This window comes from Hyaena hyaena, unplaced genomic scaffold (assembly GCF_003009895.1).
Source record: "Hyaena hyaena isolate Hyena2069 unplaced genomic scaffold, ASM300989v1 scaffold_828, whole genome shotgun sequence".
Taxonomy (NCBI): Eukaryota; Metazoa; Chordata; class Mammalia; order Carnivora; family Hyaenidae; genus Hyaena; species Hyaena hyaena.
The window spans coordinates 575,077-863,434 of NW_024081462.1; the positions used below are offsets into that span (position 1 = coordinate 575,077).

A 288,358-nucleotide genomic window follows, 5' to 3' on the forward strand; every position below is an offset into this window, starting at 1 on the left:
ACCCATCTTCCTGCCTTTGTGGCAGGATAGGAGTCCCAACTGACAGGATAAAAGTCAGTTAATAAGCCCGGATGGGTTTTCACATGGACCAACATCTCCCCTTCCAGATTTTTGTTAATTTTTCACTTCTCTGACTCTGAGTACCTGCTTGCCCTCCTTCCTAATCCTTCCTTCTCCTTTTTGTTCATTTTTCTTTTCTGTTTTTAAAGCAAGGCAGACTGCCACATGCAGCATTTCATTTGTATGTGTCTGGAGTCTTGGAAGCTTGACTACCCTATGTTGTCCTACATACGGACCTTAAGAGCTTGTTTGGAGGTTCTAGAAGCTACCTACATACCCTTGACCAAAAAATCATCCTTCTGTGTTGAGCACACAGCTTTGGGAGGACACACATGGAGTGGTGAGTGAGGAACGGGACACCCACCTAGCCAGCCAGATCAGCCGAATCAACTCTGATATCAATAGGGTAACCTATTACAGCCAGGTCGCCCTCACAGACCCCCTTATTCTCCCTTTTAAAATGCACAGTCACTTGTCCACAAAGTTGTGTGCACTTTACCCTAAATTTTCCCATTACAACAGTATGTTACTGATTAAAATCTGTCCTTACTAGTTTAACTAGTGTCTGGCTTTACAGTTTTGTTTTTTTAAGTTTATTTATTTGAGAGAGAGAGTGAGAGAGTGAGAGAGTGAGAGAGAGAGAGAGAGAGAGAGAGAGAGAGGTAGGTAGGTGAGTGGAGGAGGGGGAGAGAAGGAATCCCAAGCAGGCTGCTTGCCATCAACCCAGAGCCTGAGATGGGGCTCGATCCCACAAACTGTGAGACCATGACCTGAGCCAAGATCAAGAGTTGGACACTTAACTGACTGAGCCACTCAGGCACCCTGTGTCTGGCTTTATCTTTGACACAAGCTCTGCAGACCACTGTCTGGGCAGCGTGACCTCTTTGTCTCAGGGTGACTTTTGTAGTTTCTGTGAGATTTGGGATTTTGAGTCCCATTATTGTTGAAAACCTGCAACAAGTGTAAAATAATCCATCACGGGCAATAGTTGTAGCCTCTCGGATGGCATTACAACAGCAGAAACAGCCAGAGCAGACATCCGCAGGCAGCAGCAACATGGACAGGCAGCAGCAAGTGGGAACATCCGGGGTGGCCTCTTAGTGTGGACAGCTGGCTTCCTTCTATAACTGGTATTAAGTCAGGAACAGGTGGCTTGGCTATGAGAAGCAGGCTTTCTAGGTTGGGTGGAACACAAATGCATCCGGGTGTGCTCCTGGCCCAGAAAAGAGATCTGCAGGAAGTATGAATCTTTTCTGGACTGAATCAAAGGGTTAGGAGGAGGGTGATGTTGCTCATGATCTGCAAGAAACCTAGGAGTCAACATAGTGACGGTGATGCCTTTAGGACAGAAGATCATTTTCATCTCTGGCACATTTCTATATTTTTAAAAATGTTTTTATTTCTGAGAGAGAGAGACAGCGTGAGCAGAGGAGGGCCAGAGAAAGAGGGAGACACAGAATCTGAGCTAGCTGTCAGCAGAGAGCCTGACGCGGGGCTCGAACCCATGAATCGTGAGATCATGACCTGAGCTGAAGTCGGACGCTTAACCAACTAAGCCACCCAGGCGCCCCCACATTTCTAGTTTTTAAACTATGCTGTTTCCATTTACAGTTTATCTTCCCATCAGAAAAGTCTTCTGGCCTTGCATTTTCTCTGTTTCCACTCCTGAAATATTACCTTAATATCAATAGGAGACTTAAATTTGGAATACTTTATGTATACGAGAGACAACTCGTGGGTCACTGTGCTTATAACAGTGCCCCCAAATCAGTGTTCTAAAAAATGTGTTAGCTAAAAAATACTGTTTTTAAATGATCTGCCATGCTGTTTTGTAACTAAAATTTATCAATGTAAAATAAGCATTTTGATAGAAAAATTGCAAAACATAGAGGCCAACTGACCACGTCATCAGTCTTATGTGTATATTATGAGTATTTCAATAGTGTTGTATTTCTGTACAAAGCACAGTACTTATTTCATTACCTATTCATATTTCCTTACCACTCCATTTGGTCCCTATAAAAGAGAATGCCTCCTTGACTAGCAATTTGTATAAGCAGTGGTAGCAATTTATTTTTTAAAAGTACTTGATAATATTGAGTTTAGCATGTTGTTGGAAAGGTTATTAGATTTTTTTCAGAAATTATTTCAGAAATGCTACATATTCAGTACTCCAGCTTCCCCAGAACTCGGCAGTAATGGCACAGACTGTGCTGTGGGGATTAGCAAAGGATTGTGAAGAAGGTCAGGGTGTTCAAAAAATGTAGGGAACTCACCAAAAAAAAAAAAAACCTGGGACAGAAGTATGAAGGTGAGGAAACAAGAGTTCAGCAGCTGGGAACCACCAGCCTGAACATAGAGTAGGGACCATGGTGGGAATGGGTGATGATGGGTGATCACAGGCCTACATCCACCCAGAAATGAAAGCACATTTACTGTTCAGGGCGCCTGGGTGGCTTAGTCAGTTAAGCGTCCAACTTCGGCTCAGGTCATGATCTCATGGTGAGTTCAAGCCCCATGTCGGGCTCTGTGCAGACAGCTCAGAGCCTGGAACCTGCTTCACATTCTGTGTCTCCCTCTCTCTACCCCTCCCCCACTCGCACTCTCAAAAACTTTTTTTTAAAAAGGACAGTTATGTTTATATACAGTCAGAACTGAACTATGCTGAAAATACTTTTCATCGACCAGTGTGTATATGTGACAAAGTGAGAATGAGAACACCAGAATGGGTTTTCCAAGTTACATTTATTCATTTATTTATGAACAAGAGCTGGGTCTTTACTTTCTAGGAGATAAAATGTTGTTTTATAAAACTGTGCTAATAGACCTTAGTTCTGGTTTTCCCGGAAACAGACCCTGTGGCACGACTGAGTACAAGTGGTTTACCTGGTTGGTATAGGGGAACTCCTCGAAGGGAATGGAGAAATGACACAAGAAAAGAAAGGCACCAAAAGAATGGAGTGTTACCATACCAGCTACTTTGGTAACAGCTTAATCCTGTGAAGAAAAGGTATGTACCTTTTCCTAGAGTTTCCTCAGATGTGTCTGTGAATATGTGTGGCCTGACAGCATGGGCCACGGAAAGTGGTCTTAAGAGTAATTTTATTTTTACTGTTCTTACCTTGGAAAAATGATGTTAGTCACTGAAGTCAGTTCCTCACTTACCGTTTCCAACCCTCCCCCAATTACATCCAAACACAGTCTGGGACACTGACATTCCAGCCCAAGAGCCCGTCAGTTGGCAATATCAGTGATGGCACAGGGCAGGTGCAGCTCAGAATGAAGAGCCAAATTCCAGTCCACTACCCCTAGGAGGAAGGACGACTCCAGAATGAGCAACAGAACATACCAAGGGATGCCCTTTATGACCTTCAAATCCAACAGGGCCTCCAAATTCTTGCCTATCTAATCCACCTCTTTTCTCACATCTTCTTGTCAGGCAGCTCCACTTGGGGAGGAAAAGGAATCGTTAGATTCATAAGTCTGAATATGATTTGCTTAGCTCTCGAGCTCCCCACATCGCTCTACAAACTTCCTGCTGCTCCAGTTTCTGCAAGCATCTCCTGAGGCTTGTCCAAAGTTGACAGTAACTTCCAGAGAAACATGTAATCATCCCTGGCTTTGTAGTCAACAGGATCACTCTAATTGTGACAGAGGATATCAAGAAGGACCTCCATCTATATATAAATATATTTCTTGTTGGAAAGAAAACATTTTGGGAGGGGTGGATGAAGGAGGAAAAATTATGACATTAAATAGTAATATGGTAACAACTCCCAAAATGATTAGACACTCTAAACTGGTAATACTGTTCTAGACAAATGAATTCTCATGTGTTTAGCTTGCTTGGTATAATACTTAGAACAAGCAGCTTATTTAAAAACAAAACAAAACAAAAAAAAACAACAGTGGCCCTCAAAGCCACTACTTGAAAAACAGTGAAGATTCCCACCTTCTGGGGCAGTGTCCTGTCTACCAGGAGGATCTCAGCCTAGAGACAAAAAACATTTCACATCTATCGAACAATTACTATGTGTCAGAAACTTACGTTTAGTCTCAGTCCAACCTTGATAACTACCAAGACAACCCAATGAAATGGGCAGTGTCCTCCCACATGGAGATGAAGAAATCCAGACCCAGAGCACACTAGTAACTAATCACCCCTCCTGTGGCTCAATGGTGCAGACCTGGTATTCAGACGTAATGCTAACACCAGGTGCTAGCTCTTCACCGTTCTACCGCTTCCAACATTAGGTCCCATCTCCTAACCCTCCTCTCCTTTTAGTCTTCTGCAAGGTATTACCAGAGAGCCAATAATTCAAGTGGTTGTCATTCCTACTTATGTTTTTAACATATATTTTTAATCAACAGTTTTCCCCCTCTTTTGAATGTTACCAATCTTGGCACTAATCACTAAAAGTACTTTTAACTTCTAAAATGTACTCAAGCCTAGCAACACAAAAACCTCAAGTAATACCAAGGAAATAGTTACTAACAGAATGTTTAATTTGTAATGATTTAAAATTGCACTTTCTGTTCACATGCTGATCCTTTTCTCTCTTCTTGCAAGACTTTTCACCCCAAACTAATGAGATACCAAAGGATGTGACAAAATGACCACCTCAAGTAATGAGTGGCCGTAGGGGGCTGCTGAGTGAAAAGAGGAACAGGGTGGGGGCATGAAATTTCTTCAAAGGACATTTTAAAAAACTCCTTTTTGTAATCTGATCTGATAGTTATTTCATCATGCCTTTTAATGATCTATTCACAATCAGATGTAGGCCCATAGTTCATTTCCATCAGTTACAAAAATGCGAAATAATGGAGAATTTATTGGCGCCTGTTGTATTTTAATATGCAATAATTTATTTCAAAATGTTTTAGTATCAACTTTGTGATGTATATGTACATGTATGTGCATGTAACTTTAATCTTATCCCAGGACTAGGTCAGATAACATTTGAAGGACTCCAGTCTGGTGGCTGGGTGTTTTAAATACTGTCATCTAAATCTATACCACTGTTAATTAGCATAAGGCAGGTCAGTACTTTTTCACTGGTGAATGGAACTCGAAAGGTAAGTGGTTGCCTAGAAAAAGTTTTAGAAGCAAAATACATGAAACAAGGTATAAGAATATGGAAGACTCTGCAACTCAAGACTTTGATTAGTACTTCCGATCTAGTTCTGTGCCGTCTTTCCCCAGCCTCACACATTTAAGATTGCATTGCCTGATTCAGTCAGGTTAAGTAAACCTGACCTAAGAGTATCACTGCTTCTGCTTTACTGTGCGTCTTTTGCTCAAGGTGTTTGTTGGATTATGAGTAGAGACGGAACTTATCTAAGCTTTCTAAAGGCCCTGCTTGCTAATAAATATCTATTCATGTGAGAGAGCTCTGTTTTAGATTTGCTTTTATTGTAATATACCACCAGGTAATTAGGTTATGCGAGAGGAGACCTATTTTACCACTTTCAGTAAAAATGGCCACTCTCTACTAAGTGAACCTGGGGCTTGGTGACTACATTGCTCCAGACAGTCTACAATGGTGTGAAAAAGAAATGAAAAGCTCATCTACTCTCATTCCATGCTGAGGGTCACATCTGATTCCTGAGTACTGCCCATGATGTACTACCTCCTGAAGATCTCTTTAAGATCAGCAGGTGAATACTGACCTTTAAGTGCTGGACAGAAGGCAATCAAGCCATCGTAAAGGTCAAGGTCATCCTCTGGTAATATGTTTTAAAATATAATTAATTTGGGGGCACCTGAGTGACTCAGTTGGTTAAGCATCCAACTTCAGTTCAGGTCATGATCTTCTAGTTCATGAATCTGAACCCTGAGTCGAGCTCAGTGCTGACAGCTCAGAGCCTGTAGCCTGCTTCAGATTCTGTGTCTCCCTCTCTCTCTGCCTCTCTCCTGCTCGCACTCTCTCTCTCAAAAATAAACAAACATTAAAAGGTATATAATTAGTTTTGTATCCCTTTTAGTTAAAACTGGATTACTTAGAAGGCTGCTGTCTTTTTAAAATTTTTAACATTTATTTTTGAGAGAGAGAGACAGAGCATGAGCATAAGCAGGGGAGAGACAGAGAGAGGGAAACACAAAATCCAAAGCAGGCTCCAGGCTCTGAGCTAGCTGTGAGCATAGAGCCCAATGCAGGGGGTTCAAACTCACAAACCGTGAGATCGTGAGCTGAGCCAAAGTGGAACACTTAACTGACTGAGCCATCCAGGCACCCCATTTAGAAGGCTGTTTGTTAATGATTCCTCAAATTTGAAAATATAAATAGGGGCACCTAGGTGGCTCAGTCGGTTAAGTGTCCCACTCTTGACTTCAGGTCAGGTCATGATCTCATGGTTCGTGGGATCAAGCCCGCACCTGGCTCTGTGCTGTGTGGGGCCTGCTTGGAATTCTCTCTCTCCCTCTCTCTCTCTCTCTCTGCCCCTCCCTCACTTGCTCTCTCATAAATAAATAAACAAACCACAAACAAAACCAGGAAAACCCAGCCCAAACAGAACTATTGTCCTAAATTTTAAATAAACCTGTTCTATACTCCTGTTCAGAGGAAACTGGAGAGTGTCACTGAGACTGAATGAAGCACAATTTGAAAACCCAAGAATCAATCCAAGTGAAGTTGTAACATATGAGAAACCTAAAAGTAAAAACTATGTCAAACACATTTTATTTGGTGTTTCATGCTAGGCTGACTTAAACAAATAAAACAACTCTGTTGAACAGATTTTTTTTTTTTTTAATATGACTATGTGTACAAGGACAACTGAGAACAGGGAAAACCCCCAAATTAATGTTTTCACAAATTACAGCTGTTACTATAGCTTGGATTTTAAGGATATCGTTCAATAAATGAATAGTTTCTCATTCCATATAGATTAACCAATTCCTCTTTTAAGAAAGCCAGCATCTTATAGTGCCAGGAGTTTACCTTTTGAAACACGCCATAAAGAAAAAAAATGTGTTCCCTCAGAGTCCCCTCTCCAATATTTTGTTATTAGTTTCTAAAAATGGCAAAATAAAATTGAATTTATATTAGAAAATGAGAGTACAGCTTTTTACGGCTAAGCTCAGCAGCAAAATTGAGGAAGAGTGACAAGTCACAGCTGACGGGTCCCACAGAGAATGAGGACATTTGTGCAGGTGTCCTGCACAGTGCTCTGTGTATGCCAAACACAGTCAACGTTCCATCATGTTTTCATTGCTCTTAAACGAGCAATACCAAATTCTTTTTTTTATTTAAAGAAATATTTAATCTTTATCCCCCCCAACATAATTTGTGATTAGGTAAGGCAAAGGTAAGTCCCATCATCACTGGGAACAGCAGCAATATACAGACATCAGAAATAGCCCTGAATCGTTGCTAACATTCTCTCCATGGTAACATAAGGAATGTATCTAATAAATCAAAGTTTGCAATGGTGTCATGTTGTTCTAATTTATTTGATTAGTTTATCTTGAAAAACTTTATAAATACATTATTTAAGAGGGCAGTATATTTTCTTGTTCTGAAAAAATAATGTGTTTTTTTCACATTTTAAAACCATTTAGTATGTTTTTGCAAAAGGAGATGCAAGAATGTGACAGCTGGGTCTGCAGAAAGTCCATGTACAAACTGCATTTACAAGAACCTGGTAATCTGCCTATAGTTGCTTCTACAAATAGAACTCTTTGCAGTAATATTTAAACAGGCTTAATTTAAACACCTCTCCTATTCTACTTGTAGAGCAAAGAGGTACTTATTTTTCAAGTATTATATCGTAAAAGGTAAAATTTTTTGTGCCAATTTTACATTAGCTTTTAAAGACCAAAATATTTACGTGAAAAATCATGCCTAGTCAGCCCATTTTTTTTTTAATAGCCAAATGTTCTTGTCTTTTAGAGAATGCAGAAGAATATTGATTTGCTAAGAAGGAGCACGTTGGAAAAAGCCTTTTTAAAGTACTGAAGGATAAAGAAAATTTCTTTTTCTCTATTGGCGAAAATTATTAGAAAAGCTATCCAGTCTGTTGTCTTTAGCTGGCTTTAATAAAGTCTTTTCAAAAGGATGGTCAAGAAATCTTTAGAAAACTGGAGGATGGGGATGCTCCTTTATAGCATGGAAGGAATTCTGTTAATTGTAGAAATTCTTACTAAATTTCTGCTTTGGTTCTTCAGAAGAAATGCTCATATAACTTCTATATCAGGAGACAGAAAAAAAACAAATTAGTATTTATCTAGAATCTTATTTAAAGAATACTATGATTAAATCTTACATTTCTAAAACTACTGTGCTTTTCTATATATTTTCTTATATAAGAATAAGTGATTTTTTTTCCAGAATCTTGTATTTTAACAAATTCTACCACTAGCAGGAAAACACATGTCCCCTTCCTTTACTTGAACTTAAACTATATCATCTACTTTTCTAAATGACATACATCAACTGTACTTTTCTTTGTGAAGTTAGGGACTACTATTCATTGGTCTTGTATCCTTTGTACTTGATACTTCAGGCTCCAGACATACATCAGAGGTCCAATAAGTGTTTGCTGAAAAACAGTCATGACCCCAAAAGAACCCTCTTACCATTTAAGGTCACAGACACTGGACTATGTTCTTATAGAAGTTATAGAAGAGTAAGAACAGTGAAAATGAAATGAGAGATAGATCAAAAGGTGAGGTAAAGCCTGGCACATGAAGCAGCAGGTCATCTGGAGGCCCCTTCCCCCTCTGTCAATCTGTGACACGACAGAGTGGAAAGCTGTACCAGCAGAACATCCACTAACATGCCCGTAATCAGATTATTTCCACTGGCTGACAAATGTCAGATCTGGGATGGACCTAATAGTTTCCTTGAACAATCTAGAAAAGTGGATCATTAAAGTGAAATTATACCCCCATGGTTAGTGTTCTAGAGAAGGAAAAAAGGCTAGCTTCATTTGGATAGATGCCTCAACATGGAGTTGTCCAGCTAGTTAAATTGGAAAATATTTGTTGTAAGTTCATAGATGGAATCTAAAAGACACAAAATTTGACCACAAATAATTGTGTACTGACTCCATTTAAACATGCTGAATCTGGCCAGATCAGTTCATAAAAGTATGAAGGGATGGTGGTCAATGCATGAAAGTGATCTGCTGGGAAGAGAAACTGGACAGAACTCAAACAGGTTTGAAAAGAGACAGAGCTGGGAATATGCCCCCTAATTTTAAGACTGATGAGACTGTGTTGTTGAGCTGCTGTGACCCGAGTTGGTAACTTCTGATGTTGCTCCTTACTTCTTTGCATCACATAAAGCTATTGTTCTTTTTGCACAAAGAATTCAAGTGTGAGTCCCAGAGATAGTATGAGAAAGAGCCATTGGTAGTTTCAACAACAGCTTACCGTCACTCAACAAAGGATAGAAAGACCACTGGGCTCATACACTCCTAGTTCTGAATAAGTGACCAATTCCCTAAAATCTAACTATCTTATTACATTTAAAAAGGACAATAGTTTATCATCTAAGCTGCTAAACCTGAATAAGAGAAAAATGCGAGCGCATGATGGCAGTCTTCATATAGCTGAAGATCTGGGGAAGATGGGAAAAAACACTAGTTGGGGGGGTCTAGGCCCAATGGTTCCTATGTTATGACAAGACATTAAGTGCTTGTCTTTGCAAAGCATGTTCTGGCAGTGAGGTCTGCCCTGTGAGAAGTTGATGGACACCCAGTGGGTGCTGCAGACTAGATCTGTGCTACTAGCTGGGAGAACAGGAGAGGCCCAAGAAACTCCCCAATCCAATTCAGAATTCAATTTCTATGACCTATATACAATCTTTTCCATGTGATCTCACTGCCATATGTCATAGTCACACTGCAGAAGGCGCATTCCCTCATTCAGCATCACACATTTGTGATGGTTTCTCAAGGCGAGCTTACCTGCTGTCTGTTGTGTTTGAACACCATCTACCTGAGGCAGGGGCCCAAGTGTCCCTTCATCATCAAAGGCCAAAATTGGATTCAAAGGAATTTCTGGGCTCTCGTTGGCGACATCTAATCTGGATGATTTAGATCCAATGGGTAAATTTATAATTTCCTCAAAATTTTCATTCTGAACAGATACTCCATTTTCACTTGGTTGTTTTTCCAAATTGGGAGTACTACGGAATTTGAAAAATCAAAATGGAAAGGAATTAGCATTAAAATTGGAAAACACATTAAAACACAAAAACTACTGTATAATAAATTTTAGAATTTTAGAATCAAATGTTAGATGGGTTGACCATATCATTCACAAAAATGGTGAATTTTGACATATTTGACATTCTTATTTGTAAACATGTTTTTTTGTTATAAAAATTTATCAAATGGAATAATTTATCGCTTAGAATAGATCATTATTTCAACACACATTTAACAATTTCTACTACAGGCATTTTCACACACCTTTGCTTGATAAACAGTAGCCCTTGTTTGGTTCTTTACTTCAAAGATGAGGGGATTCAGGGGGATAATCTGTAGAGTCACAGAACTACTGAGACATGGTCCAAACTGAGTACATGACCTCCTGATCTCTGGTCCTGTGTTTTGTTCATTATGGCATTTTATATACTACATGGCTATTCAAATTCTAGCTTTTTCTGGGTAGCCCTGGCTTCCTCAAACATGTACATAATTTTATAGGTAAATTGTATAAGACCAACCTTACCTTTGCCCCTTAAAAACAGCTGCTGACTAGAACCTGATTCTCATTAATTCATGCTTAATATCTTGGATCTATTTTTGAGGTACATTTAACTGGCCATCAAATCCTTAATTTTCTACCTTCAATTTCTCTGTTTTTTTCCTCTCTTTAGAACTTCTAAAACCAAACTGAAACTCACTTATATGTTCATTATTATGCCTTACAATGCAGCAAAAACAATGCCTGTGCAAATGAATGCTATATTAATTATTCACTTTTTCTGAGGGCAGCAGTAAACAGTATTTGCAATCTTCATAATTTGTTCAGTGTGCAACTCAAAATGACCCTATTTGAGGTGCCTGGGTGGCTCAGTTTTGGTTAAATGTTTGATGCTTGATATCGGCTCATGTTGTGATCTCTCAATTGTGGGATCGAGCCCCACGTCGAGTTCTGTGCTGAGGGTGGGGCCTGCTTGGAATTCTTTCTCTCTCCTCCCCCTCTGCCCCCCTCCTGCACACTCTCTCTCTCAAAATAAATAAACTTTAGAGGCACCTGGGTGGCTCAGTTGGCTGAGTGTTTGACTTTGGCTCAGATCATGATCTCATGGTTCATGGGTTCAAGCCCCGCATCGGGCTCTGTGCTGACAGCTTGCTCAGAGCCTGGAGCCTGCTCTGGATTCATGTCTCCTTCTCTGCTCCTCCTCCATTTGTTCTCTCTCTTCCTCTCTCTCTCTCTCTCTCTCTCACAAAAATAAGTAAATGCAAAAAAAATAAAAAGACCCTATTTGACAAAATTCTAGAGTTAAAATTGTCAAATGGAAGATGAAAAAGACTAAGAATATGAAGCAAAAATTGTGAAGGTTTTAACATCTAACACATACTGATCGTCAGCTGAATATTTACCTATAGAAAGAGGTCTATGAAAAGAGGCCAAAGATCAGAATAACGGATCTGTAGTATAATGCTAACTGCTTGAACTTTAACAAGTCAATTCATCTCTTTCTGTCTCCTCCCTGAATGGTAACATATATCCAATTTTTCCATTGCATTTTTTTTTTTTTTTTTTAGGAATCTGCTTTTTTTCCCCCTTGAGGAAATAGTTTGGCAAGAAGTGATGATTTTGTGGAACACATTCTCAAGCATTTCTGATTTAGATATTTTGGTATATTTTTGTTAATCATTAAAACTTCTCTGGGGGGGTTGGGAGGGAAAGCTTGTCCTAAGTGTCTCACAAGGTATTGCAGGGTATACTGAAGTTATTATTTGCAAGTCTGTGAAAAATAACATAACATTATACAGACTCAGAGTATGATGGTGCTTTTTTGCTATTTCACCAAGGAGGTCTGCATCACAGTAGTCTGCAGGAGCGTGGGTATGCACGTGCACTAATGCGTGCGCACACACGCACACAAATGCCTGACATCGCTGTTCTAAGTGCTGGGCCAGCCACCACACCCAGCTTCCAGGTTCTTTCCCAACACCTACAGGCTTTCTGTAACCAGGGAAACAGTTTTGGTTCTCATCCCAAAGAGATTTTCAGTAGACGTTTTGGCAAAAGATACAGAAGAGGAGTGTGTCTCTAAGCTTCGTTCCTTGGTTATCGCTGCCGTCACCTTCCAGGCTTGCGTGTGCTAACAGGTGCAATGGCAACACCAACCCAGACTTGAGTCAACAGTTGACTTCATTTTCCCCTCCCACTCCTAGCTGACCTCCACACCCATTCTTCCTTGTTAGCAATTAAAGGGATGATTGAGCTGTATGCTTTGGATGACCAATTACTATATGTTCAAAAGACACACTGACCAGCAGAAACTATAAAGCTGCAAATGAAGTCACTGGGGTTAGAGAGTAGGCATCTATCTGTATGTCCTCTCAGGGTAAGATCACCAGGTTTTGAATTCCTTTTTTTGGGTCATATTCTGGCAGCCAAAGCTGGGTGCAAGAGTCTTGAAGGCTATGTACTTTGCTTGGTCAGTCTAAGATCCACCTGAGGGCAGACACCTAGCTGGCTCAGTTAGTGCAGCACATATGACTCTTGATTTTGGGAGCTGTGAGTTCAAGCTCCACGTTGTGTGTAAAGACTATTTAATAAAAAATCTGCCTGAGGAATGGGGCTAGGTCTGTGGTGGGAATCTGACCGTCCATATAGCTTATTGTAGCCAGGACCTTATTCTTTCTTATTAACTTTTACTATCTTGTTATAGCAAATAACTTTAAAAGTGATACATTTCTTTCTGTTTGAATGACAGGTGCATGGGAATGTTATTTTCCCCTTGGGGGAAACTAAAAATAATTATAAACTTCTAAGATTTGGAGGAAAACCTCTAGGCCAAAAGTCAAAATCACTACAAATCCTTTAAGAGAGAAGGATCATTTTATTGAAAAGACAGGACCCAGGGCTAAGAACAGGCATGAAATATCTTCTGGGTATTAGCAGGGTAAGACAGTAGTAGCTCATGAGAATTTTTTTTAGCTACTAGAAGAGATTCTCTGCTGGGGGTCGAAGAGTATATCATAATAACCTGAGAGACTTAATGTCTGTCCTCCCTCCTCCATACCCCATACACACTTGTACTCACACATTCATCTGAATCCTCTGTTTCATGTTCCAAAGCTAAGTTTCTTACCCACAAATAAATACTCTCCTCCATCTTATGGGCTCCACCTCTATAAATACTCATTCTCAAGAACGATAAATGGTTTCTGGAATAAGAATCATCCTGCCCCGGCTCATTTATTTCTTTGTATCTTTAAAAGCTGGCCAGAATTTTGGTAACTTCAACCCTCTTCAACCTACCTATTGTCCTGTTGGGCAAGGAGAATTGCTTTCAGGCTTTAAAAGCACTGCACACCAAAGGCTGCGAGCAGGAGAAACCACAGAGGCCAGAAATGTCACTCAGGCCCCTTGAGGCTGAAGTAAGGTTCAGGCTGCACCTGGTGCAGGGTTTCTCTGCACCAAGAATGCTTGCTAGTCCTAGTACTAGATGCTAGAAAATACTAGGAGGACACTATTATTCCAGGGTGCTGCCAGACAGTGTGCTGACATATCTCCACGGGGAAGGAGAGATGAATGTAACTCAGTTTACCACACTCATTTATTTTGCCTGAAAACAAGGTAAACCAATGTATTAGGTAGCCGAGGCAGTAGGAAAAGTGAAACTTCTCCGATTCTGAACTAAAAATATTCATTCTTAGGAGTGGAGTTTTCTAGTGAGAATAAACTCTGCCGCAGTGCTGACAGCATTTGTCGTGATAGATTTCCACAGAGGGTCACCCATGTCAGGTTCTTCAGAAGGGACTTTGGGAAACTCCAATTAGTGATTTCCAGTTAATCTCCAGTTAAATCACTCCCTAGTGAGCAGGGTGGAGGGATCTAGGACTTCACTTTGGGTGCACTGTAAGGTATCTGATAAACATATTGATGGATTACAAGAATTATGGAATGCTTCACTGACCATAATGCACTCAGGTGAAAAACAATGACTTGGGAAGTGATTTCAAGGTTGACTTGAAACTGAGGGTAAAAGGGAACATCCATGGATGTGATTTGTTTGTAACTTTAAATGACAGGATTTCAGAAGTAAAAGTATTTAAAAGTATTTAAGAAAAGAATTTGCCCCCATTGAAGCAAAGGGGGTATGAGCGGGGAAATCGTCTTATAGGGAAGAGTATGAAAGGTCAGTATGAGCAGGTCCTTCTCCCGGTGGGAGAGTCTGAGTGGCAGGTAGCCTCAGGGGTCAGTGCTAACACTAGTTTTATAATAACTGGAAGGCAAGTAAGAGGAAAAATTTAAGTATCCAGATAATATTTATTCTGGGAAATGCAAGTTGTAAGAATAATCCCTTGAGGATAACAGGAAAAAATCATTAACTGTAAGCAACATAAAAGGCAGTGGGTTTAGAGACCAGTAAACTGCACCATCCTCAGAAGATGAAGAGCAGTCAGTCACAATGGAGGTAAGAGATCTATTCCTCATGGTTTTGTGGTTAAAGAAAAGGCCAATAAAATGAGAGGCATGAGAAGGTATGCTATCAGATACAATAAAAGCATTTTTCTATAACATTACATACTGTGGCTACACCAGCGTCTGTGTCTTCTGGACACCGTACTTGAGAGAGAGAAAGGTAAAATACAATCTGCCATTGGTATAGTACAACGGTTGTCAGAGCGCCATCACAGATGATATTTCAATGAACCCTCCAGTACTCTGGGAGAAAAAACTTCTTCATGTCTAGATGAGAAAACTAAGTCTTACTTAAGTAGGTTAATCCCAAAGTCTGAGAACAGAAATGAAACTAGGGAATCCAGCCTGGGACTTTTGGTTCTAAAACTCTGCTTCCTCAACCTCACACTCATGCTGAAGAATCTCTACAGAAATAGGCCTAAAATGACAAAGAGCTGAGAAGGCTTTTTAAAGATAGGGTAAACTTGTCAGGTATTGTTTTCTTTTGTTTTTCTATCCTTCATTCCTGCTCTGAAACTAGATCTGGGCCCTTTAAAAATTTTTTTCTTTTGATGTTAATTTACTGATTTTGAGAGAGAGAGAAAGTACAAGCAGGAAAGGGGCAGAGAGACAGGGAGAGAGAATCCCAAGCAGGCTCCACACTGTCAGCACAGAGCCTGACACAGGGCTTGATCCCACAACTGTGAGATCATAACCTGAGCCGAATTCAAGAGTCAGGTGCTCAACCGACTGAGCCACCCAGGTGGATCAGGGCCCTTTTGGTAATCTTCCTTTGCCAGCTGGCACAGTCTTCAAGATTCACCATTTAAGGCTGCTGGAGAGACACTGCACAAGGAAAACTGTGCTTCCTGGTTTGGTCGTGCTTGCTCGACAGGCTGCTGCAGCATGTCCCTGTGGCGCTCCCAGTGGCTGCCCTCTGCCGCATGGGGCTTCCTCTGCAGCCGGCCCCACCGTGGCAGCAAGAAGGGCCTCTCCCAGCACCTCTCTAGGGCCGACTTGTGGTAGACAAGTCTCTGCCTCTGCTGAGACACCTCTTGGTGAACAGCCTTCCCAAGCATTCTACAGGGTAGGTATCTGCCAAGTTCTACCATCAAGAAACACAGCAACTTCGGGCTGGAAACCAACTTGACTATGAACTATTAAAAAAAAAAAAAAAAAAAGAAGAAACACAGCAACTTCTTCATCATCTAGTGAGTCACAGCCATACCTTCTCCAGCAAGGTCTGAATGGAAGCCCTAGGGCAGGCAACTCTTCCTTGGGTACGGCCCAGGGATGTGGCTGCTCTTTACATCTACTATTTCTGTATTTTTTTAATTAAAAAAAATTTTTTAATGTTTATTCATTTTTGAGAGAGACTCAGTGTGAGCAGGGGAGGGGAGAGAGAGAGAGAGACACAGAATCTGAAGCAGGCTCCAGGCTCTGAGCTGTGAGCACAGAGCCCAATATGGGGCTCGAACTCACAAACCATGAGATCATGATGTGAGCGGAAGTCAGCCAACCTAACCGACGGAGCCACCCAGAAGCCCCTGAGCTATCAAAGTTTTAAACCTAAGTTTATCTTTGTGAAAATAGTAACTCTTGTATAACTCTCAGAATCTGCTAGGATTTTTTTTTCCTTAAAGTGGATGTACACTTGGGCCAATAAATTTAATCGCCTAAGGTCATTCTAGTATTACATGCTAATGTTTTCATTTGATACTAATCAGGACCTGCCTATATTGTTAGGCGACAGTACAAAAGTCTATGCTTATTATTTTTCCAATGGTTGACAGAGATCATACTACATGTATGACAAAGGACAATTTGTCACTTGGGTAAAGATGGATGACATCAGTAAGGTCATATTGCTGTACTTTTTAATTATAAACTGTTTGTTGCTTTTCTGTGTGTAGAGGCTAAAAGAAAATATCATCTATGTCCGCCTACATAGTAATCTTATATTTCAGGTATTTTTATATATAATGATTAATTGCTTGACGATTTTACCACTGAAAAAAGTCACCTAATGTGTAAACTAATGTTATTGATCAGATAAAATTATCAGTGGCTTAATAAACATTTCCTTATCATAATAATGTAGTTCTCTCTGTGGTACTTTTTCTTTCCTAAGTCTCCTTTTTTAAAGTGATGAATTGAACATCATAAATTACAGTGGCTGGGGATGAATATTTTATTTGAAAATCAAGCTGTAACTAAAAGAATAAAGTATGATTTAATATATATCTTGGCTAATGACGACAATAAATTTATTCAACATAGGTGACAGCTTATTAATAAGATCTCTCTTAGGAAAATTCTTCTCTCTGATATTATAGTGGAAAAATTAAGATTTTACTGTTCCAGAAAGATACCAATGGATGTCTTACTACTTATGAACATCTTAGGATGTCTATCTTGGGATGACTTATCTTTTCATTGCTGCCAATATTATAAAATCTTGTGCAGTGTGTGTTTTTGGATTAAGAAAAAAATTAACTTGAGGACTTTCAATTCTCTGATGGCAGCGAAGACTCTGGCATTAAAGACAGGATAACTCATATAAAATAAGTAAGTTAAAAAAAAGTCCATGGCTGAAATTTTTGAACAGTATTACAAATATTTCTAAAAGTTCTCTATGACTAGATGTTTAGGCCCAGGCTAGGATTATCATGATTTTTTCATTTTTGAGAGTGCTCTTATGATGTTGTCGATACAAATGCCAAGGAGAGAAAGGCCATCTTTTTTCAACCCATACTTCTTTCTTGACTTTCGGTAGCAACTGCTTGTTTCTTCTATAAGAAGCCCTACTACCAATATAAGAATTAGTGGCATCTAAACTATTTCACTGGAGAACCAACTGTGACTTACTAGAATATTCTGTATGGTGAAAATACAGCAGTTATGTGCCATCAAAGGGTGTGAATATGGTCTAGATCATGTTAAATATATGCAAACAAATTCCTCTCTATAATTTTCTTTAATAGGCACACACAGACCTGACTATCTACATATAGTTTTTAGTAGTTTATTTTGAGAGAGAGAGAGAGAGAGATGTAGTAGGAAGGGGAGAGAGAGAATCCCAAGCAGGCTCCACACTCAGCACATGAGATCATGACCTGAGCCCATGGCCTGAGATCGTGACCTGAGCTGTCCACCCACAACCATGAGATCATGACCTGAGTCGAAATCAAGAGTCAGACACTTAACCCAATAAGCTACCCAGGCATCCCAAACCTTTCATATTTAAAGACTCAAGTAAAAAGATATTTTCCCTTAGAGAAAGTACAGAATTACTAGCTCTACCAAAAATCACTGAACCCAAGTAAAAATAAATCTTTATGTTAACACTTTGCAACTCTGTCAGGCCTAAGTGGTGCTGTTGGGATTAGTGCTCTGCTCTCGTGTGGATCAGTAAAGAAGGCCCAGTTGTCTAACTCACCTCTCCACAGTCACTTTTGATTGGTGTGAGGTAACCGCATGTGGGCTGGCCACTGGTTCTCCATTTCCTGGAGAGTTTGTCATACACGGAAGTGCAGATACCACTGAACATAACAGCAGAGAGGATGGAACGAAGGGTTACTACTACTCTATTATCAAACCCAAACCCCAGGAGCCAGAATGCCTGCATTTATATCCTGGCTCTGCTACTTACCACCTATGTGACCTTGGGCAGGCCACAAACTGTGTCTTGGTTTCCTCATGAATAAGAATACTTACCTCACAGACTATAGTGACAATTAAAGGTATTAACATATGCAAAGTACTTACAATGGTGTCCAGCACAATATGAGGGTAGAAATCAGTGTTGGTGTTAGTTTTGGTTGCTCAATTGACTTTGGACAAAAAGTATATAATGTTGAAACCAAAGCACTTGATGAAGATAGCAGTAAGCTCACTTGATCAGGCAGACAGTGTGAGTATCTTTAGATCCAAAGCAAGTGACCATCAACTACCTCTAGTGATAAAAAATATTTTTTTAAACTCAGTTTAATTCTAGGTGCACCTAGAAGACGGGGATTTCACAAGCGGAAAGCCAGTGAATTGTATGTAACTGTGATACCTCTTCATTCAGTGCTCCATGCCACAGTCCAGCTAAAGCCAACAATACTGATGACCGACTCTAAAATCTGGACCAGTGTTACTTATAGTCTTGTTAAGCCTTCATAAAGGTCAGAGTTCCGGGGAAATTTGTGGCAGTTTATGGTTTCAGCTTGACATGAGAGAGTAACTGAAATAATCCCAAGGAAGTGTTATTTCATAGCATAACGCGAACTCAGTATCACTTCTAGAGGTACAGGGAGTCTGATAACTGGACTTTATTGAAGATGCCAAAACTTGCAAAGCTAGTAGTAGGCAGCCTTGGAGATTTCTGATAGGTCTGAAAACTCACCTGCTTGCCTACCCTAGAATTCTCTTTGAAGCCCTGGCAACAGCATTCAGCCCTCAACCACACATGGGACTGGGCAAAGAGGAGTATTTGTTAGCCAGATAAACCTCTGGCCCTTGTTGGCAGTATTAACTCAAACCAGACTTATTGTGAGTGTTGATAAACATGGATAGGCTGATTGGCAAGTTTCACCTTCCCTCTTGCCTCTGAATTCTCAAGCTGAGGTACGAAGAATATTGAAAGAATTGTTAGGGGAATAGCAGGAAGGGGGAAGGTGGAAAAACAAAGAAAAAAACCCAGGAACCTGGCCACGCACAAACTACAGCTCAGCCCCTCAAATAACCCGACGTTGGTGCAATTTACATCCTAAAATGCTCATTCTGATGAATCATTGGGAGTTACGCCTTCGAAGGCTCTCCACGTATTACAAGATTCGTGGAGACAACCTGTTAATAATGCAGTGGCGTTAACAGGCAACCACAAGGGTTACCTTCCAGACAAATATAATTAGGGCATCTTTAAAAACCAGGAAAAGTCTACTATGAAGGAATCATGAGTCATTTGGTCTTTAGTCCAGTCTTAAAAGAAAAAAACACAGCAAAGGAAAGTGAGGGATCTCTGGTCCTTTCTTATCATATTGATACTGCAGAAGAGGAAAGAGGAAGACTACACGATGGGCAGCCTACCACCTATCTGCATGCACAATCATGAAGACCCCGTGGGGTCACAGAGGAAGAGTCACAAGCTTGGGCTCCAGCTGTGTGAGCTGGGCCGGTCACGCTGCTCCTTGGGGGAAGTGAACCGGCCTGTCCTGTTCACACTGACACGCAGCACCTGCAATGAGGCCTGGCACCTGGCAGGTTTCTGGAAATGCCTGCTGACTCCAAGATAAAGCACTTCTACCTCACAAGCTGCAGTGGAAGTTCAACAAGAAAATGGATGCAGGATGTACCTGACACAAAGAGGCCCCTTAATAAATACTAGTTGAACCTGGGAACTAACACACTAAGGCAACTTTTATTTAAGCAAATTTCGTGGATAATTAGCAAGAAATTAATTATCTCTGTCCAAAGCCTATAGGTCTCAACAACTTTCTAATGAAATTTTAATAAATTTTTAATTGTAATTCTATTCTTAAGTCAGAAGTTAAAAAGGTAGAAATTCTTTTTTGACAACTGCTGTAAATACAAGTTTTCAAAATGTGGAAGTTTAGCGTCCTTAAGAGCAAATAGAAATACATGCTACTTTAGCAGACAGTAAGTGATAAATGAAATTTAATTTTATAACAAAATTCTTCTAATTATGTGTGTGTATATATTTATGTGTGTATAAATATGTTGTATATACATAGAACTATACAAATATATATCTCTATATATGGATATTTATAATGTAAAATGACCTAAGATATTAAGCACACCATTAGAGTATAAACAAATGTGAAAAAACACCTGCCACAAATACAAGAGTTTTCCATAAGGGGAAAATCTGTGCATTAGATGACACACACCTACACTTCTGTGCGTCAGTGAGTAACTTTTTTGTGTGTACTCAATCAAGGAATATCTTGATCTCTAGGGAGTCCATCTAAAAACTCTTATCTACATTGGAATTTATTTGAATTCACTGAAGCAAATACCTGTTTCTCCAGTGAGAGCTCCCTTGGTTATATCTCCATTTCTCTGATCAACAGTTTTCTACAAAAAAAAAAAAAAGAAAAAAAGAAGAAATAAAAATATGACTTTTTAATATTAAAGTTACAAGTGAAAGGGGAAAAAAGCCTTTAAGAATAGTTTAAAAACAGCCATCTCAGTACCTTATCTGTAGCTTCTGTTCTTCTCGTTCTTTTCATAATCTCCTCAAGTCGCTACAAGGAAGGGAGAATTGAGCAAAGGGATCAGATCCAGAAAGAAGGCTAGCCTGGCACATTTCACTGACTAAGCAAATGGGTCATTAAAACACGTCTGTTACTTTGGGTAATTGTAATACCCAGTGCTTTGTCTTAACTGGCCTTATTCACAAAGCTGGAACTGACTGAAGCCAGGTGAGTCAGAAGGAACTGTTTTTGGTGAGGGCCCCATCACGAAGCCTGATTGCTCTGGAGGAGATGAGGGATCCTGAGAGCTACTTTCGATTATCTGGAAGGGGCAGAACACGCGTGCTTTCTGAGAGCAGTGAGCTAGTCTCTGGGTGTTCCCACGGCCTCAAGCCTGGGAAGAATGGGCACTATTAGCATCCCAGGGTTCTGCCTTAGATGCAATCACCTTCTTTCTTTCCAGGCGCTCCTGCTCTTCTCTCTGGAAGTGCTTCTCCCGCTCCTGCCGAACCCTCTCTGCTTCCTCACGAACTCGAGCCTCTTCTTCCTTCTGGAAACAAGTTGGCCTGAGCTTCTGGCCAACAGGGTTGCCCACTGCCCCCCATCCTTGGGTGGGGGGGAGGGGGGAAGGGGTGCTCCCGGGAGGTGGAGGCTGGGGGGAGTACCTGCACCCCCACACTGGACTCCGCCCCCCCCCCCCAACAGGGCCCCGCCGGGCGGGCCCCTACCTGCTTCTGCGCACGCTCCTCGCCCTCGCGCTCGCGCCGCTCCCGCTCCTCCTCCGCCTGCAGGCGCAGCTGCTCTTCCCGCTGCAGGGCCTGCTCAGCCTCCAGCCGGCGGGCCTCCTCCTCGCGCCGCGCCCGCTCCTCCGCCACCTTCTGCGCCAGCTCCTCTCGCTTTTGTCTGCAAAAAGACGTGAGTGGGGCTCCCTGGAGAGAGGCTCGGGGGTTTGTGGCTCCAGCAGGGCCAGTGGGCTCTGAGGGCTGGGGACACTCAGCGTGGTTCGGGGGCAAAATGTGAAGCCACGCTCCATGCTTCTTCCTTCTGGGCCTCATGTGACCTTGTGGGAAGCAGAAGGAAAATGCAACCACGAATATTTCGAGGAGCGCTTGTTCTGTGAAAGGGTGTGCATTTTAACTATCCTTAAAGGCCGAGACTTGTTTAATCCACTACGGTGACATTTTAGTAATAAATTCGACCCCCTTCCCGCAAGGAAATCTTTGTGAATAAAGGTTATAATGTTCCGTTTCAGGAGCAGGAGGAAGATGGACCATGTGAGCTCCCTGTTGTGATCAAGGGTAGGGCACGTCCCAAGTTTGCTGCCAGTACAGGGGCTGCTGTCCCCCGCCCCCGCAAGGTGCTGTTTCCCTCATTTGAAGAAAATTGCATTGACATTGGTTTTTTAAGCCCCAGGATGAGGCCAACTAAGCAAACTGTCCCTACAGCATACTTACAGGCCATCATGTGGACACCTGACTCTCACCTAGCAACTCTCCAGAGTTCTATCTAGAAGAAGACATGAACTCTTATTATGCAGCTTTAAAATGGTAATTAGATAATAAGGAAATATGGAGATCAGAAATATGTTCAGTAAAAAAAAATGTACAATTGTACCTCTACTGTGCTTATAATTATGTAAATAGATGCCTGTGTGTACATACTTATGTATATAAATATGCACACTGTTCAGAGCCTGGAATGGATTACCCCAAATCCACTCTTTCAGTTTTTGAAACTGCATTTCAAATTTTGGATCGATTTTTTTTTTCCTTTAAGACCTTCTCCTCCATCAGTGCTGTGACACTGTCATTATATTAAGAAAATGTTTTTAAAAAAAAATCACTTAGCGGTCAGAGACACGATTGTGAAGCAGCTAATCTGTTCGCCGTCATCACTGCTACCATCTCTTGTCTCTCGGAGGGAAGACTTAATCCCTAGGAGGTCACTGCTCACTGAGCACGGCCACTGCTTTACCTTTCCAGCTCTTCCCTCTCTCTCTTCTCCCTTTCTTCCTTCTCTCTCTGCTCTCGGGCCAGCCGCCTCTTCTCAGCTAGCAGCCTGGTGGCCTCTTCCGGGTCGGTGGTGCCCGCAGAGGTCTTAGGAGAAGCGCTAGCAGTCACAGCGGATGGCGAGGCTGAGGCTGGGGCTGGGACCGGCGCTGGAGCGGGGGCCGCGGCTGGCGCTGGCGCTGGCGCTGAAGCAGCTGTACAAACAGGTACAAGGAGAAAACCAATTGGAAACAAAACCCAAAGAACAAAACAAAAACCAGCATTCCCCACACCCCAGGCCTAGAATTCATCATTATAAAAGAAAAGGGAATGTTTATTACCGTGTGTTCTCACGGTTTCACTGTATTCTATTTGTAACCAAGCAACAGATAACAAAAAGATGCATGTGTAAGTGAGCCATCCAGCAGAGCTCACGCTCGGTCACCAAGTCTTACTTTCGTACGAGTTAATCAGTTAACAGCATATATCGAATGTGTACTCGGTATAGAGCCTCATGCTGGGTTTTGTGGGAAGTTATACGCGGAGCAAAAGGAAGATGAGATCTTCCATTTGCCTTTCATTACATTAAAAAAATTCCTTCTCTTTAGTGACTATTCATTACTAGAGGACTAAAGCCTTTCTATGAGCATCCTCGGCGTCCCTGCCACGAGCCCAGATTCAGGCTGGGAAGATGACACGGGGCGAAGAGGTCCCTTTTGTCTACCCAGAGGGGTCTCCAGGTCTGAGGTGGGAGGAGCCACAGGCCTCTTCAGGAGCGGGCACTAGGATTCGCATACATGTGGGCCTCCGCTGTCCCTACTGATGTCAGGATGGAGGCCAAGTCCTCTGGCCTTACTCAGACTCAGGAAACGGCAGAGAGAGCGGATCCAGGAGGGAGTCCCACGCAGATGCACCGCTGTGAGATGTGATCTCTAGCATTCTAGACCCTCCTTTCAAGATTCCCCTGTCTCCTGCTCCTACACGGTTTTCTTTGCCCTCAGGCACTTTTTGGCCTTTCTCTTCTACCCCTTTCCATGCAAACAAATATTGGACTTTCACTATCTAACAACCCTGTCACTTGTCTTGAATCATCTATTCTTTCTTTGCTTCTACCCCCATCTTCAAATTAAGTCTTAAGGGGAAAACTTTTGAATGAAGACAATTTTCAACAAAAAATACTGAATCTCTAGTTCCAGGTGATTTTAAAATTCTGAACCGTGTCTGGTTTAGCCTGGCAGAGATGAGATCCACTGGGTCTTCTGAAACAAATTCTGTCAAGCACAGAGGCAAGCCAGTGGTCCTTAAACTCCTGTAGGCACAGGATAACCGGCCATTCTGTATTTTATCTGGCAATCCCGCACAGGAACTGACAGCTGAGCTCAGTGTCTTTCAGAGCCCCTGGATCTACCACATACTTGGATTCAGCAGGTCTGAGGTAGGGCCAGGGCTCTGTACTTTGAAACATTACAGAAGTTGGTGGATCAAAAATATTTCCATAAGATCTTCCTTCTAAAAGGTAGAGGAGACTAATACACTTCACTTGAGTGTAAGTTGAACCTACTGACTTGCTTCTAAGGAAGAGAATATGACGGAAATTGTGACTTCTGTGTGGAGGACTTCTGAGACCAGGCATGAAAGGGGTGGCTTCCTCGTGATGCTGTCAGATCACGCTCTCTGGGGAAAGCCAGCAAGTCCAGCAGATGGACTGTGAGGATGTCAAGTGACCCACGTTCACATGTCACGAAATGGAGCTCAGCGATGTGTATGCACCACCTACCAACGACCCAGCTAAGCTGCTTCCAAACTCCTCACCCCAGAATCTGTGTGACATAAGAACTGTTATTATAAGCTGTGAGGTTTTAGGATAATTTGTTACACAGCAATAGATAACGAATATAAATGATCCTGATGCAGGGGGTCTGAACACCACATTCGGTGAATCAGTGGACTCAGCCAATAAAAGGAATCATAGCACATACCTGAATTAATTAATATACTATGACTCCAAAAATAGGATTTTTTTGACTGGATGATTCTTTGTATGTAAAAAAAAAAAAATCACACTTAGGAAAAGTTCCCCAAATTAACCTCAATAAAATTTCCAAGGCGCCAGTAAGAGCAAGCACTCGACACTCCATCACAAGCCAGCTGAATCTTACCGGGAGCCTCTGGTTCGACAGGTGTCCCCTCTTCAACTGTGGCTTCTTCCACCTTCACTAGAGGTGCTCTGCCCTTAAGTGATGGCTCACTGGCAACTTTCTGGGGTTCCTTCTCAGGGTCTTTTCTCTCAGGGTCCACTCTGACCTCTCTCTTGACAGGGCGGATGTTGCCAGGGGACAGGGGCCGGACCTGGGCAGGGGCAGCTTTGACTGATCCGGGAGGCAAGGAGGAGGCTGGTCTGGGGGTGCCAGGCAGATGAGGAAAGGACTTGGATGGAAGCCTGGGTGACACACAGTGGCAAGAGAATGGGAGACATCAGAGTGGGCTTGCCAGAACCTTCCTTTCCCCACGCTTCTACCCCATAATAGTCCTAGAACACCGATAAGGAAAAGAAATGAAGATATTTAGCTGTGTGTATTTGTCTTTTATGTGGCAAACACAGAAATATTCACTTCAGAGACTCACTCCTGTTTTCTTTTTCCTTTCCTCCAAGGAAAAATATTATTCCCTAAGTCAGTACCAAACAGTGTTGGAGAGAAGAGTTTCCTTTCAGAGACCAGAGGGAACAAATTCTTCAACATGGAACAACCCAGCCAGCCTCTTGAATTTTGCTTACCAAAGTCGGGAGGGAGCTGGTGATCTCGCTTTGGGATGAGATGGAGATAGAGCCCTCCGAATGCCACATGTGGGTTGGAACGGGAGGTTTTCTCTCTCCCTGTCTCTTTTATAGCCCTAAGTTCAGAGAAACACAATAAGTAGATTCTGCTATAGGAGTGGGACAATCCCATTCACAGCATTCAATAGCGGAGCTGCAACCCACTGAGTGACTTCTTGGAAATTTTCCAGCCTTTGTCATATATGTCCATTCCACTCCCACAAAAAGCCCTTGTTAGCTCAAAACTGGATCTTGTAACTAAATGAACACAATCTGACATAATTAAGCTCTGGATGTCTGATCTGGAGTTATATTTGTTAACACACACACACACACACACACACACTCTTAGAAAGCACCTATATACTTTGTGCCTAAAATCAGCTGGGGCAAAATCTCTGGTTTAAACCACACAGGTATCAAAATAAACAGCACTTCCATTCCTCTCTCCCCACTATTTGAATTCTTCAGCATTTTTTTCTTCTTTTTTTCCTACCTTGGAACATGAACATAAATGTACTTAGTCTTTTTTTTTTTTAATAATACCTGTCTGCTACATCAGACATTAATATATTTTTCCCTTTATACTGATACTACATAAATAAGTCCTTTTTTACCTAACGTCCTCTTACTTTTGTAGGAAAAGTTAGGTTCAAGGTGAATTTTAGCTATTTTTAATCTTCTTTAAGGATAAATTTGAAATGGGAGAGTGGGTCAAAACATCATCCCTTTTCTAACTGCATCCTAGAAATTCAGCCAGAGAGTGTCGAAATAAGCAAAGGGAAACCCAGTGTTCTGATAACCTAGAGTCAGCCAAGACAAAAAGACCAAAAAAAAAAAAAAATGCACAAAGCAAGAAAGACTCATTCTAAGTATCTAAAGCTTGCCAACAATGTTCTGGCCTGGGAATGGATACTCACTGGACGCACCTGTGTGAGCACCTGTCAGTCCTCTACTCTGTTAGGACCCTTGTGGGAAAGCAGACTATGAGAGTCCAAGGGAAGAGCCAGAACTTCATCTATCTTATCTAGCCGCAGGGCCAAGAAGCTGGTAGTGTCCCTTCTCTTCTTTCTGCCCGGTGCAAGCATCAGTTCCCCTCTTCCTCTTTTTCCCACTTTCGTTTCCCTTCAGTGTCCCTTCTAATTGTTCCTTTCCACTTTCTTTAGTAGCATTCTAGTTGACTGACAGGGCTGTAGGCGGGGAGTAAACATGATTATCAAATAAGACTCAATGTCTTCTCAGAATTTCTGAAAAAAAAAACAAATGAAGACTGGGGCAGGAAAAGGTTTTACAAGATGTGTGCCAGCTCTATAGCACTTGTGGCTGCACGGCCAGCCTTTGCCCCATTTCTGGTCCCAGAAGGTACGAGGTGAAGTGAGGCCTCAGAGGAGCTGTAGTCCTTGGGCACAGAAGTGGCAGCCAGCACATGGGACCCTCTGGAAGGGATACAGGGTGGCGATTATGCCTCGGGAATATCAGAGCCAGATTGGAAGGCCCAGGGCTCTTCCCAAGAGAAGTTGGGGTTATGCAAGAAGCAGCTTTTTCCTTTTTCTGGAAACATTTTAATTTGGCTGAAGACAGATTAAGGAGAGATCTGAATGGGAAAATAAGTCAGGAAGAGTAATTTGTGATGTGGAGGATACAGGGATGAATTTCATCACCTGTGTCTAGATAACAGAGGTGTTTTGGGAATGAACCTACAAAGACCTGTATAATCCGTCTTTTTGCATTAAAAAAAAGTCTTCTTTTGTTAAAAATGACATTGAATCAATTCTTTCCTAAAGCTGACCTCCCTTAAAGGGGTAGGGGAAACAGGGAAGGAGCAGTTTAGAAAAATGCCCAATACTTAAGATAACATCCTCTCAGGCAGGTAGATGCTTTTGCCTTCTTAGTTCTTTTAAATGTCTTTTCATTGGTCTTGCACCCAATCACCTATTTGGGGGCCACACATGTAAAGGAATTCCTTATCCTCATCCTGATCTGAGTTATGGCTGATGGTCTATACCGTAATCTTCCCTGTTAATAATTTCCACAAGGCTACACTGTGGTGGGATGCACACAGCAAGGTGTCAACGGTGTGGACAAGTTTGCCAGCAGGACAAAGACTTTCATTTTACAATTAAAGTTAGGTTCAGAATACAAATAACTTTCAAGAGGCAATATCGACAGATCCTCCAAGGCAGACTGAAGTCCAACAGAACTTTCTGTGATGACTGAAGTAACCGACATCTATGCTGTCCAATATACTGGCCATGTTTGGCTATTTGAGTTTAGGTCTAAATTAATTAAAATTAAATAAAATTGAAAAATTTATGAAAAGCAATTCTATTTATAATAGCATCAAAAAGAATTAAATATTTAGGAATAAACTTAACCAAGAAGACAGAGGACTTGTTTGCTGAAAACTGAAAGGCATTGCTAAAAGAAATTAAAGAAGACAAATGGGAAGACATTCTATGTTCACACACTAGAAGGCAGACTTCTTGTTAAAATGTCAACACTGCCCAAAAGGATCTGCAGAGTCAATGCGGTCCCTATCAAAATCCAATGTTGTTGTTTGCAGATACAGAAAATCCTCAATAAATTCATATGGAACTTCAAGGTACCCTGAATAGATAAACAATCTTGAAAAGGAAGAACAAAGTCAGAAGTCTTGTACTTCTGATTTCAAAACATAATCAAAACAGTGTGGTACTGGCATAATGATAAACATATGGACCAGTGGAATAGAGAGCCCAGAAAGAAATCCTTGTGTATATTATCAGAGGATCCTTGATAAGGATGCCAAGACTACTCAGTGGGGAAAAGACTGTTTCTTCAACAAACAGTGCTGAGAAAACTGGATATACACATGCCAAAGAATGTAGTTGGACCCTACCTTATACCATATACAAAAACTAACTCCAAATGGATTAAAGACCTAAACCTAAAACTTAAAACTATAAAATTCCTGCAAGAAAACTGAGGAAGCTTCATGACATGGTTTTTGGTAACGATTTCTTGGATATGATACCAAAAGCCCACAACAGCAAAAAGACATAAATGGGACGACATCAAATGCAAAAACTCCTATGCATCAAAGGATACAATCAACAAAGAAGGGAACCTACAGAATGAGAAATATTTCCAAATCATATATCTAATAAGAGATTAATATCCAGAACATGTAATATCTGGAGTATGTAAACATTCTATAAGTCAACAAAAAATTTAAAGATTAAACAAATTAAAGAATAAGAATAAAAGAGGAGCAAAGGACTTGAATAGATTATTTCACCAAAAAAGATATGTGAATGGTCAACAAGCATACAGAAAGATGCTCAGTATCATTGATCATTAGGGAAATGCAAATCAAAACCATAGTGAGATAGCACCTCACACCATTATGATGGCTACTATGAAAACAAAAACAAAGAAAATAACAAGTGTTGGTGAAGATGTGGAAAAATTGGAACCCCTCTGTACTATTGGTGGGAACGGAAGTTAAATGGGGCACTGCTATGGAAGACTGTATAGCAGTTCCTCAAAATATTAGAAACAGAATTACCACAAAATCCAGCAATCCCACTTCTGGGAAAATATCCAGAACAGCTTGGAGGCAGGATCTTGAAAGAGATCTGTTACCCACATATATAGCAGTGCTATTCATAGTAGTCAAGAGGCAGAAGCAACTCAAATGTCCATCAGCAGATGAATGGATTAACAGAATGTGGTGTATATGCGTGTGTTTGTCTGCATATGCATAAACACAATGCAGTATTATTAGCTTTAGGGAAAGAAATCCTGTCACATGCTCCAACACAGATGGACATTATGCAAAATGAAATAAGCCAGTCACAAAAAAGATAAATACTATATGATTGCATTTATATGAGGTATCTAAAGAGGTCAAATTCAAAGAAACAGAAAGTGAAATGGTGGGTTGCCAGGGATTGGGAGAGGAGAAAATGGGGAATTGTTACTCAGTGGGTATAGTTTCAGTTTTGTAAGTTTTTTATTTATTTATTTATCTATCTATTTATTTATTTATTTATAAATAGTTTATTATCAAGTTGGTTTCCATATAACACCCAGTGCTGAGAACAAACTGAGGGCTGATGGGGGTGGGAAGAGGGGAAGGGGGGTGATGGGCATGGAGGAGGGCACTTGTGAGGATGAGCACTCACTGGGTGTTATATGGAAATCAGTATTGCAAGATTTAATAACTTCTGAAAAATATATGTAACACTACTGAAATGTACACTTAGAAACAGTTAAGATGGTAAATTTTGTTATTTTTTATACCGTAATTAAACATTTTTAAAAAGGAAATTAAATTTAAAATTCTGTTTGTTATTCTCACGAGCCACTTTTCAAGTACTCCATGAGCAACTGCAGCTGTTTGCTCAAATGAATCCCAGAGAGCAGCTCTGAGACAAAAGTTACCTGTGAGTCACTTTCCGGAAATAGGTATTTGCCTAAACATTTGGTTGTAAAGAGATGAAAAGACAACCAGTAAGTCAATACAGAAAGAGGAAGGCATTAAAAAAAATTAAAAATGGGTGAGAAAGTAGAGTTTCTGGATCGGGTGATGACAAATCCCTCTCATTTAACCTGTCAGCCAGGGGTAACTCTCATCCTTCCCTCCCAGCGTGTTAGGTTGTGTTTTTTTTTTTTTTCCATAACGAGGTATTTTTCCTTTGGGAAGTACTCTTCCCTCTCCAGCAAGTATTCAACCTTTGGGGACCAAGCTGTTCACCCCAACTATTGCTTTTTATCCACAACTAGGCGCTCTGAAGCACCAATGTGCAAATGATGAAAAACTACCCAGATATCAAAGGTAGTCTCACCTTTGGCTTGTAGGGCTGGAGGTCTGACTCAATCGTGAATTAAACACTCATTCCTGATAGCCTGGGGCTTGAAGGTAAAGGGCCTGTAGGCAAAGCCATCAAGCTCTCACAACCCTCAAAGGATCCTCAAACAGTTAGGAAACCTCCTTTTAAATATCCAGCAGCTTTATACATCTGAACTGCTCTGGGAAGTTAAGATTTAAAAAACAAAACAAAACAAAACAAAACAAAAAACTGATCTCCGTTCAATCAACAGGTCATGGTATTGCCATGGAGAGACGCGTGAGTCTTCTGGTTGACTGGGGAGTCCTTCAAGACTACAGTACAGGGGCGCCTGGGCGGCTTAGTCGGTTAAGCGTCCGACTTGCGCTTAGGTCATGATCTCGCGGTTCGTGGGTTCGAGCCCCGCGTCGGGCTCTGTGCTGACTGCCAGCTCAGTGCCTGCAGCCTGTTTCAGTCTGTGACTCCCTCTCTCTCTGACCCTCCCCTGCTCACGCTGTCTCTCTCTCTGTCTCCTAGAAATAAATAAAACATTAAAAAAAAAAAAAAGAGTAAAGACTACAGTACAATCACTGAAGACCACACAACAACGTCTGCTCCTTTTGACGGATACTAAATAACCCAAGAGTCTGAGGAAGAAAGACGCACGGAGGCATACGAGTTCCCTCACTGCATGTATGGCATGAAATTAATTATAGGTGAAAACTAATGTTAGCTCAGCCATCTTGCCAGTAACTGCAAGTACGAATTATATTCTTCACTTGCAAAACAGGAGTCTATAACACAGCCCAGTGGCCTTTCAAGAATTAGTTACTTAGCAAATCACTAGTGTCTTCAAAATACTTGTCACTACGTTTTAAGATCTGAGCCCTGACGGGAACAGATGAGGTAGGCAGACAAGAATTCTTTATTTTGCTTTTTGGGGAGGCACACTGAGAGTTCAGCCAGCTTCTGGATACAAGGGCTTTTATAAAATGCAAAGGTGGAGGCCCAGACCCGCCTCCCCGTCAAAGGGTTTCTAACGTTCAGAAACGTCAAAGTGTGCTGGCATCGCACTGGTTTGCATGGAGACGCCCGTGCGCTACTTCGGCCACTCGCGCGCACTTAGCCAAGGAATAGTTTCCATCTTCAAATTCACGTTTTTGGGGGGAACGAAACTCCCGAGTGGAGAGGAAGCGCGGGACAGCACGGCCCAGGTGCAGGCACCTCCCACTCCGACACCCACACCGCACCTCAGGGTGGCGCCCGTCCGCTCGGACGTGCCCGGCGGCTCCCAACGGCTACTCACCGCTGTGCCATGAACAGTCCTCCTCCGCGCGGAGCCCTCCGGTGGGGTTACCAAGAATTTGGGTCGATCCGTCAGATTTCTAGAGTGTGCGGCTTTGTAGGGCATGATGTTGATGGGGCTGCAAGACGCTGAACGAGGACAAATGGGGGTGACTAGGGCGCAGGTGACTGTTTTACACACAAGAATGCCAGAGGGCAGGCGAAGGAAAGCCAGAAGCAGGTTCAGGAAAAGGAGCAAAGCAGAGATAGAGAAAAAAGTAGGGAGAAGATGTTATTACCTACAGGTGTCCAGAACCATCGTATTCAACTCTCCTCACAGTCCTATCAGTTTACAGTGAGTCCAAAAAGAAGCCATGTCCAAGTGACAACTCTAGACCATATAAGCTATTTGGTTCTTTAGGTACTGATTAAAGATAGAGATGTAATCTAACATGGAAAGCAATGGCCTGATCTTCCTATGAACTGATGGTTCTGGTAGAATGCTACGTTAGTGACAGATAATTTTTATATAAGGACTGTTTATAATTAGATTTTTCCTAATTAGCTTTAAGATGGAACAGAAGGTGCAGAGACAGGAAGCAAGCAAGCAGGCAAGCAAGGTACACTCCAGCTATTTCCGGAGTAAAGTTCAACAGCCAGTGGAAAAAAACAACTGAACTTTTATAATGTTAAGTGACCAAGTCTTACCAGGTGTTAAGACTTGTTTTTACAAAGATAACTAATAATTTCCAGAAACAAATTTTGTAAACGTGTTGTCTATTTAAAGGCAAATCGGATGCGTGGCTTCTGGGTTTTCCCAAAAGCCAGGGCATTTGATGGTTTATAACAAGCGGCAGGACATAAGCAGAGACAGGGTGTAATCATTCAAAATGATGAACAGAACATAAATACGTTAGAAATGCCAAAAATAAAGTTAAATCATGAACAGCTTTTACAGTTTCACTCGGGTTGGTAAAGGTTTTGAAAAATCACATCGTTTCTGACCATTCACATTCACAGGAACACTGTCATGAATCAAGTGGTTCTGAGCAACAACAGGTTTAATATTTAGCACTACACAGGTACCAAAAGTGTGGGTACTAAGGTTCCAAGGCTCATTTTCAGATCTCACTGAGAAACCCTGTTCTCTAGCAAAAACATAAGACAATTAAACATGACGCCTGAGGAGAACACTATGTGTTTGGATGATGTTATAAAATGAATTTACCCACTTACAGCCATTGTAGCAAACCTTTAAAAAGACCATTACTTCAGCTATGTATAATAGTATTTATTAATAAATTGAAAACCCGCAAGTTGGAAATTTTGGAATTGTAGAGGTAAAAAATACTTGTTATTTACCTATAGACAGAAAGTGGGCCAGATTGCTTATTTATTCACGTGCTCTGTCATTAAATGAGTTGTAGTATCTGCTGGTTCACACTGAATGGTCAAGGCAGGGAATCGACCAGAAACTGCATTCTCTTCTCTAATCCTCTGAAAACAGAAGTCTGTTTCTTCAGGATAAACTAAAACACTTTGCATTCTCCCTCAGTTCTCCTTAAAAGAATATGTGTATCTTACCTGGGACTGACATAAAGATTTGCTTCAGACCTTAATGGTGAAAGATGATGTCTTTATTGTAAGAAAGGAGAACCTTGTCTCATTTAGCTTGTTGTGATCACAGGGAAAACTATTGAGCGTAACCCTTTTTTCAAGTCCTACAACAAAGCATTTGCATTTCCCAGACAAGGAAGAGTTGAATGAAAAATGCTTCCGAGCCAATCAAATGCATTTAAAGAATAACATCCTAGCACACAGCACCTCTGTGAGATTACTGACCAGAAGAGGCACATATTGTCCAGGGGCACAGCCAGAGGCCATTTACCTTGCTCAAGGATCAAGAAGCCCTAGACAATAGCCCAGCTGAGGTCAAGGGTCTGACACGAAAAAGGAAGCACAGAATTATGATATCATTTTCCCCCATCTCCTCATGCCTCTGTTCGTTCTTTATACTAGCACTGAGGTAATATTGAGTAAAGGGAGAAATTTCCCTCAAATTTAATTGTTCAAGAAACATCGCCTGGCTAAGATAAATACTGCAAATCCTTTTTAAGGATATTATGTTTCATAGAATTCATGTTCTGAACAGCAACTACTGAAAACCCTGAAAGCTTTTAAATCAATTATCTTTAAAAAAAATGCATCTTGCCTTTCTAAAGAGTAAGAGCAATAATATATAGTTGTTATTTTGATTTTCCCAGAATGCCCTCTGTATCCCAAAATTAATAAACATGAAAATTCTTCTATGGAGTGTCCAGCAGAAAGTCTTCCACAGTATCTGTGCTTCCTTCTTTCTACTTTTGGTAGCCACGGTGCATTAATCTTGCTTATTCAAGATTTTCTAAAGGAGCCATATGAAAAGGTCCAGAGAAAAGATAATGCAGTACAAGTGGTTGGAGTGCTGCACAGAGAATTGAAAAATTACAAAAGAGAATCATAATAAATAACATTTATTGAGTGCCTACTATGTGTAGGTACCGCTCTAAACATTTTAGATGTATCAACTCATTAAATCTGAGCTCTAATAATCACAGGAATTTTTATTACATGGGCACGGAGAAGTTAACCCAAAGCGGTGGCCACAAATAAGAGGTAAGAAACTTCCAAATTTCAAGTGCTCCAATTGCTTGTTCTGGAAGTCTGCAATCACCAAACACTCTGGGGGAAAGGATGGCTATCTTGATTTGCCACGTAATCCTGGCTCTGATGTAGGCCATCCTCTTACCAATGGCAAGGGGATATATGATGAACTCAAGGGACAACAGTAAAATGGAAAGAAGAGAATAATCGAGGAGAGCAGATGGAAAAATCAAAGTGATGGATAAAGTGTTTCTGACAAGAGAAATGTAAGCGGTGTTTACATATATCATTTCAAATGGGAAAAAAATTTAAAGACAACAGTTTTGGTTCATTAAATATAAGTTGTATCAATTCAATCAACAGGTAACAATGATCTAAGGAATGTGTTAATAAGACCGGCAACTCAACTAAAGGTCTATGCATTGCTTCACACTAAAGTAAATTACAGAAATGTATCAATTTGTGGAAAAGGAGAATGGGAAAGTTGCAAAGTAAAGAACAGCCAGTTAGCAGGTAAAAAGCGCCCTGACTGTGTGTAACAATGAAGAAGGAAGGTGGGAAGGAAGGTGGGAAGATGAGCCCGCAGAGGTGGGTGGAAAATGAGGAAATGGCACTGGACAAGACTGGAGGGGAAGCGAGAGAATTGACACAAGTTAGTGGTGACAGAAACTGCAAAGACAGACACTTTTCAGCAATGAGGCAGTAAGTTAGCATGAAACCACATACAGTGTGGAGATTCCAAAGTATGAGAGGCCTGAACTATTTAGATCCTATGAAATGGCAATGAAATAGCAATTAAAGCAATTTTAAAGGTTCCTCAATTAGCTGGACGTACGGAAAAACTTTCATGACTTGTGTAGAAACATGACACTCACAGACAGAAAAACTATCTTGAAGTAAGAAAAATCTCGGATGCAATGTGACAGCTGACAAGAGAGCTCTCGCAGAAAACACAGAACACTGCGGTCCAGCTAATTGAATGCATAACTGTACACAGGGCCTCACGCCAGGGTGCTGAGGATGGAGGGGGTAAGCGCAGTTAAGACCCAATCACCAATTAGAATTCAAAGTGGCTCTGGTAGATGTCACTCATAGTCCGGACACTTGGTTTCCTCAAGCAGGTAGTACGAATGTCTACTTGATTTCTGACTGCCTCCTGGGGGTACTGTGAGAATTAGGGTTGCTATTAGCTCACTGGGCATCATGGATGAAAAAGAAATCATAAAACCACCAAGAATAATCTGTAAAGAGGGCTAATGATCATGAAGAGACTTGCTGAGGCAAAGTATTTTTAAAGGGAACTTTACGAAGAGGCTGTGTGATTTCCAGTGCCAAAGACAAGGGATGGTAGACGGGTTATGGGGATCTACTGACGGTGCCCAGAGATATTTGGGAAAACCAAATCGACTCACCACAAAAGAGATGTTGCCAAAAGCCAAATACGTATCTCTCTTTCCAGTGAGATATCGGCTCTACACTAACTTCTCATTAAACTAATTGGCTTATTCGGGCATGCTTTGCATTTCAAAAATGTAGAGGAGTTATAACTGATTATAATAACCAGTGTTTGGCACATTCTCCATATTTTCAAAGTATGTAACAAATGAGAACGCTATAATTAGCTTTCCCCACAACTCTTAGACATTTGAGAGGGTACTAATTCCTAGATTACATAGAAAGGCTGGTCCAGGGAGGGGAAGTAGCTCGCCCACAGCCACACCATGAAACTCTCGCTTAAATCGACTTGGTCTCTGGTTTTATTCCTAAGTCAATATGTTAGTATTAAATGATGTCTACTTCTGGTCATGTGCTCAGATGCAAGGGCAGAAAGAATGGTGGGAAAGGGATAAGTTTTTCTGGTGACATTACAAACACACAGAAGCATCTGAAGCCATCTGATCACAAGGAGGGACACCCTTGGTTTGCCTGGCATCTGGTGTCCAGATAAGATGCTAAGGTGGATGCTAAGGAAGAAACAATACCAGGGCCACAAAACCAACACCGGCAGACATTTCCAAAGCCACTGCACCCAAGGAGAGAGAAGCAAACACATTGGGTAAGACGGAGACGTGATTAGATGAATACTGGCCACTCAGATGTGCTTCTGAAGGAGGACTTGACCTCACCAAGAAAGTTGCACCCTGAACAGTTTTACCTGGATCTCCAGACAAGGCAGCCGCACTTTTGCTTCTGGCCAGGAACGCATGTGTGGGCGTCAGCAGTCTGTTAACAACGCTGCTCTCCCAGGGGCTGAGCTGCAGGCGGCGAGCTAAACGTCACCACATAAGCAAGATGTTAGAGGGATTTCTTCCAAGGGCAAAAGGGTGCACAAGAACATCATACTTATGGCTTCCACACTCCAGGCCTTTGAGAGACGAGGCTCTCCAGGGAGGACAGCTGGCAGAGAGTCGGGGAGATAGGAACTCTGCCCAAAGGAGGAGCTATTCCAAAATGTGGACTTTCTTCATGACGTTAGTTTTACGGATGCAGGGTTTGCTAGCCACCCTCCTTTAGGAACGAACGAGTAGCAAAATGGAAATAGCATGTGGACTACGGGTTTGGCATGTTGTGGGACCTGTCGGCCCTCATCAGGATGGGCAGTGGGCTGATGGCACACACACCTCAACCCACTCAGGGCTTCCTGAGTACCCTGTACAATCAACTCCAACAGAGGCTTTGGCAGCTAATCAAAGACTGTATTTCTCTATCACTAAAGACAGAAAGGGTCTCCATGACATTCTGCCAGATGTCCATGAACTGCTACTTCAGCACTGGGGGGAAATGAGATACAATAAAATGAAAGAGGACTCAGGCAAAGTACTGTGTGGGATTTCCTTTTGACTCTTCCATCCAGCAAGCCAGGTTCTTTCAGATCCCTGTTTGGCAACAACGTAAGCATTTTGGCAGAGGATAAGGGTAAAGCTGAAGGAAGATAAAATTAAACAGACAAGCCAAAATCCAATATAAACTTAATGCTGGAAATTACTAGTGGGTGTGTGAAGACTCCAGAAAATAAATTGAGAATAATGCAATGAAAGATAGTCCCAAATTGTACAGGGCTCGGTGGCAAGACTATTGTTAGGATATACACACTAATTAGAAATTAATTACTTTGCTTATATCATTAGTTATCAGGAAAGAAGCTTGCAAAATCCTGCAAATATCACTAAAGTGATCATTGTCTCTATTCTAGAACACACTCCAAGTCACTTATAAAAATCTTTAAAACTGGCTAAGCCTCACAAGGCCACTTCTGTTCTGTACCATAACCAGCACATGTATATCCTCAGCACATGTAAATCATCTTTTATATGTCGCATTTTAAAGAAACAGCATTTAAATTCTAGAAAATTAGTTTTAGTTAACAGAAGTTACCTGATGTTAAATGTTGTTATAAAAAATATCTGCTCCTACTTGAAAGGAACTACCAACCTCCAAAAAGAATCTTAATTTCCTGAATTTATGTTAAAAGAGGAGCTATTTTCATTAAGGCTATGGTGAATTCAAGAATTAAGTGAATTGTTTATTAGATTTTCTGTTATTAGGAGAGTCTTCATAGTTAAATCTTATCTGATGGGCCTAAATAAAAGGATCTATTATATAGATATGTGTTGTATGCATACAATTACACGCATAATCTAGTAATAGTTACAAAGTAGAACACAGAGCAGAATGCTGTTACATACTATATTATGGCAGCGTGTATGTGTGCATCAATCACAGAATTTAAAGCAAACTAAATGTGGAATACATTCACAGAATAATATCAATAGGGAAAAGTGATGAGGATAAATGAAAATCTTAACAGAACTATATTTTCAGGTAAGAAAGGGAAGAGAGGAATGCCCCCTCCCCAAACTCTCTAGGAGTTTGGCATAGAATTGCAGAGATGGTTTATCACTGAAAAGACAGCTCTTTTCTCCACCCCCCCCCCCCCCGGATTAAGAAGTTCATTAACTTTATTTCTGTGAGACTTTAAAGCATCAACCGAAGAATCCACCTCAAATGGAAGATTAAAAACCTTCTCTGACTTGTGTTTAAAGCAAATCTGAAGACATTTGTTTTATAGCTCTGAATGAAAGCTTTTGCCAGAAGAAACATGTTTCCACTTCTTCCGCTTTCATTACTGTGCTCTGAACGAGACAGAGATGGATGTCTTCCATAAGACAACTTTTTAATAAAGGTTAGGACAGGAGTTAGTTTATTGGCTACCCCCCCAACCCCCTATCTAGCAGGGCCTGATTTTAAGATGTTGGGAGAGGTATTAATTCTTATGAAACAACTCTACAGTATTGATCTTACTTAAGCACTTAACACTGAGATATTGACAATTCCTATAATAGACCACCTATAATGGACCAGGGGAGGCACATGAACATTAGAGGTATTTGCACTCCCACCTTCTTCCATAAGCAGGAAATCACTGTTGAGTTTCAGATGAGTGCCATGTAAAATGCAGCAAGTGTTGCCACATCCTGATATTTCATTAGAAGTAGGAAACCTAAATGTTATGTGAGATATTCCGGATGATGGCAATGAATTCAACTTAAAGAACAAAAAACCCTACTCAAGTCAAACAGAAGATGCCTGTGGGCAGAATTCAGCTTTAGGTCTACCGCTGCTTCCAGTGATCTAGATTCTAGGGAAAAAAATGTATGGACTAATTGTAATCAAACAACTTCACTTCTTGCTTTTTTGAAACTCCCTATTCTTCCCTGAAGAAAAAAAAACTGGTTAAGTAGGTAGCTTAAGAATATGAAGAAACACACTTTTAATGCAAAAATTTCCAGTGGTAAAATTCCCTCTATTGCAGCAATTAAAAAAAATCTTTGGTAAGTAGAGATTTCTTTTAACTCAGGTCATTTTATCAATCTGTATGATACTATAATCAAGTGTGATAATCAAAATATTTAAAAACAGGTAGGGCACAGGCCCAGGTCTAATGGATGCCAGGCATTCCCTCTAGAGGACCCGGGGAAGCACAGCTTGAGAAAGTGGTAGTTACACCAAATGGTAAGGAAGTATTTCAGTATTTTTAATAACCAGCAGAGCATTCCAGCTGAATCCTGATAGCACCAGAAGCTCAACTTAAATATCAGCTTTAAGCCCAGTGCTATAGGGCTGAGAAAGCTCAGACCATCTAGTAATGGTACATTCCCTTTACTAGATTTGTCCGCAAAAGCCTCTAATTTAATAATTTGACAACTGGATAAGAATGCTTCCTAATTTGATAATAAAGCATGACACCAACTTTTAAAAATAGCAGAAAAGAACATTAACAAAATTACTTAAATTTTAAATTAGAGAAGTTCAAATTCAGAAGAATTTCTATTCTCATTAAAAGGCCTTGGCTCCTCACTGTCCTACTGAGAGTTTGTCTAACTTAAAAAAAAAAAAAAAAACTGTTTCCTGGACCATATGGGAGCTCCTGGATGAACTGAATCCTCTTTCCTGGCCGACCCTGACCTTGCCTATTAGACTCAGGAACTGGTTCACAATTCTGACAAGGGGCCAGAGAGGCAGAACTCTCAAATTTAGTGCTCTCCCTCTGATTATGCTAAATTCAGCTTAGGATTCAATTTGATAGGCTCCCCATAATTCAAGGGGCAGTTTCCTGGCCCTAGCTATGAACTGGCTATTGAATCTTCCTTGATCTATACTTCACCTCAAAAAGCACACATACAGTCAGAGTTGATCTAAGGAAGGGCACCCATGAGGGCAAGAACAGAAGATGCAGCAGAGCAACAACATGGTTTAGGAGCTGGTGATCTCTTCTAGGCATTCTCTCCAACAATTAGTCTATAGGATACTTAATCGGATCTCTGTCTGTCACCTCAGGGACTCTGTTACCCCAACTGGAACAGATGAACCATACAACAAAACTTTTCTAGTCTTAAGATTCTATTAAGAATACCCAATCAAGGGGGCGCCTGGGTGGCTTAGTCAGTTAAGCGTCCGACTTTCGCTTAGGTCATGATCTCGCGGTTCGTGGGTTCGAGCCCCACGTTGGGCTCTGTGCTGACTGCCAGCTCAGAGCCTGGAGCCTGTTTCAGTCTGTGACTCTCTCTCTCTCTGACCCTCCCCTGCTCACGCTGTCTCTCTCTCTCTCCTAGAAATAAATAAAACATTTAAAAAAAAAAAAAAAAGAATACCCAATCAGGGGCACCTGGGTGACTCAGCTGGTTAAGCATCCGACTTTGGCTCAGGTCATGATCTCACGGTTCCTGAGTTCAAGCCCTGCATCGGGCTCTCTGCTGTCAGCATAGAGCTTAGTTCCGATCCTCTGTTCCTCTCTCTCTCTGCCCCTCTCCCAACTGTGCTTGCACTCACTCGTGCTCTCTCTCAAAAATAAATAAACATTAAAAATTTTTAAAAATCCAATCACATACTATCATGCAGAATCTATAAAACATCTTGTTGCTAGTTGAAAGATCCTTGTCATCCCACAGAAGTGTAGTAGGATACATTGTTTGGTTTATCGCTTATCTACCCCAATTTCAGCTGTGAAACTGTAGGAAGCACTAAGCATGGTTTGACTTCAAAGTACCATAAAATCCCAACTGCAGTTTGTCTTAGACATAGGTTCACAAAAGTATGATATTAAAGTGCTGAGTAAGAGACCAAATCCCAAGAAAAGATGAATAGACAATTTTAAGAATAGCATTCACATGCTATATTTTATACTAAGGGAATGGGTTTGAAAATAAAGCCTATTTATTTTCAGTTCATAATACTTTTAGGAGTTTTAGTTCTTAATACTTTTCTCTAACATATAAAAGGCCCCTAATTTGACTACATGTCTAATATCAATGATTAGATAATCACCATCATTTACCAATTATCATTTAGTTAATAGTTGAGCAAAATAAAAAAAGAGGAATGGTTTAGGTTAAAAGGCAAGCACAGGAAGTTATTCAAACAGTTACGGCTTTAAGAGATTAGTTATTAGTTATAAAATAACATCAACAGGTATAATATTGTACATTACAATGACACAACTTTTATACAATACAAATATATGAAAACACATACACACAGAACATGCACACATTGCATTCTTTTTAAAGACTGAACATTTCCCAGTTTCTTAATAAAACATTCAAAACAACCACAACTTGTTACTTTTAAAGAGTATATGTTTTTATGTTGCACAACAATTCTTTGGTTTTCTAATTTAAAATCTTAGGTCTGTAAAACCAGAGCTTATCTTAAAAACTTGATTTTTCCTTCTATGATATATAAATATGCAAAATAAAACTTTAATTTCATCAATAACTCAAAATTCATGTACTGTAAATCCATGGGATGAATAAGACTCAAAAGTTCAAATTAAAACATTAATTGGAGGAATATGATTATTAAAAATTTTAGGAAACTTCAATGACGATATTCTTGAAGTTAGGCCAAATCCCTTAAGAGCAAAATGAATGGACACCAAAAACCAATCACACACACACAAGAAATGCAGTAAGGTTTGGTTAAATGAGAAATCAAATAGTAAAATGAAATCTACCAACATGAGTCATTTAAGAAGATTTTTTTAAAAGTCAAAGCTTGGAATTCTCAAAGTACAGATGAAAAGTCAAAGACAATATGATTGAAGTAAGTGTTCATAACAAAGGTTATTTGCATGTTGGTGGATAAGTGGGTGATTTCTGGAGCTGTAAACTCATTTACTAAAAAGTTGAGAAGCACCGCTTTCATCACTGCTAAATGCAACCATTCGGCCAAGTTCTAAAATGACCAAGGTTCTTGTCGCAAGGGAAATGCTGCTCAGCCGTTTATTGCTTTTTTATTCTGAAGTTTTGTTCTTCCTATTTAAGAAACGTAGGGAAAGCAACTTCAGATGCTGATTTTAGCTGTAAACATCCAGAAAAAGAAAAAAAAAAAAAAAAAGAAGCATTAAGTAAATAACAGAACACTTTTTTTTGGTTTTCCTTTTTGACTGTACCTCTATCTGGAGAATTTAGTAAAGTTGCAGATGAAGAGGAGAGCCGCTTGCTAATGACGGGATCAACATGTTTCGAAAGATTCATGGTGGAAACTGACCTCCTGTCTGGATCTAAAACAAATGGAGATAATGCTAATTGACAGCCAGCATGCAGGATTGCAATTTCCTAGTTCACTGATGGAAGGAAAAACTAGGATTGGATGCTTTCAGCTCTATCACTAGATCTTACGTAACAGCACAGTTTTCTAAGTGGACGTCTCAAGGGTAACTTAAAGGCTAGAAATAAAATTCTTTTTCTCAGAGGATAAAATAAACACTTAGCACACCAGTTTGTCAGCCAGGAAAATTCAAGCATATTGTTATAGTACAACAGACAGAGGAGGAACAAAGGCAGGCTGGTGAGGGAACTAAACTAGCGGAGGCAGACTGTAAAACAGAGAGAGGACTGTGAAAGTGAATGCTCTCAGAATTTTCCCAAACCGGGACAAGGGGGTAGTAAGAGGGCTGGCAAAACAGAATGCAAACACTAGGAAAAAAAAGGAATACCAGGTTCTCTGCATTTGTTGATACCTCTGCTTGTAGAGTCACAAGGGCATTACAGTTCATTACAGAAAAACAGATTAAAAAGAAAGAAAGGGGCACCTGGTTGGTTCAGTCAGTTAAGTGTCTGACTTGATTTCGGCTCAGGTCATGATTTCACGGTTCAGGAGTCAGAGCCTGGCACTGGGCTCCATGCTGACACTGTGGAGCCTGTCTGGAATTCTCTCTCTCCCTTTCTCTCTGTGCCCCTCCCCTGCACGCTCTCTCTCTCTCTCTCTCACAAAATAAATACATAAACTTAAAAAAAAAAAAAAGAAATATTCTGGGTGTGGAAAGGATGGCTGCTATAGCACTGCTTTTTAAAAAGTCTACAAATTGGGACACCTGGATGGCTCAGTCAGTTAAGCGTCCAACTTCGGCTCAGGTCATGAACTCATGGTTCGGGGTTCGAGCCCCGCATCAGGCTGTGTGTGCCAGCTCAGAGCCTGGAACCTGTTTCAGATTCTGTGTCTCACTCTCTCTCTGACCCTCCCCTGCTCATGCTGTCTCTATCTCTCTCTCAGAAATAAATTTTTAAAAAATTTAATAAATAAATAAATAAATAAATAGTCTATGAATAACCACACCTCTGTGCCTGTAACACAGAGTCTGGTGCAGTTTACAAATGTAGAATCAGCCTATAAACTTGCCCAACAAAACTGACAGCAATATATAAAGAAAACTGGAATTCTTTCTCTTTAAGTTTATTCTGTTCATCCTGTAGGTCAGTAATTTTAGAGTAATTCTTAAAAGTCAAATCAGAAGAGAATAATAGCCATGTAAAATAGGCAAAAATCCCCTCTGTTGGTTTGTTTTCTGTACAGTGGAACCAAGTTATAACTATGCTCATTGGAATAAATCACGTTCCCTGAATAAAAGTGCACAGAACAGAAGCCTAAAAATCTCACTGTATTTATTTAGGGGAGCAAGTAGGTGTTCCGACCTATGATAGCCAAAGTTAAAAAGGTGTTGCTCTATTTTGTTTTGTTTTCTATTATTAGCTTCTTCTAAAACCAAAACCAAACAAAAATATTTTTTAGGTAGATGCCTTTAAAACCCGGTTCCCACTGGGTACCACTAACACTGGTAGTCAAAACTTTACAGTAAACTTCCCTCCACAGAATAACCATTTTGGCCACTGTTTATAGTGTACAGATAAACAATTCTTCCCCCAACATCAGACATTCCTATCTCTACTGGGACACATTTGTGTGGTTGAAGCAACTTCACTGTAACACAAACAAACCCAAACATCATTTCTGTGACGTAAATTTGCACTTAACTGATAGGCTCTTAGGGCAATCCTAAAGATTTAGGATAAAATACCAAAAGGAACATCTAAATGATGAAATGTAAGATCCAGGGGCTTAAAGAAGGATAATCAAAGTCATTTTTAAGTGATTGACAGCAATACATTTTCTGATATTGTTTTATCTGTTAAGCTTTAGTTGAAGGACATTGTGTCTACATGAAGGCCTACTCTGCATGGTTAAAATTATGGGGGTGTAATATGTATTTATTACCTTACTTAACAGGAATTTTTAAAATGTTTTTTTTGTTTGTTTTTTGTTTTTTGTTTTTTGTTTTTTTAATTTATTTCTAGGAGAGAGAGAGAGAGACAGCGTGAGCAGGGGAGGGTCAGAGAGAGAGGGAGTCACAGACTGAAACAGGCTCCAGGCCCTGAGCTGGCAGTCAGCACAGAGCCCGACGCGGGGCCCGAACCCACGAACCGTGAGATCATGACCTAAGTGAAAGTCGGACGCCCAACCGACTAAGCCACCCAGGCGCCCCTACTTAACAGGAATTTTTAATCATTTCTTTTTCTTCCTGAACAAAATATAAATTTATGAAAGGATTTATTAAGAATCAATTTTGGGGTGCCTGGGTGGCTTAGTCAGTTAATCGTCTGACTCAGTCTCGGCTCAGGTCAGAATCTCATGCTCTGTGAGACTGAGCCCCACATTGGGCTCTGTGCTAACAGCACAGAGCCTGCTTGGGATGCCCTCTCATCTCTCTCTCTTTCTCTCTCTCTGTTCCTTCCCACTTGTGCTGTCTCTGTCTCTCTTAAAACAAATAAATAAATAAAAACTTAAAAAAATTTTACATACCAGAGCTAACTGATGTGTGAGCAGTAAGGCAACATATTGATTTAATCTGGATTAAATTTAATTTCTAGGATCTGGTTTTGATCAGCAAACACTGACTGAGTGCCCATCCTGAGTGAGGCATTGTTGTATATGAGTAAGACCAGGTCAGCACTCCTAAATTACAGCAGATCATTCCAACCTTTGGGGATTTTGGCAAATTCAAGTCATTTTCAAACTTCTCTGCTCTAGCATAGCGGCAATTTTCTGTAATTCACAGCCCTTATAAAAATGGATTTTATCCAAGAGCTAACAAATACAATACCAGTATCTCTTACTCTGAGTGGCAGAAATGAAGGTCATACATTAAACTCTGAGTGTGGAAGCAAGAATTAAAGCCAAGTGACCGTATTTCCCCTTAAAAATATTTGAAAATATGTAACTGAGTGTATGTACTTCTGCGGTGCACAAGTAAAACACGAAGGCAAGTAAAAGAAAAATAAGTAAGGTTATAAAAATATATACTATGACAGCTTTTCTGTATGGAACATTTATATACAATTGCCCTCCGGATAAAATATCACATATAAATGATCCTTGCAAGTAGAGATTTGTCACATGCCCACCATGGGCCACTGGATCATTAAGGGCCAAGAAAAAAAAAAGTGCTTTCAAGTATGGTTTAACGTCATAGAAAAGCTGTGATAATTCACTTTCAGAATTTTTAAAACAAAGGGGTTCTAAAAGATCCACTAAAGGTTAGGAATGAAAGAAGAGAGCAAACAAAAATCCAGAGTTATTTAGGTGAAGAGGAACAGTGGAAACATCAGCAGTGACAGGGACGGAGAGGTGGGGAGTGCAAACTGGATGTACTCTGATCCCAGGTAATTGATTAATTAAAAAACACTTTTTAAAGTTTTTATCCAAAATGATCACTTAAAGAGAAAGTAAACATATCACATGTAGTTACATTATTTCAACACCTTCAAGTCACCGGAGTTCTATTATCACACTTCAGAAAACACTGTGCTATGCCCAGATCTAGGTCTATGCAATGGGACAGTAAGCATGCATTATGACTAAAGTGGTGACGGCTCAGCTAGCGATGAACTGGCCCCAGGTCCAAGGAGCTAGCTACGGGTCAGGAAATCAACACCCACAGGGATGTCTGTACCAGATTTTCTAGTACCACTGAGAGTTGTGGAGTGGTGGTCCAGGCCTGCTAAATCGAGAAAGGTGAATGAGGATTCAACAAAACCACCTGGGGACAGAATGTAAGACAATGATTTTTCAAAGTAAATTAAAAAAAAATGTTATTTAGACTCACACAGATGAAAAAGAACTGACACACTATATAAAACTCAAGGTGTCTTGAATTTACAGTACAAAAATAAAGCCTTTCACTATGTCCAAATTCCAGTACGATTTTATGTCTATTCAAGAACAAGGGAATAGCTGAGACATTCACTGGATCTGGTTTTAGAACCTGCACTTTCTCCGGCAGAGCATTAAAAATGCACACACTTTAAGGTCTGAATACATAAGCTCAGAGTATTGATTTTGATCAGTCAATACTGCTAGGATTCTTCTAGTGAGTAAGAGAAAACTGGTGAACTTGTTCCGTAATCCAGACAACTTAATGTAAAGGATTACTTAAAACAATGTAGAGTGGAAGCTGCACATTTACTTAGAAACATTGCATAGATTTCTATCTCTTCAAGGAACCATGTAACAAAAGAGAAAAGCAGCCTGTGTTACGGGACAGAGAACCTTATCTTCTTACCTCCATCACCCTCTTATCCTCAAACAATAGGCTCATCATTTCAGTATAGTTTAATTATTTCAGCAGGATTTTTGTTTTGGAAACAGAGACTCAGAAAAAAAGAAGCAACTGCCCTTTTACTGTCCAGGAAGAAAGCAGTGATTCCGAAGGCGATCACTGTTTGTTTACCTGCACTGTGGATGCTGGGACTCCCATGCAGAGAGCCTCCCCACGACCAGCGGTTATGCTTCTGTTTTGGCTTCTGGCTCCTCTCCATTGTACGCCGTACAACAGCTTCATGGCGTTCCTCAAATGGAACAGGGGAGTGGAAGATTAGATTCAACCTGGTTGGTTGAGGCTTCTTCAACTTGAGGCAGGATGCGGGAAGGTACTACTGAGATCGTTACCTTAGTTACTCCTAGTTCCTAACTTTGACACTTTATCTTAGGGTGGAAGTAGTATCAACCTGGGACAGTTACTGAAATCATCAAGTCCCAGGTGACAAAGCATCTCAATACTTTCATACAGACGAACTGAACGTAAAGACGTTATCGCTCTAAGACCAGATGCCTGCCTGGGCTTTTAAAGTTTCTAGGGAAGTAACTGTAACAATCACCCCATTTGGTATCTACCTTCCATACCCCAATCTCCCTGGAAGCTGTGACTATCTATAAAGCTGATTACTTAATTCTGCCATGTACCCCAGCACCGTCATGGAAGGTTTCGTAGTAAATGTGCTGCATTTCCGAGACAGACAAGCCTCCCATGTACTTCCCAGGGCGGCATCTTACTTTGTCTTCCTCCAGCCTCTGCCTCCGCTTTTCCTCCACGGCAGCTCTCCTCCGCTCCTCCTTCAGCCTCTGCTCCTCCAGCTTCTTCTTCCGCTCTTCGAGGTGCTTTTCATAGTGCTGCCGGGCTCGCTCTTCCCTTTCTAACCAGATGATTTCTCTCGCAGCTGGAGGAAGAAAAACAAGGGAAAGACAGGCAGGTTTAAAACCTAACTAGGCAGGCCTGTTTCAACAGCCCGCATGGAACAAATATGGGTTCTTTGGTTTTATCTTTACCAAGCCTGGCCTTTGCTTTCCTTACATTTTCAGGAAAAAGTACCACCGTTAATTTATAGCATAATTTAATATGCTGACAATGAGGTCAAAGAAGATGCACTGAATTCTCTTTGGGAATCTCCTACAGTTGTCTAGTTTGGTATATAATTACAATAGAATAATGCATACATCACATGCTCTGGTCTCAATTCCAATGACAGAAAAAACCAATGGCACCATCTGTCTCTCTCTTAAAAAATGTGATCGGGGCGCCTGGGTGGCTTAGTCGGTTAAGCGTCTGACTTTCACTTAGGTCATGATCTCGCGGTTCGTGGGTTGGAGCCCCGCGTCGGGCTCTGTGGTGACTGCCAGCTCAGAGCCTGGAGCCTGTTTCAGTCTGTGACTCCCTCTCTCTCTGACCCTCCCCTGCTCACGCTGTCTCTCTCTCTCCTAGATATAAATAAAAACATTAAAAAAATTAAAAAAAAAAAAGTGATCATCCTCCAGATCAAAAGCCTCTGACTACATTTGTTTTGACAAAGCACTGGTTCTCTGAAAGCATTAGAAGAATTTGGGAGAAAATCCCCTGAATTGATGGTTGATAAAAGATCTATTAAGTGTCTCACAGCTTTATCACACTGAGTCAGCTAAGTGATGTGAGAGACTAAGTGAGCAGATCTGGTGTCTGAGGAGCTCACGTTCTGGTTAGAATAGACTTACTATCACAGGCTGAATGGAAATAAGCAATTCAGAAAATATTGTTCAGTGATGGAATGCTTCTTTTCTCTGCTACATATCCATGTTCCTTCCTTCCTTATTTTAGGGGAATACATAGCCAACAAAACTTTTTTTTTTTTAGTATGACGCTTCCTTGACCTGTGATAAACATCTCTTTAATATGATCTATTAACACAGTAGGTAAAAGTGTCCAAACAAAATTTAGAGCATGGCAAAGAAGTTAAAATGTTATTTTTTAAAGAGAAAAAAAGTTCAGCACATTTCAGTTTCCTCTAAATGTTTAATGTTAGTGATTCTGTAGTTCTGTTGACATTATACCTTTGTAAAAGCGGTTCACTTTAGGAGACAAATCTACTGAAAGAAATCTGAATGCACTTCACTTATGTGAAAGAACAAGGAGGATCCAAGATGAGTCTGTCCAGTGACATCACTCAGGCCGGTGACAGACAGAACTGGGTTTTCCCAGCAGCCCTGCCACTAACGGGTGCTGAGATCTTAAGACACGTTCATTTGAATTTCAGTTTTCTCTTGCCTAAAAGATGTGGAAATGACCTATAAGATTCTTTCCAAGTTTAAAAGTCGATGGTTCTAAAGAAAAGTCTCAGGCCCAAGTTGAAAATATACTTTGAGTAAAAGCACATAGTATGTGTTCAATAAATATTTGCTAAATGAGTGAATAAATATAAACACCATGAGAATACACGTTGAAAGAAACAGATGGGGAACATAATTCTAACACTGTTTTAAAGGTGAACTTACTGTGATCACACACCCTCATGCACATATCTTTTGGATTTCCTGAATACCTTACTAGCAGATTTCAATGATACCACACATTATAGTTCATTTAAAAAGGTGGATTTCCAGTGACAGATTTTTGTCAAAGCTGTTTTTAAACAATACAAAATATTAAAAGGCGAAATGAAGTTCTTCCCCTAACCTTAGACCCTCTTACGTTCCACTTCTACCCTTTCTTGCAAATGTAGAAGAAAGTAAAAATCCAGGTATTAACTGTAGCACGGCACTCCCTGTGCTCTGCATCTTGCTTTTTTCACTGAAAATATATCTTAGAGATCTTTGCACATCAACACATGAAAGATGAATCTAACAACCTTTTAAATGGCCATATAGTATTTCACTATCTACATACTTTCTTTTATTTTTGTATATATATTTTAAAGTTTATTTATTTTGAGAGAGACAATGTGAGTGGGGGAGGGGTGGAAAGAGTGGGAGGGAGAGGATCCCAAGCAGGGTCCACACTGGCAGCACAGAGCCCGACCCAGGGCTCAAACTCATAAAACTGTAAGATCGTGACCTGAGCCAAAACCAAGAGTCGGATGCTTAACCGACTGAGCCACCCAGGTGCCCCAACATGCCTTATTTTATATAACCAAATACTTACTGATAGATTTTCTTAGTTGTTTCCAATATTTTACCAATTCAGACCTTGAGTGACACTATATATTCATAACCTCCGTAGAGGCGTGAGCATATCTATGTAGAAGTAGAATTGCTGAATCCAAGGGAATGTACACTTAAAATTTTGACAGATACTCTCACACTGTCCTCTGTGGAAGTCACACCAATTTATACTCCCACTGACAATGGCTGAGAGTCACAGAGAGAAAAAAGAAACAGCTTTATACCCTGAAACCTGGATATAAGACCCATCTATTTCTTAACTCCTAGCTTTCAAACTAGGCAGTCTTTGACTTTTATACTCCATGTTGAGGGAAACTTCAGATTCTTTGAGGACATGTATGAATGTTACAATGTCTTTTCCTGTAAGGATATCCCAGAAACCAAAAGACAAAATAAGAAAAAATGTTTATGAAATACTAAGAAAATATTTTTTTATAACTGGCAAGATAAATTGGTAAAGTAAGAATTTATCAATTCACAGGTTCATTCTCCTTAAATCACATTTTTCATCAGGCTACTTTCTCGCTAATGAATATTCGTGGTTATTTTCTCATTAAATCGAAACTCCACTTATTTCTAAAATCCTACCTAAACTTAGCCTTAATATCCTTATGTGGCCTTAATCTGCATTGCTTTCCAAAAGAGCCTCTTACTTCTAATGAATCCTGTTTCCTTACGGCACCTCCCATATAACCTACACTTCTTCCATCTCCTGCTCCCATTGTTGCCCTGTTGAGAAAACTGCCATCATTGTTAATTCCAACAGACCCATCCTTTACGATGGGGGTCTTATAATGTAGTTCAGAATCACCTCTGGAAGGGTGTGTGCGTGTGTGTGTGTGTGTGTGTGTGTGTGTGTGTGTGAGTGTTGGGCGGGGAGACTAGTTAAAATGCAAATTCCTGGTTCCAACCCTCATATTCAGATTTATTAATTCTAGGATGGGGCCCAGAAATCTGCCTCCCAGGTGACTGGTGGTCCCAAGTGGTCTACAGATGGCATCTGGAGGGACACTGCCCTCAAGGTCTTCTGCAGGAACTTCAACTCTTCTGGGGGGGCGGTCAATGCTGCTCTTATGACATCTACCACGAACTTCAGCATTTCTTCTATTCTGATTTCTAGGTAGCAAAGGTTTTCTTTGCTGTCCCCCAATCTCCCCATTCACCGTAGTGCTTTTCACAACTTGAACATATCCGAAGGTCTTAATAATTACTTCCTGATTCACTGGGAACTGCTTCCTGATTCATTCACCCATAACTGTGTGCTCTTGGGCAAGTTACATTACTTCCCAATGCCTCACTTCTGCCAGTGTTAACTGTGGCTAAATACAGGATCTTCCACTTGATACCTTTTTTTTTAAAATGTTTTATTTCTGAGAGAGAGAGAGAGAGAGAGGAAAGGAGGGAGGGAGAGAGCGAGCATGAGCAGGGGAGGAACAGGAACAGAGAGAGGGAGACACAGAATCTGAAGCAGGCTCCAGGCTCTGAGCTGTCCGCACAGAGCTTGAGGCGGGGCTCCAACTAACGAGCCTTGAGATCATGACCTGAGCTGAAGTCGGATGCTCAACTGACTGAGCCACCCAGGCGCCCCGCAGCCTGGTGCTTCTGAACAGGCTTACATCTGTGTGAGTGAGTACACGTGTCACTACCATATGACCAAAAAGAAACCTGTGACATTCAGAGAGTAGAGCAATGTTATCACTTCATCTCTGAAACCTACAGAACTGCAGTCTCGTTTCATGTTAAGACATGGAAGGATACGCACAGGTAACTCTAACACCGGGTACCAGCAGAGCCAGTAATAGCACAAAGAATCAGAAAATGACAAGTGCTAATATAATATGTGAGTTCAGGCTTTGATTCTGCTACTAATTCTGCATGACCCTGGGAAAATCAGCCAACCTATCTGACTTCTCAATTAGAGGGTATGTACAAAATGATCTCCAAGATCTTTTCCAATTAACTCCCAGGACTCAGTTTTTATCTTTGAGGAGGTGTATGTGATTATAATTAGGTCTCCAGCCCCTGAGGGGCCTTCCTCCTCTGCCTTCCTCCCAGCACACAGCAGAAGGCTAAATGGGACTGAGGGGCTGGGATGGCAGTTTATTCCTGTGGAAGACCAAGAGCCTTCCTTATATATGGGCTGACGGACTTTTTTTTTTTTTATAGTTTATTATCAAGTTGGTTTCCATATAACACCCAGTGCTCATCCCAACAAGTGCCCTCCTCCATGAGGACTTTTTTTTTAAATGTTTATTTATTTTTTGAGAGAGAGACAGACAGACAGACAGACAGGGGTCAGTGGGGGAAGGACTATGTGAGAGGAAGACACAGAATCCGAAGCAGGCTCCAGGCTCTGAGCTGTCAGCACAGAGCCCGATGTGGGTGAGATCATTACCTGGGCTAAAGTCGGATGCTCAACTGACTGAGCCACCCAGATGCCCCCTAAGGACTTCTGATAGAAGAATTCAATACTATTCACGACTTTCCACCTTCAGGGCCAGGCTTAAGGGAGTGTTCAGCGTCTGCTAAAGTAAGTGGGGTTGTGCTAAACCACACAGATCAATGGTTGTCCTTGAAATTTTTTAGTTACTACCTAACCCCAAATCCACTTGACTCCTTAAAAAATGTTGCCATCCTCCTCACCTGGCAGCTTTACTGAGCTCTATCTTGCTGGACCAGAAGACACAAACAACCCTCACTCTCTCCCCTAGCTGGGAAACATGAGGCTTCTCCGATCCCAGGCATCTAAGTCAGTATCTGGAATCACGTGGTCTGCCAGCCTCATCTTTCCCCCTTGGTGAGATGTCTGTAGCTCACTTTGTGCTGACACCAAGCGATTTACAGGCATTATCTTCATAGCCACTCAGTGAAGGCAGACACTGCTATTAACCTTATTATGAGAAGTCTGAGACACAAAGAAGTGACGTCACCTGCCTGATGTCTCACAAGTCAGAGGTGGAACTAGAATTCAAACTCTGGACTGTCTGACTCTACAAGCCAACAATGAGCCATTATGTTGAAGGACATGATTTGCAACACCTCCCAGGGACTCAACTCCTGCTCTAGGTTGGGGGCAAGCTGGTCATCCATTGTGAAGACTCTGATCTTCTCATGTTACTCTTAGCCTTTATCACCATCTCTTTACAAGACCCCTCACTTAGATTTTAAGACCTTTTAATCTTCAGCCTCAAAGGCGAAGTCAATTTGGGAGAAACAAATAATGGCTGCTTAGTCACAATGATTCATTCGTTTTATGTTAGGGCTTCAGCCTCTGAGTTACCAAATGCATCCTGCAACAAGCATTTATTCTTGCCAGTCCTGAGCTTGACTCATGATATAGCTGCTGTGGTATGTGCTCACGTCCATAGCCCTCCCACTAACGTGTATTCAGATCCCTTAGCTGTTCACAGCCTGCCTGACAGCCTTAAGGGCTTTTGTATACTCCATTCATTAAGTGACAACTTCAGGAGACCAGATGCCAAGAGTAGCCACAGATCTGTCAAAGTTGTACCCAGTAGCAATTTAGATTAGTAAGACTGCTTTCCCAAAATTCATATATATTTTGTGTGTGTGTGTGTGTGTGGATAGTCTTGTCAAAACCAACGACTGTGCTGATGAAATAAAGTGAAGTATGAGATCAGGGGCAGCTTTGTTTCTGACTCTAATTGGTACAGCATTATTGGTTGTTTGCTAATTAATCCTAATCCCCCATCAACATTTTTGAGATGAATATTCAAGCCAGACTGAAATAATCATTTGTCTCTTGACCACGCTCTTACAGACAGTGCTATCCCTGTGTTGACAACACACTGAGATTAGGGAGGTTAAAAAAAAAAAAAGGCAAAGTAAAAAAGGTATGACTGGAGGGCACCTGGGTGGCTCAGTCAGTTGAAAGTCCAACTTTGGCTAAGGTCATGATCTCATGATTCATGGATTCCAGGCCCATGTCAGGCTCAAAGCCTGGAGCCTGCTTCAGATTCTGTCTCTGTCTCTCTCTCTGACCCTTACCCTCTCATTCTCATTCTCATTCTCATTCTCTCTCTCTCTCTCCCTCCCTCCCTCTATCCCTCTCTCAAAAAGTAAATAAACATTAAAAAAAAGGCTATGACTGGAAGAAGTTGAGTGAAATTACAGAAAAAAACTCAAATATAAGTTAATTGATGATTGAAGGTCAAAAGCTTTTTTATGTTCTATTATTGCTTTTTAAATGTCTATTCATTTTGAGAGAGAGTGAGAGGAGACAGAGAGAGACAAAGACAGAGAAAGAGGCAGAGAGAGAACTCTAAGCAGGCTCGACGCTGTCAGCACAGAGCCCAACAGGGAGCGGGATCTCCCAAACCAGGAGATCATGACCTGAGCCAAAATCAAGAGTCGAACACTTACTGAGCTACTCAAGTGCTCCCCCAAATCTTTTCCATGCTGTCTTAATGATTTCTAACAATATTATAGTATGATAGATCTCTTGTACAGCTTTGAACTTAGCTATAAAACCACTATGAATAAACTGAATGATAGGTTTTATAAGCTCACATTTTTCTTCATGAGCTATATGAATCAATCATACAATTCTCTGATCATCTTTCATATCATGGAACCTCAGAAAGCCCCAGTTGGGAATGTGACACTATTCATGTCGATTTCAAACTTAATCTGTATCATCTGCAAAAAGGGGAACACTGTATCTCCCCAAATGCAGAAGACTATTTGCCTGCGAAACATTCCGTAAGTACTCTCTGGAATCTGTCAACATATTCTAAGACTATTAGTCTTATAGCAAACTTGAAAAACAAACAATTTTAAGGCACAATTATTATATAGATGACCTTTGTATCTTTGTTCCTCCGAGAAAATGGTTAAGAATAAGAATCTAAGACTTGTTTCATTGAACTATTATAAGGGAAGGTATTATCTGATTGGTTGGTAATGCCTTAATTAATTTGCATATACTTGCTGCATTCACCTCTACTTACACTAAGATGCATGGACTTACCACTCATTGAACATTCAACAACAATGGCTGGACATCAATAGTCCAACACTGCCAGGCACTGTTAATATGCACTGGGCTACAGAAATGACAAAATGGGGCACCTAGCGGCTCAGTTGTTAAGTGTCAGACTCTTAAGTTTTGGCTCAGGGCATGATCTCACGGTTCATGAGTTGGGATTCTCTCTCTGCCCCTCCCCTGCCTCAAAAATAAATAAATAAACTTAAAAAAGAAAAAAAGAAATGATAACATGGCACAAATTCCTTCTTTCATGGAGCTTATGTATCTCAGTGGGGGCAGACAGACAATAAATAAGGAAGGAAAATATACGCATGCTTCGATGTTGATAGTAATACAAAAGACATATCCAAGACACGTTTAATAGCTGCTATGGCAGAAAAAAAGTCCATCTATTCCATCTTTCTGGATTCTTTCAGTTCTTTCCTTGAGCTAACTTACCACAATATAAAAATAAAAATAAAATAATATCCTATAGAATAGTTTACGTTAGCAAGTATAGCAGGTCCACACCGTAAAAAGTACAACCACAGTATTCATTTGCCACTAAATGTGGTAATGCAAAGTAGAATGTTGTTTGGCCCATTATTACTATTATTTCATGAAAGACCACTGAGTAAGGAAAATCAAATATTTACTATCTGTTTTAAAATTAGTGCTGTGTCATGTATTGGGATACAAAGAATTAGAAAACTATTGCCACAGCCTTTAAAAGTTTAAAATATATGCAACCAGGAAGTAATATAAAAGCCAACTAGGAAAAGTTCAGTAGAGCATAAAACAGCATGAGAATGGGGCACCTAAGGGCGCCTGGGTGGCTCAGTCAGTTAAGCAACCGACATTAGTTCAGGTCATGATCTCGCAGTTTGTGAGTGTGAGCCCTGCGTAGGGCCCTGTGCTGACAGCTCGGAGCCTGAAGCCTGCTTCAGATTCTGTGTCTCCCTCTCTCTCTGCCCCTCCCCCACTTATAATCTGTCTCTCTTGCTCTAAAAATAAATAAACATAAAAAATAAAATAAAATAAAAAAGAATGGAGCACCTGGGTGGTTTTGTCAGTTAAGCATTTGTCTCTTGATTTTGGCTCAGGTCATGATCTCATGGTTTGTGAGTTCGAGCCCTGCATTGGGCTCTGTGCTCACAGCGCAGACCCTGCTTGAGGATTCTGTCTCTCCTTCTCTCTCTGCCCCTCCCCTGCTCATGCTCTCTCCTTCTCAAAAAAATAAATAAATAAATAAATAAACGTTAAAAAAACAATGGCATTAGAATACAAGCAAAAACATGGTGTAATGCAAAATAGAACACAGAATGAGAAAATGATCGAATTTCCAAAAGTGGAAAGGCCAACGAAGACCAGGAAGGCTTCAAAAAGAGGGGGCGGGGCTAACTGTGACACAGCTGGAGAAATAACATCTGAGATGATTTTGGTGATTAAGACACACACTTATGAAGGCCTGGACTCGGGTAATAGCACAGACAGCACATTTAAAAGCATGAATCTGAGATTTATTTTGAAGACAGCGTCGGCTAGTCTCATGACTAACTGGATGGAGGGATAGAGAGAATGTGGCAACTCCCACCTACATACGAGGCTCGGGATGGGATGACTGAAGCCCCAGCTTGAAGACAAGGCTGAGTCTGGCTAACCACTGATAACTACAAGTGGTCCAGGTAGAGACTAGTCAGTGCCCAGCACGGGGCCACCAAGGAAGAGAAAAATGTGTTATTATGCAGAAGATCCAACAGCTAAGACTGGTACTAAGAAAGATGTCAGTGCCTCTAATAACAGCACAAGTACCAAAAAAGCTGAAAGAAATAACTTCTTGGGACCAGAAAAATATTGGGGCAATTGATCAGGACACAAGCATTACCTAGAGGAGTCAGTCTGGGAATGAAAGGTGATGACCAAGTCAGTTGTACAGAAGGGGGGTGCAGGGAGCATCTACTGCCTTATGAGCAGCTGAACATGGAGAACTCTTATCAAGACAGCCGAGTTGAAACCAATGAGAACAAATGAGTTTCCTTTCCCCTTGGGAAAAAACAAAATTACAGCTTAGAAGAGAGATGGTGAAAAAGATGCAGAAGTCAAGAGAGGGGAGTTTGAAGGAATAGCCTGAACAGAATCAGAGGAACAGAGTGGTTGAGGAGATATTTCGTGTATAAAGCTTTTAAGAGAGAAAAACAAAGCTTTCAGAGTACATGTGCTCAACCAGATGGACAGAACAGTTTCAAACGTGAAGAATTATGCCTGGTTTTAGGTGATAAATTGAAGGATAACGTAGAAAGAACAAGCCACATGACATAATCCTAACATAAAAGCATTAAAGCATGACTCAGAGATTTAACCCACAGAAAGTTATTAATAGGTCCTCCCTGTTTGCAAAATAGTACAAACATGACATGCTGCCCAAAACAAAAAAACCTTTATTCTTCCTCTCTACCTTTTTAAAAACATGGATTAAAACAAAAGTCTTTATCGATTTCAATGTCCATTTCAACCCATATCCAAGAGTGAATAATCAATTTCAGTGGCCAATCATTTTAGCTTAACGATAACCTACAACCCTCAGACCAACTACAATGGCCAATCATTTTAAACTTTGCTTTGTTGGAATTTATGGAATGTATTCCATTTTTCTTTTTCTTTTTTAACTTGAAAAGCTTTAAAGTTTGAAAGCTTGGTAACAAGTGGTATTACCACAGTCCAGAGATCTGTTATTAAGTGACAGCCCCTCACCCCTTCTTTTTAAAATATTCCACTGCCATTATAGTTTTTGCAAAGCACAGTTTAAGGGTAGTTGCTCGAGTGTGCCCTTTGATTTTTCAGCACTTGAAGATTTTTAAAAAATCCTTATAGAGTGTAAGGCATGATTTAAGTTAGATGCTAGGTTTTAGAGGACTCTTTTACAAACGTATGTATGTGTGCTCATATGTATGTTTATGGTGTTATTTATAAAGACTGAAGAGAGCCTCTTAAGATTTAGTTGCTGCTATAATGGCTTAAATGGAAAAACTTAGGCAAAAGTCACTGTTTACAATCTAGAAAGAAAATTCAATTAATGCAAATAAAAAATAAAAATTAGGACTGATATATTTCATTATGATTTTCAACAACAACAAAAAGATCAGAATTAAGGAAGCCATGATATTTAACATGGGAGGGTAAGAAGAAATACTATGTATGTTATGTGCTAGCTCACCAAAAAGTCAAGTTGTAGTAACAGGATAATACAATCAACTTAAAATGACTTTGACCCATATAATATAACCGGAGGAGCATGATGGGTTGGTCTCTTAGCAAATACCTTTTCCCAACAATCCCTGTATCACAGTTCTACAGTCTTTGTCTCTTCTATCTTCCCGGATAGACCTCTACATCCTCTATTGGGAATCTCCAGTGGCACGTGACACCCACAGGCTGGTGAGGTGCTTCTATGGCTTCTCACCGCCCCATGTGCACACCCTGTGAACACCACCTCATATTATAATTACTGCGGGTTTACCCCTCATCCCACTACACTGCAGCTAGCCCTGGAATGTTGGGTCTTAATCTCTACCTGTCTTTTGAAAACAATATCTGGCAAATAAGGTTTTTGAATTTATAAATTAATGAGTCATTTTCTGCCCTGTGGATATGAGTGAAAATTGGGTCTACATCTTACAAAAAAAACCTAAGCCACTAAACATACAAAGCTAGACAACTTGCAGAGGTGCAAAGCTATACATTTTACAACTTTATAGCATAAGCAGTGAAATCATTTTTGTTTGACCAGCATGTTCATGCTTTCCACAAAAAAAAAAAACAAACCTCACAGTGCTTGGCTTTGAAACAAACTCAAACAGAAAGATAGGAGTTAATGTGTAAAAGCTAATTCACAAAGGGATTTAGATTGTAACAGAGTAGTCTCCTGACACTATGCAGCTACTTCTCACACAGACATAAATCCACACTGCAGCTCGAAGGAGAGATTTGATAGGGTGAGACCTGATCCAGCTGGAGGAGGCAGAGAGGGGAGAGGTTCAAGTGCTAACCCCTGGATGGATCCAAACAGAGTGTAATGCCCACTGTCTCAGAGCAGCGCGCCGTTTCTTCTTTTTTGCTTATCTGGAGTCTCTTTCTGCTTCGGTGACTCTGCCTTTCTTCTGTTCTGATCCACTCATCAAACCAACCTGAATCAGGGAGCGGTGGGTATCACTCCCAGGAGGAAGATACCCAGGCTTCAGAGTGCTTCTGGGAAAGCATGAGCCTGATGGCCACACACAGCCCTGCCTTCCACGAACCCACCAGCCTGCAGGAAGCCTATCAGACACAGGGCACTTCATGCCTGGGTGGAAAGGTGAGGCACAGAAAAGCAGCAGGGCTCGTTCTCTTACACCAAGCTGTTGAAATCTGTGTGGAAAAGACCCTGGCAGTAAAATAGCTGACCTTGCATGACCATTTTGGCAAGGGAGAGAAAGAGACTTGCATTGAAAGAATTAACTAACGTCAAGAGACTTGAAAATCAGCTTCCAGCGAATTTCACAGATTTGGGTGTGTGAATAAGAACGATAGAAGAGATGGGGTTGCGGGTGCTGGGTTCTCCAACCGAAACATGAACTCTTACAAAATGCAGTGGAACTCTAGAAAACTTACGGGCCATCCCCTGGAAACATGGCGGCAACCTCAGTCCTAGTTTTCAATTATAAGACATTCTAGAAACACGGAGATGCACTGACAGGCATTTGATCTTTGCAAGGGACATAAGGAGAGGACCCTGTTTTAGCAGTTTTGCATAAATGGACATCAAAGGAAAGGAGGAGTGAGCACTAGCATCCTTGCTCAATGTTCTGGAAAACAATAATGCTATATCTTGGCTTCCTGGTGAGGTAGTCCCCAGGACCCAGGTCTCCAGGTGATTACGTGGCAGTACCATAGCTGCTCACCATTCACAAAGACCTTAGGCGACAAGAGAAAAATCTGGGAGCTCAGCACCAGGTTTTGCACTTTTTCCTGACAGCGTGCTGGTGGCATCTGTCTACAAATTCAACAGCAGCGTTACTTTCACATGGCAAGCAAGAAGTGCCCTGGCAGTGCGTATGCTCGTGACTGCTCACATAAAAAAGAGCCATAAGGTAACTGTACTTTTTTTTTTTTTTTTTAAGCTGTAATATGTAAGCTTGGCCCTCACACCTCTCCATAATTACATTCTCTCCGATGCCACATTAAACTGTGATTACGAGAAAAGAAGTGAAAACAACCTGAATCCTGGGCTGGCCTTTACTGTTGCTTATAATTTAGCCCCTGTGTTTCTATCACATACTAAGTTGTGTTTCACATCCCTCTGTACAACTCATGAAGGCACGCTAGACACCATGTTGTTACAGTGATGTCCACTGGCTCAACGGTAAGCGTCCATTAGCCCAGAGGTGAAAAGCAACATCTGGACAGCAGTGTCCCCGCAGGACCGACGAGGGCTGGGGACGGGTACCTAGCTGCTTGTCCCGCTCCTCACGCCGCTCCCGGGCCAGTCGCTGTCGGTCGTCAACCCGCAACACGGGAGGAGGGTCTGCAAAGGAGAGAAACACATGAGCAGAAGAGCAGATTTTCTGACACCGCTAGTACTGATACATAGCTTTTGGTACAGTAAATTTGATGGATAAAATATTACTATGTCTTACAACAATTACCATATATATACATGACTATAGTTCCAGTGATACACTTTATTGTTACTTTTTTTCTGAGAATTTCCAAGCATATTTCTTCTGTTCCAAGACATTACATAAAAGAGTATATCCTAAGACTTCTCATCACAAGGAGGAACACCTCCCCCACCCCCATTTCTCTATAAGATGATGGATGTTAACTGACCTGACTGGGGTGATCATTTCACAATACAGGTAAGTCACATCATTATGCTGCATACCTTCAACATATGGGTATGTCAGTTCTTCCTCCACAAAAATGGGAAAAAATTCAAAAAAGGAAAAAAAAAAAAAAAGACACACAGCCTAAAAAAAATCCCTGTTATGTAAAAGCATGACATAACTGTAGCCTTTTGGCTGTTTCTATCAAACAATATACACGATGCTTTGTGTCCCTAAGCTAGTGAACTTCTATCATGTTTATGCTTTAAGGAGGCTGCTCCTCAACAGCAAACAGAATCTTAAGTGAATTTCTACTGAATACACTATTCAGTGAGTACTGATAGAGGTTCACCAGTTGGATGTAAAAAGCCCAGCTTTGAAGTCACACAGGCAAGAGTTCACTTCCTGTTCTGTCTGGCACTCAATATGTAAATCTGGCTGACACACCTACCTCTCTAAGTCCCAAGTTATGTAGGACATGGGCGTCACGGGTTTTTGTTTATTACCTATAAGGATAAAAATAGAACCTATCTCACATCACTGTAAGAATTCAATGAAATACTTGAAATGGCGTTAGTATGGTGCCTCACCCACAAGCCTCAGTAAATTAATTCACTCACTGAACATCAACTATGCACCAGGCATTGTTCTATGTGCTGAAAAGAAAGCAGTCAGGGAAATAAAACAACTACTCCCTGCCCTCGTTGGAACTGCATTCTACTCCGGGAAATTTGACAAACAGGATGAAAAAGAGATATACAATGAGGGGTGCCCGGGTGGCTCAGTTGAGTAAGTGTGTGACTTCGGCTCAGGTCACGATCTCATGGTCCATGGGTGCGAGCCCCGTGTTGGGCTCTGTGCTGACAGCTCAGAGCCTGGAACCTGCTTTGGATTCTGTGTCTCCCTCTCTCTCTGTTCCTCCCCTGCTCGCTCGTACTGTCTCTTTCTCTCAAAAATAAATAAAGATGAAAAAAAAAAGAGAAAGATATAGAATGAAAACAAGAGAAAGATATATTGAATGCTGCATTAAGATAAACGCTAAGGAGACAAAAAAAACAAGAAAGGGGACTGTGATAATGGCAGGAAAGGTACACTTAAGCTTTTTAGACAAGGGATCGTAACTTTTCGTGTGTAAAGACCTGATGAGACTGACAGCTAACTATGCAGGTGTTCTAGGAGGTGGAAAGCAGGCACAAAGGCCCTGAAATCACAAGCACCTAATGTGTTAAAGAAGTGAGGAGATCAAAGAGCCTGGAATGGAGCGAGATCAGAGAGCACTGGGGCCAGACACGCAAGGGCCAGGGCACGGGGCGCGTTGGTCCTGGGAGGGACTCTGGATTGTACTTGGACTGAGATGCTGCTGTGGGCTTCCCAGCAGAGAACTATACTAACAGGCTCACTCTGGCACTATATAAAAAAGCAAAATTAGAACAATAATACTGATGAGAATAATGACCTTAAAATCAGGTTTATTTCCCCCCTCTCTTAAATTGACATATTTTTAAAGATCTCATGTTAAATATAGAAACTTACCAGTGCAGTACTAGACAGCATGGTAGTGCTTCAGCAACACATTTGCAGGCTTTATATCCCAGAGGCCTCTTAAATGTCACAGAATTTGCACATTTAGGGGAAATAAAACTTGTACAAAAACCCCTTGGGAGCCTGCATAAAGCTGGCAGCAAGAGCTTGGAGCCTGTTTCAGATTCTGTGTCTCCCTTTCTCTGATCCTCCCCTGTTCATGCTATCTCTCTCTCTCTCAGAAATAAATTTAAAAAAACATAATTTTTTTTTTAAAAAGCTGACAATGAGAATCACGAGCAAGACTAAGTGGTAATACTTTATAACCTTCTTTTGTTTTAAGGTATGATTTTTAAAAACTGGTAAAAGGATCCCTCAGTAGCTCACACTTATGATAATTATGTATCAGATCTGCTTATTATTTATGAGATTTCAAATCTTTTTTATGTAAGAAAATATTGCTCCTGGCCCCAAAAGGCTTACTTCTGAAGTTTGAAAAAGGGCATGTGGATTCCTGCTCAGGCACTTTGTTAAAGGCCACACACCAGGGTGTTTTACTGTCATTTGTTTTTGGTGAAAAGAAATGACAGCATGCCAAGTGGCATTTTGAAAACAAGAGCTATCTAAGAACAAGTCAAAATGGAGTTAGATCGCTAACAATTAACTCACCACTTTAGTAATATTCCTTAAACAATGAGGTTTACTTGTTCATAAATTTAACTATAAAACTCAATCAGCTTTACTAAAAAATACATGTAAGTACATTACAGAAAGTCTATAAAAAAAGAATTTACTTTGAATTACACTTACAATTTTGTCACAATCTATCGATATGAAGGTTGTGATGCTTCTAGCTTACTTTCAAGTGTATGCAAACTCCATGCAAACTTTTTTAAAACGTTGGAAAGTATGAGAAATGCACACTTACCCTCACGTGCTCTCTTCTATCTAAACCAATTCTGAGAGCCCCTAACCAGTAATTGGTTATCAATAATCCAGCAAAACTTGCCTTTTAGATACATTTTTGGAAAACAGCAGTGCAAGAGGTGTTTTTTCTTTTCTTTTTTTTTTTTTTTTGCAAGAGGTGGTTTTATACTATCAATTCATATGAAGATTATGCTCATCACAAGTAACAAACTGTATCCTGCCTGATCACACAATTTAAAAGAAACAAGGTTGTACATAGAGCTGCACAAACATACCAATTAACCCCTATAAATAAGGCCAATGCTTACAAGTGCAATGATTCCCACTGACCTTTGAGATTAGGGCTGAAATGATAATCACTATCCATTTGGAATTAGATTTGAGGAAGTAAAGAAGTAGGGTGTAGTGACTGTGATATGCTAGATGATTTTGGTTGGTTTAGGAACCTGGCATTAGCAAATGTGAATTGTAGAGGGAAAAAGGCATTCAGTTTAAATTGTTTCCACCCTTATGATTACATCAAGAGAGAGTCACTTTGGTGCTAGGATGCCAATAATACTTAGGGCAGATGAAAGACGGCTATGAATGGGGGTCTGGAGGAACAGAGCCTTGTTGGTTTTGTTCACTGCTTACTCCCAATGCCCAGAACTTCACTTGGCAGAAAGGAGAATATTCAGTAAGTACCTGTTGAACAAATAAGCAAACAACCTTAGCTAATCTTCAGAGCCTTTACACTTCCACAAGCACACACCAGTGGGGGCAAACAAATAGCAATCTTGTATTTGGTAACAGACTTGAAAAAAATATAAATGTCAGCAGTTACTGTTTTAATAACCAAAAACTGATAAAAAATTATCTTTTTTTTAATGTTTTATTTATGAGAGAGAGAGAGAGAGCAGGGGCGGGGCAGAGAGAGAGAGAGAGGGAGACACAGGATCACAGGATCCGAAGCAGGCTCCAGGCTCTGAATTAGCTGTCAGCACAGAGCCCGACGCGGGGCTTGAACCCACGAACCATGAGATCATGACCTGAGCCGAAGTCGGACACTTAACCAACTGAGCCACCCAGGTGCCCCAAAAATTATCTTTAAAGATAGGTTTCCAAAGAAGGCTAAATTTAATCGAACAGTTCCAAGTAAGTAGTGAATTTTCTGTAATTCTTGTCTCCCTCTCATCTCCATCCTCAAATCACTTTTCCTTGGAACGAAATCAAGGTACAGAAAATCAATTAACAGTATGAACAATTCGCACTGTTTCCCGATCAATCTAACACGGTGCAAAGGAAAAGTTGTAAGAGCAACAGAGTGTTCGTGTGAGTCCACTTGCAGCAAGGAGCACTCTGCGTTCAACCTCCTGGCTGTGAGGACTCAAGAGTAGGGTGGCCGCCCACACTGGGGTACTTTTACGCATGGCAGGGAGTGCTGCGGATATCCTGTCTTCGATGACATGCAGGAGCCTGGACTACAAACTAGATAGAACTCAGTGACTCTTGCAGATCGAGAAAATCAACTCATGCTGACAAGGCTTTCTTAAGAGCTTTGACTTCTATCTGAACAACGACTGTTTACACAATAAATAACTTCAACAGGGCTTTGCATTTTACAAAGCTCTTTGACACAAATTATTGTTTCATTCTTCACACTAGCTCTATGAGTTAGCCGAGCATGTATTCATTCAATGACAAGTTCTTACGCCTATTTTCCAAATGAGAAAGCGGAAGGAAATGTCTGTGAAAAGGAAGGTGGCACAATGAGGTGTTGGAGCTAGTTCTTAAAGCCACATCTCTCACTCGGGTCCGTGCCCTTGGACATCGTGGCTCCAGGAAAGTCATTATAATGACAGCACACAGCAGCCAGGGAAGGCCTGGAAGATTCCAAGGCCTGCATTCCTCTGTGGGGGAAATGATCGGTAACCAATAACGAATTTTTTAGTGGTTCTTTTAAAGACTTGTGGTGGAGGGTGATAAAGGGATGGGAATTAAGAGGAATTTTTAATGAACTTGAGTTTCTGCTTTTCTAAGGTATGTATAGTTCATTAAGAGAATACAATGTTGCTTTCTGATTAGGTCACACTCTGAATTGTTTGGAGGCAGCTGATGGAGTCCTGAAGGGCCGTCTCCCACTCTGTGGACACGGATAGACCCATGACTTTACAGATGGTATCTTTTGGTCTGGGTCCAAGTATTCACAGCTGAGAATACTGGTGTTTTCTGAAGAACATGAGACATTGTGTGCTCACACCTGTGGACCACAAGGGCCTTCCATACATGTTTTAAAGATAAAATATTAACAATCTGAATGTTACTAATATTCAAGAGATGTTCTAGAGTCTTCCAATAAATTGTAAGTATCAGAAGGTAAAGAAGAGAAAGGCATTTAACTAAAATTTACTGGGTCAAAAGAGACTCTGAGAAATCGTTCAGTCAGGATGCCCATATCAGGTGAGAGCAATACTCAAGATATCCCAAAATTTAGCATGTACTTTTTTTCCTCAAGTTTTAGAGAATGAACTCCAGACAGACATTCCCATGACCTATATCCCATGAAATTAAATTATTTTGCTCAAGCCTAGCCATCCAACATGAAATCTCTTATATCACCCTTTGGAGATACTAAGGAAAATAACATGGTAGTTTTAAATATGAGACCTATTGATGTACCTCTGCTTATCTGTATATACAAGAAAGCAGGCACCTGATGCTCAAAGGCATAATCTGAATGGTCACCAGAGGAGAGGGAGGGACGAGGATGGGCAAAATAGGTCAAGGGAATGGGAGATATAGGCTTCCAGTTACAGAATGAAGGAGTCACAGGGATAAAAGGTACAGCACAGGAAATATAATCAATGATACTGTAATAGTCACTGTATTCTGACAGATGGTAGTGACACTTAAGAGTACAGCGTAACTAGTATAGTTATCCAATCAGTATGTTGTACACCTGAAACGAATGTAATGTTGTGTGTCAACTATACTAAAATAAAAAGAAGGAAGAGACAATATGAAATGAAATGTCTTCCTCATTTAACTTGACTTTAGCAATATAAATCAAATGGCTCTATAAAGAGATGGCAGATTGAGGTGGAAAGATTTGTTTTGGCCTCTGTATTCTTTTTTTTTTTTTTAATGTTTTATTTATTTCTGAGAGAGAGAGAGAGAGAGAGAGAGAGAGAGCGAGCGAGAGCGCGCGCTCGCGTAAGCAGGGGAGGGTCAGAGAGAGAGGGAAACACAGAATCCAAAACAGCCTCCAGACTCTGAGCTAGCTGTCAGCACAGAGCCTGACACGGGCTCAAACCCAAGAACTGTAAGATCATGACCTGAGCTGAAGTTGGATGCTTAACCGACTGAGCCACCCAGACGCCCCTGGCCTCTGTATTCTCTATGCACTCTACATCTCTCTCTTATCACACTGGAAATTCTGTGTTAGAATGACCTATTCATATACTGGTTTACTCCATCACACTGTCAACTAGAGGATACGGGTTATGGGTTTTTTAAAAATAATAAATCCCTAGTGCTTAGATAGTGCTAACACCAGATGAATAAACAAGCTCTCAGGACATAAAAGTATCAAGTCCACAGTGAAGAATGGTAGAAATTAGAAGTAACAGTTGGTGGGGAAAACAAGGGAACAACAGCACAGACCATTCAGCTATGTTTAATTCCCATGGTAAAACAAATGAGGTTTTCACGCTAAAGGACTTCTACTTCCACAAGGATCCTCATGTGACTATAAGGAACATAAGTCCACTATAGTAAGGCCTGTGAGGACAGGGACCCTGTTTTGCTCACCCAGTGCCTCTCATGGTCCCAGGCACAGAACAATTAGTCAATAAGTAGTAGATGGTGGTTGAGTGGTAGGTGGATAAATGAATGGATGAAAAGGTAAACTGACTAAATGGTGAACCTCAGCCTGCTAATTAAAATTCCATTGAACCATATCATTTCCTACGAATGGCTGCTCATGCAATACTTGCAATAGCACTTATTTGTCCTTCTAAGCAACAAGCCAGATTCATCTGCTCTGTTAAGATCTTTTCCCACATGGACCCCACCACCCTCAACAAAACTAGGTATAATGGAAAATGCTTTCACTGAGGCTAGAAAGAATTACTTCCATCTTGATTCTCACTGTTCTTGAGTGACTTCAGTCTTAGATGCTGTCTGAAGTAGGTTTCCGATGCCCTCATGAGCTGTGCACTTGGCCTCTGCCTTCCTCTGTTTATCCCCATACTGGACACAGGGCTCTCCCAAGGACCACACAATGACTGTTGGATGTCTGGAAGCAACTGCATTGTCTATTCAACTCTGTGTTTACAGGCTATTTGCTTCTTTGTATCACTGAATGGAACAGACCATGAATCACAGGTTCAATGAAATTACGGCGTAGGTGTACAATCATTGCAGGGAATAGGGAACAAAAAGAGAATTCTATACCAGCTTTGATATGTGTGAAGATCGCCTTAAATGGTTTTTGGAAATGTCACAACAAAGATATGCAATAATGTACCTGGGCACACAGATAGAAAAAACTGGGTCATATGCATCATTTCAAAAGAGAATAGGAAAATGATTACCTCTTATACATTATTTGATAGTAAACAATGCACCCACATACATCATTCTCACTGACTGTCAAAATGATTCTGAGAGATAAGCAGGGCATGTGTTTGAATCTCTATTTTAAACAGAGAAAATCAATGCTTTAAGAGGTTCTCTGACTTAACCTCATGCAAGCCAGTATGAGTGTGTGTGTTCTGATAGCAGAACTGGAACCAAGCTCCTAAATTCTAGCAAAGCCTGAAGGCTTTAGGGATAACCTTTTTTTCTATAGCAAATGCAATGTATAGTACCTGGTTTATTTCCGGAGTAGTTGCTATTTTGTCCTGAAATAGCAGAGGGCCGGTTGGACGTGGTTTTCTTATCATGCACTTTGTAGCTGTCAGGCGCTATACAAGTGAGACAAAAGAGAAAAGACATATTTAGTTTCTTAAAATTTATTCAGAAACATTCACCTATTCAACATTTACTGTTATCACACGAAACGATGCTCAGCATTCCTCCTCATCAGGGAAATACAAATCAAAACCACACTGAGATACAAACTCAGGCCGGTCAGAGTGGCTAAGATAAGCAAATCAGAGGACTCTAGATACTTGCAAGGATGTGGAGAAACGGGCACCCTCCTACATTGCTGGTGGGAATGTAAACTGGTGCAGCCCCTCTGGAAAACAGTGTGGAGCTTCCTCAAAAAATTGACACTTGAACTCCCCTATGACCCAGCAATAGCACTGCTAGGAATTTACCCAAGGGATACAGGAGTGCTGATGCATAGGGGCACATGCACCCCAATGTTCACAGCAGCACTCTCAATAGTCAAAACATGGAAAGAGCCTAAGTGTCCATCAATGGACGAATGGATCAAGAAGATGTGGTTTATCTATACGATGGAATACTACATGGCAGTGAGAAAGAATGAACTCTGGCCATGTGTAGCAACATGGATGGACCTTGAGGGTGTTATGCTGAGCGAAATAAGTCAGGCAGAGAAGGACAGCTACCATATGTTTGCACGTATAGGAGGACTAGGAGGAACTTAATGGAGGACCATGGGGAAGGAGAAGGGGGGAAATAGGGGGGGAGAGGGAGGGAGGCAAACCATGAGAGATTCTTGAATGTTGAGAACAAACTGAGGACTGATGGGGTTGGTGGAGANGGGGAGAGGGGAAGGGGGGTGATGGGCATGGGGGAGGGCACTTGTGGGGATGAGCACTGGGTGTTATATGGAAACCAACTTGACAATAAACTATTAAAAAAAATTTACTGTTAACCTTTGTGTTGGGTACTACACTAGATTCAGGAAATAAAAAGATGAAGCAGGTACAACTCTTGCCTGTTCAGTGGTAAGGATATGTACCAAAACCAACGGCTGTGGCTCCTATAGCAGTGGCATGTTCAAGGGTCCATGAAATCATTTACCCTGGCTGTCCAGTTTATACATAAAGCAACCATGTGGAAGCATGATTGGTATCCAAAGTCACTGATCTTAGTTCTTACAAGTTCATGCACTAGGAACCCCAAAATTCCAAGAATATATAACCAAAAAAGTGGGTCACCAAAAAGGAACCAGGAGATATAATTTACTAGGATTTTGAAGAAGGCTCTGACAAAAGTTCCATTACAACAATTATTTTTTTTAATTTACATTTTAAATTTACACCCAAGTTAGTCAGCATATAGTGCAACAATGATTTCAGGAGTAGACTCCTTAATGCCCCTCACCCATTTAGCCCATCCCTCCTCCACCACCCCCTCCAGTAACCCTCTGTTTGTTCTCCATATTAAGAGTCTCTTATGTTTTGTCCCCCTCCCTGTTTTTGTATTACTTTTGCTTCCCTTCCCTTATGTTCATCTGTTTTGTATCTTAAAGCCCTCATAGGAGTGAAGTCATATAATATTCCATAACAATGATTATTAAAGAGACTAAAGGAAATGTATTCTAGGAAAAGAATGAAGGGCAGAAATATCAGGTAATTGGTTATACAAGTGAGGGATCCTATACTTTAAATATATTACTCTTTTTTCTTTACCCATATTACTTTATTTAATGTATTTTCAGAGGATATTTAAAGGATGTCAGCTACTGATTCAGATAAAATCATGCCAAAAAACGAGCCCGTGAGTTTCCCTGCCTCCTGCTCTCTGCCTTAAAACCTGCAATGCCCAGTCTTCCCCACCAATTAAGGCAATTCCATCCTTCCAGATGATCATACCCCAAGCCCTAGACTCATCCTTGACTCCCCACGTTCAATCTGCTTAGTAAGGTCTTTCAGCTCAACCTTATAGAACATCTTGCCACCTCTACTGCTAGTTTTCTGGTCATCTCCTCCCTGTGTGGCTGCGATATCCTCTTACCCAGTCTCCCCAATCCTCTCACTGACCCACATTAGTCTGTTCTCATCTCAGCAGCCAGAGGGATCCCATTAAAACACAAGTCATGTTGCTCTTCTGCTCAGAACTCTCCAACAGCTCCCACTCTGCTCAGAGTAAAACCCAAGGTCTCCACCATGGCCCAGAAGGTACTATATGATTTGGCCTTTACCTTGTACCGCTTTCGCCTTAATTACTCAGTTCTAGTCATACTTAGTCCATCGCAGACCTTTGCACGGACTTGATATGTTCTTGTCTCAAATACCCACGTGGATTTCTGAGTCTCTGCTCAAATATGACATTACAGAGTTCCACTGATTTGTATATACCTTTTTAAAAAATGTATTTATTTACTTTTGTCGGGGAGGGACAGAGAGAAAGAGAGACAGAATCCCAAGCAGGCTCTGTGCTGTCAGCACAGCACCTGACCTGGGGCTCAGTCCCATGAATTGTGAGGTCATGACCTTAGCTGAAATCAAGAGTTGGATATTTAACGGACTGAGACACCTAGGCGCACCCCCAACCCCTTTAATTGTTTAAAGTATCACCCCCACCACTCATCACTTTGCACACCTAAGCCTGCTTTGTTTACAGCCCTTGCTTGCCCTCTGACATACTAGCTCCCTCTCCATGAGGCTGAGGAAATTGGACACTATCTAGAAAATAAGAATCATTTGCTCAAGAGTTTTTGAAACTGAAAGGGTGTTATAATAATTATGCTTCAAGAAGACTACATTTAAAAATTGTACCCAAGATGTATTAAAAACAACTTACTAAGAAAATAAATTCCCTAAAATTACCTTTGACATCTAAATGGGGAATGCACCAAAGTTTTACAGCTCTCTTTCAATTACATACAATATTAGCTCTGGAAAATCAAAGAGTAAACAGTAAAATTATCTTATACAGCTCTTTTAGAATTGCTCTGTTTTGATCTGTGTGCTTTAAATAACAGCTTCAAATAGAAACATTGATTGGTTGAAGTTTTATTTATTAAGCTTCCTTTGCTTTATTTGCAAGGAAAGGTCTGTAAAGATACAGTAGAAAAAGAGCAGATAGCAAATAAAAAAATTAAACCATAAAAGGCCTCTCTCCATGGTTTCTGATAGGACTTTGCCACTAGAAATTTTACCAGGCAAACTATCATTGGAAAAGAGCTACACTGTACATACTTAACACATAGGCTCTGACACTGATCTAGAAGGGAAATCAGAAAGTAGCTGGGGGTTCTTCAACACCCTAACATATCCTCTCATCCCACTTGCCAAAAATGAGTTGCCAGTTATCACCATGTGGCAGGTGAAACCCATGCCAATTAGCCTTGGCCTATGGTCTCACAACTTTAGAGATAGCCCAGCCCCTAATGATAAAAAAAATTGACTGCACTTGGTACCTTTCTTGCTTACTGTGTATAGAACAATCTTTCTCCTTATTCTGCAAGTTAATCTTATTAAAATTGCTCATAAATAAGTCAGTTATTAAGTAACATAACAGAAGGAAGCAGGATGCAGCACATACTTGGTGTCCTAGGATTATAATTTTCTTTTTGCTATAGGGCTACCTCCAGCACACAAGTAAAGCCTTAATTAGTAAGCTTTTTAAGGGTCTCCTATGTATTATTTTTAATTAACTGAAAAGGATGTAGAACCATTTGTTTAGAATATATTTCAAATGTACTCATTTCTTTCTTGCCTTAATATTTGACATAATTTAATCTTTCTCTGGTGATTGCCTTTCTGCTGTGTCCCCAGGTCCTCACAACAAACATCAGTCCAGAGTATTACACAACAGTCTGCCATGAAGGAGATTAAAAAGGCTAAAACACATGTTCAGTCCAAGTGATTATTCCAAAAATAACTAATAAAAGCTTCTTTGGGGGGGCATAATTTGCTTTAGTATCTTGAAATTCAAATGTAAAAAATACATTTCAGTCAAACTGGAAGCCTGGTTACTCGAAACCCAATCCATCTACATCTGACTTCCACTGGATCTGCTCTAGTTGAAGATCTATCAGCTTGCCCTCTTTATTACCATCTGAATCTCAGTAATCTATTTCCATTCCAGAAGACATCCTATGCATTTCTATCCTAAGAAGACTGAGTCCTATCTACAAGAGAAATTTAAAATTTCTAAAATTTCCATGTTCATGAAAACATTTAATTTAGTAAAACAAAAGTAATTTAAAAAATGGTCTGTTTAGCCCAAGATTACATACTGTTAATGTCTAACCTTTAGGTTGGACATTCATCTGAAGTTTTCAGGTTACCTTTCTGCTTTTCTATCAGCCTTTCCCTTGCACCACTTATTTCTCCAAAAGCTTCTCTGGCTGACACTCTATTGTGATAAGAGGGAAGATATAAAATCAAACAGATCTGGGCTCAGGTGACATTCAGAAAGTTTCTTGACTTCTCTGAGTAGGTAACAGGGCTGCTGGAAGATGAATGGAGAAGATGTATGTTTAGAGTCTGCCACACAGCTTAGCACACCAACAGGAGCTTTACAACCATTCCTTTTCTCTCTTTCCCCCTTCCACTGAGGTAGCGGCCTCCCCACACCCACAATACTTGCATGCGTGATGTGGCAGTGTGTTTGCAAGTACCGAGGAAATGATATGTGCTGTGGTGTCAGCTAACCTGGCTGTGTCCTCAATGGGCTGTGAATCCTTAGCACATCACTCAACCTGTCCATCTTATTTTTCCCATCTGTAAAGAAGGGACAACACTTACTTTCAGGCTGTGAAAATTAATGAGAATGCTGGGCCACCACGAGGCTCAATAAATGGTAGGAAGCATTTTTTGGCTCTCTCCTTATTCCCTACCCTAATGTGGGAAACCGGGTTTCTATGTCTCCAGGGCTTGGCTCACCCAGCACTAACAGGGAAAGTCAACTTGGTGACAGTGGTCCTAGGGTGCAAAGTCTGACCCACCTGCTGGCTTCAGAGGTTTTTTTTAGCTCAGCTACAGTTACACCTTTTGGGGGGCCCTCAGGTAGGCCAGGCTTATTGGTAGGATTTCTAGGGCACAACCTCGCTTTGGAAGAGGTAATCCTCAGTATTTGTGGGACTTAGAGAATATTTTTCTGAGGTGTTTTTTTTTTTGTTTTTTTGTTTTTTGAGAGAGAGTATGAGCATGGGAGGGACAGAGGGGATGGGGTGGGGTAGACAGAGAGACAGAGAGAGAGAATCTTAAGCAGGCTCTATGCTCAGCATGGAGCCCAACAAGGGGCTCAATCCCACGACCATGAGACAGTGACCTGAGCTGAAATAAAGACTCAGATGCTTAACTGACTGAGCCACCCAGGTGCCCCAAAGAAGTGACGGTTGTGAGTCAGAGCTTGAGCACCACCATCCAGGTGAGGAGGGATTAATAACTGAGGACCTGAGATGGAACTCCTTTTTAATTCTTTCTTTTTAAGACTTTATTTTTAAGTAATCTCTACACCCAACGTGGGGCTCGAAGTCACAAACCTGAGATCAAGAGTCATATGCTCCACTGACTGAGCCAGCAGCACCGGTTTTCTCATTTAATTAATGCCCTTCAAGTTACCATCACATTAGGTAAAATGAGCCTTAAATAAAAAAATAAAACAGAAACCAAACCCTCATTTCTAATAATGGGAAATATAATCTTGTGATTTTTTTTTAAAAGCAAAGTACAGGGAATTTCACTACTTGAAAACACAATGAAAATAATTTATTATTTAAATATGTTTAAAAAACATTAAAAAAACTGGAAATCCTAGGTGACTAGTAGACAGGATTGCAAATACCATTTTTTATTTTATCATTAAAAAACACCATTTTTAAATGACTCAGGTGACTTTCCAGTATTAATTTGAATCTCTTTCATTTTTTATAAAGAAAGCTGAGTCATACTCCATGATGCTCAGTAAGTGTTTGCGAGGCTTGTAAAATCTCTATTGATCTTCCTGCTAGCTTGAAAGCTTTATTCCATTAGGGCCACATCTCAGTGTTAAAAACAAGAGGAAGGATGCAGAGAAGTATCCTTGCGGTCTGGGGTTCTGTCTCTCTCTCTAAACCACTCGGAAACAAAATATAGAGACAACAGACATTTGGGGCTTTCATCTGGTAAAAATCCTGCAGCTCCAGTAAATGCCCCAGATGCGCCTCTAAAATCCATATCCTCTACAATTCACTGTGTTCCTTGCAATGTCTTCCTATAAAGGTCATGGGCTCTCACTGCTTTGTTTCTATTTTTGGCTTTATGGTCTGGTTGAAGAGCATTTCTCAACACATCAAAATAAGTGGTCCCAACAAATGCTCAATTTAGTAAAAATGCTTACTTTAGTAAGACATTTATGACTACAACCTTGGGAACCATCCTGAGTTTAAATCTCACTGAATGATACAAGATCTTGATGTCCACAAGGCTAATGTATTTCTGTCACTATTTTTTAAGAGTTTAGCCATCAGGCCCAGCTCTATATGGGTTCTTCTTTGCTATATTGTTCAGTTGGACTTGGCGGACACGCAGCTCAGGGTATGAGAACAGCTTTGGGACAGAGTAAGCTAGAAGACAGGACTAGAGGTTGAACCACAGGCAACTGCCACTTTTGTAGTAGAAAATGGTTGAATATTGCAACTTCATAGGTCTCAACCTAATAGATTTAGTTTGCCTGTGCAGGAAATACTTAAATTAACACAGCAGGCGTCAGAGAGTGCTCCTCTGTAAGGCCTGGTTTTGCTCCAATAAATCTTAGTCATGAGTCTGACTATAAGCAGTGTTCTGAATCTTCCTAGTAAATCACAGAGCCTGTGTATGGGGGGGTCTTGATAGGCCCTTGGCACACTAAACAAATTACTTATTTGAAAATCTGGCTGCAGAACACGTTTACAGCTGGCATTTGAAGAATGTTATTGGTTTAAAAAAAAAAAACAGAATGATTACAGAGTAATTTTCAGGCAATTTCACCCAGAATATTCTGCTGTATCATCCTTTTGCTTATTTACTTGATAGTTAAATTTTGTTCTAATAGAGCTCCCAGGAGTATTGCAACATAGATATTAAAGGTTTTATCCAATGTTATTAATGAAATTTGCATTATAATAAGGCTATCAACTTCCTCTAATGACTCTCCCGATTATTGTACATAATGGAGAGCTTCTCAGTTTAAATTCCTTATAACTGTATATGAAATGAATGATGAAGCTCATGGGAGCTGGCACCAGACAAACCTGGGTTCAATTTTCTGCTTTACTTCTGTTTTCTTACTACGGGCATTATTCAGACCACACTTGACTCGGGGACACTGTGCACTCCATACTGGGAAGAAATATTAATGTGTCCCCTTTTACCACTTTTCTTTTTCTGAACCCCTGATTCTACGTTACTTCTTCAAACTCTGTTTTGGAGCTTCTGATTCCCTCAGTATTTTCTCTTCTCTTCAGAAAAGTGGTCTCCTCTTTTGGCCTGAAGCATGTTGTCTACATTAGTTACTTTCAAGTCTGCATTTGTACGTATGCTCTCGCAAATACAGTCCCCGTCTCCCACCTCTAGGAAATATCTGCTCCTGTATCTGTGTGATCACTGGAAACTATGTCAAAAGCTGAACTGTCCTCACAAAATGAGCAAACCTCGATGTTAGTCTCTTTGTTACTGTATCAATGGAACCACTACATTCCCAGGCTCAGAAATGTTACTTTTTTTTTTTCAATAAACATTTAGAGGCACTCTCATGGGCCAGTCACTGTACTGGGCACGAAGAACACAAAGATCAGAGGACACAACATCTACTTGCAAGATGCTTATTAACTTTTGGAGGAGATAATATAAAAACACATGAAACTGTAGAAATGGATCAATTCAGTTTTTAAAAATCAATATACCACAGAGGATTAATAACCAAGTAAATGATGTAGGTAGTACTACAGGGGTTCAAAGGTGGGAGAAGACACTAAGGGTGTAGTAGTAACACAAACTTCATCGGATAAAGCTCTTCAAGAATGGAGATAATCTGTGTAAGTGAAGAGTGAAGCAGAGAATATTCCTGGTTGGAGGATGCCATAAGAAAAACTATCTAGGCAATAAAAAAAAAAAAAAAAAGAAGAAGAAGATCAGGGCACTGTCCAGTCAGAACAGCAGGTTTAAGAAGGCAGGCAGTTGAAAATTAAACAAACAGGCTGAGGTCAACATCTCCTTGAATTCCAAGAGTTTGTTTGGATCCTGAAGGCAATGAAAGTCACTGAAGTGTGTGCAGTGGGCCTTCTGGCTGTGAGCTACTGCAGTTTCAAGGGATTCTGGGTAAACAAGAAGTAAACCCTATAAGGAGTCTGCTGGAAGTGTATAAAAAGTGCCTACTATCTTAATGAAAATAGGAAAAGGAAACCGGACTAGAACATCGTAAAAATTCTGCATTTTGTATAATTTCATAATTATTCACATTTTCCTATTTACCCTTAACACGTACGAAGAGGTAAGTATTTGACCATTAAGGGATCCCAGTGACCCAAGTGATCACCGTGAAAAACCATGCCTGTCACTGACGTAACACAGCACAGGAAGAATAGTCAGAGTGGTCGTCCAAGGAGGAGCCCAGGGCAACTGGGAAGCACCACCCAGGGAACCTCCCTAAGCCCTCCGGGTCTCCTCTGCTTCAAATCCTGCAGGAAATGGGACCCCAGCTGCCAACTCCATGGAGCAAGGGCAGTGTGTAGGATGAGGAAATACAGAATGGAGGACATGTGTCTGGTTGGGAAACAGGTGGAGTGTTTTGAAGGTCATTTTGCAGGAAGGTCAAGGAAGCAAAATGTGGGCAGAGACAGACTGGTGCCTTTAATCTTTCACAGATCTCCACAGGATAGGGAAGCAGCCAGTGCATTATGCAAAGTTATAGGCATTACGCCAATTTATAGGCAGCATATAGAAGTACAGATGCTGCAAAGCAGTGCAGACTCTAATTTGCCCTTCTACACCAGAATAAACCCACTTTGTGGTATGGTATAAAATTTAGCCACATTTAATCCAACATAGCAGTATGAACAATGAACCACTTATTCAACAATCTATTGCTCATTTCTTGTTGCAAAAACAAATGCAATTAAGAACATATTTGATATAGTGCATACTGGAGTCTCATGCTTCATCCTTATTCATTCTGCTGACAGAGACAATTCAGTTAAGATTTGTTTTTTCCTCTGTGTTTCATGCTCTCCAGATAAAACAAAAAGCTACGACTTGGTGGCTACCACAGACTGCATGAGAGGCTTGTAAGACCACCTGGATAATTTTAGGTTTGGGGGGAGCTCATTCAGCAACAATGAACAGTGACTGAGTCATTTTCTGATTACTTCATTTCTGCATAATGAAGAAAAATAAAAAATTTATGACCATGATAGAAAAGGATAGTCAACCAAAAGACAAAGAAATTTGTCCAATACTGAGATAATACAAACCCAATACAAAGACACTGGTTTTATAAATACAATCCAGTATTGTCTACAGGCATGTGACCCATGGGAACTGAATCCACCAGAAACACTACTCGTCATCTTTAACTATAACATGAAAGCATGAAGAATGGAACAGACACGCATAGTTACTTATTAATACTTTATAGTCCATTAACGTCCAAAAGGAAGTTGTGACAGTTACATTGAAAACGTCAAAGTCCACGTCAAAGACATTGACATAACGTAACTTTTTACAAAAAAAGGTGCACTTTTTACTAGATTACATATGGTAGGAATAGCATAAATATTACTTAAATGAGAGCAAAAGATAATTCTGTCAAAACAAGTTACCAAAATATTTTTTAAGGGATAAGGAGTGGGCTACTTGTTTGCCTCTGAAGAGCTCTAATCACAAACCATTGTATTCTGAGCTTGAAGAGCCCTAATGGTCCCCAATTAAATGGAGCCAGAGGCATTTTGTCTTTGAACTTGGCCAGGTGCAGTGCTGTGATAATGCTCTAAATGAGAAACCTGAGGGCAGAGGCCACGACTTTCTCCCTTAGGATCTCCAACTTTAGTGTTTAGCTCACTATCTGGCACGTCTGTGACGCGGAACAAATGCTTGAAGGGGAGGAGAGAAGGCTGGAGGGTGGGTGGTGGACCCTGAGCAAATGGTGGCAAAGGCCCAGAAAGAGAAAGCATTCTTGATGAGTAAAAAGAAAAAGTATACGTTTGCCCATTTTTGATGATGGCTAAGATTATAGACAAAAGGTGACCAAAAGGATTGCCAGATTACAGTCATATTCACTCTTGTGTCTAGAAAAAAACAAACAAAAAACAGAAAATACTCAGTGTAATTCTAGGATGGTTTTGACGTCACCTCAGGCAAGCCTCAAAATCAAATGACTGTATTTGCGGCCATCTAATAGGAAGGTCTGCCCAGTCTCCCTTATAGTGAGTATTCTGGGAATTGGAGTGACAAACTCCAAACACAACAGAATACTGCCTTAGACTGCATGAGAAGAAATAGGAGAACATTACAGTCTCTGTTGGAAATATCAGAAAGGACACAGAGCAAGCATATCAGCTTTGAGAGATTTGTAAACCCCAACATTTTCCCAAAGCAATTTAGTAGATTTGTTTTGATAATCTGCTAAAAAGACAAACATCCATGTAAGCTGAAATGAAGAAACCCAGTTTAGAAAAGCACGTGACCCATATATTTTTGGTGTCAACTATTGGGAATCACTTCTTCAGCTGTTTTGTTTACCACTAAAAGCAGCTACTTGATTCACGGTCCAAACTCCTTCTGACCGGAACCGGAACAGACATGACATGCTTTAAATCCAACCCCAAACACTTGAATCTAAAAATAAATAAATAAAACAAACAAAAACCTTCCTTCAGCCAGATGGCAACATTATAAATAGAACAGAAAAGGCAATACCTTCCACTTGCATTAATATAAACCAGATTAAAAGGGCAAGCCTCTTCATCCCCACGGGTGATGTACCTTCCTGGCCATTTATCACCAGTCACAATGCTAGCTGCTACAAAAATTATCTCTCTCTCTGCCCCATAGTATGAGTAATGTTTCTGACTAAGCAAGGATCAGGGCAAAGTACAGAAAAGAGGAGGAAAGCCTAACCATATTAAAAGTTTCCTAGTTACACTGTAGAAAATTAGCTACAGTCTCTGTAATTTACCAAGTTTCAACAGCTGGATAGGGAGTTTATCAAATTAGACTCAATTCAATTAAATTCAATGTGTAATTAAAAGCAACTATTTAAATAACTTGGAGAAAAGCAATTACTACCAAACTTCATTACTCTGCTTAATTAAAGTAACCAACTGAAAGATGTTTTTACTTTTAGCAAGGTAATGATTTATTTTAAAAAGAAAACTACAATTTCTGATGCTAATATTTTACAAAATGATTACCACAGGACACAAAATAGAAAAGCTTTCTTACTTAAATACAAAATAAAATTATCAATGCAGAAGATATATATACAGTTCTTTGAACCACAAATAAATAACAGAGTCAGGGGCACCTGGGTGGCTCAGTCAGTTAAGCGTTGGACATCAGCTCAGGTCATGATCTTGCGGTTCATGGGTTCGAGCCCCGCATTGGGCTCTGCAGTGACAGTGTGGGGCCTGCTTGATATTCCCTCTCTCTCAAAATAAATAAACATTTTTAAAAAAGATATTTAAAAAAGATGGATTGCATTTAAACAGTTGAAGATATGGGCAAGGCTAATGTTCCAACAAGAGAGGAAAAACGAGTAAGGACGCAGATGTAGAAGTGACAACAATGGGAGACTGTTATTCTTTAGAGAAGTTTTAGGTTCACACCAAAGTGGGTGGAGTGTTCAGAGAGTTCCCATGTGCCCCCTGCCTCCACATACACACAACCTCCCCCATCATGAAAAATATCCCACAGTACAATGGTACATTTTTTCAATCAATAAACCTACACTGACATATCATTATCACCCAAAGTCCACAGTTCACAGGATTCACACTGGGTGTTGTTTTGGGATTTGACAAATGTAGAATGTCATACATTCACCATTAAAGTGCGGTAGAGTCCAATCCATTTTTCATAGCCCCTCTCAGGTCTCTTTCTCATGAAATCTTCGAGCTATTCCTACCTCTAACACTTTTCTTTCTCTGGCTTCTACTAAGCTCCCAAGTCTGCCTCCCATTGCCTGGCACTTAATTTCATTCCATCTTATGTTGTTTTTAGAATGTATGTTTCCAAAAGTTCCAAACACAGCTCATCTTACAGGATACAAAGCAAAAAGTGTACTGTATATTAAAAAAACAAAACACAACACACTTGGGGAAATGCTTGCTACATTTTTCTCTTGGAAAGTCATACTTTCTATTTGCATAGGGAAGACTCTGTGCCATTCCATGCTTATTACCTAATAAATGTCTATCCAACACTTTTTTTCTAACAGAACCCTGACTGACCACAACACACAGCTCTAGCCAAGAAGGTGAAGACTGTAATTATTAGGTGGGGTTTGTGAGAATGCTCCTTAACGGGGAAGTGGACTCAAGTAACGTGGCTCCTCACTCTCCCTTTTCTTCCTGTCTTGAAGCTGGGTGTCATGTTCAAGGTAGAGCATCTGCCTCGTAATCAGGAAGCTAAGGTGAGGAAACAGCTAAGGCAGTAACAGAGACCTGGCCCTGACGTCTCTGAACTGCTATACTTCCCATATTTCCTGCAGGTAAGAAAAAAGAAAACTCCTAATTTATTTAAAGCATTTTTGATTCAGTACTCACAATTAAAAGCTATCTCTAAATTGACAAGAGTTTCCACTAACTACAGAATGAAGTCCAAGCATGCACCAAAATTTGGCCCTAGTCCACCCTTCTAGTTTCCACTTCCTCTAGTCTGCAATATGCAACACCTCAATCCCAGGCAGATAGCACTGAGGGCTGGAGGCGAGATTCTGGGTGGGTTTTTGAGACAGGTGAGACTCAGAAAGGGCAGAGGATTTGATGTTAAGTGGGGGACAGGGACAATAAAAGGCTACCAAGGACATCGTGTGAATTCCTCAAGGAAAAACAATGTGTACTAAACTAGGTGGTGGTTAGATGATGAGAACATCTCCTATGTTGTGTCTTAGATGACGGCTGTCATTCAAGGCATTCAGAAGCAGACTGGACACACTGAGGGGCTCTGTACAGATTTCCTATTTACCCCTTCACTTGGGACACCATGGATCTTATGTATTCTAATTTCTTCCAGAAGTAAGAAAGCAAAACAGGTGCTGGCTCATCATATTAAAGCAGATCAGCATTTAGTTTTGAAAGTAGCAGGAGGAGCAAAGTTAAGGGAAAACAAAAACCAAAACCAAAAGTAAAAAACAACAACAACAACAACAAAAAAAGTAAAAGATGCCAGAGTAGGGTTTCAATAACATCATTTGTGATAGAAAGCAGCTCCAAACAACTTGGAAGCCAGCGGATTTCTGAGCAGAACATAAAGGGTTCCCAGAACACCCCAGGTCATCTAGAACAGCTCCTGCTGGCATCCTAAGGCCCTATCCTATGTGCAACCGCTTACTGACCACAATGGACTCGCGGATGGGTTACAGTAGGGCTGTATTAGCTTCTCTGGCATCCTTTCTGTAAATGTATCTGCAGAGTAGAAATTAATTGCACACCAGCTGATGAAAATAATAAAAATTTTAATTGATCTATCAAGCTTAATTTTATTTAAAAAATAATTTGTGAGCTTTTTGATACTGCTGAAAGACTACGAAGATAAAAATTGCCAGGCCCATGATCCCATCACCTGGATAACCCGTTTTTTTACACTTAAAAAAGAAATGCCTATCACATAGTTAGGAAATGCAAATGGTACATACAGCTGTAAAAGAAACAGCTCCCTTTTTTTCTTTCTGGAAAAAAGTTTGTGTGTTCATACAGATTTGCTTTCTAGTTATTCAAATCATCATGCTTAGTCTTCTGTCCCTTTCTTTTCTACCTTGATAATTTTACTTAGTCTGCTCTTCCAGTTCCTTCGCTAATTGCACTGCATTTCACCGTTTCCAGTACATGCCTCCAGTCACCAGTTATCTTTGTCTCCCTTGCTCTGTAACTCTGAAGTTCTCTGAATCTTCATCCATGTGTGAAAGCATGGCCCTGGCTGAGTGCCATTTATCTTCCTCTATTAACACCTGCACCTGGTCCCTTGCCCCCCGAGTCGGTGATTAATCTCCTGCAGTTTAAGCCTCTTTGCTTCTGCCAGTCTGCACATCACTGAGAAGGTAACCACCTCCAAGGAGGAGGACTATAAAAAAAAGAAATCTGCAAGGCGGCTTTACTTCTCTGGGAGAGGCAGGAATGGGGTCTGTGAAGAGCCACAATGTTAGGGCTGAATCAGAAACTTAAAAACTAGGTTTTATGGATATGCTGACTACTTGTGCCCCTCTCAGTTTTGCAAATCAAACCTGGATCCGTTCAAGCGGTGGCTTCTGCCAACTCTGATAGGAGATGTTGTGGGCTGGGCTGGGACTGAATTGCTTCTCTGGCACCTTCTCTGCATAGGAAATGGAGCCGTGCAGCAAAGGGGTAGAGAGGATGCTGCTTGGCTGCCCGGGGCCCACTTCAAAGACAGAATCACAGACTGCTGGGCCAGGGAGTGCAGAGAAGGGCAGAGTGCCAAAGCTGTTCCTCCCTCTGAGCCTCAGTGAATGGGGACAGGCTGGGACGAAGGCTGATGGTACCTGCATGGAGGACAGCGCGACTCCCACCCGGGGGGCTCACAGATGCTGTGTTAATAGGACTCAAACCGCCAGCGACTTTCTGGGAGGCGTGGTGTATGGTCTGAGAATATATTCGCATCTGTGAATAATTATGACTGTTATCCTGGTGTGCACAGAAATGTGATGAAGCCAGGACTTCGGTTTACTCAGAGTAACCAGGGCCTCCCTCCAGGACAAGGGACTGAGGTGACCAAGCATTTCTTTTTCTGCAGGAAAGAAAAGGCAAGATTTAAAGCATGGCGTTCTGCTCTCCTTGTTATGATCTTTTTACTGGACCTGGCATTTTATTTGTTGGATTTCTTTCATTTGCCAGACTCAAAATGTCCCCAAACGGAGGATCTCAAATTTTGGAACCTATCAAATATCTAAATGTAGTAACCGATGAAAACAAATCCAACTAAAGGAAAGGACGCCAGCCTCAAAGCCCAGGAGTGGTGTCACGGGGCCCTGCGGCTCTTAGAAGCACAAAGACGGCTGTGTGGCAGGCGGCACAACCTGGCGCACGGTCAGGCCGGACGGAAAGGCTCTCGACGGGCCAGAGCCCTGATGACTACTAGGTTTATGGGCTGCAACGAATATGCTTATTTTCCAACACACGTATCCATTTCAAATACGAGAGGTCAATCACAAATTCGCAGTCTGCCTAAGCTATAGGCCCTTCAGGGTCATCCAGAAAAGCCAAAACTATGCTGATAAATGGACTCCTTTGTTCTAAGTGCCTTGGGAATGCATTTTCTGTGGCCATTTCTTACTCGACAATCTCCATGTAAGAGTTGGCATTGAGGCTAGTTGGAGAAGCCAGGAGGGAGGCTGAGAGGTGAGGAAGGCCAAGAAGGTAAACCTGCCCAGGGAGCTCCTCCCAGAAGAAGGGAAAATGGTCAACAAACACCAAGTGGAGAAGGAGCTGCTGTCAGCCAGCCTGCTCTCCTGCCCTCCCAGGGAGCGCTCTGCTGGTCACTGGCCCGGCTGGTGTCCCCACCCTGTTCTCTATCCAAGAACCTGCTCCTAGACAACCAGTTCTGTTTTCAAAATTCCAGTAGAGTCACTGTCAGAAAGGAAAATATTTGAAGAACTGTCTGGGCTTTCTCATGAAATGTGAATGATCTCGCTGCAGTCTCTGGGCGCTCCCTCAAACCCGCCACACTTTCCGGTCGTACCAGGAACAGTCCATGAATACCATGGCGACGTGGTTTCTTTTTGTTTACAGATGAAGTGCAAGCCCAAGACTTCCTCAAACCTTGTTGTTATTTTTACCTCCTTTGTTTCGTAGCACTGCAAAGCCTTAGAAAACCCGTAAGAGGGTGCGTGCTTTCTGCAGAGTGAAGGAGAGAGGTGCTGTGACAATACTGGGTTTGGTCTCCATGGAGACTAAGGAAGGAGAAAATGATGACGATGGGGCTGGAAGCAGGGACTGACAGCAAGAAAGTCAGGTTTCGAAACAGAATAGGAGCAATTTGAGGGTAGATCATTTTACCATTAGTTTAGAATTTTAGAAAGTGTTGAATAATTCTTGGCATTCTATGATAGCATTACTGCATAATCGGTGAAACTGGCTTTTATGGCTTATCAGGCACATGTGTGGTATTTTAATAATGTGAGTGTATGTTCCAGCTTTCAACCCGCCTATGTGCAAATGAACTTCTGGAACACAACCCATATAACCTCAAGAATTGCTTTTTGCTTTTAAATACTACAATAGTCGACAAATATGTATAAGGTAGGGGTCATAGGTGACCATGTTTTAGAGCTAGATGAGAAAGGAAGTTCACTTCATAAAGAAGTATAATCAATCATTTGGATTTTCTGAATATCTTGTCTTAGTAAAAGTCATCCATAAGTGTCTCAATTTAGCACTTCTGAATAGGCTATTCAATTTTCTTTACGCAGATTTCTTTTTCCTAGCAGGCAGGCTGAACTTGACTTTGTAAACAAATATTCAGTAACAAAAATATGGTTAACTACTGATGCTTGACAGAAACTCCATTCTCTATACGCCTAAAGACGGCTTTCTTCACCATTGAAAACACAGAGGACAAGCATTTACTCACCTCACAGTGGGAATGGGAAAGATGAAAAAATAGCTGATGCTGTCTCATCAGTCAGAGTTGTGTTTCACACAAGGAAACGTGTGCCCTCTCTTTCTAAAACTCACTCAGCTAACTTTAAAACATCTTATTCATAAAATATGAAATTAAAGTAGTACGTGGACATTAAAACTTATGATCTAGGTCTCTGCACTGAACAACCAGTTAAATACAATTTTTGCTGTATTAATATCTATAATCTATAATAAGACATCAGCCTCAGCTATATGAGCTTTAGTAACATGAAGGCATAACATGTTACTAAAGAGAGACAGGAATAAATATGAATGACATCACTGTGTTAATCTGCATCATCAAGGCTGATTTTTAAGTCCTCTGCCTAAACTTGCACTGTGCTGGCTTAGACTAGGTGGGCTCGGCAGGTAAGCTTCCGAGAGCTCTGGCATAACTGGTATTTTATTTGTATAGCTGGTCAAGTAATCTCTCTATAGCAAAGAAAAAAATGTTTCTGCAATGACCTATACTGTGTCAGAAACATTACTGCCTATAGCAAAAATAAGGCAGAAGGTATATTCTATTATCTAGTTTTTAGGAAAAGAAATGGCCCCTTGCCCCGTCCCCTCCTCGCTCCCCTGTGTAGTCTGTGTGGAGGTGTTGCTGCTTCCCATCAGAATGAGACTTCTCACAATGACAGTCCAAGCAGCCCCCTCGTATTCCTTGGAAGCTGAACTGGATCAGGTCTGGAGCCCACCCCATGAGAGGCTTTTAATACATCCCAGTACTCGCCCAGTATGGACAGAGCGGGGGCTTCCCTACCTCCATCCCAGAGCTCTCCACTCCACACACCTGCCAGAAGCCAAACAGCTCTATTCCCAAGAGCTTAGCAGACATATCGCCATGTAGCATACTTCTTCTCTGTGAGCAGTTCCCTAAAACTCACTGCCACTGACGGCCATCAGCACACATACTGCCGATGCTGGGGTTATACAAATCCCAACACTGAACTGACTCACACCAACTGGAGATCACTTAGCTAAGTTTGTATGCAAGGATGACTATTTCAGGGGTGCCTGGTGGCTCAGTCGGTTAAAGGTCCAACTTCGGCTCAGGTCATGATCTCACGGTTCATGGGTTCGAGCCCCGCGTCAGGCTCTGTGCTGACAGCTAGCTCGGAGCCTGGAGCCTGCTTCCAACTATATGTCTCCCTCTCTCTCTGACCCTCCCCTGCTCACTCTGCCTCTCTCTCTCAGAAATAAATAAAATATTTTAAAAAATAAAAAAAAAAAAGAATGACTACGTCATCTACACTTCTAGAAATGTAGATGGAACGCAGTCATTTCATTGGGGTCTACAATAAGACACCTGCTAGCAACACATTTCAGTTTCCACTGATCTGGAAACTATTTTAAACCAGCTTGAAAAGTTTGACTCTGATTTCACTAGGGGAAAAAAAACCCATAATCTTATTAGACCTTTCATAAAACTCAACTTTACACAAAAAGTTTAGGTTGAATTGAAAGCTAGAAATACTATCCTATTATGATGCAATGTTCAAAATACTGACTATAAATCTTTATATCTTGGCCTCAGATTATTATAAATCTTTTTAGATTACTTAAAACCATGCTTCAAATCCTAATTAGAAATGTCCAATTTAGTATGCAGTACTTCCACTCATTCAACTCTTGCCCTGCAGGCTTTCAATCTGCTCACTGGTCTAGCATCAGATTAACTCTGTGAAGAAGAAAAGTGGCCCAAGGCTAACAAACAAAATCACTCTACACCACCAAATTCCACTGAAAACACTCATAATTGACCCTGTAAAACAGGAGAAACACAGTCTGCTCATTATAAAATCCAAGTTCTAAAAAGGAAGTGAGACAGAACCACCACAGAGGAAAAAATATATTAGTAACAGTAATAAAAACAACAACTGTGAGAGCCATTCATCAAGTCCCATCTATAGCATAAGCACTGAGCCAGAGGCTTTACATATATCAAGTCTAATTCCTAGAGTCACCTTGTAAGGTAGGCAATTAGTGTCCTCGTGTTACACTGAGAACACAGAGGCAGAGCATAATGAATGGTTGGAATGGGGTAGGAAGCTAGCTTGGTTTGCCTCCAGAATGCTGACTGTTAGGGAAGGTCAGACAAACTCACCTGCCAAACAACCTGGAGAAAAGCGGAGACCTAGTGCTGAGGCCTGAGAGGAGGCCAGGGGCTTTATTATTCGTTTTTCTTAATTATTATTTTTTCCTTTCTTTTCTTTTTTAACTTTTGCCTTTATTTATGCAGAATTTACTCCCAGGCCATAAATTTTTGTTTCTTCAGTTTCTTCTGGGATATCTTTTTCTTCTGTGCAACTTCCTCTTCTGGTTTAGGAACAGCCTGCTCTTTTTCAGCGAGGATCATCTCAGTGGGGCAGGGAGAGCTCTGGTATGGGTGAGTCCGACCATGAGCCCTGTAAGTTCTATGCTGCGTCTTGGGAGCTTTGTTCACCTGGATGTGTTCAATGGCCAGAGAATCAACATCTAAATTCTTAGGTTCAGCATTACTCTGCATTTTTAAGCATGTGCAGTAAAAATTCAGCACTCTTTTTGGGGCACTGACCCTACGGGTCCAGCCCCACTGTCTGGCCTGGGCACACCTACCAACTCCACCACTGTAGTGATGGAACAGCACACACTGCTTCTGCAAAGTGAGGTCTTTCAGATACTTGGTGGCTTTTCCGATATGCATACCTTTGATGGCCTGGGCAGCTTCACATGTGTTCTTAAAGTGAACACAAAGATTTGAATGTTTTGATTTGCACGATTTTGTTGGGTTTTCTGGGTCAAGTGAACAGCGAACGATTTTCAGAGATCACCCACCTCTGGCTGCTTTGGGGAAGAGGAAGCCATATATATATATATATTTTTTTTTCATGATGAGAGAAACAAGTGATTTTGTACTTTCGATGTGCTGTCCTGACCCTAAGGAGAATTTTCTCATTTGCTTTGGGGAAGTTCAACCATGCACATGTAAGTACACATAAAGTCACCATAGTTTTACAATTTCACAATATTTCATACTACTAATGAAATCCTGATAATGCCTGTTATTTTTAAAAAGAAATTGGGAGGTCTCTAAGACTACAGAAATAGAAGCCAAGACCTTCAGTGAAATGACAGAAAGTAATCCACATGGGATGAAATCATGTTTCTCTTTATTACCTCTCCCTTCCTTAGCTCAACTGGAAGGCATAAAATGGATAGACAAATAATACTCCTAGTGAGATCTGATAGTGAATACAAGATAAATTTTCAACCACGTTCTCTGCCAAAATTCAGGGTATAGAGTACAGCTGACGTATGCAGCTCAGTCTTTTTTTTTTTTTTTTAACATTTATTTATTTTTGAGAGACAGAGCATGAGCAGAGGAGGGGCAGAGAGAGGGAGACACAGAATCCGAAGCAGGCTCCAGGCTCTGAGCTGTCAGCACAGAGCCCGATGTGGGGCTCGAACTCACGAACCATGAGATCATGACCTGAGCTGAAGTCAGATGCTTAACCGACTGAGCCACCCAGGTGCCCCGTATGCAGCTCAGTCTTAATCACACTGATTTGTATTTTGTCAAAGGGAGACAAATCAATTTTATGTTCAACTGCACCATTGAGCAATGTAATACCTAAAACCGTGTGCATGATGCATAAAACCTTCAGGATGCGACCAAGGGCCTCAGGTCCATGCTGTTTCTATTTCCCAGAAATAAAAGTAAAACAAGTCTTGGGGTGCCTGAGTGGCTCAGTCAGTTAAGCATCTGACTCTTGATTTCAGCTCAGTTCATGATCTTTTGGTTCAGTTCATGAGATTGAGTCCCGGGTTGGGATACTGCTTGGATTCTCTCTCTTACTCTCTCCTCTGCCCCTCCCCTGCTCATGTGCTCTCTCTCTCTCTCTCTCTCAAAATAAATAAACTTAAAGTAACATGAGTCCATGGCCACCACTTTCTTTCCACTTTTCAAAATGAAACACAACTGCTTTCAGATCCTCTATATTTTGCTTCCCACTAAATTCATTGGGCTGTTATGAGAAACTGCTTTTTTCAAGTTCAAAATTAAGCTAGGATTATATTAATAATGAGTAGACATAAGTGACAATATTTTTTTTCAAAACAGTAACAGTACAGGCTCCAAAAAAGGAAATCTCGTTAAGACACTAATAAAATGGAAAGTTTGAGAGTCCTGAGCTGATGTACAGACATACCCAGGGAGTGGTGAGCTTAGCGGTCAGCTTCGTGCCTGTACTCGCCCCTGCTATGATGAGTAATCTTGGGCTGATGGCCAATCGAACATTGTTAGATCCAGTTTGGACTCAGTTTATTATAGTGAGCTGCTGGTCGGGCTGGGCAGGTTAGCTTGGGCTGCAAGTTGAAGGCCAAAGCCTGATCCCTGTGCTGCCAGGTCAGTGCATCCTCACAGACGAGGGCAAAAGATAATCAGGTGAGAGGTGTGAGCTGGGGGCTATGTAATTACTCAGCAAAATATTTAATGAGCAGGCACGGTTCTAGCCAGAACAACACAAATATAATGGTACCGAGATTAAAGTCTCCCAAGGGACACAGACACAGAGGCAGATAATTAAAATGCAGTGTGGGAAGTACCATGATAGAGGTATGCACAAAGTTCTATGGAGGCACAGAGAAGGACAGGGCAGGCTTCCTGGAGTAGGGGACGCCTGAGCTGACTCTACAGAGTACACCTGTGGATGGGGGGCATTTTGGGGCAAGGAGAAGGCATGGTAATCCAACGCAGGGGTAGTTTATCCATCACAGGGAGAAGGGCAGAGATAGACATCAACTTTCAATAGTGACAACTAGAAAACCTGTCAACTTCCTTCATAAATGAAAGACTGCACCTTCGTTTCTTCAAAAACGCTTTCTTGTTACAATATGGAATTTTTTTTTCTCACTTGCCATAAGGAGGACACTATACATTTCATACAGGACATTTGTTGCTTCATAATTTTTGAATGTAAAAAGAAAACTTTAGGCTTTACAGTAAAATAAGAATTGAGATTCTGGAATTATTACAATGATGAACAAAAGGCTTGTGTCCAAGGACAGGAAACTGTCAAAGATAAGAGAAGAGCCCAGGGTTAAGATAAAATTATCTCACCTTAAAAAGTTTTTATTTTTATTTTTGTTTTAATGATCATTTTTCTTTTGGATTTTTTAATGTTTATTTTATTATTTTAGAGAGAGAGTGAGCAAGCGTGTGAGTGGAGGAGAGGTAGAGAGCGAGAGGAGACATGGAATCTGAAACAGGCTCCATGATCTGAGCTGTCAGCACAGAGCCCAAAGCAGGGCTTGAACTTGGGAATGGCCAGATCATGACCTAAGCTGAAGTCAGATGCTCAACCAGCTGAGCCACTCAGGTGCCCCTCTTTTGGATTTTTAAGTACAATAAATACTTGATATATTTTAATAATTTATCTTCACCCCCCCAATGTATAGCATCAAAATCACTTATGAGCCACCTTATGATGCTATACTGACATTACAAAAAAGTATTTTGGTCCCAGGAGTTAATAATATAAAGCAGAAAATACTGCTGCGATTAAACAATTAGAGCTATAGTACAGTATTTTTCTCATAGAATTAATGGTGTTCTCATAACTGCTTCCTTGGTAGGTCTGATAATTTTGTCTTTTTGCTCATTTCACAATTAATTTCAAGGTCTCCATATTTGGGAAGCTATTTCCTGCCTCCTCCTGCCCCTTTTAAAGACCTTAAATACTGTTGCCCCTTACCTTGAAAAATGGTACATGTAGCTTCAGAAAGTTTCATGGCCCCCAGGGACTGACTGTCAAGAGCCACCCCCCATCTGCTGCCTTAGCAGATGTCTTTTAAGCAGTTATAAGTTCCAAACGATAGTGAATCTTCATTTCTTGCCATGTTTTTTTTCCTATTAAATATAAATCTTTAAAAATGTGATCCTTAAAACAGTTCTTACAGAACAAGCTTTCAAAGCACTTCTCCGTTCTCATTTGAGGGTTTATATGATCACCTATGGGCTTTTAACACAGAGATGTCCGGGTCCCACCCAGACCGGCTGAACTGCAATCCTGAGGCTCAAGACTTAGTTGTGTACTTTTAAATAGCTCCCTAAAGGAGTCTGATGTACATCCATGAGTTAGAATCCATGAGTTACAGAATTTAAACTAGGACTTGTCTCCCACAGGCTTAAGTGGTTTTTCACATTTTTCATTCTTTGGCAAAAAAGGCAAGTCTGGGTGTCCTGGGTTCACAGTTTAAGAGTTGGTGGGCTTCAGCCCTCCCCTTCAGCAGCTTGCAAATGGCGATCTGCATGTTCCTGTGGGTACGTGAAGGCTTTCCACCAACAGGATTTCAACCTCTGTGCTTTGGATTCCTTGGGCAGAGGTCATATTGGATCTTTTCTCAAGATAGTTATTTTTAAATGCATACATTAAAATACACAGCACTATAAAACAATACAGCCATATTTATTGAAAAGGTTATCAAGACATTAAAATGTAACGTGCTTCCTTATTAACCCATTAAATGAAAGCTAAAGCATGTCTAATAACCGCCATGGTTTCAAAGTTGAGATCAGTTTAAACTACCTTTTGAGACATCTGAAGCCATAATATGATATGAAAATACCAGACTTCTGCTGATGCTAACACTGCAGTAGGTTTGTTGCTCACATTCATAATTAAAGGAAATGTTCAGTTTCCGGAAGAGGTCACCGGAAATAAAGATGCAGTTATTTTCCCCATCTGAATTTACAAACTCCTGGTTAAGAACCCTTGTTTAAGGCAGTATATGTACATGGAGGGCTTTAAGGGAACCGATGTCCAGATTTTTTTCCCCTAAAACCTTCTTCACCTTGCTTTTCACATTTCCCTTGTCCTACTTACATAAGAAAGGTGTATCACTTATGCATCCTAAATGATACGTGGTTCACGGTGGGGGTAAAAACCTCTGAAGTGTCACCAAAGGAACAAGGAACAAGGAGAAAATGCACTGCTCCTGAAAAGGAGCCTCTTGAAAGCAAGGCAGGAAAAATTATGAGAGCAGGGTCTTGTTCTATGTAAAGGGAAGCAGATCAGGATAAAACATCCCCAAGTATGCCACTTTGGCATACTGATTATTTTGAGCTGAAGGCAAGTGAGAAACAGACACAGGAGGGACTTTCTGCCCACCTCCTTTCTGCCTAAAACGAAGGCTTAAATTTCACTTTGTGAAATTATGACAAGCATCCATTTGTAAAGGTGTTCTCCTTTTCTGGAACAGAATGACTTATCACCAGAGACTACTGGAGTCTGCCTAACAAATCTTACTAAATAACCCTTACGTACCATTAGTTTCTCCCACATAGTTACTTTCCTATAGCGTACTTCCCCCTAGATGCCCAAATTCACTTTCTTTGTCTAGTATCTATATCTATGGCCCTTCTCAAGATGGTATAGAAGCCTCTGAGTTTAAATGTCTCTTTGGGTTTTCACTTCAGTTGTGTGAAGCCCCTGTGCATGTAAAAATACTATCAATAAAGAATCATATGCTTTTCTTCTGTTAATCTGTCTTTTGACAGTTTAATTGCAGGGCTCAGATAATATACCTAAGAGGGTAGAGGAAAAGTTTTTCTTCCCCTTACACAATAAAAAGGTTTGTTTTGCCTCTCTATCTATATTGATGTGTCATTGTCATAGAGCACACATTAATACTTGTTTGCATTAACAAATGAGGTCAGACTTTTGGGTTACAAAATCACAAGTATGACATGTCTGACTGTTTATCCTGATACTTGTATAGATACTTTATACTTTTTATTGCCTTGTGGTGAAATCTTCCAGAAACAATAAAGTCTGAATCATTTTTGGAGACTCGTTTGTCCTTTGACTCTCTGGAAAGGCAAGTGTTACAAGTTAAATTATACAAACTCAACACAGGCTATTGATACTTATTCAGAATTTGTTCCGCAGAGTCCATGGCAATGGGAACCATCTCTTTATGCATCACTTAATCTTCAGTGGTACAGAACAGTGAGGTTTTCTTTAATATGTTCCTCAAAAATTTGATAACATTTTTGAATAAGTTGTAAACAAGCCCATCATAGAACAGAAAGGCAAGTATTCTCTTTTATGCAAACATGACCCCACCACATGACCTAACAATAGATTTAAACAATGGTGCTATTGTTTGATTATTGTCCAAAAGACAGGTTAAAGCTTCAGGCATGTGGCATTCCATGCATGCATTTTAAAGATTTCTAAAAAGTTTCCTAGGCTAAAATTACATTAATCATGCTACTTGGAGCTCCAATTTAGGGCTTCAATTAAAATGAATAAAAATTCGGCAAATAACCCCAGCTTAAAATTATTCTTGAAGTTTGGCTCTGCCCACTGGTGTTCTTCAGAAACAAGAAAGATGTGCTGGCCAACTTTTTGTGTCTACATCTTGGTTAGGTCTCTCAGTTTTCATGCGAACAGATCAACTGTATCCCAAGGTCGGCTTTGTGTGATTCTACTAATAACTGGCAACGTAGAATGTAGTTCAGAAACCTGGCAAGGAGTACAAGTCTTATACTCAGTGTTACTCAATAGTCAGTACCAGCCCAGTTTCAAGAAGCTATTTTTATAAGGAATATACAGAAGACTATTCTGATAGATATTTGAAAATCTAATCTTGTAGTAAGTCAAACTAACAGAGAGCTGTGTAATAAGCCATATTGTCATCTATCAAGCCTGTTCTTAGGTTAGTCCCCAATGTTAGCACATCAAAAGATTTGGCACTTTAGAAAATTAATTTGTATAGTATACAATGGATACTCAATCTGGTTTTGATGTTTTAATATTCACTTCTACAATGAACAACAGCCAAAGCTAAAACAAAACAAAAAACAACAACCAAAAAAACCCCACCGAAACAAACAAAAACAAACAACAAAGAAAACAAATCCTTAAGTGTATTTAAAGTAAAACACACTTGCTCACACATACCCTCCCCAAAACAAATTTTTTAAAAAGTTAAAACTAAAGATTTCTGGCTTTCCCCCCCGAGTTTCTCTTTCCTTTCTTTCAAGGCAGTAAGAGCAGGAAATAAAGGGATGTGGTTTAGTATTATTTCAACTAACATTTACACTTTATGATAAATCTTTAAACTGTAATAAGGCAAAATAAAGCCTCAAATATTGGCTGAAAAAGCATCATTATTTTGAAAAAATACTTAAGTATGTGGTACCTTAAGAAAATTGTAAAAAAAATATTGTTCTTTTAATATCACTGAAAACTTTTCATAAGCAAAAACCTTTACAGGGTGTTATACTAAAATAAAATGCAAGGAAGTCTAAGCAACTGGAAACAAGAAGCGGTGTTATGACTTCTGAAAAAGAAATGAGCAGATTCTGGGAATTATCAATGTTCTGGGGTATGTGCTAGAAAATCTTTATATATGAACTTAATTTGCAGTAAGTTCCATTTGGCGGCACTATTATTTAAACTTCCATATGATGAGGGGCGTCTGGGTGGCTCAGTCGGTTGGGCGCCCGACTTCAGCTCAGGTCATGATCTCACAGTTCGTGGGTTTCAGGCCCCCCATCTGGCTGTGTGCTGACAGCTAGCTCAGAGTCTGGAGCCTGCTTCAGATTCTGTGTATCCCTCTCTCTCTCTGACCCTCCCCTGCTCACACTGTCTCTCTCACTCTCAGAAATAAATAAAACATTAAAAAAAATTTAAACTTCCATATGGTGAGAGTCAAACCTTTTAAAAGGCTGTAATTGTTAAAGGACAATGAATTCTTGTAAAGCATTCCCATTCTTCAAAATGGTGTTCTAGCAATGCCTGACAGATATAAGGCACAGAATGAAAAAGTAGCAAAGCAATCCTTTCAATCAGTTGCTGAGAAAGGAAAACACAACTAATGTATTATCTTTCAAAAAGCTTCATGGACTTTTAGAATGACCAAAAGAATCCTTCCCCTTTACATCAGTCCATCCATCATTCTGCTCCTCGGTGAGCGCCTACAGCCCATGTGGTAGACACTGGGGCTACAGCGCTGGGAAGAAGCAGGCATGGTCCTGTCCATGTGGAATTTATAGACGACAGACCTAGGCATTAGCCAGATGATCACACTAGTGAAGGTACAGACTGGGATAGGGGCTCCAAAAGGGAAGAATACAGTTCTAAGGAGGAACATAACAAGAATCTGAATATATGCTGTCTAAAATTCCCTGTGGCTTCAGTTAAGTCTTTTGTCCTTCCCGCCAAGAGAATTCAGCACACAACTCTAGGTAGGAAAATACTATAATGAAAACAACTTAGAATCCAAAATTCATTTCCAGAGAGGTTTCTTCATTTAATTTGTTTTTAAATAATAAATTTACCCCTACCACATCATAAGTGCATATTTTTAATGGAATGTAATTCTTGCAATGGAATACTTTTACCTATCTTACTAAAATATTGAAAATTTAATACTTTCGTATAAAATCTATATCTTGAGTGCTGAATTCTTATATTTTTTGAGGGGCCTTTTGAGATATAAAACACGCTTTTCCCCTCAATGTGGTTAAATTTTCTCGGAAGAGGAGAGGTGAAATAGCATAAGTCAATGTACTGTTTTTGAAGGTTACTGCAAAACTAACAGGCAACTGCAAATGCAGTGATAAAGCCCTTTCTGTTTTTCTCACGGGGATAATTTCAAAACATTCTGATGACATCTATTGACTGTAAAACCTGTGTACAACAACATTCAGCATATTTCAACACAGCTTAATAATTAATGAACATCCTATGTCATTAATTTATAATAAATCAAAGCTGCTTCAGAGTTTTCAAATGCACTGCTTAAGATTCAACCCAGTGGTAAAAGGAAATCAAAGGCATCAGAATTGGCAAAGAGGAAGTCAAACTTTCACTCTTCGCAGATGACATGATACTCTACATAGAAAACCCGACAGACTCCACCAGAAGCCTACTAGAACTGATCCAAGAATTCAGCCAAGTTGCAGGGTACAAAATCAACGTACAGAAATCGGTTGCATTTTTATACACCAATGATGAAGCAACAGAAAGAGAAATCAAGAAACTGATCCCCTTCACAATTGCACAAAAAACCATAAAATACCTCGGAATAAACCTAACCAAGGATACAAGAGATCTGTATGATGAAAACTATAGAAAACTTATGAAGGAAATTGAAGAAGACACAAAGAAATGGAAAAACATTCCACGCTCATGGATAGGAAGAATAAATATAGTTAAGATGTCATTACTACCTAAAGCACTCTACACATTCAATGCAATTCCAATCAAAATTGCACCAGCATACTTCTCAAAACTAGAACAAACTATCCAAAAATTTGTATGGAACCACAAAAGACCCCGAATAGCGAAAGTAATACTGAAAAATAAAACCAAAACGGGAGGTATCACCATCCCAGACCTCAGCCTCTACTACAAAGCTGTCATCCTCAAGACAGTATGGTATTGGCACAAAAACAGACACATAGACCAATGGAACAGAATTGAGAACTCAGAAGTGGACCCAAAAGTATACAGCCAACTGATCTTTGACAAAGCAGGAAAGAATATCCAATGGAAAAAAGACAGCCTTTTTAACAGATGGTGTTGGGAGAACTGGACAGCAACATGCAGAAGAATGAAACTAGATCATTTTCTCACACCATGCACAAAAATCAACTCAAAATGGATAAAGGACCTGAACGTGAGACAGGAAACTATCAACACCCTAGAGGAGAAAGCAGGAAACAACCTCCTTGACCTCCACCGCAGCAACTTCTTACTTGACACATCCCCAAAAGCAAGGGAATCGAGAGCAAAAATAAACTGTTGGGACCTCATCAAGATTAAAAGCTTCTGCACAGCCAAGGAAACAACCCAGAAAATTAATAGGCAACCAACGGAATGGGAAAAGATAGTTGCAAATGACATATCAGATAAAGGGTTAATATCCAGAATCTATAAGGAACTCACCAAACTCCACGCCCGAAAAACAAACAACCCAGTGAAGAAATGGGCAGAAGACATGAACAGACACTTCACCAGAGAGGACATCCAGATGGCCAACAGACACATGAAACGATGCTCAGCATCCCTCCTCATCAGGGAAATACAAATCAAAACCACACTGAGATACCACCTCACGCCAGTCAGAGTGGCTAAAATGAGCCAATCAGAGAACTCTAGATGCTGGCGAGGATGTGGAGAAACGGGCACCCTCCTACACTGTTGGTGGGAATGTAAACTGGTACAGCCCCTCTGGAAAACAGTGTGGAGGTTCCTCAGGAAACTAACAATAGAACTCCCTTACGACCCAGCAATAGCACTGCTAGGAATTTACCCAAGGGATACAGAAATGCTGAGGCATAGGAGCACATGTACCCCAATGTTCACAGCAGCACTCTCCACAATAGCTAAAACATGGAAAGAGCCTAAGTGTCCATCAACGGACGAATGGATCAAGATGTGGTTTATCTATACCATGGAATACTACATGGCAATGAGAAACAATGAAATCTGGCCATGTGTAGCAACATGGATGGACCTTGAGGGTGTTATGCTGAGCGAAATAAGTCAGGCAGAGAAGGACAGATATCATATGTTTGCACGTATAGGAGGATTAGGAGGAACTTGACGGAGGAACAAGCGGGAGAAGAAGGGCGGAAATGGTGGGGGAAAGGGAGAGAGGCAAACCATGAGAGACTCTTGAATGCTGACAAAAACTGAGGACTGATGGATGTGGGGGGGAGGGGGGGATGGGCATGGAGGAGGGCACTTTGGGGATGAGCACTGAGTGTTATGTGGAAACTAATTTGACAATAAACTATTTGTAAAAAAAAAAAAAATAAAAAAAAATAAAGCACTTCACCCAGCAAAAAAAAAAAAAAAAAGATTCAACCCAGTGGTAACCAACTGCTGATGGGGACAGCCCTAAAATTCCTCAATTTGCATGTTTCATAATATGCCTTCTGAAAAATCTAGTAAATGTTCAAGGAATGAGTTGAAGGATTCTGGAAGTGAACCGGCCATCCAATTACTTGCTGTAATTGATGAGAGGCTCATCCTGTGATTAGAATAGATATTGGAATAAAAAGACTTCCTTCCATTAGCCACAAACAGGAGAAAAATTCAATGATTGTGATTAACTTAGCCATCAGGAGTCTCACCTTCTCTTTCTTATAAAATAAATTCTGGTGAATTACTTTGGTTTTCTTATTCTTTTTTAAAAATATTTTTTTAATGTTTATTTATTTTGAGAGAGCAAGAAGGGGAGGGGCAGAGAGAGGGAGGGACAGAGGATCTGAAGTGGGCTCTGCACACACAGCAGAGAACCTGATGCAAGGTTCAAACTCGAAAACCGGGAGATGATGACCTGAACCAAAGTCGGATGCTTAACCAACTGAGCCAACCAGGCGCCCCAGATTTTCTTATTCTTATGTTCATAAGGAGCACTGGGTGAAAATTTTTGACTGATTTGGTAAAATAAAATGAACTTTTTTAAAAAGTGAAGAAACTTCAGAGCACTCATCCCAAACCATTAATAATTGATACTATATCAACAAAGGCAGACCACTTAAATTTAAGTGTTCACTGAGAGAAATTAATTGGTCTTTTTTTCCTGGTGTTTTTGGTTGTTTATTTATATATGTATGCATGTACATACGTTTTGTGTTTGTTTTGAAACCATTAAAAATATCAACAAAATTGTTGCTTTTCAATGCTTTATCACCAATGTTTGTGTTGTCTCTTGGTCCCCTACCTGTCTACACAGGTGCATGGAGCTCCTAGGGTCTTCCCAAAGCGCCAGAAACTCCAACAATAGTTATCTGGTAGGGTCCACCCGGTTCTAACTCAAAACCACAAATGCTGAGCCCCCACCTCAACCATCAGAATCCATCCATCATTTGACCCACTAGTCCCCTTGGAAATCAAATGTTAATTTGGGTTTAGGGGTGAATCTCATGAAGATTTAACCCTACTCAAATTATCTATTTGCAGTTTAAAAATATCTTCAATTACCCCTCACCCACAGATCAACATGGAGATAGGCACCTGCTTCAAGTTATGCTATCCCTTAAAAGCACAGCACATAAATATCGCTACAAGCTTCACCTATGGTTAGAACTATGCCTTTCTGGGTCGGTGAAGAGACAATTCCAGATTTTACAGCTAGTGTGTACCCAGAAGGGAAATATCAGACATGTACTTCCAAAAGCAGCACTGAAAATATGAGGAGCAAAAAGCTGTAAGTAGCAAAGCAGCAGTATTAAAATGGAGTGACAGTACACTGGCATATTGGCATAATTCTAGGAAAGGAATCCAGCAACACTTATCTACTGCCATGAAAAAGTCTAAAATTATCAACTCCATGATCTCTAAAGGAAATAATCTAAACATGGACAGCCTTACACCTAAAGATCTCCATTACTGTACCACGAAGGGGATCGGCATATGCCACTCCAAAAGATAATCACTTTGGCATTAAGTATTATTTTCAGTTGAAGGCAGTTGAGAATCAACAGATGTAGGAGGAATTCTCTGCCTATGTTCCCCATCCTCATTTGCCAAAAATCAGGGGCATAAATTTCCCTTGTGACAGTATTGCCTCCCCCTCCTGTACCAGAAAAAGAAGAGTGACTCTTATCCCCAGAGACAGACAGCACAGAGATGAGTTTGCAAAAACAAACCTTACTACATTAACTCTTATCTTCTCTGTAGATCTTCCATTTCCTTGTCACTTCACAATTTATCAGCCCCTGAAGCGCAAACTCCCTTTCCTTTGTTAAAATGGTAAAAGTGACCCTGAGTCCAAACTTATTTCTTTGAATTTTAATTCTTTTCTGTGAACTCCTGTGCAGGTAAAAATAAAAATCATGTGTCTTTTCTCTTGTTAATCTGTCCTTTGTTAGTTCAATTCATGGGCCCTCAGGGACTCAACCTAAGAGAGTAAAAGAAACATTTACTCTCAACAACGATTTACAACCATAAAAACTCAAAAGCAGCCCTCCTCCATTGGCATGGAGGAGGGCACTTGTGGGGATGAACACTGGGTGTTATATGGAAACCAACTTGACAATAAACTATTAAAAAAAAATAACACAAAAAATTTTTTTAAAAAACCCTCAAAAGCAGCAATAGTCAAGAATATCCCTTTTGTGGGTTATTATCTTAACTAGTAAAAATAAAAGTACTAAAACTTAGGCAGTACCATGCATGCTCATAATGTAACCCTTAATGAAAATAATTAAATTATAAATACGCACATTCCATGAAAACTGGTACTTGAAAATACATGAAAACTGATGGGATTACGGGTGATTTTTCCTGTTTGCGCCAAACTTTCTGCAGTGCTTTGTTAGGCTTTGATAATGAAAAAAAAAATACACACACACACACACATATATGTATATATATAACTTAGGAAGCATGTTTATTAAAAAATTGAAAAATAAACATTTTTGTCACTAGAAATTAATTGATCTTTTTGATTCTTCACCAAAAACCCATTTATGTATCAGAGAATGCAAAAGAAAATGAGTCTATCCTATGGTTTTCCTTTTGCAAAGATTGCCTGATTTCCTCTAGGTAGGAAGGGTCCTCTGTCACATCCTTAACTCTCAAAACAGGCATATCTCAAAGATTTTGCAGGTTCACTTCCAGACTGCCACAAACAGCCAATATCACAACAAAGCAAGTTAAATGAATGTTCTGGTTTCCCAGTACATATAAAAGTTATGTTTATAATATACTGTAGTCTATTAAGTATGCAATGCATTATGTCTAAGAAAACAATGTACTTACCAAAATTAAAAAATACTTTATGCTAAAAAGATGCTAGACATCGTGTGAGTTTTCAGTGAATCATAATCTTTCTTCTGGTGGAGGGTCTTGCCTTGATGTTGATGGGTGTTGATTCATCAGGATGGTGGTTGTTGAAGGTTGGGGTAGCTGTGGCAAATTCTTAAGACAATGATAAAGTTTGCTACATTGATTGAATCTTCTTTTCACGAATAATTTCTTGGTAGCATGTGATGCTGTTGATAGGATTTCATCCACAGTAGGACTTTCTTTCAAAATTGGAGTCAATCCTCGCAAAACCTGCTACTGCTTGATGAACTAAGCTTACATAATAATTCTAAATCCTTAGTTGTCATTTCAACAGTCTTCATGGCATCTTCACCTGGGGTAGGTTTCATCTCAAGAAACCATTTTCTTTGCTCATCTGTAAGAAGCAACTCATCCATTCAAGTGTGATTGCGTGAGATCCCACCTTCAGGCTCCACTTCTAATTCTGGTTCTCCTACCGTTTCCATCACACCTGCACTTACTTCCTCCACGGAGTCCTGAGCCTCTCGAGGTCATCCATGAGGGCTGAAATCAACTTCTTCCAAACTCCTATTAATGTTGATATTTTGGCTTCCTCCCATGAATCATGAATGCTCTTAACAGCATCTTTAAAATGGTGAATCCTTTCCAGAAGGTTTCCCATTTACTTTCCCCACATCCATCAGAAGAATCATTATCTACGGCAGCTATAGTCTTATGAAATTTATTTAATAATAAGACTTGAGGGGCACCCGAGTGGCTCAGTTGGTTGAGCATCCGACTTCAGCTTAGGTCATGATCTCACGGTTTGTGGGTTCAAGCCCCATGTCAGGCTCTGTGCTGACAGCTCAGAGCCTGGAGCCTGCTTCCAATTCTGTGTCTCCCCCTCTCTCTCAGACCCTCCCCTGCTCATGCTCTGTCTCTCAAAAATAAATAAACATTAATAAATTTTAAAAAAGAATTTAAAAAAATAAGACATGAAAGTTGAAGTGACTCCTTGATCCATGGGCTGCATTTAGCAGCCATGAAAACAATGGGAATTTCATACATCTCCATTAGAGCGCTTGGGTGACCAGGTGCATCGTCAATGAGCAGTAATATTTTGAAAGGAATTTTTTTTCTTTCTGATCAGATTTCAACAGTGGGCTTAAAATATTCAGTAAACCATGTTGTAAACAGATGTGCTGTGATCCAAGCTTTCTTGTTCCATTTATGGAGCATAGGCAGAATAGATTTAGTGTAATTCTTAATGGCCCTAGGATAACTGGAATGATTAAGTGAGCATTGGCTTCAACGTAAAGTCACTGGCTACATTAGGCCCTAACTAAAGAGTCAGCCTGTCTTTTGAAGCTTTGAAGCCAGGCAGTGACTTCTCTCTAGCTAAGGAAGTCCTAAGATGGCATCTTCTTCCAATAGAAGACTGTTTAATCTACTTTGGAAAACTGTGGTTCAGTGTAGCCACCTTCATGAATGATCTTAGCTAGATCTTCTGGAGAACTTGCTGCTTCATCCTGCACTTTTATGTTATGGAAATGGTTTCTTTCCTTAAACTTCATGGGCCCACCTCTGCTAGCAGCAAATTTTTCTTCTCCAGCTTTCTCTTCTCTCTCAGAATTGATGATGATTAAGGATTTTCTTGGGATTAGCTTTTGGTTTGAGAGAATGTTGTGGCTGGTTTGATCTTCTATCCAGGCCACTAAAACTTTCTCTGTATCAGCTTAAAGTGGTTTTGCTTTCTTATTATTCATGTGTTCACTGGAGTAGCACTTTTAATTTCCTTCAAGAAATTTCCTTTGGGGCAAATGAGTGGCTCAGCTGGTTAAGCATCTGACTTCAGCTCAGGTCATGATCTCTCAGTTCATGAGTTCAGCTGTTGGCCCAGAGCCCACTATGGAACCTCAATCTCCCTCTCTCTCTACCCCTCACCTGCTTGCACTTTCTTTCTCAAGAATAATAAAAAATAATAAACGCGAAAAAAATTTAAAAAAATAAAAAAGAACTTTTCCTTTGCATTCACAACTTTGCTGTTTGGCACAAGAGGCCTAGCTTTTGGCTGGTCTCAGCTTTCAACATGCTTTCCTCGCTAAGGGTAATCACTTCTAGCTTTTGATTTAAAGTGAAAGACATGTGATTCTTCATTTCACCTGAACAATTAGAGACCATTGTAGAGTTATTAATTGGTCTAATTTCAATATGTTATGTCTTAAGGAATAGGGAGGGACCCGAGGAAAGGGAGAGAGACGAGGGAATGGCTGGTCATGGAGCAGTCAGAACACCCCCATTTATCATTTAAACTTGCCATCTTGTGTGGGTAGAGTTTGTGATTTCCCAACCCAATTACAATAGTAACAAAAGATCACTGATCACAGATCACCATAACAAATATAATAATGAAAAAGTTTAAATCATTGTAAGGATTACCACACTGTAACTGTAAGAGAGACATGAGATGAATAAATGCTGTTGGGAAAATGGCGCTGATAGACTTGCTGGATTGCCAGAAACCTTCGACTGAAAAAAACAAACAATATCTGCAAAGCGCAGTAGGATGAGTGAGATATCCTATACAAGCAAACTTACAATTTCCTGAGCTGTGACTTGGAGAACCCAGCCTCACCCATCATCATGGGACCATTTAACTCATCTGTTGCTATGAGGTAGCTGTGGAATTGCTGTTTCATTAGGGGTAGTGACAGGCGGCAAAACACGCAAGATCCAGTTCAGAAAACTAACTGCTTTAAACTGACAGCACAATTGATTTAATAGTTACTGAAGAACACAGCCCTTCTCTATACCAGATGAATCACATCATTTCCATTTTATGTATTCTCAGGTGTGTGTATTTCTTAGGTTTCTACAGCAGGATTTTAGTTAACTCAGCTGCTATTGATTACAGATTATATAATTTATATGGAAATTCTAAAACGCCATGCAAAACTGACACACCTGAGCTACTGTAATACAAGGGTCCCATCTTATTCCTAATACCCACTATATACATGTAAAAATACTTCGTATATAAATAGTTAAGAATGTACTTAAGAATATTTAATATACCAAATTCCATGTGTTTGAGAGCTAAGAAAATTCTCACCTATATACAGACATACTTCATGCATGTTGAACAGCTTTCGGTTAGTTCTTGATAATTTTTTTAATCCAACTAAAATTCTTGAGTGGCATACTTGTTATATTTTTCACCTTGACCATAAATGTTGGCTAGTACTGACAGCATTTAATTATAGAAACATTAAATTTAAATACTTATATTTTTAAATTATGTATTTTGATTATCAGAAAACACAAAATTCAAATGTTTGAAGAATTCTTAATAAAATGTTATATAAAAATGTTAATCTTTGACAGTACTTTAGAACTCCTGTGTTATAGAAAAACAGGACAGCGCTGCACTGCTAATAGTGGATTAAGTAAGTGGCAAGCTTAAATATTAACTTTACCATCTTGGCCTTTCATCACATGTCACATGTTACTTGCTGTTCAGGCAACATTATTTCATTCTGTCTGTGATAAGATACTAAGAATTCATTTATATCACCTAACAGATTATAATCCAGGAATGGATTATCACATTATCTTTTTAAATAAAATAGGTCTTGGTATAAAAGTATTTCCTAATGGAGAATGATTCCCATGTATTAAAAACTTAACCCTTATGTAGAAACTAATTTGACAATAAACTATTTGTAAAAAAAAAAAAAAAAAAAAAAAACTTAACCTAAGTTTTGAAATTGGTTTATAGTTCAAATGAAATTTATTTATACATCACCTTGAAGTCCTGATACGAAAAGTAAACTATACTGTCAAGACAGTAGTATACCAATGCTGGTAATTCAGTACTAAAACTTCAGTTCAGAGAACATTCACCAGACAATGCTGACTCAGTTGAAATGCTCTGAGAAAGGATTGGTGACTTTTAATAGATGTGCATCTCAGATTATACAAAGTCAATCTTCGAATTTAAACACCATTAAGTTGTATGACAATATGCATTACTACCTTCATGCCTTTCTTGTTGATGAAAGTTTTCCCCCGGCCCTTCATTCTATTTCATTTCTAGAACATATCCAGCAGATTTTTATGTTTAAACTTAGCAACTCTAGCTGGACAGCACGGGAGATCCACTAGCAACATGCATTTCTCAGAGAATTTTTAACTTCTGTCCTTGAAATGCTCCTGCCCAAGCTCTCCCCTTATGAACACCTGTGTGTTTTGTTATGGAATGATAAGTATAATCCCACTTAACATACTTTGAGATCTCAGGAAGTTTAGGGGAGTGAATGATGTATTTGGAAACTTAATTGTACTGATACTTGCTTCAACGGCCACTTAATCTAAATTTCCTCAGGTGCAGAAAAGTGAAAGTTATAGAAGACTAGAGGATCATTTTCTCTAGGAAAATTTCTATCAGATTAAAAAAAATTTAATGTTCATTTATTTTTGAGAGTGAGAGAGAGACAGAGCATGAGTTGGGAAGGGGCAGAGAGAGAGGGAGACACAGAATCCAAAGCAGGCTCCAGGCTCTGAGATGTCAGCACAAACTCCTAAACCGTGAGATTATGACCTGAGCCAAAGTTGGATGCTTAACTGACTGAGCCACCCAGGTGCCCCTTACACATAGTAATAGTGGCTAATATATTTTAGAAGTTTGGTACCATATGATTTAAAAAGCAAATCATATATTCAATGATATTTATAAAGAATTAATAACTACAAACACAACTGCCATTTATTGAACACCTATTATGTTCCAGGCTTTACGAGATGTTTTAAGCACTTGGTCTCATTCAGTTCCCTCATAGTAAGCCTGCATTGAGGTAATATTCTCCCTACCATTCAGAGAAGAGAGCCAAGGCTCATAAATGTTAGGGGGCACCTGGGTGGCTCAGTCAGTTGAGTGTCCGACTTTGGCTCAGGTCATGATCTCATGGCTTGGGAGTTCGAACCCTGCACCAGGCTTTGTGCTGACAGCTGGGAGCCTAGAGTCCACTTCAAATTCTGTGTTTCCCTCTCTCTCTCTGCCCCTCCCCTGCTCATACTCTGTTTCTCTGTGAGAAATAAACAAACATGAAAAAAATTTTTTTTAAGTTAAGAAATTTGTCTAACGTATATAAGCTAAATCATGGGTAAGATCTAGTATCTTAACCACTATTCCACAGTGTTTTCTAAATTTAAATATATACATATTTACATATACATACACACATATATATACACACATTATATACACACACACACACACACATACATACATGGCATTAAAAACTGTACCTTGGTCTTCTTACTGTTTTGGTGGGTTTTTCCTCCCCTAATTAATGATACTTGGATGAATAAAGAATATATATACAGTCATAAAGTGATTAAAATTTTCATTTTAGGAAATCGCACTGTTTTTTAGTATATCTTCAAGTACCACTGTATAATTTGCTTTATGGATTACAAATCACTTTCTTGGGTATTAACTTACTTGACTATCTTAACTTGATTAGGACAAGCATGACTATTGCCCTTTAGAGGGAATGGAGGCTTAGAGAGGTCAAATGGGACTTGCCTATGGTCACACAAACTGCCTAAGAGCGAGTGTGAAAATCTGGCATTTTGACTCTAAAGTACATTTTATCTTCTTGATAGAAGTACAGATTCACTGTAACTTTGAGAATGGCTAGTGCTTATTGAAAGCCTCTTTTAACATGTTTGTAGCTTAAAAAAAAATATGCCAACATAAAATTCCTGGTGAAGGAGGTGGAGTTTGCCAGGGTGTGTTGATCAGCACTGAGTGTGTGGAAGGGATGATCTCTCTGGAGCAGAGCACGGACCTCGCCCAGGGCTTGGAGGAAGAAGAGTTTATTTGGCCTGTGTCGTGGCCTTTTATCACAAAATTATTTCACTAGAGTCTGTACTTTAATTATTTTTCACAAAGGAAGTAAACTTTTTGGTTTTCTGTTCTCCTTGGCACACGGTTAATCATCTGTAACAGAAGATAGTAACATTTTCTGTTGACTTTTTCCTTTCTTCCAAAAGTTGGAACAAACTGCTAGTGCTTTTGTGAGGCTCTTTATTTTACATATGAACTTGTATCCTCGATTTTGTTATCTTGTGTGTTTTACAAAGAGGAGGGGTGGCCCTACTGAAGACTAGAGATTGATGCATTGACTTGATACATGGATTAGATTGGCAGGCGCTGTCGTAGGTGCTGGGGACACAGCAGTGAAGGAAACACACAAAACTCCCTGCTGTCATCAAGCCTACGTTGTAGCGTGGGAAAACAGACAGTACACATTATTACGTCAGACAGTGATAAGTGCGAGGGTGAGAACAGGTCAAATAATTATAGAGAGAGGGTTCTGTCGGGGGGGGGGTCACTCATACCTCCTACAGTCATTCCACAGAGCTTGAAGGTAACAACAGGTTCTGCTCCCACAGCAGTGTGGGCTTTCATGCGTGAGCGTAGAGGATGCCACAGAAGGTGTATAGACACATTTATCCAATTTCCTTACTGAGTAACCTGTATTTCACTTGATTGAAGCAATCTTATTTGACCACATTTAAATAATTTATTATGAAAATCAGTGCTTGTTATGCATGCAACTATGTCTAATCCTCATACTTGAGCACTATATGTAAATATGCTTTCCACATAGAAAGATAGGTCTCCAAAAAATAGAGTCATTAAGTACGAAATGAATTGGAAAGGGAGTTAATGGAACTGAAAATGAGTTAATACATACGTTAATAACGGATTTTTTTTTCCAGGGAACTAGGCATTAAGTAAGGCATTTTACTTCTTTCAAGTACATACAATCCTACAAATTAGAGATAATTCCCATTGTATAATAATGATACCGACACACTTACAGAATACAAATAACTTGTGTGAAGTCACAGAGCTATTAAGTGTCCAAGCTAAAAGGAAAAGTCAGATCTAGCTCCAAAGATGTATCTAATATGCCACTCTGACTCCTTATTTTATAATCCTAAAATACCAAAAGCGAATCATTTATTCACACCGCAGTCCATCTCCTAATGGTTACTGGATACTAACACTATTCATAACATTTCTTTCCTAGATGTGTTTTTATGGTAAAATTTGCAAATATAACCTATGAAAATGAAGATATATAACATTTTGTGAGGACAAGTAATTTAGCAAATAAAGCATCTTTATTGCTCTTAAAAATAAAATTCTGATAAAACATCTACATCACAAAACGTCTAGAGAAGAAAGTAAGGGGATAAACATAACCCCCATGTATAGTTATAAGATTCCAATGCCTGTACTTTTGTCTGTAAAAGCCCATGTGATTCACTGTTTACATGTCATGGAAATGAAAGCATTCCGGTGAAGAGAAATCCAAGAGGGAAATATAGGTAATGTTTGATAAAAACAAAACTAAACTAAAGAAACCAAAAGATAGGCAAGAGAATAAGACTTTTCTTTTTAAGTAGGAAAAAACAGAACTTCCCAAATATACCCCTCTAAATGGAAAAGCAATCGTTTCACCAAATTCTCCTGATCTGACCCAGCTACAAATACTAAGAGCATTAAGAAACCATCAAGGGCACCTGGCTGGCTCAGTTGGTAGTGTGCGATTCTTGATCTTGGGGTCTTGAATTCAAGCCCCATGTTAAGGGTAGAGAGTACTTAAAAGACGTGTCAAATGTTTAAAAAAGAGAGAGAGAGAGAAAAATCATCAATAAATTATGTACTAATGTTTGGCAGCACAAGTGACTGCACAGCCTGAAAGGGCCCAGATCTGCACTGTAAGGAGACCCTGGGAATTGTCAGGTTTCATTTTGGGTTTTCCCAAAAGAAAAATAAAATTAGGAACATGGAAAATGGACGATGATGATAGTTTGCCCATAATTTTTACAAACACTGCCCCATGGCTCCAGGACAACAAAGACAGAAGTATCAATCCATTGTCTATAGAACATAGGAAACAAAGATCATTCTGTTTAATTAAAATTCCCACTCCTTCTTCTAAGAACATTAAAATCTCCATGTTTTCCACCCCCAAAACAAAACATTTTCTACTGTGCATTTTTGCCTGTGTTAAGTGTTAAAAACTAGTGGTTTTAAGATTGCCTGGTTCCTGAATTTCCTTACTGGGTCCGAGAACTTACAGTGTGGCTCGGTGTCCTCCATCCTAAAAGCCTTCTTTCTGGAATAGGCTGCAACATAGCTGCATGGCCCCCTCTTCCTGCTTGGAGCTCCTCAGCCAGGCAAACAGCAGAGAATCAGCAAAGGGCCCTTTAACTATCCTGAGTATTGTCCCTCACACGGCTTGAGGTACACTCAGGGGTGGGGGAAGCCACAAGGGCAGTGAGATCCACAATTCTACAGCCACTGATTTTAAACAGTAACCTTGTTCACTGAACCAAGTAAAAAGTGAGAATGGCTTCTGTTCAAAAGAGCCAGTGAAGCTCAAATGGGTGTGGGCTGGGAGTCGGGGAGGCCCTTCCTGGTTAAGAAATGGCTGCTAAACATCAGTTCAGGCACAGGGATTCAAACTCAGCTGGGGCCCCAAACAGGATGTACATTAAGCACAGCATTAAAAACTCAATTGTTTTTCCAAAACCATCTAAGTGTTACTTTATTATTTTCCCAGACTTTGCTGCCTTTTGGTTTCCTGATGTATTAAAAATGACATTTAAAACCCTGAAGATTATGGCTGATTTTGTTCCTATACGAAATGCATATGAAAAGGCGATCACTCAGGGTCAGTCAGGCAGAGAGACCTCTGCTCTTCTCCCTTCCCTGAGAACAGACAGCTGATGACAAGCCGTGTGAAATGAAGTGTCGCTGCTCTTCAGAAGTTTCCAACAGACCAACTTGCTTTAGCAAGTTGTGGATATTCTGGAGGTCTTCACAGAGGAGGGGAACAATCAATGAATATAAATGCTGAAGTTTTAGAAATTATTTTTAGCTAAATTCTGGGGACCTATACTTACCTTTTTTTGTTGTTTGTTTTTTTTTTTTAAGCCAGTGACAAATTACACTGTAAACTTTGAACTCAACATTTCTGTCACAGTTTTACCTTAGGTTTATCTTTAGGATGGCTTTTGTCTAAGGGTATAGAGAGGGGAAACTGAGGAAAAAGGATCATGTCAAGTCCTTGCTGAGCCCTTATACAATTTAAACACATAGGACATGGGGGCCAGAATACTTTGATTAAAACCAATTAACTTAATGAGTTCAGGTGAGCAACTGGCCCAATTTGAAGAAGGAAATACAATTTCTAGAAGAAAATAGAAGCTTTTAAGCCTTTCTGAGTAGGACCCGACCCACTAAAGAAACTGGACAGAGAGGATTTCTAAGATGTTTGAGGGTCAAGCACCCACTGGACTTGGCAATCAACCTGCTGTAATGCCCGGAGAACTAGAAACTATTTAGTAGGAGTCAGTGCAATGTCAGCTGTAGTCCAGCACCCTCCTCCCAACATCTCCAAGGCTGCCTAAGTACTATCATTTTCCCCAACCAGATGCTTACATTTCCAAATGTAGCCCATATAGATGACATCTCTAATACAAAGTTTCTCAACCCTGGTACTACTGACATTTTAGACAGGATAGTCTTTGATGTTAGTGGCAGGGGAAGGGGAGGAAGATTTGCAGGACACTACAGGATACTTAGCAGCATTCTAGGACATGCTGTATATGCTAACAGCACCACTACCATAAACACCCATACCCAGAGCAAAGATCATCAAAAAGTTTCTTGAGGGGCGCCTGGGTGGCTCAGCCGGTCAAGTGTCCAACTTTGGCTCAGGTCATGATCTGGTGGTACATGACTTTGAGTACCACGGCAAGCTCTGTGCTGACAGCTGAGAGCCTGGAGCCTGCTTCAGATTCTATCTGCCCCTCCCCCACTCACACCTGTTTCTCTTTCTCTCGGAAAATAAACATTAAAAAAATAAATTAAAAAAATGTCTTCAGACATGGTCAAATATCTCTGGGAGGGAGAGGAGATGGGGGCAAAATTACTGTTAGCTTAAAAAAATAATCACGGCTCCAGTGGCTCCAAATCAATGGTGACCTTCCCTCTTGCTTCCCCTCTGAGCCCGGCTCCTGCAGTAGACATGCTGGGTAGCAGGCCATCTTCTGCTGTGTCCATTTATGTCTCCCATGTCTTCCAATTGATGCACTGGTTTTTTGTTTTTGTCTTTCCAGTAGACCTTAATGCTGCAAGAGTGATATGGGATGGACACTACAGGAAAGGTGGGTCCACATTCACTATGCCAGGACTGGGAGCCATGAACAATACCTGGCAAACTTCTCTGTGCCCATGTTTGGTAAAATGCCTGGGGTATGATTAATATTCAAATACTGCCTGAATGTCTGAAGAAGTGGAAGAATTCTCTAATTCTGCCTAATCAGAGCATCAAAATTCATGAGACAGTAATAAGCACTAACCAAAGGACTGTGTTGGCTTTAATTTCAGAAATTTTTGAGACTGTTATTAAATTACTTACTTATTCCCATATTCTACACCCATATATTCAGTAGAGCTCCATTAGTTTTAAGAGTGAGACCCTAAATCATTTGACAGCTGATTTAAACAGAAGACAGGAACTGGGAATGCATCAAACAAAAAGTAATTTCCATTCACAAATTTAAAAAACCTTTCATTCCCTCCCTCAGAATCTGTATTCATATTTCAGACTCAAATGTACCTAGCTTAGTGCTGTTTCCCAGTTGTTAGACGATTAGAAGTTTTTTTTTTATAAAATTTTTAACGTTTATTTCTTTTTCTTAATGTTTTATTTATTTCTGAGAGACAGCGTGAGCAGGGGAGGGTCAGAGAGAGAGGGAGACACAGAATCAGAAACAGGCTCCAGGCTCTGAGCTGGCAGTCAGCACAGAGCCCGACACAGGGCTCGAACCCAGGAACCATGAGATCATGACCTGAGCTGAAGTCGGATGCTCAACTGACTGAGCCATCCAGGCGCCCCAATTAGAAGAACTTCTGAGGGAACAGGAAGTTATCACAAGTCTCCTAACTGGTCTATGGATGGCCTTCTAAGTCTTGACCCCACAAAAACAGTCGCTGACACAGCTGTGGCACTAACACTTCTATAATGCAAATATGATCATGTAACTTCTCAGTTTCCTCAGGAGAAACTCCAGCCCCCTTGGCCCGAAAGACCAGCAGGTCTCCGGGACCTCATGGCTGCCTTTCTCACCACATTCCCGCGGCACAGTCTGCTGTGGGTCTACTTGGCAGTCTCTTCTCTGGCTTTACAGATGGCTGTGGTCGGTGGGGTCTCCCTGAACATGGTTCTCCTCGCACCATCAGTGCTGAACACGTTGCCGCCACTCCCTGGAAGAACCTTCTTCTCCCCTCACCTGGCTACTTTCCCTAAGCCTCTTCTATTTCTACTTTCCATCAAATTTCCTCAGAAATTCTCCACAGTGCCTATCCCTGCCATCAGGTCCATCCTTCCACACTGGCCAGCTGTGTGCATAGTGGACATTTATAGCTAGCAGACAGAAGGGGTAACAGAAGAAAAGCCTGCCTTGCGAAGCGCAGAATCCTTCCCCCCCCATGCCACCGTAAGTAAAAGTAACAGCGTAAACTCCTGATCTTCTGGGGCGCCTGGGTGACTCAGTTGGTGAAGTGTCCAATTTTGGCTCAGGTCACAATCTCGCGGCTCATGAATCTGACCCTCACATCAGGCTCTTTGCTGTCCGCTGGGAGCCTGGAGCCTGCTTCTGATTCTGTGTCTCCCTCTCTTTCTGGCCCTCTCCACTTGCGCGCTCTCTCAGAAACAAACATTAAAAAAAAAACAACAAAAAACAAAAAACCTCCTGACCTTCTATTATATATCAGACATTATTCTAAGGGCTTTTAAACATAGCAAGTAGCCAGATGAGGAGAGAAGATTCTTCCAAAGAGTGGCACAGCATGTACAACACACAGGAACTGGTCTAATCTCACAATTACCCCGGTATCACACCAATTTCATAGATGAGGACTCTGATGTCCATAGGGGAGTAACTTGTTCAACTAGACGCCTAATCCCTACACCATGATCTCCTGCAGCATCAGCACGCTAAGTGTTTCTCACTTTCGAGCACCCAGGAAGCAAAAGACCACAAGGCCAGGGTGGCCTGCTGATGGGAAAGGACTGGTACCACGAGGAGAGAAGACAGGCGGGAAGACAGGAGGTGACATTGTGTGGAGACAGTGTGCCACTCTTCCCTTAGGAACAAGAGTTTGTAACTAAATGGTGGAGCATTCATCCAGAGAAACAGCTGAATGCTAACAAGGGAGGAAAGAGAATAAAGGGTTTTATGGGACAAGTGGCTCAAGGAGGTGTCTGTGCCCCAGCATGCGGGGCAGTGGGTACCGTCAATGACATCTCATCTCAAACTGTAACTGCACAGTAACTATCTTAGAAAGAGTCACATTTCTAATCCCACACATCACTGTTATTTTCTCAAAATTAAGGCCTCGGCTTACCCGTTCATCTTTGGTTTCATTTTTAATGCACATCAAGACAGTATCAGTGCAGGATACTGGCTGACAGATGAAGGCAGAAATGACAGTTTATAATAATTCAGATTTTAGGGAATGGAAAATCACTTTTAAAATACAGTATGTCCCAAAAAATAATAAATACATAAATCCTGAAATGTTAATCGGAAATTAATATTTTTTTATTTCTATTACATAATAGTCCTAAGTATAAAATATGGTAAATATTTTGTAATGGCACAGTTGGTGAGTTACCAACAGAATAGTCTAGGAGGACTCTGAGGAATCCAGCATCTTCCCTTTTGTAAAGTCCCTCAATTCCTGTTCGCTGACCACCTGTGTCCCTCAGAGGCCTCGTAAAATTGCTCTGTAGCAGAGACGATGGTCCATTCACCAGCTCTTTGCTCCCATCTGAGTCCCCACCATTACTCTTAAAGCTGCAGAGCACCTAGCCTGGACAAGGTAAAATGTAGAGGAAGCTCGCATCCTCATCAAATGTGCTACTTCCTCACCCTGCTTCCTCTGTGTTCTTTTTATTCCTATTGTTCCTTCTTAATATTAGGCTACTAACAGGGAAAAAATCAACAATAGTTCTTATAAAACAACAGTTCTTATGTTAACAAGATGTTAAGTGGCATCAAGCACTGAATATCTGGCAGCTTTTCTGGTTTTTTCTTTTTGTTTTTTTTTTTTAAACAAAGCCTTATTCCACAGAAAACTGTGTAACTTAGCATGGTTTTGCACTCCTTAGAAAATGTCAGAGGGTGTGTGTGTGTGTGTGCATGTAATAACAAGTATATAAAAGAATATACAAATGTATAGATGAAGATTTAGTGGTTCTACCAATAGTTTGGAGAACATAGGCTAAGTCCTGAGACTACAAAAACACCTGGTACTTAGAGAGTATTCACATTATTTATAAGAATTTAAAATGTTTTCCTGCAGACTTGCAAATATTGACTTAAAAAATCACATACACTAGATTTGATTATCACAGTTATCAAAATGGTGCAGTTTAAAAACTCGAAGTGTTTGGTCGAATTTGGTGTTTAATATAAAATGCAGACACCGTGGCTGTTGCTATTTTAAAAGGCAAATACTAAGAAACAGATTTTGTTTATGGAAAAGTAAATTATGGGAGAGTAAAAGCAGAGATTCAATTTATAAAGGAACTTGAGTTTCGCTGAAATTTTTAAAAGCTAAAACCCATACAGATTTGGTATGCACAATTTAATTAAAAGACCCAGTTCATTTAGACTGTCTGCTGCACACTGATTTTGATCATGGTGGGTCTTACTTGAAGACTTCGGAACTGCTTCAGATTCCTGGGTAATCTGCTCCTAACCACAGTGTTGGCTGAGGAATACTGCAGCATGTCACTTTCTCCAGACCCCACCCCATCTTACTCTTAATTCTTGATTTTCTTCCATTTCCTCTGTGTTCAAAAAGTAGGGAGTGTAGCTTTGGGAGGTAATTTGTTTATTTTCAACCTTTATAATGCACCCAGCACTCTGTTTTGATTTCCTTATCAAAAGTTATCTTACTCCATTCTCTTTTTCCTTTAAATAGTTCCCAGGGACCACAATCTTTAAGATGCTGGAAAAAGGAAGATGCTACTTTTTTAGTTTCCATTTTGTAGTACCTTGGACAGTGACAAAAGTTCTACAAGCTGATGATTAGAGAAATTCACTCAGTTCTGGAAAAAATGTATTCCAGACAAGAATGTTTTCTGGAAAGATGTAAAACACGCTTCTCTTTTTTTTTTTTTTTTTTTTTTTTTTTACAAATAGTTTATTGTCAAATTAGTTTCCACATAACACTCAGTGCTCATCCCCACAAGTGTCCTCCTCCATGCCCATCCCTCCTCCCCCCCACATCCATCAGTCCTCAGTTTTTGTCAGCATTCTATTTCTTAAAATCCATATTTACATAACCCTGGAGTCCTCTATGCTGACCTCAAACTGCAGAAACAATTTTCCTCTCTGTTCTGCGCTTCACAGAAATGACCAAAACTCTATGTTTTACCAAACTAATTAAGAGATGGTTTTATTTTACATTGATATCTTTTCATTATACAGGTAATCAAAACCCTCTCAACTTTCTTCCTGTCCCACAACCAACCTGTCACAGGTTATGACCAGCTTTCTGGTGGCACCTGCTAGGAGGTACAGTAGTTTAGGGGTAATTACAGAGAAATCACTTACATTTTTTTATGCTTGAAACAACAGTTCTTACTAAACATTTCAGCAAAGTCAAGTTGCCCAGTATGGATCACTGGGGCTGAAGCCACTAGAAAGAGTCAATTGCTTCTTCCAAGGAAAAGAATTTCTGCCGAGCTACTACCTCTCCAAGTGTTTTTTTATGATTTCTCAAAGCTTTGTATGTCCACTTCCACATGAGGGATTTGTAACCAAATATTATAGGAGCTCTCCATCTTTTGTTGTAAATTTCTACAATTATAATGTATTTCAGAGGGGATTTCACTGACATGGAGAATTAATGGGAAAGCCTGACAGCTGGAGTCCTGAGAGCAGAAGATAAAGTTAAAGAACTTGACCTAGTTTCAAAAGGGACACTTAATTTCTTCAACCCAAAACCAATGTAACATTTTCAGGTATTTGCCTTCAGAATTTGGCCCTGAAATGTCTCAGTAATTTCAGGAAACTAAAATATATTGCCTATGTATGTAAGAAACTCTTGTACAAAACATCTTACACTTAAAGAACAAACAAACACCATTCGATGGGGTGCCTGGGTGGCTCAGGTGGTTGAGCGTCTAACTTTGGCTCAGGTCATGATCTCGCGGTTCATGAGTTCAAGCCCTACATCGGGCTCACTTCAAATCTTCATGAGTTAAAGCCCTTCAGAGCCAGCTTCCCATCCTCTACCCTCCTGTCTGCCCCTCCCCCACTTGTGCACACGTCTTGCTTGCTCTCTCTCTCTCTCTCAAAAATAAATAAAACATTAACAAAAAACACAATTTGAGGGGCACCTGGGTGGCTCAGTTGTTTGAGTGCCTGACTCTTGATTTTGGGTCAGGTCATGATCTCATGGTTCATGAGATTGAGCACCGTGTCAGGCTGTGTACTTACAGTACAGAGCCTATGGGATTCTCTCTCTCCCTCTCTCTCTCTCTCTCAGCCCCTCCCTGCCCCGTGTGCATTCTCTCTCTCAAAATAAGTAAACATTAAAAAGATATATTTAAAAAACCCCGCAATTTGAGGTTTCCTTTTTATATATCCAGCCTATGATTATTCAGTCTTTTCTCTCCCACCCACTGGCCCCAGACATTAAACTGTACTCAGGAGTAGCACCAGTAATGCCATAATGAAGTTGAAGAATTCCATAATGAAGCTGGGGGACAGAGAGCAGTAAAAATGTCAAATGTATCCAAATGTATATCCAAAATACAAATTTTTTTTCTTATAACCTAATTTATATGCATGACCAGACTCTAAGAGATTATGCCACTGTGGCAAGTGACTAGGCAATATGAGCATTCAAGTAGTGTACGGTTTTTTCCTATTAAACAGAGTCGGGCTTAGTAGCCTACTTGATATATCGGGCAAGCAGCCTTGACTCAACCAGCTTCACCACTTTGACTCTACCTTCAGCCTCCAGACTGGTCTCGCCATGGCCAGTCTTTCCCCTTCAATTCCTTGGATCTGTCCGATTAGTTGCCTGAAAAACCAGCTCTGGTTGCTCATCACTCCTCTGCTCAAACACCTATCATGTCTCCCAGTTACTTGCCAAATCAAGCACTGCAAGTGTTTCTACCAACTTTTCAAGATTTACTTACCAACACTCCCCCAAATGGCCCGTTTCTACAGAGTGACTGCGTGTGTTATTCCTTGAACATGCTCTCATGATTTCCTTCCCTCACCTTGGTTCTAGCCTTCCTTCCTTTTATTTCCACTCTTCTTTCCACGGGGTTTGTCTCTTCAATCATCTGTCAGATCTTCTAAACACTTCAAGAGCCAACACAAAGGTCTTCATCCTCCACAAAGTTTACCTTGATTTTCCCACACAGAAGTGCTCTTCCTTTCTCTCAGCCACAAACATGCTGATGCCATTCCCCTGACAGTGTTACCAAAGGAGGAGAGAGTTATCAGAGTCATCTGTCTATGCTTTGAAAGGCTCCGTGCACAGCTGAAGCTCAGGAAGTACACTACATCGCAACGACCTGACCTCCTGGCCTCCAGTATTTGGGTCATTTTTAACAGTACTGGTGCAGGGGTATAGATTTCAAAAGATAATAAGTAAGACAATAAATAGTAAGTGTAGAAAATAGAAAATATAAGCACAGAACATTGAAAAGAAACTGTAATCTCAAAATTCAGACATAACCACTGTAAATATTTTAGTATCTGTTCTTGTAGATTTTTTTGAAGTATGTATGCTTATGCATAGAATGCAAAAAAAATGGGATCTTCATATCATATTTTGGAACATGTTTTATTCTGGACATATCCAGATTTGTCCATATTTGTTGATAAGTCCTCATCAACAACTGTGTTTCTAAAACACCCTTACTAATGGTTGCACAATACTGAACTATAGGAAAACACCATAATTTATGTAGCATATTCCCAAACTTTACACTGTTTCCAATTTTCCAGTGTTATAAACAATGCTGCCATGGAGCTACACAAATATTATCAATGTATACAGGACAAATGCCTTGATGGAACTTCTGCATCTTTGGCTGGAAACAAAGAGAACCCCTTTCACTGCAATCTCAGAGACAGTAGCAATTTATTCACTAGACCATTCACTTACCAAGCGCCTGGTGTGTGCTGAGCCTTGTCAAGGCTCTTCCATCTAGTGGATGTAGACAGAAGGTACAGGAGAGAATACACTGATAAATAAGATCCACATTATGCAGACAATACTGGAAGTGGGATAGGAGATGTTAGGTGGTGGGGGGTCAGGAAAGGCCTTTCTGAGGAAGTAGCAGGGCAGGTCCAGTCATCCCAAAAACCAAAAAAAAGAGTCTTTTCAGACAGAGATGGAAGGATTAGTATAAAGGTGCAAAGGTCCTGAGGCCAGAGTGAGCAATGAGTATTAAGAGAATGAAAAGAAGTCAACTGGGCGATACCGTGGTAAGAAAGAAGACAAGCAGGTACTGCTGCTGGTAATAAGGATTTTATATTAAAATAAACAAAAAGCTATTGGACCAGAAAAAGTTTTAAGCAGAGGCGTGCCAGGATCTGATCCATAATTTTAAAAGGTCTCCCTGGCTGCTGTGTAGAACCTGGCTGGGGAGTCGTGGCACACACACAAAGGCCAGTGTAGAAGCAGTCACTGATGCTATGACGCGGGGAGAGCAATGTGACTTGAACCAGGAATGGTTCATCCTGTGAAGATGGACACAGGAGGCAGATGGGATATACTTTGAAGGTAGTGCCAACAGGGCTTATTGATAGATTATGCGTGGGGGAGACAGAAAGGCAGAACCAGATAGGACACCCAGGAACTGGAACACTTATTGAGACAGAGTTGATAGAGGACCAAGCAGGTTTGGGGAAAAGAATGAATACTTCCTGTTTGGAAGATGTAACAAAAGGTAAAATTTGTATCAACGTGGTAAGTAGAGATATGATCTTACTCTTTTCTGTATTTTACACATTTTAAATTATTCTATATATATTGCTTTCTATGTAGCATCTTAGTCTAAAATTTTAGTAATTACTTCTATGTCACAAAAACTCTTCATAGAATATTTCAAACATGCTCATTCTCATCTTGCACACTGAAGTTATTCCAATTCTTCACCATACTTTTTATACATAAATTGTAGATTAGATTTTAAGAGGAATTATTAGGTCAAAGATAAGAACAGCTTTTTTTTTTTTTTTTTTGAGAGAGAGAGAGAGAGCACGAGTGAGCATATGCAGGAGCAGGGGACAGGGGCAGAGGGAGACAGAAAGAGAATTTTAAGCAAGCTCCACAATCAGTGCTGAGCCCGACATAGGGCTCGATCCCACGATCCAGAAATCATGACCCCAAGCCGAAATCAAGAGTTGGATCTCAACCAACGGTGCCACTCAGATGCCCCAAAGGTAAGAACAGTTTTAAGGCTTTGATACTAAGTATCAATTTGAGCATCAAAATAAGTAATTAAAGAAAAGCATTAAAACCAATTAAAATAAAAATAAAAGAGGGGCACCTGGGTGGCTTAGTCGGTTAAACATACGACTTTCGCTTAGGTCATGATCTCATGGTTCGTGGGTTTGAGCCCCGCGTCGGGCTCTGTGCTGACTGCCAGCTCAGAGCCTGGAGCCTATTTCAGATTCTGTGTCTCCCTCTCTCTCTGGCCCTCCCCTGCTCATGCTATCTCTCTCTCTCTTCTAGAAATAAATAAAAATATTAAAATAAATAAATAAATAAAATGAAATAAAAATAAAAGAATTAAATACCCCTGAATTCACACTGATATAAACAATTAAGAGAGAAAGAAAATCTTCTTATAGGAGAAAGGCAACTAATAAATGTAGAGGGAACAATGAATTAGAAAGTCACTCTTTGGCAGGGTGCCTGGGTGGCTCAGTCAGTTAAGTGTCCTACTCTTGATTTCAATTCAGGTCATCCTGATCCAGGGATTGTGGGATTGAGCCCTGCTCCAGGCGCCACCTGGACATAAAGTCTGCTTAATAAGATTCTCTCTCTCTCCCTCTATTACTCATGCTCTCTCCCTTTCTCTAACAAGAAAAGAAAAAAGAAAGAAAATCACTATTTGGCAACTAACATTAAATGACGAGAATCACTGATACTGAAACTAATGAGTGAATATATAAGGAAGATCAGAATATTTACATAGTCCCATAGGATACTTAACTACCTAACAAAAATTAGTAACTTGATATTGGAGAAACCTGGAAGACACCACCTTAAGAGAGTGACAGAGGATAATATCACTAGGATTGGGACAGACCAACATATGCCTTCTGAAATGATACACTGAGGGCATTCCTGTCAGAAGTATATAACCTCAATTTAATCACGAGGAAACACATTAGGCAACTGTACCCCAATTGAGGGGCACTTTACAAAGTAACTCAATGCTTCAGAAACATCAACATTATGAACTACAAAGGCAGGCTCCAAGGAAATATTAAAGAATAAAAAGGCACAACAGCTAAATGCAGTGCATGATTTTGGACTCTCTTATGCTATAAAGGGCATCATTGGGCTGAATGGTGCAATCTAAATAAGGTCTGTAGATTAGACAACAGTATTGCATTAATTGTTATAATTCCTTAATTTTGATAAATGTAATATAGTAATTTAAAACACTGGGAAAGAAAAATGAATCTTCCAAAATGTTAACATTTGGGGAATCTGGGTGAAGGGGACATGGGAATTCTTTGTAATTTCTTGTAACTTTTCAGCTTTTCTGTAGGTTAGACACTATATGGAAAAAAACTAAACCAAGTCCATGGAATCTTGATCATTGATATTTAAAAAAATGACTTTTGACTTTTTAACTTTTCCATGATAATTAAGGATGTTGAACACCTTTTCATGTGGCTACTGGACATTTGTAGGTATTCTTTGGAAAAATGTCTATTAAGGTCTTCTATTTTTAATTAGTCTATTTGTTTTTGGTTTTTTGGTTGTGGAAGTTTTTTTTAATTTATTTTTGATATTAGCCCCTTATTGGATATACTGTTTGCAAATATCTTCTCCCATTCAATAGATTGCCTTTCATTCTGTTGATGGTTTCTATCACAGAAATACTGCATGACCCACATATTCCACTACTGATTTATGTATTCAAAGAAAATGAAATCACTAATTTGAAAAGATATATGCACCCTTATGTCTACTGCAGCATTATTTACAAGACTCAAGATACACAGCAACTTAAATGTCCACCTGACAAATGAATGGGTAAAGAAGACATGTGTGTGTGTTTGTGCGTGCGTGTGTGTGTGTGTGTGTATAAATTATATTTAATGTTTTGAGGAATCCTATAGTAAAGCAAGTAAAATGTGGGAGTAAGGGTCTTCCAAACTTACTTGACAAAGGACTTTTGTGTGTGTGTGGCAGTATTAACCTGAAACACACTTTACAAATGTCATTTCGGTATATGTAGAAGTTATATTATACAGAATTCTCCTTAAAAGACACTTACATGCTATTGTTTCAACAGGAACCTTCTCATAAAATGAAAACAATGTAGCAGGGCTTCGTAGGTCCAATGTACTGGGATAAGCAGGCTGATGGGAAATGTAGTGGAAATCAAATTTAGAGGTCACCTGATTGCCTTAATAGAGGGTAACTAAATTTGATGACTGAATGATCAATCCCACCACAGTTTTTTTTTAATTCGCTAAATATGAATCCATAATGCATTTTTACAGAGGGCAAAAATAGATATTAAACTCCATTAGCAGGCTCCACAAGTCTGTTGCAGATGAACATTTTTTCCTCTCCCTAGAATCTTATGAAACACCAAGTACATCTAATGGACCAATTAGAGTGATAAACCATCACAGCCGGCTCCCTGCAATGTCTAAACAACCGGTTCTAAGAACAAGGCCAGCTGATTGCCAATGGAAACTCTCTACGTCCCAGATATAGGAAAAACGGGGGCAGCCATCTCCTTGGTTCACTACTCAATGGGAAATGGCCATAAGTATGCAAAAGGCTAGATGTCTCGTTGGAGGGAAAAAAAAAAAATCTGTGAGGAGCGAAAAGGAGAAAAAAGAAAAAAAAATACACTCAAATCCTTCATAAGGTACTACTGTATGAGGAGACGAGCAAAATCCTGAACACCAGAAAAGAGGCTCCCTCCTAGTCAATCAGCCACAAGAACAGGACCGAGGCTACCACACACAACATGGAGCTGCCTTCCGGGAACAGAAGCATCCTTAGAGAGCTGGAAGTCTCCTGGACAGCCCTTTAGGTCTCTAAATAGTTGGAGTGTAGTTACTTAGCTTTTTTCACATTAAATTCTCTGTACGTAATTTCACTAATAGCAACCATATGGGAAGCATCTGTAGCTTTTCTCAATTCTAATTTTCATAGGCAGGAGAACCACTAGCAAAAATAGCCCCACAGTCTGTCAGGGCCGCTGAAGACTGACCCAGTTAAATGCAGCAGGCTGAATGCATCTGAGCTGCCTTAATCCTGCCCCAGCTTTGAGGCTGCTGTGAGCCTCAGGACTGACCAGGTCTCCACAGTTTGTGTTTACGCTCAATAGTCACACTCGGGTCTCTGAAACCACATTAGCGTGGCTCTTACTGAACCACCCACAGGCACTCCCAAATCAACTCTCTGAAACAGATTTCCGAAATCACTGTTCTCGAAACAACAAAAATTGAAACAACAAAAATCCGTAACAATATTAAATTGTAAATGCTAAAAGGAGAAGGTATCTCTAAAATGTGATTAAGGGTATCCTTTATTTATAAAAAGAAGATAAACACCCACATAGAAAAATGTCACAATGAACATGAACTCACAGAAGAATGCTACCAAGCAGATAGGAAACATTTTAACATCACCAGTAACCAAAGAAATCCAAATGAAAACAATAAACCATTATTTATTTGCCCATAAAGTTGACAGGAACAAACAAAAGGATACCATAACCATTCTAGAAGAATGTTTCTAACACTAAGTGGCAAGAAAATAGGCTGTAAAACCACATATGCAATGATACAATTGTTTGTGCATGCGCGCGCGCGCGTACACACACACACACACGCACAGTTTGTAAAGGCCAGAATAATCTGTATCAAAATGTTAATGTAGCTATGTGCAGATGCTGAGATTACAGATGAATTAAAAACAATTTTAATCCTCTGCTAAAGTGTCTCATAATATTTATTACTTTTCTTATCAGAAAAATGTACGTTACATTTAAAATATTTAGGCTGTAACTAGTTAGAGATGTCTGGAGACTATTCTGTTCATTATTTTCTAGGCTCCAGTTGTCAGTGACAGCAGGAAAGATGTTTCAGGCTAGACCACTGATAAGGGCCCTCACTCCATATACTAACGTGGACTGCTCAAAGTCCGGTGAGCAGGCAGATTTATTCTGGGAGAAGGCTTCCCTCCTCCCCCCCCCCCAAAAAAAAATCTCAAAAAAGACAAGTCTTATGGGAAAAGGGCAGCTTACACTTTATTTACTTTCACATTATGTTCATGTTGAGCTAATTATAACATATCTCACCAAAGACAAAGTTCTATAACCAATTTCTTTTTCAAAATCTTTTTAAAATTTTCAGTAGCTGCTATGTAACATTCTTGTACAAGATTTTCCATTCCTGAAGAAACCCATATGCTGAGTATTAACTTCTCGCATTTTTAGTCACTTTTTCAACTTTGAAGATGGTGAGGACACTATTTTGGCAGTCTTTTCTCTTTTTTTGTATCATCAAATGCAACAGAAGCAAATAACAATTCTACATTTATTTCAAGGATAGGATGTGCTCAAAAAAAGATTATCAATAACTTGAAATGCTACTTGCTTTTAAGACAGAAAACAGGGGCAACTGGGTGGCTCAGTCAGTTGAATGTCCAATTTGTGATTTCAGTTCAGGTCATACTCCCGAAGTCATGAGATGGAGCCCTGCACTAGGCTCTGCAATGAGCATGAAGCCTGCTTAAAATTCTCTCTCTCCCTCTCCCCTGCTTGTGCCCATGTGCTCTCTAAAATAAATGAATAAATAAATAAATAAAAATAACATCTTTTCCATCCAAGCCACAAAAACTTATCAGTTCTTGCTATGTGCCATGCTAGGCATGTCTTAATTAAGTTCTCATAAACTATGAGAAAGAATACATTATAGGAAACACATGTATTATACAGTTAGGAATTCTTAAATTTTAGGTATGACCATCCCCTGCAGAGGCCATGCTTACCTTCAAAACTCTCTCTTTTTGCAATTTATATTTTAATAGGAACAGAGGCTCTAGTAGATGCTAATTTCCCTCATCAACATCAAAAATGGTTCCAAATTAGGACCATTTTTCTACCTTCCAAGGGTAAACTATATTTTTTTCATGAAAATTCATCCCCCCATTCATGGTGGGGGATAATTAATCCCTGTTGTATTGAGAGATAAAAAACTGTGTAAATTCACATATATCCTGAAAAGCAACTTATCAATCTTCAACTAGAGAAAGGTATGTTTCTTCAAGTTGCTATTAATCAGAAAATACCTGATTAACATTTGCTCCTTCATCTCCAACACTAATGATTCCATCCCTTTCTTTTCCAGTCTATCTTAAGCCTATAACCTCACTTTACCTCCTCATGCTATCCATTTTATTTGGCAACCGTGTATACTGGAGAATTTCTGTATCATTACAGTACTCCATAACGTCAGATTTCTTACCCTGATGCATCTGCAGGCAGACCCCCATGGCATTCTGTGTTTCCACCATGGATGAATGTAAATGCTTCAGGATAACCAACTTAAACACTGCCAGCACTCTGGGATTACAAGGGCAGTCTAGGAGTGGTGAAGGTACCCCAGTGGAACGTTCTGAGTGCCTTATGGTTTTACGATTATAAGGAAAATTATGAGCAAAGGGTATGGTGGGCATGGGGAAGGAAGAATCATCTGTGGAGGCAAGAAAAATTTAAAACACTGAAAGAGAAGACTGTAAAGAATTTTTAAAGATTCTTTCTTAAAGAGCTATGTATACTATGATAAAGAAGCTGGTCTATGATTAAAGCACTTGGTAGTATTTGGCCATACGTGAAATCTCAGGAAATGCAAATTTCAGAAGAACAGCATTTAAAACTAAATAAAGGCTGCCCTCAAGGAAAATGATGTGTTCTTACCCAAAAGCTGGGAGAGGGATGGGGAGTGTAGTGTCCTCTGCCAGTAGGTTTTTAATCAGAAGATTTAAAATCTATTTTCTATATTATGGTTGTGAAAGCCTAGTCAGAGTTGCTAAGGCAACAGCACAGCCCTTTAGAAGCATGAGGACAGCAAGCACATGACACCAAATTCGTGGAAGCATCAACTCTTCTACAGGGACCCATTGGACACCTGTGAACTACAGACAGCCAACAAACATATACAATTCCACTTCCATAGAGAACTGTTCTCATAGGCTGGCACAGGAAAGGCTTTGTGAGCTTGTAAGGAGTAAACAAATCTTCCTACATCTACATGCAAAGTCACAAGACAATAAAGGAAACTAGCCATTAAACTGTCACCAATCATATGGTGTAATTATTAATCCTATAGTTACTAGGTTCTGCTTCCAAAACAGAAGTGTCACAACTAAGAACAGAAAATAACTATGAAGATTCAAGAACATCCCACCTAAACGCCATCAGGGTTTTCTTACACAGCTAGGTAAAATTCTACTGATATAAATCTAGGTATGTGGAAATGAAAGATCCAAGGAAAACTTACTCTGATTATGCGTATAACTTTTCTTTTACTGATACAAATATGTTAAATGGTATCATTAAGATACAGTATTCCCCCACATCCAACTACCAAAGGGTCTGATGAGGTCTCTTTCCACCCATCCTTAATTACTAAGTTGATTACAGTTCAATGTTATCACGCATGATATGGACTGTTTCAGATATTTGTATTTTACTTTTTTAATTAGCGAGGCAAAAACTGGATCCCTCAGATAAATGACTTCAGGCATCAGCAAACAGCATGCTCTTTCAGGATATGAATCTGAATATACTCTTTCAGGATAAGCGGGAAGCAGAGACCATTTATGTGCCTCACTGTCCCCACATACATGCATGTGCTGCTTGGAGGTGAGCTGACTTTGGTGCTAAGGCATATTCCTATCTCATTGCTCTTAAGGGCCTGGGGCCCCATTTTTTTCCCCACTGCAGCCCGTGCCTGCAAGACTCTCATTCTCTACTGCTCTGGAGTATTCACCTTACCCCCAAGCATCCCTCCTCCCTTTCCCCCATAACCACTCCTCTTTCTGATGCATATTTCATACTGCAAAGACTTCTGGCAGTAGTCCTAAGACTACTGTCATTAGGACCTTGTGATGTGTTTTATCTTAATTCTCTCCTAAGTTTTAGAATCCACCCCTATCCTCCTAGATTATCTTTGCCATTAATAGCGATGTTGTTTCAAGTGAGAGGTATTACCTGTATAAATTCTCATAGATTCCTGAACATGTTTTTAACAGGTGATAGTACTTACTGAAAAGGCTTAGAAATTATAGTATAAGAGTCTAAAATGTAAACAGATTTTATTCATTGTACTTAGTGTTGTGCAGAAGAAGAGATTATCATTTTAGGTGAAGAATGATCAAAGATGGCAATTTCATATAGCTTAACTTAATACCTGACCCAGTTTATGCCAATGATTTCAAGTGCCAAGATGAGCCGTTTGGGTAAGACATATGATGGCCAGCAAGCCTCTTGTTCCGAGGACAAGGCTGCTTATGAGTAGTGACCTAGATTTCACACCCTGTGGTGCTGAGCCCAGTCTTCTAAATAGCATCGCTAAGTTTATCACAACAACTACTTCAGACTATGGCCCACCATTACACAGCAACACAGATGAAGGAAAACAACCTGATGAGCAAACTGTATATCCTGTGAAGGTGAGCATCACCAATAAGCAAGAACCCAGCTGAAGGATAAAAATAGAGCTTTAATATCACTCTCCTCTATTTACTTTCCAAAGTCATTTTTATCATATGAACCTAATCCTTTTAGCGGGTTATACTGAATGGAAATCCTAAATACTGAGAAGAACCAAAAAAGCAAATACGTTAGAATAAATAGTCCTGTAGTTTCCCCACCCCCCCGCCACACCTCCAACATGATTGGCTAGCTCTGTTTTGTTTCACATTCTGATCTGAAAGAATGGCTTTAAAGGGAAACGACAGAATAACCATGCTATTACATGTACTCATTCTATACAATAATCCCCACTGGGAGCTTCTACGTTGTTAATGATCAATATTCTCAACATTCAACTAAGTTGTTAGGGAAATCGGGGAGAAAAGAGACATCTTTTCTGTCCTGGTTTCTTGAATATTCCCATAGGAGATGGCTAGTGCATGTAAATAAGCAGCTCTGATGCAGGTTGCTGTGGAATTTATATACTACAAGCAAATATAATGCATGTGCCATCATCTCATTTAGTTTCTGGATCTAATAATATGAAACACAGTTATTCTAGGTTAGGAATTGTATGTAGTGTCTTTACCTTGACTACACTAAGCAGGCTTGAATTTAAAGTTCATCTCCATCTTACTTAACTCCTGGAACCATGTACTTCCAATTTTCTGATGAAGAAAAAAGGGAAACTTTCTGTCAAATATGCTTGGTTTGTTTCAAGTTCATACATAGGATTTTAAAGTGCATATAAATATCATCCTTGGCTCTACTAGTTCTCTTTGGGAATTTGGAAAAAGGTATTTACATTTCTCTGAGTTTTTTCATTTGAAAAATGGAGGATTTATTCCAATTATTCAGCTGTATCAGCATGATTGAAAAGATACAAGATAAAGAACAGGCTGAACTCATTTCAAAATGATAGTATAAAGGACATTATCCCCATGCAAGAAGTATAAAATAGAGCAAAAGAAAAAAAATAAAATTATGCATCTTAATCTTGCTAGATGAACCTAAGAAATTTTCCTGAAGACCAAAGAGATGAATAAGAAATGTCAAATGAGGGGCACCTGGGCGGCTCAGTCGGTTATGCATCCGACTTTGGCTGAGGTCGTGATCTCACAGTTTTTGAGTTCGAGCCCCGCATCAGGCTCTGTGCTGACCGCTCGGAGCCTGGAGCCTGCTTCGGATTCTGTGTCTCCTCCTCTCTCTGCCCCTCCCCCACTGTGCTCTGTCTCTCAAAAATAAATAAATGTAAAAAAAATTTTAAAAAGTAAGAAATGTCAAATGATGTTTTCATTCAAGATATTCTCACAAAGGAGTAAAGACAGTGGCTTACACCAAAGCCAGTTAGAGCCCTATCAAATAAAGTACTTCCTGTCTGCCTCATTGGAAGGAAGAATGCCACTGGACAGAAAGTAGTACACATACATTTACATAATTTTGTTATGTAAAATTCATGGACCTTCTGTTCTAGAACCAAAAATTCTGTTAGAGACTGAAAAAAACCTTTTGAATAAAAAAATCATGCAAAGCTGAACACTATTATCCTATATAGTGCTAAGAAGCATCCTGAATGTAATCTCTATCATCAGTTTAAATATAAACATTTGAATAAGGGGAGCTAAGGGATTTCTTTATTGGTAAAACGTTCATCTGAAAAGCCACAATTCTGCAAAAATTATCTTGAAGGTTTTGCAAAGTTATTTCTATGGAACATATTCAAAACCGATACTGAGATTATCCTATCTTTCTATGATTCAATTGTTTTTCAAAACTCTAAAACATATGGGATTAGTGCTTGGCTACAGAAGGGTGCAGGTCCCCATCCTCCACAGCCCTGGTTTTATGACCCTGTCGGTGTAATGAAGGCACTAGACTCCATCAGGCATCCTACAGCCTTCTATATAGTCAGGAAACATAGCTGAAACTCTGAGCTTCAGATACCGTGTCTATAAAGTGGAGATATATACCTACCTCTCAGATTATAACTAATGAACATCTTCAGAGTCCTTAATACCCTTCCATTTTTATTCTTTAGATATAAAACCACTTTCTTTTTTAAAGACATTGAGGTCTATGACGTTTTCGATTAACTGAAAATATCCCCTCTTATTAGGACAGTAGGTAATTAACATCCATTGGGCTAAACTGGTAGAAGCCAAGCGTGCAGAGATGGGTGCCTTCAGTCTTGCAGCCTACCTCGAAATAGATGGTTACTTAGGAGACAGAAGAGGGAGACATGAGGATTTAAAACAAGAAAGGCTGCATTCACAGCGTGTGATATGCAGAAACTAAATTAGAATCCTGACAGATTTAGTAACAGATTTGATGGCAGTTGTAATACTGAGTCTTTTTTAATTATAAAATGTGAATTGATACGCTCAGTTATTTTAGCAGACATATTTTACTTATATTGTCCTTAGGGTAAGAGATATGGTTTTCTGGGGAGAAATTTCTGACTAAGCACAGCAGAGATCTTTGCACAGAAAAACCCATTGTTAAAAAAAAAAATCCTATGGCTGCACAACAGTGTGACTGTATGTAATGCTAATGAGCTATATACATTTAAAACAGTGAAGATGGAAAATGTTATGCTTTGTGTATTTTACCACAATTTAAAAGAAAAATCCTTAGAGCTCTTTAGTGGATCAGTCAGTTAAGTGACTTTGGTTCAGGTCACGATGTCACAGTTCGTAGGTTCCAGCCCTGCACCGGGCTCTGAGCCGACAGCTTAGAACCTGGAGCCTGCTTCAGATTCTGTGTCTCCCTCTCTCTCTATGCCCCTCCCCCACCTGTGCTCTATCTCTCTCAAAAATAAGTAAATAAACATTTTTTAAAAATCTTTAAACAATTACTCTCCTCTCTGGCAGTTTTCATGGACACTAAGGCTACAGATAATTCATAGGAGCACTTCCTTACTGAGTCATGTTTACATGAGACAGAAGTTACATTGACAGGAGACAAACTAGGAAAAAAGTGGTCAAGAATTAGGATGACTCCATCCTTAAGAGCAGTCCAATGACTGCTGGAGGGGAGGTGGGCAGAGGTTGGGCTAAATGGGTGATGGGCACTTAGGAGGGCACTCATGATGAGCACTGAGTGTTATATGTGATGAATCACTAAACCCTACTCCTGAAACTAATATTATATTATATGTTAACTAAAATTTAAATAAAAATTTGAATTAAAAATTTTAAAAAGATCAAATTTTAAAAAACCTTTGGCTCCCCATTTTTTATAATAAAACAAGTTTAAATAAACCTATTGTTTCTCCCACTAAAAAGAAAACAAAAACAAAAAACCCAGTGGACCTATGAAATAAAACTTGAGATGAGGGACCACTTCATGCTGCCAAGTCAGCAGACAGAAAATTTCCTGGAGATCTTCTGGATTCAGTAATCTGGAGTTCAAGCATCTCCAGATCAGAATAGCCCTAGTATCCCTGGAAACCATCAGCCAAGGTCATCTCTCAATCTCTCTCTCTCTCTCTCTCTCTCTCTCTCTCTCTCTCTCTCACGCACACACACACACACACACACACACACGCACACACACACACACTTGAGCAAAGAGAAGTGAGAGAAGGCATGACAGCTCATTTTATAAAGCTAAGATCATCACTGAAGCCTCTTATATAACAGCATCAACCTGATCAAAAATCAAAGCCACTGGCTTAGCAAAAGTTCTTTGGCTCTCAAAATTCCACTGACTCTCTATACTTATCAATGTTATTCATCCTCTGCACATACCCAGCTCCTTCTACCCTCTTTGAATCTCTAAGTCCCTAAAAGTTTGAACATTTAGAGAATTCAAGATTCTTTCAAGGAGAGGAAGAAAAACTTTATTTAGGAGGTCCACTCTTTAACCTACTCCAGAAAAGTGGCTTCTAAACTGTGTCACAGTTTTTTCCAAGAGTCCATGAGCTGTAAATCCCCCCAGTAAATGCTTGCCTTAACAGTTGTGTGGGGATCTGTCTAATGTTCACACTATGATTGTCTTTAAGGATCACAGGTCTGGAATTTTTCCCATGAATTTCATTTATTCATATCAAAACAAAGAGGAATTAAATACTAGATAAAGAAAGACTGCTGAGGAAGCTGAGATAATTTTCTCAAAGTCTCCTCAAAATAAAAGTAGTTTGAAAAATATTGGCTCACAGAGGGCTCAATTGGTAAGGAAAGCTATATTCAGAGGAATAATTAAAATGCTCCAGTTACAAAAGTCAAATGTTTCTTACGCTGCAAACTATCAGGGCACAGCTTACACTCCCAAATCATGTATTGTTAACAGATACACTTCTGTCACATAAACATACTGTCCATCATCTCTCTCTACCCCCGAGGTGGGGCCAGAAGTAAATTAATGGCTCACAAAAAAATTGCCTTTTCCCCCTCAAAGGAAGAGAAGATGTCCGTGATGGATTTCATGACTCGGACCCTGGCAGGTGGGGCACTGTTAAGCCCACTCTTAGCAGCAGCTCTTGATTACCTCTGGTTAGAAGAGAGGCTGAGTTGTTGCAAAAAGAAAGACAGTATGTATCTCTCATGCACCCCTCATTTCATTATGTCATGCAACTAATAAATGGGTAGGGCAGCTATGATGTCCAAACCTACATGAAGCTAACACTCAATAAACAATGGGAAAAAGCATATTTGTCAGTGTTCTTGTTTCTCTGAGTCTCACTTTATTTATTTATTTTGGTTTTTGGCCTGAGAAGGATTCCTCAAGGCCTTATCAATTTTCATATATACTATTCTCCAACACATGAATAGGGCATTTCATTGGAATTTAGAAAACAGTTCCCCCTTAGAAACAATAGTATTTATGTTAACTCAGCTCCTAGGCTGACCCACTGAAGCCCATCTGACCCACAATCTAACCTATAAGGTAAAACTGAGTATTGCCTTCACTGCCAGCACGAAGCAGTATTTTCACTGGCCAGAGTTTCAACCTGAGTCGCCAGGAATATAGCTTCTCCCTCTGTAGAAGTACAGAGCCTTCCTGAATTCCACAGCAATAGCAATGGGTGTCAGAATCTACAGGTAAGAAGGGAGGAACAGCTTTCTGGAAGGAAGGGATTATAAAACTATGGGCTAAACTTCTGGTCTAAGAGGCCCTTTGGAAACCTACCCCAGAACGAGGCCCTTTCCAGTCTAGCAACCAACCCTCAATGTCAACTTTATCATCTCCGAAATGTGGTAATTTACCAAGTACCTGAAATTTCCATGAATAATCTTCCACCTTGAGGTAAATTTATTAAGTGTTCTTAACCTCACGCTAGGCTTCAGAAAACTGGGTTTCAGAGGTTATAGGGCATGCCACATGTCACACAGTTAAGTGAGGAGCCAAAATTCCAATGTCAATCTATTTCTCAGGAGTTCCAAAGCTGGAGGGGTTCCCATCCACTCAGTGCATACTTAAGAGGAGTAAATGAGAAATTAGAGCCTCTAGCCCCACTTCTGGCACATGGAAGGTGCTCACTGTGTCTTTTTGTTTCCTTCTCTTGGGCAGTGGTTGGCATGATTCACTCTCTATTGGTAGCACTGTTTTTTTCTTCCTAACACAAGTTTCTTCTCTTCCTGGCCTTTTTACTACCTCTGTATGCTGTACTGGTTGTAGGAGGGAACACAGTAGGTAACACGGTGAAAACAGGTTATATTTTTTTTCTCCTGGTATCTTTTCACCCTTTCCTTTTTTCACTGACATCCCACAGGGTGAGGGATTTTATATTTAGGTCACGTGTCCTTTCCAAAATCTGTGCAAAGCTATAGACTTTCTTCTCAGAAAAAAATGGACGTGAAGATTACATATATATCCAGCAGGTTTAGGGAATCCCTCTTAAGATACTCTACTACAAAGAGAATTCTATATTTAAATTCTGATATCCTAAAGTTAAATCCACCCCTTTCAGAGAAATACCCAAGAACTGTAGAGTTCATCATAAGCATGGTGGTGGGATGGAGAGAATAAACAGGGCTTGTACACTGGGCAACAGACGCACCTGGGGACTACCTGTTGTGAGGATAAGGGAGACAGGAAGGACACAAGGTTCCAGGGTTTATGCACTTCTCTTTCCCATTGGTTTTGGTCAAAATAATACATACACTGGTTCCAGAATGAAATGAAACCCAGAAGGCTGCGTGTGCCTCTGCATGCTCATGAGTATCTTTATCTACATCAGTGTACTTGTGCAAAAGATAGGGAATGAGAATGTTTGGGGGTTGGAAGTAGAACAAAGGTAGAGTCCGAGACATCAGTTAAGAAGGAATGAATTGGTGATGGAGGAGATGAGAAACAATGTGAGCAAAGAGGTCCCAGGAAGCATCTGGTCACTTGGCTTGAATGGCTGTACCTACATGGTAATGTATACATACTTACATATATGAAATATATAAGCCTTTAGAAACCCAGAGCTGTTTATATACAATGCATGTGTATAACTGCATCTGAATATACAAATGTGCTGGAATTTGACTTCTACTTTGATCAAAGAACCTCATTTATTATAGATGTTAATGAAAATGCATCCAAAGAAAGAGAAGAGATGCTTGAAATCATCTAGAACATCAAAGGCAAGATGTTAATCAGTTTAAGATTTTGCAACTTCTGGCAAATGTACTTATTAATCTTTCCATTTATTTGCACAGCTTAGCTGAATAAGCTCACTAAGTTGGCTGTAATGATATAGGATGGAATTTTTGAATTAGATCCTCCTGGGTGCAAAATATAAAATACAAACCTGTTATTCAGTACATGTTTTAAAACATCATGGATACATAAGCACACTCATGAATATAGTCTGAGAAAAAACAGAATATACATTTGCATATAAGCCTGAAATAGTTTCTCATCAGTATATCATACCAATCACATTCAGAGAGATGCATCTGGCGGGGGACAGGGGGCGGGAGGTCAGGGAACATTAGCAGCTGTGGCAGATTGTAATAACAACAGCCCCTGCAGAGCCGTGCCTGTGTCCAGGCTCCTTTGCAATCTGACTTGCTGTTCCTCGCACCAGGAGGTAGGGGCTCTTTCCCTACTTCTTGAATCTGAGCTGGCCTTGTAAGATGCTTTGATCACATTCTATACACGGCAGCAGTGACCCTGTGTGGTTTCCACAGCCAGGCCAGAAGAGGCCCTGCAACTTCTGCTTTCACTCTCCTGGGATGCTTCCCTGAGAGCACCCCATAGGTCCAGACTACTAGAGACTGAGGCCACGTGAGGACAACACAGTGGACAGCCACCATGAGCTCTCAGGTGAGTGAGTGAGCCATCAATGACCTTCCCCCTCAAACTGCCCTCTAGTTCAGGGGTGGGGGTGAGCCCAGGCAAAACCAGTGGCAGAACCACCAAGCCAACACACAGAATCATCAGAAACAGTAAACTGCTGTTGTTATAAGCTCTAAGTTTTGGAGTGTTCTGTTGCATAGCAATAGTTAACTAATTTCATTCAATTTAGCAGAAACTGAATGCCAATGTTTTGATGAGAAGCCATATTTCCTTTAGGGCTGGCCTAATGTCTTCAGCCTTCAGCCTCTTCCCTTGAACATCTCAAGATGACAGCTTGATTGCATGGTGATGTGACACTAGAAGGTACCAGAGACTTCTGAGTGTGGTAAGCCACCCCCTGGGCTGGTTTAAATGTCATTAAATGTCATAATGTGTATTTACTAGAGGCTCAGAAATACAGATGACTTTCTGAGAGAGTTCCTGGACTTGAAATTCTAAGAGCAAAACTCATTTTTAAAAAAATTATATAACAAATTGAGGATTAAAAAAACACTTGGAAATACACTTGCTAATTACTCAAGAAACTTACAAGGAAGATAAAGTCCAAAGTTATCTTCTAAAAGTAGCCTGTAGTTCTAGTGAACAGCAGCAGCTAACAAAGAACTTTCCTGAGGGCTGTAGATGCCATGTCACCATACTCCTCAGCTACTCTGACCCTCCCTGGCTATATGGGATCATCCCTGCCCAAGTGGGCTCTGACTGGCCTAATGAACCAAACAAGTTACTCCCATTCTCTTTACCACCATGTTTTCAGGAATAGTTAATACACAGAGAATACCATAAAAATCACAACGTGTTATGGGCTGAACTGTGTCCCCTTCAAATTTGTATTTGAGGTTCTTTTCCCTGGTTCCTCAGAACATGACTGTGTAGGGAGACAGGGCCTTTAAAGAGGCAATTAAAGTACAATGAGGTCATTAGGGTGGGCCCTAATCTCACTGGTAGGTGTCCTTATAAAAAGAAGAGATTAAGACACAGGCCCTGAGGGAAGGCCACATGAGGACAGGGTAGATGGTCACCTGCAAGTCAAGGAGAGAGGCCTCAGAAGAAATTAACCTTGTTTACACCTTGATCTTGGACTTGGGAGCCTCCAGAACTGTGAGGAAATAAATGTGTTGTTTAAGCCACACAGTCTGTGGTATTTTGTTATGGCGACCCCGGCATTTTTCAGGAAAAGAAAAAATGTATGAAAGACTTTACCTCCTTTGTTATTAGCAGGAAAACGGAAGATGATCTTGAGGTCATTCTGTGGCACTAATACAGAATACTTCCAGTTGGAAGTTTTAACAGTCAACTAACATGGATTTATAGAAGGGACGGGCCCCCAAACAGGAAGGTCGTCAATTGCATCTGAAAATGCAGTTAAGTCATCAGGATAGTAGTTCCATCTCTCTGACTTTTTTTTTTTTTTCCCTTAGTACTGGCCTCCACTTTGGGCTGGCTTTGCCCTCAGGCTGGCCTTTTCTATGGGTGGCAGTGAGATGGCCAGCAGCTCTCAGGCTCCGTGAGTCTTCTACCTCCAAGGAGACAGAGGGCCCACAAACCTCCTGTGGACATGTCATTTACATGAGCCCTCACTTACTGTGAGGCTAGTAGGGGGCCTCTCAAGTGTTCCATTTCATCATGGGGGCACTCTAGAAGGTAATTACCATTAGCATCACCACTCTGCAGGGTGTGAGGAAAACAAGGCCCAGAGACACGTAACTTGCCTTGTGGTATACAGCCAACAACTGTGGCAGAGCCAGAAGTGAACTCAGGGCACTCCCACTACACAGTGGACATTCATCTTCCCTTACAGAGAAAGACCGTGGCAGGGGTCAAACGTTTTTTGTAAAAGCCCAAGCAGTAAACACTTTAGGCTTTCAAACCACAGAAGTAGGTCACCTGTTCTTTGTGTTTTGTTTACACAACCATTTAAAACGTAAACAACTGAATACGCTGAATGCCACAGAACCATACACTTGATGGTTAAAACTGTCAGTTTTATGTTATAGGTATTTTATCACAATAAAAAAAAAAGTTAAAAAAGCTGTTCTTAACTCTCGATGCAGGAATAGCCCAAAGTCAGATTTGATGGCAGGTTGTGTGGTCTGCCAACCTCTGAAGCATCACTGAGATTTTACTTCTTAGAAGAACTCCGTACCAGGCACAGGTTTCCTTCCTTTAGCAAATAAACTCTAACCTTTTATCAAAAGTTCTGAAACACAATCAGCGGGCTGCCATTCAAATTTACCAACAGAAAAGTGGTGGGAGAGCAAGGTCATGGCAGCAGATGCCACCCCTACCCTTATGGGTTCCTCCAGTTTGGGGGAAGAAAAAGAACTTGCTCTTCTATTCAGGAAAAAACAATGTTTGAAAAGACTTTACCTCCTTTGTTATTGGTAGAAAAAGGGAAGATAATCTTGAGGTCATTCTGTGGCACTAAATATAAGAAGTCAGTTACTGATCTGGGGTAGATCTTGGGGTTACTGATTTTGTTTTGTTCTCTGTAGAGAAATGAGAATTTTAGAAAAGGACAAATTCACTCCTGCACAAAGGTTTTCAGGACCCACAGGGCTAGCAAGTGGTTGAAGCTCAAATGATAAGATAAGATATTCAAATATTAAGGAATCCAAAGACTGGCTTAGTTGTTTTTTTTTTTCTTTTTGTTTTATTGTAGCCTAAAGACAAACTGCAAATCTGGAAGTACACAGTGACTATATGAGCTAGACTCTGACCAGTATCTTGCCTAGAGCTTAAAGTAATCTCTACACCAACGTGGGGCTCAAACTGCAGGAAATGCAGCTGAAAGACAACTAATGAAAATGACCCAAAGGGAAGGGCGGGGTGGGGGGACCCAGACATATAAAATATGGCTAATGTTGCAAAATACCACGAGTAATGGTTAAGGGTGTGGACTCGACAGTCACAGAACCTAAATTCTAATTCTGACTTTCTTACTTCCTAGCTCAGTGCTGTGATCTCTTTGACTCTCAATTTTGTCCTCTATGAGAAAGATTTTAATAGTTAGCTCTATCTGGCACACAGCAAGTGCTCAATAAATATAGGCGATTATTATTAAACAATTTCTCTGATAAAAAGTTCCAAATTCCATAGGTTTCACTGGCATCCCAGGTTAGGAAAGCTATTGCTCACAATCTCTACACTGTTCCCTTGAATGGAATTTTTCCTTCTCAATTCCTTCTTTGTGGAACATACGGTTAATATCTGACTTGTTTTTCAGTTAATCCTAACATGAAAGTACATTTGCATGTGTAAGGTGGCTCTGTCTAGCTGTTACCTAGAGTTGCCCCAAGTTTAGTAAAAGTCCTTTCACTGATCTTGAAACACTTCGGAACTAACTCTAATTAAATTCTTTCCAGGATTTACAGTAATGTTAGAGATACTATACTACTTTTCCTTAAGACCAGGAATGCTACAATAAAAAAGTGTTGTGCATTTCTAGCTGGCTCTCAAAGGGACTGGAATGGCAAAATGCACACTTAAGATTTCAATGGATTCTTTAAAAAGCAAGTGTTCTAAAATCTGCTGTGATTAGCAATCACATACTCCAATCTTAAACATTTTCCTAAATTTTTAAGAGTATAACGTCATCTTTTATAAACAGAAAGAGAAATGTTTCCTGGCACTGTCTAGTAACATAAGCTTAAGAACATTGCGGGGGGGGGGGGGGAATCTTAGGTAGTGTAACCACTGATAGATTTTAAAGCAGAACATCTACTTTCCAAGCCACTGAGAAGATGCACAGAAAAAAGATGTGGAAGAAAATATGTCCAAATGTCAACAGTGATTTTTCTCAGAATGATCATTGTTTTAGTCTCTCTTTTTTTAAATGTTTAAAAAAGTAATCTCTACACCAACATGGGGCTCAAACTCCCGACCCCCAAGTTCAAGAGTCTTGTGCTCTTCCAACTGAGTCAGTCAGGCACGCTGATTGTGTCTCTTTTTAATATAGATTTTGTATTTTACAAACTTGTTAAAAATCATTGCATGCTGGGGACCAGAAGAGCTCTCTTTCCTTCTATTTCTTCTGTCCTGTCACAGCCAAGTAGGGTAAGCAGGGGACCCGGAGCATCACAGGGAGGTCTGAATGCTGGTCCGCCACTTCCTGGCACTGTTATTTTCAGCTAGTCACTTCACCTTGAACTCCAGTATGCTACTGTTAAAGTGGAATTGAGAATTAAATGTCAACACACTGAAAAGCACCCCGCAGGGCCTCTCGCATGGCAAAGGCTCTGTTTGTTGCTGTGGTTCTCATTTCCATTACTAACCCAATACTACAAAGCTGGAAACGGAAACATTTTCACATCTTCCTTTCTGTTCCTTGGTCTTGAAGCTTATATATCATTTACTTCATTCCAGTTATTTATCCTAATTCTCTGTCCAAATGTCTTTTAGTATGTACATGTCAAACACGTTACAGAACAATCAAACCACAGTTCAGTCATAGCATGACTTAACTTTCATTGTGCTTCTGCTTCAAGAGCTCAGAAAATAAACAGATCCCTCGTGGCTTGCTCACATGCAGCTCTCAGGTAAGGATCTGGAGGAAACAATTAAGTTCCTCTCATGAGTTTTCTCTCCTTTATTCACTGAAATGTAGAAGGAAGGGAGGATCATAGTCTGTGCACTTGGCTGCAGAATAAAGACAGACCCCTCCCATGAATTCAGAGGCTGCCATGGCTTCATGGACCAGAGTCTGGCATTCACTTAAGAAGTATCTGGTTTCTACATCCACAGTGAGAACCAGAAAAGACTGAGATGCTTCCCTGTGTGTTTTGTTTTGTTTTGTTTTGTTTTGTTTTGTTTACTGGCAGCCAAGTTAGGTTTATAGACTCATGTTATGTAGCAGGGGTCCAAGTCTGACTGTAAGAGAAACTCAGATACATTGGGGCTTGTCAGAGAATCTACCAGAAGCCATTCTTTAAAATCTAAATCATCCATCTGCAACAGATCAACTTGCAGCACTGGCACTTATGGTGGTACGTGAAGACCTTCCTCAGTGATGCTTTGCACACGGGCAAACACACAAACACTACAAAACTTCCTGAAGTGGTGTTCTCTGGGCAGCAGACTCCCACCCCATACACAATTAGTGTGTGTTCAAGTAAATCTACTAAATTCTTTTCTTTCTTTCTTTTTTTTTTTAGTCTATTTATTTTAGAGAGAGAATGAGCGAGCACAAGTTGGGGTAGGGCAGAGAGAAGGAAAGACAGAATCCCAAGCAGTTTCCGCACTTGGAGCTCAGAGCCCAATGCGAGGCTCGAACCCACAAACCACAAGATCGTGGCCTGAGCTGAGATCAAGAGTCCAACGCCGAACCAAATGCGCCACCCAGGTGCCCCTACTAAATTCCTTGGTATTTTATAATTGTATATTAAGGGCCCTTACAAGTTCTATAGTATAGAAGTAGATGTCCTAAACTGATCTGAATTGAAATTAGAATCATTCTTTTGCTGGTACACGCATTACCATCCTGCAGGAGTGACCTGCAGAACACCAGTTTGGGAAACATAACACAGACAGCTCAAGTGGCACAGCACTGCAAGGCAGAGCACCAGCAAGCAAAGTGCTTTATGGAGGTGGCACCAGTGCAGGTGGCCTTGTTTTTGAGGGCATCAGACCTCCCCTGGGAAATGCCCAAAATCTGGAGAGGAGCATTTTGTGGGCACCAGGGGTCCTGAATCAATGAGTTACAGCAATTACCAAGGTAAACTTGACCAATTAATGATTATGCTTATGCTGTGCTTGAGTCTCCTCCCAGGAATTCAATTTGAATCCTTGTAGCAGACACCAACACAAAGCACAGAATACGGATTTTTTTTGGCCCCAGCAAAATCACTTTCTTTTCCCCCAGCAAAGTTACTTTCTTTTTCCAGGAAAATAAAGCAACCATACAATGGATCGTGACATGTGGCTGAGCTGATGGCACAATCGAAGTCTCCAGACTAGCAGTCTACAATTCTAAGCTTCCTCCTGTTACTAAAATAGCCTCTACAATAAAAGAAAACCCACAGTCCCATATAGCTAACTCCCTACCTTTTAATTATTCATGTTAATGCCTTGCATTTGTCGAGTTTATACTTTAGAAATGCTAATCAGGCCCAAGGATTACATGAATAATGGAAAGCCACAAATAATTACCAAATCTGATTTTAAGCAATGTTTTCAACACATGCTCTCCCCAGAAATCTTCCCCAAATACTACTTCCCCCTCCCTTCCACTTACATTCTTCATCCTAAAAGAAACCTTAGTACAATGAGTTTTATCAGGAGGACCAACCAAACTTTTATACTTTTGCTTTTTCTCTGGTACCCTAATAGTGATGATGCTGAATGACCAAAAAGAAGTAGTAGTAAGAGAAAACCAAAAGGATCACGCCCAGAAACTAGATGCACTCTTTGAAAAGGAGAATCTGAAACCCAGCTCGAGAGCCCAGCCACTGTGTTAGTAGAGAAGATAATTGCCTTCCCTTCAGGTCTGCATAGAGGCGGTACCATCTGTTTCTTCCCCCAGTGACTCGCTATACCTGCCAAAAACTATGAGCTTTAAACCAGATTACTCATGCAGCAGTTCCCCCTGCCTTCCTCTAGGGGGGAAAAAACCACCCAGACAATGCTGGTGTTCCCATTATTAAAAAACCAAACAAAACACTACATTAGCTAATGTCCAATTTTACCAATTAAAACCAAATGCCATTTCATAGCCATCCAACCGGCAAGAATCAAAGTGTCTTACTGAATCCAGTGTAAGAGAGGATATGGAGAAATGGGGACCTTCCCAAAGTATACATGGGGTTATGCTGATAAGATGATTTTGGAAGAGCAATTTGGCATGTGACAACGCACACACCACATCTAGCAACATACCAGAGGAACATGTGTATGTGTCCAGGGAGAAGTGTACCAATAGTTATTGCTGCACAATCAGCAGTAGCAATAGGACAAAACAAACAAACAAAACAAATCAATTTCCCCGTCCATCACTTGGAAAATAGTAAGTAAACGGGTAAAGGCACAGTGAAGAATTAAACTGTGGTAAAGTGGTGTTATAAAAGTCTAGGCAGCAGTCAGAGCAAACTGTAGTCATCACTTTGGGCTGGTATTTCAAAACTTGAGGGGATAAGTACAAACTGGCAGACTGACATATTAATATGATAAAATCGATATGAATTTAAACACACAAATTACATAAAGAACTATCCATGTAGTAAAAGTGAAGGGACAGGAAGAGTACATGTTATCTCTTGGGAAAGGTAAAAGGGGGTGAGGAAGGAATGAAAGGAGAAAAGACCATGGCAAGATACATAGGAAATTATGATACTGGCCATAATATTTTATTTATATTCCCCATAAATGTAGTGTATTTTGCTATAAAATGGGTCTCAGGCATATGGTTATCATGTTAGCTGTTTGATAAATTTTTTTTAAATAGCAACTTTCAAAATATTATAAACTATAGCCTTCTTTTAAAGGCCAAAATGAATGATAAAATAGTGGACTGAGATAATTATACAACCTTACAACCATGTGCAAGGTGAAAAGGAACTGGATTATCAAGCCATGGAGTAGTATCTTCCTGAATGTTACCTTAAGAACACAATGATACATTTCAAACACACTTTATAGTGTCTTTATTTTTGTGTGGCTGATATAAAAGCATTTGGCTCAAAATTCTGCTATAAAAGTGATCGCCAAGGAAAAGGAGTTCATGAAAAATATCTGCTATACTTCTACAATCATCAGGCATCTGAGATTATTTTCAAGTTAAAAAAAAGTATAAGAAAAATAATCTTTAATTATTTAATTCTCATATAACTTATTTTCAACTGTCTTTCAGTCTCCTAAAACTCAGAAGTATTAGAGCAATGCTAGGTTTTTAGAACCACTACAATGAAACCATTGAACTACAAAAACTTTCTAGATAACATTCAGTATCACTTACACACTAGCTTATTAGTGCCAGGCACTGTTATAAGCACATTTATGTACCATCCCACCTAATCCTTAACAATCCCACTAAGTAGGTGTTGCTATTATCCCTGGTTTACAGATGAAGCAAGTGGGTTCAGAAATATTGAGCACCTTGCCTGCAGCATAAAGTTGGAACCTGTTTTCCCCCTCCTGGAGTCCAAGTTATTAATCCCTCCACATATTGCCTCAAGGAGACCCCAACAACTACACACATGGGAAAGGCCTCAATTCAACATTTACTTTCACATACAATCCCCAATTTAAAAAAAATTTTAACACTTATTCGTTTTTGAGAGACAGACAGAGCATGAGTAGGGGAGGGGCAGAGAGAGAGAGAGGGAGGGACACAGAATCCAAAGCAGGCTCCAGGCTCTGAGCTGTCAGCATAGAGCCAATGTGGGGCTCGAACCCACGGGCCGTGAGATCCTGACTCGAACTGCAGTCAGATGCTTAACCTACCGGCCAGAAAATTTGGTTTCCACCAGGGACTACTCTGTAAAGACTTGTCACATCATCAGAGGTTCTGAAGCACCACTGTGATTCTGAGAAGATCTTCATCAGCGTCAGGAAAAGGAAACTTGTTTTTCTCAGTCTGTTAATTGAGAGATCAAGTATCCTGAATTTTGGTCCCAACACATTCTGCTGACCTAACTGTCCTAAGCAACATACGAGCCAGGATGCTTGCTAAGACTTCATTCAGGGATGCCTGGTCTCCTTCAGGGAACAGCTTAGAAGAGCGAACGCTCAATGTCAGGGCCACAGGAGAGGACACAGGTCATGTGAAGTGCTACAGGCTCACCCAAGATGAGCCACCAAACAACCCCAGGATGGTTTTATTTTTTCCCTTTGACTTTCACACTAACATGCTACAGTAAAGTTTTATGATAAAGTAGGCTAGAGGACAGTATAAATAGCTACATATTCAGCCAGAACATTTTCTGTTACCTCGAGTCATTAAAGAATCATTAATCTTGGGGGGAAGAAAGGAAATCTAGGACACTGGTAACAACAAAGTAGGCCTCCACTCTACTGACTGTGAAAGTACTGTAGAAGACAGAAATTCAAGAAACAACTAAAGTCCTTTTTAACACGTCACTGAAGTATGGCCTCATTCTTTTACCTTGTTCTCCTGAAGTAAGACAGAGGAGTAATTATATTAATCCCCTCCGGAAGCATCAACAATAGAAATGATCCACAAGAAATTCTCGCTTGGGGCCTAGACCATTCAATTTGCTTTTCTCTTATCAATAATATTTCACCAAAAATCATGTCACTGGCCACATAAGCATAATTATCCCCTGACACTTGAGATTTAGTTAAATCCAGTGTCGGTGGCCAACAGTCCCTTTTAAATGTTACTTTCTCCAAAATCACCTCAAAGCAAAACAGAAATCCCTCATTCTTCTCCTGTGTTGTTGAATTTTAATTAGAATAATACAGGCTTTTATGTTTTTCTCCTTATTTTCTTTCTCTACCGAAGAGAGTAAATTACAACCTAGAAGCTAATTTAATACGTCCTCATGTTCACAACAAAATGGCAGAAAATGTTAGATGTGAAGAGTAAGGTTGAATGGATGAGAACATTAGTCACAATGTGATTTGACCACAACTGGCCATCAGCAGACAGGCTCATCTGGTGAGAAAGCAAGAAGGTGGAGCAGACCCCAGCACACTTGCACAGTGACACTCAGCACCCTGAAGGAGAAAGAAGAGGCTGTGTGGGGAACGTGGGGCTACTCAGAGCCTGCAAAGGACCAGGCATCGTTCCAAGTGCATTGCTGAGATGGTTTCCCGTGAGCTCCAAGTGAGCTGGGAGGGTACTGACAGTGGGGAGAACACAGGGTCTGGGAGCCAAGGGGTCACACAGAAGATGAAGAGTCTGGAAGGCACAAAGCCACGGTGCCGGCAGGAGGAGGACCTCACACAGCTGGTGAGACTGCGCGTGTTGTCTAGCATGGGGCAGACACACAAAGAAATCAGTGTTTGCAGAATCTGAAGTTTGTGGGTGACTAGGGGAATTTCTGGGTTCGTGGTATTGTAGGTGGAGAGCTAGTCCTAAACGGACCCAAGTGAAGGTCACATAGCATCAAAGTATCAGTGTCACTGCAACTTGTGACAGTGGAGAGGATTTTGAAGTCATTTAGATTGTGAGAAAATGTCAAGTTGACTGATGATTGGAAGTGTTGACCCAAGTGGCCAGTTTGTGGAGTTCCATTCATAAATCACATGAATGTTAATGCAACAGTATTCTAAACTACTGGATGGGTAAGGAGAACCGAGAGGGTAATAAACACCACCATGTAAGGATTAGGGAAAGGATTTACTGCTGTAGTGTCATAGAAGAATCAGGGGTAGCAGACTCATAGAAAATGTGATTCCCAAAGCAAGCTCAGGGTGAAAACGCAGAGTGCTGAGGTTTTGAGTCCTAACGCTGTAGATGCTACTTCGCATCTTTATGTATTTGCTGACTGAAAGGTCTGTGCCAGGAGCCATCCACCTACAAAGAACCTGTTTTTCTGGGCCTTGGGGGCAAAAATGGCTGATGCAGAGATGGCATTATGAAGGCGAGACATAAAAGGAAAATTCTCAGTGTAGCTTAAAATGAGGTACACTGGAATGAGTTTGGGGCCAGAGGGAAGGTGACCAGAAACACACAGGACTGCCCTGTGCTTGCAGAAGCTCCTCCCAAATCCACAGGAGCAGGTAGCAGTGGGAGACCCGACCAGTCACGGAGCTCTGAGAGAATTTAAGTCAATGAGGGTTTGTTTCTTACAGAATTTCCCCCTGACTTGTAACTTATACTTTACAGTCATGATAGTGAATTTCAGTTGTTCAAAGGGAGGCAAATACTTGTAATATTCCAGACATGCCTGTAATAAGTATATAACATAAACTCAAAATGAACATTTAATAATGAGCTCCAGGGATGCCTGGAGTGGCTCAGTCTGTTGAGTCAGGTGAATCAAGAGTCCAACTCTTGATTTTGGCTCAGGTTATGATCTCACCATTGTGAGACTGAGCCCTGTGCCAGGCTCTGCACTGAGTGTGGAGCCCACCCAAGATTCTCTCTCTTCCTCTCCCCAACTTTTGCTCTCTTGCTCTCTCTCTCTCTCTCTCTCTCTCTCTCAAAAAAAAAAAAAAAAAAAAAAAAAGAGTTCCAGTAGTTCAAGGAAAGACGATGGTAGAAGGTGCTTCTGGAATGGTCCAGCACTGGAATTTGGTCCAAGTCAGTCACTGCAGAATCTGCATATTCTCTCAGCCATAAGTTCCTAGAAGAAAATTAACCACAGGTCCTCTCTGTACAAAGGCTAGTGGACAAAGGTCTTTAATACAAAAGTCACAGTCATATCACCAGGCAGGATGATGATCTCTCTGGTATTTCTAGGCCTTTGCCGGATTCAGAATAAAGTCCTGGATCCTGGAATGTTCCAAGGCTTGGACACGGAGCCTCCCCTGCTGTGCTTCCTCATTTTCTCTGCTGGCAGTGTCAGTGTGTCATCTCTAATCAGTCACTGTGTAATAAACAGTTCGGGAGCCTCAACGACATACTGGACAGTGCATTAGGTGCCAGGGACACGGTGCGAATGGAACAGTCACACTCACTGCCCTCTCGGAGTTTAGTGTCGTTGGAGAGACATTTACCAACTACTCACAAACAAAAGATTCAATTTGGTTGGAGCAACAAAGGACAAGTACACAATCCTAGGAGGGCCCAAAACGTGGGACCCAGCCTGATCTGGGGACACTCTAAAGGACAAGACATTTAAACCAAAGAAGAAGTAGAAGGTGACCAGGTACAGCAAAGCAAAGCGAAGAGAACCAGTCCAAGTACACAGCAGTAGAGGGCAGAGCTCTACCTCAGGATATAAAGATCCACAGGCATCTACCTTTAATAATAATACGAGCAGCATGTACATCCAATACGGTGCTTGCCCCAAATGCTCTCAGCACTTACTGCTGACTCATGAAAGAAACACGACTACCACAAAGAAATTAAAGTATCAAAATGAGTGAAAGAGGGGCACCTAGGTGGCTCAGTAGGTTAAGCTTCCGACTTCGGCTCAGGTCATGATCTCACCACTCGTGGATTCGAGCCCCGCATCAGGCTCCGTGCTGACAGCTCGGAGCCTCTAGCTTGCTTCGGATTCTGTGTGTGTGTCTCTTTCTGCCCCTCCTCCTCTCTCAGTCTCTCTCTCTCTCCCCCCAAAATGAATAAATATTAAAAAATTTTTAATAAAAAAGTGAGTGAAAGAAAACTGACCAAATTTAGAACAAGCAGTCTTGTTGAACATGAGAAAAGATAAACAGCCTGCATAAAGCTGGCGGCCTCAGATGTAAGCACCTATCATCCAAGTCCTTGGCAGAAACCTGCCCACAAGCCCAAGACATTTCCATCAAGCAATTCTCTTTCTCTCTCTCTCTCTCTCTCTCTCTCTCACACACACACAGGTAAAAACAAAAAACTCTAAAAGTAGAAATCTTAAGGAGAATAAAATTCCATTTGATTGGTTTCCAAGATGGCAGAGGATCACGGCTCTTGTTCCCTGATTGAGGCAGGCCAGAAGTGTGCCATTATCCCAAGGAATAAAGATGCACTCCCTTCATCATATTTGAAATAACAAGTGAGGTGATCTGACATAATGGTAATCTATTTCCTTTACTTCACACAAAACAATCACAGGGCAGAACAATGAGTAATCTACCTGACATCTAGTATATCTGATCCACGTGAATGAACGCAGGACAAGGATCCAGTCACATACACCTACTGCCGGGAAGAGACTAAAGAGGCCTCAGAAAAGTGGCAGCTGTCTTGGAAATTTTCATTCACAAGCTAGTTAAGGTACAAATCAGGAGATTAGACAAGGGGAAATTTCTGTAATAGGCATGTTAAGGGACAAAGAGTATGTTGGTGGAAGTTATCAGAAAATTTGTCATTTGTAGTCAAACATCCCACTTTTTATAAATATCATTTAATGAGCCCCAAGTGTTTTCTAGAGAGTGTGCTAAATGCTTATAATATCTCTAATCCTCACCTCCACCTATGAGCATGGTATTATTAGTTTCACTTTACAGCTCAGAACCTGAAGCTTGGGAAGGTTAAAGAACTGTAACTTGCCTATGTCCACATGCAGTACTTTTTCTAACATATTGCAGTCTCTCATCCCTCAGTTATTTTGAATTTCTAAATAACCTTGGCAAACTTAGATGTAGCCGCTAATAGGCAATCTGGTTAAACTTGTCCCACCATATAAGCTGACAGCCCCAAGAGCCACAGGGTTTGAATACCTATAGTGCTCTACCACGGCTCAGAGGCAACAACTACAATCTTGACTTTGCATTTGTACTTAGATTTTGTGTTACATTGTTTGGGAAGGTTTCAAAAGGGCCCTACAGAGATTCCAACTCTCTACCCCAACTCCAAGTCATTTCTCAAGAGCACTTGATAATTGACCCTGAAAGTAACCCTATGAGGAAGACAGAGGTGCCATACTGGCCTCCATAATGTTGTTCCCAATGACAGTTTTAGGACAACTGGTCCCACTAAATCCACAGAATATCTTGCTACTACTTTATTAGGCCTGAGACTTTAAGGATTAATCTAGCCCCAAGGACCATCTATATTCAAGATAAAACTGTGAATATAATTTTCTTTGGCCTATATGCCTAAGCTCCATTCTCATTTCACACTCTACACTGGACCCAGAATGGTAAATTCTCTGGAATCTGGACAGACTCTATTAAAACTCTAACAAATCATCACTGGGCCTAAAGCCTAAGAAAAAAGAACTTGCATTTTATAGTCAGCAAAAATATTCATCGGTGCTCTGGCAAACACAATGTCTTATGTCCATCTGTGGTACACATCAGTTTTCGTATCTAGATCTGAGGTATAGTGGGGTTATGACTTGCCTTTTGAAGTTGGCATATCTAGAACATAAATCTAATACACAGAGGGTCCAACATAAATGGGCTCTTTCTAAAAGCTGAGATCTGAGAATTAAGATGAAACTCTCTCATTACAATTTCCTTTGGTGCTGTGAAGGTATTAGTTTCTGCTCAAAACATGGCCAAGGTGCCTGCTAATGCCCTGATAATTTTTTAGTAACAACGGATTAATTTTAAAGTTGCTCCCTTGAGATAATGCTGATTTTAGTGGAAAAGGATACTCAATTAAACCTTCCAATAAATAATGTGGAAGAGTTATCAGCTGGGAGATTTTCACCAAATACATGTGCCTGGCTCCTATTGGCTAGAGCAGTCAGCTATTTTAGCTCCGCTGATTATAGCTCTTGAAACAGGCACATAATGTTTTTTAAGTTTGTTTATTTGAGAAGGAAAGAGAGGGAGTGCATGCATGTGTGAGGGAAGAGGAAAGAGGGGGGAGGGGGGAAGGGGGGGAAAGAGGGGGGAGGGGGGAAGGGAGAGAAAGAGAGAGAAAGAGAAAGAAAGAGAGAGAAAGAGAGAGAAAGAGAGAGAGAGAGAGAGAGAATGAATCCCAAGCAGGCTCCAAGTTCAGAGTAGAGTATGACACAGGGTTCAAACTCACAAACCATGAGATCATGACCGGAGCCAAAACCAAGAGTCCAAAGCTCAACCAAATGAGCCACTCAGTCACCCCCAAGCAAATAGTTTTTAAACCTTTTAGTTTTATACAGCAAGCAAATTCCATTGCGTATACCACCTCACCATATAAAGAATTTTGTTGTGTCGTGGTCAAATCATGTTCCCCGTGTACAGTGATACCTATGGTGATATTCTACTTCTGTAACACAGAATGCCTAGAACTGCCTCCTAGTAGTGTGAATACGATCAATAGGTATTCACAGGGACTCCAATGAATGTAAGCCATACATCAGATGTTATGGTCCTTGCTCCTGACATCTATTGTTATTTTTATATAAACCCTTTGAATAAAACATTGTATTTCAGGTCTCTTAAACAAATAAAATTTACGCCAATCCTTTTAACTTTAAGGTTTCCTCCTTAGGGGTGCCTGGGTGGCTGAAGTAGTCGACTTCAGCTCAGGTCATGATCTGGCAGTTCATGGGTTCGAGCCCTGCCTCAGGTTCTGTGCTGGCAGCTCAGAGCCTGGAGCCTGTTTCGGATTCTGTGTCTCCCTCTCTCTTTGCTCTACCCCTGCTCACGCTGTTTCTCTCTGTCTCAAACATAAAATAAAAACTATTAAAAAAAATTTTTTTTAAACAGATTTCCTCCTTATAATAGGGATCTTTGATATCATTGCCCCCTCTACACTACATATTTGCCTCACTAGTTGTAAAATTCTACTGGTAAAGTTTTTGCCTAGTCCTGAAATGGCACAAATAAAGACACTGGGTACAGACAACAGTCCAAGTCTTACAGAGCCCAAGAGGGAAAGAAACAAGAAAATGTGGGAGAATGATTCTAGAATAGCATTTGTACTTCTTGACATAATGCTCCTTTTTGGAGAAAAAAAAAAAGACTCATGACTTACAAAGAGAACATTATAATTACTAGATAATCACCAATCCAATAGGAATATAAAAGGTAAACAGGAGACCATATTTCATTTGGAAACCTTAACTGGCAGAAATTCTACCTTTATAGTGGATAAGGTAGAAGAAAAGAAGTTAACTGCAGCCTCCATAAATACACATTTTAACAAAAAGGCAGATAATAAGTAAAGGGAGAAGGAGAGCCCATTTGCTCAGAACTTCTGTGCCCTGATTTAAAGGAGAAATTTTATAATCTGCAATTTGCTAACAAAAGGGGCAGAAGGCATTAACCTAGATATTAACAAAGTGGTCAATTAATACTACCTTGTAAACATATGCCTTCATTTTTCCACCAAGGAAAATGATGAATAGTATGATGGAAAACAACAAAACAGAGTAGAATCCCTGATACACTCTTAGGTAGAAGCAATGAGGTAGAGGAAATAGGATTAACCTACCAGATGCATCCAAGCAGAGTACTGTCTCTTTCAAAGTAGTTGCCTTGGACAATTCTGATACGGTCAACATTTCTTAAAATTCCTATGTTAGACTTCCAGAGACTGTGCAAAGTATTTTTAAAATTTTTTTTTTTAATGTTTTTTTTTTTTTTTATTTATTTCTAGGAGAGAGAGAGAAAAAGAGAGAAAAGGAGAGAAAAAGAGAGAGAGGGAGTCACAGACTGAAACAGGCTCCAGGCTCTGAGCTGGCAGTCAGCACAGAGCCCGACGCGGGGCTCGAACCCACGAACCGCGAGATCATGACCTGAGCGAAAGTCGGACGCTTAACCGACTAAGCCACCCAGGCGCCCCAATGTGCAAAGTATTTTTAAATGCTAAGTTTTACCTCCATTCAGTAATGTTCCATGCAATTTGCAATTTCTTATACAGAAGAAACTGTAGTCCTGGCACTTGAAAAGTTTACAGTTTCAAGAAGGGCACAGATGTATGTATAGCTACTTTCATTATACTCTCTGCTCTGTCCCTGATTTTATCTTCTTGCATTATTGGTACAGTGATCTTCCTCCACTACACAAGCAAACACCTCTGAGAGCAGAACCCATGTCAATTACCTTTGCACCACCTCTACAAATGCCCCAGCAAAGTAATCTGTACAGAGTGTGCATTTAACAAGTGTTGGCTCAGGGAGAAAATGTCTTTTAATAATGACACCTGTTCAGCAAAATTCACCATAAGGCAGGTTTGCCTTGAAGCCTATCCAAGGGCATTTAGTTACTGCAGTACCTAAATAGTCTCTCCTATGCCAGCCCTAAGGTCACCACGGCACTGAGGCTTGGATTCTGAAGGTGTAAGAGCAAAAGCGTAAGCCCAACTTGCTCCCAATTACTATCTAAATGTTATACATCAATAGTATCAAGTACATCCCTATTGATTACATGGGAGAAAAATCCCTCCTTCAAGAACTGATCTCATCTACTAGCTCATCAAACTACTGTCTCACTCCACCAGGGTAATTTTGAAGCCACAACAGGAGTCCAGATGGTAATCGATATGCTCATTCCTACTGAGCTTATTATGATGGTTACCCAACAGCAGAGTACCTGGAAAGATACTACTTGTTAGGAACTCAGAGAAATTCTTGACAGAAGCATTTTGCGTATTGAATTTAGATAGCACGCTTTTTTCCTAGTAATGACAGAATAAAGACACTAAGCATGAAAACCAAGTTTGGGTACAGGTAGCTGATTAGACCAGAAAAGAAAACAAAGTGATTGGTCATCTTAATAGTCACACATAGAAGATATTCTGTAGGTCATCTTGCTATGATGCTTTGAAAATAATTTAGAAACTACAAGTCCATTATAAGTTGCAAAAGATGGTATAGGCAATTGGTGAGTTAAGAATGATATTCAGAGCAGGCAATAACATTTATGTGGGGAAGGACAGCTGAAATCGTCTACGAAGCCAGGTTACTACGCTTCCTTGCAGGAAAAAGGCTGTCTGCTCCATCAGGCCCTTTTTAAAAACCACATTCATTTTAGTACCTGACCATATCTGGCACCAGGAAGCAATTAAGGATAGACAAAGTAGAAAGGACAATTCAGAAGATCACAGCTCTACAGACTCAACTGTGTTGTCCGATAAGATGGTAGTCACTAAAAATCAATTAAAATTAAAAAATCAGTTTCTCAGTTAATAGTGTAGCTGTATTTCCAATGCTACCAGCTCTACGTGGGAGTAGCTATCATACTGGACAGTTCATACATAAGAATATTTCCATTCCTGTTCTACTGACAGACAAAGCCAGATTTGAAAGTGGACATTCTAACGGCTCAGACAGTTGAGAAATGCTGAGAAATTCAGAACCAAGTCCATGGTCTTACTCACTAGGAATCATTAAAAATTTCCAAGGTTGTTTGTTTATGCCTGAGTGTTCTTATCAACATAAGGTTTTCCTTCTAATCTTTTTCTTCTTTTTCCCTTTGATACTGGGAAAAGAAAAGTGGCAGGGGATCAGAAACTCCTTAGGTCTCTCTTATCCACAAAGTTGCACAAATTGCCAAATAAATATATTTTTAGAAGTAACTACTTACCCTACCCTCTTTCCCTTTAAATAAAATACTAAAGGCAATTGGGAAAAAAAACACAGAAGAGAGGAATTCAAGAAAACTACTTAGAACAAAATAGATAGCTATCCTAAACCACTGTTTCAAGACGCCTAAGGGAAAAGTACATAAATCAAGAAGAACATTTCCAAAAATACACAGTGGGCACAGTTCAACAGTTCCACATTAATTTAGAAAGTTAACACCTCCTAAGAGGCCAGCTGATTTTCTACTAACAACTGAAAGTACTGGGTTTTCATCAAGAGCACACTCTGGTTCAACTGTCTAATTCCTGGGCAAATAAAACAAACACCTTTGTCAGCTTCCATCCATGACACTGGTAAATTCCTGAAGTCATTTGGTTCTAAGATAGAAGCTATGTCTGATAGTAAAATTAAAATCAACTACATCACTAAGGTTCTGTTGATTTAAAATTCCCTGTAACCAGTCTTTTAAAAGTGAAATAAAAATATACTTTGGGATTTAAAGTAGACAGTTTCCATTATACTTCAGAAAAGCAAACTAAGACTCATTCAAGAACCAGGAAAAAGAAAGCCAGTCGTTTTCAAATACTGGATTCTATTTAAACATTCATTCTATCAGGGCTTCAACATTTGCTTGCTGCTCTGCTCTGCTACTGCTCTGTACCACACAGAGGAAATTTGATATCTCAGTGGCAGAATAATTTGAATGCAAGCTAAATTTTAATCAGCACATAGAAACAACAAAACTGATAACCTATCAGCTTATGAGACAAATGGCTTATGCATTTTGGGGAAGGAGGTTGCAAGAATTAGGATACTGGGGGAAAAAAATTTAATGCAAGCCTTAAAATCCTTCTTCAAAAACGCATGATGTTGCCATCTCTGACAATTACAGCTCTTGGAGGGTAGCTATCAGACAATGCTAAAATGATGCAGTGCACAGGGATTCAAGAAGCCAGGCAAAGCTGCTGCTCCATTTCATCGTTATGAAAGAAAGGTACAAGAATCAGACCTCTCCTTTCTGCATCCAGCACATTCCAACCTCCAGACCGATGTTCAGCAGAGTTACCATCAGAAGTTATAAAAGGTCATGCTTCCCCTTCCCTGTCCTCTAACTTTGCCCCCTACAGTGCTGTTCAATGTTTATTTACTTCTTTCTCTCTAGCTCATTTCAGAACAGAGAAAGAAGGAACATCTTGACCCTCCGCCCTTGCAAAGCACTCACTCTTAGGTCACTTCATCTAACTCATCCCCTTTCAAGGAGGAACTCTGCTCATTAAACAGAAATCACCAGTGCACCTAAGCAAGGTAGGAGATGTTCGTTTAAACCTGGAAAAGTCCCATTTCCTCCTCCTGGTAAGGACGTGTCATTGGTAACTGTTCAAATGAGCATGTGAAAATTAAAGATCGCTAAGCCAAGGAAGTAGCTTATATCGAAAAAAAGGCAACTGATCTGAAACCTACCAAATCTGCAAAATCTGTTCTGCATTTCATGCATACACAGCTCTACAGAATGTGTAAATACCACTAGAAAACTGTGCTAGGAGGTCACAAGCACTCCACACAGCGTGCACCACAGTTTGTAAATGTGCTACAGGCAGTGTCGGAAATGGGGGCTGGCTCCGGTTCCAACCAAAGGGTAGAGCTTATGCATACCTTTAGGTCTTCGGGAATTTCCATTCTTTTGCTGTTCATCTTCCTCATTAATGGTGAATAAACCAAGGGGAATTGGCCTTGCACTGGTCTTCTTCAGTCTCTCTTGTCGGATAGCTGTAGCTGATCCAGGCATACCGCGGCTACTTGTTTTTTAATTATTATTATATTAAAAATATATGCTTATGTAATTGCAGCTCCCAGGAAGCTGCTAGTTTCTAAGCTGCCGGTTCATTTGAGCACTTGTAATAGATCCCCTATGGGTAAACAGTGTGCAAACAGCTGACAGATACTACCAGCCACTTGGCAACTGAGGCCTTGCAGTTCCCCCTCACCTAGCAGCAACCTCCCCCCACTCCCCGCCCCGCCCCCTCCCACTCACTCCCCCCCAGGCAAGTGGCTGGCTGGAGCTCGCCGGCCGGCACGCGCTCTCACACACGCACGCGCGCTCTCCTTCCGGAAGAACCCCGGGAAAGGCACGCAGGGGCAGAAGCCTCCTTCCACCGCCTAACCTGTCCAGTCAGATCCCAGCTTCTTCCTGCCGCGGCACCTTTGCCCAGGCTTCCTGCCACCGCACAGTAAGGTATTCGGCACACGGCACAGAGGGAAGACCGGGATATGCTGTCCTGTAAACAGTTGCCCTGACAACCGGGCCGGGTCCTAGTCCGGGAGGGAGGGCCGGGAGCAGCTCCGGTCCGCCTGGAAGCGCGGACGGCTGCGGGATGCTGGTCCGGGAACTCTCCGCAGGGCAGAGGTCCGGAGCCGGGGAGGGGGCGCCGGCGCGCGCGTGGCTCCGGCTTCCTTTCCTCTCTGCCCGCCCGGCCCGGCTGCAGCCCCGGAGAACTGTCGCCCTGCCTGCACAGGCAGCGGGGGACTCCCCAGGATGGGGAAGGGGGTTCAAGGCAAGGAGTCTTTCTCTGGGTTTTCGATCGTGACAACGTCCGCGAGTCCCTGGATGGAGGAAGGCTCAGCTGGACGCCCGCGGCTCACTGCGCACAGCATCACATCCCAGCTTTCCGGAGGTCCCTATAACCTCCGAGTCGGCGCAAACAGGCTGGGGCCATGAGGACCGACACTGCCAAGCACCTGAGACCATCCAGGGAGCACACGCAGGGGGAGAACCAGGCCTGTTCTCACCAAGACCTCAGTTTGGAATACCCCTTCTGCAAGTCAAGTTGAAAGAGAAATGAGAAACTACAGTCCACCTAAGGGGGGAAAAATCTGCCTCAGAGACATCCAGCCAACTCCCCCCAGTTCCCACTGCTCTGGGCGAGTCACTACTGGCAGTGCTGAGCAATTCTCAACACTTGACCCACTTTTAGTTCTTTTTTGGACTGTTTTCTCCAAAGCATACAATCATGTGATTATTGTTTTCTTCTGAAATGAACTTTCTCACTTAAGACTCTCTACTTCTAGGCTGCCTGAAATTTAGGCTGTATGTGAAAAAATTAAATTTACAGTAAGTGACACAGATGCCAACTGCCAAATTAATAATTTTTGGTTTTTTTAGGTTTGCCTCTTAATCAAAACCAAGTCTGCTTAGAAAGTCCAAAACAATCCTCCAATCCCAGACCACTCTCCTACATTTTCCTTACCCAAGAGGGGACCCCAAGGACTCTATGCCAAGCACCCTATTTTTTTTAAGTTTATTTATTTATTTTGAGAGAGAAACATGGAAGTGGGGGAGGAGAGACGGGGAGGGAGAGAGAGAGAGAGAGAGAGAGAGAGAGAGAGAGAATCCCAAGCAGGCTCCACGCCTCCAGCACACAGCTGGACACAGGGCTCAAACTCTGGAAACCAAGAGCTGGACGCTTAGATGACTGAGCCACCCAGACACCCCCAGGCACCCTCTCTAAATCCTTTGAATGGAAGAATAACTTGTGACAATTCACTTAACTTTTCTTACTGTCCCAGTTTCCACTGCAAAATTGGGTGACATCACTTACCTTACAGGATTGGGGAGGGGATTAAATGAAGCATACCGGCAGCAGGGAGAAGAGCTTATACATTTCACCTGCTTTTATATTATAATACACCAGTTGTAAGTACTCCATTTTTGCTTTGTATTTAAAGTGTTTCCAGTCCAACTATCAAGTCTATCAAGCAATAATTATTGTCCAGCCCACTGCTGGAGATGTACTAGATGGTTGGCAAACCCATGCTGGGGAAAAAAACAAAACAAAACACTTCAGAAATCTTTCGTTCGAAGGCTGGGGGATTCAGTTAGGCGTTAGACGTGTAGACTGGGGAACTGCAGGGAATTTCAGGTATTAAGTTTACTTTAAAATCATGTTCACCTGTATCATAGGTACTTGGAGTAAGAGCGAATGGGACTGCATGGGTCTGAGAAACCATCTAAAATCAATGTTTTACATGCAGGGAAAACCAAGGCACAGGAGGTGAAATTCCTCAGGTCAAATGTTAGCTTCCAACAAGTCTGTGGTGAAAACGTAGATCTCCTTCCTCCTAGGCCAGCACTTCTCCTTATGATGAATAGTGGCCTATATCGTTTAGGATCGTAGATCCCGCTCACCAGCTTCTCACAGAGAAGCAAGATGTGGAGCAGGAAAGGGAGGATCCGTGCTCCAATTGTGCGAGACCTTGTAGTGTAAGAAATAAACAGTAGATCAGCCTACTTCCATTAATTCTATCTGGTAATTCTATTTCCGAATTAAAGACAATTTGTTATTTCCTGTTTATTTCTTTAATCAGAAGATCAGTAAGCATAGTCCAGTTTTATAACACGCATATTTATAAGAATCTTTTAAAGTCTAGTTTGTTTCTTCTACTTCCGGAGAATCAGGTTAGTACTTACACACACACAGTTGAACCTACCTTTTGGCAGAAAAAGTAAAAAGCTATGGCTCAAGCAAACAACAAATTTCATTCAGAAATGTTCCTTACCCAGGTACAGCTAACAGCTTCTGATCATCTCCCTGGATCTAACAAAAGTATTACTGAAAGTGGTAAGGTTAAGGAAAAAGGGAGCTTTTCCTTCATCTTAAAAAAAAAAAAAAGTTTATTTATTTTGAGACAGAGTGAGCGTCTGTGCAAGTTGGGGAGGGAAAGAGAGAGAGGGAGAGAGAGAATCCCAAACAGGCCCGATGTGGGGCTGGAATTCACACTGTGAGATCATGACCTGAGCCCAAATCAGATGCCTAACCGACAGCCACCCAGGTGCCCCCTCCCCTTCATCTTTCAAATTAAAAAAAAAAAAAAAAAAATGAAAGGATAGCGTTTATGAAGTATCCTAGGAAGAAAATGAAACAGCTTACCAAGAGTGGCTTTTAAAAAGTCAAGGGAAAGCTGAAATTCAAATGACTTCTGCAGAAGATGTACATTCCTTTACTTTCAAGGATGGCCTGGATGGCTTTTCTCCTCTTTTACAGGAGAAACATAGCAGCAAAGCAAAAGCTTCCTAGTGTTTAACTTGTCCAGATAAGATTTCACAAAGGAGCCCTCCCTGAGGTCTGTGGAACAGAGATCACAGAACAGCCCTTCTGGTACACAGAGGACTCAGCCCACCTCTACCACACCTAGCTACCTAATCAACTCTCTTCTGTTAACAGCAGTGGAATAAACCTCAAATGACAGAGATGGTATTCTCCATGCTCTAGGGTCTCGTGAAAGTCACCCAAGTGGCTGTTTTGAAAGTTATGCTTCAACCATTTACCAGGGAAATGAAAGCCTAATCAAAGGAGGCCAAATGTCACCACCATCCTACAACCCAAGAGGCAGGGTGAGGTCAAGTGAAAGAATCTCATTATCCAGAACATCTCCAGCTTTGTCAGATAGGTTACCTAGTCACAACAGCACTGAGAGCAGGGTCATCGCCTGACAGATCAGGAAACTGAGGCTCAGAGATGTTAAACTCACACAGCTAGTTGGATCTCTGAGCCAGGATTAACTCATGGCCCATCTGCTCTGAACATATGATGCTTTAGTCCTGCTGCCTTGTAAATCCCGGCTGCAACATCGACTAGCTGTGTCCCGGTCACAGCTGTGACCAGCCACAGGGGAGCAAACAGCCCAAGATCAAACAATTATAATAAAGGATTTTTTTTTCCTATCCATGAAATACACATTTAAGGCCTAAATACATTTGAGATTAATTTCCTAAATGCTCAAACCCAGCCTTCAATGGATATAGGTTTTTAACTTTATTTCATTTGAGGAATACTGGGGCTTAGCCCCTACGGAGGCACGGGGCTGCAGTCTTCCTTTTATTCCCGGACCCAAAACAAAAGCAGATGTGGAAAGGGGGATGGCCAGACCCGAAAGTAAAAGGAATCCTACTCTGAATTCCTGAACTCTTCCCCAGCACTAATAGGTGTTTTTGATTTGATGTGGCACATGTGTCCCTGAATGTCACCTGCAGGTGACATCTTCATTAAGTCCCCATGGGAACCGATGTATGTAGACTTCCAAGAGTCAATTAGGTTTTGCAACTATTAAATTGTTAAAATAACCAATGATATATTAATGGAGACTTAGTACAAAGTAGGAAGAGACGTTGCCCAGTGAGGAAGGGTAGATTTTATAACTAAGCTAGCTTTACTAGAGAAAAATGTTTGCAGCATAATCATAAAATATATTCACAATCATACATGAAAATGATGCCACCCATCTGCTATGAAGGAAATAGGACAACAGGTCCTTGAGGGATTGCTGTTCCCACCAATTCCCACCCCCAGCCCCTATTCCCTTAGGACGCAATGGATTTATGTCTGGTTGTCCCTCTACCCTGGCTACCTGGCACCTCTGGCCTAACCTCTAAACATGAGGTAGGTGAATATGAGACAGAGTCAAACTAATTGATCGTAGGGGAAGTCATCTCACGATTTGGACCTGCCTGCCACGATGTTCTAGAAAAAGAAACACATGTAAGCACATGTGTACACACATACACTTCAGGTTTCTGTTCACATTTATCCTTCCTAAGCTTTTGTTTTATGGCCTTAAAATTGGAAAATAGCATATAGCCTACAAATGGATCCAAAAACATCCTCTTGCAAAGAGAAATGTGCTTAACCAGTGAGAAGCATACCTAGATTTTCCCTTCTAAAAGCCTACTGAGCTTTACAAAAACTTTAGAGCATGAGTTATACTAATCAAGGACTGTAGCTGAAAATAGAAAATTACTACTGCTGGACTGAATGGCCAGTCACTGGTAAATTACAGTTCTATATACATATAAGCCAGTTACTTTTCAGTGGGACCCAAAAGTGCCTAAATGCCTTTTCACGTTTTTACATTAAGAGGAGAGGATTAATGCCTCAAAACTACTAGATTTCAGTAATCTTTCAAATATTTAATGCATACCCTCCAAAGTAAGCTGCAACTTACTTCGAGTAGTTTTAGAAATCCACATTTTAATGCAATATTTAAAAAAAAGAAAGAAAACCTTCATATAGCTTGAAAATACAAAGCCAGCACATTTGACTGTGGACTCAAATAACCCCTGGGAATAAAGGGTCCCAGCTGGTTCTCTACCATCCCCATTCTTGAAGCGAGAGGGCTTCCTCACAGTCTCCTAGGACAAGGACACTTCCTCCTGTGGCTTCTTTGGCAATAAAGGCCTAACATTCTGCCATCCAGCAGCATTAGACAATTAGCTGTTGGACAAAGAAAGACTGCACAAAGACAGGACCGACCCTTTGAAAGAAAAGTAAAAAAGACAGGTTCTCTTTGATCTTTATTTTACCACCTTTCGCTAACAGGTAGTAGGAGAAACAGTAAATACTACTCTAGTAGTGATGTGCCAACAACCAAGAAGTACCAACCTGGACCCTGCCTTGCCTTTTATGACATTTCTCTAAATCCTCACCGTGTGGTGGACACCTTGTGATGCCAGCAGACTCCCATTTTCGCACATCTGCTCGACCAGCAATAAATTTTAAACCCTGAGGGTTCACTACCCTGAATGTAAGGTGTGGACACTAAGCTTTCTTTAAAACTCTTCCCTAAACATTAGGTATCACTAGCTAAGTTGTCAATATTATAAAATGCCACACTGAACTTTAATCCAGTAAGCAGAGGTTAGAATGCCCTTGGGCCTCGGGTTCATTATTCCCATCGATGAGACTTCATGCACGTTGCATGAGCATCTCAATTCCTTGACAAAAGTTAAAATGGGCACACGTCCTCTCCTCTAAGAGTGACACCTTGATGAGGTTGCAAATCCAATATTATAAATTCGAAATGAGGCAAAAGAAGTCAATGCCTGGGTTCAACAGAAGAATCAGACAGATAGCCAGGGCTGTGTTTCTCAAAGTTGCCTAACCCGTCACTGGTCAGTGAACAGTTATGGGTTTAGTTTTCTTCTTTTGAACCACACCATTAGAAAGAGAAGAAAACTGAGAAACTGTGGTTCCGTGTCTTGCTTTAGGAGTGGTAAAAACACGCCAAAGGTGCAAGGTGAGGTGTTCTGGGGGATGGGATCAGAGGGGAGGCAGCAGGTAAATCACAGAATGTTCTTCCACCAAATAGAGGCAAGGGGAGCCAATCAGGCATGTTGACTGATGAAACGGGAGACCCAGACTGGCCAGTGTGGTGGAGGACAGGTCAGAAGGGAGGAGTGAGGTATAAGAAAAACCAGTCCCATAACGACTTTGTCCAGGTGGCAGAAAGCGTCTCATATGGTGACTGTGGAGATAGAAGGCAAAGAGGAAAATGAAAACCCACTCACTGTTTGTTTTTTAAACAGTCATGCTCTAGCAGCGTGGAAGATTCATCTCAGGGGGACGGGCATGAATACTAAGTTCGTGCAAAAGTCCACAAGAGCGTGGACAAGTGGGCGATGGGAAGGAAAGGTGGTTAGTGTTTTTAAAAGATTTAGATGAGAATGAGGGCTTTATATCTGTAGCTAAAACAGAGAGAAAGCTAGAGTTTGGTCCAAAAACATCACAAGCTCAAAATAATGGGCTATAGCTAAAAAGGTTTAGTAGCAATAAATACGAACATCTCCTTTATTAAGTCCAAGTGCACAGGTACAGAACGAAAACCCCACCCAAGCTTCAGCATCTGCAAAGTAGGAGGGCCCTTGGGCAGCAAGCTCACTACACACGATCAGTATGAGGAGGCAGTGGAAGTCCTCACGGGATCACAGCTGGTCCCAGCAAGCGTCCAGCATGCTGAGTAAGGGCAAGAATCTTCTCTATGTTCTGGTCCTCAGATCGCATTGTCTGAATTAGGTATTTCAGGCAGATCATAAATCAGAACACAGAAGAGAGCAACCTAGGACTATAAGATTCTAGGCCATAACAGGAGAATCATCGGAAAGAAGGTACATTTTCTCTGGAGAAAATAAGGCGAGATCTGGAGAAAGAAAATAAATGAATTAAAGCTTAACATGTGGAAGGATTTCTACTGCTGGGGTAGTTCTGGAAGACAGAACTAGGATCTGTTGATTGGAAGTTACCAGAACGAAACAAGTTGTGCCTTCCATCACTGAAGACAGCCATGCAGGAACACTGACTGGGATGAGGGTGCTGAATTAATACTGTGTCCAGGCTGGATTTTCACACTCTAGAGTCTCTTCTGATCTCACAACTGACTCCAAAACCTGATGAAAATGGAAACTCGAGTTATATGCCCAGGGGAAAACACGCTGGCAGAAAGAAAAAGCCTAGACTCAGACGGCCCTTCCCCCTGCAGTCACAGTCCGCCTGTGCTTACTTAACACTTCACATGGTTTCTTTTCTTTTTTTTTTTGGCCGGTGGCTCTACAGTTGTGTTGTTTTACTCATTCCACTGATGCCCCCCAGAGGTTTTCAACTTAACGGCCAAAGAAACATGCAAACAATGGAAGCTTCACTCAGTCTTCTGGTCAGGACAGGACCACACTAATAATTTCTGCACCTGTGGCCTGCAGATTTCCCTCACTCTCGCCTATCAGCAATTTAATGGAAATCTGTGTGAAAAACTCTAGGGAAGATGGGGATAAAAATGAAGAAGATATATTGAGTGTTCCCTCAATGACATGATTCACTGTGGATGGATCACTGTGGCTCTGTAACTTGAGAGAGATCTAAAGGTTTGTGAGTGAAGAGCATTATTAAAGAATAATAAGCCGATTCAGTTTATTACTTTATGGGCATTTAAGGGGAGTGATAGCCCTAAGTCTTTAGACCAGTGAAGTATCAGACTGATCAAGAACAAGATGTTCAACATTCATTTCAGCACTTACTGACGCTTTCCCCTAATTCTGTCTTTTGTGGCTTTGCTACTTTTTCCAATTCTTTCTCCTAAAATGCCCTAAATTAAAACTGACATCAATTTAGAGTTTTTAAGAGGTTTAATATCCTGTTTTTACCTTAAAGGTTAATTTTAAAGTTTCTATTAAGAAGTAATGTAAATGCTTTACCTAATTCTGGGGGAGAAACTCTGATTTTCTTTCTGAGGGTCGATGTGTCCAGTCAGGGTTTTCCAGAGAAACAGAACCAAAAATACTACCTGACTACTCCTGATACTAAATACTGCTACTTTTCTGGAGAAGATATAAGCCACATAAAGAGATCTATTAAAAAAAAAAAAAAGACTTATCTTGAGAAATAATGGCAGCTGCGATTGTGGAGACTGGCAAGTCCAAGATTTGTGAGGCAGGCCAGCAGGCAGGAAACTCAGGCAGGATTTCCACGTTACAGCCCTAAGGCAGAATTCCTTCTCTGGGAAACCTCAGTTTTTGCCCCAAAGGCCTTCAATGGATTAGATTAGGCCCCCTAGATTATCAAGGGTAATCTCCTTAAAGTCAACTGACTGCAAATGTTAATCATATATACAAACTACCTTCACAGCAATATTTAGACTGGCGTTTGACCAAACCAGGCACTGTAGCCTAACTAAATTGACAGATTAAATTAACCGTCATGGTCAGTGACCCCATAGAAATTAAGATACTCCATTCCCACACTGAAATCAACATGCTATAAATGAAAGCATGCAGCTCAAAAGTCAAAGGTCTATGTATCGATGATCACAATTTTCACCAATAGGCTGGACACAATTTACTCAAGTCACTTTTCCAGTATTGCGATGCTCTATTAAGATAATATTCATACAACTGGGGTCAGGAAATCTCAGAGGAGACCTATGAAATCCTCTTACCTTTCACTAACGATCGCTCATTGAGAATCCAAAAGAGGTCAGCTTCAAAGCATTATCAAATAAATCGTTTTTATCATTATAACAACTGGGTTCCCTCAACATTAAATGGTTTGGAAAGTACAGCTATGTTGATTTTAAAAAATCCTTCCCTATCATCATGAAGTAACCCCATTATCTCAATTACAAGAAAACTAATATATATATAAATACGTGCATGGGGTTTGGTGTTGGATAATACATGCTTCTCATGAGAAGGTAAAGTGTATATGAAGGTTTGAGGTACTAAACTTTACATTTATTTGGTTAAAAGGAACCAACTCTGACAAAAGGGAAAATTATATATACAATTCTCTGGCACGGTTCTGAAATCAACCTAGAGAAAGGAAGTGCCTAACAGAAAGGCAAAGTATATAATCATGGTGGGGAAGTTTCAGGTTTGGTCATTTTCATTCAGCTAAGGTCCACACTGAAAAGGATTCACATATCCAGTGTAATTGTCAGCAACCAACCAGAACACTGAAAGCCTTCAGCTAAATTACACAGATAAGAGACAAGTATATTTATGATTAAATGGCAAGGCGAGAAGCTTTTTGAATTTGTAACTGCTAAACAAAAAGATTCCTAATGCATCAGTAATTGATTTTAAAAAAAAAATAGGAAGCATTATTTCCAAGAAATAGATAATACTAGCAATCCAGTACATTTTTTGAGAAATACCATCCCCTTTGAGTCTTGTGTGACGTCAGGTCACTGAGATTTTAGTGGGTACTACACAGAAAGAAATAACATCTCAGAAACACACTTGGGGTGCTACAAACCTACTAAACTCCGCAACCCCTTTCTTTACCTTTCATATCTCTATTCTAAACCTTTGCCTTTAAACTCCTGAGGATTTTAGATAGGCAACTAAGGGAGGATTAAAATGACAAAAGGAACCTTTTGGCAAACTTCCTAAAACACCACACTGTAACACTGTGCCTTTTATCATCAGGCAAAGGGGCCACACTTTCACTGTTAAAGGCACTAAAATCATTGATATATTTAAAAAAAAAAAAAAAAAAAAGTTGTTCCAGAGACATATAAAGTTGTAGAGAACCAATCACAATCATAATAAAATACTCTCCACTCTCTCAATGCAGGAGACTGTATTAGCTGGTTCCTGTTTCCATACTGGCGTGGAGGAGGAGCCCAGCCCTGAAACCCTTAATGCAAGGAGTACCCATGCCCTTTACAGCCCAGAGCCAGGCTTTATCCAACTCACTGGGAAAAGACCTGGTTCTTGCTGTCTACAAACAAAAGGACGGAAGTTTATAGAACCAAAAGCTGTTTGTTTTCAAAATAATTGGAATACTGCAAGTTGTTCCACGAACAGGTTTCCAAATAGGTATGCCTCTACTGGATACCTTATGCACTGTAAAGCAAAAAAGGCATCTTTGTGCACCTCCCAACTGGTCCAGAATGGCTCACCAGTGTCTGGGCTCCCTGTCACTGGATTTAGCAAAATATTCTTCCATCCCACATCCTGTACTCCTCGCTTCCAAAACCTCCTTGAAGACTTCCACTCCATCATGAGTACTTTAGGTACAGCTGGACCACAAAGGATTAAATCTAAGATGCCAAGTTAGCGTTCTTCCCTATGAGGGTCACTGGGTTACACGACCATGAAGGTTTTCTATTCAAAGGCATTTGCCCTTTCATAGGTCTTCCAGACTAAAAATAGCTGGACCCCCATTTCTCTATTTTAATGTGTTTTACTGTGGAGCCATTTCTTCTACTTCGATTTTAGTTCCTGATACTCTACCTGGAACTTAATGCAATGTCACTTTACAAAGCATATAGATATACCTTTTTTCTAAGAATTTTTTAAATGTTTTCATTTATTTTTGAGAGACAGAGACAGAGCACAAGTGGGTAAAGGGCAGAGAACAAGGGAGACACAGAATCCAAAGCAGGCTCCAGGCTCTGCGCTGTTCGTACAGAGCCCGACAAGGGGCTCGAACTCACAAACCGTAAGATCTTGACCTGAGCCCAAGTTGGACACTTAACTGACTGAGCCACCCAGGCGCCCCTGGATATACTTTTTTGTATAAACAAGGACATCCTTACAGGGATGGTAGGAGGTAGGAAGTCACAGTTGCAAAAGAAAGTTCTGGTATATTTTAATGATGCGTATTTCTTATTTTTAATAATTTTATTTTTACTGGGGTGCCTGGGTGGCTCAATCAGTTAAGCATCCGACTTCGGCTCAGGTCATGATCTCACAATACGTGGGCTCCAGCCCCACATCCAGCTCAAAGCCTGGAGCCTGCTTCACATTCTGTATCTCCCTTTCTCTGTCCCTTCCCTCTTGTGTGCACTTGCTCTCTCTCAAAAATAAACATTTAAATATTATAAAAATGTTTTTACTGAAAAATGGTATAAATGATTTATATTTATATATTTATATTTAATATAAATATATAATATATATTATTTAATGTATTTAATATATAAATAAACCTTAATATTTTAAGAGTGGTTTAAAGCATGTTGGCTTAATCAATTACCACAGTGTCTACTGTATCGTATATCAAATTTAAAGGCATTACTCAGAACATCTAAACCTAGGACCCATCTGAGGAAGTGACATTTAAAGATGTAGTAAGTCAAATTTTTAAAAAGATAAAAACTGAAATTACAAGTTGAACAGGATATTTTCTTAGGGAGAAAGGCCTGTCTCATATACGCTGGTCCCTACATCCTGTATCGGCACTGTACACAAGCCTCTGCAACTTAACCTCTGCAAGTCTTTTCTGAAATTTAACACATAAGAAATTTAATAAGAAAAACCATTTAGGGGTACCTGGGTGGCTCAGTTAAGTGTCTGACTCTTGATTTCGACTTAGGTCATAATCTTAGGGTCATGAGATAAACTGCCCCCACCCCCCACCCCCCGCCCACCACATCGGGCTCTGAGCTGAGCATGCAGCCTGCTTAAGATTCTTTCTCTCTCCCTCTCTGTCCTGTGAGCAAGCTCTCTCTTGCTCTCAAAGAAAGCTTATCTTATTTCTATTTCAACATACGTTACTTTTTGAAATAAAAAAAATGTTAAAGTATAGCTGATATATACGATATTGTAATGTGATCTACATACGTCATGAAATGCTCACCATGACAACTGTAGTTTCCGTACAAAGTTATTATTAAGTACATTCTCTATGCTGTACTTTTCGTCTACATGATTTTATTTTGTAACTGGAAGTCTGGGCCTCTTAATCCTCTTCACCTATTTCACCCATCCCCTGTGCAAGTACTTTGCTTGAAGAAACCCAAACTATTTACTTCTCATGAAAGCCTTATGGAAGGCTAGTTGCATATGCTTCCTAGATTTTCCTTGTAGAGAAACATAGTTAATGAAGTGACAGTGATTTGTTTCAAGTCAGAAAGTCCATCTTTGTGGAAAGTGTCCATAAAGGCAACAAATCCATCTTTATGATTTAAAGTGCAAGAATTCTGTGGCAAGTGTTTTAGGAAAGAAGCTAAAATTTAGAACTGTGATGCAGTAAGAAGAAACACTTTTGAATACCACAGAAATGAAAAACAATAAAGAGAGGCTGGCATGGGTTTTAACTCAACCACAGCTTAATCTTAGCATCTCACTGGTCTGTGTGCAGTGACTTTCTACCGCAACTTTTTTGTGCAACATTCTGACAGGTGAAAAGCACCATCCAAGGTGCCTGGATGATGCTTATGATATCTGAGCCGTGCTGATGGCCATGTGACCACACAGCTGCAGTTAGGTCTGACTCAGCATTACATTCGCATTCTCTCATTGAGACTTCTTAACTCTAAACAAAAATTTGCTTAAGGGAAGAATTTAGCATGCCAGGGTAACTCCATATTTTCACGGTGATGCAATACTAATCCTTAACAACCATGATCACAATAATTACAACACTCATGCTGTGTCAGGCACTGTTATAAGCACTTTACATGTATCAACTCATTTAATCCTCGCCATAGCCCTATGAAGGCATTACCAGTGTCCCGGTTTTAAAAAGAAGAAATTAAGGAAGAGCATGGTCAAATGACTTGCTCCAAATCCTTCAAGCAGTGACAGAGCTGAGAATGGTACCCAGACGGCTGGGCCCAAGTCTTAGCACAAAATCATAGTTTAACATTATCGCTAAACTGGGTAGTCAGCTTTGGGTGCAAGATCACATGGCTTCACACAAGCTTAGCTTCAGTATAATCTTGAAGGGGCAAAGGGGAAATCAAAGATACTCTTTTCCTTAGAGATCAGTCTTATACAGTATCCCCCACTGCCCTTTCCATTGTGGTCTCCGTTTTTATATACGGTATCCCCCACTGCCCTTTTCATTGTGGTCTCCGTTTTTATAGCTATGCAGACGCCAACTGCAAGGAGAAAAAGAAAAAAAAGGAAAAGAAAATCAGTTCTGTCAAAGGAAAGCCATCACTGAAAAAGCTCTAAATCCCAGCTGATAGCACCATAAAACCTGAAACACACACACAAATTCCGCTCAGACGTGCCTCTGGAGGCTCTGATCCGTAGAGCCCGAGTCGGTAATTTGACATGATGTTCAAAACAGTAAGTGTGGGGGTGCTGGGGTGGCTGAGCCAGTTAAGCGTTCAACTTTGGCTCAGGTCCCAATCTCGTGGTTCGTGAGTTCGAGCCCCGTATTGGGCTCTGTGCTGACAGCTCAGAACCTGGAGCCTGCTTCCGATTCTGTGTCTTCCTCTCTCTTTGTCCCTCCCTTGTTCGCACTCTCTCAAAAATAAAATAAAAACATTAAAAAAAAAAGTAAGTATGAGTACTATTGTTAAGAAAAAGTACAAGAATAGAGGAGAGGTTATCAGACTCAGCCTTATGTCGAGTAACAGCTGACGAGGAGAATGAAGAGAGGTGAAGAAAGATTAGCCCAAAAGGTATTAGCATAGGTTGTGCCGTAGGATGGAAGCCAAGAACATTAAGGAGAAGGGCATTCTTGTATCAAGTATTTACAGGCAGACAGAAGAAACAAGAGTGGTTTCCAGAGCCAAGGAGGTGATGATCAGATTTTCACTATGCAAATGTCTGAGAAAAGTATATAATTTCCTATTAAAAAAAAAAAAACTTTATCTACCTGAAATTGACCTTTCTTGTTTTGAGGGGAAGGAGGAAGGTGGCAGAAGTGGGAAAGAAAAAAATAAAGTTCATTACCTAACTAACCTTCCATCTAACTGCACACATTCATACGTAAAAATGCATAAATACATACATGAGTGTGCACATTATTTTACTATTCAAGTGTACTACTCACGCTCACATCTATATTTCCTTCACAAAATTACCGGAGCAAAATAAGAGATGAGTGAAATAAATTCACTAGATTGAGGGCAAGGGCTGTTATGATTTCCAGGTGGTTTCCATAAGCAAGGTATACTTGGACATCCAAATGAAATCTCCTATGGTCAAATCAAAGAGCATTAAGTAGGAAATAGATCTAAACTAGTCCTCAGCCTTGAATGCAATCACTGGGGGGAGGTTTAGAACGTATTGCCACCTGGCTCCCACCCCTAGAGAGTCTCAGATAACTGCCTAAGGTGTGGCAGGACATAGGGAGATTTAAGTGGTCCCTGGGTGATTTTAACTCACTGTCAAGACTGAGAACTAAAGATGCTGCAGCACAGGGGCCCAATAATCAATTCAGTAACATAACTTTATGCCCAAAGCACAGGCTGTACTTAAGTGAACTGACCAGCACTGCGGATAAGGGGCCATCATACTAATTTAGAGCATCAACGCTGGATAGGAAAAGAGTCAGTTGGAACGCAGGAAGCAGGGAACTAGGTTCTGTCGGGTGTGTTAGGTCAGGGCTTCTGAGAACCAAAAGCCTGGATTAAAACCTTGACAAGCTGCCACGCATTTTTGCTACAGCCTGCTGTTATGCAAGTTACTGACACCCAAGCAGACCTACCGTTGGAAAGTGGGGAGACTAAAAGAAGAGGTCTTTTCTGGAGTTTCACCTTGGAATTTAAACTTATTCTAGAATATAGCTATTTTCTACTGTCACCAGAGTATCAGGGATACAAGGTTTATATCTGGAAGGTTATCCCATAGTAAAGGATGGGTCCTTTTACCAGAAAGCCAACTCCAAAAAAGCTTACATAGCATTAAAAAAAAAAAAAGTCACAGAAGAAATTTTAAGATACCAAATCTCAATACTCTACTATTTAAATATACCTAATTTTACTAACAATGCCTGCAAAGTCCAGTTCACATATACCAAATGCATCTTTCAGCTTCCTTTCTGCTCAGTTTTACATTCCTACGTCTATCTGCAATGTTTGGTCTGGTGTGTCAGTTCTCCTTGGCATTCCCCACAATTCTTTTTTTCATGGCTACTTGTGTAGGGGCTTCAAGGACAAGGAACTGCCAGATGCAGTGCATTCTTGCCATCAAAATATATATTAATCTTCAAATCAAAATTTAAAGCAGCACCCAGGAGAATATTAATAGATTATTTCTTAACTGGCTATTTCTCCGAGATACTAGGAAGACCAGTATTTAATGAACAGAGAAAAACCACCCGACTCCATTTAAATGTGTAAACTATAATTCAGAGCACTGTGAAAACAGATATTAAAGAGGCAAAAGGCCAACAGCAGGGATGGATCTAGAGAGTATTATAAGCAAGCTAAGCAAAATAAGTCAGAGCAAGACACATGTCATCTGATTTCACTCATATGTGAAATTTAAGGAACAAATGAACAAAGAAAAAAAAAGACAAACCAAAAAACAGACTTAACTATAGACAACTGGTAGTTACCAGAGGGGATGGGAGTGCGGAGATGGGTGAAATAAGTGATGGGGATTAAAAAATTACACTTATCTTGATGATCACTGAGTAACACACAGAAGTACTTTTTTTTTTAATGTTTATTTATTTTCGAGACAGAGAGAGAGTGTGAGCGGGGGAGGGGCAGAGAGAGAGGGAGACACAGAACCTGAAACAGGCTCCAGGCTCCAAACTGTCAGCACAGAGCCTGATGCAGGGCCCAAACCCACGAACCGTGAGATGGTGACCTGAGCCGAAGTCGGATGCTTAACGGACTGAGCCGCCCAGGTGCCCCCACACAGAACTACTGAATCGCTATTCTGTACACCTGAAACTAATATAACAGTATTTATCTATACTGGATTAAAAAAAAGAGGCAAAAGACACTGACCCACTAAGCAGCTAGACCAACTTTAAAGCTGGATTTTAAATAAAGAATAAGCCTAAACACCATATGTGTTTAGCATATAGAACCTTAGATCATGCTCAGTGATTAAAGTTCCAATGATGGATTATCAAGATCTTTAATAAAACACTGGTAACTGAGAGCTGATACCTAAGTAGTGAATTTGACAATATAAATTCTGCCAACAAGGAATAACCAAGACCATAATATGAGGTATAGAATCAATATTTCTAGCTTTGTTACTGAAACAACATTCTTTCCAAATTCTAGAAAGCCATTTCTCAAAGGACTGGAAGACGGACAGGAAGGGGAAAGAACGTGGATCGGCATGGGACCTACTGTGTAATGCTGTTTATAATCAACTCCAGAATGCAGACTCCACAGGACATCATTACCACGCAAGAATAAAGACAGTAATGTTAAAGCCAAATAAAAACTCCACGTTACACCCAGGCTCTGGGAGCAACACTACCTCCGCAGGTATCTAATTCCAGTGAGCGTCATTTGGCATCCAGAAGGGCACTATTTTACTTTAAGGCAATGATACTGCTTTATTCAAAGAACTTTGTGCAATGGCTGAAAATTAAAGACAAAACTTAACAATATCAAGTGCTGGTAAGGATGCTGAGCAACTAGAACTCAGACATTGCTTGTACGAAGGCAAACTCACAGGGCCACTCTGGAAAATGGTTTGGCAGCTTCTTATAAGCCTACAGTCTCATATGGGTTGACAAGCCCACTCTGAGGTCTCTCCCTTAGATAACTGAGAAAAGCCTGTGTGTAAACATTACAGCGGCATTATTTATAATCCCCAAAACCTGGAAATAACCCAGTGTTCCTCTTTGGGTGGGTAGATTAACAACCTGTGGTAGCTCCTTACAACAGCAAACTACTCGTCAATAACTAACTATTGATACATACAACAATCTCAAATGCATTAGGCTAAGTGAAAAATATCAGACTCAAAAGGTTACATGGTATATGATTCCACCTTGATGACCTTCTGTAAAAGGCAAAACTAGATACATGGTGAACAGACCTGGGGCTGCCAGGGGTTGAGGGTAGAGGAAGGCCTGACTTAAAGGGACAATGCAAGGGAATTCTCTAGGATGAGAGAACTCTTCTAGACCAGGATTCCAGTGGTGGTTACATGACTATACATTCGCCTAATGTATTGTACACCCAAAATATCAGTAAATTTTTGTATGCAAAATTAATTTTTAAAAAGAGAGAAAAAGCCCTCTGACTTTTCAAGGATTTGTCCCTTTTTCCTTTCACCATCAAATTTGATGGAGAGCCTCCAAAATCAGTTCCATCTGCCCGTCTATTAATCACATAGAATCTGGTTCATCCTCTACTGTTGCACCAACATGTGAAATTCCTCTCCTAGGGGGTCAGTGACTACCCAGTAACCACAGTAATGGCTTTTCTTTCATTCTTTGAATCCTTGACCTCCTTGTCCTTCTCCCTTGGCAGGTGTGCTTTGCTCGATTATGCTCTTCCGATCTTTTTGGCTTCCCTGCCTGTCTACTTTGTTGGCTCTTCCCCCTCTTACACTTTGAATGTTTCCCCACCCCTTTGCAGGTTCTCTTTCCAGGCTCCCCTTCCTCTCTCGGCATCAATCAATACTCCCTTATGGAATGAGTCCCAGAGTTCCCGCCTCTAGTTTTGTCCTTCATCTCATACTGCCTGTTGCCCATTAGACATTTCTACCTACAGGTTTCTCTTATACCATGTTCCAAACAGGAATTGTTTTATTTCTCCCACCAAAACCAGGTCCTCCTCACGGATATTTTCATGCCAACCTTAAGCCAATGGGCCACACTCAATGCCACCTTTTTACCTGCATCCTTGGACACATGCCTCTGTAGAATCTTGAATTGTTCCCTTCCCATTTCCAACAGCCTGCCTCGATTTCTGTAGGAACCTCAGAGCTTGTCTGTATGTCGTTGAACTCTTCCTTATTAAATCCATCCTCTAGTCTACATGCCTACTTCCAGAAGGGAAACAGCTGGGTAGATGTCCAGATTTCACTAATCTTCAAAGGTTTGGCTGATCTGTCTGGCTCTATGAACATTCCCCATATGCTCTCACCACCCCATGTTACATTCTCAAAGCAGTGAAAGTCAACTGAAGAGGAATTTCGTAGATGAACGAACTACGCATTCATTAAAGGCACAGCTGCTCTTCTGTTGGACTTTGCAATCAAGCTTGCAAATTCATGAGTAAAGAATTAAGCATGCTTTAATCAAGATCTGTTATTCTCAAGAATCATCAACGGTTCGCCACTGTCCACAGAATAACATACCAGTCTCTTAGCTTGACCTTTAAGTACTCCACAATCTGACCTCCATGGACCATCATTCCTAACTGATCTCCTAGGATTCTTTCATCTTGAGACTCCATGAGTCAATATGACCAAAATTTTGCTCTTGTCCACATTTGTAGTTTTTCCTCTCTCCCTTCCCATCCAACTTTATATATCATTTACCCACTTTTTAAAATGTTTATGTCCTCCCTGATGACCACAGCCAGAAGCAGTTCTTCCTTCACTGATGTCCTCATGACCTGCAATTATTTATGAGTTGTTTCGCTTGCTAAGTCCAAGGAATGTCTTTGTCAACCTTCTACCCACCATAATGATATATGCAACATATATATTTTTTGCTCAATTTATTCTAAGTCTCAATATTTTCAATTTTTAAATCAATGAGACTTGAATTTTAAAAAATTATCCCTTTCAAATGATAATTTTTCATGCACCAGAAAGCAAAGTTGTTAGAAAAAAAATTTTTTTAGAGAACACGCCAATATATGTCAGTGTTTCACACTCCTGCCTAAATAATGATATAAAAAAATTCATGTTCCTGAGGAGAGCTGCCTGGTCTAATAGTTCCTTCCTTAGCAAGATGTAAAGTAAGAGCTAGTCACAATAAAATGGGGAAAAAAGTTATCTAGCCACTTGAATGAAGCATCATGAACTTTAGCACTTGAATTTCAGAAGGGACAAGTTTAATACCAAATTGGTTGTCTGAGCCCCTAACTTACAATGCTCATTTGCAGCTATCTGTAGACCCTTTGAGCCAAGTGAAACCATAAAGATCACTTTAATACAGTGAAGATTTTGATGAAGGTCCCAAATAAAGCCCGTATTCTTTCACCAGATAGCCTGCTGGGGAGAGAAAAGCCCAATTCCAGGTTCTAATTCATTTCCCCCATGAGTATCAACAGAATTTACAGATTACAGGTATTAATTTATTTCCCGCACATGGAAGTGTTTTCCCATGAATTAGTCAGATGCAGCTTCAAATTTGATCTTAATTCAGTAGGCTTTTTAAAAAGAAGTTATCACATTGGGAAAGGAGTTGTGCAAGTTCACTGTTCACAGCTCTCGAGCATAAAAACACTGAACACTGAGAGCTTGGACAGAGGCAGTTTTGTGAACATCATCTAAGGGACTGGTCAAAATAACAGCCTGAAAAAGGACTTGATGTCCTCTAGTGGTGAAATCCAAAACTTGCTTCCATGTCCATTATTTTTTCAGTTCTTGAGAACTGAAAAATATTCAAAAATTTGAGTATTGAAAACGATGTTGAACAAACTGTTCATCCTCAGTAAAAATGAAGTTTTACCACAAGAAATGTGACTTGACTACTTTTAAGTACAAGATAAATATATGCTGAGAAAAATACGGTTTTCAAATGTTGGCTTACTATAGTACCTTTCAATATCCTTAAATGTTTCATTTTATAGGTGGTATACCACCAGTTTTCAACCCATCTTTGATTCACACATATATACCTACATACTTATGAATACATTACAGGTCTTATTTTTATAATCACCTGAAATTCTAACCTAAATTGTCCTAAGACCAAGTAGGTATCTTGCTATGTATGTAAGGTAAGTCAGACTGAGAAAGACAAATACCATATAATGTCACTCATCCGTGGAATCTAAAAAACAGAACAAATGAATAAACAAAAAGTAGAATCAGACCTATGAATACAGAGAACTGGTGTTTGCCATAGGGGAAGGGAGCATAGACAAAATGGGTGAAGGGGAGGGGACACATAGGCTTCCAGTCATGGAATGAAAAAATCACAGAGATAAAAGACACAGCATAGGAAATATAAGCAATGATATTTGTAATAGTGTTGTACAGTGACAGATGGCAGCTACACTGAGGAGTATAACATAACGTATAGAGATGATGAATCACACCTGAAACTAATGTAAAACACAATGTGTGTCAACCATACTGCAAAAAAACCAACTGTCTTAAAATCACACCAAATTTTTTGCACAGATATACAAAAACTAAGACATTTAAGAATGTACTTTACCTCATAATAACCCAATCTGAATGAATGAATACCTAAAATGAATCCCTCAACAAACATTCCCGCTTCAAGTGGCAAATTTCACCTCTTGATGGTAATAAAAGACAGAAGTCCCCACCTCCTCACCAGCCACCTCTCTGTAAAGCTGTGATTGCTAAAAATAATAATAATAATAATAATAATGACTTGCAGCACTTAGACGTGTACGATGCGAAATATGTTCATAAAAATAAAACACTACATTGGAGTCCTATATTCTGCTGCAAGTAACACATTTTCAATATATGGAAAACTTAAGTTGTTAAAATTCAAGCAATCCTTACTTGTTCACTCAAAACACTGCTACCTAGATTTTAAAAACATGTATTTTCACCTTTCTTCTGTCTTTGGCATCTGCTCAAATAGACACTTCTGAACACCAAAAACATTAATTTAGGGCTAGAAAAATAGGAAAAAGATGTGGGCCAGAAATAAGTTTTATTTAAATCGTTAGTACAATTATTCAGAAGACCATATATAAAATGTGTCCCTTGGAAACTGACATTTCTAAGCAAAGGTGTGAAAGAATGTTTTTCTATGAAGGAGCTGGCAGTTATGTTCTCCCTTCATAAAAGATAATATTTTGCTGATAGTCTCATGATTTGTATATTAACTGTTAGAAACATGACCAGTTCACTCCTTAAGCTGCTCAGGCACTGAAATGCTAGTTTACATGTAGTTCACTCATATCAGAAAAAGTTGATCATGTGCAGATTCTAGAAAATGGGTTTTTGTTTTGTTTTGTTTTTTGACTATAAGCTGGCATGCATGAACTTTCTGGAACATGTTTTTTTTCAAAAGCTGTTACTTTGTGGGGATTAAGCACGAAACCATTTATATTATAACGAGGACGCTGCCCTTCCGCTGCCCTCTGTTAGGGAGGGGCCCAGCCCAGGGCATGCAGCCCATCAAGTTTGATAAGGCAATTACAAAGACACCTCCTCTTAGCCACCCCTTCCCCGGCCCAAATCAAAATAAGGATCCACCGATCTTTCAAACATATGAAGACAAAATAAACCACCCGACAGGAAGCAGCATGATTTTAAAGTAAACAGGTTTCAAGCCACCTTGTCAGATTTAACCTCAGGTATTTGGCTGAAGGGATTAAGTCATTACACTTTAGGTGCCCAAACTCTTCCCAGCAGAGCAGATACACTTCCAAAGACTGGTACAGGTTTTCTGGAACTTTCCCATTAAAACAGCATACCATGTAAATCAAAAGGTCTTTTTTTATGCTTTAAAGGTCTTTTCGGAGGAACACTAGGTTCTCATATTTAGGGAAACAATTGTTTCCGATTATATGTGTACGGAAAACGCATTGCAATTAGGACGCCTGCAATTTTCTTTTTAAAGTAAGAAACTGCCTCATCGCCTGCATCTCAAGTGTCCGAAGGTACTGGAAACAGTGTACCGGCCAAGAACAGAAGAGACTAGGAGAGATTTGCAAGACAGTTTCTCAAGAAAAAGCTGCCAAGAAGGGAAACACCGTCTTCTTACAAAATGGGGCTGGAGGAAGAAACGAGCGGCTTGTCCTGGAGATGTGACCCCCTGTCCTCGAGTGTTAATGTAAACGTCGGGGGGGAGGGGTGCGGTGTGACCACCTGATCCGACTTTCCTTCTACCTTGGGTTCGTGCACGGACTAAATAAAAACATGAACTCTGGGGGCCCTTTCATGTCAACAAATCTACGAGTCCGACTCTCCGGCACACGCAGGCCCCACCTCCCTGCATGGGGCCCGCGACCTCGGTCCGCCGGGGAGCGGGTCCTAACTGCGGACACCCGGGCGGGGGCGGCCGCCGCTCCAGCGCCGTCACTCCGCTGCGCCAGCGGCGCCTGCGACCCCGGCAGCCGGGGCGACCGGGGAAGGCGGGAGGGCTGCCAGAAACGGATAATCCTGTCGGCCGCACCTGGCAGAGGATTTTCCGGCTGGTTGTTTAGTTTGGGGGATACGATTTCCCCATTCAACTGAATTAGAGCCGAGTCGGCAGGTGCGAAGGGAGCGGCCAGCGTTTCTGCAGTTCCTCCTCCCGCCCGCGCTCGCTGGCGAGTGTCCACCTGTTGTGGGAAAGTCGCGCCGGGGCGTAAGGGGGGCGACCGGAACCGCGGCCGGCCGCGCTGGGGGCCCCCGGGCCCGGCGGCCGACGCGCGGCGGAGGGCGGAGGGCAGGCGCGTTCCGAGCCCGGGTGCGCGGCGCGCAGGACCGGCCGCTCCGGGCCGCGGCCGGGCGGGGGAGGGGACCGCCGGCGCCCGGCGCGAGCCCACCCGTGCCGCTGGCCGTCCCCTGCCCGCGGGACCCCCGCCGGCCCCCGCCGTGCAGTCACCTGTTTCGCTCCGCACAGCGCCGTCGCCGCCCCGCTGGCTGTCGCCAACAGCTCCTAGCTCCGCCATGGTGCTCCGATGACGCGCCGGGAGAGCCGCTCCGCCCTCTTCCTCGGCCTCGCTCCCGCCGGCCCCCCGCCTCCCGGGCCCGCGGCCCAGACAGGTGAGCGCTGTCTGGGGAGGGCGGAGGGAGGAGGGACCCGGAGCCGGCCGGCCGGGAGCGGCTTGGGTCAGGCGCGCGGGCGCGCCCCCTGGCGGACAGGTGCGGCGTGGCAGCCGCTCCGACTGGCACTGCTGGGTGTCCGCAGCGAGAGCGGCCGGCCACCTGGCCCCGAGCTTCTGCCGGCCGCTGAGGCCGCTGCCGGCTCCCGCGGCTCCTCGAGGTCTGGAGGTGGGGCGACGACACTAAGTGTCGCATGCGACTGGGACGGTCTGAGGATCAGCCCAGGTGAGGCGAGGGCATCTGGACGCTCTGTTCCCCTCTGAACTCTGCAACTCAGTTTTGACTTCGCCAGGGCTTTAGTTCATGGTGACAAGACTGCAATGCCACGTGGAAAGCCGAAGTACACGGGGCGGATTCCACTCCAGTTCTGGTTTCTCTGTGCTTTTTACGACGCCATTATCTTTTCACCAGGCTTTTGTATCTGATGAGCCCCAGGGCACACAAGTTAGAGATACTTGTGCCCAGTGATGTAGCTTCTTGTTCTTGGTTTCCGAGTAATAACTGCCGCGCGACTTCTGGTTTTCTCAGGAAGACCAGGGGAAAAAGCAATAGGCAACAACATTAAAAAAAGAAAGAAAAAAAGAAGGAAAGAAAGAAAGAAGAAACATTATTAGCTGAGGAGAAAATTCCTGCACCATGAGGCAAATAAAGGATAAGTAACAAAATGCTTGGAGAGGGGAAAAACGTAGCTTGCATAAATGGAAACATAAGGAACAAAATTGAGCAGCGACCAGTTCCGCCTGGGTGCACAGAAATGCATTCCCACAGCCTCTGTTGGCTGAACATAACCAGCAAGTTCCCAACAATTTAGAACCCTTTCAAGGACTTCAGCCAAAGCTATCGGAGGCCGAGAGTGCCTGGGAACAGTGTTGGAGTTCTTAATGCGATGACAGTTCTCACCATCCTTGGGTAAAAACCCCACCACTCAGCTCAGGAGTAGCCTGTTTTTATTGGTTTACTGTTCACTGGCTGACTTGGCAGGTGGTTTGTTTTGTTTTATTTTATTTTATTTTATTTTATTTTATTTTATTTTATTTATTTTTCAATTAGAGAGAGACAGTGTTGAGCAGGGGAGGGTCAGAGAGAGAGGGAGACATAGAATCTGAAACAGGCTCCAGGCTCTGAGCTGTCAGCACAGAGCCCGACCCAGGGCTGGAACCCACAAACTGTGAGATCATGACCTGAGCTGAAGTCCGACGCTTAAGGGACTGACCCACCCAGGCGCCCCGGCAGGGGTTTTGTGTAAGGGACGCTGATGCTGTGGTTTGGCATAGTGATCCATTACTATGGATTTTCCCTTAGTGCCATTTCTACAGTGTGTTAGGCAGACTGAGCATTTAGCTATGTGATCTTCCTAAATCAGGTTCACATCACTCTTAATCAGATGTCTGTCTAATCAATGAAAATAAAGTACCAGGTGGGTGGAGGTAGTGGCAGACCTCAGCTTGGATCTCAGCAGATATTTTTTACTGCATGAAGTCATCAGAGTTTGAGACACTTTCCTGTGAACATGAGAAAGATTCTCTTACTTGAATCTAAAGAGTTGAACTCTGGAAGACCATTGATTTATGACCTACTTAAGTAAGCCAATGAATTCTTGCTTTGATAGATCTCCTACCCCCACCCTCTCCACCGAAGCAAGACTTACTGGGGTGGGTGGGTGGGTGTGTGTGGGTGTGTGTGTGTGTGTGTGGTGGTTTTGTTTATTTGGGATATGTGCTTATCTCTTGCATTCTTTTGTTAACTTATTTTTCGGTCTGTCAGTTACACAAAAATAAGCGCTGTAAGAAACACACCCAGATCTTATACTTAAGCCCTGAATACGATATGTGTTTCAAACTTAATGCAGTGTCTGTAACAGAGTGGTCTGTTGCATGAAAATGCAGTAAGGGATGACATCTGTTAAATGTCACACACCACCCCGTTGTACTTCGTGCTGTACTTAGAATAGAGAAGCCATCTGTCTTGAGTTTCCACACCCATCTCAGCATCTCTCAGAATAATCACTGTTCCCCTTTCCAGGGGAGGAGCCAGACCTCTTGATGCTGTCCACACCCCACACCCCCCCACACACACCCCCGCCTCCTTTGAAACCTCATTCCTCTCTTCTCCCTACTACTAAAATGCATCTCCATTCAGAGGCTCGAACTCAACAAGTACACTGGGCTCCTTGATTCTGAACATTTCTTTCCTTGACATCCCACCCTCCCGAATCTATTGTCGTACATTTTGTTCACCAAAGATAATGTGTGGACTCTGGTGCCACTGTGTTTGTTAAACCTGCTTTGTAAGTCTTTCTTGCCTGTCTATAAAAACTTTCCAGGTCACAAAATCAAATTTACCTATTATTTTTTAATCCATCATTCCCCTACATTTTCTGCTGCACTAGATACCCTGATCATCTTCTTTTTGGCTTACACCACTTCCGTAGCCCTCATTTACTATGATCTCCATCAAGGTGACTCTTAGATTCAGAATATATACCCTTAACCTCAGTCCTGACTTCCACCAATACATTCTCAATGGTCTCTGCACATTTCTGTCATCATGTTCTGCCACTGATTCATCTTCTCAGAAAACCTCCCTTGAAACTTGTCTGTGTTTGAATTCTTCTCTTACTCACATAGCTTCAATCTATTCTTTCCTCTCCCTTACCGTCACTGCCCAAATCATAGTTCCCAAATCTTGTAAATTCATGGTTTTCATTCCACCCTCTCAATTCCTACTGCTCTGCTACTAGACCTTCATTCACATCTAAAACAGTCTCTGAACTGCTCTGTCCAATTTCTGATCTAATCACCCCAACACAACTTCACTAGATCAATCGTCTCATACGCTACTTTACACAACCCCTTTCTTGCTCAGAAAGCTTTAATAGATTCCCCATTTCTGCATAATTAAACATTTTTTTAAAAATATTTTCTGAGAGAGTAAGAGACAGAGCACATGAGCAGGGGAGGGGCAAAGAGTGAGAGGGAGACAGAATCCAAAGCAGCCTCCAGGCTCCGAGCTGTCAGCACAAAGCTCGATGTGGGGCTCGAACCTACGAACCCCGCAAGAACATGACCTGAGGCAAAGTCAGATGCTTAATCTACTGGGCCACCCAGGTGCCCCTCCCATTTCTACATGATTAAACCAACTCCACTTGCCTTCCTGACCATCATCCCCATCATCCCCCTCTCTAGAGCTATTTCTAGCCAAATATGCATTAAGAGCTAAAATTTTGGTGTGCTCTAATGTAATATAAAAGTAGTTCACTTTCTCCAGAACATCTTGCAAATCCCTGCTTCCTGACTTTGTTCTTAGAACTCTCTACCCTGATTTGACTTCCCCAGTACTGACTTACTGAATTCCTTCTTTCCAATACCCAGGTTGAGGAGTCCCTCTTCAGGAAAGCCCGTTGCACCTGCCCGAGCTCCTGGCCAGCTTGAGGTCTCCAGGTTTTTCTGGGCTTGCAATCATCTAGCCTTTAGCACAGACTAGGTGTGATTTGTTATTGCAAATTTGTCTCTTCGATATGATATGAATTACTTGGTGGCAAGGACCTTGTCTTCTGTTTCTCTATAGGGGGTTTCTAAAGTCTGGAGCCATCAATTACTTTGTTTACAAATTGCAGATGTCCCCAGTGACCTAATGCCTGCTGCCTGTGTTCTGAACTCCACAGGCATCATGTAGATCTCTCCTGCTGCTGCTGCTGCTGCTGCTGCATTGCCTCACACATAGTAGGCATTCCAGTGCTTTAAATAAGAATTCCTCCTTGCCAAACTGTTTTATGCAATGGCTTAGGAATGAAAGAAACAAATATGCAATGACAGAACTTGGAGCAAGAAATCAAAATATGGCTCAAAAGAAATACGGGATCTACTTTTCCCAGCAAATTCCGGTTTTAGTTCTCTTATGAGACTACCACCACCCATGCATAGCTGTTTGGTTACAAACCATCTTTCCAGGCACAGCTCTGGGCCTCGCTTCTCTGGAGCCAGCAATTCTCCTTGGCCCCACCCGTTGGCAGTCAGATGTAACTATAGTACTTACTGTGCGCTGTTTTTTGGTTTTGGTTTTGGTTTGTTTTACTACGTGTACTGTTGTTCCACCTGTGACAGTGAACTTCATGTTGCAAGAACTGTGCCTTGTTCACGCACCACAGTATAAAGACTGCTGAATGAATGATAAGAAACAGCAGCAGAGGCAGGTCTGATCGCTCACTCTCTGCCAAGCAATACACCAAGCATCTTACCTGTTATTTTATTTAAATCTCACAACAACCCTATAAGGGAGGTACATTATTCCGCCCATTTCAGATGAAGAAAATGAGACTTGGAGAGGTTAATTACTTTGCCCAAGGTCAAACTGCACTTTGCACCAGGCCTATGTGTCTAGCCTCTTGCTACGCTAGATGAACAATGAATAGTAACCATCTTACTACCATCTCTGTGGAAAGAGGCTCTCCATTTCTCTCTCCAGGTGTCTCTTGGAATGAGGAGGTGGGATTTGGTAGTGTTAAATCATTTTGTAGAACTTTTTTAAAGGATCTATGGGCCTTACCCCAGATCAATAAAAACAGTTTCTCTGAGGTGGTGGCATCGATCTTTTTTAAAAAGCATCCCAGTCTTTTCTGGGTTGAGAATCACTGGCCTAGATTGATGCCAAATGCCAAATGCCTTTCAAGTGCAACTGTTAATGAAACCTGGGCCATAGTGGAACTGCCTTCTTTTGTGACTAGGGCCTAAAATTCTGACAAAAACCTGATGCTGGCCTAGAAATGTGTTAATGAACCATGTAGGGATAGAGAAAACATTTGCCCATGAAGATAGGGTAGGAGGAAGATCACAAGGAAAGACAATATCAATAAAGAATTGGTTGAAGATGAGTAGCTTGATCCTAATATACAATTTTTTTTAAAAAAAATATTTATTTAAAGAGAGAGTGTGGAAGGGGCAGAGAAAGAGGGAGAGAAAGAATCCCAAGCAGGCTGTGCACTGTCAGCACAGAGCCTGACACAAGGCACAATCTCACAAACTATGAGATCGTGACCTGAGCCAAAACCAAAAGTCTGATGGTTTAACCAAATGAGCTACCCAGGCACCCCTGGATCCTATATACAACCTAAAAGAAGAACCTAACCATTAGAATTGCAGATGCGAACTGTGGCTTAGTTAAGAATTATGCTATGTCTCAGTATGAATGAAATGACATATCATTTATATCTCACCTCCTTCAAAATTTTCCCACAGGTTACAGGAGGCATCTATCTGTCCTTGGGATTGGGCTGTAAAAAAAGATGCAGCAATGTTGCTGCAAGTATCAAATGAGAAAATAACCGTGAGAACTTTCTGTGCAGTCTATGCAACATAAGATATACTGGACTTTGATTTTCACATAGAAATAAAGATGACTCCTGTTTTATCAAAGAATGTTATATATGTACAGGTCAACTCATGGTACATGAACAGCTCTGTTATGTCTATCTTGAATAACAGATTCCTCTGTATCTAAGAAGTGTGTTTATCTCATCCATCTATCTAGGAGCTTCAGACTTTGCCCTATTAATATGGGCAGGCTGAGAAAATATAATATTCAGCTTAAAACAGAAACAGTTCCCTGAAATATGAGAACTGAAATTAAGGAGGCAGAAAAATGCAGCATTCTCCATTGGGATGCCATCTGCACACCCTCTGAGACATACACTAGTTACTCAAGAGAACCTGGAGCCTTGAGAAAAACACAGGGACTTTCTTTTATATAAATTCTTTTTGTCTTTGCCCTCTCTCTCACCATTCTGTTGTCCTGAGAGACAGCTTGCGTTATCAGTTGTTCTTTGATGACTTGAATAGAAGACAGATTCTATTTAATATCAGAGCAGAAGAAACAACTAGAAATTTGACACAGTAGTTTATCTTGTTTGTCAAAGCAAAATAAGAATCCTTTAGAATTTATCAAACAGTCTGTTAAGAGTCTTTTTACTTACTGGAGTAAATATGACACAATGGGTAGCTTTAGAACAAGCTAACATTACTGTGATTCACGCATGTACAACTGGCACAGTTCAGTAGTACATAAACGACTCAAACGGATGTACTAGGGGCCAGAAACTTAAGTTACAAAATATACTCAATATTACAATTAATACAGATAAGTAAGTACAAACCATTGCTTTCAGATTCTGCACACTTAAAAAAAAAAACATAAACTTTATACAGTAATGGAACTTAACGCATTTCTACTCAGAGTATCTTACAAACACACATAAGCCTGAAAAGTCATGGTCACATTTTGGTTTTGTTCCAGTGATGCACAATCCCGTGAAATGTTCTATCTGTTTCGTGTGAAATAAACATTGGGCTGAGGTGCAGTAGGTGCTGAGTGAAAAATATCTCCATAAAAACGTTTAGACTAAAATAGTCTTCAGCATCCTAATGTTTAGGATTATTTTTGGAGAGTCCTTACAAAGAGTCCTTATGAATTCTAGAAATAGAAGCAGTTCAGTGTATTTTCTCTTTTTTTTTAAACACGAGTAAACAAATACTGGATTTAAAGTGCAGCTCCTTTCTCCTCTCCCTTCCCCAAGAAGATCAGTTCTGTATTGCTGGAATCTCCAGTTTGAAAACAAACTGAGCGATGGTCAAGTCCGTTTGTCTCGAAAGTCAGTGATGGCCTTCCACAGCGTGCAGAGTATTCCTCCCCTGGTTAGAGACACAAGAAGAGGGCACTTCATTTGAAACCTTGCCCTTGATATAGAATAGTGACTTCGTAGGCTCCAGCTGTTCTGATCAGAACATGCAGATCCCCAAGTCTTATCAGTCATTGCGTATTCTTTTTGTACATATTTTCTCGTCAGCCCTCCGTGCTTTTCCTTTCCGCCTCCACAAACTAGCAGGTCCCAAAGCATCATTTTGTTTTATTTTTTAAAAACTATTTTAATGTTCATTTATTTTTGAGAGAGAGACAGAGAGAAAGTGTGAGCTGGGAAGGGTCAGAGAGGGAGACACAGAATCCGAAGCAGGCTCCACGCTCTGAGCTGTCAGCACAGAGCCTGCTGTGGGGCTTGAACCCACGAGCCGCGAGATCATGACCTGAGCTGAAGTCAGACCTTCATCGACTGAGACCCCTGGCGCCCCATCCCAAAGCATCATTTTAGATTTCCAGCATTCTTGGAATGTGTCTTTACGGAGATCTGTGTGAGTCAGTTACGCATATGCTTGGCCTGACAGAAAAAAACGGTCCTAAGAAACTGTATCAGGTTATATACATGATATGTGGATGGCAAATCAGCCCCTATCCTAATATTTCTAATAGGTATGGCATTATCATGAACTAAACTAGAGTGTTTAAGGCAGCTTTAAAAGAACCTCATAGTCTCAGTCTGCTGTATTACATAACAAGAAATTCTTTTAGTTGATTTGCATTTACTAATATAGAAATACTGGTTATAAGAGTGCCTGGTAATCGCCTGGTCCAATGGACTCAGTTTACTCGGAGCAGGTGAGAACCGGAGAGTGGGGCCCAAGATCTCTCGGCTGCTTAGAGCAGGCGAGGGGCCCAGCGAGGGCAGGAGCCCAGACTTTCCCGCCCAGCGCAATTTCCATTATGAAAAAAGAATAGAAAGAGCAGTGGTACCTTAGTCTCAGGCATTTTAAATCATCACGTGTAACACAGTAGAGAACATCCTCTAGAGAATAATCCTCAGCCAGAAACTGTGGAGAAAGTAACATATGCACCAAAGTCAGATGTTTTACCCACCTTTAATAAATAATAAACTCTATCCATAATATGGACATTGGTAATCATTTAAAAATAAATCTAAAAGGATATCTACTAAAAAACATAATCTTCTGGAATTATTAGGGAAAAGTCCCCTCCCCCGGTTATAAAATAATTACAAAGAAATACATCTGTATGACTTCCAAGTTGTAAAGATTACATGCAACACAATTTCGGAATAGCCTTCTAATGAATAGATAAAATTCATTTGTAAGGACATCTGCTGTTTGTAAGATAAGTTTTTATTTTAGAGGTTTGTGGCTGTGTTTATTTTTCTCAAGTGGATTAAAAGTGTTCCTGGAAAGGTATTGTAGATATTTAACCTCTAAACTTATTTTTCACAGCTAATAAAAGGTATTTTCTAATAATTACTGTATAATCAGAGTCCTGAATTTAAACGGAAGCTTTAATTTAAAAAAATTTTTTTAATGTTTTATTTATTTCTGAGAGAGAAAGAGAGAGGGAGAGAGAGAGAGAGAGAGCAGGGGAGGGTCAGAGAGAAAAAGAGACACAGAATCTGAAACAGGATCCAGGCTCTGAGCTGGCTGTCAGCACGGAGCCTGACGCGGGGCTTGAAAACCCATGAACCGTGAGATCATGACCTGAGCCAAAGTCGGACGCTTAACCGACTAAGCCACCCAGGTGCCCCAGGAAGCTTTAATATTTAATTTTTAAAAAGGGGGGCAATGATTTAGTGGACCATCAGTTACTGCCCCTTAATTGTGATTTGAGTTTTAGTTCCAGGAATAAATATTTTGGAGAACTTGAATGGATGCATTATTCCCCAGAAGTAAGAAAGTTGTTTAAATTTATGCAGCCATAGCCTGTTCAATGCAGATTTCTAAGGAAACCCTAAATTTTATCCAGTAAATCAATAAATTATTGAGTAAAGAGAAAAGACATCTTTATTCTTAGTTATTTGAAAAAATTAAATAGAAAACTAAAGTTAATGTAATATTGTTACGGGAGCCCTTTCTATAAAAGATATAATCTCTTATTGTGTGTATGTACATATGTGTGTATATACATGTATGTATATATATGTGTATGTTTGTGTGTGTATTTACATGTATGCAATCTTAAACCATAAGTGCTATCATGCTGATGACCAAAGTCTGTAAGGAGCAGACAGGAATTAGGTTATTACAGGTATCGTACGGTTGAGAGAGAAAGTGTGTGTTCCTGACACAGGTTGACTGACTAGATCTATTTTTTTAAGCATCAATACAGAGCTACTGCCCAGCAGAGTCAAACAATGTTGCGAGAGAATTAAAAGTTAAACGAGAGAATTGGAAAGTTTAAAATTTTAGTTTTGTCTTGATTTTTCTACTCTTCCTTATCTTCAATTCCAAAATATAAAAATCCTTAGGGGTCCTAGACCACAGAGCTTCTGCCCACCTCCCTGTCTTGCACATACTGTACCCCTATCCCCGAATGATTTTCCCTTCTCATCTGCCCCTCCCCAAATACACATGCAGGCAGCCTGGTTTATTCCTACGTATTCCTTTGGACTTCAGTTCATTCACCACATCCTAAGAGAACTTTCCTCAACCTCTCCCTTTGTCTCCCAACTTCTGATAACCTTTCCTTCATAGAGTTTATGAGGGTATCCTTAGGCTTTTATCTGTGGAATTATTTGATTTCCATCTGAAGACCCTAGTCTGTAAGCCGCAGAAGGGCAGGCCTGGGCCTGAGTTGCTCACCAGTGTTCATGCCCTGTGCCCAGTACACAGTAGGCACTCAACATTATGAAGCCAAAAAAAAGCTTGTCCCACAGACAGTTTTCTTTACCCGATTTATAGTGTCTTCATCAGCTCCCTTTTCTCTCAGCCACTCAGCAAGTTCCGACTCTTCAGCATTTGTGCCGGGGGAAGCCCGGTGACACACAGGCAGTCCGGGAATATCTAGGACAGAATTGGGGAAGGAAGGGCATTCTTAGCTTCTCCTACCAGAGGTCCTCTGAGGCCCTCCCACCACTGGAGTGACATTTATCAATACTTTAAAAGATTTTGCTCTATCAGAGTATAATAGAAAGAACAGAGATCGGCAGTATAAGTGGTAATATAAACAAAACTCTTAAAGACGACTAATAAATGGAGAGGCAGAAGCAATAATGTCATGAGACTCCCACCTCATACCTTCATATCAATTTTACTTTCTTAGAATAAATGTATTGCACCAAAATTATACTGTGTGTTTTTCACACAACAAACATGAGAATAATTAGCAAAGACCCATGTAATTACATAATGGTCTCATTTTTCACTATTTGCAATAATATGGGAAATAACCCAGGATAGACAAGATATAAAGGCAAAAATGACAAAAATACGATTATTTTATTCTAGTAATCTCATTACAAAATTTTTAATTTTTTTTTTTTTCTTTTTTATTTCTAGGAGAGAGAGAGAGAGAGCGTGAGCAGGGGAGGGTCAGAGAGAGAGGGAGTCACAGACTGAAACAGGCTCCAGGCTCTGAGCTGGCAGTCAGCACAGAGCCCGACGCGGGGCTCGAACCCACGAACCGCGAGATCATGACCTAAGCGAAAGTCGGACGCTTAACCGACTAAGCCACCCAGGCGCCCCTCTCATTACAAAATTTTTAAAAAGAAATGAAGACCAAAAAAGTGGAGAGCCCTATTTACCTCAAATAATCTCAGGAAAAGATGACCATGAATCATTCTTTGAAATTAAGGTATCAAAATTACAGTTTGCTACAAATAAGAATTGGATATTTTTTAAAAGCAATTTCTGCTTGTAGCTGTGGTATAAGTGACAGATGCCAATTAAGCCACGAAATAAAAAGCCCATTGGCCACCTCAGCTTTGTGTGGCTGCCTGGTGTAACAGTATGACTTCTAAATTTTCTGTTATTCACCTATTGGTTGGGATTTAAGCTTCAGGTGTTTAATTTCTTGGTCTTTTTCTTCAATAGCTTGATGAAGGAGTGCTTGTAATTCTTTCTCTTTCTGAACCAATTCTTCCAGCAATCTGAAAAAAGAAATTATATGTATATATTTTTTTAAATTTTTTAATGTTGATTTATTTTTGAGAGAGAGAGAGAGAGAGCAGGAGTAGGGGAGAAGGAGAGAGAGAGAGGGAGACACAATACCTGAAGCAGGCTCTAGGCACTGAGCGTCAGCACAGAGCCAGATACAGGGCTCGAACTTGTGAACTATAAGATCATGACCTGAGCGAAAGTCAGACTCTTAACCAACTGAGGCACCCAGGCACCTCATGAAAAAGAAAATTCTATTAGTTGACAGGATATAAAAGCTGGAGTAGCCAGAGTGACCTTCTACATCTAGATATGGGCTTTTCAAGTTATAAGGAACACGACACCCCTGGGATTTTATTGAAATACAGATCCTGTTCCAGTAGTTCTTGGGGGTAAGTCTGAGAGTCTACATTTTTTGAGGCTTATTTATTTATTTTTTTAGCAATCTCTATAATCAGCATGGGGCTCAAACTCATGACCTGGCGATCAAGATCTTGTCGCATGCTCTTCTTGACTGAGCCAGCCAGGAGCCCTCAGATTCTGCATTTCTAATAAGCTTCCAGGTGATTCTCATGTTGCAGGTGCACAGATCACCCCTCCTCCACCCCCATGTTAAAGTAGCAAAGCTCTAGAAGACTTGTACTTCCAGACAAGAATTCAAAACCTCCACCCCGACCGTATGCCAAAATCTTCAGAGATGCTTTATTGTTTCTTTTTATGGCCATAAATGGCACATAAATAAACTAAACTAAAATGTATATAATATTAACAGACCTATATTTTGTAAGTGTGACTCCTCATCAAAAAAAGCCAATGACGGGTCTCTGGGTGGCTCAGTCAGTTAAGTGTCCAACTTCGGCTCAGGGCATGATCTTGCGGTTCGTGGGTTTGAGCCCCATGTTGAGCTCTGTGCTGACAGCTCAGAGCCTGGTGCCTGCTTCTGATTGTGTGTCTCCCTCTCTCTCTGCCCCTCCCCTGCTCACACTCTGTCTCTCTTTTGCAAAAATAAATAAATATATTTTTAAAAAAGCTGATGATGGATGATATAATAATCAACGCAAAGCAGAAGGATGGTCATTTTTTTTAACAGTGAAAATGTGAGAAGTAAACTACAGGTGAGGTCACCTATAGTATCTGGCACATAACAAGTACTCAGTAAATGTTAATGGTTGTTGCTAGGATTGTTGTGGACATTACTGTCCTTCCTCTGCATCCTAAGGAGGCTGGTGAAGTGGGTAAAGGGGCAGCTGTGTTCCTGGCACATTCCTTCTTAGTTGGCATCTGATACATTCTCCAAAGAAACAAGGAGAAAGTAACATATCACTGATGCCATGGTTTCACCCATACAACGTTCACTATGCAACGGAGAGCCACCCAGTGACCTGCTCACCGCTTCTAACACCATTCTCTGAAAACAAATTCCAAGTTAGGATGGGAGAGGCTCTGATATTTTTAGAAAACTACCTTTGTGTCACTAGGATTCAGAATTCTAGAAAGTTAAGGTACATAGTTATTCATAAGATCATCAAGATAAATAATTGTGTGCCCTACAGCCCTGAGCACACTGTGTTTGTTTCATTTTCTGGGTACGGAGAGACTGAAGTCAGGAGCAGAGGACGGTCCAAAAGTCTGTTTCTGCTTCAGTCGACATGTTCTGACGGCAGCACAGGCCGAGCTGGAAGTCAGCCCTGGGCCTGAATCCTGACTCGGCCACACACTTCCTGTGTGAACTTTGACAAATTACTGAGTGCCTCTGGGCTTCAGTTTTCTCTTCTGTGAAAAGGAAAAGGAAAACTTCCCTAAAGAATGACTGTGAACGTTAAATGAGACAGCTGTAGCTAAAATGAGACAGCTGTAGCTAACGTGCTAAGGACAGGGCCTGGCCCTCAGTGAGGGCGATTCTGTTTCCTGCTGCAGCCGCAGGGCCCGGGAACAGGACCCTCCCAGGGCTCGCAAGGGGTTCCTTCTCCTTTCCCACAGGACAGAGATGTGAGGCCCTCGGGAGAAGGGATCAGAGTAGAGAAGGGCAGCAGAAGCGGGACAAAAAGGAAAACTCTTGTAAGGCAGACAGAGAAAGTGGTTTGAGGAAGACTGGCTGTTTAAAGACAACTGCGGAGGGGCGCCTGGGTGGTTCAGTTGGTTAAGTTTCTGACTTCAGGTCATGATCTCAGGGTTCATGAGTGTGAACCCTGCATCGGGCTCTGTGCTTACAGCTCAGAGCCTGGAGCCTGTTTCATATTCTATGTCCCTCTTTCTGTCTGCCCCTCCCCCACTCACACTCTGTTTCTCTCTCTCTCTCTCTCTCAGAAATACATAAACATTAAAAAATTTTTAAAAAGGCAACTGCGGAGTAAGCAGTACACAATAAGGTGGACTGAGCAGGAGGAAGCGAAATTGAGAGGAAAGCAGAGGATCAAGGGAAACTTTTATCTACACCAGCAAGACTCATATTCAAAGAAATGGATAGCAAGCTCAGCATGAATTTTAAATTGGCAATTTGTTGGTTTTGTCTTCCTTGCTAATTTACATGTATGGAATAGTGATGGAATATTCTTTTTTGTTTTCTTTAAGAACACAGCGACTTCTTCTAGAATTTCACCTATGTGAGTCTAGACTAGATATTTTCTTTTTTACCTTTAAAAGCCAGAACCGAACATTGGAAGAAGGGCACTAACAGGCCACTTCATTTGTCCCAAATCCAGCTCTCAAAAATTATTTAAGAATGTATCCAACCTAGTCCATCAGTTTTATTTTTCCTTTGCCTTCAAGTTAACAGGGAAGTTCTTCAAAATTAAGGCAATTGCCTGCCCCTCTGTTCCAGAAAAGTCTGGTAAGCATCTGCCCTGAGGTTGATTTTTTAACTCAGATGGGTGGGGGTAGGTAATTCTGGAATCGTTCCTAGATAAACAGTCAGCTGTGGGCGAGTTAAATTTTAGCTAACCCTGCTTTATCATCCTGCATTACTGTCCCAATAATTGCTGTGAAGTGAATTATTTCCAGAACATTTTATGTAAACATATAGGGAAATATATGTAAAACATACATTCTAAAGCCATCAGGTTATTTTCTCCATTTGGTGTTATTATCGGTGATCTAATAATCAAGAGCTGGATAAACCTGATTTACCTTCATCAGTGATTATCCTAAATATAAACTTAAGATTACTAATGTGAGGGCTGCAACCTTTCCTAAAAACAATCTGACATCTACGTTTATTTTGCAACAGATGAACTTCTATAGATCAAGTAATCATCCACTAAAAACTACAGACATGATCAATCTCTCATTTCCATTGCTTAGTACTAGTACCAGAACAGCTGCCTTGTTTTTTCATGCGTGAGGTGGTATTACTAGAAACAGAAAAAGGAGACTCAATCTGTAGATTTCACAGATGTAAGTGTAAATATGTAGAGAATTGTATGGGCTATTGTGAAAAATGCAACCATGCTCCTAAAGCAAAGAAGAAACAGGGCAAATTGTAGCCTTTTCAGCAGAGATGCACACATGTGGGAAGGAGGCCCTCAGCCAGCCATTCCCCTCAGGAAAGCAGCCCTGAGAGATGGCGGATGGTGCAAGTATGGCGGACAGAGGACGTGGACAGGGCGTAAGCCAGGAGAACTCTCATGGTCTGTCTAAGGAGAGAAGGAAAAGGCTGCATTAAGGACAGGCAGGTTCTGTTGACATAAGCTAAGGTATATAGACAGAAGGTTTTAGGGCCAGAGAAGCAAATATACCAGCTTACTGGTAAATAATGTCGCTTTATTGCATGTATAATTCTGACCATGGGTGGAGGAGGAGTTGGGGATGGTCCAAAACAGTAAGGAGTGAACATTCCCCCTCCAGAGATCAGAGAGGGGTATATACAACAGTTCACTCGGGATTGGATGGCAGAGGATAAACTAAAAAGAAAGATGACTAAAGTTAACACCTACTCTAATGGACGCAGTGTCGTGACTGGGGTTCTGTCTGACAAGAGGAGGGAATGAAGGGCACTGAGGGTTTTGAAGGGAGTCTCAGAGGAGAAAAGACTCAAATTCCTCCACTAAAGATTTGATGCCAAGAAAAACCTGGGCTTCAGAGGACAGGATTAAGATCTGGAAGTCAGAAAGCCATTTTCTCTTTGTTCAGAAAGAGTTTGCTCTATGCAAAGCACAGGTGACACGTATGGATTTACCTAATTATACAACCAAATTTCATGTTTCTGAGTATAGGAGGAGCTTTGTACTGTTCATACTAAGCTTAGTATTCAAGCTGAACTTTAAAAACTTAAACTTATGACTAGAAATAAAATGCGTTTATCTCCCCGGTGAACAACTACAATTTTCAACTAAATATCTGAACTTTTATTGATTCACACCAAAAAAAAAAAAAAAGGTTTTACTATAAACTATAAACCTAGAGTCAGAAAGTCAGTTGCCCACATGTCAACTGTAGCCAGCACCAGGAAGCTATAAATCATAGACTTGGCCCCTGAACTGTGCCAACACCTGTGAAGAACAGGAAATATTTACTCTTCACTTAATCACCTTAACATGTAGATTTTACATTACCAAAGTCTCAAAGAAAAATTAAAGTCCAGATAGGACACAGCATATTCCAAATAAAATAGAATCCTAAATGTGGTCAACTGCTCATTCTTTCAAGGGTCTGAAATGCAAAGCTTTAGCACCATTAAATTTATCTTTTCAAGAACAGAGATCTTCCTCTCCTAAAATAATGAGATATTCCAAATCACGGGATTTCAAGAACATGAATTTTCTGTCTGTCTTTCAGCTATCTCCTGGATGGTACATGCTGTTCTGAGTCTGTGTCCAAGATAGTCTCTGAAGTTACAACTACTTTGAAAATCTCAGAGTACTTGCAGATAAAGCAGTAAGCAAAGGACTGGTGCTGAACAAGGCTTGAATTGTTAGAAGCAGAAAATGATTTTGACAAAGGAGACTAAGACAAATCGCTCTTGTTTGATAAAGGTATCAAACCAAGTTTACATGGATGGGATAAAGGAATCATATTTTGTATTCTCTGTGGCCCAAATGTTAAAGAAGACCTAAATGCACTTATATAAAAGGAAGGGAAATGAAAGCCACCCACGTGAGAATAGGACTTACCTATTAGTTTCTATTTTCATCCTTCCAAGCTGCACACTGAGTGATCGGTGAGCATTCTGGGAGTCATGGGACACGGTAGAACTGAGCGTGCTCACCCCTGAGGTAGCCACGGCATCTTCGATGACAGCATGAGGCCTTCGGACGGTTTGGTTTGAGGGCTGTTCCTCATGCTCATCTTCAGCCTCCAAGTCTTCTTGATCCGCGGTATCACTCTCAGACGCGAGGCTGAAATGTGGCCTCAGTTCTGTGAGGCATAATATCAACAACAGTGTTAATCAAGTATGACCGATTAATTTCTTAAGATGTGAATGTCTTCTCCCTGGCTGTTCCAAAGTGCTTTTCCAAAAGTCGGGATGGATTTTTGTGCATTAATTTATGTTTTCCTTCCCAGTGAATCTGCAAAATTCACCCGATGTATGAACTCAGAGTGGTCTAATTCAAGTAGAAGAAAAATGATCACACTGCACATAAGATATGTGGGAAAATGCTAAAATCAGAAAGGCAATTATGTAAAAACTTGTTAATAAAAACATTTGTTTATGCAAGTGAAATTCATTTGTTAGATTATATAATATCTGGCAGCTATTAACTCACTTAGAAATGAGGAAACTGAGATATAGAGAGATTATCTGAATAAAAGTTAAGTACATACCATGCTTTTTGACGGTAAAAGGTAAAATTTAAGGGAATGGGGGTGGGTCCTGAAAATGCCACATGTGCATTTGACTTTTGGGTTGATTCTACCTTACTCTACCCTCATGACTAACCACTGAAATTTAAAGTGTGTAAAAGTCTCCAACTTAAATACAATGAGTTCACCTGTATGCTACTTCAAAACTTGCCTGATACTGGGGCACCTGGGTGGCTCAGTCAGTTAGGAATGCGACTTCAGCTCAGTCATGACCTTACAGTTTGTGAGTTTGTGAGCCCCACGTCGGGCTGTGTGCTGACAGCTCAGAGCCTGGAGCCTGCTTTGTATTCTGTGTCTCCCTCTCTCTCTACCCCTCCCCCACTCGTGTTCTGTCTCTCTCTCAAAAATAAACATTAAAAAAATTAAAAATTGTAAAAAACAAAAAAAGAACGTGACCGATATCTTCCATAGAAAACAATATTATAACGTATGATTGTGTTCTCAAAATGGCCAGAGATGGGAATTACATTAATAATCTGAGTGAAGTCAGGGTAGCAGACATACTAGATCTTTACTCCACATGCAATGATGGGACATGGAGCTTTTGTTGGATCACAGAGAATCTGGTAAAAGCCATGGAGATTCTCTGTAGAAGAAAAGCACATTCATACAACATTTTGCCTAGACATCCTAAAGCCCACAGACTCCAGAGAGTCCATGAACCACAGCTAAGAGCCCTTGTGTGGGGAGATGGCTCCTGGGGAAGGGACAGAAGACCCTTGCCACCACCAATATGGCTACCAGGGCAAGGCGACCAAAGGCTGACTGGGTAACAAATCATCCAGGTAACTTTTCTTTCCTTACCTTACTGGACCTGTGCCTGATATTTTCCTCTAAATCTCTGGCTGCTGCTTCTCTTCTTCAGATCTTTTTCTATCTGCCATCTGGGACCTGGAACCTGGAATTCTATCCTTCACGGAGTTTTGTATTTCTTACTCTCCATAGCTGACCTCATTAAAATCTATTACAGTTAAGTACTTGTAATGTGTGGATAACAAACTATATTTCTAGCCCTGATCCTGTTACATCCAATACCTCCTAGATATTTTTGCTGGGAGGCCAGCACTTCAGATTCAACAATATAAAAAAATACCTCATCTCTTGCTCATAACAAAAATCAGAGTCCCCTTCCTCAGGGGCCAGGTTTATGTAGCTCTGACTTCCTTTCTCTCTCTGTTTATTTGTTTTATTTTTAATTTTCACTGTAGCAAAAAAAAATGTATGACATAAAACTTACCATTTTCACCACTTCCAAGTATACAGTTCAATACTGTTAAGTATATTGGTCTTGTTGTTCAACCAGTATGGAGAACTAGTTTTAAAGTTGCAAACTTTTTATAAGTTTCATCTTGCAAAACTGAAACTCTATACCTATTAAATGCCAACTCTTACCATTTCCCCTACCCCTTGTCTTTGGCAACCACCATTCTGCTTTCTGTTTCCATGAGTTGGACTACTCTAGATGCCTCATATATGTAGACTCATTCAGTATTTGGTCTTTCTGAGACTGGCTTATTACTTCACGAAGCATAATGTCTTTAGGATTCACGTAGGTGGTAACACGTGTCATAATTTCCTTCCAAAAGGAAGGAATAATATTCCAGGCTGAATAATATTCCACTGCATGCATGTACCACATTTTGTTCATCTATTCATTTGTCAGCAGACACTTGTGTGACTTCCATGTGGTTTATTGTAAGTAACGCGGTTATGAATGCGGGTGTGCAAATACCTCTTTGAGATCCTGCTTTCAATTTTTTCTTTGGATATATATCCAAAAGAGGAATTACTGGATAGTACGATAATTCTAGTTTTAAATTTTTTGAGGAGCTATTATGCTGTTTTCCAGACTGACTGTACCGTTTTATAATCTCACTACCAGCACACAAGGGTTCTAACTTCTCCATGTCCTGCCCTTTATCTCTGAAGGTTAACCAAGCCCCACCTCTACTCTGTTTTCTGCATCATCTCTTTACTCTTTCCAAAATTCCATTTCCTAATTCATCTATAGTGGGAGGGCCTCAAAATCAGGTAGTTTACCGTTGTAAACCCAGGACCTAGTACAGGGGTTAGGACATGCAAGCGTCTCAAAAACTGTTGGCAGAATGGAAGAGTTATACTACCAGGATTATTTGTATTTATAAGGGAACAAAATAATTTTAAAAAATCTTACTTTAAAAATAATTTAAGAAAGTGCAAGTCTAGGTTAAATTAGAACATAAGATCAGCTCTTTTAAATTAGAACATAAGATTAGCTCTTTTAAATTTTTCTAAAACTATTCTTAAATTTCTTTTATGGTCTCTAAACTGAAATTTTTAAAAACAATTTAAAAATTTTAGCGTGCTGTTGACTATAATGTCCCTTTGGGGGAGGGAAATTTTCTGATATTTATTATTATATTTAAACATCTCCTGGAGCGCCTGGGTGGCTCACTCGGTTGAGTGTCCAACTTCAGCTCAAGTCATAATCTGACGGTTTGTGGGTTTGAGCCCCACATCGGGCTCTGTGCTGACAGCTCAGAGCCTGGAGCCTGTTTCAGATTCTGTGTCTCCCTCTCTCTCTGCTCCTCCTTCACTCGTGCTCTGTCTCACTCTGTCTCTCAAAAATAAATAAATTTTTGATAAATAAAAAAAAATTTAAACATCTCCTTATATAGCCCCAACTTTATAATACTTTATCATAAATTACAATTTTGATATGTTATGTATACAAGACTGAAAAATTCTCTCAAATAATTTGAATCAAGTAGAAAACCGCAAGCAAATGCAATAGTTTGTTATTCTGGACTTTTGTGGTAGCTCCCTGAGCACACGTCATCAAATTATACACTGTAAAATATGCAACTGAGTTAGAGCATCTGGTCCTTGTCCTCAAAGAGGTAACAACCTAAAGAAGAACTAGAACGAATATGGGAAGAGCCATAAGAGCAGGTACAAAGATAACATGAAATTATAAGCACAAATTAATGCAGGTAACATACCTTAGATGATCTCAGTTACAGACCTAGCAACCTATACCATTCACACGAACATGTATTAAGAATGCTAAGGAGGTAAATAAAGTATATCTGCAATAACTAGATGCAGGGGTGGTTTAGTCATTGATTGATTCAGAGAAGCAGAAGAGCCTAAGCAGGTTTTGGAGGAGGGGAAAGCCGCGGCTTGGTGGAGACAGAGGCAGAAGTGTTTGAGAGAAGGAAGTTCAACCAGTGGTCCAGGGCCTGCTGAGAAGAGTGGAAGGCAGAACGGACTGTCAGGAGAGAGGCAAGTGTCAAGCAAAAGAAGGGGACTCAGGCAACGAACGGGTGGCACTTAAGCCCGTGTTTTGGAAACCAGAGCTGGTGCGTGTTTCCAGTACAGCAGGATGGGATCAAACAACAATACTATTCCCACTTCCCTATCCCCAGCCACCACCCCAACTGGTTCTTTCCCCAGAGAAAAATAACCAGACCAAGCTTCTTTAACACGGGGTGTTTCTGATATTTGTTAAGATCACAATCCATGTCAGTGCAGTGTAAGCTCGTATGGTACAGAATGCTGGTCATTTTACATTAATGTGGACACTGGGCACGTGAGTAGTTCAGTTTCACTGATAATAATATCAGGTGCTTTAGCAGTTTTAAAAACTTTTGGTAATGTAGTTAGTATGCCTATGTTATCGATTCTCTCTTAGCACTGCCCACATGGTCTGTAGGCTTAGCACTTCTCCATCTGGTCACCCACAGCCACACTGTAACAACAGATACTCAATGCTGCCAGTCATCTAGAGGCTGATTCTTGATGGCAAGTGAGAAAATAAGCCTGAGAAAAAAACTCTTAAGGGGCTTGCACTGTACTCTCTGTTCTGTGTGCTCCTTTTGGGGCGGGGGTGGGGGGGGTGGGGGAGGAGGGGGAGAAAGAAGATTGAACACTTTTTTTGTTATTTTGTATTTTTTATTTTGAAATAATTTTAGAATAACAAAAAAGTTGCAGAAACAATACAGAGAGTTCCCTATATCCATCAGCAGCTTGCCCTAAACCTGACATCTTATAGAACAGTGGCATGAGGATCCAAACCAGGAAATGGACATTGATACGACACCATGAAGTAATCTATAGACCTTATTTGAATTGCACCAGTTTTCCCACCGATATCCTCTCTGTGAACCAGAATCCCACACTGCATTTAGTTACCATGTCTCCTTAGTCTCCTCCTGTCTGAGATAGTGTCCAGCTATTTCTTTTTTTTTAATGTTTATTTATATTTGAGAGAGAGAGAGAGAGAGAGAGAGAGAGACAGCAGGGGAGGGGCAGAGAGAGATGGAGACAGAATCTGAAGCAGGCTCCAGGCTCTGAGCTATCAGCACAGAGCCCTATGTGGGGCTCCAACCCACGAGCTCTGAGATCATGACCTGAGCTGAAGCTGGACGCCTAACTGACTGAATCACCCAGGTGCCCCAGTACCCAGCTATTTCTTTATCTCCCACGACCTCCACACTTTTGAGGAGTACCATGACCCTCCTTTGGAGATCAATGTCTTAGCATGTTTAAGTTGAGGCTGTGCATTTTTTGGTAAGAACACCACAAAGGTGATGTTGTTCACGACTAAGGGCATCACATCAGGAGGTATGGCATGCTGATGTGTCTTATTACTAGCAATGCTTGCCTTGACCGGGTGGTAAAGGAGGTGTCTGCCAGTTTCCTCAGCTGTAAGGTTACTGTGTTTCCTTTGAAATTAGTAAATAATCTTGTGGGCAGACACTGTGCAACCATTCAAATACCCTGCTTCTCATTACTCATTTGCCTACTCATTTTAGCAGCCACTGACGCTTCTTGCCTGCAATAATTATTACTGTGCTGTTTGCCTAATGGCAATTTTCTATTTCCCTCATACCTTCTACATTGATTAACTGGTATTCTGTAACAAAGAGCTAGCTCTTTTCCTTCATTTATTTGTTTATTCAATTATTTATATCAGCGTAGACTTACAGATATTTAGTTTATTCTATGTGCCATAGCCCAAGGCGATCACTATTTTATTTTATGGTTCAAATTGATCTGGCTCAGACTCTCTCACATGGGTGTGGTGTCTTTTAAAAAGCCTCCAGGGGCACCTGGGTGGCTCAGTCGGTTAAGGATTCAACTTCTGCTCAGGTCATGATCTCACAGTTCATGGGTTCGAGCCCCGCGTCGGGCTCTGTGCTGACAGCTCAGAGCCTGGAGCCTGCTTCAGATTCTGTGTCTCCGTCTCTCTCTGACCCTCCCCTGCTCATGCTGACTCTCTCTCTCTCAGAAATAAATAACACATTAAAAAAAAAAAAGAATAAAAAGCCTCCATCCTTTTTAGGACTTCCTTACTTTTTGGCATCACCAACATATTCCAGGCTCATCTGTATTCCCCCTACTCCAGGCCTGGAATCAACCATCAAGGGAGCACAGATTCCTTTTATTGGAAAATGGTGTTTAGGTACCAAGATTTGGGTCCTCTCGGTAGACAGACCCAGGGAATGTATCACTAATGATGACGTACATTTAAATATGTCACAGGTTTTATTTGTAAGTGTTTCGTCACCTAGAAGGAATTGTCAGGGGAATACGAAGACAGGCATTTTTAATGTAGTTTCTTTGAATCTCAATTGCATAACAAAATCTTTAGGGACATTTGCAAATTTGATGGAACTCTCAAATGCTTGAAATCAATTTATCTTGTTCGCGTACTTCATCATTTATATATTGGCAGACAAATGCATATGATTTCTCTCCAACCTGGGAGGATTATTAAAAATGCTTTCTCCAGTTATTCTCCTCTAAATTTTCCACTTTTTTGGTGGCTCTATCGATTAAGCATCCGGCTCTTGATTTGGGCTCAGGTCATGATCTCACCATTTGTGAGATCAGCCCCTGCATCTGGCTCTGTGCTGACAGCACAGAGCCTGCTTGGGATTCTCTTTCTCTCCCTCTCGCTCTCTGCCCCTCCCCCACATGCTCACTGGCATTCTCTCTCTCAAAATAAATAAATAAACTTTAAAAAATTTCCACTTTTTTTTCAAATGGTTGCAAACAATAATTTTGGTTTTCATTGGAGACGCCTACTAGCCTCAGTGGAACTGATCTCACAGTGGAAGAGCAAATAGCTTTCCTTGGCAAACCCTCTTCACAGAGAACATTCTGCACATGGGTTGGGTGAAAGCAGTGCCGATCGCTGGGACACCCAATTGAGCAGAAGGAGATGTGACTCTCTGCACTCTCCCTAAACGACCAGCGTTTCAACTACAGTGTGAGGATCAGCGTGCTTTTTAAACTTTCTATTTTGAGAATATTTTGTTAGATTCACAGAAACATTGCAAAGGTAACAGAGAATACTCATATACCTTGCACCCACTTCCCCCTAATACATCTTACATAACTACAGTATATTCATCAAAACTAAGAAATTAACATTGGTACAATACTATTAACTAAACTACAGACTTTATTCAGACACAAGTTTTTCACTGATATTTTTTTCTATTCCAGGATATCATCCATTGCATTTAGGTAATCCATTTTTAATGGGAAGTTTTAAAAAATTAGATTAACAGATAATTTATATGCTAAATATATCAAAGTATAATATCTCTCTCCTTTTCTCACTTAGGTTACTACCATACTTAACTTATGCCTGTACCTATTCCTTTTTCTTTTTTTAAATGTTCTTTCATGTTTATTTATTTTTGAGAGAGACAGATGTGAGCAGGGGAAGGGCAGAGAGAGAGGGAGGCACAGAATCAAAAGCAGGTCCTGGTTCTGAGCTGTCAGCACAGAGCCCGATGTGGGGCTCCAACTCACTGACCGCAAGATCATGACCTGAGCTGAAGTCAGACCCTCAACCAACTGAGCCACCCAGGTGACCCATACCTATTCCTTTCTCTAATTCACACCTTTTGACTGTATAACCCCTCTACAGTACATTCCTCACACCCAAGCCTATCCCAATGACAAATCATCTAAATATAAGAACCTGTTAATTGCCTTAGAGCATTACATTAAGTTTACATTAGCACTGCATCCCCAGGTTCACATCCAACTACTCGTTATGTGTTTTACTGCCCTTGTAGAATTTTTTTCTAAGTTATGCACCTTTTCTACCCTAATCTTTACTTAATCGTTACAAAGATTATAAGACTGATGCTGGTGCCTTCACTCACAAATCAAACTAGGTATTCTGAGAGAAGAGAGGGAATTCCACAACTCAGAAGGATTAATGATGACTTAAAACTTTGTGGTACCATTTGTAAATAACCTAAATTTTAAGATATTTTATATCTTATCTTTTTAAATTTCTGTTTTAGAGTGGTTTGGTTTTTTGTTTTTGTTTTTTTATATTAGAGAGAGAGCATAAACGGGGGAGAGGGGCAGAGGAAGAAACAGAGAGAGGCCCAAGCAGGCCCCATGCTCAGCGCAGAGCCCGACACAGGGCTCAATCCCAAGACCCTAGGATCACGATCTCAGCCAAAATCGAGAGTCAGATGCTCAACCGAGTAAGCCACCCAGAAGCCCCTAGAATGTTTTATAATACATGTACAAATTAGTATAATATAACATTTTTCTAATTTATGTATCTAACTCTGCTTATTTACCTATCTACCTATCATTTCTCTCTCTTCACCCACCCACCCACCCATATGTACACATAGGATGGAAGAACTTTGCTTAAAATTTTTTCGTGAGTACACTATCAAAGTACTTTGGAAGTTAGCTTTAGCGTTTGCATGTGTCTCTCACTCCATACAATCCTGTTTCATCAACACCACACCTTTCGTACCTCACTGCAAGCATAGCTGGGATCTGTCTAGACCAGTGATTCCCAAACCCGGCTGTGTATCAAAATGACCTGGGAGCTGGATCAAAATCAGATTCCTGGGCTTTTTCCCCAGCAGATTCTTACTCACTCAGTCTGGGACAGGGCTTGAAAAGCTATAATTTTAAAGAGCTCCTGACATCACTTAATGCACATTGGCAGATTTGAGAACCACCAGTAAAGGATAACACAAGAGTGTGTTTTGTGGACACAACTATCCGTATATTAAAATGTATATGTATTTGGGTCACCTGAATAACTTCCTCTCTCTCCGCGTATCTAAATATGCTCTTTACAAACAAGGAAGCAACCTTCCTCATCCATAGTAAGCGTCTGGCTTGGTGTACATCGCTTACACTCTATGCGCCAAAGATTGATTTGGTGGCTTCAAAAAGATTGGGAAAAAAAGGCTAACTTGGTCTGAAAGGCAGTAAGGAAGACACCATAAATGACAGATAAACAGCAATCTAAAATATCAAACACTAAGTATTTGCAAAGTAATTAAATGTTTCTGACCTGGCACCAAAATGGTAATGGCCGTCTGCACCGCCTTTCGGATGATACTGTCTAAGGCAAACATCCAGTGTGGCTTGATGTTATGATTCCGAAGAACTTTATTGACCTTGGAGAAAGAGGGTGACATTTAGTCTACTTTAATTTTTAGTTGCAAATAACCTAGCTGACACAAGCAACCGGATGACATTCTATCAACAAAACAACTACCAGGTTTCTTCACCTTGAGCTGTGAATAATTCTTTTATGTCATTGGAAAACAATAAAAAAAAAAGTGCCACTTCAAATTAAAGTCTGGTGATCCGCATGTAAGCAAACCAAAGGCAGTGTGGTTAAATGAAACGTTGCTTCTTTGGGACTCAGAACATGTAACTTCCACTTTTTATAATGACTGCAGATTGGATAACGGAGGTGGTGAAGGAGGAAAAAAGAATCCCAGGGGGTGTAAATAAAAATAAACACTGATTTTCAGTGTTGTGACTCTGAGGAGGAAGCTGCCAGAATATTCCAGAAAGGCTGTTCACATTGAAAATCTGTGTCATAAGGGTATCTTTTTTTAGTGGCTAATAATATTTCACACATTTAAATAGACACTGAAATAGATACATGCATTACTTTTCTCTTTACAAACTGTGGTCAAATATACATACCAGAAAATTTACCACCTTAACCATTGTGAAGCATATAGTTCAGTGGCATTAAGTACGTTCACACTGTTGTGCAGCCATCACCACCATCCATCTTTAGAACTCGTTTCATCTTACAAAACTGAAACTCTATACCCATTAAACAACAACTCCCCCCTGCCTTCTCCCAGATTCTGGAAACCACCATTCTGCTTCCCGTCTCTATGAATCTGACTACTCTGCCTGTCCCTCCTCTAAGTGGAATCATATGGTATTTCTGTCATGGGCTTATTTCCTGAGTGTAATATGTCAAAACTTCCTTCCTTTTGAAGGGTAAATAATATCCCACTGTATGTATAAGCTAAATGCATTATCTTTAAAAAAATAACCATTATCAGGGGCGCCTAGGTGGCTCAGTTGGTTGAGCGTCTGACTTCAGCTCAGTCAGCTCCGGTCATGGCCATAGAGTCCGTGAGTCCGTGAGTTCGAGCCTCATGTTTTAGCCCTGCATTTGAGCCCTGTGTCACGCTCCCAGCTGCCTGTGCAGAGCCTGTTTATGAAACTTGCTTTCTCCTCTCTCTGCCCCTCTCCCACTTGCACTTTTTCTCTCTCTCAAAATAAATAAATAAAATAAAACTTAAAAAATATTATTATTAGGGCACCTAGGTGACGCGGTCAGTTGGGCATTTGACTTTTGATTTTAGCTCAGGTCATGATCTCAGGGTCAAGGGACTGAGCCTCGCATTGGGCTGAGTGTGGAGCCTGCCTGGGATTCTATCCTTCCCTCTCCTTCTGCCCCTCCCCCACTGTGCTCTCTCTCAAAAAACTAAAAATAAATAAATAAAATTAAAAAAAAATAACCATTACCATAAAGCTAAAAGAGGCTTATTTAAAATTTGAGTTAACTCCACTAATTGCTGGTCAACATGACCCTCTAAGAGAAGAGGCTATTTTCCCAAAAGGGCTCTGACCAGAGATTTTAGAAGAAGCCTCAGAGATGGTGACCTAGCTGTAAGCCCCTGCCAAAAGCTGGGGTTCCAGTTACTTATTCTTTGCCCCTTGGTCCATCATCAAAATCACCCAGTTTAGGAGCACGTGGGTGGTTCAGTCTGTTGAGCATCTGACTCTTGATTTTGACTCAGGTCATGATCCCAGGGTCATCAGGTCAAGCCCCATGTTGGGCTCCATGCTGAGAGTGGGGCCTGCTTGGGATTCTCTCTCCCCCCACCATCCCTCCTCCCATTCATGCTTTCTCTTTCTCTAAAAAAAAAAAAAAAAAAAACCCAGTTTACAATGGAGTCAATCTGAGGAATTCCTTGGAGTAGTTGCTCCTAAAAGGAAGTGAACCATTGCTAGGTTCGCACTTGTTCTAAGGAATCCTCTCAGAATGAGTTTGTTCTGGTACCTTCATTTCTTAAAGGATTTGCCTGCCTCTGTGACTAATGCAGAGTATAGCACTTGGTAAACTGGAACATTTCTCTCAAGGGTCCCACACAGGAGGAGGGATCTTCTAGAACTATGACCTGCTCCTCATAGCTCTTCCAAACAGGGTTCATTACTGGGGTTCATTCCCATCCTGCACAGGAATTGAGCAAGAGCAAGGATGTGTGTGTGTGTGCGCGCGCGCGTGTGTGAGACACCTGGGCCTGAGGCCCATGATTACAACAAATCCACTCTCAGTGTGAATTCTACTGGCCAACTTGTTTTCCAGCCTCTAGGCTGGAAGCCAAATGCGTGGGCAAGTGCAACACCACTAAAGTCTTTCATTCTGTTTGCAGATGGTTAGGGTTCCCTAGTTGCAGTGAAGTGTGCCTTTAGCATTTAATTATTAGTAATTGGCTTTGCCAGTTGCTTTCATTACCCAGGATCTCACTCAAGTCAGGAGTGCTGTTCCCGTCCACAGTATAGCACAAGGACCAAGTGGCTTACACAGAGTTTCAGAGAATACCAGTGGCCACTGAAGGATTATAATTCGGGTTTAAATGAGGGGTCATTTGATGCACCAAATACAATTGTCAAGGCATCTATGTAGGAGAAATAAACACATCTGGGGAATTTAAATACAATTACGCAAAGTGCTTCTATTTTATACCTGAGGCACTATCAGGAACTCTCTTATTTCAGTCTCCCTCAGCCTGTGAAGACCTTCTAGGAGTTGCTTCAGGCCTTCTTGGTACAGAGTTCCACAGATAAGTCTTATTCAGAATAGCACGTAATGTTCTGAATCAGGTTTTTGAAAGACTGGCTTCCAGCTGGTGTTGCACAGCAACTCCATTTGAGAGGGCAGAGCCTTCAGCAATCTCTCATTAGATTATGTGGATTAATTTTCACTCAGTGATAAATTAATATGAATTAAACAAACATGTTTAAAGTGCTGTGTATGGAAACCAGTGAAAAAGTGAAAGGAAAAGAAAGTATTGGTTTTACTTAGTGATCATTCCCATCTGTGCCATTGCATTTCTCTTAATGACCACTAGATGGCAGGTCTCATACAGAATTAGAAAGTACCACTACAGTCTGTTCTTTGGCTGAAGTCAAAAAAATAAATAGTGATCGGCTACATGATTTCATAAGCACAGAATTCAGCCACGGAAGATGCTGGTTAGTTTTGCTATTTCCCACGGTGTTCGATATCATGTATATCTAACTTTGGGAGATACAAACACATAAAACAACAAATCTGCTATTTAGAAGCACAGAGAGGCAACCTTAATCATCTCACACTTAATCATCAAAAAAGAGACGTGCATCAAAGTTATTAAAGAAAGAATAGGTAACAGAACTTGCGTTTTATGTTATTTTGCTAATTTTAGTTGGGAGTTTGCGGGAAAACATCAGCAAAAAGTCATACTTACGGCATCTTGAAAACTGAAGAGTACTACCTGGACTTGACTAATGCCATGGCTGTCAAAGTCAAGTTCTAGCTTCAGCTTGGACAGTGTGGTGGCTATGATTTTTCGGTCAGTGGATCTCACAAACTCTCTGAGGCTTGCAATGAGGGTTGTGATGTGTTCCCATTTTAGTTTTGGTTCTTCAGCCCCCTGTGAATAAATTAACCTGTCAGTTGATCTGTGCAGGACACATGAGTCATGAGCCTGCCGTAATTACAGTCCTTGTTGGGTTCAAAGTGTCCCCAGCTAAGGGAAAAGACCATATTTGAACTCTATGCCCCACCCAACCTCCACCAACCACCAAAAAAATAATCAGACTTTGGGAGAAAGGGTACCAACCCCACACATTGGCTAATAGCTATGATTTAGTCAGATGTACAGAGCTTTGCCCAAACAGGGACAGGCTGAGGCAATAAAATTCTTGCTCTCAGAACTTTTAATGGGAGAGTAAAGAGAGATCAGATAATGAGCTAAAGCTCAAAGTCAGCCCAGAGAAATAAATCATAAGCTATGATTTTATTTATTTATTTCATAAATAAATAGCAAGAGGGGCACCTGGGCGGCTCAGGTGGTTCAGCCTCTGACTCTCGATTTCGGCTCATGTTATGATCTCATGGTTTAAGAATTCAAGCCCCGCATCAGACTCTCTGCTGTCAGCCCAGAGCCTGCTCGGGATCCTCTGTCCACACCCCCCTTTCTCTTGCACCTCCCCAGATGGTTCTCTCTCTCTCTCTGATAAAGAGCAGCAAGAGTACATCTAGTTATAAGGAAGAAAACAGAAGCAATGGTGTTGAGAATGACAATTTATGTGGAGAGAAGAAGGGAACGCACAGAAATAGAAAGATAATAGCAGGAGGGCCAACAGCAGCCAAACCCAAGAAAGGACGTACAAACTCCTGGCATGTGAAGGTCCTCAGAATCACACACTAGTTTCTGTCTCTGTGAGGCTGGGTGAGGCACCATCGTTGGAATCCCTGAAGACGCCCCCCTCCTTCACTGGTCCTCGAGGCACCTACAACGTGCCCCCAGAACTTCAACTGCCTTTAAAGTGTGTCAGTTCTTTTCAACCACAAGGGGCTCACTTCAAGGGCGCCTGGGTGGCTCAGTCAGTTAAGTGTCTGACTTTGGCTCAGGTTATGATCTTGTAGCTCATGGGTTCGAGCCCCATGTCAGACTCCTGAGCTGACAGCATGGAGCCTGCTTTGGATTCTGTGTCCCCCGTTCTCTCTGCCCCTCCCTCCACTCTCACTCTGTGTGTGTGTGTCCCTCTCAAAAATAAACATTAAAAGATTTTTTAAAGGGGGGGGCTCACTTCAAACTCCATCCATCCTTGAAACAATTCCTTACCCACCAATGAGGCCATTAGCTGTAAGAATGAACCAACGGACAATTTTACATATTAAAAATATAGTACACTATTTAAACAAATTTCTTTTGTCAGGTTGAATTTCTCTACTTTGTACAAGGAACACCGCTACTGCTTCCTTAAAGGAGAGATACTAGGATGTTATTTATCCTCATTTAACTTCAAGAAATGAGATTTTTATTATGCACATTTTCTATCTGCTATTGCACATTTTGTTACTACATCATAAAAATTAAATTCCTCAATTGGGCTGTGAAAACTACAATTTCTGGGATTCTATTAAAATAAAAGGAATGTCCCATCAAGTTCTTTCTCTCAGTATATTTTCATTAGGGGAGCTCCCTCTCCTGTTTATGTTTTCACGAGAAAAGATTATATTGAAAAGCTTGAAAGCTGTCATTAAGGGAATTAAAACCAGACTGGGAACAATTTTAAACTTTGTTTCTTTTCTTACCACCAACGAAATTACACCCAAAGTAAAGATTCACAGGCAATATCATAATAACATGAAAATATGTTCAAGAAGAAAAATGTGAGTTATTCAGGAATTGGAAGCTTATCTTAGTGACAAGTCAGTTACATGTTTGCCAGCAGATGAAATAGCAAACATTTTTCTGACATTAGCTTTGTTTTCACAACAGAAAAACATGTTGCTTCTGGTCTTTTTGATGTGTGTGCCACTGTCCTACAAAGGAACGTTGTCGACTCTGGGAGGTGTTTTCTGTCTGGGGTATTTCACCCACTTACATAATCGTTATTTCTGTTACCTCCTGCGTTCCTGTGCATTCATTAGCGTGCCTACACAAATGAGCATCTCGGGTACCAAGGGGGAGCCTGAGAGAGCAGAAGGTGGCCTCTGATAGGTGCGCCTTTCCTAGCACTCAGTGCCATCCAGATTCTTCTGCAAAGGTGCTGTCTAGTCTTTATCCTTTAAACTTCCTCAAAAATGATGAGCGAACTTCAGAAGGATGTTACAGGTTTAAAGGGCTTTTGTGAGCTGGTCTGGGGACCTAACCAACACCTCCATTTTTGGTCTTGTTATGTACAAAAGGGCAGGCTTACATGTAAAGATGTATCTAGTGACATTTAATACAATGGGAAGAATTAACTTCGATCTGGCTGTAGAAAAAACTGGAAGAGATTACACAACTTTGATTAGCCTGCTTGATAATGCTCACAGCAGCAATAATAATAGCTAACATGTGTGAAACACTCTCTGCTATTACCTCAGTTGCTCATGAGCTTAGTTATTCCTTATAGAAGCTCCATGAGGTAGATACTAGCATTTCTTCTGTTGTATACATTAGGAAATTCAGCCTCAGAGGTTGAATCACACAGCGTGGAACCTCAAGCAGAGGCAAGCAGAGGCTGAGCCCAGGCTCCTAATAATTGCATTCTCCTGCCCCAATCAGCTGGAAGTAGGCCAGCAGTAAGCCTGGACTAGGATCTGCTCCGTCACTAGGCCACCATGTGATGTCACAGCGACACAGTCAGAAGGACCCTTGCTATCACTGGATGATGGGGGATTTAGCATGCGAGGACCACGGTTTCTGGTCCTCACCGGTCCCTTCATACGTGCCCTCTGATGGTTGTTTTTAACATGTTTTTTCTTTCTCCTTTTATTTTTTTTTTAAGTTTTATTTATTTCTAGGAGAGAGAGAGACAGCGTGAGCAGGGGAGGGTCAGAGAGAGAGGGAGTCACAGACCGAAACAGGCTCCAGGATCTGAGCTGGCAGTCAGCACAGAGCCCGACGCGGGGCTCGAACCCACGAACCGCGAGATCATGACCTAAGCGAAAGTCGGACGCTTACCCGACTAAGCCACCCAGGCGCTCCTCTTTCTCCTTTTATAGAAAACATTCAAGTATGCTTAAAGAACCAGGAAGTCACAGACAATTAAATAGGATCAACCAACTGCGAAATTTAAGCGTTTCAGCGCAGTCATGGAAGTAAAGTCTCTTGGCAGGCTCTGCGCCGAGAGCTGGGACCCTGACAATGATCACAGCAGTCCTGCCTGATGGACCTTCAGAAATCCCTTTCTGTAATGGAGGAGCACATCCTTTGGGGGTGATCATGAGCTTTAGGCAATCCCCGCAGTCCCCATGTTTCTGACCTCACACAGGCATCGTGCACTGGTAGCCAGAGTTCGGAGAAGTCTTCACTCCACAGCAGCTGATGGGGATTTCCTTTCCTTCCCCAACCTAAGGCGCCAATCCCTCCCCTGCTTTATGTTTCTACCAGCACCTGTCACCACCTGGGAGCTGTCACCCGGGGAGGAGAATGGTGTGGTGGTTAAGAGAATGCACCCTGGAGCCAGACTGTCTAGGCCTAAATCCTGACTCTTTGCTTAGGGCTATGTGGCCTTGGCAAGTTACTCAACTCCTCTGTGCCTCTGTGTCCTCATCTCAAAATGAAGATGCTAAAGGAACTATTACTATAGTGCTATTGCCATGGGGATTAAATGAGTGAATATACATGAAACACCGTGAACAATACCTGGCTCATACAAAGTGTTCTTATTACTTTATGTTGAATATGTTCACTATTATTACAATATGTTTACTATTGTTACTATATATTGTAACTGTATGTGTTGCTGCTATATAGTTACTAATTTTTATTGTTTTTCTTCCTCCACTAGGATGTCAGCTGCAATGGGATATATTTTTTTTACAGTTTTGTTCACTGTAATATCTATAGCACAGAGACAAGTGCTTGGGATTCAGTAGATGGTAAGTATTTGTTGAATGAATGAATGACTTGCAATTGTTGCCCAGATGTACCTTTCATCTAAATCTGGTTCCCCTTCTGGGGCACCTGGATGGCTCAGTTGTTAAGTATCTGACCCTTGATTTTGGCTCAGGTCATGATCTCAAGTTTCATGAGATAGGGCCCTGCGTCGGGCTCTGCACTGATAGTGTGGAGAGTGCTTTGGATTCTCTCTCTCCCTCTCTCTCTGTCTGTTCACCTCCCCCTCCACTCTCTCTCTGTCTCTCTTTCTCTCTCTCTCAAAATAAATAAACTTAAAATTTTTTTTTTAATTTGGTTCCCTTTCTTATCTCGTGCCATCCAATCTCCAGTCCCTGAATGAGCAGAGTGAGCAGAAAGAAAGGCAAGGGAGACAGCTACAGGTTCCAGATTGCTCCCGTCTCCTCCACACCCCCCAACACTCCTGTGCAGAGTCCGGGGCACTCACCCTACCCCAGCACAGAGCCCTGGCTGCCCCTCGGCCCAGAGCCCCTCCTTCCTGGGCCTCGGAGTAACCGCTCGAGGCAGCTTTCCTTTAGGACCCAAGGAGGGTTCTCCCAGAAAGTGCAGATAGTATTCATTTCAGGTCTTGCACCCAGAGACCCTGCTGACACACATGTGGCTTTTGACCCTTCCTATGGGATCCAAAGAGGTGGGCATCAGAGAATGGCCAAGGCGACAGGATCAACAATGAAACTGAGTGGAGTTATGAAGACAAAGACAAAGGCTGAGAAAGAGAGTGTCGTTCCATTTATATCCCAGTACAAGCTGAGACCAGACAGTCGGACTGAGAGACAAACTGGACCTGGCCCGTCCAGCTCCACCCTTTGTGCAGCTGCAGCTGTTTTCCCAAGACAGAAGGTAGGAACGAAGGTCTACGAAGGAGCCAGAGCCTGCTTCGGATTCTGTGTCTCCCTCTCTCTCTGCCCCTTCCCTGCTTGTGCTGTCTCTCTCTCTCTCTCTCCTCTCTCTCTCTCAAAAATAAGTAAAAATTTTTTAAAGATGTAGTTTCTACATCATGGACTGGCTTTTTTTCCTCTCTGGGGAAGGCAGGTTTCATCATCAAGAGCCCTAGAGTTCCCTCCTGTCACACCACCTGTGACAGTTCCAAGGGGTGATGACACGTGCAAGTATGTAACTCTAGGAACCAAGTATCCACGAGAGAGGTTACCTGAGCCAGAGACTCCATTAAGTTCCTCACAACTTTGTCTTGGTCTTCAGTCAGGATCCTGTGAAGGGTGGCCCGTCTCTCACTATCCTTCCTCAGCATAAAGAATCCTGAATCTTTTTCTTCAGGGGAAGGTGGAGCGCTGTGATCTTCGAAATTTTCATCCGGAATGCTGTAAGAATTTAATGCAGGATAAATCACAGCGCTCTTTATAAAACGACCCACGACGTTCTTCTTTCACCCAAAGTAAGTCAGGTCTTTACCCCAGAAAGAGTGTCCGTATTCCTTTTACATCTCGTTCACCACAGGATTTGGCTCTCGTCTTGAAAGAGAAGGGATCTACCTTCAGCTCCGTGTCTGGAGAAACCGAGCCATACTCGCTGCTGCTGCTGGTGTCCTCCACCAAGACGGGCACAGGCAAGGATATGCTTCTAAGGTACTCTGCTTGTCACGAGAGGGGAAATGCTCATTAATACTTCTAAAAACGTACGCATACTAGGGGCACCTGGGTGGCTCAGTTGGTTAAGTGTCCAAATTCAGCTCAGGTCATGATCTCACAGTCCATGAGTTTGAGCCCTGTGTCAGGCCGGGCTTTGTGCTGACAGCTCAGAGCCTGGAGCCTGTTTCTGATTCTGTGTCTCCTTCTCTCTCTGCCCCTCCCTTACGCATACTCGCTCTCTCTCTCTCTCTCGAAAATAAACATTAAAAAAATGTACACATACTAAACACTCACCAAAAGGGAGCAATATTCATTGTCAAGTGTATCACTGCAATGACTAGTAAAATTATGCTACCTAAGAGGCCAGTCATGGATCCTAATTTCTCCCCGTGCTCCATATCCAATCCACCCAATCCATGCAGAGGGGAGTACAGGGGGGTGGGCCAAGGTCCTGAGAAAGAAATATCTCAGGGCCGTGAAAAAGTGGAAGCACCAGGCGCAGCGGTCCTGGGTTCCAGTCCTCTCATTTCTACTGACCATTTGTCAGATATTAGGAAGGTCATCTATGGGTCTCAGTTCTCATGTCTATAAAATAAAGGACTAGGTTCATATTTTTTATTTATTTTTTAATTTTCTTATATTTATTTATTTTGCGGGGAGAGTGCAAACAGGGGCAAGGCAGAAAGAAGGGGATAGGATCTGAAGCAAGCTCTGCGCTGATAAGCTGACAGCGGCCACCCTATGTGAGGCTCAACCTCATGAACCGTGAGATCATGACCTGAGCCGAAGTCAGATGCTCCACCGACTGAACCACCCAGGTGCCTCCAGATTCCTATTTTTTAAACCATGTTTTTCACAGGCTTAAGGGTCCACCTCAGCATCTTGGGGCTGCCTTAGTTGGGGTGAGTAAGTAGGATTCTGTGATCTAGAACACAGGTTCCAAACCTGTTTTGCCAAAAACAAATATGTTCTATGAGTCTTCTGTATCAGGATTCTGCTTAAGGATTCGTATGAAAAAGGGTTCTTTGCTAAACACAAGTTTTGGAAACCAACAGACTATGTGATCTCTCAGGTCTTTTCTAGTTCTCAAGCACTGTGATTCCAGAGCAGACAAGGGCCTTTATTTTGATGGAGACTGACTTGGCACAGTAGCAACTGCCAACATTTCAACAAATATTGATTTTAAAGAGAGTAATTTTTTTTCAAAATGTTTATTTATTCTTGAGAGAGATACAGAGCATAAGCAGGAAAGGGGCAAAGAGAGAGACATGGAGACACAGAATCTGAAGCAGGCTCCAGACTCCGAGCTGTCAGCACAGAGCCTGATGCGGGGCTAGAACTCACGAACTGCAAGTTCATGACCTGAGCTGAAGTCAGAGGCTTAAACAACTGAGCCACCCAGGTGCCCCAAAGAAAGTAATTTTTGCCAGAATCATCTTTACCTAACAAGTGTCCCAATACCACAAAAGGCCTCACTAAAGAAGGCAGATATAGAATTATAAAAAAGGAAATCTGCTGTTGCCTAGAATCCCTTTTTTACTTAATTCCTCTTGGACTGGGCGGAATCAACAACTGGCCCAGTCTCGAAGATGTGGGATGGTCAGTCAGCAAGTGGTCAAGTGGACTCTTGACTCTGTCCACCGTGACTGCAAATTAGGAATGATTCACAGCAAGGGGGGTGACAGTAGGCCATCAATGTTGGTCAGACAGATGGACATGTCTGAGAAGCCCTCGTCCGATTTATAAATACAGGAAAGCCAGACACACCTTTTCTTTCTTTCTTCTTTCCCTTCCTCCAACTATTTTCAGACTCTATCCCTTATGATTCCATATACATAGATATGTTTTCTTCTATGCTGTATATATAATTGTGAGAAAATATGCCAAAGAATGCCATATTATTCATGGTAGTTATTTCTAGAAGATGTACTTGCAGTGATTGTGATTTTCTTTTATTGTTCCAAAATTTCCAAACCTTCTCCAATCAACATGTATTATGTTTATAGTCAGAAAAATACATGTGATAAAAAATATTTTTCACCAGCAAGTATTCAACAGGTGGTAACACCGTATTACCAAGAGCTTGATTTACCTAATAACACAATTAGTGATGCTCCAGAAGATGAAAAACAATCCCATGAATACAGCAGGAAGTGACATTCTCTGAAAATGTACTGCCCTATCACTGAAAGCTCTTCCTAGCTGCTGAGTCTTAGAAAAAAGGGTTTTTTAGCCCTATCCAGGAGCTTCCTTAATCACAGAATCTTACGAGTAGGACACGTCCTACCCCTTGGTTATATCAAAGATGTCACGCAGGGCCATTCTATTATTCTATCCCAGTTGTAGCTCAGGTGAAGAAAGCAGGTATTGGAGAGGTACCTGGCTTTGGCTCCAGCTGTAGGGAGGAAGAAGAGAAGCATACAGCTTCCAGGGATAGTTCATCTCTGAGGAACCCATCTCACTGATCAGCAACTAGAAAGTTGCTCAAGGATGAAATGGTTGACCTACCTGCTGTCGCTGAATTAGTAGAAGGTAGGAACCGAGATCAAGCTAAGAAGAGCTACTCTGGGTTTACCAATTTAACACCACAATTCCGTATTTCAGTGTACAGAGATGTGCAAACCGGCAGGCTCAAAATACATGGCAGGGGAAACTGCTCACGTGCAGCATTTCCCAGATTTACTTGAACGTGGAATGCCCATTTTTCTGGAACAGCTCATGGACCCAGCATTCCATAAACTATATTTTAGGAAGTGCTGCCAAAGCAGAGAGCAAAAGAGTAACCTCTTTCTTGCTGATAATAGTAAGGCTGTCTAAGAGGAGAAAGGTTTGTTGGGGGCCCCAAATACAGGACTGCTTATGAGAGGATATTTCTGGGAGCTGCTGAGATCTCTCGTGTGCTTTGTTTCACTTCATTATTTACAGGAATAGATTGCAGAATGGACAAAACAGCTGCCAGCTTGGCCAAATGTGGACTCAACGCTTTGCAGCCTTGGGAGGTTTTCACTGATATTAGATAACAAGCTCTTCAAGCTAAATGTTGCTGGTAGTGGCTAATGAACAGACAGTATAGATATAGGACATTTCTGTTATCGTAGAACAATAGATCCCATTCTTTTAATTCTAGATTAAAGTCTCTCCCCAGCTCTCCACTCTTCTTTGCTAATTCTCATGTGGAGCCCTTTGGGATATGACCCTGCTTAATCACCTCCAACTTCTTCTCTTCCCCATGTAACTTTAAGTACCACATCCTGCTCCCTTCACACCGTAGGTTTCGCACATACTGCACTAACTTACGCTAGGACCACCCTCATCTGGCTCTCCACTCCCCAACCACCTGTTAAACTCAAGTTCATCTTTATTCATCAGGGGTCGCCTCACTGGAAAGTCTTCCTTGGAACCACTTTCACAGACTGACATCTGTGATGTCACTCTGTTCCCCTTTACAACCTCCTCTCTACTGACTAAATTACACTACGGTGTAGATGATTTAGTCCTTGTGCATCTCCCCTACAAGAACAACAGCTCCTTAAAGCTAGGAACTATGCTTTTATCACCCTTATATATTCAGGGCCTCACACATTTCTTGGGCCCACAGTGAATGCACAGTAAGTGTGCATTAGGTTAAAATGACTTACTTAATTCTCTGCATCTATGTGTGGCAAAGGGAGAGCAGTCTGGTATTGGATAAGACATGTATCCTGAAGGGGGAAGGAAGCCCTCCTCAGCACCACCCTCCCAGCTCCCTCTTGAGGGGAAGTCAAGTGCAGCTATTGAAGGTGGAGGCCCCTTCAGGTAAAGCCACGGCCTCTCCTCTGGACAGAAACAGTGTATGACCCATAAAAACACCTGGGGAAGGAAGAGTCTTGCAGCTTGCATTCATTTGGGAGAACTAAGACCAGATTATAGTTCACAGTTTTAATTAACAGGAGGCATGAAGTTCTTGGTCACACTTAACGACAATCCCAAGTGGGATTTTAGCTGGTAATTAGGTTAGCACACCTGGTTTTGCTTTCCTAGGGAGGAGAGGGGCTTCTGAAGGAATGGGCCCAGCCTGGCTTGCAGCTGCATACATCCTGGCCACCCAGGAGCCTCCCATGGAGGCAAAAAGCAGAGGATGCGGCTTTTCAATGGGAAATCTAGAGCTTATTATGCAATGCATCAAGCTTCAGCTCAGGAGGCAATATAAAAATGAACTCACCATTTGATCCAGCTGAAAGCGCTGTGGGAAGAAGAGCAAACAACAACATGAACACACGTTGGGTTTGTTGTTGAACAGAAATAACAAAAAAGTGAATGCCTGAAATGGGATCAATGTCTTTTCCAAACATTCAACCTGTCCACCCTCATCCCAAACAAACACGAAAATGCCAATAACAAATGAATCATTGACTTGCTTTTCCTTTCTGAGATGAGCTATGGAAATTATTGCAAAAGAAAATTTATATTTTCATACTGCTTTTTTTTAAATTTTAAATAACTGGCAATCTTCTCTTTCTTTCATTTCTTTTTTTTTTTTTCCTGCAGGGAGGAGTGGTTATTATTCCAAACAATATTCTCTAAGAGGCAATAGGTATTTTCCACTGACTAAAATTAAAAGAACATAGAATCTGGATGGCTTGGAAATTTTAACAGCTCCATAATGGCCCTGTAGCTCATTAGTGGTGATTTAAAGTTTCAGCTCTAAAAGGCTGTATTTCACCCCTATTGCACTGTAACCTTCGTATCAGTGATGCTAGAATCCTCTAGATACCGATATACTACATGCCTGCTAACCAGGTGATGAAAGACTATCATTGACGAGGTCCTAGCATTTGTGAAATCAATGGTGAGACAGCTTCCTGATACCAAAACTGAATGTCTGAGAACACTGTCCTAATGTTTACACCAATTTCCAGTGATATCAATCTATAAACAGATTACCTTACTTCTGGAAAAATCTTCCATCTTAAAAGCTGAGGGTTTACTGACGCTGATTCACATCCTCTTCACTGCAACCACATACCTGAAAGCTTAGGCTGGCTCTTTTTCTTTTTGCTTGAAACTTTCAAGAACTCATCAATAAGCAAGTCGTTAGCACAAGCTCTCTTGTCAGGGTCTGGTTCAAAACATTTCAGTATGAATGCCTTGGCCTCTGCTGACATGGACTCTGGGATCTCCGGGTGGACTTTAAACATTCCCACCTAAGACACAGCACAATGGGACTTCTGAGTGACCATCTCATCGCATGAGCTCCAGGACTCAAAACTTGGTCCCCTTGCTCAACAAAGTCCTTTACCATTTACTTCCTACAAACTCATGCCTTTTCTCAAGGTGAGATAGGATATTTTTTCTCTAGGTTATGGAAAGTTTCCAGAGTACTTTTGTAACGTTACCAATGACATAGACGGGAGCAGTTATGTTAAGACAGGAGACAGCACTATGAAGTAATAATTCAGTCCTCAAGTTTTAGAACACATTAGCACACTGGCACGCAAGAAAGATGTTTTTAATTGAGACCATTGTGTTGGTCATAATAGCTATATGCCAGGAACTGTGCTTGGGTTTTTGATTTATAAATTCCACTCAATACTCCAATGACCCAGTAGATTAAATATTATCCCTGTTACATCAATGAGGAAAATGAGGCTCAGAGGAGTGAGGTTACATGTTATAGGAAGGGAGATCTGGGATTGAAAACTTAATCTTTTTGGCTTAAAGCCTGTGTTCTTTCCCCTATGCCATGATTTGTGAATATTTTTCCTGTCTCAAACTGCCGACATATAGAGATGTTTTTAAATACTTTAAAATTAAACAAACAGGATTTTTATAACAATTAGAATTTTCTTCTCATTGTTGCCATTCTAATTTTTTCCAATAATTTTTTCATGTATTTAGTAAAGAAAATTTTCTAAGGAATTTTTTGTTATTATATACCTTTTATAAGTGTATTGCTATATAGATAATAATATATAGTTACTTATGGTAATTATATAGCCTTTAATATATGTCAGACGCTATTCTAAGTGCTTTGCACATATTGTCTCATACACATCTCAAAAAAACCTTTATTACATAGGTACCATTTTTATACCTATTTTATAGATGAGGAAACTGAGGTACAAGAAGCTTCAGTCATTTGCCCAAAGTCCCCAAAGAGTCTGACGGTGTTGGAACCTACATTCAAACACTGTAGATCAGTGCTTGAGTCTATGTTATCTCATCTAACACATATTGTATAATTGTCCCTGCAGTGACGGGTAACAGCAGCATTTCGGAGTGAACTCCTAGAGACGGATGAAAATTGAAAGATCGACCAAGAAGAGAAAGACATTCATTTATGTCAAGAAAGGCAGCTCTTACAGCTCTCAGTGCCCTTCCCATGTGGTCACACTACTCATTTCTGCATCAGCGGTATCCCATCAGATCCCCTTCAAGCTTAAAGTAAGCCAACCTTTATACAAAAGCAGAAGGTATGTAACACATGGCTCCTCACAGGAGGCAATTCGCAGGTGGGATAAGTGCTAGAAACATGGTCAGTGGTAGGGAAAGCGATAACCACTTATCATGAGAACAGCAGACATGAGCTTTACTTCTTGGGAAACAAGTCCTCAGTTTAAACCTTGGGCTTGGCAGCGTGGCAAGTGAGGACAGGTGGGGACTGCAGGGACTCAGAACAGGTCACTGCTTTGCTCAGTCCCTGAATTCTGAAGCGGTGGCCCCTGGGCTTTCTCTGCCCTATTTCCATATTTGGTGCTTCCTATTTTGGGAGGTGGGCTGCTGGCTTCCCATCCCCAGGAGAGTTACAAATGGGGAAATTAACAGGCCAGAAGAGTAGATATATAAGAATATGATTGACGTCCTTAAAATAGCAACTATGCCCACCCCCTTCTTAATGGACTAGCCTCTGAAGTCTTATGATAGCGAAGGGAATTACTGCTTTAATACTTAAATGTATAAAAAACGTCCTTACATCTCCTTCCATGGAAGATTTTCAGACTGTTTACCAATTGCTTAAAGCATCTTCCATGAAGTAGTGTGTTATTTATGTTGCATTGGGAAAAGGCAGTCAGCGGAAGTTATGGGGACTCTCACTTTATAGCTGAAAAATTAAGGCAGGGAGGAGACAGATCCTCAGCGTGAGGCATACGTATTGACTCTGAGGAAAGTGAATCTTCATGAACTTTAATGAACTTTGTGAGCACAGTTAATGTGCTTACCTAGGCTTCTTTTCTTAGGCCTAAAAAAATTTCAAATAGACACATGGAATGTCTAATAGCTTTATGCAATGTTTTTTAAGAGATATGAAATGTGACCTTGAACATAGCTGCTTGTGGTTCTCCCAGTTCATAAAAAGGTGGTTTCCCTGTGGCCATTTCGATGATCGTGCAGCCCAAAGACCAGATGTCTGCTGCTTTCCCGTAGCCTCTTGGTCCTTTGTCTATGATTTCCGGTGCCATATACTGAAGGGTGCCTGGGGATAATTCAAACACACTTCTACTTTAGAAAACACACGAATATCTAATGACAGCTTTAACTGCCAACATAAATAAGACAACTTTAAAAGCATGATTTGGGTCTTAATATCTCATCTTTTTTTTAAGTTTATTTATTTTGTGAGAGAGAGAGAAAGAAAGCATGAGCAGGGGAGGGACAGAAAGGGAGAGAGAGAGAATCCCAAGCAGGTCCTGCACTTTCAGCACAGAGCCTAATGCACAGCTCGATCTCATGACCACAAGATCATGACCGGAGCCAAAGTCAGATGCTTAACCAACTGAGCCACTCAGGCACCCCTCATCTTTTTTTTTATGTTTATTTTATTTTGAAAGAGAGAGAGAGAGCAAGAGGAGGTGGGGCAGAGAGAGAGAGAGAGAGAGAGAGAGAGAACAAATCCCAAGCAGCCCATGCCATCAGCAGGAAGCCCGACATGGGGCTCGAACTCATGAAATGTGAGATCATGACTTGAGCTGAAATCAAGAGTTGGATGCTTAACCAACTGAGCCACCCAGGTGCCACAATACCTCAATTTTTGTGTGTTCCATTTTTCTTGGTTATTTATAAAAATAGAAATAACCGCTGTCATAATGGATTTTCTCAGGGATATAAGGATACTTTGCCAATGTGATCTGGTCATGAATAGATGCTTTCTCATTTCCTAGATACTAGAGTATAAATGAGGCATCATTTTATTGGGGCCTCTTAGAAACTTCTAACAATTAGTCATTTGAGAACAACAGAGACACATGGTTTTTGCAATCAGTTTTTCAACCACAAAAAGATTCCTATTATGTATACTTCTAACCTTTCCAGAAAATTTCTAGGGCATTCATCCATTTTTTTCTTCACCTATATTTCTCAATTTATTTTTTTAAATAATTTTTTAACATATATTTATTTTTGATAGACAGTGCAAGCAGGGGTAGAGGAGAGAGAGAAGAGATACAGAATCTAAAGCGGGCTTCAGGCTCCAGCCCCTGATGGGGGCTCGAACCCATGAACTGTGAGACCTGAGCCGAAGTTGGATGCCTAACTGACTGAGCCACCCAGGCGCCCCAATATATTTCTCAATATCTAAATTAAATGGTTAATTCTTCTGTCTTGATTCTTATCTCTAAATCACAAAAGCATGAAAGTTCTGAAAGCCATCATTAAAAGTAATGTAAATCGCTTTTGGTGTAGTCTATTCTGTAAGTCAAATATATATGACTTCTGCTGCATGCCTGTGGTCCATGGAATAACGGGTTTAAGAGGTCAGAGACAGGTCTTGAGCAATCAGTACAGACAAATCACCAGACACAGAGTGAAGAAGAATACAGTGAAACACAGGAGACTTAAAACGCTATGTGGAATCAGAGAGTGTGGTAGGATGGCAAGAGCATTGAATGGGGAGTCAAGAACGCGTGGTTCTAACTTTAGTCTGGCATATTCCAGACAAACACTCAACTGTGGTTATCTCAAGTGGTGCAAACAAGAGGGTGGCTTGGCTTCTCAGAGACCTTAGATTGACTCCCCCAAGTCCATCAATGAGTCAGGAGTGTGAACAGGAACAGAGTACTACCACACCCCTGCTACTGATGTACTCATACAAATGATAGAATCAGCAAACAGGAACTCATCCAAGATGCCACATTCAATTATCTCCAATCCTGAGGCATTTGCTAAAAGAGCTACTTCAGTATGTTGTGATTCATAACCAAACTGGCAGACAACCTGATAAATACAGATACCTTTTATGAACGTCTCATGCATGATTTACAGATGAAACTGCTATGTACAGTTCCTCTAAACTGCTCCTATGAAACCCACCAAAACAGGCTAGAAACTGGCTATTGATCATAAAACCAAATAGAAGTATATTGTCTTCATCTAGTATTGTCATCTTGCCAGCTTATCCTCCAGCTCTCATCATTATGTGGCAGTAGCTCATGTTCAAGTTCACCGCACATGCCTCCTGTCAGCTTCAATCAGCAACATTACTGGAGGTAAACATTTCACCTAGCCAAGAATATTTCACCTTCACTCCACAAATCACCTACCCTTAGTAAAAAACTGCTATGATTTCTCTTAATTTATAGCTGACGAAGCTATAGTGATTGGTTTTTTTTTATGATGTAAATAAAATCAAGCGGTCTTTTAGAAAATATGTGTTGAAGCCTACCACTCGCTTTTTGTTATATCCGGATCGAAAAAAGAATGGATGTGAGAATTTAAGTTATATTAATATCTGTGTAGAAATTACAACAATTAACAATAAAGTGAACATTAAAAATTGAACAATTCAGGTAATACCTTAATAAGTTATGCAATGTTTTTATTCACAGATAATACTTCAAAGAGCTCTATCTGACAATTGCACTTAATTATCCCCCACAGAGAAAGTGCCAAAAAAAAAAAAAACCCAACAATAAAAACCCAGGTTTGGTTATGTATTCATGACTGTTCTCTTTATTCCATAATCACATGACATAATATTTTATATAAAAAGATTTACAGAGCTTCATAATGAAGATGCAAGCCAATCTGTATAGTAGCCTGTGGAAAAAAGTGAGAGTACTCACTTGAAAACCCGTATCTTATACATCTTCATTCCAAAGTTTTAAAAAATTACTTTAAAATCATCTCTTAGAATTTCTCTGCCACTGTAATGACCCTTGGAACCACTACAACTTAGTGGCTAAAAGTGTAAATTTTGACATTCCACTTAATCCTCTCATTCACTCAGCACATTTAAATTGAGGGCCTGTCATGGGCCAGGCACTAAGAATATAGCAGTGGAGTAAACAGACAGAAATCCTGGGCTCATGGAGCTTACATTCTTTGCAGCGGGAGACCCACATTAAACTACAATGTAGTAAATAAGTAAGTCATATAGTACGTTAGAAAGTGATGTGTTAATGACAAAAAAAAAAAAAAAAAAAAAAGGGAGGAGATCAGGAATGCCCAGGGAGGGCTGCCATGTAAATAGAGGGTGGTCATGGTAGGCTCACTGAGAGGACATCTGAGTTAAAGCCTGAAGAAGAAGGACTTAGCCATGCAGATAGCTGGGAGAAGAGTGTTACTAGCAGAAGGCAGAACATGTGCAAAGGTCTTGTGGCAGGACTCTGCCTGGTATAATGCAGGAAGGAAATGCAGCAAGGCCAGTTTTCCGGCACAGAGCGAGTGAGCGAGCAAGGGAAGAAGAGAGGAAATGAGGTCAAGAAGGTAATGGACTCTGAATGGACCACAATATTAGGACTCTGGCATTTGTCTGCATGAAACAGAAAGCCACTGAAGTCTCTGAGTAACAAGCTTGATTTGTTTTAAAAGGATCACTCTGGCTGCAGTGTTAAGAACAGACAGTAGGGGGCAAGAGTGGGAGCAGGGAGAACAGGCTATGGAGGCAACACAGGTGGGAGATGTGGGTAGCAGTGGTGGAGGCAGTGAGAAGTGGTCCAGTTTGGGACACCTGAGGGTAGAGCCAGTAGATCTCCTTGCGGATTGGGTTGGGGCGTGAGAAAAGAGAGGCATCCCGGACAACTCTAGGTTTTGGGTGGCCATCACGTGAGATGGGGGAGAGTGTGGGTGGAACAGGTTTGGGGAGAAGACAATTAATTCCATTTGGCATGTTAAGTCTAGTTTGAATCCTAGCTCTATTACTTACTAGCTCTGTGACCTCAGGCAAGTTATTCAACCTCTTTGAACCTTAATTTCTCATCATAAACTGGGATACTAATATTTAAGGATCAGGGTTCATATATGAATTTCAGTGAAATATGTATGTAAACCACTTAACACAGCCAGGTATACCATAAGCACTCTCGAAATGCTGGTTAATGCTGCCTTCCCTCTCACCAAATCACCAAGAAGTGAAACAGGTCAGTATCTTTCAAGTCAGGTTGTTAGAGGTTGACTAAGCAGCCGTGAGGCCTATGGTGGCAAGCAGATCACCACCAAGGTGGTGGTGTGCCCCCTCCAAGCCCTCTTGATTAGCCCTGGATTCTGACCAGCAACATTAGTTACACGTGTCACTCACGTGAAGCCCGCGTGAGAAAAGCAAAGGGCTCTGGGAGGATTGCTTTACTAACTCTTTTGGGGACTAAAAAAAATACCATGTCTTTAAGATTAGCAAGAAGATATTATTAAATTAACATCCTGTCCAAATAAAATGTCTGAAAGTAGGGATTTCCTGTCAGAAGTTACTGAGTCTTGGCAGCATCTAAAAGGTTCTCTTGCCAAATCGAGAGAGTATGAGGAAAGAAATGGAAAGACATTTAAAGTTACTAGCAGGATGGATTTAATTTTGTTCAGAAAAATATATTTTCACTATGTAGTGCTGTGCCCTGAAATACCCATTGCTGTGAGGGTGGGAACTGGGTCAGATGTGTTGTTGACCGAATGTGTTGAGGACATTTACAGAATTTCTCTCCTTTTCTCCTCCCAGGCTTTGGGAACAGATACCTCAGCAACGTGGACCAGAGCAGGAAGATCAAAGCAAAGAGCAAAGGCCAGATTAAAAATCTGAGTTCTAGCAGTTAAAAACAGTTGTGACTTCTGGCTATGATCTCTCTTCTCTCTCAATTTCCTCATCTTCAAAACTGAGGTGTGACCACCTATCTCATGGGATTCAAAAATGGAGATAGCTGGCCATATTGCTTTCTATTAAACCAGAGATTATTCATTACCTTTTTTTTTTTGCTAAATTATTCTTTCTCTGATGATAATAACAAGGACTTAGCACTTCAAGAGAATCAGCAGAATGGAGCATAAAAACCAGAGGTGAAGTTCCTGATGCCCTCCTTTAATTGTGGGCCAATCATTAATCTCTCTGAGCCGTGGTGGTTTCCTCTAGGCTACTGTTAGCTTTTTGGCAATCACTTTGTCTCCACTCCCCCAGGACTTTGTTCTAGAGGTAGCTTGGTGGCTGAATTGCCTAATTTCTCAGGGAAGCTCTCTCCCCCACCCCAATTCTGAGTTGATGAGTCACTTCCTCTTTCTGAATTGAAATTCTACTGGTTATTTATGTTGTCAGTAGGAAATAGGCCACAGGGAGTAAACAGATTAGGAACTCATAGTTCAAATGCGAAGTGATTAAGGTATGAGTAAGAATCACAGAGAGGTTGGGCTAAAAACATGCAAAAAACAAAAGTCTTGTTGGGCTTATAGTGGTTGTAGGCTAACCGGGAGAGATGTAATGACATGAAAGGGAAAACAAATAACAAATTGAGAGTTTAAAAAAACATTTCAGTGGCATTAAACAGGCGACTGAGCAATAGAAATACATGATGAGAAAAGAGCCAGATCAAATTCTAAATAACAGTTTTCAGTGAGCATCAAAAGATACCGACATTAATGTCTGTGAGAACCCAGACTGACTTTATCTCTCACATTATGCTCTAACGCAGCAATTATCTCTTTAATTATATAAGATCTGTATCATCATTGCAAAAACATACCAGTAAAAGTTTCAGTACATGGGTTAATGCCAGCAAGCCTCTTTGATGTCCCGAAGTCTGAGATCTTGAGAACACCACTATAGGTATTAATCAACACATTGTCACCCTAGAGAACAAAAGACTTGAATCAAAACTGGTCTTTCTTCTGATACTGTTTTTTAAGTCCAATAGGAAAAAGTGCCCTCAGAGTAAACAAGGACACGAACTCTGTACTCCTTATTAATAGTTAACTTCCAGAGTGAATTCTTAACACCATTTTTGTTTATATATTATCAATTCACAATGTGCTACTCAAGCCACAAGGTCAAAACAGGTGCCTGGTCAGGATTTGCTGTGGTTTGTGAACAGAAGGGGTCCCTGGTATGTGATTAAGTTCAAATATGACATGCACGATTTCCCATTGTATTTTCTGTTATTTTACTTCTTTTCCTGGAATACTTAGAGATCTGGCAAATAAATGAGATCTGGGTTGATAGTAATATTAACTTCATTTCCACAGCCCCACCTTTGTCAGAAATTTATTAATTCTGAATTTTCTCTTTTTAAAAAGAATCAAGTAAGTTATTTCATTTTAGTTCAAACAATGAGTATACGATACTTGTGAGAAGAGGATCTTATTTTTTTTCCCTCCTAGTCATTTATCCATTGATGCAGTCAATATTTACTGAGTAGCAACTCTGGGCAAGACTACAAAGATTCACCAGCCTGTGATCTCCTCAGGGGTGAGGAACGTATCCTGTCCAGTTTTGTTCTGCTGTGCTGCCCCCTCCCCAGAGCACCACAAACAGTGCCAGGTGGGCAGCAGAAACTCAATCTTTTTTGGGGGAACACAGTTAAGAGGTTTATTCCTTGAGAAGAACGCATGAATATCAATGACTGACTCAGAGCAGCCAAGGAGTTAGTATCTTGTATTTCTGCTGTTTCTAGGATTTATTGATTCACGATTCTAAATTAATACCCATAACACAGCATGACTTTTGCAAAAAGACAAAAAACAAAACCAGTTACCCACCAAGGAACTTTTAACCAGGAATCGTCATGCATCCTACCTTTATATCGCGGTGAACTATCTGATTGTCATGGAGGTATTTTAATCCTTCAAGTATTTGCTTTGTATAGAAGCCAATTGTTTGCTCATTGTCCTTTAATGGGCCCCATTTGGAACGAAGAAGAGCAGAAAGACTTCCTGTAAAGCAGGGAGAAACAGTGGAAAAATTCTTATTCAAATGAGTTCTTTAAAGTATGTTAATAATGTAACATTAATTTAAGCTAACACTTACTCCAGGAACTGGAGTATTAGACACCAGGGCTCATATACGAATAGGAAAGTGTCCCCCTTGCTCTGAAGATACTCATTATCAAATACAGTCAAAATAAAAGGCTCCTCAGTCCCTAACTTGAATCCAGTTAAAATGATGGATACTAAAATCGTTGAAGATATTTTTACTGCCTCCTAATAAACTGCAAGCTGATGTCACATGTCTAAATGTTTTAAATACTTTTATTGAGGTCTACTTGACATATAACATTATATTAGTTTCAGGTGTACAACATAATGATTTGATATTTATATACATTGTGATATTTGTATACATCTCAGCAACTTTCAAATACAGAGTAGTGTTATTAACTATAGTCACCATGCTGTACATTACATCCCCAAGGACTAATTTATTTTATAACTGGGAGCTTGGCCCTTTTGACCGTCGTCATCCATTTTGCCCACCCTTCCCCCTGCTTCTGTTCTTTGTTATTTTTGAATTTGGTTCCTTTGTTGGCTTGTTTGGGATTTATTTGTTTGTTTGTTTATTCTGAGAGAGAGTAGGCATGGGAGCTGGGGGGTTGGGCAGAGAGGCAGAGGGAAAGAGTCCCAAGCAGGCTCGCACTTTCAGCACAGAGCCCTACAGGGCTTGAACTCCTGAACCATGAGGTCATGACCTGAGCAGAAAGCAAGAGTTAGACGCTTAACTGACTAAGCCACCCAGGTGCCCCTGAGTTGTTTTTTTTGTTTGTTTATTTGTTTTTTGAGGTTTTTTTTGATTCCACATGTGAGATCATATAGTGTTTGTCTTTCTCTGTATAAGTCTCTGAAAACTTATTTCACTTAGCATAATGCCCTCACAGTCCATCCATGTTGTTGCAAATGACAAGATTTCACTCTTTTTTTATGACTGAATAATATTCTATTGTGTATACAAAACACATTTTCTTTATCCATTCATCCAATGATGGGACATTTAGGTTGTTTTCATATCTTGGCTACTGTAAATAATGCTGCAATGAATATAATCTAATTTTTTTCTTTTAACTTGGATGAAGTAAGACCTGTAAACTTGTAAGTCCCACTCCCTTGTTCTCTTTAAGCCCTTACACATACTTTTTTAAAAAAGAAGAACATCTCTTACCTCCTGGGACCTGCTCCATGAAGATTTTGATGAAACCATTCTCACTGAAAGAGCCCAGATACTGGACAATATTTTTATGTTTCAGATGCTTATGCAATGCTATTTCTTCATGTAGGGGCTGGGAGTATCTGAAAGACATGCATATATTGATGAGCTAATTATGTAGCCAGATTTTAGTGTATAAATTTAAGCAATACAAATTGAAAACATCAGTTAAATATATATAAAGTAAAAATGACTATCTAAAGCCTTTATTTCTCATAACATAAATTCTGTGAAGTTGAAGTGGTAGTGGGTAGAATCTGTGGGGAAATGTGTCAGGCACTGATCTGAGCCTATTGTATGTACTCATTTCTCACAACAACCTTAGGAGAAGGTACTTTTAAGATGCCCATTTTACAGATGAGGAAATTAATTCACCAAGAGATGACTAACCTACCCAAGATCTTAAAGAAAGCTAATAAGTAACAGATAGTAGCCCAGGAAAATTGAACACACCCATATAGGTCATTGTCTACATTAAATGACTTCGTATTCCACTTGCCTCATAACATAACTCTAATATTATAGGAGACTCTGGCCCAGGAAGATAAAAATTTCAAATAATTTTCATTTTCATTCTAGGGCTTACTGAAAGCTCCAGCAACTCTTCTTCTTCTTTTTTTTTAATTTTTTTTTTCCAGTGTTCATTTATTTTTGAGAGAAAGAGGCAGAGTGAGAACAGGGGAGGGGCAGAGAGAGAGGGAGACACAGAATCTGCAGCAGGCTCCAGGCTCTGAGCTGTCAGCACAGAGCTTGACGCAGGGCTCAAATCCATGAACCGTGACATGGTGACCTGAGCCAAAGTTGGACACTCAACCGACTGAGCCACCCAGACACCCCTCCAGCAACTTTTCTTTAGAAAACATAAAACCATTTAAATTCTGACTCCTTGAGCTCCTTATAAATCCTCATCCCTACTGGGTCTATCAGTTCTATTATATCAGGATTTTTTTTTTTAACTCAATCCTAACCTGGTCCCCATGCTGAAAGGCCAGCATTAAACCAGACTTCAAAATCATGTACCTGATGCGTGTTGCTTTATCAGATTATACAATGAAAGTGTTTTATATTTCTGGAACAGACAAAACAAACGTTTTGATGATTATCTAAAGTACTATAAAGCCTGTAGACTATTAGCAATCTTAAATACTATTATATTACATATTTATATCATATTAATATGATTATTGTATAACTAACTACGGTAGGGTGTTAGAGACTCAAAGCTATTCTCTAATATTTTTTCTGTTGTACAATGGAGGTTACAGGTATGAAAGGCACTAGCCACTAAAACCTAAACCACAAACCTGATGCTTCATTTGCTTTAGTACTACGTGAAAGAAATGGTTAGATCTTACAATGGCAAGTCCATAAAAACAGAATGGATTTTCTTGAATGCCAATAACAAATTCTAGAATTGGTTAGTATTGAATAATACTATTTTCATGAGGATTTTCAGGATAAGCTACAAAGCTAAAGCAATTAGCAGGTTACAAAAACCCAAATTCATAATTTAAACAAACTTTTATAATCTGTATATTACTCAGGATGCTGCCAACAAGAACAAAAAATTGACTTGTTAGTTTAGATCTTTTACTCATTTTATTTTTCTTTAGAACTGCTCTAGGAAGTATAAAGGTAGGTATTATACTGAACCCCTTAACAGGTTATCAGTTAGTGACTATTCCATTTTGATAACAGAGAGAGACAACATGAGAAATAATGGTATAGAGTATAACCAATAAGATATTTAGATTATGAATCTCAGGACAGTTGTATGTAAGTTACTTTTTCCATAGTATTTAAGACCTTTTATTAACATTAGTTAATAAGATTGCTCTTGATATGCATGAGATAACTTAGTAGCAAATATTGGGTCTATTCTACAGATTTAGGTCATCAGGATGACTAAATAATCTGAAGCAAGTGATTAATTCAGTTTATGATGAACCATAGGGGTCCCACCTCCTTGAAAATCAACCATGAATGTTTAAATGTAAGATTCTGGAAAAGGAAATCCGCTACTCCCCTGTCCCCTCCAATATGTAGTAACCAAAGGATAACTTCAAAGTTATAATAATAGTCAAGATTCATCCTAGCTGAGAATAAGAACTCTTCTCCAATATGACATTGATTGGTGACACTCAGCAGTTCTCACTAAGTGAAAGAGTAAGTGCCAAGCACCGAATAAGCATGAAATTACAATTTGTTCAAGTCAATAAGCAATGCTTATCTATAGGAATTATAAGAAAATCTCATTTCTTCTCTATTAGCTATGACAATGAAAGAAGTGGTATAGGTAATCAGAGATATTTAGACATACTTAGCTTTGAAAAAGTATTGATCCATATGTGTTTCCAGAGCACCTGCTCTGAGTCAAATTCCCACTATATCCATCTAAACCAATGCTTCCCAGCCCTGGGCAGACATTTCACGTGGAAGGATTTTTACAAAATATCAATGCGTATGTGCCACCCTAGAATTTGGTGGGATAAGGCCTGAGCATCAAGCATTTTTTAAAGTTCCCCAGCTGCCTCTAATATGCAGCGGGGTAGAGAATAATTGATCTAAATAAATAGTTCAGACATGTGTAGAATGTTAGAGGAGGAATTCAATCTGAAAATAACAACTAGTTGAGACAGATTATGAATCCACCACCACCTCTCTGCTACAACTACTCTGATTCTCTAACAAGTGTTTTTAAAGTGTGAATGAAACACAGAAGCAACTGTTTCCATTGCTATGATCTTTCATTCCAGATGGCCATGTGTAGTGAATGCTGGATCATGTATTATTCACATGCATCCTATTATCTTAGCAATTGTCCTTTAGAACTGCTGTCTTTTTACATGCAACGTCAAAAGCTCTCCAGGGCACATAGATAGAAATACCTTTGTGTGTTGTATGGCACAATAACATGACAGATGTCACCTTTTCTTTTGTAGGTGACAAGAAGATGCCCTGTGCCAGCTATTTAAGAGAAGCACTTGTCATGCAAGTGTTTTCAAACAACTCACATGATGCCAAATGCATTGCTACAGAATAGGACCTTTGTTGCTGTGCTTTATGTATGTACACTGGTGGATGAATAAACTTAAGTTACAAAGGTGATTTGATTTTATTTTAAAGTTTTTACTTATTTATTTTGAGGAGGACGAAGGAACAGACAGAGAAGGATAGTGACAGAATCCTAAGCAGGTTCTGCAATGTCAGTGCAGAGCCCGACATGGGGCTTGAATTCACAAATCATGAGATCATGATCTGAGCCAAAATCAAGTGTCATATTCTTAACTGACTGAGCCACCCATGTGCCCCATTTGTTAGTATTTTTTTATATAATTTTTTTTAATGTTTTATTTATTTCTGAGAGAGAGAGAGATAGCATGAACAGGGGAGGGTCAGAGAGAGCGGGAAACACAGAATCTGAAACAGGCTCCGGGCTCTGAGCTGGCTGTTAGCACAGAGCCCGACATGGGGCTCGAACCCACAAACCCTGAGATCATGACCTGAGCCAAAGTCAGACACTTAACCGAGCCACCCAGGCGCCCCCCCCGCCATTTGTTAGTATTTTTGATTGCTAGCATTTCTTTTGATTCTTATTTAGGTTTTCTATCTCTGCTTACACTCGCGTGCTATCTACCCATTAGAGCCCTTGGCATATTAAAGTTGTTTTAAATTCCTGGTCTGATAATTCCAACATCCCTGCCGTATCTCAATCTGTCTCTTCAAACTGTGTTTGTGCCTTTTAGTATGCCTTGTAATTTTTGTTGGAAGTCAGTCATGATGTATTAGGTAAAAGGAATTCTGGGAGGGGAAGCATACTATAGTCTCATGTTTAGGTTTCAGTTTCTTTCTTTCTTTTCTCTTTTTTTTTTTTTAATGTTTTATTTATTTCTAGGAGAGAGAGAGAGACAGCGTGAGCAGGGGAGGGTCAGAGAGAGAGGGAGTCACAGACTGAAACAGGCTCCAGGCTCTGAGCTGGCTGTCAGCACAGATCCCGATGCGGGGCCCGAACCCACGAACCGCGAGATCATGACCTCAGCGAAAGTCAGACGCTTAACCGACTAAGCCACCCAGGCGCCCCATAGGTTTCAGTTTCTTAAAGAGCCTGTGCCCCCAGGCTATGAGCCTCACAAATGATTTGCAGACCTCTCCTGCCCATTCCCCTGCTGCCCTCAGCTGGGACAGGATGGCTATAGTGGGCAGGAGTCAGGTTATTTCCTTTCTCCTGGCTGGTTAGGCTCTGGTAACACTGTCATAGGTTAGGCCCTCGTAAAAATAGTCTTTTTGAGAGGGCAGGCCTTGTTAGGAAGAGTAGATTTCAAAATAGTTACTCTCCCTCTTCCCCCTGCTGGAAACACAAGGAAGTTTTTCTCCAATATTATTGTGATGATCTAGTAGGGCTCCTGGAGGCAAAATTCACCAAGTATGCAACCCCATCATGACTGTCTTTCCAAATTTGGGGGCAGTGGCTGGTCCTGTGACCTCACTTCTCCAATGAGTCCAGGAAGAGCTGTTGGTTTCTCAGTTTGGTCAGCTTACCACTGACAGAGGGATGACTTCCAAGCTCCGTAGATGCTGGATTGTACACTGGAATTTCTGGTTCAAACCACTGCTGATCATGCTTACTCCCCATCTATCTGCCTAACGAATCAACCATTCTCCGACATAACTGAGCCCAGTACACACAGGCCATCATCTTTTCTACTCGTTAAAAGTTCTGTCCTTGTCACCTAAGAGAGACCATATTCCCCACCAGAGAGTTGTGCTTGAGTCACTGAGTAACGAAGCAGCTAAATCTTACAGGGGGATGATTAAAACACTGGAGTTTTCAGACAGAGTTTCATTAGTTAGAATATCACCAAAATATTGTCTAAAATGCCATCAACACCCAGAATACCTTGAAAACAGCTTTTATTAGCCACAAGTACTGTACCTGCTATCTCTTTCTGGGATTTCCTTTATAGCGATTCTGACTTGGTTGCTCAGGTCTCGGCCTGCGTAGACTATCCCATAAGTGCCTTTTCCTAAAACCACTCTGTCTCCATTCTCATCATATTCGTAGTCATACTACAAAGAGAAAAAATGGGGACGGGAGGTTGAGGCGTTAGTTGCATTTTACACTTTAAATTATACAGTTTAAATTTTCCAAGAGAATTTTCCTTATTTTATCACATGGGTTTAACAAGCAAAACAATCTGATGAAGTTCTAAGCAACAGCTTCAAGAACCAAAACCTAGACACTCCCAACAGAAAGCAGGTGGTGTGTTCATGTTTTCACAATTGCTACGAACACAGTGGGGACTATATATTTAAATCTATAAAAGTATTTCTTCAAAAGCCCACTTGGATTCTTCTACCTACTCAATCCTATTTTTCATAGATCTTGGAAATGAGTGTGATTAGCAATAATGTCTAGCAATATCTATTACATCCAATTAATCTTTCTTTTACTTCTCAGTTTTTAGTACTGTCCAAGCATTTCATACTCTGCCAAGAAAATAAGTTCCTTGAAAGAAAGGCTTTGGGCAAGCAGAAAATTTTTGAGGTCCTCATCATTGACAATAATAAAGTAAGGATTGTTTTTCTTTTACCCCCAATTCTCCAAGACCAAAATAACATTTTAAAAATGAAAGGTAGGAGGAAAATTTCCTCTTTGGTGTGAAAGGAAGTATCTACAGCCCTAAACCCCAAGCTGCCAAGTGTCTCAGTCAACTATGGAAAACTGGATCAAAATAAGAGGGGTTTAGACAGTATTTGGTAGAGACCTCCTGAAACCTGGAGGAGGCATCCCAAAACACCCATTTTTGGTTTCAGACTGGAATTACTAAATTGAGGGCCACCAAAAGGTCAAGCCGTAACTCTAGAAACCCAGTGTAAAACTACATAGAACAGGAGAGAACATAGAACAAGCTCTTTCCACTGCCTACATTTTGCTAGAGTGTAAAACTCCACAGCTGGATTCAACTCAAAAAAGGGTTTAAGTTGGCCATTAAAAAAAAAAAAAAAAAGATTTCTAACCTTTATAAGTCGGCAAACTTTTTGTTTCTGTATGTTTCTTTTTCTTTTTATTATTCATTAAAACTAACATATAATGTTGTATTAGTTTCAGGCATATAAAACAGTGACTCAATAATTCTATACATTTCTCAGTGCTCATCAGGGTAAGTGTACTCTTATTTTCCTTTATCTATTTCACCCATCCCTCATCCACATTCCCCTCTGGCAACCACCAGTTTGTTCTCTTAGGTTTTTTGTTCATGTCTTTTTCCCTTTGTTTGCTTTGTTTCTTAAATTCCACATATGAGTCAAATCATATGGGTACTTATCTTTGTGACTTATTTCACTTAGCATTTTGTGCTCTAGATCCATCTATGTTGTTGCAAATGGCAAGATTTCATTCTTTTTATGGCTGAGTAATATTCTATTATAATATATATCATCTATCAGTGAACACGTGGGTTACTTCCATACTTGGAATAAACTTAGGGGTGCATGTATTTTTTTGAATTAGTGTTTTCATTTTCTTTGGATAAATACCCAGTAGTGGAATTACTGAATCATACAGTAATTACATTTTTTTTTTTGAGAAACCTCTGTTTTCCACAGTGATTCCACCAGTTTGGATTCCTACCTAACAGTACACAAGGGTTCCTTTTGCTCCACATCCTCACCAACCTTGTTATTTCTCGTGTTTTTTTATTTTAGCCATTCTGACAGGTGTGAAGTGATATTTTATGGTAGTTTTGATTTGCATTTCCCTGATGATGAGTGATGTTGAGCTTCTTTTTGCCATCTGGATGTTTTCTTTGGAGAAACATCTGTTCAGCTCCTCTGCCCATTTTTTAATTGGATTATTTGTGGTTTTTTTGGTGTTGAGTTGTATAAGTTCTTCATATGTTTTGGATATTAACCCTTTATCAGACATATTATTTAAAAACTCTTCTTCTATTCAGTGGGTTGCCTTTTTGTTTTACTGATGGTTTCCTCTGCTGTGCAGAAGCTTTTTAGTTTGGTGTAGTCTCAATAGTTTACTTATGCTTTTGTTTCCTTTGCCAGAGAAGACATTTCTAGAAAAGTGTTCCTATGGCTGATGATAAAAAATTACTGCCTATGTTTTCTTCTAGGAGTTTTATGGCTTCAGATCTCACACTTAGGTCTATAATCTATTTTGAGTTTATATTTGTGTATGGTGTGAGAAAAGGGTCCTGTTTCATTCTTCTGCTATCCAGTTTTCCCAGCACCATTTGTTGAAGACATTATCTTTTCCCCATTGTATATTCTTGCCTCCTTAGTCTTAGATTAATTGACCATATCAGCAGGGGTTAATTCTGGGCTCTTTACTGTGTTCCAATAATCTATGTGTTTATTTTTGTGCCAGTACCGTACTGTTTTGATTACAGTTTTACAGTATTATCTTGAAACCTGGGATTGTGATACATCCAGCCTTGTTCGTCTTTTTCAAGATTTCTTTGGCTATTTAGTCAGAGTGGCTAAAATGAGCAAATCAGAGAACTCTAGATGCTGGCGAGGATGTGGAGAAACGGGCACCCTCCTACACTGTTGGTGGGAATGTAAACTGGTACAGCCCCTCTGGAAAACAGTGTGGAGGTTCCTCAGGAAACTAACAGTTGAACTCCCCTATGACCCAGCAATAGCACTGCTAGGAATTTACCCTGCTTGGAATACAGGAGTGCTGAAGCACAGGGGCACATGTACCCCAATGTTCACAGCAGCACTCTCAACAATAGCTAAAACATGGAAAGAGCCTAAGTGTCCATCAACGGACGAATGGATCAAGAAGATGTGGTTTATCTATACCATGGAATACTACATGGCAGTGAGAAACAATGAAATCTAGCCATGTATAGCAACATGGATGGACCTTGAGGGTGTTATGCTAAGAGAAATAAGTCAGGCAGAGAAGGACAAATAACATATGTTTGCATGTATAGGAGGATTAGGAGGAACTTAACTGAGGACCATGGGGGAGAAGAAGGGGGGAAATGGTGGGGGAAAGGGAGAGAGGCAAACCATGAGAGACTCTTGAATGCTGAGAAACATACTGAGGACTGATGGATGTGGGAGGGAGGGGGGAGATGGGCATGGAGGAGGGCACTTGGGGGAATGAGCACTGGGTGTTATATGGAAACCAATTTGACAATAAACTATTTGTAAAAAAAATAAATAAAATGATATTAAGAGTGGTTCAAAAAAATTTCTTTGGCTATTTGGGGCCTTTTGTGGTTCTATATATATTTTAATATTACTTGTTCTATTTCTATAAAAAATGGTATAGGGGCGCCTGGGTAGCTCAGTTTGTTAAGTGTCTGGCTCTTGATTTTGGCTCAGGTCACGATCTCACAGTTTGTAAGTTCAAGCCCCACATCAGGATCTACACTGGCAGTGTGGAGACTGCTTGGAATTCTCTGTCTTCCTCTCTACCTCCCCTGTTCATTCTCTCTTTCTCAAAATAAATAAAACTTAAAAAAAATTTTAATATGGGTATTAATAGGAATTGCATTAAATCTGAGGATTGTTTTGGGTAGTAAGGACATTTTAATAATTTTGGTTCTTCCAATCAATGAGCACAGCATATCTTTGTGTTATCTTTAATTTCTTCATCAAGTGTTTTATAGTTTTTGGAGTACAGGTTTTTCAGTTCCTTGGTTAAATGTTTTCGTAGGTATTTTTTTTTTGATGAAATTGTAAATGCAATTGTTTTCTTAATTTCTCTTTCTGCTACTTATTAGTGTACAGAAATGCAGATTTCTGTATATTAATTTTGTATCCCATGACTTTACTGAATACATTTATCAGTTGTAGTAGTTTGTGAGTTGTTTGTTTGTTTGTGGTTTTTTGGGGGGAAGTCTATAGGGTTTTCTATATACAGTATCATGACATATACAAATACTGAAAGTTTTACTTCTTCCTTACCGATGCCTTTTATTTCTTTATGTTGTCTAATTGCTGTGTAGGACTTTAATAATATGCTAAAAGAAAGTGGTGAGAGTAGACATCCTTGTCTTATTCCTGACCTTAGGGGAAAAGCTTTCATTTTTTTCACCATTGACAGTGATGTTAACTGTCGGTTTTTCATATACGGCTTTATTATGTTAAAGTATGTTCCCTCTAAACCTACTTTGTTGGGGTTTTTTTATCATGAATGGATGCTGTACTTTTGTCATATGTTTTTTCTGCATTTTGTTGAAATGGTCATATTTTTATCCTTCCTTTTATTGATGTGATGTATCATGTTGAAAAAAAATTTTAATGTATTGTTGGATTTGGCTTGCTAATATTTTGTTGAGGATTCTTGCATCTTTTTTTTTTAATTTTTTTTTTTTTTTGATGAGTCTGGCTAAAGGCTTATAAATTTTGTTGATCTTTTTGAAGAACCAGCTCCTGGTTTCACTGATTTGTTCTATTGTATTTTTTAGTCTCTACCTCATTTATTTCTGCTCTAATCTTTATTATTTCCCCCTACTGGCTTTGGGATTTTTTTTCTAGTTCCTTTAAATGTAAGGTTAGGTTGTTTGTTTGAAATATTCTTGCTTCTTGAAGTAGGCCTGTATTGTGATAACCTTCCCTCTCTGAATAGGTTTTGATGCATCCCAAAGATTTTGGACTGTTGTATTTTCATTTGTCTCTGTGTATTTTTTTATTTCCTCTTTGATTTATTTGTTGACCCATTCATTGTTTACTGGTAGGTTATTTAGCAACCAGGTATTGGTATTCTTTTCCAGATTTTTTTCTTGTGATTGATTTCTAGTTTCATATCATTGTGGTCAGAAAAGACGCATGATATGATTTCAATTTTTTTAATTTACTGAGACTTATTTTGTGGCCTAAGGTGATCTATTCAGGAGAATGCTCTGTGCGATCTTTAAAAAATATGCATTCTGCTTTTGGAGGGTGAAATGTTTTAAATATATGTTAGGTCCATTTGGTACAATGTCTCATGCAAAGCCACTGTTTCTTTGTTGATTTTCTGTCTAACTGATCTATCCATTGATGTAAGTGGGATGTTAAAGTCCTGTACTATTATTGTGTTACTGTCAATATCTTCCTTTATGTCTGTTAATAGTTGCTTTATGTATTTAGGTGCTCAGTGTTGGGTGCATAAGTATTTACAATTTTATATCCTCTTGTTGGATTGTCCCCTTTACCATTATGTAGTATCCTTATTTGTCTTGTTACAGCCTTTGTTTTAGTCTACTTAGGCTGATAGAAGTACTGTTACCTCAGCTTTCCTTTTGCTCCAATTTGCACAGTAAATATTTTTCTATTCCTTCATCTTCAATCTCCAGGTGTCATTAGGTCTGAAGTGAGTTTCTGGTAGGCAACATATAAATGTGCCTTGCTTTTTTATCCATCCAGTCACTGCCTTGACTGCAGCATTTAATCCATTTACGTTCAAACTATTTAGGTATGTACTTATTGCCATTTTGTTACTTGTTTTATGGTTGTTTTTGTAGTTCTCTGTTCCTTTTTTCTTTTGTTCTCTTCCCCTGGAGTTTGGTGGCTTTCTTTAGTGATATGTTTAGATTCCTTTCTCTTTAGTGTCTGTGTATCTATTTCAGGTTTTTGATTTGTGATTACCATTAAGTTCATATATAACACCTTATGTATACAGCAGTCCTATAATATTCAAGATACTAGAAAGTGGGTTCTGATATTGGCAATATGGTGGACTTGGTATCTGGCAAACTTTTTGCTAAAAACACCTACATAAAAAGAAAGTAGATATTTTTAAATACCTAGTAGGGCTTACAAAAATGTAAAGAAGACAGCTAGGAGCTAGAAATAAAGAGAAAAAGGAGCACTTGAGGAGTCATCATATCTGATGTCCCTACAGCCCAAGAGGTAGGTATGAGGGCTGGGCTTTCAGTCTCATTAATCATGGGCAGGGGTTGGCAAATGCTTTCTCTAAAGGGCAGAGATTGAATATTTTAAGATTTATGGGCCATATGATCTCTGTGGCAACTACTCAACTCTGCCATTGTAGCATGAACACAGCTAATCAATATATAAACAGAGGGACATGGTTGCGTTCCAATAAAACTTCATTTACCAAGGGTAGTAGCAGGGTGGATTTGGCCTTTGGGCTATAGTTTGTCAAGCCGTTCCCTGATACTTTAGTCTGAATGCCCATGAGGGGATAGGAAATGGGGCTTTGTGTCTATACCAGGTGAAGAGCTGGCATACCCAAAATCAGGGCCCATGAAGGGCTATAACTTGATGAACATGTAGATTAGAAAAAAGCCCATTACACTGGGAAACCAAAATAAAGCTCATCTGTCTTATACTGAGTTCTGGGTGGACAAAAACAAGTCTCCTTTGAATACTTTTAACCATAGGCTGATCCTCATGTAGGTTTAATTCAAATTTATACTTATCGTGATACTCATAGTTAGTCTTGAGCTTGGGACATCCCTGGAGTGCCAACAGAAACAAAGCAAAAATATTTTAAGGGAGGCTCCCTTCATATGGGCTATTTAGGATTCTCACTGACAGTACGTCATTGAAATTGAGCTCACATCCCAAAATTTTAAAACATATAAGGAAATAATTCTCCACCAGTGAGTCGGCTGATTTGACAAATATCAATCTCCCCAAACCTCCTAAAGTAAAAGAAACAAAAACTTTAAAATAAGTACAGGGGCGCCTGGGTGGCTCAGACGGTTAAGCATCCGACTTCAGCTCAGGTCATGACCTCATGGTTTGTGAGTTTGAGCTCCACATAGGGCTCTGTGCTGACAGCTCAAAGTCTAGAGCCTGCTTCAGATTCTCTTTCTCTCTCTCTTTCTCTTTCTCTCTGCCCCCACTCACTTTCTGTATCCCTCTCAAAACTAAATAAATATTTAAAAAATTTAAATAAGTACATTTAATATAAAGATATAAAACTGGAAATCAAAAAGCATGAGAAAAGGAGATGATACATTCTAAAAAAGGCCAGGCAGATCTAAGACAGAATCAAACATAACTTCCAAAAATTGAGCCCTAACTAGGAAAAAGAAAAATAAATTCACATGTAGATATGGTATAGGGAAATTACAAAATGAAAAGTAAACAGAAGGTCATAAAGATAGCAAAGATAAAAAGGACAGATTACCTGCAAAGGTCGTAATTAGATCACTCTGCAAACTCTCTAGGGTACACACACTTGACTTGAGGGACTACTGCCACGGAGGATAAGGAAAATGTGGTTTTAACATTACTAGGTTAGGTTTATTTATTTCCAACAGGTTTCTAAGCATTGATAGAAGACAATTAGTTGAATTCTCTTGGGGAAAACTATGCCTGATATCATGCCATGACTGAGTGAGCACTAACCTCCCTATCATGAACTCTTCTCTCTTCTCTGGAAGGGAGCCATCTTACTTTCCCATTGGCATCACTGTACATAATCACAAAGTACACAATGTATATACTCCAATGTGCATAAAAGAATATTCCTGTTCTGATGTCTAATGTACTGAAGATTGTCCTAGTCCAGGGCAGAAGACCAGACATGTTGTCAGGGTAAGGGAATGGGAGAAGGAATCTTTCAGCAATTTTCTCAAACTAGAAGATGAAACTGGGCTCCAGCAAAGAGGCAGTAAAAATAGTAAAAAACAAAAAATCCACCAGAAAGATCCCAAGTCTCCACACCAATTCCTGTGGCCCAGACTTCCATCATACTGTGCCATACATGCTAGAAATCTACCAGCCAGGACCCAGGCCAGGAGGAGGCAGGGCAGGGACCATCACCAAAGTAGCTCATCTTTGCTAGTGTGCCCCAGAAAGGACATAGAAACCTATACACTGAACCTAGTACTACCACCATCTTATATTATTATAATGCTTTATAATTAAAAAAAATTTTTTTTAGAGATTTTCTTTTTTTTTTTCAATGTTTTATTTATTTCTGAGAGAAAGAGAGAGAATGTGAGCAGAGGAGGGTCAGAGAGAGAGGGAGATACAGACTGAAACAGGCTCCAGGCTCTGAGCTGTCAGCACAGAGCCCAACACGCGGCCCGAACTCACAAACTGAGATCATGACCTGAGCTGAAGTCGGACGCTTAACCAACTGAGCCACCCAGGTGCCCCTAAAAAATTTTTAATGTTTATTTACTTTTGAGAGAGAAACAGAGTGTGAGAGGGGGAGGGGCAGAGAGGGAGACCTTGAATTTGAGAGAGGGAGAATCTGAAGCAGGCTCTAGGCTCCCAGTTGTCAGCACAGACCCTGACATAGGGCTCAAACCCATGAACCATGAGATCATAACCCAAGCCGAAGTCAGACGCTCAACTGACTGAGCCACCCAGGTGCCCCTATAATTTTTTTAATAAAGCTTATTTATATATTTTTGAGGGAGGGAGGGAGAGAGAGAGAGAGAGAGAGCGCACTCCGTGTTGTCAGTGCAAAGCCTGATGTGGGGCTTGAACTCACATACCATGAGATCATGACCTGAGCCAAAATCAAGAATCCGATGCTTAACCCACTGAGCCATGAAGGTGCCTCATGTAATGCTTTATAATTTAAAAGAAAAAAAATCAACTGTCAATAACCTATCTCATTTAAGAGTCATAATAAGCCTGTGTCATAGTAGGAAAAGTCTGTGATTAGCTTCAATTCACAAATGATCAGAAATACCTTTCCTAGTGAAAAAGAGCTGTGGTTTAAACCCAGCTCACAATTCAATATTCTTACCACTACCAATGTAGTAGGGGTGTTCTTACTTCTATTTCTAAACACCATTACTATAAATGTATTCCAGTGTGTCTTCAATAGGCACTGAACATCAATTCTCTTCTTTGGGTATCTGGTAGACATCTGGTGGCCCTCTTAGACTTCATTCTTTCCTTTCCCTTAGTCCCCATATCAAACTGATTGCCAAATGCTGTCAGGTACATCTGGCTCTTGCCTTGAATCAGGCCTTCCTTGCTTTTCTTCTATACTAATTCTACAGACTCTTACCTGGCCTTCCTGTCCCCTCCTCTCGTGTTGCCTTGTTCCTTGATCCATTCTCTACGAAGCTGGCAGTGGACTTTCCGAAGTCCAAAGTTCCAAAGTGAGCTGTCCATGTTTGTATTACTGCCTCTGCTTTATGGGTTTCTCGTTACTTTCAGAACCAAAGACAAACTCCTTAGCATGGCAGAAATGCCCTTCGGCTTCTTAGTGCGGCCTCTGTGGCCAAACTGCTCTCATCAATCTCCTCCAAAGACTCTCAGTGAGGCTCCTGAGATCTTTGTGCCTTTACACATGCTGTGCTTTCTACCTGGGTAATTATGCCTCATCTCTCAAAACCAAGCTCTAGGAAGCTTTCCTGAACTGTCCACCTGACCCTCAAAAGCTGGGCTACTTTCTGATCAGATGTATTCCAAGCCTTTCTGCCCTCCCTCATGCTTTTTTTTTTTTTTTTAATTTTTTTTATGTTTTATTTATTTCTAGGAGAGAGAGAGAGAGAGACAGCGTGAGCAGGGGAGGGTCAGAGAGAGAGGGAGTCACAGACTGAAACAGGCTCCAGGCTCTGAGCTGGCAGTCAGCACAGAGCCCAACGCGTGGCTCGAACCCACGAACCGCAAGATCATGACCTAAGCGAAAGTCGGACGCTTAACCGACTAAGCCACTCAGGCGCCCCCCCTCCCTCATGCTTTTGTCACTCTTCCTTCTCTTACTCAATCTGCATCTCAGTCTGGACTCTGAGCTTTGTGAGAACTGGGATTTATCTTTAATTGTTCTATCCCTGTATCTAGTTTGTAGGAGATGTTTAGTAAATATTTGCTTAACTAATTAATCAGGCTATAGAAAACTTGATGAGAACCTTTTTTTCTTTGTTTGTTTTATAAACCAGGTGCCAAAACAAAACACTGAAAGTTGGTATTGGTTTATTTTCGGTTGAAGGGAGTTTGGCCACACAGATATATCTAAATATAGTGTGCTGAAGAATATAGAAGTCTGCATGAAGCTGCTCAAGTTTTAGTTTCCCTCTGGATCTAAAGCATCAAAAGACTATTCTCTTTTAAAAGATTATGTATTAAGTATGGCAGTCAATTTCCTGTTGAACAAAGTGGTCATAGTAAAAGAAAAAAAGGAGTTTAATAAGGCCACAGGGACAAAATCATTCCAGTGAGTAACTGCTTCCTTGGTTTTTTAAATCTCTTCTTCCTATTCTTACTGTGTTGAGATATAAATTGAAAAGGCAGGTTTGAGGAGACTGGGCTGGCCTATAGGGACAGAGAACTATCTATGAGATAGCCAAAAAACTAGAGGAGCTGGGCTACAGGCCAAGGGAAAACAAGGTGTATTAAATTAGAAATATGGGAAAAGGTAGGGGTGGAGGAAAGAGTGGTTTAAAAAATAAAAGGTAAGATTACACTGCTTATATATTTTGCATCTATTTCTAGGCAATAGGAATTAGGTTGTTGCTAAGGGAAACAACTGCATTTCGAAGCAATGATGGGAATACTTCTAGAAGCATTCCTCTATTGTTGCCTGCCTAGAACAATCTAAGCCTGGTACTGGAAAGGGAATCCGCGTAGGAAGACAATACTGACAAGGACAAACAACAAGGTGGTGATTCACTTAGTTCTTGTGCTGTAAAGGGACCCACAGTAAAACAATCACCTTCTAAAAGGCTGTGCATTTCCCTCTGGTGCTTCATTACATTAAGTGAGTGGTCACCACAAAGACCCACATGGTATCTTCATTAATTTTCAGTCTGTATCGCCTTCTTTTTATGTAAATGTCAAAATGTTAACAATTATTAATAACACTAATAAAATGCTAAAACTGCTGTAGGTACAAATATCTAGTTTGATAGATCTCTTCTCCCTTTGGCTTTTACCCAAATACTACCTTCTCAATAAGCCGTTCCTGGCTTATTGGTCTGTACTTGCTTGCTCTCTTATCCTGTAACTACCTGAGCATTTTCCTGCTTACTTTTTCTCCTTAATACTGATTGTTTTCAAATATGCTATGTATTTTACTTATTTATCTTGTTTATTCTTGGTTTCTCACTAGAATGTAAGCTTAGTGAGGGCAGAGATTTTTCTGAATTTTTTTCTCTGCTGTATCCCTAGCACCTAGAATAGTATCTACCACTATCAGGTGTCGAATAAATATTAGTTGAGTGAATTGAATTTGTACCCATTCATGTAATATAAAGATGGTTTTAGGAATGCCTGGGTGACTCAGTTGGTTAAGCATCTGACTTCAGCTCAGGTCATGATCTCATGATTCGTGATCTTGAACCCTGTGTCAGGATCTGTACTGTATGGAAGCCTGGCATTCTCTCTCTACCTCTCTCTCTCTATTTCTTCCTCACTTGTGCTCTCTCTCTCTCAAAATAAATAAATAAGCTTTAAGAAAAAGACTATTTTAAGCTGAAAACATCTGAATAAAACTGCCTTAAAAACCTTATCCAAACTTCTCTTGCTGGCTTAAGCAAAGCATCTTGAAAACATAGCTGCCAATATCCCCTCTCTGGGAGATTTAGGACCATGGGGACCTGGATGAGAGAGTACATAAACAAAACCTTGCCAAAACTTCCTGTACCTTCCACTTGTTTGGTCATTAGTTTCCCACCATGTGCTTTTCCTTAGGTCCTATCAAGGACTTTTCTTAGTAGGATAAACAAACTTAACTCTAGGTGATCAGAAGCTACTTTGCATGCTCCTTACACATGAATACATGTTGTCTTTTCCTTGTTAAACTGTCTTTTGCAATTAATTTGCAGGCCCCCAATCATTGAACCTAAGTTGGTAGAGGAAAAAGTTGTTATTTCCTACCAACAGAATGAATGAGTAACGAATTGATACTCATATCATACAACAGCATGAGTGAAATGTTTTCTCAGACAGTGTAGTAAATGTGGGTGTTGAGTTTCAACATACAGATATGTAGAGAAATAGAAATAAAGAAGTGCCTGGGTGGCTCAGTCAGTTAAGCATGTGATTCTTGGTTTCAACAGAGGCCATGATCTCCCAGTGCGTGAGATCAAGCCCCACATTGGGCTCTGTACTGACAGCGCAGAGCCTGCTTGGAATTCTCTCTCCCCCTCTGTCTGCCCCTCCCCCACATGCGTGTGCACACACACACTCTCTCAAAATAAATAAATAAAGTTTAAAAAATAGAAATGTAATGTTAAAGAAAAACAAACCAATGTGAATCTAATGATTCCAAATTGATTTAAATGAATTCTAAACCATAATTCACTGTTAATGTTTGTGAGGGAAATCATCAGAAAAGGAAATGGTAAGGTATTTTATCATTCTGCAGATGTTTAAATCAAAGGAAAACGTTCTTTTTATCTTGCTTGTCTCCACTTCACCCAACAAGGGGTCAATTTTCTCTTTATGCATATTGGAAAGTAGGTATAAACAAGTTCACAGGGTCACATGCCATGATTACTTCAGGTTTATGTCAGTCATAGGCCCATTTTGGGAAAACAATGAGGTATAAATGAGTGTAAGAAAAAGAGGGTAGAGAGGAAAAGGGAGGGATGGAGGAGAAAGAGAATGAGGTACGGAGAGATAGAATAGATGTATGTGTTTGGGGGAGGAGTGAGAAGGGAGATATAACACATTTTGTATCGAGGACCAAAAGGACCTCAGTAATTTGTATCTAGTTTTTCCTTCCAGGAAATAAAAAGAGAAAGAGATGAAAAGAGAAAGGTCAATAATGCCTGGTTTATGATATGCAGCTGGATTATGGCGTTCATTCTTTCACGGACTTACATTGATGGAACCGCTTTCAAGCCAGTATCATAGCACCTGCTCTGTCCCTTCCAATCCATGGCCCTCTCCCCACAGCTTCAGATATAAACAATTCCAGCTTTATCACACCCTACCTCCAAACTCTTCCACACCTCTGATCTGATTGAACTACTTCTGCTTGGATGCCTCATACCGTGTGAGACTATGTGATGAAAAAGGAGACAGAGCCTAAGCCCTGCCCTGGGATGTTCAGTCTGGTGCAGGCTATCAAACTACAATGCAATTAAGAAGAGCTGGGGCAGGGAAGTAGGCAGAAATGCTAGGAGAGCAGAGAGAAGTGAGAGCCGCTGTTGAGAAATGATTCAAAGAAAAACATGACACTTGACTTGCATCTCAAGAAAATTAGGCTGTAGTCACCAGGTCGGACAAAGAAGAAAAAGCATGTGGAGTTGGGCGTCTGCAGGTCAAATCTAGGGGCAGGAAAGCTGGGCCTTCCAGAAAATGGAAAAGAGTTGGGCAATCCCAGCCCACTCGGCAGAAAGGAAAGGCTGTGTTATAGCCAGAGGGTTGAGAACATGATAGCCATGATAACCTTCTTTTACAAAGAGTAGCATCAAAGGTTTTTAATGAGGGGAGTCACAGGATTAAATCGCGTGAGAGATCTCTCTTATGATGACAGAGATGCATACTGACAGCAGGAAAGAGATGAGGCCACAGGAGAAGTGGTGAAGACCTGAGATGGGGGAATAACAGACAGGATGAGGTAAAGGGGCTAGAGGGGTGACTCGGTGTGAGGAGGAAGAGAGGCGGAGCAGAGGTTTCTCCCAGGGGGCTGCCTTGGGTTACTAGGCATGCCCTTGCGTTAGTAGAAATATGGAAGGCTGGGGCGCCTGGGTGGCTTAGTCGGTTAAGCGTCTGACTCTCTCTTCGGTCATGATCTCACAGTTCGTGGGTTCGAGCCCCGCGTCGGGCTCTGTGCTGACTGCCAGCTCAGAGCCTGGAGCCTGTTTCAGAGTCTGTGACTCCCTCTCTCTCTGACCCTCCCCTGCTCACGCTCTCTCTCTCTCCTAGAAATAAATAAAACATTTTAAAAAAATTAAAAAAAAAAAAAAAGAAATATGGAAGGCTGAGAGAACAATAGTAAGGACTGCAGCTGGTAAGTAGTAAAACTCTTATGGTTAACTATAATCAACTGTGCAATGATTTCAATATAAATTTACTGATTAAATTATTTAAAGTAAGGATTCATTGCCTGTCCCTGTCAAAATACATCCTAGAGTCGAAAGACATGGACTTGAATCAAAAGAAGCTGTTTCTTTTTCCCTTTAAAAGCAGAAAAGTCCTCTGAGAGGTGGTACTGACCTATATTTGAAATTCCCTTGCAGAGTTTGTACTAATCTTGAGAAATTATACACATTTGAGCTAGGAAAAGATATAGTTATTATATAGTAATGATGACTTCAGGAATAGAATTTAGTGATTCATCACTTACATAAAACACCCAGTGTTCATTCCAACAAGTGCCCTCCTTAATGCGCATCACCTATTTAGCCCATCCCCCCAACCCCCTCCACTCCAGCAACCCTCAGTTTCTCCTCTGTATTTATGAGTCTTATGGTTTGCCTCCCTCTCTGTTTTTATCTTATTTTTGCTTTCTTTCCCCTATGTTCACCTATTTTGTTTCTTAAATTCCACATGAGTGAATATCTAAGAAATATAATCATGATGTTATCTTAAATTATGTGAAAATACAAGTTCAGGCTACTTAATAACTCCTATTGTAAAGGTGCTCTGGCTACAAAGGGACATTCAGTGAGAGGAAGAGTGAAGAGGGATGTCACCATGTGTGAAGCCCAGAACATCATTACAATCTCTGTGTGCATTTCTATTGTGTCCACAGAATACCACACCCCTCCAACACACAAATGTCAGCAATGTCTCTACTTGGGGTTTAATGGCAAACTAGCCCAAGCACTGAAAATAAGTATGCTTGAATTCACTATATATGCTATATAGTCCACTAGGAATATCGTAGAAAGCATTCTAGGTCATAGATTTTAAATTGTTCTGATAGAATGAGAAGGATAGAGTATAAGACTGTTTTTCTGACATTAAAAGAATAGCATCCCTGTACTTACTTGACAAGGGTGAGTGAGGAGCACTTTGATGAATCAGGAATACTGTATAAGCTGTTTTTTTGTGTGAGGTCAGCACAGCAGCACGGCAACTAAAACCCTTGGGCTATTCCTGAGAAGAAGCCTGAGCATTTATTTCCCTCCTTATTTGTTTGGTGAGTATTCTCAGTGCTCACAGTAGGATTGGCTGACCGGGAAGGGCCCCTCACACAGCCACCCTATTTATTACTGTGTCCAGATCAAAGGATCTTGATTCCATATCTTCTTGACAGCTCTTTAAAAAGTGATCTACTTACTTTTTTTACACTGTAGGAAACTGAGTCTTAGAAAACTCAGCTGGCAATGTTCATCCCAAATTCGAAGGCAATTAGAACTGGTAAAACTGGTAAAAGTGGCTCCTGGAGAAGAGTCTAGACTGCTGATTTAATCAATTAAGGAGCCCAAGCTGTCTCCTATGGTTACCACAGCCTGGCCATGCTATGTGTATTTTTGGTAAGATGGATTTAGTTCCTGAAAGGAGGGTATAAAGTAAAAGACAGCGATCACTGGCTTTTTAAAAAGCCAGCAATTTTATGACACTGCAGAGGAACTTTATGAATTTCCCAGTCCACTCACTTCATCATTTTGTATTTACTCATGGAAATGTTTCACTTCCATTGTCTTTGTTACCTTTTACCTTGGTAGTTGCTGTGTGTCAAGTGACTACATTTAAACCAAATAAAAACAGAGATAATGAGGAATAGTCAAAAAGCACTGATGCAGGAGCCTAGAAATCTAGTTCCTAATATAATACTTGAATAAGAAAATACAAAATTAAAACCTATACAAAAAATACAAAAAAATAACAAATAAAACCTATACAAATGAGCATCATCTATTACTCCTATAGACACCAAGCTAATGCATGGGGAAACATTTTTTCCCCCAAATTAGGTCTATCATCCTTGCACAACTTTAATGAAAGAGCCTCAGGCTTACCTACAAACATCAAAGCTATATTCAACTGCTAGATAATTACAGAACTTAACTCTAGACAGACTTAACACTTGGTTATTATATTTAAATTTTCTTTCAACTGCTACCCTACTACTTCAATGTTTTTATAAAAATTCTATTATGTGGGATGGCATTATCAAAGTGATCTGGTAAATAAGTATACCAGTCAGGCTGGTGCTCTACTTTCTTCTTTTCCACTTTAACATTAGAAAAGTAGGGGCACCTGGGTGGCTCAGTCAGCTAAGCCTCCAAATCTTGATTTTGGCTCTGGCCATGATCTCATGGTTCTTGGGTTCGAGCCCCATGTCAGTGCTGACAGCACAGAGACTGATTGGGATTCTCTCTCTCTCTCTCTCTCTCTGTCCATCCCCTGCTGGCTCTCTCTCTCTCTCAAAACTAAATAAATAAACATCAAAAAAAGAAATAGAAGTTTTAGTATTGCTTGGGTTCAGAATTTTGTTCCGAGTCTAACACTGAGAAGGACCGGGAGAAGAAGGTAGTCTGCTGCCAGGCCTGGAGGAATGCTAACTTTCATAAGATGCTCAAGCACGAAGGTCACCACTCCTGGGCCATGCCAGCACTAGGCCTCACAGTGACAAAGGCTCTTGATCACAGAGTAACCATGACAAAGAAAACGGACATGATCTAGAATAGGTGTCTACAGGGTCCTGTGTCCATGAGGCAGAAGTCAGAGAACTGGGTTGAGAGGAACGGCATTTCAGGTGATTTGAATTACCTCCTCTCTTTAGTCTATTAATCTGTCATTGTTCCAGGTCCTCTGTGCAGTATACAAAGCAGGGCCACAACCAGATGTGTCGTTCAGAATTTTCGCTGAATCTTGCTTGTTTGGATTGCATGTATTATCAGAGGAGAATAAAAATGTGAGGGTGCTGTGGCCCGTGCATTGAACATAATGAACCTCCTCACAGATAAAGCATAGTTACTAACTGATAAGGAAAACAAACAAACTCAGTATTCCCAGATAAGAGTTCTCCAATGTTTGCTCTTTAGCTCTTTTTTTAACAAAGCGTTCTAAAAGAACTTGGCTCTAGCATTAAGAAAAAGCTCACAGATTCTAGCTGGGCTCCCCACCCTTCACCACCACTTACATTGCCCCTGCTACATGCACGGACGCATTCGCGCGTGCACAGCTACCCCAGTAAGGCTTTAAACAGTTCTTTTTTTAAACAGCTGCAGAGAAACTTTGTAAAAGGGACATGAAGCCGAAGTCATTACCTCCAAGGAGTCACTTTCACAGTCGCCTTCCTCCGTGCTTCTCCCCTTCTCTTCAGTAATGGTGTTTACCATTTCAAAAAACCTACAACGAGAGTTGGTATGTGGTCACTCACTGTAAGTTCGATATTAAATATATGCCACGTATGTTCCAACATGACTTCAGAGCAAAAAAATGGGATTTAGAGACTTTATAAAATCAGGCAGTGAACAAACTATCAGTATCAGTGTGAAAAATGTGATTTTCCAAAAGGGAAAACACAGGTCGGTAGGATTATCTAGAAATTTCCAACCTAATGCCTCACTTCAAATAGTAATGTAACATATTATAGAATTAGAACAACGAGGCTAGACAAAGTCACAGAAACGTTAAGAATGTGGACTTAGATAGCAGGCCAAGATTGTATTTGTGTGATTTGGGGCAAGCTCCTCCAGCTCTCTCAGCATCACCCCTTCATTACAAAGTGGGCACTACACAAGTATCAAACTTAAAGGCTGTTATGAAGATGAGTTGATGTAGTTACTTGTAAAGTGCTCCGCAGACTTCACTCACTAAATATTAGCTATTATTATTCTGCTGATGTTAATATTCTTATTTAAAATGAGACTTAACAAAAATGCCCATATTCTGGAGTAGTGTCTCTAAATCCCAAGGAGACTATTTGATACAGTGTTGTATCAACATTTGATCTGAGATATTAAATTCTTTTGCCTCCAATATCATAAACATGGTGTCTAATAAAAACAACCTGCAAAACACTGTTGTGAATTAGGGATGGCTGGCTTATAGGTTTGTAAAAGAAGCCACTCCTCTTTTGGCGACATTTTCTTTGGGACTCTTCTTGTGAAGTTCTGTGTTTTTGTTTTTTCTGCTTTTTTGTTTTTTCTTTTTCTTGTAGAACATTTCAGAGCCAAGAAAAATCGTTACAGCAAGAAACAGATATTCCCCCTGTAATACTCACTGTGTCTAGTCTATTCAGAGGAGATGCTAAGGGTTCAGAGACTTGAAGCAAGGGAGGTACTATGAATAGGGGCTGATGATCTCACAGGTCAAGCTCTGCACTGCCAACCCAAGGGAAGGGCAGGTTATGTGGGGTAAGAAAAGTCTACTTACCACAACTCAGACCCTTTCTATCTCTGTACCTCTTTTCAATCCATCCACCATCTAACCATCCATCCACCCATCCATCCATCCAACACATACTCGTAGAGTGTCAATGAGGATCAAAAACTATTCTGGTCTTTGGGACTGTGACAAGGAACAAAATGGACAAAGCCCATTTGGGAGTTTGGAGCTTATCTCTGGAGTTTGTATGTGGTATCTACTCCCTGACTCTTCCGTTCTCTCTACACATTTCTTGGCAGTCAATGACAAGAAAAAGAGGCTCCCAAGCCTCATCAGAATAATAGTATGCTCTGATGAAGATTAAATATCCTGATGAGTTAAAGATAAAAGCAAATTCAACCAAGAGGAAGAAGAAAGTGAAAGACCTAAAAAAATTCTGGTTTTAAAGACAGACTTTAAGCTCTAGGGTAAAGACTTCCATCAGCTAGTCACACAAAGTTTTTCAACATGTACATCTCTAAGCAGAATATAATACAGTGGGATGGGAACACAATGTAGTTTTTAGGAACCTAGATTCTAGAGTCACATGTGCTTGTCCAAATCCCAGACTTTACATTTTTTAGCTATATATGGTTTTAAGCTCATTGAACTCTTCAAGACTCCATTTTTTAAAAAACTCTTCAATGGAGATATTAGTATTACCTACCTAAGTTTTTATTTGAAGATTAAAATAGATATTAGGTCCAGAGTAAGCACTCCATAAATCTTAGTTATAATGATCACAGAAACAAATCAGTAGCCTTGAAAATTTAAGCAGAAAAGTAGACCATACATGTGCTAGGAATTATTTATTTCCAAGTATTTTTACTCCATATTTTACAATAATAAAGACAAAACTATAGCCAAGAATTATGGATTAAACATTTTTTTCTTGTATCAAGATAAAAATGACCGACTATATACTGTAATCAGTATATTAGTTATTTACAACCGGGTCAAATAGTGATTCTTTGAATAAGCAAAATTTTAAGTGCAAGCTGGCTTTTGCCTGCACTTTGGTTTCTAAATTGTCACTCACATTTCAAGATCCTCACAGTCAGTCACTGTGCTCCAAGGGAACATGAAGTCCTTAGTTATTAGCCCAAGGGAAATATATACAGGGAGGTTAACACAAACACAGTCCAGTCGAGTCCATGGATTTTTGGATTACCTTTTATTGGTGTATATCAGCTAACTGGCTCTTAACTCAAGCTGCACCCCACTAGAAAATCCATCATAATTTCTTAGGGGTAGGGCCCAGGCAGTTTTTTAAATGCATCAATTGATTCTACTGCTAAGAGCCACTGTTGAGATTATTCTAAAGAATAATGGTGAGATTATTCAAAAGAATTCAAGAATGAAAATTTTGGTAATCACATATTGTAATAAGTGAGCACTTTAAAAACGAGACATAGTATTTGGCAATTAACCGGTAAGTCTTGGTTAATGTTTTGTTTTTGGAAAAATATATTATGACTAAGAAAAAGCTTGATTTATTAAAGAGTCCCCTCCCCCAATTCTCTGGTTGTTAAACATACCCCATAATTAAAAACGTTAGCCTAAATGAAATATTTACATAACCAGATGGCCATGAATTCCTTACAGGAGCTACACGCTCACTCATTAATTAAAAATAATGATCAGGTAAGAACAGTACTTTTACACATAAACAATGACTAATACGTACTTTTTACAATGAAGTTCTGTACAGAAATAGATTTGGAAATCGTCAGAATTATGAAGCACATAAAGAAAACAGCATCGTTCTTCAAATTTAGAAATACTGAAACAAACAAAAAGAATTATTCAGGGAAATAGCTATACTTCTATGAATCTGTAATGAAAAAGAAATACATTTTATATCTAATCTCAATTATGACACCATTGCTGTTTGTAACAGAAGGATATAAAGAGCACATGAAGAAGTGATGTTCCCCATAGCACAATACTAAAATTACTTCAGAGACTGACAATTGTCCTTCTACCTATACTGGCAGAGAGAGCTGCTCTAGTGCGCCTGAAGGACATCTAAGCGATGTATCCCTCCAGCTTACAATGGAAAGGCATCCTGGCTGCCACAGCACTACTGTGAGTGAGAAGAGGAAAGGCCTAAGTATCAACTGGCTGGCTGAGCTCTATGCGTGATTTGGGTTCGATGGCATCTGTAGAACAATGAAATGTTTCCAAAGCTAAGAAGGCAATGTGTGGGGGCAATAAAAGCACCTCATCAGTGCAGAGATTTTAGAGGCATGAAGAAATGTGGAACAGCACTTGGTTCTGATTCAGGGAGTGATTTTATAGCAACTGAAACCATTTTGAGTTTACCATCAGGTCATGCTGTTTTATGCCAAAGGTCAGCAAATATTTCCTGTAATGGGCCAGAGAGTAAATATTTCAGATTTTGCAGGCCGAACTACTCAGTTTTGTTGTTGGAGCAGCCTTAGACAACACAAAAATGAAATGAATATGGCTGAGTTCCAATAAAACTTTATTTACAAAAACAGACAGTGGGCTATATTTGGCCTGTGGGCTATAGGTTGCCAATCCCTATTTTATGTCTTTGGATCTGCTATTCCTTCAATTTGGAATCCACATCATTTTTGACTTTTTAAAGAAATTCTATTCATCGTTCAAGGCCCAGCTTAGATCTTCCCCTCTCCCTTCCCTAAGTCTTCTTTAAACAGAAAATCTTTCTCTTGCACCTGTGTCCCTTAAACATACATCTATCATTGCTCACCTCACTTTCATCTCAATAATAACTCTTGTTATTAGTTGTTAAATATTATGAGGCTGGGTTGTGAGCACTTTGAGAGTGGGAGTTCATGTCGTAGTCATTGTTGTATTCTTAGCAGAATAGGCCTCAACACTTACACGCACCTGGTGCTCAGTTAAATGCCCGCTGACTGAGCTGAGCAAGTTCTGAGGTGATGCAAGACAAACTGCTGACTTAGTTGTATGTTTTTCTGTAGCTTGTTATCTCTTTATAAAGAAGGAAGCCGAGAGTAATTAGCTCTCTTTGAAGTCATACACTACAGCTTATGCTTTTCTCAACATATAACCCAGCATCAGCCACAGAGAAGCAGTATATGCTGTAAGTCACAACAAAGGTTTATGTAGTGATGTCATACTTAAATTAAAAAAAAATTTCATTGGAAAATAGATATGATAAAGTGGAATTTATATTTCCCTACTTTCCTAAATCGCTTTAAAATGCAGCAATAAATGAGTGCCTTACTGATGACTGGTTTTAAAAATTAAATATTAATAGAGAGTAAAATTTTATTTGAGAAGGCATGCTTTGGAAAGATATACAATGAGTCAGTCTATTATCTTGCTTGTTTCTGTTCAGATCGTTCATGAGGTAACAGGTGGTTTTACCAGGCAAACTCCAATTATCAGTGACTCAGACGGCTCTAGCAGTTCATGCTCCAACAAAACCCATTCTTATTATGCCCAAAGCAGCAGGGTATTGCATAACTGGCCTGCAGAAATCTGTTTCTTGTCATTTCTATTATGTGGAAATAAATAGTAAACACAACTAATTTGGCTTGAAATTTCCAAGAGTTGGTTTTTAGACCGAGCTTCTATATAACAAGTATTTTACATGTTTAACCAGTGGCTCCTGGTTCTGGGAAAAAAAAAAATCCCGTTTCTATATCCCAGGAACTAGTATTTCCTGAGCCGCTGGCATTCTGGTGGCCATGTCAGAACTGAACCACTGAGGTGAGCCGCTAGAATCTCAAGAACACTTCATTAAAGCAACCTCAGGAAAAGCTTTCAAAAAAATGAATTCCTTATAGTCTCCTTAACAGTCACATTAATATTAACTACAGGATACAGTCTGATAGATGGCATGCAGTCATTTGGCTCCACCTAACAAGAGATTAGTTCCTGGAACCAAAAGACCAGAGAACCATCCTATCACATACACCAGCAGCTCAACCAGCTCGACAGGACCCAAATAACTCACTTTTATCTACACCTTGATTCTGGTCCAGCAACCACATTAATTCTTCATTCTCCATATTTTAAGGAGGTAACAAGCACAGAGTTAGTTCAACAAACAGTGAAAGTTTTGTTTGCAAATCTTTTTATAATGGAGATAGAAAAGGTTGAGCATTTTCAGCAACAGAGGATTCTTGAAGTTCTTTGCATTTTTAAATCCTGACTAAAAGTCCTATTGTCTTCTAAAAAAAAAAAAAAAAAAAAAAAAAGTACCAAGGAAACTTACCTCACTCCCCTGACAGAAGAAGCACTAAAATTCCACTCATGTATACCTTTCTAGAACACAGGGGAAGAACAACAAGAACAACAAATGTTGAGTCATCCTAACGAAAATAACATAATAATTTAGTTTCATTATTTTAAAATGATATACACAGTAATTTTTCCTAGTGCATAATTCTTCATGAACAAATTATCTGGATGGAAACTGTAATTCATTTTCAAGCCACAAGGGTGATGTTTACTCTATTTAATAATTTCTGTGTTTCAATAAAACAGCTTCCAAGAAAATCTAGGAGAATTAGTCTCATTAAATTATAAAACTTGATTTTTAGCAGATTAACCTAACAACTGCTGTGCCTTAATTTTTCAGATAAAAAACCCAGTGATTAAGGTAATTCAATTATTATAGCTGAGTAATATTTCTTTTCTGAGAAAGAAAAACATTAATTTGAATAAAGTTCTGCAAGGTTTTAAAGTTGATTATTTTATGAATTGAACTAATTTTCTAACTGAAATGGTGGTTCTATTACTTCAGAAAATAACACAGCAAGTATATATGAGGTTAGCCCTTTAAAAAAATTTTTTTAATGTTTATTCAATTTTGAGAGAGAGAGAGACAGGGCTCAAGTGGGGGAGGGGAAGAGAGAGAGAGGGAGACACAGAATCTGAAGCAGGCGTCAGGCTCGGAGCTATCAGCACAGAGCCTGATACAGGGCTCAAACTCACAAACCATGAAACCATGACTTGAGAGGAAGTCAGTTGCTTAACCAACTGAGCTACCCAGGCGCCCCTATAGCAAGTATATATGTATACACATGTATATAGTATACATCTTAGCTACAATGTGTTATCTCATTTATGCAAAATTCAATACACTAATAAAGTTTAGACATACAAAATCTGATTGTCATAGGATAAACATGGATGATTGTGGGGCCAAAGTGAAAAAAATTGTGGAAATTTATTTTTTGAGTTTATTACTAAAGTTAAGTTTGACTAGTATTAAATTCACATCTTCAAATAAATTACATGATGGATGACATTCCTACAAAAATACGTCTGATAACAATATGGAATTGACAACATACATATATGAAATAAAATAGTGGCTACCCATGTCCAAGTTTAGCAAGTGCTAGACAACAGTCAATTCAGACAGCAATTCAACTCTGTAAATGTGAAACAACCAGGAAAAGAAGCTCTTACCCACCCACTTAAAATACTGCCCAGAATTTGCGGTCTTGGCCGGGGTAGTGAAATGAGTAAGGAAGCCTGTGGTTCTGAGGTGGACCAGAACTCTCCTTTTGGCTGAAGCAAATCAAAAAGCCACAATTTATAACCACAGCACCTAGTTCTTTGCTAGAACCATGCAACTTAAAATAAAAATAGGTCCTCCCAAGCCCATAGGAGATTTACTAAAAAAAAAACAGTTTCGATGCACACCAGTCAGGTCATGGGAATGTGACCTGAATTAACACAGAGCAAATGCTGTGCATGAAGCCCAGGGAAGGAAGAGACCATAGAAAGGTGCTCATGGAATGTGGCTCTCTTAACCAGAGTACAAAGGGAGTTAAATGAAAATAGCAGCCTGCAGCTTCAGCTGGTAATTTGGAAAGTTGCTTCTAAATCCTGTTGGCCTCAGGTGACCTTCTAAATATATGTGACCCAGGAACTGCAGCTGTTACCTGCACACTACTTGCATATGATGCAGCCTTATCCTCAGATCCGGCAGCTGAGCTGCTTTCCAAGGCCATGTCCAGGATCAGGAGGTGGGGACGGAATGCAAAACTAATAGAGCAGTAGGCAAACTTGCATCTAAACAGGGCAGCTGGTGAACACCCATACGGCAGCACTGGTAAAAACCTACCTTCTATCAGCCCTGTGCTGGGAACAGCCAAGGAGGGATTTCCCAGATTGGCTGGGCTGGTTTTATAGGAAAAGAGAACAGCATTTCCAGAATGTTGATTCCTGAAAGGTTTCAAGTGCTGCCAGTGAATGTTCCGTGTAAATAGTGTAAAAAGCCCAGCGTCTGAGATGGAGTGATATAGAATGAGGAGGCCCATCTCCCCAGCTCCCACCTTACTGGGACTCACCACATGGAGGCGCTGGTGAGTTATAAAGACAACAGGTGGAGTAAAAGGTTCCTGGGGCCTGTCTGGGAATCCCGGGAAAGAGACAACCAGAGGTAGGGCTGGAATAATTAGGCTCAACAAGCCCTAAACCACACTCAATCTCATTGAAACAGCACAAGTACCATACTGTGGAACTGGTTTGCCTCAGATCCTATGCCCCAGCTAGGACAAGAGTAGGGACTGGGAATTAATTTTGAGCTAAGGTGGCAGGAGTTATGCACTGGCAGACACTGCTGTTTCCACAGACAACGGACATGCTTTTCCTTCTTTGCTAACAAAAACTGAATTTTGTTCAAGTTCAGGTGGCAGTGTTTAGGGATGGGGAAATTGATTGGTCCAAATTGGTGAGGTAGGTCCATTCTCCTTGTTCATGACTGGTGTAGGCATGAATACATGTTGTAGCTTTTGGTACAAAGGAGAGAGCCTGACCCTATTCTTCTGGACGCTGTCTATGTGAATTGATGCTTGGAACTGCTATTTGAGACCAGGAGAGAAAAAACCAAGAGCATAGAGAGAAGCCAATTCAGAATTCTGACACTGTTAAGCCACTGAAATTACCTGCAGAATGACCTCCTACCTCCTAGAAGTTCTTGTTAGGTAAGATAACATTTCCTTATTACTTAAGCCACTTTGTAGCTACAAGCATCCTTGATGGATGCGACTATCATATGATCCAAATCTAGAACCTGGGGTGCCTAGGTGGCTCAGTTGGTTGAGTGTCTGACTCTTGATTTCAGTTTGGGTCATGATCTCAAGGTCCTGGGATCAAGCCCTGAATCAGGCTCCACAAACCGGGATTCTCTCTCCTTCTTGTGCCTCTCTCCCCTGGTCGCTTGCTTGCACTCTCTCTCTCTCTCTTTAAAAAAAATATAGAATCTGAGGTAAATAAATTCCCCCTCATAAATTTCCCAGGTGTTCTCTGAATGGCCATGGCTAGAGCTGGAGGAAAGTCAGCACTTCGTATTTCATGGGGACCCTGCTGCCTGATATCTTTCCCTGAGAGACACCAGAATAGGCCAGGACTGCTTAGACTTCAGAAAAGGAAGGGATACTAGGGGCGCCTGGGAGGCTCAGTTGGTTGAGCATCCAACTTTGGCTCATGTCACCATCGTACAGTTCATGAGTTTGAGCCCCACGTTGGGCTCTGTGCAGACAGCTCAAAGCCTGGAGTCTGCTTTGGATTCTGTGTCTCCCTCTCTCTCTCTCCCCCTCCCCACTCCCATTCTTTCTCTCTCTGTCTCTCAAAAATAAATAAACATTATTTTTTTAATTGAAAAACAAAAGAGGAAGGGATGCTAAATGACAACCATTTAAAAATATCTTAGAAATAACTTTTCTCTTCCTCAGTCTAAGCTTTTCTTTTCCTGTGCACAGCCAGACTTTCTTCAAGTACTAACTTGACTTTAGGCAGCAACCATCCATTGAACAAAGAGAGAACTGTTAAAAGATTAGGATTTCAATTGATTTTGTTCTTGATGCAGAATAACCCTCTAAAAGTCCTTGAACTCTTGTGAATTGGTATAATGATCTTAACATTTTGACAGTTGCAATATGAAGTGTATACTAGCTCACGTAATTGTTCATTCTGCATGTTAGAACAAAAATACTGAGGAGTAAAGAAAGAAACATGATAAATGAAAACCAACACTCTCTATTCTACCCTTAGAAAAAAATTTAAAACATTGTGTGACAAAAAGAATCCATTTCTTGTTGAACTTGTTGTTGTTCATCTGTTATTTAATTATACTTATTATAGTTGCTTTAAACTCACATTATATTAAAAGTTATATTAGTGCTTGTCCTCATTCCAATGGCATCACTTCTATTTTAAATAATAGGGAGATAACAGTGGTAACAAACACGCTATGGATACAGTTAGGCTTTGCAAAGAAACCGACATACGTTCAAATGGAAACATATTTAAAAAAAGCTTAAATTTTTGAACACAGAATTTTTAGCAAAGCGGGGACAATGCAAATGTAATTCTTCTTGATCAAAGGATGATAAAGTAGAAACTGGACAACTCACAGCCTAAATCCATAACTCTTCTTTTTTTTTTTTTTTTAAATGTTTTATTTATTTCTAGGAGAGAGAGAAAGAGAGACAGCGTGAGCAGGGGAGGGTCAGAGAGAGAGGGAGTCACAGACTGAAACAGGCTCCAGGCTCTGAACTGGCAGGCAGCACAGAGACCGACGCGGGGCTCAAACCCACGAACCATGAGATCATGACCTAAGCGAAAGTCGGACGCTTAACCGACTAAGCCACCCAGGCGCCCCATAAATCCATAACTCTTCTTAATGCACTCTTTTACATCCTCATATATTTACTTCTTAGCATAATATAAAAATTGTCACTATCAATGTCACAAAACAGAAGAGTCAATACAAGGCTAACGGTACTCAACAAAGAACTTCCAGACAACTAGCTGGAAACAGTACTCATTTTCCAAAAATCTCTGGCTTACTTTCTGTTCTTTTTCTGTCTTCTGGCTGTCCACTCATTCTCCTGGCCCTGCTAATTGCTAATTCCTTTAGCCCCATTCTGTTTCCAAGTGTCCTTGGATAACCTTGCTCTTTCCAATCTAGCCTTTGAAAAGTTCCTCTCTCAGATAATAATGTTCATGTTTCCTAGCCTCTCTTTAGATTTTGTAGTTTCAACTGGAGGATCAATTCTGCTTGTCAGAACATATACACATATAGTTTAAAATAATGTAAACACACTGTGTACTTCAAAACAATGTTAACAACATATATACATAGTTACATTAGTTACATTAGTTATTTTCAATTCTGTCTCTAAACAACTCCACTTGGAATTATGTCATCATGCCAGCTACCGATTGGGGATTCCAAGGACCCTCCTCCTTGTGTTTGATGAATTTGTTAGAGAGGCTTATAGATGTCAAGAAAACATTTTACTTATTAGATTGTGGATTTATTATAAAAGGGTATGACTCAGGAAATAGCATGGGGCAAGGTATGGAAAAAGGGCTAAGAGCTTCCATGCCCTCTCCAGGGGGTCCGTTCTCCCCAAATCTCCACATCTTCACCCACCAGGGAGCTCTTTGAACCCCATCCTTTTTGGGGTTTTTATAGGGCCTTCATGACATAGGTATGATTGATTAAATCCATTGGCCATTGGAGATTAATTCAACCTCTCTCCTTTCCCCTCCCCAAAGGTCAGGGGGTAGGACTGGAAGTTCTAACCCTCTAATTCTATAGTTAGTGCTCTTAGCAACCTGGTCTCATTCTTAGGTGGATCCAAAAGTCACCTTATTAATGTAACAAAAAAGCAAAACAAAAAAACAGATGGCTTGTAGCACTTAGGAAATTCTAAGGATTTTAGGAAATCTGTGCCAGAAAGAGATAAAGACCAAATATTTATTTCTTACTATAAATCTCAGTATCATGGTGCCCTAATATAATACCAACAAATTCCCAAATGATTGCTGCTATGTCACCTAAAGAGCTAATAAGCCAGGGTAAGTTCTAAGGTTAATGTTAGGGTTTAGTTCATATGTGTATTGTCATAATTTTACTGTTGCTGTTAAAATATAGTGATTACTTATTACATTCCAGGCTTTGTGCAATATACCCTACTTATAATATTTCATTTACTTTTAACAATAACCTTTTAAGATGGATATTATTATTACTATCTCATTCTATGGATGAAGATACTGCAATGTGCAGAAGCCACATTGCCAAGGGAAGAGATGGGACTTGAACCCAGGACTGTCGACTCAAAGACATTTAAAAACACTGAAACTAACATTTCTCTAAATGTACTTCCTAATTCCTTCTTTGTGCTGTGTCACATTCCTCATTTAATACACTTCTATATTTTATGTATTGCCTTCATAGAAAGGCGGAATTTTGCTTATTTTGTACACATCTGTTTCTCTAGTGCCTGGTAGTGACTGTCACAGAGTAAGTGCTCTGTAAATATTTGCTGAGTGCATGGATGACTGATAAGGAAAACTATAAGGGTATTTTGGAAAACAATTACCAAAAACCTCACAAAACTACTTTGCCACAGTCTTCTCAAATTTCTATGGTTTATCCTAAGGACTGGAATGAAGTTTTGAAATTTTTCTATTTTTAAAAAATAGTAGTATTTGTATATGCATTAAAACTGATAAAATACAGGGGCGCCTGGGTGGCTCAGTCGGTTAAGCATCTGACTTTGGCTCAGGTCATGATCTTGCAGTTCGTGAGTTCAAGGCCCGTGTCCCGTTCTGTGCTGACAGCTCAGAGCCTGGAGCCTGTTTCAGATTCTGTGTCTCCCTCTCTCTCCCTGCCCTTTCCCCACTCACCCTCTGTCTCTGTCTCTCTCAAAAATAGATAAACATTAAATTTTTTTTTTAAAAAAAGAAAAAAAAACTGATAAAATGCAGAAGTGGAAAGGGTTGTCCAGATGGCTGCTAACAGTGGAAATGAGAGCATTTCAGGACCTTCTGAAAGCCGGGACAGCACCGCCCTGCTCATGCTCTCTCAGCACCAGGTTATGGTGTTCGAGCCATGCTTTGGGCTCCATGCTGACAGGGCAGAGCCTGCTTGGGACTGTCTCTCTCCCTCTGCCTCTCTGCCCCTCCCCTGCTCATGCACACTTGCTCTCTCTCTCTCAAAATAAATAAATATCATTTTTAAAAAAGATATACATCTTATAAGTCATATATTTTAAGTATCAGTTCTCTGACACATAATTTAATTTATAGCATGAATTTACAAAACAGTAATCTTCTAAGCTTACTTTGGATGGTTATGCCATCTAAAATAAAAATCTAAATAGGTTCAGTTATTTTATTAAATGAGTGAAATTCACATCCCATGTTTAACAATTTTTATATTACAGGATATAAGTATTTATGCTAAGATAAATATACAGTAAGCTATTTCTTCTTAACTAACACAGGTATTTGCTGGAATATATAAATGCTAGAAGGGAGTAAAATCCTTTATAATTAATGCTGTGTCTTACTAATTACACAACTTACCTTGTCATCAGGAAGCACGTGCCAAATAGATATGGTTTTTTCCTCAACTTCATTGTTGATAGACAAATATGAAGGCTGATAGATTTTGGTTGGTTCTAATATTAACACCTTGAAAACATAAGGCAAAGAAACAAGTATTAGTGACTTCAGATTTAAATCATTTAGAGCTATTGCAACAACACTGCACTGATGTGGGAGGTTATCAGATGAGGCTCTGGGGCCACTGCTACAGTAAAACCACTTTAATTCCTAATTGTTGCCCTTCCCTATGAGTCCTTTGAGCATTTTCTGGTATTACTGTAAGTTCCAATAATACATCACTTTTGTTTGCTAGAGAAATTGGAAATAAATTTTTAAAGTCTATGTATTGGTTTGGCTATTCGCAACTAATCTACTCTAATGATGTATTTTTATTTTTTACATGTGTACTTATTTATTATTGAGACAGAGAGAGAGAGTATGTGCAAGCAGGGAGAGGGGCAGAGAGAGAGGGAGACAGAGAATCCCAAGCAGGCGTGGTGCTGTCAGTGTAGAGCCTGACGCAGGACTCCAACTCACGAGTTGTGAGATCACAACTTGAGTCAGGGACTTAACTGACTGAGCCACCCAGGTCCCCCTTCTATGATATATTTTTTAATTCTCTTATTTTATCTTGCAATAAACCCATAATTTATTTCTATAAATATAAATGTGTCCAAAAAAGGGCAGAAATGTGGTAAATAATTCTGAACATAGAAAAGATTCTATATATAGAGTGTCACATACTATTTTAGGTTTTCTCCTGCCACACCTTATCATCAAGATGTGGTAGCATGTTTTTCATACCCACATAAATAGACTGAGAAATGATTCTGGTTATTACTGAAAGAGTTTTATATATAAGGCAAAGGAATGGACATAGCTGTATGAAGTAATAAAAATGTTTTGCACTGCTTAAAGATAAAACTGGGATCTTCACTTATGATATATTTAGCCTTGTGAGAGAAAAAGAGAGAAATAAAATTGACTCCTGTTCTGGAGATGTATGAGGGATATGTAATAAGTGAGCTGAAAATCTCTCTCAAAGGATATAGTATATTATTACTAATATCTGATAAAAGGTACAAATAACATCAAAATGCCAAACATGCACTAATTTTAAAGGTGCTTCAACTACTATTTGTACAGACGCTTAAAAGTGCCTACTCACTCAAATTTCCCATGCAGTCTTAAGTAGGAATATTTATTTATTTATTTATTTATTTATTTATTTTTAAATAGTTTATTGTCAAGTTGGTTTCCATATAACACCCAGTGCACATCCCCACAAGTGCCTCCTCCATGCCCATCTCCCCCCTTTCCCCTCTCCTCCACCCCCATCAGTCCTCAGTTTGTTCTCAGCATTCAAGAGTCTCTCATGGAAAGGAAACCCAACACTAAACTAATGGAGAAACTAGAATAGTTCTTTCTTCCCCACTGCTTAAAACTCAAGAAAAGTGGCTTTTAGACAGAATGTTCTATCAAGCAAGGGGACCAAATAAAAGTGGCGGAAAAACCCTCCGGAAGACTCTATCAGCAAGGGATTATGGGCTCACACTACACTGTGATCTCACACACAATCTGAGCAAGAAGGCACATGGATTAGCAACCTGATTCTTGTCCATGCACTGCAAACCTAGTGCTGATTTTACAGTATTTATTTTCTAAATTTTTTAAACGTTTTATTCATTTTTGAGAGACAGAGAGAGACAGAGCATGAGCAGGGGAGGGGCAGTGAGAGAGGGAGACACAGGATTTGAAGCAGGCTCCAGGCTCCGAACTGTTAGCACAGAGCCCAATGCAGAGCTCGAACCACAAACTACGAGATCATGACCTGAGCTGAAGTCGGCCGCTTAACCGTCTGACCCACCCACACGCTCCTGATTTTATGCTATATTTATCACAGCAGTAAATTTATTTAAATTAGGGTACAGAGAATTACATAAAGGGAATTAGGAAGACAGAAGTTTCTCTACTTATAAAAAAAACTGTAAGGGCTTAATTCTTGGCCAGGCTCTACTTACGAAAATAAGGTAGAAAAGACTACAAATAATGCACAGTAAGAGCCCACCAGGGAACATATTCTGATTTAGGAAACAACCTGGTAAGTCAAGGTCCAAACTCCAATCAACAGAGAGTGAAATAAATTTGGAAATGGAAATACATTTTCAATCTAAACTTGGCAGAATTGGTGCTTTCCAATCTGAGTATCCTAGTGTTTGTGAAATGAAAATAAATAATAGGGAATAAAAGGTGGGTCTTCCAAACTAGCATCCAAGTCAATATACCAACAAATGAGAATATACCTTTTTCCTTAATCATGTGGGCACACAATTTAACATTAGAAAACACAGCACCAGGTTATCTCCTCTCTTCTTAAATTATGTCTTTATTGTTGTCTCAAATACTTCTAACAGATAAAATCTGACCTATGTTTTCCTATGTTGAGATAGGGAATAAAAATTGGTTGTAATTATCATCGTCTAACATCTGTTGAGCCCTTTGATCTGCCCTTGAAATGACAAAATGGGAGGAATTTATGGCATACATTATAGAGTTCACAGAAAGACTGAGATGAGAGAAGGAAAAAGAGGCAATTTGACAAAACCAGCTAGATACAACTCACTTGAAAGTATAAACATTCATGCTTTTAGTTTCTAATCTTTTATATTGGTTAACATTAAAATTAACTGCTAAATAAAATTTAAAAAACTAAAATTAACTGCTAACTCCTTGTATCTGAAGTGGGAACAAAGGCAGTATAAGGCCTATAAGCTACATGGAATAGATTTCTTTTTAGTTTTTTAATATTTACCTGTTTTTGAGAGAGAGAGACACACACACACACACACACACACAGAGCACAACAGGGGAGGGGCAGAGAGAAAAGGAGACACAGGCTCCAACGCAGGTTTCTGGCTAGGAGGTATCAGCACAGAGCCTGATGCAGGGCTCGAACCCATGAGCTGTGAGATCATGACCTAAGCTGAAGTTGGACACTCAACCAACTAAGTCACCCAGGTGCCCCATATACAGAGTAGATATTTAACAGAGTTACATGTCTCAGCTCCTATAAGAGTCCACAAAAGCATCATTCTCCTCTTCTGCTCACCTAGCCTGGGCTGATAGGTTGATGGTCTCCTAACTTTTCAATGTAGGAAGGAAAGAAAATATACATAGAAGAGAGGTGAGAAAAAAGAATCAACTGAACTGAATGAACCCAAATAATAATAACTGATGGGACCATTCAAATCATTTTGCATAGAAGCTTTTGTCTGTTTTCTTTTACCAGGGTCACTATTATTTCTTAGAGGAATGAGAACGGTCAGGGTAGTGAAATACACGGAAACAGTCAAATAAAATACTTCTTTTTTTTAATGTTTTATTTATTTCTGAGAGAGAGAGAGACAGCGTGAGCAGAGGGTCAGAGAGAGAGGGAGATACAGAATCTGAAACAGGCTCCAGGCTCTGTGCTGTCAACACAGAGCCCAATGTGGGGCTCGAACCCACGAACCGTGAGATCACGACCCGAGCCAAAGTCGGATGTTTAACTGAGTGAGCCACCCAGGCACCCCCAACTCTCCTTATTTTTAAATGTTGCCAACAAATTATTATTATTTTAAACACTGAGGGGTCTTTTATTTATTTTTTTAATCTTATTTATTTTTGAGAGAGAGAAAAACAGAGCGCAAGTGGGGGAGGGGCAGAGAGAGAAAAGGAGACACAGAATCCAAAGCAGGCTCTAGGCCGCAACCCATCAGCACAGACGCTGATGCAGGGGGCTCGAACCCACAAACCACGAGACCATGACCTGAGCTTAACTGACAGAGCCACACACGTACCCTATCACTAAGTAGACTTTTAAACATGAACTTAATCATATGCACAACCCGACACATAATAGGAGAAATACTAATCATCCTAATATACCAGTTTTTCATCTCTAAGTTTAAAAAAGTACAAATATAATAAACACACCTTTTGGGAGAGACTTTCGGAAAGTATTCAGTCTTGTATGTTGCCAGTGAGAACGCCAATTGATATAATCCCGATGGAGGGCACGGTGGCAATATCAATTAATTTTACTCCTGGGAATTTATCCTACAGGTAGATGTGCACATGTGCAAAATGGCACAGGTACAATGTCTCATTTTAATTTGCAGTTTTTGACTATTCAGTGAGGTTCATTATCGTTTCATGTGATTTGCCCATTTTCTTTTTCTCTTGCTTCCAATTAGTAGTTGTTTTTTTTTCTTTGTGCATATTAAGCAAATTGATCATTTTGCTGCATTAATATTAAATATTTTCTCCTTGTCTAGCATTTGCCATGTTTATGATGTTCCTCACTGAACAAAAGTTAGAATTTTTAATGAAATCGAATTGGTCAATATTTGCCTTTAGGGCTTACAGGTCCTTTTCCTACTTAATTAAGAAAGTCTCTCTTACCTAGAGTATATACCTATATTGTCCTAATGTCTCTCTTATTATTTTCTAGTTTTATTTTTTTATATTCCTATTATGACAGACAAATTCACATCAAACTAACTTAAATTAGCTCAGAATAGCTAATATGAGTGGTTTCCTTTCATAGCTGATTTCCTATTCAATCAAGTCAACAGTCTATTAAATACTTCAGTTCTGTGATGTCTTCTTTCCCCACATTTGCTATCATCAGAGCATCAGCTGAAGGCACGCTGCCAGCTCACTCTGAGATAAGTATTTTCCTACGCTACACGTTATCTAGACTAGAAAACAAAGTGTTTTAGTTTGAAAGGCTTTGCAAAGAAGATCCTGCTGAGCCTAAGGCTTCATTGGGAAGGAAGAGTAAAGATGTAATGAAATGAAACAGATGATCCTACAAACAAGAGCTGGAAAACAAGAATTAGAGAAAAAGAATTGAGAGCAGCTATCACCTGAATACGGAGGATTGGACTAGAGAGCTCAGAGCTTCATGGCATCACTCTGACGTGGGAAGAGATTAGTGCACACAGTGACTTGGTAATTCTTGAATTAGATGCTAAAGCTTACACTGCGCTGGGTGGCATTCTGAGAACCATCAGGACGGGAAAGGCATCAGCTGAGAAGATGAGCAATGTATTTTTAAAAGTGTGTGTGTGTGTCTACTATACATGTATCTGTATCTATATCTGGCCAAAATGAGTTGCAAACTGGAACCCGTGAGTCATCATTTCCCATGATCTAAGGCATTGTAAGTAGTGACGGGGGACGCTGAATCTAACTCTGACCCATGCGGGTAATGAGTAGTGGATATAGAATAACAACCCAGGTGAGCCTGACACTTTCCACCACAGTAGTGGTGATGATACTGATGACAATGTTAACAAAACTGTAATACGAATTAACAGCACCCTTGTGTCTGGTCTGATGCGGTACGTTGACTAACCGAGCTAAGCAAGAGACCATCTTTTCTTGGAAAGCACACCTCACGACTTATCGGAAGAAATCTCCAAATGTCATGGCTAAAACATAAAGATGTATCTCACTTCTCTGATTTCGAGGAGTTATTTTGAAAAAGTAACGCTAGTACTATTAAAATCACAGTGCGAGATGTTCTTTAAATAAAAGAAACAAAATAGAAATGCACTTAAAGTTAAGATAAATGAAGAGTACTCACCGGAAACCTAACGACAGTCACATCTGTCTTTGTGGCCTCCACCAGGAAATCCATCCAGAAGTCCACCAGCTCCTGTTTGGCCACAGGCTGCTCTGTAGTCAGTTTCACAAAATGCTTATATATCAAAATTGTCTCTACGATAGACTTGAGGTACCTAAAGATGAAAAGATATAACACACATCATGGGCAAGTTTAGAACCACCAGTTCCCACGTATCCCAGCTTTAGTCTGTGAATGTAATTTAAATATAGCGTTAATATTTATGTATTCAGATTCACCAAATAGTATTATTTGTTACATGCCATGTACCTTCCCATTAAGTTGTCTCCTCTATGTCTCACAAAAAGTCAATAAAGTAGGCTGTTATATCCTCATTTTAAAGATGAGGAAACTGAGGGGCAGAGGGCTTAAATAGCTTGGACCACAATGATGCATCTGTTGAAAAAATGACTTTTACAATAATGCCTATCTTTTATTCAAGGGAGTGGTTAATGCTTTAAAATGTTTTAAAATATGCTTCCTTGAGGAAGCTTTTCTAAATAGACCTTTCATAAGAGATCATTATTTTGCTTTGAAGCAACTCGGTTTATATATTATAAAAATACACTCCAACCTAACGAGACAGATGGTGCCTCAAAGGAAAAAGTTAGGGAAGAAATGAGGAGCAAGATAATTATATGAGTTAATGGGTATGCAGGTACTTCATAAACTAAAAGCATGGATGTTAACATTAACCGAGTAGACATCTTTTTTTTTTTTTTTTTAATTTTTTTAATGTTTTATTTATTTCTAGGAGAGAGAGAGAGAGAGAGAGAGACAGCGTGAGCAGGGGAGGGTCAGAGAGAGANGAGGGTCAGAGAGAGAAGGAGTCACAGACTGAAACAGGCTCCAGGCTCTGAGCTGGCAGTCAGCACAGAGCCCGACGCGGGGCTCGAACCCACGAACCGCGAGATCATGACCTAAGCGAAAGTCGGACGCTTAACCGACTAAGCCACCAAGGCGCCCCCTGAGTAGACATCTTAAGGCATTGTTTTGTGGTTATTACTATTGCATAAAATAATATCTGCTTTCTTGTCAACAGAAGCTGGGACACCTCAAACCAAAGCTCTTTGGATCTGTGCTTCAGCCCTCTTCTGGACTATCAGAAAGATCACCGTAAAGAAATGACAAATTTGGCTGCATGTAACACAGGCATTTGTTGGTTCATTTATTTCATGTCATTTACTGAATGCCTACTGTAGACATTGCACTGACAGTACAGCCCTGTTCCTAAGTAGCACACAGTGCTGAGTAGACAGGAATGTAAAAGGTATAGCTCAGCGACCTAAATATCAGTGGGGCTACCACTACACAGATACAGTTAACCCAAGTCATACATATCGTCACTATCAATAGAAATATGATTTAAAAATGACAAACATGAAAGAAGATTTCATGAGATGAACTAATCATATGTGTGTATGCAACAACACCCACCTGCTTCTATCTGGACTCAGGATATCAGGATAAAACTCAGGTTTTAGTCGGAGCCTGGTTTGTGGGCAGACTTAGGAAGGTACCCAGGTGGAGAAGATCCCCGGAAGAGGCCTTCTCAGCATGAGATGAGACACAAATGTATGAAGCCATAGTCTGCCACATTCCATGTGACTGGAGAGCAGTGTAACCATAACCGTGTGTGTTTGTGTGTGTGTGTGTGTGTGTGTGTGTGTGTGTGAGAAGATCTGAGGCTGGAATGACTAAAGGTAAACACTGTTCGCCAGTCAAGGAGGTGGACTTTATCCCTTAGGCTGCAAGGAGCCATGAAACTATAATGATTTAAGGATTTCAGTGGAGGGGAAGGGTCAGATATGGATTTTTAGACATGGATTTTTAGACATGTCACACTGTGGGTGTGACACTAGGGAGGATTTGCTAATGAGAAGACCTGAACATGAGGAATTCTTTTAGGAAGCTATGGGGACCTACAGTGGTAAGCATCTCAAGTGGTTCTTTTGATGAAAACAAGTCAGTGGCCCAGGCTCTGAGCTGCCCGAAGCCTTCCTTGATATCATGGTTAACCTTTTAAAAGTTTTACAGCTAGTGATCATTATACATGATGCATAATAAAATCAGCATTGTTTTTCAAAACAGCCCTAAATGCACATGGAATTTTGCTTTCATATCTTCAATTATCACAAACATAATGATGAGACTTGGGGGCACTCCAGGAACAATTTGAAATTAGAAACACACACACATATAGGAAACATTTAAATGCATTAACAAGCCTTAGTATAAAGAAGTGAAAATCAAGAATGAGAATCCCAAAACTGAGATTAGATCATCAAGAGAACAAAAGGCATATGTTTGGGGCATAAATGTGGAAGGTTGAGATAAAAATCTGTTAATCTACCAATTCAATTTGCAGGTGAGGCCTCCACATGATTTGTGTGGGTAACACTGGCCAACTTGGTCTAGCAGATTGGTCAATGTCATGAAAAGGCTAAGCTGAAGAAGGTAAGCAGACCTCACCTATGTAAAAATCAACAGAACCTATATTCAACACATTTTATTTATGAACATCAGGTTTTCCTCTAAATTCTACATTTCACTCTAGAAGCAAATAAAATCAATCTAATCATCAGTTCAACAAATATAAAAATTTGGAAATAAGTGATGAGTTGTTTATTAAAAGTAATTGTTTAAACACATAACATTTTAGTATTACCATGCCGGTGTCTTCAGTTTAAAAAGCTTTTCAGATGCTTGGATTACTCTCATGTGGTCATTGGCCAGGACACTGGCACCCAAAAAAAATCCAACTTCCCAGTAGCTCTGGAGTTTTTCCAAGTTTCCCTTTTTACCAAGAAGGCTACTTAGCTTCACTCCTGGAAGATCAACAGGAAGGACAATGTTACAAACACACAGCACCAAGGCAGAGCCTTTCTAATTAAAAAAAAAAAAAAAAAAAAAAGCCAGACATTTTATTAAAATACAGGAAGTTTTTATTTCCTCCTTTCAGATTCAAATAGCTTTAAGTTTCAATTATAAAAGGGGTTTAAGTTCATTTAAAAAAAAGTCACTTTAATTTCAGAGTCCAAAAATAAGTGCCACTGTCACTTGGATGTACATCATTCTGGAATTTTAATGTATGTCTGCACTGTAAATGCATAAGTTAAAAGGTGCTAACACCTTGCTGTGTAACCACCTTGCTTCCCTTATAATAACAAGGATTCTTCAGCTATTTGAAAGGGAAATATTCTGCAATTCTATCACTCATAGAACTTAGTATAATTGGGCCAATAAGGAATAATTATAAAAAATAATACTAAAAATAATTAATAATTGAGTATCATTGGGCAATGACTAATCACAATTTTATATGCAAAAACAATTACACACTTAGAAAGTTAAAGAAATATGGAAAGTGACAGCTAACACTGTCTTGATTACTGTTGCTTTGTAACAAGATTTGAAAATTAGGTAATGCAAATCCTTCAACTTTGTTCTTTTTCAACATTGTTTTGGTTCTTCTGGGTTTTTTCCATTTCATTATAAATTTGTGTCTCTACTCTGCCTTGTATTATTTTTGCATTTGTAATCCTTGTTTGTTTAAAAAGAATATATCCTTGTAGGGCTGTTAATTTCCACTAGTATTCACAACATTAAAGTATCAGGAAAATTATGTGAGATTTGGGACTAAGGTAAAAAACTGGGACATACCATTCAATATCTCACAGTGCCATCAGGTACCTCAAAGACTATCTAGGGAAAGTGGCAAGTTCACTCTTTACTGTTTATTAAAGATCTCAGACTTAGATAAGTTTACTTGTTAACATGCATGTTTTGTTCAGTAGAGATGCAAATAGTTTTTGTCTAGTAAAACAGATAATCCATAAGATTTATCACCTATTGGGGCTAATTATTTTTTCAGTCAAACTCAGAAATCTTATCCTAACATTTCTTTGTTATTGATCTATGAATGCCCTAGCTTCTTAAACGTACTCTGAACTGAACATATCCTCTTTTTTCCATATTAATGGAATTAAGTAAAATCTTTTACAAGTGTTCCATTTTATATTTCGTAAGAAGAATGAATTTGGGGAGAAAATTATACTTTAACAAAACAAAATAATCTCTTAAAAACATTATGCCACTTTTTATGATATAATTACACTTAAGCCTTGAGCATTTTAAGAAAAAAGTCCATTTGTGGGGCACCTGGGTGGCTCAGTGAGTTGAGCACCCAATTCTTGATTTCAGCTCAGGTCATGATCCCAGGGTCATGGGATCAAGCCCCATGTCAGGTGCCAGGCCGAGTATGGAGCCTATTTGGGATTCTCTCTCTCTCTTTCTCCTCCTCTCTCTCTTTGCCCCTCTCTCTCACTCACAATCTCTCTAAAAAGAAAAAAAAAAAAAAAAGAAAGAAAAGTCCATTTGGGAAGCCTTCACATTTTGTGATAATAAGTTAGAGAATAGCTTTGCCTTCTTAAAATTTCATAAGATGAAAAAATTACACACAGGTATGCAACAACATCCATGATGCCCTATCTAGGTATAATAAAAAAGTCAATGAATACAAAGAAAAGAAGAATGTGCATGGGGAAAATGAGACTCTGAAAATAGATGTCTCTACTAATCTCATTTGAAAATGAGTTCTTTTTATTGTGTCATGCTTGCAGAACAATGAACTGAGGATCGATCTAGCAACAAATCATGTCAAACATTTAAATAGGGACTATGACAATGTGTAATAGGAAAATCACAGTACCAGTGTTAAAAGAAAATTTCGGATATATGCTTACATGCCAAAAGTTCATATTATGAGAGTGACATTTAACTTTCACCTTGGCATGAATCTGACACATGTTTCTGTCGTCTATCTGCCACTGCTATAAACTGAACATTAGATCTTAAAATCTGGGTGAGACTACATTACAGGAGCCACTGCTTACTTCATGTTCCTCCATGAAGAAGCACGGTTGGGCTATCTCACTATCAGGGATTCTTGCTGGCCTGCTGACAGCTGGACCCCTGGAGGGCATATATAGACCAGATTCTACAGGCACATTTGTCCTCTGTGGCTAACAAGCAATCTGCGAGTGAGCTTTGGTATCATGTAAATACGGTGAAATGACGTTTTTTTAAAAATAAACATTTTCTGGGGCACCCAGGTGGCTCAGCTCATTAAGTGTCCAACTCTTGGTTTCGGCTCAGGTCATAATCTCAGAGGTCATGGGTTCATGCCCCACATTGGGTTCTGCACTGGCAGTGCAGAGCCTGCTGGGGATTTCTCTCTCTACCTCTCTCTCTATGCCCCCGTGAGTGCACTCTTTCTCTCTCTCAAAAGTAAAGAAAAATAAACATTTTCACTTAATGGTTTTAGTCCTGATGATCATTATTTCAACATTACTGTTAGCCTTAACATCCCCTCTACTTCATTAACTAGAATTCTTTAGAAGACTAGCCTCTCCTGAGGAATAACACATTTAGCATGCAGGATACTTAAAGAAGAGCTATACCTCATCCACTAGATGAGCTGTGGTGTCTCTTAAAAAAGAAAGGAAGGGATGTAATTTTTTCTCTATAATTTCCAATTTTCTGAGAAACTGGTCATATCTATTCATGACAAATGAGTTGTGTTATGGTTGGTGATGGATTTTGTTTTTGTTTTGATTTCCTTTTTTAAGTTATCTTTATAGAATCATGGACTTTTATATTCAGTAATAATACAGATTTCATTTGGATTGCTCCCCCAAAATGAGATTCAAATAGTGGTTTGTCTCAATTCCAAGCACCCTGTTCTTTTATTACATCATCATTACATCATCAACCCCTAATTCTGACTCTCTCCCACAAAATGTCTCATAGTTGAAAAATTACACAGAAATGGGAAAATAATCTGTTACTTAGGTAAAATCTGAATATTAATTTTAAGTCTTATGATACTGGAAATAGGAAGAACATGTAAGATGTGATTCTGTGGATTTTCTTCTTTTCTTTTTTTTTTTTAAGACAGTGAGAGAGAGAGAGAGAGAGAGAATGAGCAGGGGAGGGGCAGAGAGAGAGAGGGTGAGAGAGAATCCCAAGTAGGTTCCATGCCCAGTGCAGAGCCCAACAAAGGGCTCAATCTCAGGACTGAGATCATGACCTGAGCCAAAAGCAAGAGTCAGACGCTTAACTGACTGAGCCACCCAGGCACCTCGTGGTTCTGTTTTAAATCCTAGTTATAAGTAGTCTAAATATCAATGATTATTCAAAACTGGGATAGTAAAACACAGATCATGAAGTACTTAGTCTTGACCTCAAATATACACATGACCAGAATCGAGAGTCTTTGGGCAATAGATTAGGAGAGTTAAGAATAGTGTCTTACTGTAGAGATCTTAAATTTAAGATGGTATGTTTGGACACTTCCAATTTAGTAATTATCTTATGGCATCTTAAATTTTAATTGCTTACCTTTTATAAAAAAATCAAAATTTCAAAAGGCATCTAAAAAAGAGATCTCATTTTAAAAACGTCTGATTACTAAAGGGAAGTCACTAATTCAGGCTAATCTTACAACTCCAGGAGGTCAAGAGAAGAATTATAGGAAGATATAAATTACTAAGAAATTTGGTCAGAGAATTTAAAAATGATTTTTAATAGTATACCTTTAAAATATGCAAGATGTGTTTTAATCTTATTTTTTACATATATTATTCTATTAGCCTATTCATTTATTTAGTTAACTCGTGTTTTTCTTTGAAAACTATTTTAATCCTATTTTGCCATAAAAAATTAGCTTTAGGTCAGCCTCTGGTTACGAGCATAATTTATGATTGAGTACAATCTAAATTCATGAGTTTTAATTGCCTTTTAGTTATACAGGACATACAATTTGGAGAGTATATCACAGTATTTTAGAAACCTAAAACTTGATTCTTGAAGTGGCTAAAAATTCATTGTCAAGTCACATTTTAAGTCTGTATATGTTTTGCACTTTCCAAAATTTAAAATTCAACTTTATATGCTTCGAAATGCCTGTTCAACATATACTGTGAATGAGTTCTTGGAAAAAAGTTAAAGTATGTTTTCTGTACAAAGTTATATTAATTATAGTTCCTCAAACCTCAAAGTGCTGGCCATTCTTCTTTTCCCTCAGCTTTATTGTAATATACAAGTGACATATAATATTGTGTAAGTTTAAGGTGTAAAATGTGTTCCTTTCATACACTTAAATATTACAAAATGGCTACTACCATGGTGTTAGCTAACATTTCCATCATATCACATAACTATCATTTCTTTTTTGTGATGAAATCTATTATCTTAGCAGAGTGCTGATCATTTTAATCTATGTTTAACTTAAAAATGAGAATTTAGAATAGGTACGTTTTCAAGCCACGATATTACTGCTCTATCAACACATGCAAATCAGCGTCAATTCCTGCGATGATCTGGAGGCTTCAATAAAACTTTACCTTAAGGTCAAGAACATAGCAGTACAAATTATTTTTAGATCACTAGTACATAAGGAATTCTGGCTAGTGTACAATTTGAAAATCAACCTTAGATATGATATTTTTATAATAATAACTTCTGAAAAGTACAAGTTGCAATGCATTTTCTCTGATTTCATTTACCAACTGAAAAATCATTTCAAAGAAAGCTTTGTGCATTAAATACCAGTGCATTCCAGTAGCAACAAGTATTTTTATCATTCTTTTAGTCTCGGCCCTTTCAAAACTTAATACTCAAACTTTATTTGCCATCAAGGCAATATTTTATAAGCCTTTCCCAAGAATTTTTAAAAAGTCCAGAATTCATTTTTCTTGAAGGAAAACTAAATAAAAACATTCTCCAGTTAAAAATCTTAAAGGAAAAGATTCTTCTGCAATCCATGGATTCACTAAGAGCAATTTTTTCCCTCTATGAAAAATATGGCATATTTCTAGATCTGTAGTAATGACTCCTACAAAAGCTGGAAAGATTCCCTGAAAGAGAATGGTTAGACACAGAGCAAAATCTCATTACCATACTAGTATGGTATTCTAGTGTGTAAAACCTTAAAAAATGCTATGAAAGCCAGAACCAAGAAAATCACATGAAATTTATTCACTAAGATGCCGTGATTCTTCAAATTCCAAAGAAGATGAGATGATCCGTAGATAAAAGGGACAAAAGCACACCCTGCCAATGGCTACAATCCAGAGAAGGTCTCTGAGGAGACAGGTCACTGCCAACACTGCCATCTGCTTGGCCTGATGGTCTGGGGGCTTAGGGAGGCTCCACCTCCAACACTACTGAAATCAGAGTGCTGGAAGGTGTAGCCGGGAATCAGAAATAGAAACTACAAGAGATCTCCTTCTTTTTTTTTTTTCTTCTCCTTCTTCTCCTTCTTCCTCCTTCCCTAACTCTAAAATAGGAAATGTTTCTGATGCTCCACACACACCTTATTTGGGAGTTGAGGCTGAATGCAGAGCCCATATATTCCATAGTATTTTGCACTGGAAGAATAAATAATAACCAGGGGGTTTTTAGAAACAGGTAAAATAAACTAAAAGCCATATTACATCCCAATGTCAGGATTCGGTACAATCAGGAAACACTCAACAAGGAGATGTAGTAATTTTTTTTTCAGGAAGTCAGATAAGATAAAAAGCAAAGGGTCTATCTATCAACCATTCTTTTTCTTTGTACCAAGTTGGGTCCAGTTTCTTGATTTCCACGTAAAATATCAAGCTGCAATTACCAACTTTCCGGAGCTCAAAGGAAGATTCAAACTGGTGCCCAGCTGCCAGGAGAAGGACCGCGTAATTAATTCCTGACTGTAGTGATGGCTCAGATTCAAATGCCTTTTTGAACCTATTAAAAAAAAATGTACAAGTTTACTTTCTCAATCATGAAACTCTGGGTGTGCAATAGCTTCTGTTTGCATAACTTCAATGCCTGAGCAAGCAAATATATTCCACTGGCCTTTACCCCAGAATCTGATGTGCTGTTAGGATTTAATGCTTAAGAAACTGCCTTTCCTCACCCTTAGCTCCACTGCATTCCCCTACTTAGCTCACCCTTATCACAGTAGCCTCTGTCTTTTAAAAAAATCCTCTTTTCAACAATCTACCAGAAATCTGAGTGTGTGTGTGTGTGTGTGTGTGTGTACACATGTGTAAGCAGTGGTAATTAAAAAATAAGAACCCTATAACTATTTTTAAAGTAGTTTTTAAAAAGCCTTAAAAATATACAAAGCAATGAGGGGATCATCTAGGGAACACACTGAAACAATCAGATTCATACGAGTGATACAGAAACAAAATAAAGAATGTCAATTGCACTAAGAAATTAAGAAAAACAGAGATTGTGCCTGTGCATACCAATTTTGGCTCAAGAGAATAAGAACCTTTTTCTGAATATGCATGACACTAAGAACCACCCTTAGAAAAACACTTCAGCATCTGAAAAGACTTCAGTGTTTGCACATCCACTGTATTTTCAAGGTTAACACTTAGATTCAGTCCAAGGGTTTCCTCACATGTATCATTTAACAGGCAACAATATTCAAATTATTACATTTGGGAGCATGAAGAAAAAGAAAATTAAAACAAAACCCTAGTGACTATTAAAAACTGCTTGAGACAGATCTGAAAAACAAATCTTTATTTTTAATAAATTGAGGAAATTTGAGGACTACATACTGAATGAATCACCATTTGGTAATACAAAACAAAAAAGCTCTGTAGAAAAAATACATTACAATTCCAAGATAAAGCCATCCCCATTTAAATCAGTAACTATCTTTTAGCAAAAAGATAGGAATAGCAAAAGTGGTGGTGGGCGCAGTGGTGTGCATTCCAGCATATTCTTGGCTTCTCTACATGCTCAAAATTTCCCATAACTTAAAATGATAAGTTAAACTTCAAAAGGAAAGAAAAAGTACATTTTTCTGGATATTAAGGATCACGTGTCCTTTTAATGGGCCTTATTTTTTAAGCAGAACAAGTATCTCTGAATGGAAACAAAAATCAAGTATTAACCTTAACGAGCTGGCTCAAATAGTGATGGAGGTGGAATTTCCAACTGCATTGCTGCTGGTGATCAAAAAACACCATCCAACAAAAGAAATTAAAAACGGATGAAAGACCTAAATGTGAGATGGGAAACCCTCAAAATCCTACAGGAGAAAACAGGAAGCAACCTAGTGGGACCTCATCAAGATGAAAAGCTTCTGCACGGCAAAAGAAACAATCAACAAAACTGAAAGTCAACTGAGGGAATGGAAGAAGATATCTGCAAATGATATACCAGGTAAATGGTTAGTATCTAAAATCTATAAAGAACGTTTCAAACTAAGCACTCAAAAAACCAAACAATCCAGTGAAGAAATGGGCAGAAGACATGAATAGACACTTTTTCAAAGAAGATATCCAAATGGCTAATAGACACATGAAAAGATACTCAACATCACTCATTATGAGAGAAATACAAATCAAAACCACAATGAGATACCACCCCAACACCTGTCAGTATAGCCGAAATTAACAACTCAAGAAACAACAACAACAAAAAAAAACCACCAAAACTCAAGAAACAATAGATGTTGGCGAGGATGCGGAGTAAGGGGACACTTTTGCCTGCTGGAATGCAAATCGGTGCAGTCACTCTAGAAAATAGCAAATAAGTTCCTCAAAAAATTAAAAATAGAACTATCCTACAACCCAGCTATTGCACTAGTAGGTATTTATCCAAAAGATACAAAAATGCTGATTCAAAGGGGCAGATTCACTCCAGGTGTATAGCAGTGCTGTCAACAACAGGCAATAGGCAAGTTATGGAAACAGTCCAAATGTCCATCACCTGATTAAAAGTATGTTTATGTATGTGTGTCTGTGTGTGTGTGTATATACCACACAATAGATGTGATACACACACACACTTGAATATTACTTGGCAATGAAAAAGAATGAAATCTTGCCATTTGCAAAAATGTAGATGGAACTAGAGTGTATTACGTTAAGTGAAATAAGTCAGTCAGAGAACAACAAATATCATATGTGGAATTTAAGAAACAAAACAGACGAACATAGGGAAGGGAAGGAAAATAAGATAAAAACAGAGGAGACAAACCATAAGAGACTCTTAAATACAGAGAAGAAAGTAAGGGTTGCTGGAGGGGAGATGGGCTAATGGGTGATGGGCATTGAGAGCGGCACTTATTGGGAAGAGCTCTGGATGTTATATGTAAGAGATGAATCACCTGGTTCTACTCCTGAAACCAATACTACACTATATGTTAACTAACTTGAATTTAACTAACTAACTAACTAACTAAATAAATAAATGATTCATCAACATATAATCTGTTTTGGCATAAGACGCTTATAAATTCTGTAGCTTTTTAAAAAATAAAACAAATTACAGTGATAAGTGGTTAAAAAAAATAAACCTTTGCATTTGTCCAGAAGTATAGGTGTTTCCCAATTCTAAAATGGAAAAAGTATGTATCCAGAGTGCTGATATTCATAGCTAGTCCTATAAAGAAAAGACATGATTTTTAAGTCTCTGACTCATGTAAGTCTCAACGGTTTCTTTGTTTGTTTGGAGGTAACAGAAGGTCCCAATAAAAGAGCATAGGGGACGAAACAAGTTGTATACTTTCTTTTCTCCCGGTTCATATCAAGATATGCAATATTTTCAACAGACAAATCCTTTCATCTCCCCTGAAACCAAAGAACATTGAATTTCTCTTAAAGATATTAAAGGAAAAATGTAAAAGGTAAGACATGTTCAAATTAATCAATAAAAATGGTCTTAAGGCTTCCTCTGTGCCAAAACCAACCAAAATGAAAAGCTTGGCTTACATCTGTTTTTCTGTTGCCATGAACAATACATATTTTTATGTTTTAACCAAAATATAAATGCCAATAACATCAATAATGTATATTTTTCTAAGATTCATAGCACTCCATAACAATGAGTTCAGTATTGAGGAGAGTCTTAACATTTTCTGAGTTCTCCTAGAGATTAAGATAACATGCAGGTATATTACAAAAGAAATAAAATCCTGTCATATGTTATTAAATATATCACCCACAGGAATTAAGAATTCTCACATACTGTCAAGGTAAATTACTACAGTATTTCTTGGCAGAAATTTACCAATATATATCAAAATTGTAAATTTTTTAAAAATATGCATATGGTTCACACAATTACACATCTATGAATTTATACTAAGGAAAAACATCAAATACGTATTCCCAAATTCAGTTACAAGGATATTTGTTTTAAGATGAAAAAGTACCCTAAATTTCCAACAAATGTTTGAAAGCTATAGAGCCATTTAAGTCATAGAAGAATATTCAATGCCTGGGGAAAAACTTGAGCTTCAAAGCAGATGTAGTAGTCTGTTTAGAAGCTATCACTTCTGCTACAGCAGCTATGGGGAAAAAAAGGATACATATCAACACACATTTTTTATAGATACTGGAGATCTATGGAAGCAATGACAGTTAAAACCATCACTGAAATCAAACTCCAGAGACAGAAATGTCCTCCCAAGGGAGCTGAACTGCCTCGTCTCCTATAACGGTATTTGTTCGTTTAGACCTTAACATGGGGCTTGGGCTTAGCATAGGCATAGCAACTCTATCTCTCTGAAACTCTACCAGAGAAAAGAGAAACTAGTGGATTTCCTGATAGCTGCATGGGTTGGCATAATGAATGAAACCTGGAAGAGCCCCAAACATGTAGCCAGTTTTCTCCACAGGACGTTTGTTGCATGCTGGGTTGTATAGAAGGTTGGGAGATGAGACAGGGCTCGAATGGCAGAAAAAAATCTCCTGAAGTCTGCCAGTACTTAGAAGTAAAGTGCCACCAGAGAGAGGAGCCTGCAACATATACTAACATTTTCAGGGCGCCTGGGTGGCTCAGTTGGTTAAGTGCCCACCCAACTGCTGCTTTCGGCTCAGGTCATGATTTCATAGTTTCGTGGGTTTGAGCCCTGCCTCACTGGGCTCTGCACTGGCATTGCAAAGACTGCTTGGGATTCTCTCTCCCTCCCTCTCTCTGCCCCTCCCCAACTTGTGCTGTCTCTCTCAAAATAAATTAATAAACTTTATGCTGAGGATTTTCAATAAACACTCATTAAAAATTTGAAAAGTAAATAAATAAATAAACTTTATTCTTTTTTTTTTTTTTTTTGACAAAGACAGAGTGAACACAAGCAGGGGAGGGGCAGAAAGAGAGGGGGAGAGAGAGAGAGTTTGAAGCAGGCTCCACCCTGTCAGCGCAGAACCAGACATTGCACTTGATCCAGCGATCATGACCAGAGCATGAAATCAAAGTTGGATGCTTAACCGATTGAGCCTCCCAGGTGCCCCATTTATTTTTTTCTGCTTTTTTTCAAAATAAATAAGCTTAAAAAAATACATGACAGCCTCCTCCTTAAAAAAATTACCAAATTTAAGAGCGGTATGATGTGGAAGAATAAAGAGTTAAACTCAAAACTTCAAAGGACAGATATGAAATCTCCCACAGTACTTAGGGATAAGGAGATAGAGACCTGCTTGTCTCTCAATCAAAAGCTGAGGGGGGCCACAGCCAAAAAGCAGAGACAAAATCAAGAGAGAGTGGGTCAACTAAAACCGAAACCCAGACCAACTAAACTACATTGCGTTTTCTGAAGTAATCAGATTCTTATCCTCACTGGCAAAAAAGTAAAGTGGGAACTTTCTGTGAGAGAAAATAAAATTACCTTCAATCTTAATAATTCTGAAATACAAAATGTATAGGACACAGTAACCATGAGACATGCAAAAAGCCAGGGAAATGTGACCAATAAACAACTGAGTAAAAACAGGCAAGAGTAACTGACACAGAGATAATTCAGATGCTGAAGTTTATAGACAAGGAGTTTAACATAATTATTATAAATTTGATAAATAAAGTCAAGTAAAAGATGGACAAATGGATAAAAAATTATCTTAAAAAAGAATAAAATAATTTAGAACTAAGATATATTATACCTGAAAATAAGAATTCCTTGTACAGGTTTAATAGCAGACTACACAGAACAGAAGACAGATTTGGTGAAATGAAGAGCAGGTCAATATAAAGCATCTAAATGGAAGCAGAGAGAGGAAAAAGAAGGGGAAAACACAACAAAGCATGAGACATATGGGACCTAGATAAATACTCTAACATATGTATCATTGTAATTCCAGAAAGGAGAGAGAGAGAGACTACAGAACACAAGAAATATACAAAGACTTATATAATAGCCAAAAATATTCCAAAACAGTGAAAACATTAACTCACAAATTCAGGAAGCTCAGAAAACTTCAAACAGGATAAAATAAAATAATCACAGTCTAAATTCTGAAACCAAAGACACAGAAAATTCTTAAAATCAGCCAGAGAGGAAAAGAGACATTACCTTTAAAGGAATAATAAAATTGATCGCTGACTTTGCATTACAAACTATGGAAGCCAAAAATAATGCAATGACGTTCTTGGAGTGACACAAGAAAAAAAAAAAAGATGTAAGAAAGATGTTTCCAAACAGGCAAAACCTGGGAGGATTAACTGCCAGCAGATCCACACTACAAAAAATACTAAAAGTGCTTGTTTAAACTATAGAAAAGTTATTCCAGATGAACCATTGAACTGTAGGAACAAAGAAAACAGAAAGGGCAAATAGGTGACTGTATATAAAATATGTTAACATTTTAAAAACTGTTGAATATTTAAACTCCCCTAAGTTTCTTTCCTTGTTCAGGATGTGGTAAAGTACAAATTTAAGATAGACTGGAATAGTCAAGGATGTAGATGGCAATCTCTAGGGAACTATTAAAATAATAATATAAAAAGTATTAGTAAAGAGCTAATAGAGGATAAAATATAATACTAAATTAATAGAAAGTAAGGAGGGTAAAAAAAAAAAAAAGCCTAAAAGAACAAAGAACAATGAAAGAGAAACTAAACAGCAAGATGGTAACAGAACTGCAAATACCAGTTATCACAATAAATATAAATGACCTGAACACTACAAATAAGAGATCTGTCAAGTTACATTGCTAACAATAAGAAAGAAAGAAAGAAAGAAAGAAAGAAAGAAAGAAAGAAAGAAAGAAAGAAAAGAGGAAGGGAGAAAGGAAGACAGGAAGAAAGAAAGGAGGGGGGGAGGAAGGAAGAAGGGAGAGAGGGAGGGAGGAAGGAAGGAAGGAAGGAAGGAAGGAAGGAAGGAAGGAAAGAAGGAAAGATGAAAAGAAGAACTACATACATTTAAAAGACACACTTTAAATATAAGGACACAGTTAAGTTGAAAGTAAAATGATGTCTAAAGACATATCACTCATTAGCCCAAAGATATCTGTGGTGATTATATATTAATATCAGACAAAACTGAATTTAAAGCAAAAGCTACTACATTACATAATGATAAAAGAGTGAATTCAACAGAAAAATTTATAATCCCAAACATACCTATTAACATGGCTTCAAAATGTATAAAGCAAAAATGGGCAAAACTAAAAATCAGACAAATCTACATCCATAGCTGGAGATTTTATTTTATTTTTTTTAATTTTTTTAATGTTTTATTTATTTCTATGAGAGAGAGAGACAGCGTGAGCAGGGGAAGGTCAGAGAGAGAGGGAGTCACAGACTGAAACAGGCTCCAGGCTCTGAGCTGGCAGTCAGCACAGAGCCCGACGCGGGGCCCGAACCCACGAACCACGAGATCATGACCTAAGCGAAAGTCAGACGCTTAACTGACTAAGCCACCCAGGCGCCTCCATAGCTGGAGATTTTAAATAAACCCTTCTCTTAGTGATCAAATAAGCAGATGAAAAATATCAATGAGGATATGGAAGACTTGAATAATAAGAGTAACAAATTAATCTAAATGGCTTATGTAGAACACTACACCCAACAACAGTGGACCATATCCTGGACCATAAGGCACTTCTCAACAAATTTCAAAAAACTGAAATAATCCAGAGTGTGTTCTCTCACCACAATAGAATTAAACTAGTGAATAAGAAAGAAAGACAGGTTTGGGCATTGACAAACTTCTTCTGAGTAAACCAGGGGCCAAAGAGAAATCATGCTGAAAATGAGAAGATATTTGAGCTGAATAGTATTGAAAGTTAAATATATCAACATTTCTGGGATGCAGAATAATTTATATCATTAAATGCATGTGTTGGAAAAATAGAAAGGTTGAGAAATCAACACTGTAAGCTTTCATCTAGAAAAATAACAGCATATTATCCCCAAAGTAGTTGGAACAGAAATTAATGAAACAAAAAGTACAATAAAGAAAATCAGCAGTGCCAAAAGTTGGCTCTATGAGAAGATTCATAAAATTTATAAACTCCAAGGCAAATTGTTCATCAGACAGCAAGAGAGAGAGAGAGAATAAAAACTACTGTTATGCTAGACTATCAGGATCAAAACGGAAGACATTAATATAGGTCCTATGAGCATTAAAAAGAAAGTAAAAGGATATTAGGAACAACTTTATGTCAATAAATGTGGCAACCTAGGTGAAATGGAAAATTTTCTTGAAAACCACTTAATATCACTTAAGAAAAAAATGGAAACTGTGTATAGATCTATTACAGAATTTATAATAATCTGGAATTACTTTTCCTTTATCATCTATCTCCCTCAGCTGAGTGCAAGCTCCATGAGAGCAGGGACCTCATGGTCAGTCTTGTTTGGCCACTGAATCTCCAACAACTGAATCATTGGGATGCCTAACACATTGAAGGTGAATACGAAATGCTGCTGAATGAAGAAAGTCAGCATCCACTTCTTACCAAGAACCAGGCTGAGACAAGTGATAAATATAGCAGTTCATAGGAGATTCAAATAAGCTACTCATTTTCTCGAGGAGTCTAAACCCTGACTTTGATAAAAGACATATGACCAGAAAGCTATATCCTTACAACACATTAAATTAGTGAATTGCATATCACTTTCAACACATTACATTTTAATGTTGTTGGAATTCACTATTTAATAAAAATATTGAGGATATTGTTCACATATCTTTCACTATAGTCAATTGAAGGTCTTGTATGAGAAATTAATTTATTGCTAGGGAGATCATAGTTTCTTCTGAAGAAGTAGCATATGATTCTTTTTCCATGCTATTACTAAAATGCCTATTGGCTTGGAGGTCAGTTATACCAATGTTGATTCTTATCACTGGGATATTTTATTTTCTAGTCCCTTGGTGCTAATTTTCTAAACATATTTTATCATTTCATTTTTTTTTGTAGACTCAAACTTGATAAATTAATGTTAAAATATAAATCTAAAATAACATTAAAATATAGATGTTGACATACAGATGTTAAAAGAGTAAGACTATCCATGTTAGCTGCAGATGATGTATAAGTCATTTTAGGGTAAGTGTGTCACAGTGTCAAGCAACTGCAAATCCCAGGAGCTAGTAATGCCTATTCACACCACATTTCTATGTTGGTTGGCTCAGCTTCGCTCCACATTGTTCTCTTTCTGGGACTCAGCCTGAAGAAGCAGTTTTCTCCAGAAAATGACCAAGGAAAAATACACATGGTACAATCACAGCGGGGCTTTTAAAGAGTCTATTGATAATGAGCATCAACCAAGAAATGCACCCAAACCTGGTGTCATGGGTGGGATAGATCACCTTCCTAAGAAAAGAGATACTGTATTTCTAACAAAAATACAACACAAATGATATTCTCCACTAAAGACAGCTGTGATTAATACCAAATAGTAACAATGCGAAACAGAAACAATAATAATAGCTGCCTCTCATTACTAAGCAACTACTAGGAACAAGGTATTGCACTAGACACTTCAAGCATAATATTTCTAATTATGACAACTCTTTAAGGTAGAGTGGATTATCTCAAGTTTACTCAGGACACTAAAGCATGGAAATATTTAGTCATGCACATTAGAAGTGGCAGAGTGGGAACTTTACCCAATTCTGCTTGATTCCAAACCTGAGCCCTCTTCTCTGTATTTTCTGCCTACCCTTCGGTGTCTGTTAAAAAAATTTTTTTAGTCTTTTTTCATTACTTTCTGGTTTTTTGTTTTGGTTTTGGTTTTGGTTTTTAGTAAAAGGGGATTGGGGTAAACAGGAAAAATTATGAGAAATAAAAGCAGGAAGAATTGCTTATTTATATTAAGAATAAAACTTGTGTTCTATATACAACAGGAACAGGTACTGCTATATTCTTGGAAAGAATGGTGTTTGTCACAAGATATATTTGATCAATCTTATTAGACTAAAGACTAATATTTTTAAAAGAACTCATATGGCAATACTGATGAATATGTCCATAAAAATGCACCAAAGAAGAAGTTTCACGTTGTTGAATACATCATCGTTTAAACAGCAAAAGGATAAATGAACATGAACAATGTTAGTCCTTACATAAAGAAATCTATAAACAATGATTAACAGTGTAAAACTATTTCTAAATATAGAGAAATTAAATGGCTAGAGGTGAGTAAGCTAAATTAAAGAAGACTTTATTAACAAAAGAAATCTTAAGGATGAAACCAGATATTCACATCTTAAGAGAATTCTGGTGACTACATCTGAGTAACTGTATGAAGTTACGTCCACTGTTGTTGACTTTTTTCTATTTTAGTACTAACATACTTATTGGAAAAAAGTAAATAATTTGCATTCTTCATTATTATATTGAAAAGATGCAAACTTCTTAGTCAAGCTTCCAGAGCAATAGATTTTTGTTCAAGGCTGCTTTATTATTAGCAATTGTATTTGTCACCTGACTGCAAGCTTGTTCTGAAAGAGGAAAGTACTTGATTATAAAGTGAGCGATGAAGTCTTTATATAACAAAGACAGTTCATTTTTTGCACCTGCACTGAGATGTTCAATAAAGTCAAGAATAAAGGAAATATTCTTGAATTCATTATTTCTAGCTAAAGAGAGTCTACTTTACATCAAAGAAGAAAGTGAGCTCAAGTCAAGTTCTTTCTATTTAGCTGTCATTTTTTCTTCTTGGTGATATAACAGCTGTGATTCTTTCTGTGAGACATACAAGTAATTAAATTAGAATTTCATGGTGCTTTACATCCCTAGTGTTATTTCTTAAATTATCACTCATAAAATAACTCACAGACAAGCCAGGACAGCATAAGAAAACTAGTGCCAAATCACTGCATTAATATGATCTATAGATGGGGGGCAGGGACCCTCTCTTCATTTCTAACTACTTATTTGTATATAATCCGTATTATAACAGGAAAGTCAGGAAGAAAAGAAAATAACCCAAAATTCTAACCATCTTCTTCCAGTATTTTTCCTATTCTCATACTTTTTTTTTTTCCAAAGACAGAGAAAGAGAGAGAGAGAGGGAGAGAGACATGTTAAGTTTATAATCTGTTTTTTTATTTTATTTTTAATAGTTTATTGTCAAGTTGGTTTCCATATAAATCTGTTTTTTTTAATTTTGATTGGATACCATAATGCATGTTACTATCAAATATTTTTTTTTAAAACACCACCATTTTCTTCTGGTTATATACCCAAAAGAATTGAAAGCAGAGGAGTCAATATTTGTACACCAATGTTCACAGTAGCATTATTAACAGTGGCCGAAAAGGTGGAAACAACACAGAAGTCATCAAGAGATGAATGGTTAAACATAAAATGGTATATACACAAAATAGAGTATTATTCAGTCACAGGAAATTGTGACATGTTACAACATGGATGGACCATGGAGAATGTTATGGTAAGTAAAATAAGCCAGTTGCAAAAAAGACAAATACCATATGATTCCACCTATATGAAATACCTAGTCAAATTAATAGAGATAGAACATAAAATGGTGGTCGCCAGGGGCTGGGAGGAGAGGAAAATGAGAAGTTGTCTAATGCATATAGAGTTTGAGTTTTGTAAGATGTGTTGTGGATGGATAGTGCTGATCGTTGCACAAGTATGACTGTACTTTATGCCACTGAACTGTACACTTAAAAATAGATAAAATGGTAAGTTTTATGTTATGTATATTTTTACCATGAAACTCCATCCCCACAATTTTGAATGAATGATATTCCATCGTACGGGAGGTTATCCTTCATTTAACATTTTCCCTACTATTGGACATTTAGGTTCCTTCCAATTTTTTGTTACCATAAAATTCAGTGTACTGAACATTGTTGTAAACACATTTTTGTTTCCATATCTGCTGTTTCTTTAGGACAGTTTCCAAAGGACATAACTGGATTAAGGAACATGAATGTGAACTATTTCAAGGCTCCTGATACATAATGCCAAACTGCTTTCAAGAAAGGTCTTACCAATTCATTTTAAAAGGAGTGTAGCAGAGAGACCTTCCCATTGATTCACGCCAAAATAAAGTATTCTCATCTCTTTTCATCCTTGCCAATTGATAACAAGAAAGCATAGTTTAGGATTGTAACATGTACTTACTTGCTTGCTCTTGAGAATGAACAGTTTTCATGTGTTTATGACCAATCTAAAAGTATCCTTTCAATAACTGCCAATTCTCTCAAATTAAAATGTAAAACCCATATCCTAAGAAGGTTGGGAAGATGGGAAGAGACACATTAGGAAAGCTCTGAAGGACAGGTTAAGGTGGGGTCTGGGATTTAAACTTAATCTTTGAGGACAGGAAGAACAGTAAAGATTTAGGAGGAAGGGAATGACGGCAAAATACGGGGAAAACCTAAACCTTAATAAAAAGAAAATAAGCATGTAATCAATTGTGGTTTATCTATTCGATAAAGCGGATTCACTAAGCAGAATCTCTCGGGGCAAAGAACTCCATACACACTGCTGGAAAAACTCCCCAAATGACTGTGACGTTCATCCAGGCTTGGAAACAATTGCTAATTAATTTACTGACTGAAATCACCCCTGTTCTTCCATATTCTACTTCCGTTTCAGCAAAATGCCTGGCAACTAACTTTCTCACTCATCCCTCTGAGTTACATAAAGCAAGCCTTAGTTGCCCTCCGTAGGTGCTCAATACTCGTCAGCTGCCAATCAGGACACTCCACAGTGACACTGAACATTACCACTCTTGGATTCTGACTTGGTCAGGCCATAACAGAGCTTCATGCAATCTACCATTTGCTGAGTGTGGCATTCAATCAAGGTTGAGGCATGCAACCAATTTACCAGGGTGCTGGTTTACAAAGCAACTGTGGGCACACTGTCCATTTTACCCAGGTCTCCAGGTCATTCTGGAACTGTTGGTCCCTCGAAAGCCATCTACATCTGGATGTCAGTGAACTGAGTGTCATGCTGAGTTACCATTAACTTTTCAGGCTTTGTGTTCTAAAAATAAAAATCATCTAAAATTTGGAAACTCACCTAACATACACAATAAAGGACTGAACAAAAATGATGTCAGTGGAATGACGGTAAGATAAAACTCTGAAGGGGGGTGGGCATAGATGATAGTGGAAATAGAGATAACACATAGAAAGATATCTTGAAGCCAAGGAAAAGAAAAAGAGGGCAAATCTGACAAACGGAAATTGGGCATTAGTCTTTATTTGTGTGTTGACTGGTTGTTACATAACTCTCCCAAAGTAAAGCCAACCCCATTAATAATGTAAAAACTAAGTAGTTATTAGGCACACATTACTATTTGAATAGCACTG

General features: G+C 40.1%; 2 protein-coding genes across 5 annotated transcripts; both read right to left on the reverse strand.

The window, feature by feature from the left end:
• Positions 1-6,721: 6,721 nt before the first annotated feature.
• MAP7 (microtubule associated protein 7) lies at positions 6,722-176,922 on the reverse strand. 4 transcript variants are annotated; one of them, XM_039219701.1, is made up of 18 exons: positions 176,847-176,922; positions 68,132-68,227; positions 60,455-60,532; positions 47,571-47,734; positions 46,969-47,086; positions 42,355-42,465; positions 36,559-36,672; positions 31,783-31,910; positions 25,627-25,742; positions 25,010-25,290; positions 22,837-23,065; positions 21,591-21,765; positions 21,311-21,412; positions 20,863-20,913; positions 20,686-20,743; positions 18,099-18,201; positions 9,973-10,193; positions 6,722-8,247 (listed from the first exon to the last, which is right to left on the reverse strand). In XM_039219701.1, the coding sequence occupies exons 1-18, from the start codon at positions 176,911-176,913 to the stop codon at positions 8,237-8,239; spliced, it is 2,223 nt and encodes a 740-aa protein (XP_039075632.1). In that variant the 5' UTR covers positions 176,914-176,922; the 3' UTR covers positions 6,722-8,236. The 4 variants fall into 4 exon arrangements, with proteins under 4 accessions (XP_039075632.1, XP_039075631.1, XP_039075630.1 ...); XM_039219700.1 differs by lacking the exon at positions 176,847-176,922 and adding an exon at positions 153,817-154,131 and having other exon boundaries at positions 21,311-21,409; XM_039219699.1 differs by lacking the exon at positions 176,847-176,922 and adding an exon at positions 153,817-154,131.
• Positions 176,923-182,946: 6,024 nt separating this feature from the next.
• On the reverse strand, positions 182,947-283,579 carry LOC120222015 (mitogen-activated protein kinase kinase kinase 5). Its single transcript, XM_039219698.1, has 24 exons — positions 283,515-283,579; positions 275,444-275,556; positions 269,435-269,594; positions 266,728-266,881; positions 261,075-261,182; positions 253,951-254,000; positions 251,407-251,502; positions 248,618-248,699; positions 231,487-231,620; positions 226,509-226,636; positions 225,153-225,289; positions 224,104-224,209; positions 218,488-218,645; positions 216,198-216,375; positions 215,394-215,414; positions 211,017-211,194; positions 210,757-210,925; positions 205,437-205,622; positions 201,959-202,064; positions 192,933-193,176; positions 187,705-187,817; positions 186,620-186,732; positions 184,685-184,761; positions 182,947-183,750 (listed from the first exon to the last, which is right to left on the reverse strand). Exons 1-24 carry the CDS (start codon positions 283,577-283,579, stop codon positions 183,690-183,692), a joined length of 2,937 nt encoding a protein of 978 aa, XP_039075629.1. The 3' UTR covers positions 182,947-183,689.
• Between the last annotated feature and the right edge of the window lie 4,779 nt (positions 283,580-288,358).

Excerpts from the sequence above, each read along its gene's own strand:
- MAP7 (XM_039219699.1), bottom strand. The coding sequence starts at position 153,949 with ATGCCTGGATCAGCTACAGCTATCCGACAAGAGAGACTGAAGAAGACC. Across the intron at positions 31,911-36,558 it reads TGCCTTGTCTGGAGATCCAG|CGTCTTGCAGCCCCATCAAC; the intron begins GTAAAACTGTTC and ends GTCCTCGTTCAG. Across the intron at positions 20,914-21,310 it reads AGCGCCTGGAAAGAAAGAAG|CGACTTGAGGAGATTATGAA; the intron begins GTGATTGCATCT and ends CCTTCCTTGTAG.
- LOC120222015 (XM_039219698.1), bottom strand. The coding sequence starts at position 283,579 with ATGAGTAGCTTATTTGAATCTCCTATGAACTGCTATATTTATCACTTG. Across the intron at positions 261,183-266,727 it reads TGACTGTCGTTAGGTTTCCG|GTGTTAATATTAGAACCAAC; the intron begins GTGAGTACTCTT and ends TATGTTTTCAAG. Across the intron at positions 205,623-210,756 it reads TAATGGAGTCTCTGGCTCAG|GGGGCTGAAGAACCAAAACT; the intron begins GTAACCTCTCTC and ends ATTTATTCACAG.